This window comes from Nuphar pumila, chromosome 16, assembly GCF_984573655.1.
Source record: "Nuphar pumila chromosome 16, dmNupPumi1.hap1.1, whole genome shotgun sequence".
Taxonomy (NCBI): Eukaryota; Viridiplantae; Streptophyta; class Magnoliopsida; order Nymphaeales; family Nymphaeaceae; genus Nuphar; species Nuphar pumila.
In genome coordinates, this window is record NC_143264.1 from 76400795 (window position 1) to 76632889 (window position 232095).

A 232095-nucleotide genomic window follows, 5' to 3' on the forward strand; every position below is an offset into this window, starting at 1 on the left:
TATAATATTTGGTACTAATGAAGGTAAGGCACTAATGAGCTATGAATCATATGTGCAGGTTGTGGCCATAGATGTGTTCTGATGGACTATGTGGCCATAAACCATATAGTTCGGCTTCATCCACGAAGAGGGCCCCGTTCATGGATGTATATGGACCATTTTACAAAACTGGTTTTTAAATCTAAAGTCCATCTTTATCTAAAACTTTGATCCATCGAGATTCTCACTCATTTGGCACAACTGCTCGTCGAGATTGTGGAAATCCAAGAGAGTAACAATCCTATAAAATGGCATAGCTCGGCATATAGAAGGATACATTCAGAAAAGATCTCTCTTGAAGCAAACCTCAAAGCCAATTCGACATCGCCTCTTCTCTTTTTTCCTTTTTCGCTATTTCTTCTTTGTGACTTGTGCAGACTGTGTTTTAGAGTTCCTGCCATCTTCATACACCAATAGTGGTATCACACTACAAGAAAAATGTTAATTAGCGATGAAAATTTGCGACGGGTTTTTTCCGTCGCAAATTAGCGACGGATTAGCTAGAGAAAACTTTCTTCATGAATCTGTCGCTAAGTAGCGACAGATTAGCGATGAAAGTTTTCTCTAGCTAATCCGTCGCTAATTAGCGACGGATTAACGACAACAATTGTTTTGTCGCTAATTCTCAATACAAGAAAAACATTTTAGTGAGGGATTTAGCGAGAGAATTTTTCTGTCGCTAATCCGTCGCTAATTAGCGACGGAAAAATTCCCTCGCTAATTTTCGATTTAAACCGAGCGCGAAATTTTCCCTCTCTCCCTGTTCGAAATTTAAATCGACCGCGCTCGATTTAAACCGACTTCTTCGGAGGACGGCGACGTCGGAGAGCGCATTGGAGAGTGGAGGACGGCGACGCCGGAGGACGGTCGGCGATCGCTGGAGGACGTCGGCGCCGGTTTACGGAGGACGACGACGCCAATTCACGGAGAACGGCGACGCTGGTTCACGGAGGATGATGGCGACACCGGTTCATGAAAGATGACAGTGCCGGTTCATGTCGGACGGCGACGCCGGAGAGCATCGGTTCACGGAGGACGGTTCACGGAGGACGGCGACGCCGGAGGACGGTCGGCGATCGCTGGAGGACGTCGGCATCGATTCACGGAGGACGACGACGCCGGTTCACGGAGGACGGCGACGCTGGTTCACAGAAGATGACGGCGACGTTGGTTCATGGAAGATGACGGCGCCGGTTCCTGGAGGACGGCGCCGGAGAGCATCGGTTCACGGAGGACGGCGACGCCGGTTCACGAAGGATGGCGATGCCGGAGAGCACCGATTCACGAAGGACGATACAAGTCCGGCGACGAGGCAGAGCGATCATTCTATGCAATGCCTGTCGGGTGCGGTATAAGTCCGACTTATTGCTGCCGGAATATCGCCCGACAGGGATCATTTTTTTTATATTTTTTTTTAAAATTTAGCGACGGATAATGTTCGTTGCTAATCTGTCGCAAATTAGCGACGGAATTAACGACAGATAAGTTTTTTTGCTAATTAGTGAGCAAAAATTCGTGATAGCCTCTAATCTGTTGCTAATCCGTCGCTAAACAGTTTAGCGACGACTTAGCGATGGATTAACGATGGATATAAGCCGTCGCTAATCCACGATTTTCTTGTAGTGTCAGAGATCCAGCCTGAAGCAAACGAACCCACCGTCGGCTTCTGCACTTTAGTAACTGAATACCTGCATCTTGGATTAGCGAATACAGGTGAGTCCTTTTTTGGGGGGTTAAAAGAAAAACCCTTGAATTGTGTGTATGAATCAGCACACCTATGCTTTATTTACCCCTGCACATTATTCTGTGAAGACCTCAACATACTGAGGTCATCAATCTGTTCCAACCTGCAAATAAGATTTGTTTGCTTAATTTAAAAAAAAATGAAATAAGCATGTTAGTATGCATTTACTTTCCTACATACAATCTTAGTTAAGTTACGAAAGTATCACAATAAATAGAAGGAAAATACATACACACACACACACACACACACACACACACACACACACACACACACACACACACACACACACACACACACACACATATATACATATATAAGATCGTTATATTGTCGCCAGAGGATGCTTAGACCGAAGCTGATTTTTCCAGTGTCATCCTACGGTGCCTCTTCTTTGGCAAAGGTTTATTCCTCGGCCTCTTTCCTATACCTCCCTTACAGATCAACTTCTGAGACCGGATGGAAGACAACCATCGGCATACACATCATTGACTGAGCTTTAACCTGAAAAATAAAAAAAAAAGAAACAGGAAAACTCGTCGAAAAAACATAATGCCAGACCCTAAAAACCTAGAAAACCTCAAACGAACAAAAAACAGGTTTTTCCCGAAGGTGTCTGAAGTTGGGTTTCTTCTCTGGGTGTAGCCTGCGTCAAGATCTGCAAACCCAAACCATCTGCAGGTCGGGGTGTCGCCGGGAACGACAAAAAAAAAAAACCTCTGACAGCTCTGTCGTCCTGAAGAAAATCAAGAGAGGAGAGAGAGAAAGCGAAGAAAAATAAGACCAAAACCTTTGAGATGGGTATTTATACCCAGACCTAGTAAAAGGTTTGTCTTACCCCTGAACCTTTTGGGTATTTTCAAAAAACGGGTTAAGTTTTAAAAACTTTTAACCCGCCACCTTTTTCTTTTTCAAAATTTCTAAAAGCGGCTTGTGAAAGTTGAAATTTCATTAACAATTTTATTTTTTACAAAATTTGCTTCAAGGTACCCAGGTTTTTCTGAAAATTACAGAAAGAAGTTTATTCCTTAAAAACATCCAATTTTCTTCTAAATCTCTAAAAAGGGTGCATTCTTTATTCTATTTTTTAAGGTTCTGAGTTTGTGGAGTAACTCATTCTTTCTCCTTTGTTTCTTTTTGACTAATTGCTGAACTTGTCTAAAAATTAATAGTTTTAAGAAAATAGCCAGCCGAGCATGTGCATCTGAACTAGCCAAAATTGACAAGTTGAATGAAACAAACTTTGCTATTTGGAAAAGGCGTATCCCCTTACCCTTATCTTAGAAGGACTAGAGTACATCCTAAATTCCCTTATTTCTAAGCCTAAAGAACCACCAACAAAAGATGAAAAAGATAAATATGAAAAAATTTTAAACGATGATTTAATGGCTAGGACAATCATGCTTACCTACATGGATGACAACCTAATTAGGGTTTTTGAAGACTTCACATCAACAAAAGAGATGATGGAGGCAATTGCTGCAAAATATGATACAACATCCGAAGTCCACATCTAGTTATTGTTAGAGCAATATAACTCATATAGAATAAAAGAAAGTAAAAGTGTAGTGGACCATGTTAATAGGATGTTAGTCATGGCTAAAGGCCTAGTCATAGCCGGAAACATCATATGAGACTGTATGCAAGTATCCACTATCCTGAATAGCCTACCACCCTCTTGGAAGATGGTAACTACAGCCCTTAGGTTAAACTCCAAAAATCTTAACCTAACCGAGTTGACCCTGCAGTTAGCCATAGAACAAGAACATATGACCAAAGAGAAAAAGTATGAGCTAATGATTGCTCAAGATACACCCACCAGTAGCCGAGTACCTTTTAAAACCAACAACTTTAAGAAAAAAGGTAATGGCAAGTTCAACAAAGGACAGGGCTCAGTTTTTCGCAAACCACAGAGGAACAACGGCTCCCAAAGTCAAGTGCTTCAAGTGTGGCAAATTAGGTCACATCCAGAGGAATTGCAGGACCAAGTTCTCAAACAACAAGAATTATGGGAACAATAATAGATATAACAACGACAACCATAAGAAAAATGATGGCAAAGAGGTTATTTATGTTGTTTCGGAGTGCCACTTTGCGAATGAGGAGCTTTCAGAGTAGTGGGTAGACTCAGAAGATACACGTCACATAGCCAAGACCACTGATGGAGTTGTGGATCTAAAAGAGTTGAAACCTGATAAACATAAAGTCTATATGGGAAATAACTCCTATTGCGATGTGCTAGGAGTTGGATCCTATAGATTGGAAATAACTCCTAATGATGTTTTGTATGTACCTTCAATGAGAAAGAATCTAGTGTCTGTGCCAGCCTTCACTGGGAAAGGGCTTGAGGTCAGGTTTATTCTTGGCAAAGTTACTGTAGGTAAACATGGTAGAGTTTTGTTTGAGGGCAAGTATGTAAAAGAACACAACATGTTCAAATTATGTGACAATAAAGAAACTCTTTTTGTCTATATTTATTGTGCCTTTAGTGTTGATATAAATACATGGCATAAAAGACTAGGTCACATAAGTATTAAAAAGATGAAAAAAATGGCCCAACAAGGTTTTATTTCTATTTTTAATGAGTCTCACTTTGAAAAATGTGAGTCTTGTATATATGGAAAGATGACAAGAAAAACCTTTTCATCTAATATTGTGCGAGCTAATGAACTATTAGAAATAATACATACAGACATTTGTGGACCATTTAGGGTCCAAACTCACAGTGGTATGTTATACTATATAACATTCATTGATGATTTCTCAAGGTATGAATACTTGTATCTTATCAAACAAAAATTTGAAGCTCTCAAAAAAATTAAAATATATAAAAGTAAAGTTTAAAGACAACTTGGAAGAAACATAAAAAAAATAAGATCATATAGAGGTGGTGAATACACCTCTAATGAATTCTGTGAGTTCTGTAAAGATCTTGGCATTGACAGGCAAAGAACCATGCTGAGAACACCTCAACAAAATGGTATTGCAGAAAGGTATAACAGAACACTCTTAAACATGGTCAGATCCATGTTGGCATGTCCACAGTTACCCAAAGTATTTTGGGGAGAAGCTGTGAGTATGGCTATGTATATATTGAACTGTGTGCCCTGCAAAGTTGTCACAATCACACCCTATGAAAGATGAACTTGTATGAAACCAGAGTTAGCTCATCTCAAAAGGTGGGGATCTGTAACACATGCTAAGATTCTAGATCCTACTATGGATAAACTAGATAATAGATCTGCTAGATGCATTTTTATTGGCTATCCTAAAGGATCAAAAGGCTATAGATTATATCATTAAAGATTGAGACCGATCGAGAGTAGAGATGTAGAGTTCCTTGAAGAACTCAATAATGAATCCAGTGATCCAGTTGGTGACTTACTTGATTTACTGGATGACAATGAGCAGTTAGGCAATAAACCAGCTGCAGAACAGTTTGGTAATGAACCAACTGTGGAACAGTTAGGCAATGAACCAATTGATTCTGACCCCTCTACTTCTCAAAGATTGAGTGGTCATAAAAGGTCCAGAGCTCATCCATCCTATTTGGATGATTATTATGTATATTTGTCTGAGGAGCTATGCTACTCTTTAGACCTGGATGAAATGACTGATAACTTGACATATTTTGATACAATAAAATCACATGAAGCATCATAATGAAAGAAAGTCATGGATGAGGAAATCAAATCTATTGAAAAAAATAAGGTCTGAGAATTGACCGATCTTTCTGAAGGAAGAAAACCTATTGGATGCAAGTGGGTTCTAAAGAAAAAATATAAATCTGATGGAACCATAGAAAAATTTAAGGCTAGACTGGTAGCTAAAGGTTTCTCCTAAAAAGAGGAAATTAATTATATTGAAACCTATTCACCAGTGGCTAAGTTTGCATCTATAAGGATAATTTTGTCTATAGCGGCTTTCTTCGATCTTGATGTATGGCAGATGGATGTAAAAACTATTTTATTGAATGATGACTTAAAAGAAACCATTTATATGGTTCAGTCAGAGGGATATGTCACAAATAGTGACAAAATATATAAGTTAAAAAAAATCTTGTACGGACTTAAACAGCCACCAAGACCGTGGTATTTAGCTTTTCATAAAGTAATTACTAAGATTGGATACGTAGCCAATCAGTTAGATCACTATGTGTATGTTTGGAAAAGTGAGTGTCATTTTTGCATTCTATCATTATACGTAAATGATATATTGTTGATCGAGAATGATAATGAAATGATAGTCAACTCAAAAAGTTGGTTGCATACAAACTTTGAAATGAAAGATATGGGTGAAGCCTCATATATTCTATGCATTAAAATTACCCGAGACAGAGAATCAAGAATTCTCAGCTTGAGTCAAGAAAGATATATTGACTATATCTTAAAGAAATATAGAATGCATGACTCAAAACCCATTGGTACTCCCATCACGAAAGGAGTGAATCTAAGTAAAAGTAACTGTCCAGGAGAAGGCCAACAGAGATTGGACGTGCCATATGCGCAAGTTGTTGGAAACTTAATGTATCTTATGTTGTGTACAAGACCTAATATAAGCTTTGTTGTTGGCCTTGTAAGTCGATACCAAAGTAATCCTGGTTGGCCTCACTGGCAAGCAGTAAAGAGATTATTTCGATATTTGAAAGGCTCAAAGTGATTATAGTTGACAAACTTGATTTGATCGGATATTCTGATGCAGACTTTGCTAGTCCACCTCTAGCGATATTTTCTTATTTGGAGGAGGTGAAATAGCCTGGTCGTGTAAAAAGCAAGGTTGTGTGACCTTACATACTTATGAAACTGAGTATATTGCATGTAATGCAACCACAACTTTTGCAATATGGATCAGTAGGTTCATAAGTGATTTAAAATTAAATCTAGAAGTTGAACCTGTACAATTATTCTATGATAATCAGGCTGTCATTTTCTTGATAAAAAGTGGAGTTGATAGCTCAAAGATCAAGCATATAATGGTAAAATATTGTTACATACATGACATGATTGAGCGAAATGAGATAATTGTTGATTATCTACTGACGTTGAACATGGCAGTTGATCCTCTTACAAAAGGAATTCCTGAGGATCTATTTACAAAGCATGTTTCTCATATGGGTTTAAGATATTTGTGATTACGATGAAAATCCTTAAAAGCAAAAACTGTAATCTTTAGAGAGAAACACACAAAAGTGGGAGCAAGCCCAATAATTTTATGGTGAAGTGGGAGTTGTTGGACTATGTGGCCATAAACTGCATAGTTTGGCTTCATCCACGAATAGGGCCCGTTCGTAGATGTATATGAACTGTTTTACAAAACTGGTTTTTAAATCTAAAGTCCATCTTTATCTAAAACTTTGGTCCACCGAGATTCTCTCCCATTTGGCACAATTGCTCATAGAGATTGAGGAAATCCAAGAGAGTAACAATCCTATAAAATGGCATAGCTCGGCATACATATACATTCAGAAAAGATTTCTCTTGAAGCAAACCTCAAAGCCAATTCGACATCGCCTCTTCTCTTTTTCCCTATTTCTTCTTTGTGACTTGTGCAAACTGTGTTTTAGAGTTCCTGCCGTCTTCAAACGCCAACATGTTCCGCATGACTTTTTTTGTGTCTTGTTTTTTCTGATGTAAAAATGTGATTGTTATAGTTGTGAAATTTTGGCACATTGTGGACCATTATTTTTTAACCCCTTTGATATCCTAATTACTTTTGAAGACTACACATTAGTTCCTTACCATCATTAGTAGCCGATATTTACCCTATATATATAATCTCTCCGAGTGAATGGTAGGAAATGAATGTGCTATGAATAGGGATTTCAGCCTTTTTTTTTCTTATTTTATGTCTAAATTGTGACTGTACAGATGTGATCTATGTACTTGATTTTATAGGGATAAGCTCTTGAAGCCTTTGATTCCCACACATGGGTGGGTTTTTATAAGGTTCAAAAAATCAAATATCCAAAATCTTTGTAAATTTTTGTGGCTCTAAATACCTTTTTTTTATTAAAAACACATGATCCATGTGTGGATTCCTCATAAATCGACCATGCTGGACACATTTATGGGGTAGGAACTGCAAAAGAAATACCAGAAGGGCAAAAAAAAAAAACCATTTAGCACGTATCATTTTCACATCTAACGTGTGAGCATGCTTCTATGGTAACATTAAGGCGCAACATTACCATGATGGGCAATTAAGGCTCAACAATAACACATCCAAAGCCTTTCTTTCCAAGTGCATTTGAAGAGCAAGATAGTTCATTGAAGTGGAACGAAATTGAGCGGTCCTTTTAAGGGCCATGAGGAACAGAGGGTGACATGAATCTGAGTGAATGCAACTAAATGAAAGTTCCGTGTGTTCCAAAATGCGAGTAAAGAACTGAATATAAATGTAGTGACATTAACACAGACGTATAAATTTGCACACAGCACTGAAGCCTCGGTCCATGATTACACGAAGCATTCTCCTTATTTTCCACAAGTTTGTAAATGCTTGAGAGACGCCTCCAAAACTGCAAGTTTAATATGCCAAATCATGCAAGACAAAATTACATCAGCTCTCCCTACTTGTTGCATATTTACAGGAACACACTCAGCTTATTGGAAGTTACATTTAAGTTCCTCATCTTAACCAACCCATACTTTTTCAAATAGTAATCCAATATAATAATATGATATATCATCTAAGAGAAATGGCCACCTGTCATGGCTCAACTGGCTATAGGAGATCATTCTCCTCAACCCAGAAGCAAATGCAGTTTTTTATAATCTGCTGTTAGGTTTGGACAATGGGCTGGGCGGCCCGTGGTCCAGCCCGAACAGGACAGGCTTGGGCTTAGTTTTTGAAAGAAAACCCAACCTAATCGGACAGAATCTCAAGTTGGGTCGAGACAGCCCGCAGGCTAACGGGCTACCCGCATGCTCTCTCTCTCTCTCTCTCTCTCTCTCTCTCTCTCTATATATATATATATATATATATATATATATATAGAGAGAGAGAGAGAGAGAGATGGTTAGGTGCCTTAAGCTTTTTGTGCCACCCGCGTGCTTACCACCAGTTGATAGGGGTTTTCAGGCTGTTTTTCAAAAATCTGACCTGCATGATCTATTTGCTAGGAAATCATACTTGGATCATTTTTTTTTTGAGAAAAAAGATGATTTTTGAAGCATTGATTTTGTTTAATTATAAACCGTTGATTTTTTAATCTTATAAAAACGTGTTGGACAATCCAAAAGTCAATTCTCATAAAATCAAGTATGTACATCTCATCTGTACAGATTTCAAAAAAAACTAGAAACAATCTTTCTTAAGCTCGGTAGGAACAAAAAGCGTAAGGCACCTCTCTCTCTCTCTCTCTCTCTCTCTCTCTCTCTCTCTCTCTCTATATATATATATATATATATATATATATATATAGTGAAGTATGTGATTCTAAAAATAAATTCATCTTGAAAACCATCTATTCTTTTGTATTTTAAAATTATAAATTAAAAAAAAAAAGAGAAATGTTATGAATATATGATGACTTGCAATCTGACCCAACCTGGTTAGAATTGGGCTCTTGGGCGTAGGAGTGTGAATCCGTTGGGTTTGATGCGGACCCAACCAGTACCAAACCCTATAGGGTCAGGGTTTGGAGATAAACAAGGTGGTTTGATTAGAATGTGGGTCAGACTCAAAAGAACCAATTAATATATGGAGCCGTTTAGGGTATGTGAAATTTCATACTGGACTCCGGCCCAACCAGAGTTTCGACTAAGATCCGCAATTTTTCAATGTAAAGAAGATAGAAAAAAGTATTTTATCAGGCATGGTGAGGGTCTAGGTCATGTAATCCTTATAGGATTGGGGTATGGTTTCTCTTATGATAGGTCCGATTGAACCCAATTGCGGACCTAGTACCAGCATCTCAAATCAAAACTGGGTTTAGTTTCACTTGTGTCTGAACCTTGATGGGCCTAACGGGCCATGGGTTTTGTGTTATACCCGGGTCCGACCTGGTTGGTCAACAAGTCAGTCTTGATCAGGTCCGGCCCGTCAATAGCCTGGTTAAGCCTGTCCACTAAACCGGCTGGGCCAGCTTGGCCTGCCCATTGTCCAGTCCTATGTGCTCATTTATTTTGTTAATATGCATCAAGCATGGGTAAAACTAGGGCAGACAACGGGTCCACTTTATACCGGGTACACAAACTGAACCTGATTTTCTGGGTATCGGCAGGGAAAATGCCAACTCAAATGATATTTGGGTTGACCCAAGCCCGACCTGAGCAATATGCGGGCCGGGTTTGGATCATGATTTTTTGCCAGGTACCCGACCCGACCCGTGTATTATATATATATATATATATATATATATATATATATATATATATATATATATATATATATATATATATATATATATATATATATATATATATATATATATATATATTAATAAAAATAAATTTTAAAAATATACAGATCCGGTATGGGATTCTATTTTTGTGACCAGATAAGAACCCGGTTGATACATATATGAGTGGGTCTGGGTCAACCTTGACCCGACCCGTTGACAAACCTAGGTAAAACCAACATAAAGTCACCTTCTAATCATACAAATCCGGAACATGAAAAGTACGACTTTACCTTTGGTCAAAGATGTAACTTCAGTGATCAATATTCAATAACACATTTACACAAATTAGTATGTCATGAATGACCCGTTTACAGCTTCTCTTTTAACGTGTTTTAGAAAAATGGGATAGTTCTTTAGAATCCAATGTTAGGCAAGTGGGCCACAATTTAATGAACAATAGGAGCATTGCTGTGAATTTAGGTATTAAAACATTAAAAACTAAAGGCACCCTGTGCTTTTAAAAATATAAACCAGGGTTCAAAACCCAATGGTATAGTTGTATAACTGGTAGGGGTTTCAACGGGTCTGGTTTACTCAGACCCGATCCGGACCAAACCCTGTAGGGTCCGGGTATGGTGACAAATAAGAAGACCCAATTAAAACCCAGATCCAGACCCGAAGGTCCGATTAATACATTGACCCCAGTATAGTTTGTGAAAATTTATACCAGAACTGGACCCGACCCGAGTTCCAATTAAGACCCGCAATTTTTCAATGTAAAAAATATTATTTTACCAAGTATGGTCCAGGTATGGTTTATCTTAGAATAGACCTGATTACCGACACAATACCATACCCAAAAATTTAGTCCAAGTCTGAACCAAACCCGACTTGACATCCCTAATAACCAGTAGGGGTCTGCCTAAGCGTAGCTTGCCTATCAAAATATATATAATCACTAGAATATGAGAACTTAAAATATGAGAAATAATTCTGAACTGCTATTTTCATGGATTTTTTGTTCCTTTTTCTTGAACCTAATCTACATGCTTGGATTTATAAGAACCCACTCTTGAATCATCCGATTTTGATGCATAAATTTGATGTTTTTAAGGTTTTAAAATCAATGGCTCATAATCTTCATAAATATTCAAGCATTCAAAAACCACATTTTTTCATTGAAAATGCATGATCCAATGGTTGATTCCTAGCAAATTTACCATGCCAAACACATCCACATTGTTGGATTTGCAAAAAAAGTGTTGAAAATGCCCATATTTTTAGTTCTTATATTCTAGTTTTTTATATGGGTAACTGAAATATGTATACGAACTAAATATGTTGACTGAATCAAGATTTTAATAAGTTTTTTTACTTTTTTCAAAAAGTTTACTATGAGGATGTGATCTAGATGCTTGGTTTTTATAGAAAGATTGTCCAATTACCATGTATAAGAATGATCTTTTAAGGGTTGAAAATCAATGGCTTAGAATTTTTATAAATATTCAAGCATAAAAATATGCATTTCTTGACCTGATTACGATGAATGACCCAACAGTCAATTCCTAGCAAATGGACAATGTCGAATGCATCTGCAGGGTTAGATTTGCAAAAGCAATCATGAAAATCATAATTCATACTAGCAAACATATTTGATTGGTAAACACATTCCAGTTTCTCATTATATATATATATATATATATATATATATATATATATATATATATATATATATATATATATATATAAACCAGAGCCTATTGTGTAATTAATTTAGTATTTATTCAAAATTCTTATTAGTCACAAACTTAATTGATTAAGTTTTTTATTTTTAATATATAAAAGTATATCTCTTATTAAATTGATATTAAATTTATAAAAAAGTAATAAATTATGTTGCCAGAACCGATGGGGCAAAAAAATGATTTATTAAATCATAAAATTTTGTTTTGTCAACCATTGATTTTTGAATCACCAAAAAATCCTGCACACAAGTCCTATTTCTGCCATTTAAATGTTGATCTTCACTAAATGAATGACGTAGATTGATCAAAACAACTTGGATCAATAAAATCTCAAAGAGAAGTATGAAGACAGGGATGAGTGAAATTGATTTACAAGGAAGGGAGAGGGGGGGGGGGGGACTGCCTGGCATCCAATGCTTGGGGCTGAACACGTTATCTGGATCTGCTTACTTGTTTGCCTGCCTCTTGCTAGGAAAATCATGAAATTTTAATATTGGAAGAAGGAAGAAGACTTGTCAGTATCCATGAGACCCAACTTATTATGAACCTACCCTCATGTTAGTCTGTAGATGAAGAAAACCAGGAAGCCCATCCCTTCCATCTGCTTCTTTCTCTCTCTTGCCCCCATTACAAAACCTTAGAACATCTTGCCTGTTATACAGAGTTGGTGAGGACGGTGGCATGCATGAGGAAGAAATGAGAGAGGAGAAAGAGCGATAGTAGCAATGTATGGGGTTCTTGGATTTGTCTATCCACTCATTCTTCTGCTCTATGGCACGTTCGATCCATTTCTTCCTCTCATTAGCTCTCTATGTGATTCTTGGCTCTTAATGGCCAATTAACTCTTCATTTCTCTTTAGCTTTGTATATAAATCCAATTATATGGGACAGTCCTAGTTGGGAGGGTGTTGTGTGTTCTCCCCCGAAGACAGATTTGTGTGTTCAGGGGTGTACGGAGGAATATCTTGGGACCTGCGATAATTCATATGCCAATGTTACTCATGATGATTTTATAATAAAATAATATATAAAAAAGATAAATATGCGTTTGATGAAAATATCCTCCCGTAAGATAGATATGTGTTTGACGGAAATATCCTCCCATAAATAGCTTTGCACATTCTCGCTAGTCCAGGTTATCGCCTTGGTTTTTAGCTTGTGTTATAACACATTGTCGCCTTTTCGTTCCTGCTTTATGTTACAAAATATTCTCGGGTTCGTTCCTACCTCGTGGAGATAACTATAAATCGATCGACTAGTTTGATCATTGGTGAGCGGCATAGGGGGATTTGTCGGTTATCTCTTTTTACAGTCTTCTCTTCTTCGTTTTCATTAGGCAGTATGAAAAAAAGCAATGACGCATAAACATTCCAACAAGTGCCATTAAGGCGTCGTGAGTACCATTCCATGTCATCATGCTATTGTTGAAGAACGTATGTCATCGTGAGTGCAATTAAGGCATTGTTTTGATATTACAGGTGGATGTTTGCTTTTCGACGGTTGAAAAATTAAAGATATTTGTAGAACGCTGGGACCTGTTGACAAGAATGCTTGGTTATAGATCCGAGGAAGGGCCTCTACCCGATCCAGTATCGTTCATTCACTCAGTATTTATAATGTATCGTAAATCGCGGTTGTAGTAACATACTACCGATTTGTGAGATATTGTTTTGTTTATTAATATAGATTTATAAGCTATTATGCTAAATTGTCGTATCAATTTGTAATATATTATGCGATACGTATATCGATTTGTAAGATATTATGTGTTTTCTATAGCGATTTGTAAGATATTTATAGTATGATTTTAAAACATGTGCATGCAGAATTTATATTGTTGCACACTTGCGGTGGCGATTTGCGTATTCAAATCGTTGCTCATTTAGCGATTTCTATTTAAATCGCTTCACAACATCGTAGATATAATTAAATCGTTGTCACGTGAATTGCTATTGTCAACACACATATACGATAAATCATTTTTTTTATTGGCATGGTAAATAACAACTCGATGCATAGTATAAGCAAATAACAAATCGTTGTTGCTTTTATACTGTGATTCATTCAATCGTTTCTTTGACTTGCTTAACTAATTGGTATCCGTTGTTATATGCATCTTGAATAAATCGTAGTAAACGTATGTGCTGGCTAACACAAATTGATATCTTGCTTATGACAGTGGTAAGCTTGTCATCTGGTTGTAGTGAAGATGATGTATCTCAATCATTAGAAAGTTATAGAGAAGTGAACATGTGTACTAATGACGCACCTGAAGAAGTGAACATGTGCACTAATGATGCACATGATAAGAAGGGTGCAGGCATTGGATTCACTCTTAACTTGAATGTTCCAGCAGAAGAAATACAATTCGATAATGAGGTAGATGATCATGACAGTACACTTGACTATGTTCCCATAGAAGAAATGCAGTTTAATAATGAGGAAGTTGCATACAAATTTTACAATGATTATGCATTCAAACTTGGCTTCAGTGTTATAAGGTATTTTTGGTCAAAAATGCACAAGGTGTCATGGTGAGAAAGACATCTGTTTATTCTAAGAAACGTTGGAAGAAGTCAAGTGGAAATCCAACAAGGAGCAAGCCAGATTCAAGACGTGGTTGTCCAGTGAGAATGGTGTTAAGAAGACTTTTGAATGAAAAATATGTAGTTTATACTTTAATCAATGATCATAACCATGAATTAGTAGCTTCATTTATGACTCCTATGTTAAGGTCACATCGTAAAGTAACTGAAGTGCATGCTGTAATTGCTGAAATAGCTAATAGTACCAACATTGCACCAAAGAAGACATATAATTTGTGTGCGTACATAGATGGTGGTCGCGAGAATGTACCATTCACACCTATGGATCTAAAAAACCACTTGAAAAGGAAGAAGATAGATAACATGAAGAATGAAGAAATATGTTCTTTGGTTGATTAGTTACAAAAGAAATCAAACAATGACCCTGGTTTCTTTAGTACAATGCAACTGGATGAAGATGGATATGCTATGAATATGTTTTGGGCAGATTCAAAGTCAAGAGTAGATTATAAATGTTTCAATTATGTGCTTATTTTTTATATGACAGTGAAGATTAATATTAAACAATGTCCATTTGCACAGTTTGTCAGAGTAAACCATCACTCACAAAGTTGCATATTAGGCAGCATTTTTTTGTATGACCAAATTAAGGAAACCTTTGAGTGGTTGTTAAGAGTATTTACACAGACAATGAATGGGAAGCAACCTGAAGTTGTACTTATAGATGGTGATCACGCAATTGCGGTTACAATGTCTCATGTATGGCCAGATGCGTATAATCGCCTATGTTTGTGGCATATCTTTCAAAATACAACAAAGAACATAGGACACATATTTAATCAGAAGACAGGGTTTGATAAAAATTTTATAAGGTGTGTACTTGAGAGCGTAGACAAGGTCACCTTTATGTTTGATTGGGAGAAAATGATTCAGATGTACAAGCTTGAAGACTGTATGTGGTTATAAAATCTATACGCAGACAAAAAGAAATGATCATTGACATATGAAAGATAATACTTTTGTGCAAGTATGATAAGCGCACAAAGAGCTGAATCAATGCATGTCACACTGAAGAAAACCTTGTACTAATATTTAACAATGTTTCGCTTTATGAAACAATATGAATTATTTGTAGACGGTCTTAGACAGAATGAGCTTAAACAAGATGTGAAATGCTTCAACACACGCCCTGTAACTTTGGGCATGAAAATATTGATGCGATCTGTAGGTCTGTATATACTAACTGTATTTGAATGGATTAAGAAAGAGGTTATATAAGTCATGAATTACAACATAGAAGAACGTATGCAAACTGAGAATATACACAAATACTATATTGTATGGGAGGGCAAAGAGCATCTGAAAAGGCAAGAAGCACATGTTACGTACAATATTGACAATGAAACAATTGAATATACGTGCAAAATGTATGAATTCAAAGGTATTTTATGTCGTCATACATTAAAGGCACTTAATCAAAAAAAGATACATGAGTCATATTTAATGTGAAGATGGACGAAATAAGAAAAGATTAAACTATTGGATACAGATAATGTCAGTGCATCTGGTGTTGATGAGAAGTGTCGCATAGTCTTCTGTTACCAATAACTATGTAGGTCACTTATGCATGTTGCAGATTTGGCATCAAAAAATGAAGAAGCCTATGTATGTATGAGAAAAGTGTCGAGAGAGTTACTTGAAAATGTGCAGTCAATTCACCATAAGTCTGTTGCAGCTCATGAAGACCAATCTAAGAAAATGGGAGCGAACAGCGAAGGTGAAAATCATGTTTCCTTTGACCTGCATGAGAAGTTGCGTTGAAGCGTAAACATCATCTTCAACAAGTCAGGAGTCAACGTTGTAGATTATGATAGATAAATTCACCTAGCGAAGAGTATAAAAAAGAAACTTATCTCTCATCGCAGTTGTCGAAGGACAAAGGGTGCACTAGAATTGATTGGCAAGAAAATGTCTAAGAAACAACCAACCCCTAAGCAAAAGCAACCAAGCCCTTCATATGAACAGGTATGTAATACATTATATTGCTTTCCATGTAAATTACATTATGTGCAGCTTATCAATATCTAACTTGTATAATTTCTAACATGCAGCAATACCCTATAGACATGCACTACAATGTTGGAACCTTCAATCATCATAACCAGTTTGAGTGGAATGATGGCATTAGTTTTACAAGTCTTTTGATATGTAATCAATGTTGAAAGGATGCTTGCATTTCTTATTAAACTTAATGTAGTGTCTTATACTGTTCTATTTCATGACAGACTCAGTTTAATTTAAAAGTGAGCAATGGAACACAGGAATCCTGTGTGAATTCTTCAGCTACATAATTATGTAAATAAATTATATTAAAAGTAAAAATCGTTGTCTCATCTAGCCTTCACATATACAAATCATTGTACATATATTGTATTTGAATCATTACGCAAAAAGTTGTTTTGTGAATAAAGTGTATTAAAAGTAAAAATCATTGTCTCATCTAGCCTTCACATATATAAATCGTTATACATATACTATAGTTGAATCGTTGCGCAAAAAGTTCTGTGAATAAACTATATTAAAAGTAAAAATTGTTGTCTCATCTAGCCTTCACATATATAAATCATTGTACATATAATGTATTTGAATTGTTATACCATAGTGTCCTATAGTGATTTATACAATGACGTCTATGTCAGAGATGTATTGCTATAAATCGTTTTATGGCCAAACTGTTGGTCATGATGTATTGTAACTAAATACTCATATTATTTATAAATGAATATGGTTGTAAATCACGTCGATTTGTATTTATGAAGTTACCGCAACAACGATACGTCTTCATTTGTCTTTGTGAATGATATCGATATGTAATATCATGATTTACTCATATCGGTTTGCAACTGTTACTAAAATATTTTGAACGAAACAGTGATAGCGATTTGCAACTATTATTTAAATCGATATCAAGTTGTAAATCGATTTATATTTATGAAGTTACCTCGATTTATACTTTACTAAGTCTAAACATCGTGTTGATTTGTGTACACGTGCATAAAACCCTAATATAAATCTGTGTAAAACCCTATTCTATGTAAAACCCTACATGACTCAACCTGACCCGTTGTTCAGGTCTAAAACCCTAATCTATTTAACCTCTCTTCTTCTTTTCTACGACAGCGCAACTTCTTCTTCTTCTTCTTCTTATTTTTTCTCCTCTACCTTCATCTTCTTTTTCTTCTTCCTTGTATTTTTCTTTCTTCTTTGTTCTTTTGTGTTCCTTCTACCTGTGCTTGATAGATGGGGTTTGATGCTGACAACCTAGTTGTTTCACGTTGTGAGAAAAGATCTGGATAATCTTTGATGATGATTATGGTGGTTATCTTCTGTGTATACATCGATATATTCATGACACATACGCCACAGTCGTCGTCCATGAATTGATGCCCATAGACATGAACGAAGGGCTTGGTTGCCTGTTGGTCATGCAAAGCCTTATATGTGCTCGATCTAAAATAAACAAGAAGACCACGACTGTGGTATATTTGTCGTAAAGTATATCGAAGTTTACACATAATATAACAATGACAAATATGCTACAGTTGTGTGGTTTCATCTTCTCTGCCTATAGAAACATATCGATGATGATGGGATCCCATACATTCTGCAGCTTCGTCAACTCTGCCTCGAAGCTTTCTACACTAGCAAGTTGGATTTCATGCGCACCTGGATTGCATTTGAAGCACATCACTATTTGGACGTGGGGTTGATGCTGATGATGATGTTTGTTTTCTTTGATGATGATGGTCATGTATTGTATCTAAGCCAAACCATTGGTCATGATGTATTGTAACTAAATACTCATATTTTTTTATAAATGAATGTGGTTGTAAATCACGTCAATTTGTAGTTATGAAGTTACCGCGACAATGATATGTCTTTGTTTGTCTTTGTGAATGAAATCGATTTGTATTTATGAAGTTACCTCGATTTGTACTTTACTAAGTCTAAACATCGTGTCGATTTATTTATTTTTTTTTTCTACTTTTTATGAATCAATGGTTGTGTAAATTGTGATAGGACATATCGTTCACATAGACAAAGCTCGTAAACGCAAATCGTGGTAGGACAAATCATTTTTGCTTTATGTTTGTGGCTGTATAGATTGTGATAGAACACTTCTTCTATAAAAAACAAATCACGATCTCTAATAGAAAGAACTATATAATTATTGAATATTACGTTATAACAAAGAATTATAACTGGTTGCAAGCTAATTAGTATCAAGTGAATCGTGATAGCATGTAGCCTTCATACGCACAAATCATTTCAACCTTTTATCAATCATTGTGTAAATCACGATAGGAAGACAACTCGTAAAAGCAAATCATAATTTCTACATTACACAATGCTAAACGCTTCTTCAAATTTTTTTATGAAGGCCAAACATTACAACGATTTGTTCAGTGGCACTTGTGTGTTACACTTATTAAAAAAAATATATACATTTATAGAATGTCACGTTACAAAAAAGAATTATAGAATTACAACAAAGAATTATAGAATTACAATAAATAATTATCGAGATACAAAAATCAATAATGTTTATTCAGTGGCACTTGACGACTCAGATGGACTATGACATGCAAATCGTCTCTTTCTTTTCCTTGGTGAACTCTCTTTCCTCGGTGGCATCTTGGCTCTCCCGATCTTATTAAAACTACTGATAATCATCTCTACCAGTGTACCATATTGTGACTGCATTTGTCTCCCCAAATTCTGCACATGTTTTCGTAATTCCTTATTCTTCTTCTTTTTTGTAAGCTGTGTTCGCTCCTCATCGTGTACTGCAACAGAAGGAATCGTAGTTATAGCCAGAGGGACACGATGAACCTTTTTTTTATGCTGGGAGACAACATGCTGGGGCACAGAAGGGATGCATGGGTTCCCAATATTTCTACGTTGCTTCTTCTCAATCTCCAGATTTTGACGCATGGATTCCCAATATTTTTTGCAATAGTTGGGGTCATATTGTCGTTTTTTATAATCATATGCTATGGCACAAATACCTTATTTGTTCCAGCTATCCAATTGTTTCCTGAAGCATTTGTGCAAATTCACGTTCCTGGCCCCACCACTATGCATCTTCCTTCTCACTTCCACAGGCTGCTTTGGGGTAGACTGTCCCAAGCCAGTTTGTAGAAGAACTCGACTACGATGTTGCAACTCGGCTTCAGATTTGCTAAACAGCCAAATATCGCTGCTAGACAGTCCTGCGGCCTCAACAACATCTTGGTCCTTGTCATCCCCATTTTCATACGATCTCCATACAACCTGTACATTGGAGATTATGGTTTAGGTATAAACATAATTATTCATGCTAATGAATGTTAAATATTAAAATGATTTATAATAACGGGTGTTAAATATATTACAATGATTGTTACTAATGAGTGATTTATATTAAAATGATTTACACTAATGAATGCTACATATTGTAACAATTTACAATAATAAAAGTAAAATGCTAAAGCGATAACGCTTTGTACTAACGAAAACAAAATCCCGCAACGATCATTACTTAAGAATGTTAAATATTACAATAATTTACACTAATGAAAGTTAAATGCTAAAGCGATAATGATTTATACTAAGGAATACAAAATCTTGCAATGATCATTACTTAAGAATGTTAAACATTAGAACGATTTATACTAATGAATGTTAAATGATAATGCGATGACACTTTGTACTAACAAAGACAAAATCATGCATCGATGATTACTTAAGAATGCTAAACATTTCAAAGATTTACACTAATGAAAGTTAAATGCTAAAGTGATAACGATTTGTACTAAGGAATACAAAATCCTGCAATGATCATTACTTTAGAATGTTAAACATTAAAATGATTTATACTAATGAATGTTAAATGCTAATGTGATAACGATTTGTACCAACGAAGACAAAATCCTGCAACGATGATTACTTAAGAATGCTAAACATTTCAACGAATTATACTAATGAATGATAAATGTTAAAATGATTGTAAACGATTTTAAATCCTTTACCTCATTTAATTGCAGACCATCTAAAACGAACGTAGCATTATCCTCCTTGACATTTATTGTAGCCCACCGACCGATCTTGGAAAAACCATAAATCGCAGAGCCACACTAAGAACACAAGGCGACAATATGCTCTCACGCCCAGGCCTACAAAAATAATATATTAGTAAGACTATAACCTTTAACGATCTTAGTCTACAACTACCAAATATGTAATAAACAATTACTTGGACAAATGGCCAAAACCCTCTGACGGTTTTTATACCATTACTCGTACGGTAAAGTTGATTGTACAAGTGTGCGAGCATAGTAGCACCCCGTGCATAGTTGTCGACTTCATCTAAGTCTTTCAAAAACTGCAGCCACAAGTAACTTAACCTTAAACTAGACAAATTCGAAAATAAAGTAAGTCCAAAAAAATAAAGAAGGAAGCCGTGTAACTCTTGGTCAGCTCTTTAAGATGCACGTGTAGCGAACCAGCCTTCCCATTTATTACGGAAAGAAGAAACTTTCATCGATATGGAATTGTTTTCACTAGAAACCCATTGACCCCAGTCCTCCATCGATATTCCTAGAAGGGTCATGCACTTGTCCCTTGCGTTATAGTTTGAATCCCGTGCTAGGACAACACTTTCATGGCACTTAAGACCTGTAATTTGTGCCACATCTTTTAGGGTCATGGTGATCTCAAAACAATCAAACTGAAATGTGTTCATCTTATGATTCCACTTATTGACCAGGTGGGTCATGGTGTTCCAGCACGTTTCAAAATAATGATGGTCCAAAAGGCCGCCAAAGTGTATATTTTGTAATCGGTTCTTCTGATATTCACTCAGTTGTCCATACCATGACAGAACTACAGGCCACTGACACCGCCCTCTGAGCTTTTCACCTGGTGTTATACTTCTCTTCTGACTTTCCTGTAACACAAAATAGCATATTATTCGTATCAAATCAAAATTAGTCTCATTTATACTTCTACATGTCGATGTACACAGTAATCGCTATATATAATAATTGTTGCACACTCGCTATTATTGTAATTGTATACACAATAATCGATATCAACGTAATTGCTATATATAATAATACTTATCACAGTAAATCAATATGTAATCTCTATACGTACTAATCGCTATTACGATAATCACTATACATAGGTCACATTAATCACTATCACAGTAATCGTTATACATAGTAATCGCTATCACATTAATTTTTATACATAGTAATCACTATCACAGTAATCGTTATACATAATAATACCTATCACAGTAAATCGTAACAGACAGGAGCAATTTATGGACCTTAGTCACACTTTTCTCCTCTTCATCCCCTCCCTCCATCCTCTGCCATTCTTGTTGCCCCATCATTCGCTCCTCCTTCTCCCTCCCCTGTCTTTCTTGTTCCTCAATCATTCTCTTCTCCTCCTTTGCCTTTCTTGTTGCTCCTTCGCTCTGCCGCCTCCCTCCTCTGCTTTTCTACTTCTTTCTTCCTTCGCTCTGCCGCCTCCCTCCTCTGCTTTTTTACTTCTTAATTTATTTCCTTCTCATTTTTCTCATGCTTCTTCCTTTCCCTTTCCTTATCTTCCTTGTCCTCCTTCTCCATTTTTTGCCTTTCCTTCTCTTCCTTATCCTCTTTTTCCTTCCTTTACCTTTCATTCTCTTCTTTGTCCTCCTTCTCTTTCCTTTGTCTTTCCTTCTCTTCCTCGTTCTCCTTATCCTTCTTTTGTCTTTCCTTCTCTTCCTCATTCTAATGCTTCTTCCTTTGCCTTTCTTCTTTCATCTTCATCATTTGCCTTTCCTTCTCTTTCTCTTTCTCTTTCTCCTTCTCCTTTTTCTTCTTTAATTGTCTTTCCTTCTCTTCTCCCTTCTTCTTATTTTTCCTTTGCCTTTCCCTCTTCTCCCCCCCCCTCATTCTCCTTCTTTTTCTTCAATTATCTTTCCTTCTCTTCCTCCTTCTCCTTATTCTTTCTTTGTCTTTCCCTCTCCTCCTCCTCCTTCATTTGTCTTTTCTTCCTTTGCTTTTCATTCTCCTCCTTTTTCTTTCTTTCCTTTTCCTTCTCTTTGCCATCCTTATTCTTCTTCTTCAACTTTAGTTATTCCTTATCCTTCTTCCTTTGCTCTTCATCCTTAATATCTGATGGATAATGCTCTGCATTATACGATTTCAACGCTTTGTCCCTATCTTTATCATTCTCAATCTTCATTATATTTTGGTACCTTTCATAACGCTCATATATATCAGACTGGCGGATAATTTCTCCAATAGTCATTCCATCGAACGGTGGAGGCTTTCTTGTCTTACAAATTTTAGTCATTGATAACATGCACAACATATAAATTTAACCGCATCATTATATGTTACAAGTGCCTCTCCAAGTATATATTATTACAAATTATTGCATTCGTTACACAATCACCAACATTACAAATCATCATAATATTTGGCTTCATAAGTAAACATTGTTGTAAGATTTAGCAAACTTAAGTACAAATCGAGGTAACTTCATAAATATAGATCGATACTGCATCAAACATATAAATTATTGTTGTTTCAAGCGTACAAATCGCTACTGATTTAAATATATAAATCATTCATGCTTCAAACTTATAAATTATTGTAGAAATCACATTCTTCATAAGTACACATCGTTGTAACATTTGAGCTTCATAAGTAAACATTGTTGTACGATTTTGCAAACTTAAGTACAAATCGTGGTAACTTCATAAATCATAAATACGCATCGCTACTGCTCCAAAGGTATAAATCGTTGTTGCATCGAACGTACAAATCGCTACTGCATTAAATGTATAAATCATTGTTGCATTCTAACGTACAAATCGTTATAGAAATTTAGTCTTCATAAGTACATATCGTTGTAATATTTGGCCTTCATAAAAACAAATTGTGCTAACTATTTTTTGATGCCCAGAAGGTGGATAGGTACAAATCGATTTGTTTCAATATGAAAATAGGTGTTATTTAGCATGAATAGTACAACCAGTTGTAAGATTTAACATTCAGATTTGCAAATCGAGTTGTTTACATAACAAAACCTTAGACAAAACTCACCGAAATGACATGAGTTTTGGTAATCCGACAGTGGAGGAGAAACACCCTGAAGATAGATGCAGTTGATGGTGGCAATGATGCTCTCACTGGGCAGACGATGGCAAAGGTTGTTCCAGCGAAAGCAAACGATGGCAAAGGGTGCTCCGACGAAAGCAGATGACGGCAAAGGGTGAATCGTCAAAGGGAGCTCCTGTTACAGCAGATGGTGCAAACGTTTACTACTTAGGGCAAAAACAGAACGTTTGGACTTTGAAGAGTTAACATCATCCTCTCTTTTCAGGATAGAGGACATTTTTGTTCTTTTCTCGAACTGTCGTTTCTCTTTTCTAGATGGAGGACATTTTTGTCATTTTCTTGAACCGTCGTTTCATGGCGAGAATGATGAGAAAGGGTACTTAAGTCTTTGCAGCCGCACCGGACTTTGACGCTAAGTGATGCCGACACACACGGGAATACGAGCCCCACGTACTTATATATGTGGCGTTCATTCGGACCCCCAAAGACGCACCTGCATCTGGGGGGGGGGGGGCATATAACTTGCTTCGGTCCTGGTTGCTTAAGCGTTACTGTTAAATGTTTTCTTGAAGTTCTTGATGTACTCTTAACTCTATGAGACGGTTCAGCAATGTTTTGGCCGACTGTGGTGCCTTGCCCTGCCTGATTTTGGTGAGGGTAGGAGGGGATAAATGAAGAGAAGGGTGGGGTTGAGGAGGTGGTGGTGGACGGTGGTCAGCCAGTGGATGGGGGTTAAGTCGGTCATACATAACCAGCGGCCAATTACCGGCGATGTGCTGGCTGGAGACATTGCCCTCCATGACAGATTTGGGTATGAAAAATCAAGAGGGCCTGCATGGCTGTGGAGAAACCCTCGTCATCTATGAGATGTGGTCGATCACGACTGACCCTGGTCAGGAACAGTTGACGGATGAAAGTTGTTGACTGTTGCAACTTGAATTTGCTCCACCATGGGTTGATATTCGAAAAGACTGCATGTCCGTGGTGTCTCGCCAAAAAAAATGTTTGTTTGACTACAATAAATGTTGTCAGTACGAGAAAACCTCAGAAGAGTCATACACTACTCTCATCAAGATCCACAACCTTGGAAGAGTCATGCACCATACTTTCATCAAGATCCACTCCTTGGATTATGCACTTCTCGATGAAACCAACAACATTGTCTCTTGAATGGAATCAAGACAATGATCCCAAATTCTTAAACCAATTTGACGCAGTGAACAGAAAATTGCTCTTGAACTTTGCAAGAGTTGGCATGCCAATGCAACTACAAAATTATAACCAAGGAAAATAGGGAAAATGACATAAAATTACAAGAAAATCAACTAAAATCACTCATAATTATTGATCTAACCCTCTTTCTCGTTTATACAAAGAATATATATAGCTATCTCGTAGGAGCCCTATAAATCCTGATTTTACTATGGATCTGAGATGGATCCAAAACTCAACTAAGATCTAAACAAGATCAAAAAACGAATAACCAACTAGCATAATTAAACAAAAACAAGAATAATTAAGATGGATCCAAATAGATCCTAAGGACCCCGTAGTAACTTGCTCCCACTCATCAAATCCCATGTAAGTAGCATCCTTAATTTCTCTCTATTAAAATATATTTATACCACAACCAATTTTGAAAATGACAACAAAAATCACAACATTCACCTTATCATCTAACAAAATGCTGCCTGATCCAAGTGTGTGCTGTTAGGACCTCAAAAAATCATAGTTTTAGGTGTTTTATGCAAGATTTGATGTATTAGATGTATCTATCATTGTTTATTCAATAGAGAACATGTTTCTATTAAAAAAATTTGCTTGAATGTGTATTTTAAAGAGGTAAAAATATCAATGATTAACATTGTATTAAAATTTAATGATAAACTATTCACATTTTTCATCAAATCGATTCTTATTAAATAAGCATTGGTAAACACATCTAACTGTTCAAATTACGCATAAAACACCTGAAACTATGTTTTTTTTAAAGGTCTTTAACTTGACCTAATGAAAAAAAGAGGAAGCACGATCCCCATTCTCTCCTATATATATTAGTTTGTCATTTTTAAAATATTATAATCCAATTAAGCACCTGATCACCCTCCATCTTAACGACAGGGCCTGTTAGTTGTGGGCCTAATGCCTGATGGAGGGCAATCAGGTGGTTAATGCACAAATTTTGTGGCATGTGATTGCACCCGATCCGGATTCCTATCACTCCTTTATAAGTACTGGTAGAACGGTTCACTGTCTTGGGATGGGACTCAACCCCGGCTACCGGAATCTCCGTTGCGTCGAGGCGTTTAAAAAACTAAAACTTACAAACAATGGCGGGCCCCCACAAGAGTACACCTTCACTCTTTCCGAGCAGAGAAACACGGGGGTAACATGTCAACCCACGTGGCTGATCCACAGCCCTTGTCCTACTCCCTCCTTCAAACGTGAGCTGCTCATCGCGTACCCTTTTTGAAAAGGCTTCAGATCCCTCCTCATTATGACGTCGCCATCCTTATTAAATCCTTTTCCTTTTGAATTTTAGTTTCTTGAAAGAGAATAAGCAAATAAAAATCTACAAAAATAAAAATCTTCCTCGATTCATATAAATCTGGTTCTTCGTAGGAATTCAGGTTAGAAATAAAATCTGATTTTTAAATTAATTTTTCCTCCGTTAGGAAGTGAGGGATTCTTAATTGGGGACTGGGGGTTCTCTTTTTCTAATGAATTATTTTAAGGAAATTGATTTTGTTTTTAGACTTTTTAATATTTTTCTTAATTTATTTATATTGAAGGGAGGGCCCACTTCAGCTCCTTCGGAAGAACCAGGGTTTTAATGGAGGATCTTGGTTCATTTCTGCCCCCACCATAATTATTTGGCGTGCTCTCTTTCTTGATTTTTTAGGGTTTTGCTGCTTCATTGGTTTCTTTTCATCTTGATTTTCGATAGGTTTTGGAGGGTTTTGTATTGTTCTTGGGGCCTTTAATGTGGGTTGGTGAAGGAGAGCGTTTGGATGGGATGAGTTTGGTGTGTTTTTGCCTGTGAATTCGAGTTCTATGGGGTTGTTTTTGTCGGTGGGTTTTGTGGGGTTTGATCTGCTAGTTCAGTGGTCCATTGTGTCATGAGTTTCTTTCCTTTGGGGTTTTATGCTAGCTTGGATAAGATGATGTTAGATTTCGAATCGATGGTTTCCCTTTTAGGGTTTTCTGCAGCAATTGGAGAGGGTTTTGCGGTTTTTGGGGTTTCCTTTTTTGCTTAATTTTTTATGCAGTGTTGTTGGGTTTCTCTTTATATAAACAAGGATTTTGGTTGTTGGATTTGGGAATTTTTTGGTGGGTTTTGCTTAAATTTTTGTCAAATTGTTCTTGTGGTAAGGATTAGAGATGATGGTGCTAAGGATTTTGAATTTACTGAAGGAGGATGAGAGGTAGAGAACGGGTGGGAGAAGATGGTAGTAGGATAGGAACAAGGTTGAAGAAGATAATGCAGTGCCTATGTTCGGGTGAGCAACTGACCATAGATGACATGGGTCAGTATACTGAATCCCTTGCGACAAGGGATTTCTCTGTAAGCGGGTTTTCGTCGATAACCGGGGAGAGCGATCCGCCTAAGCCCGACAAGGGAAACATTGAAGAGGCTGAATCGTCTCTTCGTGAAGGCCTTTGCTTGAACTACGAGGTTGGTTCATCTCGACTTTAATGGCCCTTGTCCTTTTAGATTTATATGTCGGACAAAATTATATGTTGCTTCCGTTTTGATATATGATTTGGTGGGATTTGCGTTCCCTCTTCGTGTGTTTGGTTGCTGAATTAATAGCTGCAACGGGTTGCTTTTCCTGTTTTTTCAGAATAAGTTTGATCTAGTTGGTTATCCTTTGAATAATGATCTGCATCCCTGCTTCTTTCAATGGTTGAAACACAAAAGAGCAATGCTTGATCTACTGGAGGCTGCTCTTCTTCTTATTGGAAATGGAGAATTTACCATTGTCTTTTCTTGTGTTTTAGTAATTCCTTCTTACAATCTAAATGGAGTCCAAGCAGTCTATCCTCTGCCATTTTTCAATTGAGGACCAGGACTTCAGACAAAGGCTTGGTGAGTGGGTGCATGTGTGCATGTTGGTCTGACCATCTACATGCATTTGGTTGGACATCACACATTAATGTACACTATATAGATAGAGACGATATCACCATATGGAATGGCTTTGTTATGTAACTGCATTTCTTAGATACTCCAGCAGCCAGCTTTCTTTTGTCCAACATTTGGCAATATGGGCACCAATACTAATGCTCCACATGCGGTCTTTGATGCTTCACGTTTTTTCAATTCATGGAATTTTGAATGCTTTCGAACACTCCGTCCGATATTTACTATCTGAACACTTAAATTTCATTATCTTAGTTTTGTGCCTGCCTTTGTTTTTGAATAAAAACATGCATTTATGGTAATTTTTGTTTGTTTTTTCTAAGGTTACAAACATATTGATAATTTAATTTTGAATCATCAAGAAAATAATTACAACAATAAATTGATAATATTCTGTTGACTTCTACTTTTATTCTCCAATCATAGTTTGACACATTCTTTCTTTGTAATTGTTTTTATACATATATATGTGCAGATGTTTGGGCTTTTCTTGTTTATTTTTTAACAAACACGTCCATTTTAATGGTCACTTCTGTTTCTTTTTCCAAAATTACAAACATCTTGATGATTTAGTTTTGAATGATAAGTTTGTGGTTTTACATGAATCATCAAGAATTATGAGAATTAAATATAGTATTGTATTGACTTCTAGTTTTGGTCTGCCCATGCATTATTTAGTTTCCTCCTCTGTGTGCTTGTGTGTGTGTGTGTGTGTGTGTGTATTTTAGTTTTACTTTCATGGATTTATGGGGGATATGAAACCAGAAATTGAGCTGTAATCCCTCTTTGCTCTGCTTTGTATCCAATAGACTTGGTAGGTGGAGATTTCAGATCTTTTCACTTTAAATGAATAACCATTTTCCTTCAAGGTGAGAAGGGGAGACAAGCTAAACACAATCTATTTAAGAGGGAATTGGCCCTTCCTTATTTTTAAGGCTCCCAAGTGTGTTTTTCTTGTTCTTTTTCAAGCTTGTTTGAACTCTTGGGCCCTAAATAGTCCCCAAAAATTATGAGCTTAGTGCTATTAGTGATGTGAGTTCACAGTTCATGTCCTAAATTGCCTTGCCTTTTCCCATTGCCTACTTATCCCTTTCTCCATTGCCACAATACTGAGAAAGGGCTTCAGGTCTCTGTCCAATCACTTTAACCAGAAACTACAATAGTAATAGCGTGACTGTCATGAATTTCACGATTAAACCTCAGGGCACTTGTGCTTGTATGTACCTTCTGGTCCAAGATTATATGTTTGGTTTTGTTATTGTGAATGTGAAGATATAATTCATAGTTGCAATGGACGGTTTTGTTCTTGTTTTTCACTTCTATTGCAGAGATCTTCTTTCTGCCTATCTTCTGATATTGTTATATTTTCTTGTTTGGTAAAACCGTAAAACCTTCATTTTTGATGTTCAGTCTTAATATTTCATCTTTGACTTGTTGAAGTTCTGTATTTGAAAAAACACCCAGGCATGGAGATGATGCAGGGGAATTTGCTTAGGACTTAGTTGCAAGAGCTGATGTTTCTTTTATCCTCTAGTGCAGGAGGCTAGAGCACTGTTGGGACGACTTGAATATCAAAGAGGGAATGTGGATGCTGCACTTCATGTATTTGAGGGGATAGATGTTGCTGCAGTCACACCCAAGATCAAACTCTCAATCGCCAGAAAATTTGAACGCCACAACCGCCGTCCTCACAATGATGTTTCTCCATTGATGAGCATGCATTCTGTTAGCTTGCTTTTGGAAGCCATCTTCCTCAAAGCAAAGGCACTTCTGGACCTGGGAAGGTTTAAGGGTATGTTCATAGTTAAGGTCTTGCAATTTATTGGCTTTCGTTCTTGGTCTTACCCAAGGTTGCCAAACTAGGAAGCGGAAGCGGGAAGCGGAAGCAAGAAGCGAGGCATTTTAAAATTTATACGAAGTGGGAAGCGAAGTTTCAATTTAAAAGCAAAATATGGATAAAAAATGAAGCAATATGGAATCAAACAAGAAACAAATAAAAACTAAAATAAAATTGATCATTCTTATATTTCATGATTTTTTTTGTGAAAGAGTTAATTTTTTGTTAAAATCTAACAATGATGGTTACCAATTCAAAGAAAGTACATGGAAAGTGAGTGAAAGCATGAGAGAAAATACATGAAAAAGATGAAAAGAAACGTGAGAAAAGCATATAGTATGCATAGACCATCTCTATGAGAAGCATAGAAGAAGCGTGGGGGAATCGAGTTTCGCATGAAGTTTCGGAAGTGAGGAGTATCGTGCTTCCGAAGCGAGTTTCCGGGAAGCGAGCTTCCCACCTACCTAAGAAGCTTCCGGTAACTCTGGTCTTACCCTCATAGCATAATAGTATTGTCTCCTGCTTTGGCCTCTTTTTGCTATGTGAATTAACACAAAAGGTTGGTCGATATGGAGATGTATAAGTGTAGATGTATTTGGCTTGGCTGCTGACAGTCTTTGCAGAGATTTTAATTGGCAACACAAGCTAATACTACTACACTTATAAGAAAAACTATGTGAACTCTGTTGCTAACTTTTAAAAGAGAATCACTTTTTCAATGATCAGTTTATCTCCCCCCTCACCACAAACTCCCCTCAACCAAACAAAATAAAAAGAGAAAAGGATCAGCTTGTCACTGTGCTTATTCTACTAATATTACATTAATTTGTTGTCGATTGTATGGCAGTTTTTTTTCTCCTTTAGGTTCGATAATGAACCCATATACATGCACATTAAGTGCGAATATACCCACTCAAGGGAACAACACAAGCACATCATGTGCTAATACATAAACCCATAAAAGGGGTAAATATGACATAAAGTCATAAGTTGAATATTATTGAAGAAAGAGGGTAAAAACCCTATACAATGGAGCATAAGCTCCTCTAATGAGTAAAGAGATACAAGGGGGAGACCCCTATTTATAACACAAGAGAGGAGCCACAAAGGGGGCTCCCAAAGGAGTCGTTGGGAGCCCCCAACGGTCACATTTGTGACCGTTGGGGGTTCCCCAACGACTCTTTGGGGAGCCTCCCTAGGTGGCGCAAACCCAAAAAAAGGAGAAAAATAAAAAGAAAAAATAAAATTAAATTACAAACATATTCCGAATGGAATATGCGTAAAACTGTGAAATGTCTAAACTACCCCTATGCCTATAAATAAAGAAATATATATTTTATATATAATTAGGATAATACATATGCATATATACCATATATGAATATGTATTATCCTTTATATATGTAAAATATATATAATATAACAAATGTTGAATGATACATTTTAACACCCCCCTCAAGCTTTGCGTGGGGGAACGAAAAGATTGAAGAAAGCAAGAGGAAGAATCTCAAGGCTTCAAGAGCCATCAGTACGAATGCCATTGCAAATGTCTTCCTCCAACGTCTTTAACGATGAGCACCTTCCATGATCTATCCAAGGTACTTCTTTTCCTCTTATCTTCAAGATCCTTAGGAACAACAACAAAGAACAAGTAAAAAATATCTTTGCACTTTACTCAAAATGGAACATTCCTAACAAAGTGCAAAAATTATGCATAATAGGATAATTACTTTAGCATGAAAAGAAAATTTAAAAGACCAAATTTTCAAAAATCAAATATCATGTTAAAGAGTGAGCGGAAGCAAATTATGCGGAAATGAATTGCAAGAATGCATAATGCATTCATAAGGTCCAACATTGGACAAACATAACCCCATAATGGGGAAAAACACAATGGTCCCCTAAGGGACACCACAGTAAGCCTACGAAGAGGCATAAGTTACATATGCTTTATTGAATGAGATCCTAAAAGGCCATAAAGAGCATATGCATATATTATCATGAAATGAATTAATACTTAAAGAAATCATTAATGAATCATGCTTCAAACATGTAATGAAGTGCCAAACAAGAGAAACGAAGTCTCCAAGCATACTTTAGACAAAATAAACACAAGAGTTCACAAGGTTTTAAATTCATTTACGAGGCAAAACGAAGAGTGTTATTTGAATAGAGAATCTTACCCATTTAGGAAAATATCACTCAATTGACAAAAAACACATTTTGCATACAAAAGTGGCCAAAGAACCATAAGCACTTAATATATAGATTAAATGCCAAAAAATCAACTTGATTTTAAAATATGCATATCAAAAATATGATTCACTTGAATATCTTAAAACACAAGTCATAAATGAAATTTTGTAAATTTCAACAATAGTTCATCCATTACAAACCACTACCTCATTAGTCCTCCAAAACCCATAAATCAAGTGTATAAGCTACTAGATCAAAAATATAAATATAATGCCATTAAAGGCCAATGACACACACAAAGGTGTGCAAAAGAACCTCTTGTCTACATATAATAATACTTGAAATGAGTGTATCTACGACAAGAATAAGAGAATACATGCCAACATGGACAAAAAACATCTCTTGTCTACGTAAAAATATACTTAAAACCAAGTATGTTCAGCTACTAGAATAAGAGTAACAAGCCAACCATGGGCTACAACACAATACATCTCTTGTCTACATAAGATGACACTTGAAATGAGTGAAATAAGCCAACCATGGGCATACATCTCAGCGACTAGAATAAGGACACAAACGCCAACATGGACTAAAATCACACACCATGGTGTGAATCAACGTGCCTTGTCTACATAAAATAACACTTAAGACAAGTGTGTTCAGCTACTAGACCAAGAGAGCAAAAGCCAACAAAAGGCTACCAACACACGAAGGTGTAATAAAATTCTTGTCTACATATGATGACACTTAGATAAGGGGCATAAAAAGAGAAGACTTTTGAGGCAATAAAACTTGTAATGACAAACATATAAATAAAACCTTGAAACAATATTCTTCAAAAAAGAATACCCATAACAATATCATTTTGAAATAAAATGTGTGAATATACACACACCAAGAACACTTGTGCACAAAAGCACAAAACATAAATGTGCAAATGCACTCATATGATTCATAAACAATAAAAGGTTGGGCAATAACCCCAAAACCTTGATTTTAATATATCTTAAAACATTTAAGGTTTTAAACATCATATATCCATCACATTTATATATAAATAAGAGCATTCATAAGATCAATGGCCAACATTAAACAAGTGACACACTCATATACCAAATCATTCTAGAGTCCCAAGGTGCCCATAACTCACCTCAACCACCATCTATAATATGGTAAGTGGACAAACTAAAATGACATAATAATGAGTGACACACTCATAATTAGAGATCATATACCAAATCATTCTAGAGTCCTAAGGTGCTCATAACTCACCTCAATCACTATCTATAATATGGCAAGTGGACAATCTAGAATGATATAACACGAGGTGCCCATAACTCACCTCAACAAACATCTCTAATAAAACAATAATAAGGCCAAACAAATGATGCATTAAATAACATGTGATGGGCAAATATAAATGCCACAAAAAGGCAATAAACACTTTAGGAATCATTTTTCAAAGAAAAGCGGACCGATTTAAAATTGAATCAAAGGTCCAATATAATTAATCACAATAATATGCTTTATAACAACAATTTTGCATAAATCCGAATTATGCTTAATCTTTAAAAAAAGTCATTTATACAAAAAGACTTATTATGCAACTAACACAATTTATGAAATATTAAGCAACATCATGATCATTATCAAAAGACTCAATAAACACAACATGAAATACTTAAGCTATGTCATGTGTGAGAAAGGAATCATCCAAGAAACAAATCAAGCCTTTATAATTTGCAATTATATGTATACCAAGATGTAAAATGGCAATAATCTTAAATGTGTAAATTTAGGACAACATGTACCAAGATATTGCAGAAGCATTCATAATGATAAAAGAAACAATCATACAAGTTCATAAAAAGTAAACACAAGCCCTAAAGGAGGCAATAAAAACATCTCTTTATTGAAAAGAGAGTATCATGTGAAAATGTCTACGAAGAGACAATACGCATACAAGCACAAATACTTTATAAAAGAAGTGCACGAAAGCACTCTCACAACACTTGAACAAAATACGCGAAAAGCGTATAAATAATAAACATGCAATAATGCATGTATTTCATAAATAAAAGCAAATGCTTGAGACTCTCAAGCTTTAATTATGTAATTATATGCTTGATAAATGCAATTTAAGACAAAGAAGACCATATTATGGCCAATGTAGGCATCCTTAGAGATACAATCAAGAGGTTTTGAAACTTTATATGAAAAATATAAACAAACATGTTTATAAAGTTGTATCATTAGAAGAAAACTCAAAAATTAATGAAGTCTTTTATACCAAAGGATGCAATAGATACACTATGCATTCTATATAGTGTGAGAAGATTTTAAAAGATCTTTCCTAATGAACACAATGGTTCATACAACATATTTATCACAAATAATTTTTCAAAATCCTTTAACTAAACCAAAACCATTGAAACATCATTGACAAGAACTACTTAGGATTCATAACAAAGATTTAGATGTGAAAGATTCTTATACAAGAATTATATCAAGATTTTTCAAAAAAATGCACTAAAATCCATAAACAAGAGAAAAACTCAAAACCAATTAGACTTTATATGAGAGAAAAGATTTTTTTTTTAAACAAAGATCATTAATCAAGAGATCATATATAATCTTTAAAAGTTAATTTATGAAATACTTATGTAATCATCATAAATCCCACATAATTGAAGACAATTTTAAGAAAGAACATAAATTACTATTTATATGTGATGAGTAATCGATAAACATATAAACAAGAATTTATATATTTGAATAGCAAAACAAGTTTACTAAATTTAAAAGGAGATAATTTTAAAAAAATTTGAACATGCGAAATATGAAAAGAGGTGATTCAACTATTATAAACACTTCATATGCAAAAAAATAATTTCATAATGCATAATATGTTAAGAAAAGAGATACATACCGAAAACTTAAGAAAAAAGAGAAGGACAATGAATACTTCACCATTTCTTGATCAACACGCTTTCCGTTGCACCAAAGGACAACCCCATCGTGACCACGCTCTGATACCATGTTAGAAAGTGACTTTGAATACTTTAGGTTCGATAATGAACCCATACACATGCACATTAAGTGCGAATATACCCACTCAAGGGAACAACACAAGCACATCATGTGCTAATACATAAACCCATAAAAGGGGTAAATATGACATAAAGTCATAAGTTGAATATTATTGAAGAAAGAGGGTAAAAACCCTATACAATGGAGCATAAGCTCCTCTAATGAGTAAAGAGATACAAGGGGGAGACCCCTATTTATAACACAAGAGAGGAGCCACAAAGGGGGCTCCCAAAGGAGTCGTTGGGAGCCCCCAACGGTCACATTTGTGACCGTTGGGGGCTCCCCAACGACTCTTTGGGGAGCCTCCCTAGGTGGCGCAAACCCAAAAAAAGGAGAAAAATAAAAAGAAAAAATAAAATTAAATTACAAACATATTCCGAATGGAATATGCGTAAAACTGTGAAATGTCTAAACTACCCCTATGCCTATAAATAGAGAAATATATATTTTATATATAATTAGGATAATACATATGCATATATACCATATATGAATATGTATTATCCTTTATATATGTAAAATATATATAATATAACAAATGTTGAATGATACATTTTAACACTCCCTACCCTAACTTCCTTCCTCCCCTTGCCCCGAGAAAATAGTTGGAAGGAGGAAGTAGCATCATTTCTGTGGCCACTTTGCCATCTATTTGTAGGTTGTATTGATCCCACTGATCAATTGTAAAAATGGGTAACTCAACTTCTATTATGCATGCATTCCCTTTCATTATACATTTTATCAGCTACTTTTGAAATCTTGAATGTCGCAAACTGGATTGGCAGTTTGGGTGTTAATTAAAGAAAAGTTACCGGTCTAATTCTATTTTTCTCTTGTTTTTCCCCTTGGCTTTTGCAGAAGCTGCTCAATCATGCAAAGTTGTTCTGGACACTGTTGAGTCTGCCTTGCCTGAAGGCATGCCTGAAAACTTTGGTGATGATTGTAAATTTCAGGAGACCTTAAATAAGGCTGTTGAAATGCTTCCTGAGCTGTGGAAGCAAGCAAGTTATTTTCATGAAGCAATTACATCATACAGGCGTGCCCTCCTTGTTCACTGGAACCTCAACCCTGAAACCTGTGCAAGAATACAGAAAGAGTTTGCCATTTTCCTTCTTTATGGTGGTACTGATGCAAGGCCCCCTAACCTCCGTTCTCAGGCTGAGGGCTCATTCATACCCAGGAACAATCTAGAGGAGTCAATTCTACTGTTTCTTATTCTATTGAGAAAGTTTGCTCTTAAGAAAATTGCATGGGATCCATCCATCATCCATCATCTTACATTTGCATTATGCATCTCGGGAGGCTTAAAGTCACTAGCCAACCAGGTTGAGGAACTGCTTCCTGGGAACTTAGAGCGATCATCTCGGTATTATACTCTTGCACTGTGTTACTTTGGTGAAGATGATGATTTGGTTGCTTTAAATCTACTGAAGAGAATGCTGCATAGCTGCGACTCTCCTAATTATGTCCATGCTTTGTTAGTTGCTTCAAGAATATGTGGGGAGAAAATTGACCATGCTGAAGAAGGTGTAGAATTTGCACAGAGAGTACTCACTAATATGCATGAAGGATGCAGTCAATTGGCTGGTGTTGCAAATTGCTTATTGGGCACTGCTTTTTCAACTTGGGCTAGATGTGCTGTTTCTGATGTTGTTAGGATCAGCAAGCAGTGCGAGGCACTTGAGGCTTTAGAAACAGCGAACAGATTGGCAGGTGGGAAGGATCCAAAAATTGTCTTCCCTCTCTGCCTTGAAAATGCTGAGCAACGGAAGTTGGATGTAGCATTTGTCCAAGCGAAACAGTTACTGACAATGGAAGCAGGGTCTTCGGTCGAAATTTGGCTTCTCTTTGCTAGAATATTATCAGCCCAGGAGCGATTTTTTGAAGCTGAAACTATCTTGAATGCTGCATTGGATGAGACAGGTAAGTGGGACCAAGGCATATTATTACGAGCAAAAGCAAAAATCCAGATTGCTCAGGGTCAGTTCAAGAATGCGATTGAGACATATACTTGCATTCTTGCTGTTATTCAAGTTAGGAGCAAAAGCATGGGGATGGGGAAATGGATGTTTAAGGTATGAATCTTGTAGATAGCTTTCTTTTTTTCATTGTTAGCTTCAAACTGGTGTGTGTGTAGGGATGCACACCGAACCGAGCCGGCTCGGTTAAAGCTCGGCTTGGGCTCATCTGCCTTGTAAATGAGCGGATCTTGAACCGGTGTATGAAGCTCGGACAAGCTATCGAGCCGAGTTTGAACGACCTGTCGAGCCCGATAAGGCTCGACAGGCTCACTTCATTGCAAACCCAATATATATAATATCTTTGCAAATAGTTTCACAAGTGCATTGTTATTGTAATGGGTAGGGCGTTAGTCTTTCTTCAGATGGGTTCGGATCCCGTCTTTCGCGCCTTTTTTCACTGAGAATTTTTAGTATGTATATAATTGTTTCAGTAATAATAGACAAAAGAGGTGATCTGGCTTAACAGTGGGTCACTTGGTTAACGTTAGAGAGTTTGGGGGAATCAAATCCCTCCGCAAATTTTTTTTTTTAATAGATCTTGTTGAAGCTCAGCTCGGCTCGGCTCAAGCTCGGAACTGAGCCGAGTTCGGACAATGCCTTACAAGCTCGAGCCGAGCTTGGACAAAGTCATTTTGAACCAAGCCGAGTTTGAACAGCCCAGGCTCGGCTCGAACTCTGCTTGTGTGCATCCCTATGTGTGTGTGTTTGTGTGCACATGCGGGCTTGCATGCATGCACATGTGTTGTTAGTTTGTACTATTTTTCGTGTGCTAAACTTGACTCCAACACTGTGATTTAGGCTATTTCTAAGGCGTGGTTATCTGCATGAACTCTGTTGATATTCTTACCATCTTGAGGAATGAATCCAACAAAGCATTGTTTGTTATTCAACCTGCTAAAATAGTAAAGAAATTATATCGAACACGTGAAAGGCTTAAATTTAATATTTGGTGACTAGATAACCATAAATTCAGTCCCAACTTTGGCTGATCATTTCTGCATAAAGTTGGGTGCCTGGTGTTCTAATCCTATAAAATATGAATAAATTGACGAACGAAATTGAACCACCATGCCCAACTTTCTGAATTTCGTTCAGGTAGGCGCTGAACTGTTTGCTTCATAAACCTGAGCCTCTTGGGCTAGTGTTGTTGGTTGGGAAGTTGTAGGAAACAGGAATATTTTCTTTATTTTTAGTCATCTGGGAAGCATTTGGTATTGTGATTCAACTGCTATTCTCGGGTAAGTTTATATGCAGGCATGTTTGCAGGGTGTGGGTGATGATCGATTATTAGAAATGGAAACATGGCATGATTTAGCTCATGTCTACACGAACATGTCACAGTGGCAAGATGCTGAGTTTTGTCTTGCAAAGTCCTCTGCAATCAATCCCCATTCTGCTTCAAGGTGGCATGCCACAGGTAATTAGTCCATTTCATTCTTAATAAATTCCTTTTTTCCCCTAAAAACGTATTTGAAAGTTACAATTCCAAGTTTATTCTGTTTCTGCAGGTCTGCTTCACCAGGCCAAGGGTCAGCCTGAAGAAGCTCTGAGAGACTTCCTGAAAGCACTGGAGATAGAAGCTGACCATGTGCCCAGTTTAATTTCGGCAGCATCTATTCTTAGGCAACAAGGCAGCCGGTCATCCACGACTGCTCGAAGCTTCTTATCTGAGGCACTGAGATTGGATAGAACAAACCATTTGGCATGGTTCAATCTGGGACTGCTTAAAAAATGTGAGGGGGGATCAGGGTCGGAAGCTTCTGATTGCTTTCAAGCTGCAATTCTTCTAAAGGAAACCGCTCCTGTCGAGAGTTTCAGATAATGGGCGCATCTTGTTGTATATATGCCATTTCCACGTAAATTATCCAGAGGATGTGTTGTAGCTGTGAACGTAGCTGCATCTTGTTGCAGGCATGAGAACTTTCAAAGTTTTGAATTGCAGCAAGAATTTCTCCAGCAGGAGATTTGAAGCTAGAGTCTAAACTTGTTCGATATGCGTCACTGAAGAAACGGCAGATACTGCAGACCCTCTTCTTGTACCTGGCCGTCCATTATGAATTGCCGAAGCCTGTTCCGGCTTGCATAGCGCAGATTCAATAATACAACAGTAAATAAATGACGTAGAGTTGGTGCATTGATTTTATCTTAGCCTACTTTATCCTCTCATAAAATGGCTGTGGTGTTCTCTCGTGGTTTCCTTGAGGATGTCATCATGTTCCATGGGTTCGTGCCAATGCAGATTGGATTCTTGGCTTGCGTCCTTGAGGGATCTTGGTTTTTGCTTTCGAGCCAAAGTCATGCTCAGCTTGGGATGTCAGTGGATCAGATTTGGGTAGGATATCTGCCAAAATTCAAGTCTATTTAGTTGGATTTGTTAGAGGAAATAACATCCGATTTAATAGTGGGTTATGGGTATGGTATGCAGTTTTCCATTTGAAATTGAATCTGAATTGAGAATGAATTCGATTTGCTCATAAGTATATATGGCATGGTAGCCAGATCTAATTAATAATTGAATCCAAACTTAAATTTGCATCCAAATCCAAATCCATCTGGTTAAAGTCTTTTTCCATATATGTCTAAACGTTAGATTTTAAGCTAATCTGATTCAGATTTGGTTTTAACTGATCCCATCCAACTCGGAATCCAAATCCTAATCCGATTAGGTCATAGATTAAACCAGACTCAATAATTCCTAGACCTGACCCATGTAAAAAACGGCAAAAGGGCTTAGGTTCAGTCTCTAGTCCAGGGCATCCTTGCAGGTTTGAGTCCACGCAGTGAGATCAAGGCCCCCACACATCTGAATTTGGCTATTTGTTAGACCTTATGATTGGGTTGGTCACAGATCCATCGGATTCCAAAGTTCACTCATCCAACTTTGTTTTTACCTCTACTACTGTTTGAAGCCTCCTAGTCTATTTGAACAATGGCATTTAAGCATAACATTGTATCTGGCTTGGCATACTCGAACATTGTGTGGAAGGGAGAGCTCCAAGGTATGCAACTTTTAGAATTTCAAAATTTCTAATTACAATATACTTTTGTAGGCTTTTCTTTCTAGATATCAAGTTATTTTATATTCACTGATAATCTAAGTTTATTTAATTTTATATTCGTTGATGATCTAAGTTTATTTTATACAAAAAATCAGTTCACTTTATGCTGCAACATGAAAGAAGTATCCCTATTATCTGGTGCAAGTGCATTCATTGCATTCACTAGGAATAGTGCTGATTGTACATTTTCTCCAAATTGTTGGTTTTTAGGCATGATGTTTTTTTAGACAAAATTGTGATATGTTCAGATGCAAAATGTTCAGGTGGGTTGGGAGCCCCGAACCTTCTCAAGAGTCATGGTATGGCTACTAAAAGGTCATTCTCTAGCAAAGTAACTACACTCCGACTCAAACCACTTCTTTTATGGGATAATCAACTAGGATACTTTCTCCTGATGACCTTTGCCGCAAAGTCTATTGAATTGTAGGATGCTGCTTTGTGACATCAGAAATGCTCTTGCAATCATTTTACAATTTACTTGTATAAAATGACCTGGTTGAGTGTATGGTCCACATATTTTTCTGCAGTTTAACCCTATCTAACTGAAAAAAATCGCATACAATAAAGAATTTCTAACAAGGCCATTCCCAGGAACAATCAATTAAGATTTTAATCTCACTACATTCTTGACTTTTCTCTCTTTGGCATCAATGTTTTAGTTGATCAAAGCAAAGGCAGGCTCCGTACATTTGCTCCACAAGAGCCTTATGTTCATTTGCGGGAGGAAACAACTCCATTGGGAGCAATGGCTCGAGGCAGATACATGGCCAAGCTCAAGGTATGCATCGTTTTCTTAAATGTACTATTGAATTGGAGATTCCACTTTGACAAAGGATCAAAATCCATAGATTGTCTAATTAATTCCACCACTTGATGTAAGAACTTTTGCTTAGTAATAGCCCATAATCACATCAGTTGTGAGAACCCAAGTCTCATTTAGTGTTTGAGAATACAGTCTAGCATGTCAGGCCTCAAAAATTGCACTTTCTTTGTCTAGAATAGGTGAAATGTTGAACAGCCAGTTCCATTAGGGAGACTGGTTCCTCCTGTCAAAATATCATCCATCGTACATTCATTGAAAGTATAGTTATTGCTCATTTTTTCACTTCTAGGGGGTCATTTGTATTTCGTATGAGTTCTTATCCTTTTATCTTCATTGTTTTTTTTCTTAATCATTTTGTGGACTGACTTTCTGGTCTGGTTTTGATCAGCAGTTTGAAGATAATGATAGAAGATGTCACTTGGAACTTGATTACTTCTTTGAGATTAAGAAACACTCCTAGAGGTCCCATACTTGCATATCTAAGCATGGTTCCCTGTACTATCCCAAAGAACACATGTTTTAGATTGCCATAAACATTGTTACGTAAAGGATCATATGATGGTTCTCTGCTATTTGTAGATATGCTTTCTAATTTATTTTGCATAAATTATTCTGCTAATCATGTTGTTGCTGCAACTTTTTCTCTTTAGAATTACATTCCTCAAATTATTTTTACCACATTCATTGTGAATACTATGTTTCAACTTAATGCCAGTGAAAACATGCTTTAGATTTAGTTGGCCTGATCTCTTGCAACTTAGTTGGGGAATAAGCATTACCATGGTGCTGGCTGCCATGGTCTGGTTTTTGGAAGTTTTTGCATGAGGAATTGCTCAGCCTGCACACAAGCCTAGCAAATTCAAATGAAACTTTTAAGCTTGTTGGGCAATTGGAGTATTTGATCGCAATTCCCATTATTGGTTGAGTCATACAGACAGGGTGATTGGAAGGAACACAAATCACAAGGCCTCAAGTCCAACCATACGTTTCACATGGGTACCTGCAAGATGGCTAGTTTTTTACCAACACAAGAGCCAAGAGGTAACAGCAACATCTAGATAGTATTCCAGATTATGTCGATACGTCCAGCTCTTTCATGAGAGAGAGAGAGAGAGAGAGAGATTCCATTTTTTTTTCATGCATGAAACATGAAACAAATTGTTATTAAAAATTTACAAAACATGTCTGAAGAGGAAAGTTGAAAAAAATGTCGCAACACCCATTAAATAGCACCGCCCGTTGCACATACTGTCAGGAAGTGTGCGCAAGAACTAAAAATGACAGTAGGCCTGTTTTGGCATTAGGTTCCAAGGTGGTCCATCGGTCTTGAAAAGCAAGGACTTGTTCACAAAACATGCTTGCAGAAGCCGGCAACACATGCAGATTGAATTGAAGGGTAAAACTGTGAGATGGACCAAGTCTACGTCCACCAATATATACTACGATTTTCATTACGGAATACCTCCTAATTCAGGTGTAGAAAATGTGAAAACCACAAGCCACGCAAATCTTTGGTGATGTAAGCAGGTTGAACTGAATGACACTATTGAGATGGATCAATTTTACATCCAGTAACACAAGTACATTATTCATCATGAAAGCGTAAGTACCGATTCATACTGAGACCTCTCTCTCTCTCTCAAAATCACAAACCACAAACCACCATTTCCCCAAAAAAAATTTGTTCAACCATACCTAAATGACATCAGTCTTCATTTAGGGCACGTAGAACCTTCACACCTTGTAAAGGTGGAAGAGAAAGTAGGCTACTTTTTCTTAAATGAGAGTTTTTCATAGAGCTTACAAACAGGTGATCCATTTGCTCGTAGCAAATGACCTAAAATTTTCACAGATGAGATCATTTCTTTCTGAATGTCTCCTTTCCTCCCACTAGGGAAACAACTCAGCTGTTTCTCCAAGGGCTGCTATCTGCTTTTCTCAAGTAGTGACAATTGCAACATGTCCTTAATTTCTGTTACAACAAGCAAGAAAGAACAACGGAGTGAAAAGGATCTCTCACGGTATCTGTTTGACAACAAGAAAGAAACTTGCAGTAAATAAAAAGGTACCAACAAACTAAAATGATAAAGGCACAAATAACTTTCCATTCCTTGATACCTAAAGATAATGCAAGAGGAGATCAGCAGAAGTATTCTTCAATCTGCAACTCTGTCCAAGGTGTACATCCCCGAAAACATACCTGCCATGTAGGACCTTTATAGATTAAAATCAGATCTGATGCCTAGCTTGATTAGATACATTACCACACAAGCAATGGATTGAACTTGGGGAGTAGCTAAGCTGGGCAATAAATAGGGCTAAACAAGCCATGTCCAAGCCAAAGCCTAGGCCGTTCGATATCAGCTGAGTACATAAAATAATAGGCTCAAGCTCATGTCAGGCTTGGACATTCAAGCCAACTTGATTAAATTTAAAAAAAAATCTTTTTTACTTTAAACATAAAGGAAATAGGGTTCGAAGTTTGAAATTGTCACTTCTAGTCTAAGAACGAATGACCTTAACGCTTGTACAAACCTGTGTTGTGTTGAATGTGTTAAATATAAATTCTATGAAGTTTTGTATGCTCTCAAACGAGCTTAACAATCTTTTAAAAACCCTAAGCTCAACCTTCAGCTTGGCTTGTTTTAATTTCCAAATGAAGCTTGAGCTTGGCTCTTTTTATTAAACAAGCAAGCTCAAGCGACGTTTTGGTGACCTGGGGCCAAGCTTCTCACAAGAAGCTCAGCTCATTGGCCACCCCTTTCAGTACACATGGGGAATTCAAACCAGAGGTCCTCTGGATATGAAAATGTGACTACCTAACCAGAAAAACATATCTTATTCAACACACTTGTCAAGGTTTCTCATTCCCAGCAAACATATGTTGAAGCCTTGCAGGAAAATTGGGATGGATTAAATATTAAAATACAGTCATTGCAAATAATAAATAAACTAACCGATATTCACAATGTTCAGGCCATGCACACCGAGCCTTTCCATAATCCCAGTAACACTCAGCATCTCTCAAAGGTCCACGTCTGGCTGCTCATGTAAGATCAGCATAATGAGCACTGAGAAAAGCAGCAGGAAAATAATAAACAGAAGGAAATAAAAAGTTACATTTGGTGACAAACTTTGATTTTGCATCTGGATGGATATCATGCCACATTTCCAGCCACAGTTCTCTCATTAAAACTGGCAGTCGTACAATATTCCGGTGATTAACTGCAAAATAAAATTTTCAAGTAATCCTTAGAACCTAATTTCAAACCACTGAGCATAAATCTGAAAAGAAAAAAACCAAAAAATTCCCAACACAGATCATACAATTTGGAAGCTCAAACTAGCGCGTGCCTTGCGTGATGTGATTCTAAGAATTGACATGTAGCTGAGTACAAAATATCGCTGACACTTAATCAACACCAAAATATTCCAAGACCAGAGTGCACCTTAGCAAGCTTTTTATATCAAATAAAATTCAAATACAGTGTCCATGAGAGAGAGAAAGACCTTTATCAAGTTCCCAAACTGCAGTACTCTTTCCTTGGATGCTCTCAGCGTCTTCATAATATGTGATGTACTTGATGCGATTTGGTCTAGTCATGTTAGGAATTATGTCTTTATCTGGAAAATGCTCGACATTTATATCCACTTGAACATCGGTTCCATCATGTTCTGACTGCATGTTCAAATGTAACATAAGACAATATGGTAAAATTTGTAAAGAAGAATATGACATTTACTGTTAAATTATGTATATATAAATATATATATATATATATATATATATAAATATTTATATATATATACATACGTATATATATAAGTATATATATACATATATGTATATATACATATATGTATATATACATAATATATTTCATTTTCTTTTTCTGTACAACCAAAAACCCGATAGGGGTGTTTTGGTAAATCACCATGTACTTTTCCTTTTTGTATTTTTTCTTTTTTCTTTCTTTTTCCCCTTTTTCTTTTCCTTTTTTTATTTCTTAGTTTTCCTTTTGAAGGACCATAAGGGGCCCCACCTATCTAGTCGTTGGGGCTCCCAACGACTAGAAGGGAGCCCCCTTTATGGTCCCCCTTTAGCTCTCCTCCTCTATAAATAGAGGAGGCTCACACTTGTAAAGGCATTGGGTTTTCACCCTCTTCTTTCTTTCTTCAATAATATCCAACTTATGACTTTAAGTCATTTTCTCCTCTTGTGAGTTGTTTGTATACATTTTTAGTGTTGTGTTCTTGGCTCATGTAATCACTCTTAAAGAGTGTTCTTGCTTTATTGGTGCTTCCGCCCCTCTTCATTACATGGTATCAGAGCAAGGTTGGTGATCGAGCTTCTCTTTGTTTTCTTGGGACGTGTGCCTCTCAAGCTTTTGAAGAAAGAACGAAGATTCGGTACCTATGGAACGCGATTATAAAGTTGAGCTTTCTTTTAAGCTCAATGGGTCCAATTATCTTATGTGGGCATCCGCTATGGAAAATCATCTAAGAGGTAAGAAACTTTGGGGTTTTGTTACGGGAACTACTCCCGAACCCTCTCTTGTTCTCACTAAAATCGAAAACGAGGTTGAAAAAGATTTAGATGGCGATGAGCGCATCAAAGCTATCAATGGCCATCAATCCAAAGTTGAGGATTGGGAAAGTAACCATGCCAAAATTTTGGCATGGTTTATGAACAATGTGGACCTCAAAAATTGTGCTAATATTGCTAAATTTAGAAGGGCCAATGAGGCATGGTTCTTCCTTAAGGGTATATATACCCAAAAGGATCTTGCTAGACAATTTTTTTGTCAAGAAAAAATTTGTTCCACTAAACAAATGGATATGAGTGTCCGGGACTACTTTAGCTCTTTAACCCCTCTTTGGGATGAACTTGTTCTTCTTGAGCCTAAATGGGTGGCTCCGGAAGATATTGACTTGAGAAGGGAACAAATTGAAAAGGAGCATTTTTTCCAATTTCTCCATGGTCTTCGACCGAAATTTGAACAAGTTAGGGCATCCCTTCTCCATAGAAGTAAAGTCCTACCTATTGAAGATGTCCTTGCCGAAATATGCCAAGAAGAAACTCGACTTGGCCTAAGCATTAAGAGTGATGATGTTTTGGCCATTACTAGGCCCGGATCAAATGTAAAAGCATATAGACCTCCCCACTTTAACAAAAATAATGGGTCTAGAAAGGGAGTGATTTGTCACTATTGTAATGAACTGAGACACATTAGACCGGTTTGTCCTAAGCTTAAGGGAAAGGTGGCCGCGGTTGGAGAAAACTCTCCAAAGAAGGAAGAAGAAAGTGCCAAAGAGGGAGATATCAAAGAAACTCTTAATCATATCTCGGAAGTTCTCCAACATCTTTTCAAGACTTCTTCTTCAACATCCGGAGCCGCCATCGCCTATTCTTCATCACCTCCAGGTATGTGGATACTAGACTTCGGTGCTTCTTTTCATATGACATCTCATAAAAACTTTCTTTCTAATGTTTTTTCCGAACCCATATCTTCTTATGTTTCAACGGCCGATGAGACATCTTTAAAAATTGAAAGTATTGGAACACTTGATTTTAAAACTTCTCAAAACTTTTTCGTTCCTAAAGTAAGAATTGTTCCAAAGATTAATCTAAATCTTTTTTCCGTTTCCCAAATCACCGATCATGGATGCCAAGTCTCTTTCTCACCTAAAGATTGCACCGTGCAGGATCTCCAGTCAGCAAGGCCATAGGAGGGGTGATCTTTATTTTATGGACTTTTTGACTCTACCTCCAAAGTCTTTTTGCAATCTTATAAAGGACAAAAGTATTGGAATTTGGCATGAGAGACTTGGTCATCCAAATTTTGTAAAGATGTTTCTTTTTCCTTTTTTGGACAATACTTGTAAAGACAAACATATGACTTGTAAAGATTGCATTTTTGGGAAATCTAAAGCTATTCATTCCCTCAAATAAATTATTTCACCACTCGCCCTTTTGAACGTATTCATACTGATGTATGGGGACCTTCCCCTGTTTTATCCAAAGGAGGATTTTCATACTACGTAGTCTTTATTGATGACTTCACTCGATTTACTTGGATTTACTTTTTAAGTCGCAAATCCGAAGTTTTCACCTTCTTTAAAGATTTTCATGCAATGGTCAAAAATCAATTTTTAGGAAATCTATCAATTCTTAGGTCCGATTCGGGAGGCGAATATATGTCCAATGAATTTCAAAGCTATTTAAAATGGAATTTGCCATCAACGTTCTTGTCCCAACACTCCGCTACAAAATGGTCTTGCGGAAAGAAAGCATAGACACATAATAGAAACCGCAAGAACTTTATTAATTTCAAAAAACATTCCAAAATCCTTTTGGGCCGAAGCAGTTCTAACCTCAACATACCTTATCAATAGAACCCCTTCATCTTCTTTGAAAAATCTTTCTCTATTTGAAAAACTTTACAATATGTCTCCCGATTATAAAAGACTAACAATTTTTTTGTGTAAATGCTTTGCTCTAACTCACAAAAATGATAAACTTTCTCCTAGGGCTATTGAATGTATTTTCTTAGGATACGGCGAAAAACAAAAAGGTTATCGATGTTTTGACATACTCAAAAACAAACTTTATATCTCAAAAGATGTCACATTCCTAGAAGAAGAAAATGGTTTTTCGCATAAACCAAATGAAAATATTGATTATTCCTTTTTGTTTGACTTGTTACCTCAAGAAAACATCATAGATGATCATGTTGATCCTAGTGAACCTCTCATAGAAGATCATTTTGAACATCCAAATGATGACCAAAATTTAGAAGAAAATGTATCAAGACAAACACAAGTCTACTCTAGAAGGAATGAAAGAAATCCACCTTGTGCCCTTGAAAAATTCTCTCAAAGTGAGTCGATTGAAGAAACCTCTCAAAGAAGATCAAATCGTATCTCAAAAGTACCAAATAGATTTGTATCTTATGATTCTTTTTCTCCAAATTATCGAGCATGTCTACTAGCTCTTCACTCTTTTCATGAACCATCTCATTACAATGATGCTAAACAATATGCTCATTGAAATGAAGCCATGGAACTAGAACTTAATGCACTTAAAAGGGCACAAACTTGGGAAATCATTAATCCACCTAATGGCAAGAAACCCATTAGATGTAGATGGGTTTTTAAAGTAAAAACTAAGAGTGATGGTTCATTGGAAAGATATAAGGCTAGGTTAGTGGCCAAAGGATATTCCCAAGAGTATGGGATAGATTATGATGAAACTTTTGCCCCAGTTGCTTGAATGACTAGTGTTCGAGCTCTTATTGCAATAGCCTCTATTAAAAAATGACCAATTTTTCAACTTGATGTCAAAAATGTCTTTTTAAATGGAAATTTAAATGAAGAAGTTTATATGGAACCTCCTCCAGGTATGAATTTAAATGGTAAAATTTTAAAATTAAAAAAGGCCCTATATGGACTTAAGCAAGCTCCTAAAGCTTGGTATGACAAGTTTAGTAATGTATTAATCAATTTAGGATTTACTTCCTGTTATACTGACACTGCTCTTTTTGTTAAAAGGACAGGCGACTTCATTGTTATTCTTCTGTTATATGTTGATGATATGATCATCACTGAGAGTGACAAAAAGGGGGTAAATGATGTAAAGTCTATGTTAAAAGAAACTTTTCATATGTCTGACCTTGGATACTTGAGATATTTTTTAGGAATTGAAGTAGCTTATTCCGCGCGAGGATACATCCTATCTCAAATGAAATTAGCTGCTGACATTTGTACCAAGTCAGGAATATCTGATGAAAAGAAAGTTGAGACTCCCGAAGTTATCAATGCAAAACTGAGACTTGAGGATGGTGTTCTTCTTGAGGATCCAACCCCCTACCGTCAATTAATTGATCTCTCACCTATCTATCCATCACCCGTCCAGATATAGCTCATGCGGTTCATGCAGCAAGCCAGTTTCAACATGCACCTACTTCGGTTCATATGGCAGCTGCAATGAGAATTGTGTGATACATCAAAAATACCATCTCCAAGGGACTCTTCTTATCATCTTCCTCATCTCTTGAGTTAACTGTTTTTACTGATGTTGACTGGGGAGGAAATCCCAATGATCGTGTCTCAACTACTGGTCTTTGCATTTTTTTAGGTGAATCTCTCATTTCGTGGAGATGCAAGAAGCAGCAGAATGTCTCACTATCATCCACTGAAGCTGAGTATCGAGCCATGGCAATGACAACTATGGAAATCGTATGGCTCAGAAGTCTCCTTGGTGACATGGGCGTCATCATTTCCTCTCCCACCAAGCTCTGTTGTGATAACAAAAGCGCGATATATATTGTAAGCAATCATACTTTTCACGAGCGGACCAAGCATATCGAAATGGATTGCCATTATGTTCGAGAAGAATATCTCAGAGGAACTATCACATTAGCATATGTTACTTCAGAATATCAACTGACTGACTTCTTCACCAAAGCGCTCCCAACTCCACGATTTATGTTTCTTCTTAGCAAACTTTCGGTCTTCTCCCCGTAAAGTTTGAGGGGGCATGTTAAATTATGTATATATAAATATATATATACATATACTTATATATATATATATATACATACGTATATATATAAGTATATATATATACATATATGTATATATACATAATATATTTCATTTTCTTTTTCTATACAACCAAAAACCCGATAGGGGTGTTTTGGTAAATCACCATGTACTTTTTCCTTTTTGTATTTTTTCTTTCTTTTTCCCCTTTTTCTTTTCCTTTTTTATTTCTTAGTTTTCCTTTTGAAGGACCATAAGGGGCCCCACCTATCTAGTCGTTGGGGCCCCAACGATCATGTTTATGACCGTTGGGGCTCCCAACGACTAGAAGAGAGCCCCCTTTATGGTCCCCCTTTAGCTCTCCTCCTCTATAAATAGAGGAGGCTCACACTTGTAAAGGCATTGGGTTTTCACCCTCTTCTTTCTTTCTTCAATAATATCCAACTTATGACTTTAAGTCATTTTCTCCTCTTGTGAGTTGTTTGTATACATTTTTAGTGTTGTGTTCTTGGCTCTTGTAATCACTCTTAAATAGTGTTCTTGCTTTATTGGTGCTTCCGCCCCTCTTCATTACAATTTACTTGGGGTACATTTGGATAATTTTAGGTTAGAACACGTCAATATTTTAAAATTGTAATATCAGGTAATACTCCAATATCTAGGGTTAATTTGGGAAGATACAAAATAGGGAGAGGAGGATAAGAATTGCAAGAATGGTTTGTTTGTTTTTTGGGAGGGTGGTGGGTGGGGTCCTATCTTTAAAAGGGTGGATAGTTTCTCTTTTTTTAAAGGGCAACAAAAAGAGTGGTCCAATATTTAAGACAAGGTAATATTGTAATGTCAGAATATTTAGCTATTTTCATATTGTCTAAGTATTTCTTCTCAAAATTACCTCATCGTTGATCTATATTGATACATGACTGTTTACATAGACATGCCAAAAATGGGGTGAGTAGCAATTTATTACAAATATGAACAAATGTTATAAACAGTGTTGTGAAAAGCGTTGAGGCGTAGCGAGGCGCTCCACCAAAAACCGAGGCGAGGCATAAGCCTCGAGGCGTAAAGCGTAAGCCTCAAAAAAAAAATTGAAAACTTAAAAAATATTATAAAAAATATCTAAAAATACAAATAAATAAAGAAATGCTTTATTGATTAAATAGCAATCAATAAAAAATAGAAAATCTCAAATAAGTACTAAAAATATGAGATTAACATATAAAAGTAACTAAAAAGCTGATTACATAACTCAAAAATATATGAGATTAACCAAAAAATGTTAAAATATACTAATCAACTGATTACATAACTGAAATAACTGGAAAATATATGAGATTAACCTACAAAAGTTAAAATCTATGAGATTATTCTAAAAAATATGCGATTAATATATAAAAGTAACTAAAAAACTGACTACATAACTGAAAAATATATGAGATTAACAAATAAAAGTTAAAATATATTAAGAAACTGATGAGTTGTGGAGCCCGATTCATAGTTTTTTCCCTTACAGAAGGGGGGTCCGGGGGTTCCCCCCAGCGCGGGTCCCGCTGCGCGGTCAGCGGGGGGGGGGGGGGGGGGGGGGCGCCCCTGGCGGGGGATTATAGGGGGGCAGCGCCCCCCCTAAGATTTTTTTTTTAAATTCAGCAGCCCATTTCAAATGGGCAAATTAAAAAAAAATAAATAAATCCAAAAATGGACCAAAATGCATGTGCTCAACCAGGTTTTTATGTAGGTCGACCCAATTTATCCATCTTATGATCCGATCGTTGTATGGTCTATGCTTGGCAATAGCAGTGTAACTATATACTTGTTGATATTTGTTAGTTAACTATATACGTTTGACATGCTTCAGAATTTTAGCTTGTAATTGATAATCTAACTTCATATCTAGAGCATTTTATAAAATATAAGATAATTGTGCATGTATATATATAGGAAACTACTGCCAAATAGAGTTCTTGAGCACATGCATTTAAACTTAAATGATAGGGCAGACATTGTCTGAATGACAATATATCATGGCATAAGTTCAACAAATGTTCTCTGCTGGTTGTAATAAAGAACTGGTGAAAAAATATGCAGCTTGCAGTGAGGCACGTACGCCTCACCTTGAGGTGTGCGCCTCAAGGCTTTTGCGCCTTATGCCTGCGCCTCAAGGCACAAAGCTCCTCGCCTTGAGGCGAGGCGCGCTTTTGGCGCCTTGAGGCGCGCTTTTGGCGCCTTGAGGCGCGCTTTTGGCGCGCTTTTTGCGCCTTGAGGCGCGCTTTTAATAACACTGGTTATAAATTACTGTAGTATTTGGGTCTATCCAAAGTTCCAAACAAGCTTAGAAAAACTTTTGACATTGACAGTTTCAAGGACATAGGCATAGACAAGTGTACTGCCTAAGCGACAACCCTTTCATATTAGAAACTCTAAAATATTTGGAGCACTTGGTACAAGAAAAAGAATTGTACACTAGAACATTAAACATAAGCGCATCTGCTTTTCTGAAGGTCCACACTCCTTAAACATCACTAACATTATTCTGTTCACATCTACTAATAACTGAAAATTTTCTTTTGTGAGAGCCTGAGAGGTTCATATTGTTAAAATGTAAAACTGTACATATATGTATATATAATAATATTATATTATTATATATATAAATACATTTTTAATTTCTTTCTTTTCTGTATTTTTTTCCTTTATTTTTATTTTTTGTCTTTATGTCATCTAGTTCAGTTTGAACTAGAATGACTGTTGCTAGTCAAGTCCTGTCCAGACTTGACTAGCAATAGAGCTGTTGGACTGACACATTCCAACAGCTCTAAATAGAGCTGTTGGACTGTGCCCAACAGCTCTATTGAGTCCTCTTTCAGCTGTGTATATAAAGGGGTGCAACCCCTCTTGTATTTTACTCCAATGCTTCTTAAGCAATTGGTTTTTCATATCAATAAAGAATACATTTTTATTTTTATTTTGTTTCCAGTTATACCCTTTTTAAGGGTTATGCTTTAGTGTCATTCTTGACACTTGCTCTTGTTAATCAAAGCTCATGTTTCGAAGATCCCCATTTCATTTCATGGTATCAGAGCCGCGGAAGTACTAAATCTTGAGGAAAAGCTGCCTCGGTTTCCGTGCCCGTTTGCAAAAGTGTTCGCCACTTAAAGAGAAGTGTTTTATCACTTCATTGGAGAAGATTTCACATCTTGTTGTATTGTTTTTTTTTTTCTTTCTTTCTCATTTTCCTTCTTGTTTCTCTTCTATCCCTATTCTTTCTCTCCTTGTAATCGATGGATGACAATGATAAAGTCACCATCATGCCTATGAAACTAAGCGATACGAACTATGTAACATGGGCTTCAATCATGAAGCACCATATATGGGGAAAAGGCTTATGGGGGATTGTGGATGGTTCCGATTCGGAACCTAAGCTATCTCTTACTAAAAAGGAGGGAGATAAAGACGTCCCTCTATCGGAAGAAGAGAAAATCAAGGCTATTGCCTCATACGAGAAGAAATGGAAAGAATGGAGAATATCTCATGCGAAGATAATGTCATGGCTTATCAATAGCGTTGACATTAAAAAATGCTCAAGTCTTGCCAAATTTGATCATGCCGATAAGGCATGGGAATACCTTAAGAATATGTATTCCCTTAAAGATATTGCACACGTGTGCAACCTCCAAAAAAAAGTTTGAATGATGACACAAGGAGACAAAACTATTCGTGAATATTACAATGGGTTGTCCGAACTTTGGGAAGAACTTTCCCTTTTAGAACCAAAGTGGCATTGTGCCGAAGACATCGAGCTTCGTCAGAAACAACTCGATGTTGAACATTTTTACCAGTTTATCACTGGATTAAGGCCGGAATTTGAAACCACTAAATCGGCCCTACTTCACCGGGGAAAAATTCCTTCTATTGTGGAAACTATTGAAGAGTTAACAATGGAAGAAAATCGTCTCCGGAAAGGTTCTTTAAAAATTGAAGATGATTCCGTTTTAGCCGTGTCTAGACCAGGGAATCATGTTCGATCATATAGGCCTCCTCACTTTAACCGACAAAATGGTGACTATGATAAGAAGAAAGTTATTTGTCATCACTGTCATGAACCGGGACACTACAGGCCACAATGTCCCAAACTTAAGGAGCTGAGAGAAAAAAGAGCTGCAATTGCTGGATCGGAGCCTAAAGATCAGGATGCACCAGTTTCCCTGGCCCAACTAATGGAGATCCTTCAGCCTCTCATCAAAGGTGCCTCTTCCTCATCTGAAGCTTCAACCGGCGCAGCAGCCTCATCTTTTTCTGATTTAGGTAAAATTTCTTGGCTTCTTGACTCTGGTGCATCTTTTCATATGACCCCAAATAATCAAAGTCTATCCAAATGTGTTAAAAATAAAACAAGTGTGTCAAAGGTCTTTACTGCTGATGGGACTTCTCTTGAAATAGAAGGAATAGGAGATTTTGAAAAAAATTATAAAACAAAAAAATTTTTTATTCCAGAAATTAGACATGTTCCCAAATTAAATTTAAATCTTTTATCTGTATCTCAAATTTCTGATTATGGGTGTAATATTTCTTTTTCTTCTCATGGTTGTTGGGTACAGGATCGCCAGTCAGGCAAGCTGATTGGGGAAGGCCATAGAGAAGGAAGACTCTATTACATGGATTTTTTGGAAATGCCGAAGAAAGCTTTTTGTTATAATATTCAAAAAATAGAGTTGGAACTGTGGCATAAGAGACTTGGTCACCCACATATAGCCAAAATCCAACATTTTCTAAATCTAGGGAAATTTTGTAACTCTGAATCATTTGATTGTAAAGATTGTATTCTCGGCAAAATGAAAAGATTACCATTTCAGAACAGAACCTTTTTCTCTTCAAGACCACTTGAATTAATACACTCGGATGTTTGGGGTCCTGCACCAGTAATTTCTAAAGGAGGATTTGTTTACTATGTTATTTTTGTCGATGATTTCTCCCGACATACGTGGATATACTTTCTCAAACATAAGTCTGAAGTATTTTCATACTTTCAAACTTTTCATAATATGGTTAAAAACAAATTTCAAAATGATATTACTATTTTTCGCACAGATTCAGGGAGAGAGTTTTTATCCACAGATTTTCAAAATTATCTTAAATTGCATGGCATCACACATCAAAGATCTTGTCCTTATACACCTCAACAAAATGGACTGGCAGAACGAAAACATCGCCATATTATAGAAACCACTAGAACTTTATTAATAGCAAATCAAGTCCCTAAACACTTTTGGGCAGAAGCTGCCTTAACTGCCACCTATCTCATTAATAGGATGCCATCTTCTTCGTTACAAAATATCACTCCCATTGAAAAACTTATGAACATTTCTCCAGACTACTCTAGATTAAGAATATTTGGGTGCAAATGTTTCATATTTACTGACAAAAATGATAAACTTTCCCCTCGTGCGATTCCCTGTGCCTTTTTAGGATATGCTGAAAACCAAAAAGGTTATAGATGTTTTGACTTCAAAAATAATAAACTATATGTGTCTAGAAATGTTTCCTTTCTTGAAAAGGAGAGCTTCTTTGATTTTAGAAAATTAAAAGACGTCACTGAGTACTCCTTTTTGCTAGATCTAACATCAACATCTGATGAATATGACCTTGATTGTAACTTTGATGATGATCCAAGAATTATTGATCTTAATGTTGAAAATGAAGAAGTTCATAGAGATACTAGTATTCAATATTCCAGGCGACAAGAGTCTAATACTCCATGTGCACTTGAGAAATATTCTAACATTCCAACTAGACAATCATCCCGAATCTCGAGGCCTCCAGAAAAGTTTGTATCATACGAGTCTTTCTCACCCACATATAGGGCAGTTATTGCATTAATTCACTCATATGAAGAACCATCCACATATTTTCAAGCAAAAAATGATATCAAATGGATAGAAGCCATGAAAGTTGAATTAGATGCACTTGAAAAGGCTTCTACATGGAATATTCAAGATCTTCCTCCAGGGAAGAAAACTATAGGATGTCGATGGGTTTATAAAATTAAAACCAAGAGTGATGGTACTCTTGAAAGATATAAAGCCCGTTTAGTAGCCAAAGGTTATGCCCAAGAATATGGGATTGATTATGAAGAAACCTTTGCTCCGGTGGCTCGTATGACTACTGTCCGAACCTTAATTGCCTTAGCTTCTATCAAAAAATGGTCTATTTTTCAAATGGATGTCAAAAATGCTTTTTTAAATGGAAAGCTAGTTGAAGAAGTATATATGGAACCCCCTCCTGGTCTAAGTATTCCTAAGGGTAAAGTCCTTCGCTTAGAAAAAGCTCTTTATGGACTTAAACAAGCACCAAAAGCTTGGTATGATAGGTTTAGTCGTGTTATGATTGATATTGGTTTTCAATTCTGTTTAACTGACACTGCTTTGTTTATTAAGAATTCTGATGCAGGAATCATTGTGCTTCTTCTTTATGTGGATGATATGATCATCACCGGAAGCGATAAACAGGGAGTTGAAACAATCAAAACACTTCTTAAATCTCATTTTGAAATGACTGATTTGGGCTTGTTGAGATATTTTTTAGGCATTGAAGTTGCTTATTCTCCTAGAGGATATTTATTATCTCAGACTAAATTTGCTTTTGATATTGTTTTCAGGTCTAGTATTACTGATGATAAGAAAGTTGACACTCCAGAAGTTGTTAATGTTAAAATGAAGATTGATGATGGAGAACTTCTTGCAGACCCTACTCCTTACAGACAGCTTGTCGGGGCACTTTCCTATCTATCCATTACCAGACCAGATATAGCACATGCTGTTCATACAGCAAGTCAATTTCAACATGCTCCTACTTCTGTTCATATGGGAGCAGTCATGCGTATTATCAGATACATCAAGTCCTCTCTTTCACGAGGACTTTTCTTATCTTCCTCCTCTTCTCTTGATTTAATTGCATATACTGATGCTGATTGGGGAGGTGATCCCAATAACAGACACTCAACCACTGGCTTTTGTGTCTTTTTAGGGGAATCATTAATCTCGTGGAGGTGTAAAAAGCAGCAGAAGGTATCTCTCTCATCCACCGAAGCTGAATACAGAGCCATGGCAACCACGACCATGGAAGTAGTTTGGCTCCGACGACTGCTTGCTGACATGGGAGTTGAAGCAACAAAGGCTTCACAAATGTGTTGTGACAACAAAAGTGCGATCTACATTGCCAGTAACAGAACATTCCACGAACGCACCAAACACATCGAAATGGATTGTCACTACGTCAGAGAGGAATATCTACACGGGATAATTGATCTGCCATATGTCACTTCAGAATATCAGTTAGCAGACCTCTTTACAAAGCCTCTCGCTGCTCCCCGATTTCACTTTCTCTTAGACAAACTTTCGCTCATTGTACCGTAAGTTTGAGGGGGAGTGTTAAAATGTAAAACTGTACATATATGTATATATAATAATATTATATTATTATATATATAAATACATTTTTAATTTCTTTCTTTTCTGTATTTTTTTCCTTTATTTTTATTTTTTGTCTTTATGTCATCTAGTTCAGTTTGAACTAGAATGACTGTTGCTAGTCAAGTCCTGTCCAGACTTGACTAGCAATAGAGCTGTTGGACTGACACAGTCCAACAACTCTTAATAGAGCTGTTGGACTGACACATTCCAACAGCTCTAAATAGAGCTGTTGGACTGTGCCCAACAGCTCTATTGAGTCCTCTTTCAGCTGTGTATATAAAGGGGTGCAGCCCCTCTTGTATTTTACTCCAATGCTTCTTAAGCAATTGGTTTTTCATATCAATAAAGAATACATTTTTATTTTTATTTTGTTTCCAGTTATACCCTTTTTAAGGGTTATGCTTTAGTGTCATTCTTGACACTTGCTCTTGTTAATCAAAGCTCGTGTTTCGAAGATCCCCATTTCATTTCACATATCCTCAGTAGTTTAATAGTAATGCCGCATCTAAAAGTCCAATCACAGTTATCAAGAAACCTGTGGAGCCCTTGTGATGTTCACACGAGACCCAAGCCAGGACTTGCACCAAGAAAGTGAATGATATGGTACCTGAGAAAAATAATTAACTTCACTCGTAATTCATGATGGGGAAGTTGAATGGACAGCTTTCATGTTGTAACCACTAGTTTTTTCTACATACCGTCTCATCGCCACTGGCAGATTCTGGTTCACCCTCGACAGGATTTCCAGATCTGATAAAAGAAACATGCAAGGAAACATTAAATGCCACCATCTGCAATCCAGATGTTTACAAACACAGTATTGAACTTAGAACATAAATGAAAATCAGAAGTAACGTGAAGGCAAAAAACAATCATATAACTACAACCAGAGGAATAATGTAGAAGTACAAGAAAACCTTAATGATGAAAGATTCCAGGGAGACTACAACAGCTACATTTTTAGGCTTGCACTCCTCATGGGGAGACTTAAGAAATAAGGAGTAAACACCTTCGTAGAAAATAAGCAATGTACCATAACATCAGATAAATTTGTATACATTTACTATAAATGTACACAAGCATCATGATTACACAAATCAATGGATTCCATTTTGTTTGTGCAAGTTGCCGCGGCAACTGTACTGCAGAGCTTTATAGTGAAAGCAATGCACAAAGTTTCAACAGGGTTACTCAGAGACCAAGTATCAAATTTATTGGATAGGAATCAGTTAGTCACATCGAAATGGATCAACCTTGAAAATAAAGATCCTTGAAACTCATAAATGATATCAGTGATAATCCAATTATCAGGATATGGCTTGCCGCTTGGTGCAAAATGGTATCCAACCTATATCACCATGAAAAAGTAAAGGTTTAGCTGCATTAAGAAGGAAAATAATCACTCAAAAGCACATATATTTGATACTAAAACACTGGAAAACAAAAAGAACAGTGGAGTATAACTATAATGAAAAGTCATGGATGTAGGTCTTTCCCATGAAAACACCCTGAAGACAAATCCACAATAACTTAAAAGTAAGCAACCTGTAATAAGCCAATGCCCTAGTATCACAACTATCTTATAGACTACGTCACGTAAGTGCAGGTGCAAATTATCCGACGTGGCAGTTTCAAAAAACTTGGGTGCGAAGGTGCGTATGTATGTATGTATATATATATATATATATATATATATAGTTACTAGAATATGAGAACTACCATGTGAACTGGGCATTTCTTACACTTTTTTTGTAAAAACAAATATGTAGATGTGTTCAGCATGGTGAATTTGCTAAGAATCAACTGTTGGATCATGTATTTTCGATGAAAAATTATGATTTTTTGATGCTTGAATATTTATGAAGAATTCGAGATTATGAGCTGTTGATTTTAAAGCCTTAAAAAATTCTTGTTTATGCATCATAATCGGATGATTCAAGAGCTGGTCCTTATAAAACCAAACATGTAGATCACATCCATACAGTTAGATATAAGAGAAAAGAACAAAAAATCCATGAAAATCACAGTTTATACCAGTGTTATTAAAAGCATGCCTCAAGGCGCAAAAAGTGTGCCTCGCCTCAAGGCGAGGGGCTTTGTGCCTTGAGGCGCAGGCATAAGGCGCAAAAGCCTTGAGGCGCACGCCTCAAGGCGAGGCGCGCCTCAAGGTGAGGCGTACGCGCCTCACTGCAAGCTGCATATTTTTTCACCAGTTCTTTATTACAACCAGCAGAGAACATTTGTTGAACTTATGCCATGATATATTGTCATTCAGACAATGTCTGCCTTATCATTTAAGTTTAAATGCATGTGCTCAAGAACTCTATTTGACAGTAGTTTCCTATATATATATATATGCACAATTATCTTATATTTTATAAAATGCTCTAGATATGAAGTTAGATTATCAATTACAAGCTAAAATTCTGAAGCATGTCAAACGTATATAGTTAACTAACAAATATCAACAAGTATATAGTTACACTGCTATTGCCAAGCATAGACCATACAACGATCGGATCATAAGATGGATAAATTGGGTCGACCTACATAAAAATCTGGTTGAGCACATGCATTTTGGTCCATTTTTGGATTTATTTATTTTTTTTTAAATTTGCCCATTTGAAATGGGCTGCTGAATTTTAAAAAAAAATCTTAGGGGGGGCGCTGCCCCCCTATAATCCCCCGCCAGGGCCCCCCCCCCCCTTGGACCCCCGCCCGCTGACCGCGCAGCGGGACCCGCGCCGGGGGGAACCCCCGGACCCCCCTTCTGTAAGGGAAAAAACTATGAATCGGGCTCCACAACTCATCAGTTTCTTAATATATTTTAACTTTTATTTGTTAATCTCATATATTTTTCAGTTATGTAGTCAGTTTTTCAGTTACTTTTATATATTAATCGCATATTTTTTAGAATAATCTCATAGATTTTAACTTTTGTAGGTTAATCTCATATATTTTCCAGTTATTTCAGTTATGTAATCAGTTTATTAGTATATTTTAACATTTTTTGGTTAATCTCATATATTTTTGAGTTATGTAATCAGTTTTTTAGTTACTTTTATATGTTAATCTCATATTTTTAGTACTTATTTGAGATTTTCTATTTTTTATTGATTGTTATTTAATCAATAAAGCATTTCTTTATTTATTTGTATTTTTAGATATTTTTTATAATATTTTTAAAGTTTTCAAAAAAAAATTTTGAGGCTTACGCTTTACGCCTCGCCTCGATTTTTGGTGGAGCGCCTCGCTACGCCTCAACGCTTTTCACAACACTGGAGAGGGTCGTCTTTGAATCTCTTTTCAAAGTCCTTTAAGAAGATTACCCGGGCCTATCGGCCAAGGCTATAGACTCGATGTCTGGGTAATCTTCTTAAAGGACTTTGAAAAGAGAGTCAAAGATGACGCTTGGCAACGGATATCAAGGCTCCCTCTCTGGAATCAAACCCTAATTTCTTCAAAGTAACAGCACTGGAGGCACGACCCAACCAGTTAAGGCTAGGAATGCATCGTCGATAGATCGTGTGTGTGTGTGTGTATTTATCTATATAATATAGATAAAACAAGACTTGGTTAGGGTTAACTAAGTCTAATTTTAGATAGAAATGAACCCCAATGTGGTTGTCCACATTTGACACTGTGGAAGTCGTGTCCAAGTGTTGCACCTACACAGACATGGACACAACACAGGTGCATTGACTTTTTAGAAGCGTCTGTGTTACATAGCTTATGGACCATGATACTGTTAGACAGGGCAGATATCGTGCATTTGTATTTGTATTTAAGTTTGGATCCGGATCCGGATCCAAACTACTTTTGTGTAACATGTCCAGCATATATTGGACATACTTGTAACTTATTAGGGTTACTTGTAAAAGACCATGTATTAGGTTTTGTTTCATATATTAAAAGGAAGAGATCACGATTTTTCCATTATGGAAAAATGTGATTAGTTGCAACCTCATTCTCTTTCCTCTCTCCTGATCATTGATTTTGGAGAAAACTAACTGGTATCAGAGCAAGTCTGATCCGAAGGCTGAAAGTTTTTCCAGCAGGTGTGTCTCTAAGAGATCTTATTCCCTTTTCTATCTCCTCTCTCTGTTCTGCGTTTTTTCATTTTGCATCTCATCTTTAATATTTTGTTTTCTATTTCTTCTTCTCCAGATTCTCGTTCTTATTAATCTTTTCATTCAGATCTGATACACACATCAGATCTAACGTCTGACATCTTTCCATTCAGATCTGATACACAGATCGGATCAGACGTCTGACTAGTATTTTTCAGCCATCTGGTTTGCGTCAAATCAATTTCAGATCTTCCTCATTTCCTGAAACTGATTTGGGTTTGCGTCAAATCAGTTTCACGACAACCCTTTTTATTCCCAAATCAGTTTCACGACATTTTTTGGTATCAGATTTGCGTCAAACTGATTTGGGTCGAGTTCTTTTTCACCCAAATCAGTTTCACGACAAACCTTTTTTCTTACCCAAACCAGTTTCACGATATTCCTTTTCAGTTTTGCGTCAAAATCATTCTCATTGTTCACCGGATCTGGACAGATCTGACACCTCACGGTATTTCCCAGATCTGTGCATTAAATCTGACGATTGGTTAGAATCAGTCTGCAGTCTCGGTTTCACCTGTTACTATTCGTATTCATTACTGTTGTGTGCAATCTCACATATAAAAAAAAATCTTCATATTCGTCACTTCCTTGATGCAATCACATTAGATCTGTGTATCAGATCTAACTTTTCACATTCACGTTGAATACTCGAGCTTTCTCCTTTAAAAAAAAAAGAGACGAATCTTATTTGTTGCATCTTGATCTGTGACAATTTTATATACTAATTGCACACGCCAAATTTTTTTTTTTAAGTCATGGATTCTTCTTCTCATTCATTTCTCTCATCTAATTTCCTTGGCCAACTCATTTCTGAAAAACTTACCAATTCCAATTTTTTGATCTGAAAAAGACAAATTCTTCCATTCATTAAAAGTCAAGGTCTCTCTGGACATCTAAATGTATCAATTTCAGCTCCTCCAGAATTTATCATACAAGAAACTAAGGATGGAAATGAGGCTGATTTTATACAACAAATTCCAAATCCCCAATACGAGATTTGGATAGAGTGTGATCAAACTGCAGTTGCTTTTATTATTTCTACTATCTCTCAAGAAATATTGGTGGGAATTCCAGACGAGTGTTCAGCAAAGGAATTGTGGGACAGGCTGGTAAAGACATACTCTCAGATATCAGAGGCCAGAATTTCTTTTGTTCAGCGTGAATTTCAACTCCTGACTAAGGGTTCCATGTTCGTCATGGAGTACTTGAACAAGGTTAAGAGCATTAGTGATCAAATAGTCGTTGTAGGGTATGAAGTGACAGATAAAGACAAAGTCAGGCAAACCTTGAATGGCTTGGGACCAGAATTTCATGTCCTTTCGACTTCACTGTTATGTCTACCCGACTTACCGTCATTTGAGAACTTGCAAGCAAAACTACTTCAATATGAGATGACTTTGAAGGGGATGTCACATGAGACTGGTGGACAGGTTCTTGATACTGGCATTTCTTTTGGTCAGGGGCGTGGGGATAGTAACTTTGGAGGCGGCAGAGGACGAGGACGAGGTACTCCAGGGGGGCGTGGGTTACTTCCTACTCTGAATGTCAGACCTATTTATAATGTGAAAAATGTACCCACATGTTATCTCTGTAACAAGCAAGGTCACATCAAAGCCAATTGTTGGCACAATCCACAGAACAAAGGAAAGTTCCAAAAGGGTGAGAGCTCGTCAGGACGAAAAGAGAACTCTTTAAAGTTTGGTGGAGATGTGAAAGAGATTCTCTTGGCCACGTTGTCTGAACTTGATCTGAAGCGCGATGATAAAGGAGTGTGGTACATTGATTCAGGGGCAGCTACTCATGTCACAGGTAATGCGGATAAATTCTCTACTTTAACCCCCTATTTTGGAAAAAGTAACATCGTCACTGGAGATGGGTCACACCATCCCATCACTCACATTGGAAATGTTTCTATTCCCTTGTCTAAATCCCACTTCATCTTTCCAATGTCCTTCATGCCCCAGATATTAAGAAAAATATAGTTTTTGTTTCTAAGCTTGTTGATCATACCAATTCTTCCGTTGAATTTACTGTCTTTTGTTTATGTCAATGATCTACAAACGAATGAGACGTTCGCTAGAGGGGAACGCCGGGAAAATATGTATGTCTTTCAGAGGGATCCTTCTACTTGTGACTGACCTACCTTGAAGTCTCCTCAGTCTATGTCGTCAAAGAGTATTTGTGTGTTTAGTTTGCAATCTTCAAATAAATGTAATAAGCCTGATTTTTGGCATTCTCGTCTTGGTCATTGTGGTTGAGTCTTTGTTGAACGATTGGTATCTAATGGGCTTATTCCTGAATCTAGCTTGATTCCTAGATCAGATGATAAAATATGTTCCAGTTGTCAACTGTGTAAGAGTCATGTTTTTCCTTTCCATTCAATAAATGAGAGAGCTTAAAGGCCTTTTGAAATCGTTTGTTCTGATGTGTGGACCAGCCCCTGATTCCTCTAATTTTGGAGGCAGATATTATGTTATTTTTATCGATAATTTCTCTCGTTTCACCTGGATATACTTCATGAAGAATAAATCGAAAGTCATCTCGATTTTTCGTTGTTTTCATGCGTTTATTAAAACTCATTTTTCATGTAATATTTTACATTTCCAATGTGATAGTGGAGGGAATACTCCTCTAGGGAATTTATCAATTACCTCCAATATAGTGGAATAAATCGTAGAGTATCTTGCCCGCATACACCTCAACAGAATGGAGTTGCAGAACGGAAACACTGTCACATTGTGGAGAGCGCTATGAGCATGATGCACGAAAGTTGTGTTCTCATAAGATTATGGACAAAGGCTTTTCATTCTGCTGTTCACATTATTAATCGCCTGCCCATGAAGATTTTAGAAAATAAATCACCTTATTTTGTTTTATTTGGGAAGCATCCTAATTATGATGAACTAAAAAATTTTGGCTACATGTGTTATGTTCATATTGACTCTTCTCTGCGAAATAAGTTTCAGGCTAAGGCATCAAAGTGCAGATTTGTTGGATATGCAGATCATAAAGGGTACAGATGTTATGATCCTGACAGCAGGCGAATCAAGATATCTAGAAATGTAGTTTTTGATGAAAATGATTTTAGAGATGGAGAATATGTTTCTGCCCAAACCAATATGAATGCGCTTTTCTATGATCCATGGCTCAGTGCAGAGCTTTTTCCTGAAACAAACAATGAGTGTTCTTCCTCCTGTGCTCAAGGGATATCCTATCAAGATGGAAACAGTAGAATGCAGGAACTTGAAATAGACAATCCTCTAGAGATTAATAAGTTTGTTGGGCAAGTTTATAGGAGAAGAGAAATGTTCCTTTTGACCCCGAATGATATTGAACAAGAAGTTCTTACGTCTTATTCGCCCAATGACACTACTACTTCTCCAGTTTCTAATACAGTGGCACTCTCGATCAGACGATCAGAAAGAGCCTGGCATCCTATTGAAAGGTGGGTTAGTTATGAGAATTTCACCATGGATTTTCAGTTATTTTTGTCACAGATTGAGAAAGAGACCGAGCCTAGACATTTTCATCAAGCTATTAACTCCAAGAAAAATATTCAAGCCATGAATGAAGAGATGGAAGCTTTGTACCAATGTCAAACATGGACAGTTGATCCTCGACCTTCAGATAAGAATGTTGTTGGGTTGCGATGGGTTTACAAGATCAAATACAAACCGGATGGGAGTGTTGAACGATACAAAGCTCGTCTCGTAGCAAAGGGATTCACCCAAGAATTTGGACAGGATTATGATGAAACCTGTAGTCCAATCATGAAAATGGGCACAATTTGCATTGTTCTTTCATTGGTTGTAGATTATGGTTGGAGAATAAGCCAACTAGATGTGAAGAATGATTTTCTTCATGGGGATTTGAAGAAAGAAGTATACATGGAACAGCCGCCAAGATATACAGAAGGAGATTCAAAGGAGTATGTCTGCAGATTAAATCGAGCACTCTATGGCCTGAAACAAACGTCTCGATCTTGGTTTGAGAGTTTCTCTCTAGAAATTCAAAGACATGGTTTTTATCGATCGCAATTGGATCATTCTCTTTTTATTCATCGAGGTAAGGAGTTTACTACCTTCTTATTGATATATGTCGATGATATAATTATTATAGGAACGGCCAAAACATCATCACTCTTAATGCTTAGGCCAAGTCGAGTTTCTTCTTGGCATATTTCGGCAAGGACTGTTAAAATATGTGTATTATCGTCATTTGTAATCTCGTATATATTTATATTCATATATATATAGATACATATACATATATATATATATATATGTATCTATATATATATGAATATAAATATATATTCTTTATTCACCCAAAAGGGTATTTCTATAAATTCCTGTTTTGCACATATTCCACTTTGGAATATTGCTTGTAATTTACCATTTTTATTTTTTTTTATTTTTCTTATTTTTCCCTTTTTATTTTCGGCTTTAGTGCCACATGGGGAGGCTCCCCAAAGAGTCGTTGGGGAGCCTCCAACGATCAAATATGTGACCGTTGGGGGCTCCCAACGACTCTCTTGGGAGCCCCCTTTGTGGCTCCTTTTCTTTCTTATAAATAGGGGCTCTCCCCTTTGTATTTTCTTACTTCTTGAGGGAGCTTATGCTCCATTTGTAATGGGGTTTTTACCCCTTGTCCATTGTTTCTTCAATGATATGCAACTTATGACTTTATGTCATATTTTTCCCTTTTTATGGGTTTTATGGGTTAGCACATTATGTGCTTGTGTTCTTTCCCTTTAATGGGTATATTTGCACTTCACGTGCATATGTATGGGTTCATTATTGAACCCAATGTATTCCAACTCACTTTCTAACATGGTATCAGAGCAAGGTCACGATGGGGTTGTCCTTGGGTGCAACGGAAAGCGTGTCGCTCAAGAAATGGTGAAGTATTCATTGCTCTTCCTTTTTGTTTTGAAGTTATTCGGTATGTATCCCTTTTCTTAAAGTATTATGCATTTGAAAATATGTTTCTTGCATATAGTTTGTTCGTTTAATGGTTATGATAATTGAATTATGTCTTTTCACATTTCGTATGCTCGTATATTTTAAAAATATCTCCCTCAAATTTGGTGAACTCGTTTGTTGTTCAAATATATAATTTGCGTCTATCTAACTACTCATCGCATATAATAGCAATTTATGTTTTTTAAAATTACCTTCAATTATGTGAGATTTATAATTCTTACATAAGTATCTCATGATTGACCTATAAGTTAATTTTTAAAATTATATATATGATTTCTTGCTAAAGTAATGATCTTTGCTTAAAATTTCTTAATTCTCATATGAACCCTAATTTGATTTGAGTTCCTGTTTTTTATTATGAATTTTAGTGCATTTTTTGAAAAATTTGATATAATCCTTATATGAAAATCTCTCACATCTAAAATCTTTGTTGAATCCTAAAGTAGTTCTTGTTAATGATAACTTATAAGAACTCCTAAAAGTTTTTCAATGTTTCTTTTTTGAAAAATTGTTTATGATAAACCATTAGGAAAGATTTTTTAAAAAGGAATTTCTCACACTACATAGAGTGCATAGTTCATCTATTGCATCCTTTTGGTATAAATGATTTCATTTTTCATCTTTATAAACTTGTTGGTTTGTATTTTTCATAAGGTTTTGAAACCTCTTAATAATATCTTTTAAAAATGCCTACATTGGCCATAATATGGTTTTCTTTGTCCTCAATTGCAATTGTTAAAGTTTGAGAATTTCAAGCATTGCTCTTTTTATAAAGTGCATACTTGCTCACTTTTGTGTATTTTTGTATTTTGTGCACATTTGTTTCTCAAATATTTGCGCTTGTATGCATTCCCTCTTTTTTATGAAATACATGCCTTAGTGCATGTTTGTTTACACCTTGGTGTATATTTGTTCAAGTATTGTATGAGTGCCTTCGTGCACATCTTTTATAAAGCCTTTTGTGCTTACATGTGTATTGTCTCTTCGTAGATATTTTTGCATTATGGAGTCTTTATGCACATTTCTTTTTGTGAAAAATATAATGAATCTAGATATTGAGTCCTTTTTAAATCATTGTAAGTGCTTTTAGCACTTTGTATGTTTCCGTATATCTCATCACAATCAAAGGATTTTTTAAAATTGTTGTATGGGACTTAATCCCTAAATCTATAAATTTTTAAGTGTTTTAAATATTCTTTCCTTGAGTATTGTGTTAAAGCCTTCTTTGTGAACCATTACGGTTCTTATGATTTCTTTGATTAAAAGCTTGATTGTCTTGATGAATTCTTTATGTTGTTGTGTTTATTGCTTAATAAGTTTTTGGTATAAATGACTTGTTTGAAGATTAAGCATAATTTGTGTTTGTGCAAAATTGTTGTTATAAAGCACATTATTGATTATTGGACCTTTTTTAATCGGTCCTCTTTTCTTTGAAAAATGATTCCTAAAGTGTTTATTGCCTTTTTGTGGCATTTATATTTGTCCATCACATGTTATTTAATGCATCATTGTTTTGGCCTTATTATTGTTTTATTAGAGATGTTTGTTGAGGTGAGTTATGGGCACCTCGTGTTATATCATTTTAGATTGTCCAAATTGTCATATTATAAATGGTGGTTGAGGTGAGTTATGGGCACCTTGGGACTCTAGAATGATTTGGTATATGATCTCTAATTATGAGTGTGACACTCGTTGTTATGTCTTTTTAGATTGTCCACTTACCATATTATAGATGGGGGTTGAGGTGAGTTATGGGCACCTTGGGACTCTAGAATGATTTGGTATATGAGTGTGTCACTCATTTTTTTGTGGCCATTGGTATTATGGATGCTTCTATGTAAATGTGATGGACATATGGTGTTTGAAACCTTAAATGTTTTAAGGTATATTTTAAAATCAAGATGTTTTGGGATTATAGCCCAACCTTTTATTTGTTTAAGAATCTTATGAGTGCATCTGCACATTTGTGATTCCGTGTGTTGTGATCTTTATGCACAAGTGTTCTAAAGCATTCTTATTATGCATTCGTGGTGGGTTTATTATCAAGAATATTAAGGTCTTGATCGTAGTATCTTGTTGGAGATACTTTTACATGGCAATAAATTTATGATTTTGTGTTCTTGTGTTTTTTCACAAGTATTCTATGTGTTCTTGGTGTGTGTATGTTCACACATTTGTTCTCAAGAATTTTATCGATTATAGTATCTTGTTGAAGATATTTTTTACATGCATGAGAATTCATTTCAAAAGAAGTATTGTTTTATTCGAGGTTTATTTTCATTACAAGTTTGTTGCCTCAAAAGTTTTTTCCTTTTATGCCCATTATCTAAGTGTCATCATATGTAGACAAGAATTTTATTACACCTTCGTGTGTTTTTGGCCCTTTGTTGGCTTTTGCTCTCTTGGTCTAGTAGTTGAACACACTTGTCTTGAGTGTTTTTATATGTAGACAAGGCACGTTGATTCACACCATCGTGTGTGATCTTAGTCCATGTTGGCGTTTGTGTCCTTGTTCTAGTCGCTGAGATGTATGCTCATGGTTGGCTTATTTCACTCATTTCAAGTGCTATCATATGTAGACAAGAGATGTATTATGTTTTAGCCCATGGTTGGCTTATTACTCTTGTTCTAGTAGCTGAACATACTTGGTTTTAAGTGTATTTTTTACGTAGACAAGAGATACTTTTTAGTCCATGTTGGCATGTATTCTCTTGTTCTTGTCGTAGATGTACTTATTTCAAGTATTATTATATGTAGACAAGAGATTCTTTTACACACCTTTGTGTGTGTCTTTGGCCTTTAATGGCTTTATATTCTTGATCTAGTAGCTTATACACTTGATTTATGGGTTTTGGAGGACTAATGAGAAAGTTGTTTGTAATGGATAAACTATTGTTGAAATTTGCAAAATTTCATCCATGACTTGTGTTTTTCAAGTAAATCATATTTTTGATATGCATATCAAGTTGATTTCTTAGCATTTAATCTATATATTAAGTGCTTATGGTTTTTGCCACCCTTATATGCAAAATGTGTATTTTGTCAATTAAGTATGACTTTCATAAATGATTTTAAAACCTTGTGAACTCTTGGGTTTATTTTGCCTAAAGTATGTTTGGAGATTTCGTTTCTCTTGTTTGGCACTTCATTACATGTTTGAAGCATGATCATTAATGAGTTCTTTGAGTATTAATTCATTTAATGATAAGTATATGCATATGCTCTTTATGGCCTTTTTTGGGCTCTCATTCAATAAAGCATATGTATTTTATGCCTCTTCGTAGGCTTCTTGTGGTATCCCTTCGTGGATCATTTTGTTATTCCCCATTATGGGGTTATATTTGTTCAATGTTGGACCTTATGAATGCATTATGCATTTTTGCAATTTATTTTTGCATAATTTACTTCCGCTCAGTTTGTTTTAACATGATGTATGATTTTGAAACTTTAGTGTCATTTCTGCATAATTTGCATAATTTCTAACATGTGTCATCCATAATTATGCTAGTTAGAAATGGTCCATTTGAGTAAAAGTGCAAAGATATGTTTTACTTGTTTCTTTGTTGATTTTCTACAAGATCGCTAAGATGTGGAACATTAGATACATCATGGATTCGATTGATGGGGAATTGGACTTGAAGATCTAGCTCAAACTGTCATGAAGATGGAGTTTTTCCTTAAAGCCTTTTGAAGAATTGGACTTCGCCTCAAGACTTCCCTTTGATTTTCCAAACTTTCGGGTTTTTCCCCGCAAAGTTTGAGGGGGGATGTTAAAATATGTGTATTATCGTCATTTGTAATCTCGTATATATTTATATTCATATATATATAGATACATATACATATATATATATATATGTATATATATATCTATATATATATATATGAATATAAATATATATTCTTTATTCACCCAAAAGGGTATTTCTGTAAATTCCTGTTTTGAGCATATTCCACTTTGGAATATTGCTTGTAATTTACCATTTTTATTTTTTTTATTTTTCTTATTTTTCCCTTTTTATTTTCGGCTTTAGTGCCACATGGGGAGGCTCCCCAAAGAGTCGTTGGGGAGCCCCCAACGGTCACATATGTGACCGTTGGGGGCTCCCAACGACTCTCTTGGGAGCCCCCTTTGTGGCTCCTTTTCTTGCTTATAAATAGGGGCTCTCCCCTTTGTATTTTCTTACTTCTTGAGGGAGCTTATGCTCCATTTGTAATGGGGTTTTTACCCCTTGTCCATTGTTTCTTCAATGATATGCAACTTATGACTTTATGTCATATTTTTCCCTTTTTATGGGTTTTATGGGTTAGCACATTATGTGCTTGTGTTCTTTCCCTTTAATGTGTATATTTGCACTTCACGTGCATATGTATGGGTTCATTATTGAACCCAATGTATTCCAACTCACTTTCTAACAGTAGTGAGAACCATGTTCAAGAGACTAAAGATCTTTTGAGCCAAAGATTCAAAATGAAGGACCATGGAAATCTCTGGTACTTTCTTGGAGTAGAGGTGGATAATCAAGAAAATAAGCTTACTTTGACGCAACATAAATACACTCTGGATCTGTTAGAAAAGGCTGAAATGAAGGACTACAAACCTCTTGCTACTCCTAGTGTGCTTAACCAAAAATTAAGTACGCAAGACGGAGACTTGTATCATGATCCCACCAAATATCGGAGTTTAGTGGGGATGCTTCAATATCTCACATTTACCAAGTCTGATATCACATATTCACTCAATCAAGTTTCTCAATTCATGCATGAGCCAAGAAAGGGACACATGGATGCAGTATAAAGGATACTGAGATACTTGAAGAGTACTCTTGGAGATGGACTTTTGTACACTAAAAGCAGATCCATAAATATTGCTCATGACATCATTGCTTATTTAGATGTAGAATGGGCCGGAGATCCTGATGATCGAAAGTCAGTTTCAGGATACGGGGTTTTCATTTGTGCCAATCTTGTTTCCTGGAGTAGTAGAAAACAAAAGGCAGTGGCTAGATCTAGCACGGAAGCCGAATACAGGGCGATGGTTGCTGCTACGGCAGAAGTAACATGGACTAGACATTTGTTAACAGAGTTAAAGGAGTCGATTGCTAGTTGCTTTCTCCTTTGTGACAACCAAAGTGCTATTCAAATATCTCTTAATCTTATTCATCACAGCAAGACCAAACACATTGAGATTGATCAGCATTTTATCAGGCAGAAGATTGAGGAAAAAGAGATTGAGCCTCATTATGTTAGAACATAAGACCAAGTGGTTGATTTGTTCACTAAGGGACTCACAAAGTGTCGTTTTTGGTTACTAAAGAGTAAGTTGTCCATGATTCAAAATCATGCACAACTTGAGGGGGACTGTTAGACAGGGCAGATATCGTGCATTTGTATTTGTATTTAAGTTTGGATCCAGATCCGGATTCAAACTACTTTTGTGTAACATGATCAGCATATATTGGACATACTTGTAAATACTTGTAACTTATTAGGGTTACTTGTAAAAGACCATGTATTAGGTTTTGTTTCATATATTAAAAGGAAGAGATCACGATTTTTTCCATTATGGAAAAACGTGATTAGTTGCAGTCTCATTCTCTTTCCTCTCTGCAGTTTCCTGATCATTGATTTTGGAGAAAACTAACAGATACATGATAAAGCCTTTTGACCTAAATGAAAATGCCAAAAACCGGAAAACAAAAAAAAAACATTATGATCCATGCAGTGGCACATATGCTAGTACAAAGTACATGATGAAATACAGGGCATTCTAAAGAATGAAAGAAACGAATAATATTGTCAAAAAATTTATCATATAAAATAACCTTAGAGAATGCTTGTGTTGCCCAAGGGATTGATCCCAACTCATCACGGAATATTCACTTATCAGAAAAATAGGTAGTACTATATGATTGACAGATAAACATCACATCTGTGTTTCTTAGAATTGGAAATGCAGCAAGCTGTAGGGTTGGCTAACAAACTTAATAGACAGTACAAAGTGAAATAATAAGGAAATTCAGCTGCTAGTTTTTGAGTTTCAAGTAATATTTAGTGTTAAATTGTATATATAAAACTGTATATATATATATTTATGTATATACAATATAATATACATATATGCATATATGTATTTATGTACATATATATAAATCTATATATCTTATATTCTTTTTTTTTCTTTATTTCTTTTTTACTTAGTCAACCTATTTTTAGCTGTCCAACCGCTAGAAATCTAGCCGTTAGGAGGTCTCTCTCTCTTTCCTTTGTCTCTCTCTCACTCTCTTAACCCTCTCTTCTCTCCCTCTTGTGCATATAAATAGGGGACTTCCCCTCTTGTAAAAGTATGTTTTTTGCGTACTTATGATATTCAATAAAATATTATTCTTTTATATTGTGAGCCTTCTTGTGTGTACCCCTTTGTGGGCTTTGTGAGTGTGTTCCTTAGAGAACATTTGTATGTTGTTCACTTGATATTATTGGACACTTTGGTTCGTGATTGAAGGTTATTTGGTTCTTTACACGGTATAAGAGTTTGGTGATAAAGCTTGTTATTAATTCAAATCCAAGTATATGCGATCATGGTCGTGCATTTGAAAGTATTCTCTCAGGCATCGTGTGCTCCTTTTTGGTGCCTGATTAGTAGTGTGCCTTCTCCAAATTTGTGGTGGAGTGTGTGTTCCATTTCTTTTCTACTCTCTACTTTTTCTCTCTCTTTTCTTCTTTCTATCCTTCTTTTCTTTTTAAAAATAGATGACAAAGATAATGTCACCATATTGTCCACCAAACTTAATGATTACTATGTCATGTGGGCTTTTATTATGAAGCATCACATATCACGTATGGAGAAAAGGGTTGTGGGGATTAGTGGATGGATTTGATCCAGAGCCAAAACTAATCCTCAGAAAGGTAAAAAATGAGAAGAAAAAAGTATCTCCGATGGTAAAGTTATAGTTAGCTACGAAAAAAAGTAGAAATAGTGGAGAATGGGACATGCCAAGATGTCTTGGCTTATCAATAGTATGAACATTAAAAAATGTTTTAGCCTTGCTTAATTCGAGCACAACAACAAGGCTTGGAAATACCTTAAAAATATGTATTCCCTTAAAGATATTGCACATGTATGCAATCTTCAATATAAAGTTCACACTATGACACAAGAGACAAAAGCATTGGAGAATATTACAATGACTTGTCCTCCCTATATGAAGAGTTGGCTCTTCTAAGGCCTAAGTGACATCATCGCGAAGGTATTGAGCTTCGCCAAAAGCAAATAGATGCAAAGCTATGTAACACAGACTCTTCTAACACGGCACGGCACCGCACCGCACCCGCACCCATGTGGGTGAGACACTTGGACAATATTTCCTTTGTGTCAGGTGAAGTCAACCACAGTGAGGTCTATTTATGTCCAAAAGTAGATTCAGTTAACCCTAACAAAGTCCAGTTTTATCTAATATTATATATATATAAATACATAAATGCACACACATACATGTAGTGTTAACTTAAAACTGTTAAAAATTATATACATACCCTCCCCGCACCCCTGCACCTAACTTTTTTTAAAGTGTTGCATCACTGCATCTGTACCCATAACCGCACCTATGTGACATAAATGTGAAGCATTTCTATCAATTCATTAATAGCTTGAGACCTGAATTTGAATCAACCAAATCGGCTCTCCTTCACAAGAGAAAAGATTCTTATACTGTAGATATCATTGAGGAATTAAGTATGGAAGAAAATCGAGTGTTAATATATATATATATATGTGTGTGTGTGTGTGTGTGTGTGTGTGTCTATGTCACCTGGGTATAGGTGCGGGTACGACACGACAATTCCAAAAAATATGGGTACGAGGACACGGCTAAATATATACTGAAAAATATATATTATATATCTAAAATATATACTGAAAATATATAATTATATATCTAAAATATACATTATATATTAAAAATATAATATATAATATAATATAGGACACAACAAATGTTGTGTCCAGGTACCAGTACTTGTGTCAACATGTGTCGACATGGTTATGGCACCTTAAGGGTCATGTCGCGGTAACATAGATATGTGTGTATAGAGTAATGCATTGTTGTTGCCCCCTTTTCTCGTTCTGCCCCCATTAGGCCCCTTCAAAAATCGTAGTTTTTTGTGTTTTTTCTCATATCTGACACCACAAATGTGATCCATAGGTTTTGTTTAGTGAGAACCAGCTTTAGGATTACCGGAATCTGACCTGTATACAGGGTTTTCCAGTTATCCAAAATCAATGGTTATGAAGGCATCAATTTTTTCCATCTCATAAAAATACATTTTTTCGTTGAAAAAACATAATCCAAGAGTCAATTCCCACTAAACTGGGCATGATAAACACATTTAACAGTTCAGATCTATCATAAAACACTTCAACCTATGGGGCAAAACGGGGCATAAAAGTGGGCCTAATATGTTCAATTCTCATATATATATATATATATATATATATATATATATATATATATATATATATATATAATGAAATGGTGGTCTTCCACAAAAGCACTTGAATCTCTCAAAAGAGTGTCTATCCAAGACACTTCAAACAAGACCCATAAAAGGGTATAATCGAAAGAACACAAAAAGAAATAATAAATCTTTATTTATAACAAAAATGCTTAAGAAGCATTAGTAATTTACATTGAAGGGGTTCATCCCAGAGTTACCGGAAGCGCCTAGGCAAAAGGGGAAGCGCGCTTCGGAAGCGCGAAACGTCGTGCTTCCGAAGCGTGAGGGGAAGCATCCCCCTTTTTGGGAAGCATGTTTCCCTTTTATGGGAAACATGCTTCCCATTTATGGGAAGCGCGCTTCCCCCATGCTTCCTCATTTTTTTTATTTTTTTCGTTTCCCCCTCGCTTCCGGTTCGCTTCCGAGACGGTTCGGAATTTTCTTCTAAGTGATCCCACGCTTCCCCGCTTCCTAAATTTTTGAAAGTGCCTCGCTTCCCGCTTCCTCAACTGGTAACTCTGGTTCATCCCTATTTATACAAAAGAGAGGAAGATAGGAGAGCTCATTTTGAGTTCTCCCAAAAGAGTCGTTGGACTCTAGTCCAACGGCTCTTATTATAGCCGTGACTAGAGTCCAACGGCTACAACACAGTCAAGTTCCAACTAGGAACTTGACTGGATAAATGATCTAGTTCCTAGTAAACTAAATACTAAAAAGAAAATAAAGAATATATAGAAAAATAAAAATAATAAAATATATATATATAATAATAATATAATTATTATATATATTACACTTTTATATTTTGACTCTCACCCTTAAACTTACGGTACAATGAGCGAAAGTTTGTCTAAGAGGAAGTAAAATCTGAGAGCGGCAAGAAGCTTGGTGAAGAAGTTTGCTAATTGATATTCTGATGTAACATAGGGCAGATCAATAGTTCCATGTAAGTATTTCTCTCTAACATAGTGACAATCAATCTCAATGTGTTTGGTGCGCTCATGGAATGTCTGGTTGCTTGCAATGTAGATCGCATTTTTTTTTTCACAACACATCTTTGAAGCTTGCGCCGCTTCAGCTCCCATATCCGCTAGCAATCGTCTGAGTCAAACAACTTTCATAGTGGTGGCTGTCATGGCTCTGTATTCAACTTTGGTGGAGAAAAGAGAGACCTTCTGCTGCTTTTTGCACCTCCACGAAATTAAGGTTTCACCTAAGAACACACAAAAACCAGTGATTGAGTGCCTATTATTGAGATCACCTCTCGAGTCAGCATCAGTATATGCAATTAAATTTAATGAAGATGAAGCAGACAAGAAGAGTCCTCGTGGAATAGATGGCTTTAAGTATCCAATAATACGTAAAATTGTTCCCATATGCACAAAGGTGGGAGCATGCTGAAACTGACTAGTTGTGTGAACAACAATGTGCTATATCTGGCCTAGTAATGGAAAGATAAGAAAGGGCTTCAATAAGTTGTCTGTAAAAAGTAGGATCATCAAGAAGTTCTCCATCATCAATTTGCATTTTAACGTTGACAACTTCTGGAGTGTCCACATTCTTATCATCTGTAATTCCAGACTTGGAAACAATATCAAAAGCAAATTTAGATTGAGATATCAAATACCCACAAAGGGAATAAACAACTTCAATGCCTAAAAAATATCTTAATAAACCTAAGTCAGTCATTTCAAAGTGAGTTTTAAGAAAAGTTTTTATATTTGCAACTCCTTGTTTGTCGCTTCCGGTGATGATCATATCATCCACATAGAGAAAGAGAATAATGATGCCTGCATCAGATTTCTTAACAAATAAAGCAGTGTCAGTTAAACAAGGTTGAAACCCAATATCAAGCATAACATGACTAAATCTGTCATATCAGGCTTTTGGAGCCTATTTAAGACCATAAAGAGCTTTTTCTAGACGAAGAGCTTTACCCTTAAGAATACTAATACCAGACAGGGCTTCCATGTATACTTCTTCAATGAGATTCTCATTCAGAAAAGCATTTTTGACATTCATTTGAAAGATAGGCCATTTTCTAATGGAGGCCGAAGCTATTAAAGTTCTGATAGTGGGCATACGAGCCACAGGAGCGAATGTTTCTTCATAATCGATGTCATACTCTTGGGCATATTAATTTGCCACTAGGCAGGCCTTATACCTTTCCAGGGTTCCATCACTTTTGGTTTTGACATTATAGGCTTCTTACCTGGAGGAATATCTTGAATAGTCCAAGTGTTGGCATTTTCTAATGCATTCAATTATGTTTTCATAGCTTCTATCAATTCTATATGATTTTTGGCTTGAGAATAGGATGATGGTTCAACATATGATTGTATTAATGTAATAGCTGCCCTATATGTGGGTGAAAAAAAATCGTAAGACAAATTTTTCAAGAGGTTTAGAAAATTCTAGACGTCCTTCTGGGTAGAACTCTAGAGTATTTTTCTAATGCACATAGAAGATTTTGCTCTCTACCTCTTGAATATTGTAGACTAACATCCCTGTGGGTTTGCTCTCCATTATCAACATTGTTTTCAATAGCAATAGGACTTTGATCATTGTCAAAGTCACATTTTAAATCACATTCATTGGATTTTTGAAGTTAGATCAATTAAAAAAGAATATTCAGTGACATCCTTGGACTTTTCAAATTCAAAGAAGCTTTCATTTTCCAAAAAAGATACATTTCTTGACATATAATTTTTCATTTTGAAAATCAACACACCTGTAGCATTTTTTATTATCAGCATATCCTAAAAAGATACATGGGATGGCATGAGGAGAGAGTTTGTCATTTTTGTTAGTGAAAACAAAACATTTGCATGCAAAGACTCTTAATCTAGAATAATCTGGAGCTATATTAACAAGTTTTTCTATTGGAGTTATATTCATTAATGAGGAAGATAGCATCTTATTAACAAGATAGGTGGCAATTAGGGCAGCCTCAGCCAAAAACCCTTTTGGAACTCAATTTGCAATTAGCAAGGTCCTAGTAGTTTCTATAATGTGTCGATGTTTACGTTCGGCTAGGTCATTCTGTTGTAGAGTGTGTGGACATGATCTTTGATGTGTAATGTCATGTAAATTGAGACAGACTTTGAATTCTTTGGACATAAACTCTCCCCCTGAATCAGTGCGAAAATGAAAATATCATTTTGAAATTTATTTTTAACCATTTTATGAAATATTTGAAAGTTAGCAAAAACTTCAGATTTATGTTTAAGAAAATAAATCCAAGTATGTCTAGAAAAGTCATCAACAAAAATGACATAATATGCATAACCACATTTGGAAATAACTTATGCGGGTCCCTTAATATCCGAATGTATTAACTCAAGTGATCGTGAAGAAACAAAAGTTCTACTAAGAAACGGTAATCTTTTCATTTTGCCAAGAATGTAGTCTTTACAATAAAAACTTTCAAAATTACAAAATTGCCCCAAACTTGAAAAATATTGAATTTTAGACATGTGAGGGTGGCCAAGTCTTTTGTGTCATAAATCTAATTCTAATTTCTAAACATTATAACAAATGCATTCTTGGGCAATTCCAAAAAGTCCATGTAATAGAGTCCTCCTTCTCTATGGCCTTCCCTAATCAACTTCCCTGACTGACGATCCTTTACCCAACAACCACGAGAAGAAAAGGAGATTACATCTATAGTCAGATATTTGTGAAACAGATAAGAGATTCAAATTTAATTTAGGGATATATCTAACTTCTGGAATAAAAAAAAATGGATTTTTGAAAATTTTCAAAATATCCTATTCCTTTTATTTCAAGAGATGTGCCATCAGTTGTAAAAACCTTTGACACATTTGAGTTATTCTTAAGACATTCAGATAGACTATTGACATTCGAAGTCATGTGAAAAGAAACACCAAAATCTAAAAGTCAAGGAAAGCTACCTGGATCGGAGAAAGATGCAACAGTAGCTCCAATTGAGGCTTCAGATGAGGAGAATACCCCTTTGAGAAGAGGTTGAATAATTCCCATCAATTGCGTCATAGATACAGGTGTATCTTGATCTTTTGACTCAAATTCAACAGATGCAACTCTTTTTTCTTCTCTTCTTTTTAACTTTGAACATTGAGACCTATAGTGCCCCGGTTCATGACAATGATGACAAATGACTTTTTTTTTGTCAAAGTCACCAGCGGCTTGTAAGTGCGAGTATGATTTCCCGTTAGACACAGCTAGAACTGAGTCATCATCAACTTTTGGAGTACTTTTTTTAAGTCTATTTTCCTCCATAGTGAGCTCTTCGATAGTATCGACAATAGAAGGAATTTTTCCACGATGTAAAAGAGCCGATTTGATGGATTCAAACTCCGGCCTTAAACCATTCACAAATTAATAGAAATGTTCCATATCGAGTTGCTGTTGGCAAAGCTCGATATCTTCGGCACAATGCCATTTGGGCTCACGAAGAGTCAACTCTTCTTAAAGTTCGAAAACTCATTGTAATATTCTCGAATAGTTTTATCTTTTTGAGTCATTGTCCAAACTTTGTTTTGTAGATTGCACGCATGTGCAATATCTTTAAGAGAATACGTATTTTTAAGGTATTCCCAAGCCTTATCGACATGCTCGAACTTATCAAGACTAGAGCATTTCTTAATGCCTACGCTATTAATTAGCCATGACATAATTTTTGCATGCCCTATCCTCCACTCTTTCCATTTCTTTTCATAAGTATCTAAAGCCTTGCTCTTCTCCCCTTCCATTAGAGGAGCTTCTTTATCACCCACTATTTTAGTGAGAGATAGTTTAGGTTCTGAATAGAAACCATCCACTATACCCTCGTAACCCTTTTCCCCAGATGTGGTGCTTCACAATCGAAGCCTACATTACATAATTAGTATCATTTAGTTTCATGGGTATGATGGTGATCTTATCATTGTCATCCATCTTTTACAAGGGTGAGAAAAGAATAGATGTGAGAAGAGAAATGAAAAGAAAAGAGTATAAGAGAGGATGAATAAAAAATGATACAAATTTTTGTAGCAAAAATTTCTTCAATTTCCACCTTTCTTCAAAAGAGTCTTCTTGAGACACGAACAAGGTGATGAAACACCTTTTGCAAGTGAGGCACGAAAAATGAGGTGGAAGTTCTTCAAGATCTAAGATCTCCCAAGCTATGATACCATGTAATGAAATAGTGGTCTTCCACAAAAGCACTTGAATCTCTCAAAAGAGTGTCTATCCAAGACACTTCAAACAAGACCCATAAAAGGGTATAATCGAAAGAACACAAAAAGAAATAATAAATCTTTATTTATAACAAAAATGCTTAAGAAGCATTAGTAATTTACATTGAAAGGGTTCACCCCTATTTACACAAAAGAAAGGAAGAGAGGAGAGCTACAAAAGAGAGAAAGAGAGGAGTGCTCATTTTGAGATCTCCCAAAAGAGTCGTTGGACTCTAATCCAACGGATCTTATTATAGCCGTTGGACTAGAGTCCAACGGCTACAACACAATCAAGTTTTAACTAGGAACTTGATTGGATAAATGATCTAGTTCCTAGTGAACTAGATACTAAAAAGAAAATAAAGAATATAAAGAAAAATAAAAATAATAAAAGGAAATATATATATATATATTACAATTTTACATTTTATCAATATATATTTGTCATGTACAGTTTTGTAATAGGTAATGCCCTATAGGGACATTTTTGTCTTTTTACATCATGTAATAAGACTCTTCATCAGGAACAGTTTTTCCCCTTTTATTATTTTTTGTCTTTTTCCCTTTGAGCATGGGCTCTATGGTCTTTTGACCATAGAGCCATTGGGGGCTCCCCAACGGTCATAAATATGACCGTTGGGAGCTCCCAACAACTCTATTGGGATCTCCCATATGGCCTCTCTCTCGTATGTGTATAAATATGGGTGTTGTCCCCCTTCATTCTTCAACGCTTTTGCTTAAGCATTTCATTAATAAATTCTATATTTTTTATATTTGGTTACTTTTGTTAGGGCCATTGTTGCCTTTTGTATTGTCCCATAATGGACTTGTGCATGTGTATTTTGTGCTTATGATATTGTAAGCTTTTGGAGGCTCTTGTTTTGTGTTTCTTGGTGTCAAAGTCATAGTGTTCTTGGTCTTGTGGAAAGTGATCATCAAGTGTTCGTGATTGTGAGAAAGTATCCAAAAATGTTCATATGTTCATGGTGCTTGCGGTTACTCAATTAGACGTGTTCTTCCACATTTTTCTCATTCAAAATGGAGCATGATCATAAAATTGATCTCTCATTCAAGTTAAATGACTCCAACTACACAATGTGGGCATCCGCTATGGAAAATAACCTCAAGAAAAAGAAGCTTTGGGGATATGTGATGGGCACTATCCCGGAGCCTCAACTCAAGCTCATCAAACTAGAATAAGGTCAAGAGAAGGCTCTAGAAGGAGATGCTCGAATCAAAGCTATTGAAGATCATTAATCTAAGATAGAAGATTGAGAGAGTATCAATACAAAAATTCTTGCATCGTTTATAAATAATGTTGAGCTTAAAATATGTGCCAATATTGCTAAATTTTGTAAAGCTAATGAGGCATGGCTCTTTATGAAGGGTATGTATACCCAAAAAGATCTTGGAAGACAATACTACTAGCAAGAAAAGATTAGGACTACCAAGCAAGGAGACTTGAGTGTCCGAGATTTTTGTGTTATCCCCTTTGTGAGATGAATTGACACTTTTGGATCCTAAGTGGGTTGCCATTGAAGATGTGAAACTTGAGCGCCAACAAATGGAAAGAGAACAAATTTTTCATTTCTTGTATGGGCTTCGCCCCGAGTTTAAACAAGTTAGATCTTTTCTTCTCCATAAATCTAAACATCTTTTAGAAGATGTGGTTGCCAAAGTATACTAAGAAGAAACTCGTCTTGGTATGATTAAAGGAGGAGATAAAGTGTTGACTGTATCTAAACCTGACAACCAAGTCTTATAAGCCTCCACACCTTAGGAGGCAAAATAGCTATAGTGAAAATAATAACTATAGTGGAGGTAGAAAAGTCACTTGTCACTATTGTAATGACTTACGACCTAATTATCTCAAACTCAATGGTACCCCCAAGTTCAAAGCGGCTTCTATTGAAGAATCCACACCAAAGAGGGAGGAATCAATTAAAAGAGTTGAAAAATCTAAAGAATTATTCTCTCGTTCTCAACTATCGGAGGTACTTCAACAATTACTCAAATCTTCATCAACTTCGGATGTCACGATAGCTTCATCCTCTCCGCCAGGTATGTCCTCTTGGATTCTTGATTCGGGAGCTTCCTTTCATATGACACCACACGAGAATGTTATATCCGATATATGCACTAACTCAAAATTATCTTGTATTTCTACCGTCGATGGTACATCTTTGCAAATCAAAAGTCTTGGAACCATAGACTCTAAAAATTCTCAAAAAAAATTGTGTTCCAAAAGTTAGGGTGGTTCCAAAATTGAATTTAAATCTTTTTTCAGATTCTTAAATCTCCAACCATGGATGTGAAATCTCCTTTTCATCTAAGGGTTGCTCCATGCAGGATATCTAGTCCAGAAAGCAGATTGGGCAAGGCCAGGAGGGAAGATCTCTACGTCATGAACTCTTTAAATCTTCCTTCAAAATCTTTTTTTAATTATGTTCAAGATAAAGATAATGAAACTTGGGATAAAAGACTTGGACATCCAAGCTATTCAAAGATGTATCACTTTCCTTTTGAGAAAAAATTTTGTTATGAAAAAGATGTCATTTGCAAAGATTGTATTCTTGGAAAACTAAAATCTACTTCATTTCCTAATACAACCTTTGTTTCTACAAAACCTTTTGAATTAATGCATTCGGATGTATAAGGACCTTCTTCAGTCATATCAAAAGGGGGTTACTCATATTATGTAACATTTATTAATGATTTCACTAGATGTGTGAGTTTACTTCCTCAATTTCAAGTCTGATGTATTTTCGTTATTTAAAGAATTTCATATGATTGTCAAAAATCAATACCAAAGCAATATTTTTATTCTTATATCTAACTCGAGTGGTGAATACTTGTCCAATGATTTTCAAAATTATTTAAAATAAAATAAAATTTGTCATAAAAAATTTTGCCCTAAAACTCCTCAACGAAATGGGCCAGCTGAAAGAAAACATAGGTATATTAAGGAAACCGCCCTCATCATCTCAACAAAATGGGCTAGCTAAAAGAAAACATAGGCAGGTCATTTATAAAGATATCCCAAAGATCTTTTGGGCCAAGGCCATTTGAGTATTGACTTATTTAATAAATAGAATGCCCTCATCATCTTTATAAAATAGTTCTTCATATGAAAAATTATTTGAAAGAACACCTGATTTTAAGCGTTTACGCATTTTTTGTTGTAAGTGCTTTGTTCTCTTACATAAAAAAAAGATAAGTTATCTCCAAAATCCATTGAATGTGTCTTCATTGGTTATGGAAAGGCTATAGATGCTTTAATTTTAAGAATAATAAATTGATGTTTCTAAAGATGTAACTTCTTTAGAAAATGAAAATGGGCTTCATAAAATTAAGGAGAAAGAGGAAGTAGATAATATGTTTTTAATTGATCTCTTACCAAGAGAAATTAATTCTTCTTGTGATATTTCTTTGAATGATAATGAAGAAACCTTAGTTGGTGATGATAATGAGCATTCTAATAATAAGAATGTTGAATTACCATTAAGTAATGATGATGTTGAAAAACCTATACAAATATATACCCGGTGTGAGCAAAGAAATCCTCCAAGTGCGTTAGAAAAATACACACATAACTTTACTATATAAAAAACCTCTCTTAGAAGATTCAATTGTGTCTCTATCCCACCAAGTAGGTTTGTATCTTATGACACTTTGTCACCAAACTATAGGGCATGTTTAATAGCCTTACACTCCTATTATGAATCATCACATTATAATGAAGTCATTAGATGCCCTTAAGAAAGCCATGACTGTAAAACCCGAAAATTTTTGCTACCAAATTTTTATTTATGTTACAAAATATTTCAAATTATGCAAATTGGGCCTAGATCCACATTTCGGATCTAGGACCCATAAAGGGGTAATTAGGTATAAATGATATAAATCACGATTTCATAATAATAATAACAATAAATGAATAAAATTTTATTTATATTTTTTTATTAATCCGAGGATCTACAGTTGGATCCATTTGGATCCAACTTGTGGATCCATATCATTTGGGGTCGGGTTACGGGTCTCGGGTCCGGACCCGAGCCGCGCCCCTGTGTAAGCAGTTTTTTAAAGAAAGGGGGGCAACCCGATAAGGGTTGCCCGATAAAGCATAACAGAAAACAAGAAAGGGGGGGGGGGGGGGGGGGTACGCAGGGCGTAACCGACCCCGCGCCCCTCGGCAAGGGAGGGGGCTTGGGGCCGATAAAGGGGGGAGTGGAGAGGGGGGTCTCGCCCTCTTCACTCGATCTCTCTCTCTTCCCTCGTCTCTCTCTCTCTCTCGTTCTGACATTTGGTGTGCACGCTGAAGGAAGGAACCATCAGCAACAGAGTTTCGGCCATCAGCAACATTCAAGGGCTCCTCGAGCAACCCTCTGTCACGGCAGTGAGGGGAGCAACACCAGTCGGCCGTACCTTCGCGATTGTAGCCTCCGATCGTCGGAAAACCAGCGAGAAATCATCGGAGAAAGGTACGGTCTTCTTGGAATCGGGGTGAGGGATCGAACATGGGTTCGATTCCTTGCGTGGGCTTGAGGGGAGGATTTGGCGTTTCTGTCAACCCTAAACCTAAAACCCCAAATCTATGATTTGGGGGTTTCGGATTTTTCCTGATGAGGGGTGTTTTTGTTTTTGTTGGATCTTTGGAAAAGGGGAAGGGTTTCTATTGTTGCTATGGATTCGGCTGCCATGATCAAGATAAAATAAAATCTGGGGTTTTCGACCTTGGAACCGATAACTCGAATCTAGGTTGTTTTGAATTCTGTTTAGGTATACAACTTAGGGCATGGGGTTTCTTTATCGTGAATATGCATAGGATGAGAAAAAGAAAGGTGAAATATGAAGTTGGAGGTTCGTGAATGATTTTTATAACCCTAGTTGGTAGTAGGTTGGCAGAATATAACTTAAATGGTGGAATTTCTGTTAGCCGAATCTTTTAAGTCTAATTCTTGTAAAATGTTCATATTAGGGTTTGCGGAACCCCCGCTATGTAAATCTTTAAATCCTTGGGTCGTTGATGTCTATTAATAGATTTGTTGCTACTCGTTATTTTAGTGTTTTCTTTTCTATCTGACAATAAAGTGAATCTTTATGTTATAGCATTCGTTAATAGACTTGGTTTCTTTTTTTTATCAATATAGCTACTCCTGTACTATCATTGAGAGATATTCAATCAGAACTTAGACGATTGAGTTCCCTGTTATCTATTCACACCTGTGTTGTTATTGATCGACACTAAGTCTGGACACTTATGTGTTAACTACCCGTACTAGACTTGATCCTAATCAATCCTGTGTTTGTATGCTCTCTTGTTATGTTGATCAGCCAGATAAATGGGAGCTAAATATTCATCTGAACCTAATAATAGACCCTTGTATTTGGACGTGTGGACTGTTATGAAGCAATGCTTCCGGTCCCGAAATCAGTCCTGATTTAACAGGCACCCACTGTTATTTCGAGACATACTATCTATGCCCATGAGTTGTTTTAAAGTAGCTCAAGCTGGTTCTTGAGTGTGACGTAAGCACCAAATTTGTAAGATGCAGCGTGGAATTATTGAACCATAACTTGAAAATTTCAGCTATGTCTAATAGTGTTCGTTATACACTGTTCAGGAAGGATGGACACATAAAATCTGAAATGTTATACGTGAGGTGTCTTGCCTTGTTGTCTCTAGTTGACCATTATGTTCCTGTTTAGAATTCCATGTGTTATTTAAAGGCTTGCTTATTGGTTTGCTATGAAAGTCTATGAGTACCCTTGACGGATATGAATTAGTTTTAATGAAAACATGTTCCAGAATGTATAAGTATTGTGTATGATTTAAATTCTGATATGCATAAAGGAAAATCTTGAAACCTACACACACCTATCTATGTGTCAAGAACAGGTTTGAATGTTATTTCTAAGAAGGTTATGTAAGTGTTATTGTTCTGATTATGGTACTCATGAGTGTGAGCATGATTCAGTCATTAGTAATTCTTCTTGAACATGTAATGCTTGATTAATATGTGAAATGGTACATGTACACTCACACACTTAAAGAAACCATGGATTGGTTGATACCCGTATGTGATGTAGGTAACACACACATAGTGAAAATGCATATGAATGAGTAATGACATGCATAGGTTTGGGTTTATGATTGCATGAGTGCACATGCTCTTGTCACTTTGGCCTAGTGTTATGAATGAAACACTAATTTGGTTTTATTATGTGGTGCATCGATGGCTTAAATGGACCATCACCGGCCTGGAGAACTGTGGGTTTGGTTTGCTTTCACGTATGTTTTAACTGCATCACTTGAACCACATAAGATGATTTGACACATTACTGCATTGTTCAAGTGGTTTATACATGCTGGAGTCCCAAATGGGTCCCCGCAAGGGAGGATGCGGGTTTTCACTTTACTTTTGCATATGGTGTTACAAACTTAAAAAATTAACTTTAATAAAAATATAATAAGAACAATGTAATATACATTCTGGGATATCTCATCTGGAGTATGAGAATCTTAGAGATCCGGTCTTGGGGAGACTGTGAGGATACAAAAACTCTGTGTGCTGTAATCTGGTCCCCTGAACCCGATATTGAGGTTCTTTCTCCTGGCCACGGTTTTAGGGAGAGTCCACCACTTTACCCGGGAGTGCTGTGTTTGACACAGTTGTTGTTTATGGTACCAAGGAAGTGGCACTTGTGGGCGTAGGGTGTCCCTTGTGTCCCCGACATTAGATGTTGAGGTCTAATGTTCCGAAGGTGATTCGGTCGAACGCTAAGTTGGAACCCAGTAATAAAATACAAATTGTGTGTTAAGCTACCCTGGGAACCTACTTGACCTCGGGGATTGTACCCGTTTGGTGTATACGCGGGCAACGGTAATTAAAAAGAGGAACTTAAAGTTGTGTGCATTTAATAGGGAATGCATATGGAAAGATAACAGAAGAAATCATGCATTGCACATAATCATGCATTTTCCTATTATGCATTAGATCATGCATGTTTGAATCATTCTCTATATCATGACATGATTTGGTGGTAGCATATGATTTACTTCTTGAAATCATGTTGCAAGGTTTGGTTATTTAGTTCTTGATATATGGTACTGCTTTACTGTTCTTGACTGGTGAGCATATGTACTTGTTGGTAGGTATGGATATTTGAATGCTGCAAATTTTATATCTGCACTCACTCGAATCATTGCATGAAATCTTATTCATGTTCTTTGTCTCACCTGGTTTCTTTAGAAGTAGTTGTGCTCAGAATTTCGGTTTTGACACCCTACTTTGTTGGTTTTTCACAGGACATGGTGAACAGTGAGGCTGGACTAGCTACTGGAAATGGATGAGAGTCATACTTGAGCTTGTCAGCTTCAGCAGGGGACATAGTGGCTCTACTTTTGCTTCTTTTAGTTCTTTTTAATTTCTGCAGTTGTTACTTCACTTTTGAGTTGTGTATGAGACTCTTAGTGGTTCATTAATAGAAGAGTTTTAGTTGGTTCTTATGGATGATGGTTGCAAGTTCGTTTGTGGTGGTTGGGCTATCCAATGAAAATTGAAACTGTGAGGACCTCGGATCTCTGGGAAGGTTTCCACATTGACTTAAATAAATATATATATATATATATATATATATATATATATATATATATATATATATATATATATATATATTCCGCATTTTCAAAGGATATGGATTGGGGTCGTTACAATGACTTGGAATATAGTTACATTACCCTTAGGAAAGAAAGTCATAGGTTGTAGATGGATTTTTAAAGTCAAAACCAAGGGTGATGGGACCCTAGAAAGATATAAAACTATGTTAGTGGCCAAAGGATATTCTCAAGAATATGAAATTGACTACCAATAAACCTTTGCACCAGTAGCTAGGATGACAAATGTTAGGACTCTCATAGTCATTGTGTCTATTAAAAAATGACTCATATATAAATTTGATATTAAAAATATGTTTCTCAATGGAGAATTAAATGATGAGGTTTATATGAATCCTCCACTAGGATTTGGTGTTGAAAAAGGTAAAACTCTTAGACTTAAGAAGGCCTTGTATGGTCTTAAACAGGCTCTTAAGGCCTGGTATGATAGATTTAGTAATGTTATATCTCATCTGAGTTTTCATTGTTGTTATATTGACACTGTTCTTTTTGTCAAAAGTATATGTTCTAAGGTTGTTATACTTCTACTGTATGTAGATGACATGATAATAACTGAAAGTGACAAACAGGGAGTTAATGATATTAAAAATACTTTTAAAAAAATGATATGTCTGATTTGGGTTTTATGAGATATTTCTTAGGTATTGAAGTTGCTTACTCTCCTAGAGAGTATATTCTTTCTCAAATGAAGCTTGTTATTGATATTTGTGCTAAGTCTAGCATTTCAGATGATAAGAAAGTAGAAACGCTTGAAGTGATCAATGCAAAATTAAGGCTTGAAGATGAGACTCTTCTCGAAGATCCTACACATTATTGGCAATTAATCAGATCACTCACTTGTCTATCACCAAACCAGATATAGCTCACGCAGTTCACCCCGTGAGTCAATTTCAGCATGCACCAACCACTGTGCACATGAGTGTTGTAGTAAGAATTATCAGATATATAAAGAACTCCATAACCAAGGGACTTTTCCTATCATCATCCTCTTCTTTGGATTTACTTGCTTATACTGATGCTGATTGGGGAGGAAATCCCAATGATAGAGTCTCAATTACTATTTTTTGTGTTTTCTTAGAAGATTCTCTAATTTCATGGAGATGTAAAAAGCAGCATAAAGTATCTTGGACTTCAACTTAAGTTGAATACTGTGTGATGGCTACGACAACAATGAAGCCTCTGTGGCTAAGAAATCTTCTCAAAGACATGGGAGTAATCATCTCAAGACCTTTGAAGATGTGTTGTGATAATAAGAATGCAATCTACATTGCAAGCAACCACACCATTCATGAGCGAACCAAACGCATTGTGATGGATTGTCAATATGTGCGTGATAAGTATCTAAGAGGAACTATTGAGTTGTCGTATGTTACATCAAAGTACCAGCTTGCAGATTTTTTCACCAAAGCTCTTCATGCACCTCGATTTATCTTTCTCCTTAACAAACTTTCGATAACTTCATCGTAAGTTTGGGGGGGGGGGGGGGGTTAAAATATATATAGGAAAACTGAAATATGTAAACCAGCAAAATATGTAAACTAGTATGAACTGAGATTTTCATAGGGTTTTTTGCAAATCTAACCCTGCAAATGCATTCGGCGTGGTCCATTTGCTTTAAATTGACTATTAGATCATCATAATCATATCAAGAAATGTGATTTTGTATGATTGAATATTTATATAAATTCTTAGTCGTTGATTTTCAAGCCTTAAAAGATCCTTCTTATACACCGTAATTGGATGATCTAAGAGTTTGTTTCTATAAAACTAAGCATCTAGATTGCATCCATACGGTGAAATTTTAGAAAATAAAATAAAAAACTATGAAAATCTCGATACATGTCAGTTTACATATTTTTCTGGTTTATATATTTCAATTAACCCGTATATATATACTTATTTATATATATATTGTCATGTATAGTTTTGTAATACGTAATTCCCTATAGAGGCATTTTAGTCTTTTACATCATGTAATAGGACTATTTATATATATATATATATATATATGAGTAATGTGTTTCTTAAGCCCCCTTTTTCGTTAGGTCTCGTTAGGCCCCTTCAAAAATCGTAGTTTTAAGTATTTTTTCTCGCATCTAACACCGTAGATGTGATCTATAGGTTTTCATTAGTAGAAAGCGGCTTTTAGATCGCCAGAATGTGACCTGCATACAGGTTTTTTCGGTGATCCAAAATCAATGGCTATGATGGTACCAGTTTTTTCTGACTTAGAAAAACATGTTTTTCGATGAAAAACCATGATCCAATAGTTGATTCCCACTAAATCGAGCATGTTAAACACATCTAACGGTTCAGATCTATCATAAAACACTTAAAACCTTTGCGGCAGAACGGGGAAGAATGAGAAATGGGGCCTAACATGTTCATCTCTCTCTCTCTCTCTCTCTCTCTCTCTCTCTCTCTCTCTCTCTCTATATATATATATATATATATATATATATATATATATATATATAATGCTTTTGTAATATATCTATACATATATATTTCACATGTATATGTATATGTATATGTATATGTATATGTATATGTATATATCATTTTATTTCAGTTTTTTGTAATGCCCACTAGGGGAAATTTAGTTTTTTTGTACCTAGGTAAATATTCATGTCCACTAGGGATATTTTTGGGTTTCTTTATTATTTTTCTTCTTTTCTCTTCTTTATTTGACCAAGGGCAAAAGGGTCCTCCCTTTGGAGTCGTTGGGGAGCTCCCAACGACTCTATGGGAGCTCCGCTTGGTCCCCATGAGCTATATAAATAGGGGTCTTTACCCCCCCCCCCCCCTTTGTCCCCATTCTTAATGCTTTTCTAAGCATTTTCAATATATTATTCTTTATATTTTAGTTCTCTCTCTTCTCATATTGTGAGTGTTTGGTGATTTGCCCTTTGTGTCTTGTTGTATTTTGCCCATTAGTGGCATCTTGTTTATGTGTTTGTACCTTCTTTGTAGTCACTTTGTAACATTGTTCTTGACACTTGTGTTTAGTTACAGTGATCCTAACAATAGGCACTCAACCACGAGTTTCTGCATTTTCTTGGGTGAATCGTTAATCTCGTGGAGGTACAAAAAGCAACAAAAGGTTTCTCTTTTCTCAACTGAAGCTAAGTACCGGGCTATGGTCACAACCACAGTGAAGGTGGTTTGGCTGAGAAGATTGATGGTTGATATGAGAATCCAAATTCTAGGAGCTTCAAAGATGTGCTGCGACAATAAGAGTGCTATCTACATTGCCAGCAACCATACTTTTCACGAAAGAACAAAGCACATCGAGATGGATTGCTACTATGTGTAAGAGAAATATCTTCAAGGGTCATTGATTTGCCTTATGTCACATTAGAGTACTAGTTGGCAGATTTCTTCACCAAACCTCTCTCTGCTCTTAGGTTTCACTTCCTTCTAGGCAAACTTTCGATCATTCTACAATAAGTTTGAAGGGAAATGTTAAATTGTATATATATATATATATGTATATGTATTTATGTACATATATACAAATATATATTTTATATTCTTTTTATTTTTCTTTCTTTCTTTCTTTTTGACTTAGTCAACCTAAGTTGACTAGGTCCAACGACTAGAAATCTAGCCGTTGGGAGGTCCCTCTCTCTCTCTCACACACTCTCTTAACCCCCTCTTCTCTACCTCGTGTATATAAATAAGGGACTTCCCCTCTGTTAAAAGTATGCTTTTGGGCCTTTGGCAAATTTATGTTATTCAATAAAATATTATTCTTTTATATTGTGAGCCTTCTTGTGTGTACCCCCTTTGTGGGCTACACTTGTGTGTTGTTCACTTGATATTGGTGGACACTTTGGTTCGTGATTGAAGGCTATTTGGTTCTTTACATTTAGAACATCTCAGCATGGCTAGATCAACCAGGTCCCATGTTGGAAATTTATAGAAAAGAAAAAGACCCAGAAAAGGCTAATCCATCAAGATCAACTTGATTAGATCTATTCAGACTTGGTCCTAGATATTTGAAGCTTAGTCTTTAGGGATGGTGAAACCTAACTACCTAAGTCTTTCCAACTTCTGTTTCACTGCTTGGTTCAAGTCTTTACTGGGCCCATAAAACCAAATTAATGTTTTCATTCCAACATTAGTTGATATCAAAATTATGGACAATTTTTCATCCTACTTGATACAGTTTCAGAACTTCAATGAAAATTTGGTCAGGGATAATTGAAAATAGAACAAGGTCAATAAAAATTTTTAGCTCAACCAATAGATCCTTTGTTACCATCTTGTACCTATGTTACCTGGACCTTGACATCAATTTTGATGTCAGACACCAGTATGAATGACAAGCAAAGTTTAGATATTCATTCCAGCATTAGTTGATATCAAAATTATGGTCAATTTTTCACCCTACTTGATATAGTTTCAGAACTTCAATGAAAATTTGGTCAGGGATAAGTGAAAATAGATCGAGGTCAACAAAAAACTTGGTGTTACCATCTTGTACCTATGTTAGCTGGACCTTGACATCAGTTTTGATGTCGGACACCAGTATGAATGACAAGCAAAGTTTAGATATTCATTCCAACATTAGTTGATACCAAAATTCTGTTCAATTTTTCACCCTACTCGATATAGTTTCAGAACTTACAATGAAAATTTGGTTAGGGATAATTGAAAATAGATCAAGGTCAACAAAAAATTTTAGCTCAACCAAGAGAGCTTTCGTTACCATCTTGTACCTATGTTACCTGGACCTTGACATTAGCTTTGATGTCAGATACAGGTATGAACGACAAGCAAAGTTTAGATACGTGGATAGGAATCAGGATACACACATACATGGAGAGAGAGAGAGAGAGGCTAGGTGTTACCTACTAGATCTAGGTGCCTTTTTGGAAAAAGGTTAAACTATGAGTCTACTACGAAGGCAAAGGGAGTGTGGTAATGTAAGAAGGCAAACAATCATGATGATCAACTCTGTCAAAAGCCAGAACATCTTGAGTATTCAAAATAGCAATGAGTGAAATATTTTTTCTTCTATTTATAGTTAGGCAAAAGATAATTCAATCTAAAATCATGTAAACCAGTGGCACATGTGAATGGATAAATTACCTCAGTTTTCATGTCTATCCCATATATGCAAAAGATATTCTTCAATGGCGGTCTGTCCCAAGGTGTCAGAGGATTCAAAACAGGATCACCATGATACAACCTAAAATTTGTTTTTGTTGATGACATTAGATATCATACAGCATTTATACAAAAGATTTTCCTATGAATCAAAACCTAAAATAGTAGGATTAGAGAATAGCAAGCTAAAATTTAAAATAAAACTGCAGTGTGTAATGCTAAACAGTTTTCTAATGAAACTTTATAACCATCACAAAAGATGAGAAAGCATCAAGCTTGACTTATACAACATTTGTTTTCAAGTCACAAGCTAAAGATATTTCAAAAAATAACAACAGGACGACAAACCTTATAGGTCACAACAAAGCCAGACAGTTCAGTGAATTAAACTTTAAATTTCAGGATATGGAAACAGATGGAAATATTCCTATTACGATCCTAAATATCATCATGACTGCACTAGTTCGAACGAGAAGACTGAATAAATTAAACTGGCTAATTGTTAATATATATATATACATACATTTGCTGTAAACCGAAATACCCAGCAAAGGTATTTCGGTCTTTTATTGTAATAGGCGTCAGCCCGGTAGGGGCTGACAATCTTTTACTTTTATTTTATTTTTTACTTTTATTTTATTTTTTACTTTTATTTTATTTTGTATTTTTGTTTTTCGGTTTTTGGGGCAGCTCCAATATAGCTGTTGAAGCTGCTCCCGATGGTCATAAATATGACTGTTGGGAGCAGCCCAACAGCCATATTGGGGCTGCTCCCTAGTGGTCCATTTGTATTATAAATAGGCCCTTTGTGGCCTTGTATTTTCAACTCATTTTTGAGTGACTATGAAATAACAAATTTGTTAGACCCTTGTGTGGGTGGTTTGATGATTCAATCAAGTATTCTACTTGATTGAAAGTGTGTTCTTGCATGTTTATTGGATTCAATCCATTCCATTACATTAATCTAATCTGGAAACTTGGTATCTTTCCAATCAAGGAGATGTTTTCATAACACAAGACAAAGATTGCACTTAGTTGACCATTATAGGCAAGTGCCTTAAAGACAATTACATCAGCTTTTCTTTTAGGCTTAAATCAATAATAAAAAGATCAAAATCACTTGAGAACTGGGATGTCTTTCATTAGCCACCACAACTTTAAAGGATCATACATGTGCTATTAGACATGTTCTTGTTTATGACTTGAAAACTACGCAATCAAAATCAGCGACTAGGCAACTAGTCACCCTAGGAGTCTGATCAATGCCTAGTCCAGGACACTTAGGAGGGAACTGAACATATTAGGCCTCCTTTTCTCATTCTTCCCCGTTAAGCCCCATAGTTTGAAGCATTTTATGATAGATCTGAACCGTTAGATGTGTTTAGCATGCTCGATTTAGTGGGAATCAACTCTTGGATCATGTTTTTTCGACGGAAAATGTATTTTATGAGCCAGATAAAATTGACGCCTTCATAGCCATTGATTTTGGATCACCGGAAAACCCTGTATACAGGTCAGATTCCGGTGATCCAAAAGCCGGTTCTCACTAAACAAAACCTATCGATCACATCTATGGTGTTAGATGTGAGAAAAAAAGGCAAAAACTACGATTTTTGAAAGGGCCTAACAGGGCAGAACGAGAAAAGGGGGCAGCACCAGCGCATTACTCATATATATATATATATATATATATATATATATATATATATAGAGAGAGAGAGAGAGAGAGAGAGAGTAGGGTGTTGTTAAAATGTATCATTCAACATTTGTAATATTATATATATTTTATATATATAAAGGATAATACATATTCATATATGGTATATATGCATATGTATTATCCTAATTATATATATAAAATATATATTTCTCTATTTATAGGCATAGGGGTAGTTTAGACATTTCACAGTTTTACGCATATTCCATTCGGAATATGTTTGTAATTTTATTTTATTTTTTCTTTTGTTATTTTTCTCCTTTTTTTGGGTTTGCGCCACCTAGGGAGGCTCCCCAAAGAGTCGTTGGGGATCCCCCAACGGTCACAAATGTGACCGTTGGGGGCTCCCAACGACTCCTTTGGGAGCCCCCTTTGTGGCTCCTGTCTTGTGTTATAAATAGGGGTCTCCCCCTTGTATTTCTTCACTCCTTTGAGGAGCTTATGCTCCATTGTATAGGGTTTTTACCCTCTTCTTCCTATTTCTTCAATAATATTCAACTTATGACTTTAAGTCATATTTATCCCTTTTATGGGTTTATGTATTAGCACTTGATGAGCTTGTGTTGTTCCCTTAAGTAGGTATATTCGCACTTAATGTGCATGTGTATGGGTTTATTATCGAACCTAAAATATTCAAAGTCACTTTCTAACATGGTATCAGAGCAAGGTTGAGATCGAGTTGCTCTTTGGTGCATCGGGAAGCGTGGTATTCAAGAAAGTTTTAAAGAAAAATGATGAAGTATTCATTTATCTCTCTTTTCTAAAAGTTATTCGGTATGCATTCTATTTCTTTAAGTATTGTATGAAGAATTTAATATGTTCTTTTTTATGTGTACTCTTTGTCATTATGTCTTTTTATAAAAATTTGAGTTACTTGATACTCTATTGAATCTTTTTCATATACATACTTTTTCGTATGTTTTTCTTTGAAAATTTTTAAAATGATAACTTGATTGGCGAAAAATTAGATATATGATTGCTCAAAACTTAATGGGTCGGTAAAGATTTGTGACCATTGGAGCCTTGAATTTATATTTTAAACCTATCTTTGTTTATAAGAATACCTTTTATATATGGTAAGTCTTTAAAGAAAGGTATGTTAAGATTAAAATGTTTGTGAGATGTAGTTTTTCGAAAAATGCTTGGCATATATGAAAAATTCCTTAATAAGTTTTGATTCACTTACCTAATGTGTCCTTTTTATATGAGCAATATTTAATTAAGAAAGTTTTTTTATATATATAATTCTGGTTGAATTAAGTCATGTTTTTTGATAAAAACTTAAGAGCTTTTTGAATTTTTCCTCAATAAATGTTTAATTTTATAGATTTATGCCATAGTACAATCTTACTTTATCATAAGATTTTTTAACAAATCTATTATTCTTCTTTGTTGGGATTTCTCTCACTTTAGTGGAGTTTCCCCCTTCTTTGGGAATTTTGTGTGTTTTGAGCTCTCTTTAAGGAGCCTTTTGGTCCTTATAATCTTCTTGTGAGTATATGCTCTTTGATGAAGATTTCATGGTTGTTGTGAGAAGATTGTTTGTGAGTATCTTTTCCCTTGCACAATATCCTTCAAAGATTCATTAATACTTGTAACCCTTTGTGGATCTTTTGAGATTGGATGTGAGCATCATTTTTTAAGTTACAATAGTGGATTTCATAAGATTTTCAAACTTCACCATCTTTATGAATGCCTATATTGGCCTAAGTTTGTTATTTGCTCATTCAAGATTATTGTCATTTAAAAATCTTGCATTGCATAAAAGTGCATCTATTATCATTTGGTATGCATTTAATTGCACTTTATATCTATCATAGTTGAGGCTTGTTTTTGACTTTTTTATTATTCCAAATCGGTTCTTACGCATGACGTTGCTTAATATTTCATAATTGTGTTAGTTGCATAATAAGTCTTTTTTGTATAAATGACTTCTTTTGAAGATTAAGCATAATTCGTGTTTATGCAAAATTGTTGTTATAAAACATATTATTGTGATTGATTATATTGGACCTTTGATTCAATTTTTAATCGATCCTCTTTTCTTTGAAAAATGATTCCTAAAGTGTTTATTGCCTTTTTGTGGCATTTATTTTGTCCTTCACATGTTTTTTTAATGCATCATTGTTTTGGCCTTATTATTGTTATATTAGAGATGTTTGTTGAGGTGAGTTATGGGCACCTCGTGTTATGTCATTTTAGATTGTCCAAATTGTCATATTATAGATGGTGGTTGAGGTGAGTTATGGGCACCTTGGGACTCTAGAATGATTTGGTATATGATCTTTAATTATGAGTGTGTCACTCGTTGTTATGTCATTTTAGATTGTCCACTTACCATATTATAGATGGTGGTTGAGGTGAGTTATGGGCACCTTGGGACTCTAGAATGATTTGGTATATGAGTGTGTCACTAGTTTGATGTTGGCCATTGATCTTATGGATGCTCTTATTTATATATAAATGTGATGGATATATGATGTTTGAAACCTTAAAATGACTTAAGGTATATTAAAATCAAGGTTTTTGGGATTATTGCCCAACCTTTTATTGTTTATGAAAATTATGAGTGCATTTACACATTTGTGATTTCGTGCTTTTGTGCACAAGTGTTCCATATGTTCTTGGTGTGCGTATGTTCACACATTTATTTTCAAGAATATTGTTCTATCGGTTGTTGTATCTTGTTGAAGATACTTTTACATAGTTTATTCCAAAATGTTATTTTTATGGGTATTCTTTTTGAAGAATATTGTTCTATTGATTCAAGGTTTGATTTATATATATGTTTGTCATTACAAGTTTTATTACCTCAAAAGTCTTCTCCTTTATGCCCCTTATCTAAGTGTCATTTTATGTAGACAAGGCACGTTGATTCACACCATGGTGTGTGATTTTAGTCCATGTTGGTGTTTGTGTCCTTGTTCTAGTCGCTGAGATGTATGCCCATGGTTGGCTTATTTCACTCATTTCAAGTGTCATCTTATGTAGACAAGAGATGTATTGTGTTGTAGCCCATGGTTGGCTTGTTACTCTTATTCTAGTAGCTGAACATACTTGGTTTTAAGTGTATTTTTACGTAGACAAGAGATGTTTTTTGTCCATGTTGGCATGTATTCTCTTATTCTTGTCGTAGATACACTTATTTCAAGTATTATTATATGTAGACAAGAGGTTCTTTTGCACACCTTTGTGTGTGTCATTGGCCTTTAATGGCATTATATTTATATTCTTGATCTAGTAGCTTATACACTTGATTTATGGGTTTTGGAGGACTAATGAGGTAGTGGTTTGTAATGGATGAACTATTGTTGAAATTTACAAAATTTCATTTATGACTTGTGTTTTAAGATATTCAAGTGAATCATATTTTTGATATGCATATTTTAAAATCAAGTTGATTTTTTGGCATTTAATCTATATATTAAGTGCTTATGGTTCTTTGGCTACTTTTGTATGCAAAATGTGTTTTTTGTCAATTGAGTGAGATTTTCCTAAATGGGTAAGATTCTCTATTCAAATAACACTCTTCGTTTTGCCTCGTAAATGAATTTAAAACCTTGTGAACTCTTGTGTTTATTTTGTCTAAAGTATGCTTGGAGACTTCGTTTCTCTTGTTTGGCACTTCATTACATGTTTGAAGCATGATTCATTAATGATTTCTTTAAGTATTAATTCATTTCATGATAATATATGCATATGCTCTTTATGGCCTTTTAGGATCTCATTCAATAAAGCATATGTAACTTATGCCTCTTCGTAGGCTTACTGTGGTGTCCCTTAGGGGACCATTGTTTTTTCCCCATTATGGGGTTATGTTTGTCCAATGTTGGACCTTATGAATGCATTATGCATTCTTGCAATTCATTTCCGCATAATTTGCTTCCGCTCACTCTTTAACATGATATTTGATTTTTGAAACTTTGGTCTTCTAAATTTTCTTTTCATGCTAAAGTAATTATCCTATTATGCATAATTTTTGAACTTTGTTAGGAATGTTCCATTTTGAGTAAAGTGCAAAGATATTTTTTACTTGTTCTTTGTTGTTGTTCTTCAGGATCTTGAAGATAAGAGGAAAAGAAGTACCTTGGATAAATCATGGAAGGTGTTCATCGTTAAAGACGTTGGAGGAAGACATTTGCAATGGCATTCGTACTTATGGCTCTTGAAGCCTTGAGATTCTTCCTCTTGCTTTCTTCAATCTTTTCGTTCCCCCACGCAAAGCTTGAGGGGGGTGTTAAAATGTATCATTCAACATTTGTAATATTATATATATTTTATATATATAAAGGATAATACATATTCATATATGGTATATATGCATATGTATTATCCTAATTATATATATAAAATATATATTTCTCTATTTATAGGCATAGGGGTAGTTTAGATATTTCACAGTTTTACGCATATTCCATTCGAAATATGTTTGTAATTTAATTTTATTTTTTCTTTTGTTATTTTTCTCCTTTTTTGGGGTTTGCGCCACCTAGGGAGGCTCCCCAAAGAGTCGTTGGGGAGCCCCCAACGGTCACAAATGTGACCGTTGGGGGCTCCCAATGACTCCTTTGAGAGCCCCCTTTGTGGCTCCTCTCTTGTGTTATAAATAGGGGTCTCCCCCTTGTATTTCTTCACTCCTTGGAGGAGCTTATGCTCCATTGTATAGGGTTTTTACCCTCTTCTTCCTATTTCTTCAATAATATTCAACTTATGACTTTAAGTCATATTTATCCCTTTTATGGGTTTATGTATTAGCACTTGATGTTTTTGTGTTGTTCCCTTAAGTGGGTATATTCGCACTTAATGTGCATGTGTATGGGTTCATTATCGAACCTAAAATATTCAAAGTCACTTTCTAACAGGTGTATCATCGAACACACAAAGTGTTCTATGATAAACAAGACAAATGCGTGCCGTTGATCATGCGGCGGTCAACGGTGCACTTTTTTCTGCAAAACAGACATTTAGCGGCAGTCCTGGCGCACTTTTTTCAGCAAAACGAACATTTAGTGGCGGTCCTGGACCGCCGCTAAATGTCCGTTTTGCGGAAAAGAAAATAACACGCTGACACCTCTGTCGTGTTTGATGCCAGAGACGTCCGGTGTTACTCCTGATTCATATATATATATATATATATATATATATATATATATATATATATATATATATATATATATATATATATATATATATAAATAAACTGTAGTTTTTTAGATGTATATCTACTCTTTTTCTTCAAATATATAAATATATATTCCCTGTTTTTTTTTCAGATATATATATATATAGAGAGAGAGAGAGAGAGATTCTATTAAGTCTTATACAAACATATACTATTGTAAATTCTGCCTTTTTTAATCTTTTTTATTTGGGATTCCGACTAGTCCCAACTAGGCCTTTTAGATGTCTGCGGACTAGCACTTTTGACTACGTAGCTTCAAAACTATACCCTTCATAAAGCTTTAACTAGAATGAAGGACAATCATACATTGCCAGGATGGAGTACAGGGAAATCTGAATATGGTTAACAAAAAGTGTATGACTGGACAGCCTAAGTCAAGTATAAAGGGAAGCTGACAAGAAAAGTAGCCAAAAAAAAGCTTGAGAGAAGAACTGTTTATATATTATATGCAAGTTCACACAAGCAACAGTTAATATTAGACACATACTTGAAGCTTCCATAGATTTAAGAACTGCAAGTGTATATCAGGAGATGAATTTAGCTATATTTTGCAAGACATTATGAACAAAATAATTATGCCTATCTTAGCTAGATGACGCCAAAAGATTTGTTTGGAAGAAAAAAGAAAAAATATTAAAGACATTTAGCAACAAAGTTTGGGTAAATACAAGCTTCATGTAATATAGGTGCTTATAAAATGTTCTACAATGGCAGGATGCTGCCCTGTAGAGACACCAACAAATTGGTCATGACAAGGCATAGCATGAAATGAGACAGCAATTAAATCAGAGCCTTCAGACATTTTTCATGACAGGTACTGTGAGCCAAACAACAAGCATCCCTTTACAACATTCAGCAAACTTATAAGAGTTCATTGTCCATTATCTTATATGAAAGCCAGCTGAAGACATTTAGGAGTGAAATCATCTAAACCTCACTCACTTCTCTAGTATATGCAGTAGTCGTTTGCTATCAGGGTCAAAATCCTGTATTGCTTTGAAAAAGGTCCCATCTGATACTTCTCTCGCAGAAAAAGAAAGCTTAACAGGAAGTCCACATTCCATATCAGAGGTTATGGCTAGTGCTTCTTCTGAAAATGATGGATAAGCTGTACTGGTAGCTGAAAAGACATTGAACATCAAAGCAAGGGTAAGAACACCCAGGCAGGGAAATGAGCACCCCACATTCAATTCACAGAACTTTTAAATACCTTGCATAGAAGGAATTTCAATATTTATAATATTTGCAGGCCAGCCTGAAAAATTTGATCTAAATTCCCTATCATCACAATGGCTTTTATGTTCACCTCTTCCTTTCCCCTCGAAAAAATGTTTCCAATAAGTGTTGTCTGCTCTACAATACTTTGAAAAGGGCATTAACCATAGGGAAGAACCAAATGAATTGAACATCAGACGAGCTGTTCCCTGACACCTTGTACAAGAAAATAGTCAAGCATCTGTTAGTACCTTTTTTATTAAAATTGCAACATGTTCAAAATAAATAGACATTTAGGAAGAAGTGGTCCACATGCCTCACAAACTTCTATAAAAAGTAACATGCAGGGAGTTGCAAGCTTGCAACAGCGGAAACACATCAATATTTGGTCAAGCATGAAACAACAAAAAGAATCATCAGTATCCACATTCACAGAGTTATATTGATCTCATAGAGAACATGCAGCTAATAATCTCCGTTTTCTCAAATGCTTACTGCAAACCAAAAAAACTAATATTCAGGTCATATAAAGCAAAGATGCCTTAAAATCATTAGCAAGAATGTTTGAGAATCATGATTAATTATTGAAGTCATAAAACATAATAATCATCAGGAACCAAGACTCGATATGCATTAGAGACAGCATTCCCTAGGTCATAAAAAGGAAAGATGCCTTATGTTTGAGAATCAGAATTCATTATCGAAGTCATAAAAGATATGATGCTCCCTTTCTTGGTTGCATCTTTTCTAATTAACAAGCACAGACTAGACATGAATGTCAACATTAATGTTTAAACACACACACACAACATGCACACATATTTGATGACCTCTAATCAACAACATATTATCCTGAGAATATATTCTAGAACAAAAATTTGAAAACCTTAATCATACTCATACATAGCAATGCTTCTTTGTGGTTCATTTGATTGGGAAGACTGCCATTTCAATTTTAGTTAAAAGATTTGTAGGGAACTATCTTTTTGTGCCAACAAGAATTGGCTTTTGACTAATAGTGTTGTGGATTGGGATGCCGAGGATTGGAACCTTTACAAACTCTACAATATTTTTTTCTAACTTTTTCATCTATTTCATTGTTGTAAAAGGTGATGCCCATCACCTGCTTTCATATCAATAAATTTACTTTTCTTTAAAAAAAAAACTTGAATTGCATTATTTGTTAATAGCAAACATCATAATATTAAGTGTAGAGGTTGTTGATGAAGCACACAAAAAACAGCTAAATTATTCACCTCAGCAATGGGTAGCCCAAATGTAAACCCTGAAAGAATTGCTTTGACAGTCTCAGCAGCACCAAGAAGAGGGGCCCCTAAACACCAAACAAAATTGAGTAATGTAAATTCTTGTTCTACATTTAGAAACTACAATACCAAAACTGGATAATTCACACATAGGACAAGAGTGAGCGCACCAACAGCAAAGTATGCATGTATATGATCATCTAGCCATTGAATATACATTTTTGGAGCAATTTCTAATTTCAACCACTCCAAGAAGTAACGGAAAACATTATTTCCCATTGAATGTGCAAACACCAACGACGGGCCCCCACGAAGCTTAAGTGCAGTCTCGAAAGTTAATCTGCAAATAAATAAATTGCAATATATCAAATAAAAGGATTTTCTAAGATAATAGCATATATACTTATACAATATAAGCTAATTGATCATATAAATGAAAGTACATCAGCTAATTGTAATGAAATGAAAAGAGTTCTCACACCTCACACAAGAAGCAAAACACAACCCAAAATGGGTTTAATCACAAAAGCCACTAAGGGCCAAGAAAATACACTTAAAAAAATAATGAATTTATTACTTTTTGTGCACAAAATATGCATAGCTCATAAGGGGACTAGAGGTCCCTATTTATACATCACAAAGGGGCAACATGGGCCCAAAAGAGCTGTTGGGGAGTCCCAACAACTCTATGGTCTAAAGGACACTATTGCCCTTAATAAAAAAATACAAAAAAGAAAAAGACTGTTCTGCCCTTAATGGGCACACTATTTACATAAGCATAATTACCAAAATACGCTTATAGGATATTCTCTATTATAATATTAGAAAATTAGAAAAATACATATATACATGTAATATGTATAAATATATATATATACATGTTATATGAACACAACATATTTTAACACTCCCCACAAACTCATAGTGTCAGAACCGAGAGTTTGCTAAGAAGAAAGTGAAATCTTTGAAACAGAAGCGCCTTGGTGAAGAATTCTGGCAGTTGATGCTCAGATGGTACATATGGCAATGTAATGGTTTTCTTTAAAAAAAAATCTCTAACATAGTGGCAATCCATTTCTATGTGTTTGGTTTTCTCATAGAACGTGTGATTGTCTGCGATGTAAACTGTGTTTTTGTTCTCACGGCATAATCTTGAAGGTTATGTTATGTGAACTCTCAAGTCTTCTAGCAATTGTCTCAATCACACTAGCTCAGAAGTAGGGGTGACCATAGCACGATATTTTTCTTTTGTAGATGATAGGGACACATTTTGTTGCACTTCCAAAGAATCACCTATAAAAACACAAAAATTTATGATTGAGCGTCGATCATTCACATTTTCTCCACAATCAGAGTATGAATATGCAATAACTTCCAATAGGGAAGAAGATGACAAAAATAAACTATGATTAATAGTATTTCTAATATATCTAACAATCCTAATTACAATACTCATATGTATTGTAGTGGAAGAATGTTGAAATTGACTAGTAGAATAAATAGCATGCGCAATATCAAGGTGAGTAATAGAAAGATAGGTCAGAGCTTCAATCATTTGTCTGTATGGAGTTGGATCTTTCTGAGGTTCTCCATCATTTTTCTTCATCTTTGCATTGACGATTTTTGGTGTATCAACTCGTTTTTCATTAGTAAGTCCTAATATTTCTATTATCTCAGTTATATATTTAGTCTGTGATAAAAAAATACCTACAAGGTGAATATGTAACTTCAATTTCAAGAAAATAACGAAGAAAGCCAAGATTTGTCATATCAAAGTTAGCCTTAAGGACATCTTTGATATGACTAATTCCCTGCTTATCACCTATTGTGATAATCATATCATCCACATAGAAAAGTAGAATTAATATACCTACATCAGAATACTTACCAGACAACACAGTGTTAGTGTAGGAAGATTTAAAACCTAGTTGAACCATCACACAAATAAAACGATCATACCAAGTCTTAGGAATTTGCTTCAAACCATACAAAGTCTTGTATAAGCGAAGGACTTTTCTATGTTCCAATGCTAATCCCTGGGGAGGTTTCATATAAACTTCCTCATTAAGATTACCATTACAAAAAGTATTTTTAACATTTATTTGATAAAAAACCATTTTCTAATAGATGTAATAGCAACAATTATGCAAAGTGTAGTCATTATAGCTACTGGGGCAAATGTTTCCTCGTAGTCTATTTTATATTCTTGACTATAACTCTTAGCCATTAACCTAGTTTTGTATCTTTCTAATGTCTCATCACTTTTAGTTTTAATTTTATAGACCCGTCTACTGAAATGAAATGGGGATCTTCGAAACACGAGCTTAGATTAACAAGGGCAAGTGTCAAGAATGACACTAAAGCATAACCCTTAAAAAGGGTATAACTGGAAACAAAATAAAAATAAAAATGTATTCTTTATTGATATGAAAAACCAATTGCTTAAGAAGCATTGGAATAAAATACAAGAGGGGCTGCACCCCTTTATCTACACAGCTGAAAGAAGACTCAATAGAGCTGTTGGACACAGTCCAACAGCTCTATTTAGAGTTGTTGGAATGTGTCAGTCCAACAACTCTATTAAGAGCTGTTGGACTGTGTCAGTCCAACAGCTCTATTGCTAGTCAAGTCTGGACAGGACTTGACTAGCAACAGTCATTCTAGTTCAAACTGAACTAGATGACATAAAGACAAAAAATAAAAATAAAGGAAAAAAATTACAGAAAAGAAAGAAATGAAAAATGTATTTATATATATATATATAATATAATATTATTATATATACATATGTGTACAGTTTTACATTTTAACACTCCCCCTCAAACTTACGGTACAATGAGCGAAAGTTTGTCTAAGAGAAAGTGAAATCGGGGAGCAGCGAGAGGCTTTGTAAAGAAGTCTGCTAACTGATATTCTGAAGTGACATATGGAAGATCAATTATCCCGTGTAGATATTCCTCTCTGACGTAGTGACAATCCATTTCGATGTGTTTGGTGCGTTCGTGGAATGTTCTGTTACTGGCAATGTAGATCGCACTTTTGTTGTCACAACACATTTGTGAAGCCTTTGTTGCTTCAGCTCCCATGTCAGCAAGCAGTCGTCGGAGTCAAACTACTTCCATGGTCGTGGTTGTCATGGCTCTGTATTCAGCTTCGGTGGATGAGAGAGATACCTTCTGCTGCTTTTTACACCTCCACGAGATCAATGATTCCCCTAAAAAGACACAAAAGCCAGTGGTTGAGTGTCTGTTATTGGGATCACCTCCCCAATCAGCATCAGTATATGCAATTAAATCAAGAGAAGAGGAGGAAGATAAGAAAAGTCCTCGTGAAAGAGAGGACTTGATGTATCTGATAATACGCATGACTGCTCCCATATGAACAGAAGTAGGAGCATGTTGAAATTGACTTGCTGTATGAACAGCATGTGCTATATCTAGTCTGGTAATGGATAGATAGGAAAGTGCCCCGACAAGCTGTCTGTAAAGAGTAGGGTCTGCAAGAAGTTCTCCATCATCAATCTTCATTTTAACATTAACAACTTCTGGAGTGTCAACTTTCTTATCATCAGTAATACCAGACCTGAAAACAATATCAAAAGCAAATTTAGTCTGAGATAATAAATATCCTCTAGGAGAATAAGCAACTTCAATGCCTAAAAAATATCTCAATAAGCATAAATCAGTCATTTCAAAATGAGATTTAAGAAGTATTTTGATTGTTTCAACTCCCTGTTTATCGCTTCCGGTGATGATCATATCATCCACATAGAGAAGAAGCACAATGATCCATGCATCAGAATTCTTAATAAACAAAACAGTGTCAGTTAAACAGAATTGAAAACCAATATCAATCATAACACGACTAAACCTATCATACCAAGCTTTTGGTGCTTGTTTAAGTCCATAAAGAGCTTTTTCTAAGCGAAGGATTTTACCCTTAGGAATACTTAGACCAAGAGGGGGTTCCATGTATACTTCTTCAACTAACTTTCCATTTAAAAAAGCATTTTTGACATCCATTTGAAAAATAGACCATTTTTTGATAGAAGCTAAGGCAATTAAGGTTCGAACAGTAGTCATACGAGCCACCGGAGCAAAGGTTTCTTCATAATCAATCCCATATTCTTGGGCATAACCTTTGGCTACTAAACGAGCTTTATATCTTTCAAGAGTACCATCACTCTTGGTTTTAATTTTATAAACTTTCAAGTGCATCTAATTCAGCTTTCATGGCTTCTATCCATTTGATATCATTTTTTGCTTGAAAATATGTGGATGGTTCTTCATATGAGTGAATTAATGCAATAACTGCCCTATATGTGGGTGAGAAAGACTTGTATGATACAAACTTTCCTGGAGGCCTCGAGATTCGGGATGATTGTCTAGTTGGAATGTTAGAATATTTTTCAAGTGCACATGGAGGATTAGACTCTTGTCGCCTGGAATATTGAATACTAGTATCTCTATGAACTTCTTCATTTTCAACATTAAGATCAATAATTCTTTGATCATCATCAAAGTTACAATCAAGGTCATATTCATCAGATGTTGATATTAGATCTAGCAAAAAGGAGTACTCAGTGACGTCTTTTAATTTTCTAAAATCAAAGAAGCTCTCCTTTTCAAGAAAGGAAACATTTCTAGACACATATAGTTTATTATTTTTGAAGTCAAAACATCTATAACCTTTCTGGTTTTCAGCATATCCTAAAAAGGCACAGGGAATCGCACGAGGGGAAAGTTTATCATTTTTGTCAGTAAATATGAAACATTTGCACCCAAATATTCTTAGTCTAGAGTAGTCTGGAGAGTTGTTCATAAGTTTTTCAATGGGAGTGATATTTTGTAACGAAGAAGATGGCATCCTATTAATGAGATAGGTGGCAGTTAAGGCAGCTTCTGCCCAAAAGTCTTTCGGGACTTGATTTGCTATTAATAAAGTCCTAGTGGTTTCTATAATATGGCAATGTTTTCGTTCTGCCAGTCCATTTTGTTGAGGTGTATAAGAACAAGATCTTTGATGTGTGATGCCATACAATTTAAGATAATTTTGAAAATCTGTGGATTAAAACTCTCTCCCTGAATCTGTGCGAAAAATAGTAATATCATTTTGAAACTTGTTTTTAACCATATTATGAAAAGTTTGAAAGTATGAAAATACTTCAGACTTATGTTTGAGAAAGTACATCCACGTATGTCGGGAGAAATCATCGACAAAAATAACATAGTAAACAAATCCTCCTTTAGAAATTACTGGTGCAGGACCCCAAACATCTGAGTGTATTAATTCAAGTGGTCTTGAAGAGAAAAAGGTTTTGTTCTGAAATGGTAAGCTTTTCATTTTGCCGAGAATACAATCTTTACAATCAAATGATTCAGAGTTACAAAATTTCCCTAGATTTGGAAAATGTTGGATTTTGGCTATATGTGGGTGACCAAGTCTCTTATGCCACAGTTACAACTCTATTTTTTGAATATTATAACAAAAAGCTTTCTTCGACATTTCCAAAAAATCCATGTAATAGAGTCCTCCTTCTCTATGGCCTTCCCCAATCAGCTTGCCTGACTGGCGATCATGTACCCAACAACCATGAGAAGAAAAAGAAATATTACACCCATAATCAGAAATTTGAGATACAGATAAAAGATTTAAATTTAATTTGGGAACATGTCTAATTTCTGGAATAAAAAAATTTTTTGTTTTATAAATTTTTTCAAAATTTCCTATTCCTTCTATTTCAAGAGAAGTCCCATCAGCAGTAAAGACCTTTGACACACTTGTTTTATTTTTAACACATTTGGATAGACTTTGATTATTTGGGGTCATATGAAAAGATGCACCATAGTCAAGAAGCCAAGAAATTTTACCTAGATCAGAAAAAGATGAGGCTGCTGCGCCGGTTGAAGCTTCAGATGAGGAAGAGGCACCTTTGATGAGAGGCTGAAGAATCTCCATTAGTTGGGCTAGGGAAACTGGTGCATCCTGATCTTTAGACTCCGATCTAGCAATTGCAGCTCTTTTTTCTTTCAGCTCCTTAAGTTTGGGACATTGTGACCTGTAGTGTCCCGGTTCATGACAGTGATGACAAATAACTTTCTTCTTATCATAGTCACCATTTTGTCGGTTAAAGTGAGGAGGCCTATATGATCGAACATGATTCCCTGGTCTAGACACGGCTAAAACGGAATCATCTTCAATTTTTAAAGAACCTTTCCGGAGACGATTTTCTTCCATTGTTAACTCTTCAATAGTTTCAACAATAGAAGGAATTTTTCCCCGGTGAAGCAGGGCGGATTTAGTGGTTTCAAATTTCGGCCTTAATCCAGTGATAAACTGGTAAAAATGTTCAGCATCGAGTTGTTTCTGACGAAGCTCGATGTCTTCAGCACAATGCCACTTTGGTTCTAAAAGGGAAAGTTATTCCCAAAGTTCGAACAACCCATTGTAATATTCACGAATAGTTTTGTCTCCTTGTGTCATCATTCGAACTTTTTCTTGGAGGTTGCACACGTGTGCAATATCTTTAAGGGAATACATATTCTTAAGGCATTCCCATGCCTTATCGGCATGATCAAATTTGGCAAGACTTGAGCATTTTTTAATGTCAACGCTATTGATAAGCCATGACATTATCTCCGCATGAGATATTCTCCATTCTTTCCATTTCTTCTCGTATGAGAAAATAGCCTTGATTTTCTCTTCTTCCGATAGAGGGACCTCTTTATCTCCCTCCTTTTTAGTAAGAGATAGCTTAGGTTCCGAATCGGAACCATCCACAATCCCCCATAAGCCTTTTCCCCATATATAGTGCTTCATGATTGAAGCCCATGTTACATAGTTCGTATCGCTTAGTTTCATAGGCATGATGGTGACTTTATCATTGTCATCCATCGATTACAAGGAGAGAAAGAATAGGGATAGAAAAGAAATAAGAAGGAAAATGAAAAAGAAAGAAGAAAAAAAACAATACAACAAGATATGAAATCTTCTCTAATGAAGTGATAAAACACTTCTCTTCAAGTGGCGAACACTTTTGCAAATGGGCACGGAAACCGAGGCAGCTTTTCCTCAAGATTTAGTACTTCCGCGGCTCTGATACCATGAAATGAAATGGGGATCTTCGAAACACGAGCTTAGATTAACAAGGGCAAGTGTCAAGAATGACACTAAAGCATAACCCTTAAAAAGGGTATAACTGGAAACAAAATAAAAATAAAAATGTATTCTTTATTGATATGAAAAACCAATTGCTTAAGAAGCATTGGAATAAAATACAAGAGGGGCTGCACCCCTTTATATACACAGCTGAAAGAAGACTCAATAGAGCTGTTGGACACAGTCCAACAGCTCTATTTAGAGTTGTTGGAATGTGTCAATCCAACTGCTCTATTAAGAGTTGTTGGACTGTGTCAATCCAACAGCTCTATTGCTAGTCAAGTCTGGACAGGACTTGACTAGCAACAGTCATTCTAGTTCAAACTGAACTAGATGACATAAAGACAAAAAATAAAAATAAAGGAAAAAAATTACAGAAAAGAAAGAAATGAAAAATGTATTTATATATATATAATAATATAATATTATTATATATACATATGTGTACAGTTTTACATTTTAACATCTACAACATAAGGTTTTCTCTCCTATAGGTAACGATTGAATTTTTCAAGTTTTTGTCTTTTCTAGGGCTTCTAATTTGTTGTTCATAGCTTCAATCCATTATTGATGATTCTTAGCCTCGTTATAGGAAGATGGTTCTACGTATGAGTGGATGGCCATAAGACATGCTCTATACTTAGGTTCAAAGGATTCATAGGACATGAATCTACTAGGTGCTTTGGAGATCATCATGGATCTTCTAATACCAGGTTGATCTATGTCTTTATTTTGAGAATATTTTTCAAGGCACATAGAGGATGGTCATCGATATGACGAGTATAGACTTGTACTTCTTTGTGTGGTTCAACTATATCAACTTGAATATCATTATCATTATCATGTACATCATGAGTGTCATCATTGTCACTCTCATGCACATCATGAATATCAACATCATTATCCTCATGCATATCACTATAAAAAATATCATTAACAACATTATGCTTATTAATTAAATAAAAAAGAAAAGACTACTCATAATATTTCTTAGAGTCAACCTTATCAAATACATTTAGTTTTTCATTTTTGGCATATCCCAAAAATATACAAGAAATAGTTTTAGCAGAAAGTTTACCATTTTTGTTGGTAAGGACAAAACATTTACAACAAAAAATTCTTAATCTTTTTTAATTGGGAGGAGTTTTAAACAACTTTTTTATAAGATAAATGTTTTCTAGAGTGGTTGAAGGCATTCTATTAATCAAATGAACCGCAATAAGGGTGGCTTCGGCCCAAAAGTTTTTAGAAACATTTTTTGATATATGTAGAGTCCTAATGGCTTCAATAATATGCCAATGTTTTCTTTCAGCTAAACCATTTTTTTGTGAAGTATTGGGACATGATCTTTAATGTACAATTCCATGATGATCAAGATAGTTTTTAAAACATTTGATAAAAATACTACTCTGAAATCAGATCTAAAAGTCTTAATGTTTGCTTTAAATTGATTTTTAACATAGTTGTGAATTTTTTTAAAATAACCAAACACTTCGGATTTGAGTCTAAGAAAATATATTCATGTATGTCAAATATAATCATCCACAAATATGACATAATATAATACTCATTTAGACATAACCGGCGCCGATCCCCACACATCCGAATGTATCAACTCAAATGGTTTTTGAAAGATAAAAATGGCTAGATCCAAAAGGTAAGGATTTCATTTTTTCAATAATACAATCATTACAAACTAAATCTTTTTCATTATAATTTTTAAGAAATGGAAACAAGTGCAATTTTGACACTTGATGTTTTGATCTCCTATGCCAATTTTCTATATCTTTTTTTTCAACAAAACTACAAAAAGTTTGATTTGATAACTCTAGATTGTCCATAAAGTAGAGATCTCCACTTGTATGGCCTCATCCAATCGGCCTCCCGGATTGGAGATCCTGCACCAAGCAATCCCTAGATGAAAAAGAGATCTTACATAAATAGTCGGCTATTTGATAAATGAATAGGAGGTTCAAATTCAATTTTAGTACTACTCTAATGTTTGACACAAAAGTTTTGAATATTTTTGCAAAAATATTTTAAGGTTCCAAAACTTTTGATTTTTAAGGAAGTCCCAACGACGGTTGAAACATAAAAATCATTGGTGTTAATATGACATTCAAATAGTATAATAATAAACTCATTAGAAGTCATATAGAAAGATGCACCGGAATAAAAAATCCAATAAGTCTTAAGATACGACTGCACCGGAGAGGGAAGAAGCTTGGTTCTTGAATAGTGGTTGTAGTGCCTCCATTAGTTGAGCAAGTGACATAGATCCAATACTTTTGGAACTTTCATCTATGCCACTTTTCTTGAATGATGACCTTACGAAAGCCATTTTTTCTTTTTCTCTTCTATCTTCTTTTCTCCTCTTTGAGCAAAAAGGCTTGATGTGGCCTGGTTCATTGCAAAAGTGACATATGATCTTTTTGAATTCATAATAATTGAAATTTCTTCCAAAATGGGGAGGCTTGTAGGTCTGTGTATGATTTTCAAGACTAGACATAGCAAGAATAGTCTTCTTTGAAGCAAATGAGTTTTTTAGCCTATTTTCTTCCATAGTTAATTCTTTTAGAGTTTCAACTATGGAAGAAACACCTCCTCTACGAAGAAGAGCGGACTTAATTCTCTCAAATTCGGGTCTAAGATCATTTACAAATTGGTAAAAATGCTTCGCGTTGACTTATTTTTCACGGAGCTCAATATCCATAGGACAATGTTGTTTGAGCTTTAGGAGAGCTAACTCACCCCAAAAGAGAGATAGAGCATTATAATATTCTTGTATGCTCATGTCTCCTTGGGTCATGGTTCTTACTTTGTTTTGGATGTTACATACATGAGCAATATCATTTAAGGAATACATGTCTTGAAGATATTTTCAAGCATCACTAGCAAAATCAAATTTTAAGCCATAATCTTGGAGTGGCTCATCTTTCATTCCTTCCATCTTTTATCATAATCGGCAATGGCTTTGGTCATGTTATCTTCTTGAAGCATCACTTTTTTTCCATTGTTGTTCTTGGTCAGCACAAGTTTTGGCTTCTTCCTTGTGCCATCCACCAAACCCCGTAGACCCTTGCTCCAACTTTGTTATTTCACAAATGAGGCCCACATCACATAGTTGGTATCATTGAGTCTCACGAGAATGGTGATGATAGCCTCTCGGTCCTCCTCCATAGAGCAAAGATGAAGGAGAGAGATAGAAAGAGAAATGGAAGGAGATAAGAAGAACGAAGCTCTTTTGAACACCATGAGCTCACGATCACATGATCCACGAACACGAGCAACTTGTCCACAAGAGTCAATATCCCAAAGCTCTGATATCATGTAATGAAATGAAAAGAGCTCTCACACCTCACACAAGAGGCAAAATATAATCCAAAATGGGTTTAATCACAAGAGCCACTAAGGGCCAAGAAAACACACTTAAAAAAGTAACGGGTTTATTACTTGAAAATACAGAAAATATGCATAGCTCACAAGGGGACTAGAGGTCCCTATTTATACATCACAAAGAAGCAATTGTAATGAAGTATGCGGAAATACAAAAGCAAAGTGTACGTGCACTATTACAAACCCGATAACACACAAAGTGCATATAAGACTTCAAAGAGTCAAAAAAATCAATACAAAAACACAAAAAAATATATATTTTATTGCTCATAAATGCTTAAGGGAAGCATTAACAAATAGGGACTTCAAGTCCCATGTTTATAGGCAACATACATGAAGTGGGAGCTCTGAACGATCATATTTATGATCGTTGGTAGCTTCCAACGACTCTATGGTCTCAATGACCATAGAGACCCTACACAAATACTTAAATACAAAAAAGGGGGGAAATAAAGGAAAAAGATAAGAATGTCCCTAGTGGACAACAACTGTTACATTGAGTGCAAAGATAAAAATACCCCCTATGGGTATTACATATATATATATATATATATATATATATATATATATATATATATATATATATATTAACACCCTCCCTCAAACTTATGGTAAGATTACCAAAAGTTTGTTAAGGAGAAAGATAAAATGAAGTGCAGCAAAAGCTTTAGTGAAGAAATTTGCAAGTTGGTACTCTGATGTAACATATGGCAGCTCAATAGTTTCTCTCAGATATTCATCGCGTACATAATGACAATCCATCTCAATGTGTTTAGTTCGCTCATGAAATGTATGATTGCTTGCAATGTAGATTATACTCTTATTATCGCAACACATCTTCGAAGGATTTGAGATTATCACTCACATGTCTTTAAGAAGAATTCTTAGCCACACAAGCTCCATTATTGTCGTAGCCATCGCACGATATTCAGTTTCAGTTGAGAACAAAGATTTTTTTTTTGCTTCTTGCACCTCTATTAAATTATAGAATCTCCTAAGAAAACACAAAAACCGGTAGTCGAGATTCTATCATTAAGGTTTCCTCCACAATCAGCATCAGTATAAGCAAGCAAATTTAAAGAGAATGATAAGGATAAGAAAAGACCTTTGCTTATTGAGTTCTTAATGTATCGAATAATCCTTAATACTACACTCATGTGCACAGTCATTGGTACTGCATGGACCGTGTGGGCTATGTCGGGTCTGGTAATGGATAGGTAGGTGGGGGATCCGATCAGTTGTCTATACGATGTATGATCTTAGAAAAGAGTCTCATCTTCAAGTCTTGATTTTGCATTGACAACTTTAGGAGTCTTCACCTTCTTGTCGTCAGAAATACCTGACTTAACACAAATGTCAGGAGGAATAGGCAACCTCAATACCTTAGAAATATCTCAAGAAACCCAGTTCAGACATCAAAATTTTATTTTAACATGGATTTAATTTCACTAACTCCCTTGTTATCACTTCGTGTAATTATCATGTCGTCAACATATAACAACAATATCACAAGATTAGTGTTAGTATAACATAATCGAAAACCCAATTTTATCATAACAGTATTAAATCGGTCATACCAAACTTTAGGAGCTTGTTTAAGACCGTATAAAGTCTTTCTTAATTTTAAATTTTTTTCTTATTCAATCTTAAAACCCGACAAAGGATCCATGTAGACTTCTTCAATAAGATCACCATTGAGAAATTCATTTTTCACATCTAGTTGGTAAATAGGTCAATTTTGGGTAGATGCAACAGCTATGAGAGTTCTAACCGTAGTCATTCTGTCTACAGGGGGCAAATGTTTCTTCATAGTCAATTCCACATTGTTGTGTATAGCCTTTAGCAACTAACCTAGCTTTGTATCGCTCTAAGGCAGAGTTGTGAAAAGCGTTGAGGCGTAGCGAGGCACTCCACCGAAAACCGAGGCAAGGCGTGAGCCTCAATTTTTTTTTTTAAACTTAAAAAATATTAAAAATATATATATATATATATCTAAAAATACAAATAAATAAAGAAATGTTTTATTGATTAAATAACAATCAATAAAAAATAGAAAATCTCAAATAAGTACTAAAAAATATAAGATTAACATATAAAAGTAACTAAAAACTTATTACATAACTCGAAAATATATGTGATTAACCTACAAAAGTTAAAATATATGAGATTAACATATAAAAGTAACTAAAAAATTGATTACATAACTGGAAAATATATGAGATTAACCAATAAAAGTTAAAATATATTAAGAAATTGATGAGTTGTGGAGCCTGATTCATACTTTTTAACCTTACAGAAGGGGGGTTTGGGGGTTCCCCCCGGCACGGGTCCCGCTGCGCAATCAGCGGGCGGGGGTTTAGGGGGGGCGCCCCTGGTGTGGGCTTATAGGGGGCAGCGCCCCCTAAGATTTTTTTTTAAATTCCGCAGCCCATTTCATAGGGGCAAAATTAAAAAAAAAATCCAAAAATGGACCAAAATGACTTTGGGTGCGTTGACTGCACCGGGTGCCGCACCCGCACCCACGTTGCGTCGATGCGGGTGCAGCACCTCTTTCAGGGAATTTGAACCCAAGATTCATTGGTTAAGATGCCTAATTTTCAGCTAGAACTTTCAGGCTTTATATAGCATGGGCACTTCTACTAGGCCCCATACCTATGATGTACGCATGCCAGTAATAGGTGGTACTCCTGACACGGATCAATCGGGTTTTTTGTGTAGGTCGACCCAATTTATCCATCTTATGATCTGATCGTTGTATGGTCTATGCTTGGCAATAGCAGTGTAACTATATACTTGTTGATATTTGTTAGTTAACTATATATGTTTGACATGCTTCAGAATTTTAGTTTGTAATTGATAATCTAACTTCATATCTAGAGCATTTTATAAAATATAAGATAATTGTGCATATATATATATATATAGGAAACTACTATCAAATAGAGTTCTTGAGCACATGCATTTAAACTTAAATGATAAGGAAGACAGTGTCCATCTGATGAATGACAATATATCATGGCATAAGTTCAACAAATGTCCTCTGCTGGTTGTAATAAAGAACTGGTGAAAAAATATGCAGCTTGCAGTGAGGCGAGTACGCCTCACCTTGAGGCGCGCCTCGCCTTGAGGCGTGCGCCTCAAGGCATATGAGGCGTGCGCCTCAAGGCTTTTGAGCCTTATGCCTGCGCCTCAAGGCTTTTGCGCCTTATGCCTGCGCCTCAAGGCATAAAGCCCCTCGCCTTGAGGCGAGGCGTGCTTTTTGCGCCTTGAGGCGCGCTTTTAATAACACTGCTCTAAGGTTTAATCATTTTTAATTTTAACTTTAAAAACCCGCCTGCATGCTATAGATTTATTTCCTAAAGGTAAATTCACTATCTCTCAAATATGGGCCCTACGAAGTACTTCAAGCTCTAGATTCATAGCTTCGATCCAACGAGGACAATCTTTAGCTTTGCTATAATGAGAGGGTCCATGATAGGAATGAATGGTTAGAAGACATGTCATGTAGTTTGGTGAGAAAGATTCGTAAGATACAAACCTATTAGGTAGAATGGAAGTTCTAACGGGTTTTCTAAGAGTGGTGTCTCTATTTGACACATCTTGACTACGGGTTTCATTTAACGAAAGGTCTTGAGAATATATCTCATAAGCATTTGTTTGGTTTTTTTGACTATGTCGGGTATAAACTTGAATATTTTAAGAAGGGTCCTTAACTAAATTATCATCATTGTGAAATAATTCCAAATTACCACTATTGGGATTTTGATCATACAAAGAGATATCATTATCATTCAAAGAGATGTCATAACTTAATTCACCATCATTTGATTCATGAGAATCAACTTTATGCCTTCGCAAGAAATCAAACAAGAAATCATAGTCTACTTCTTCCTTGTTACTTTCTTTATCAAAACCATTTTCTTTTTTTAAGAAATTCACATCCTTGGACAAATAAAGTTTGTTATTCTTAGAATCAAAACATTTATATCCTTTTTGTGTTTTTTCATATCCCATAAAGACACATTCAATTGCTTTTAGAGACAATTTATCATTTTTGTGGGAAAGTACAAAGCATTTACAACAAAAAATACGTAACCTTTTGAAATCAGGTGACATTTTAAATAATTTTTCAAATATAAAAGTATTTTGCAAAACCGAAGAGGGCATTCTATTTACTAAATATGTTGAAGTTAACACGGCTTCGGCCCAAAACTTTTTAAGAACATTTTTACAAACAAGGTTCTAGCAGTTTCTATGATATGCTTATGCTTTCTTTCCGCCAACCCATTTTGTTGAGGGGTTCTAGGGCACGATCTTTAATGACAAATATCATTTTTCTTTAAATAATTTTGAAACTCATTTGACATATGTTCTCCACCCGAATCAGATCTAAGGATAGAAATATTACTTTGAAATTGATTTTTGACCATCATATAGAATTCTTCAAAGAAGGAAAAAATATTTGATTTTAAATTAAAGAATTAGACCCATGCATATTTTGTGAAGCCATTAATGAAAACAACATAATAAGAGTAACCACCATTTGATATGACCGGAGAAGGTCCTAATAAATCCGAATGCACCAACTTAAAAGGTCTTTTTGAAATAAAAGTTCCTTGAGAAAAAGGAACAAATTTCATTTCTTCAAATATATAATCTTTACAAGTAATATTTTTTTCATTCCAACAAGTCTCCGCAAATGGGAATAGATACATCTTGGAAAAACTAGGATGTCCAAGTCTTTTGTGTCATATTTCAATATCTTTTTTTGGACATAACTACAAAATGACTTAGAGGGAATAGACAAAAAATCATGTAATAAAGATCTACTCTTTTAGTTCCTTGCCCAATCCGTTTTTCGGACTGAAGATTCTGCACGGTGCAACCTTTTGATGAGAAAGAGATTTTACATACATAATCGTATATTTGAGAAACGGGAAAAATATTTAAATTAAGTTTAAGAACTCTTATTTTTAGAACAAGGATTTTTTTTGAGAAATTTGAATTTAAAGTCCCAAGGCTTTTAATTTTTAAAGAGGTCCCATCGGCGATTGAAACAAATGATAAATTTGGGTTGATGCATATATTGGAAAGAGAATCCTTATAAGGGGTCATATGAAAAGAGGCTCATGACTCAAGAATCCAAAAACACATACCTAGAGGAGAAGAAGAGCCAATAGCGACACCGGATGTAGATGATGATTTGAGTATTTGCTTATCTCTTCCTTTTGGGGTGTGGATTCTACAATGAAAGCCACCTTCTTCTTGAAATTACCATTGATCTTAGGACAATTAGGCCTCATGTGTCCTAGCTGATTACAATAGTGGCAAATAGCTTTTTTACACCATAGTTTTCATCATTATAGTTGAAAAAAAGTTGTCACTATGTATATGTCTGACCCGATCCATTTATATATTGGATCGGGTCCAGACCCAATTAGTGTATAATGTAAATTAGCATGTTTAAAGGGGTATTTTCGTACCCTAGTTTTATACACTTAATACATTAATAGAATGAGAGGTGCAGCCACGATTGACTGACACCCCTTTTCTTTGGAATCTCTCTCTCCCCTCTCTCTCTCTCTCTCTCCCCTCTCTCTCTCTCCCTTCTCTCTCTTTCGGTGACAGGCCAGCGTAGGAGTCAAGGGCTCCTTTCTTTCATGGTATCAGAGCCTTGCGTGACGTCTGGGAGTGGAGGGTTGCATCGGTTTCACCCTATCAACGTGATAGTCAACAGCCACGAGAATCTGGAAACGTGAAGTACAGGTTCTTCTTTATTTCTTTGAAAAGGTTGATCTCAGTTTCATGATAACAGGTTCCCCTCTTTTTCTGTGTGAAACTCGACGTGAATCTGGAAACGTGAACCTGGAAACCACGTGAACCTGTACTTCACCTGTCGAGTATCCTAACAAGTATCAGCCGAGTGTCCTGTTAGCCGAGTCCTCTTTCTTACCTGTCGAGTATCATTTAAAACGTGAACCTGGAAACCACGTGAACCTGCCGAGTATCACCTGTCGAGTATCCTAACAAGTATCAGCCGAGTGTCCTGTTCTGTTTCTCATACCTAACAAGTATCACCTGTCGAGTATCCTTTGTCAACCGAGTATCCTGTTAGCCGAGTCCTCTGCTCTGTTTCTCATATCTAAGTGTCAGTCAGGTTTTCTCTCAAATGGATTTCACTCATGGGCAGTCATGTCTGTCCTCAAGCTTTCTCGGTCAACTAGTATCTGAAAAACTGAATAACTCCAATTTCTTAACCTGGAAAAGACAGATCATCCCATTTATAAAGAGTCAGGACCTCTCTGGTCATCTGGATGGATCGGTTCCACCGCCTCCAGAATTCTTTTCGAGGAAAAGGAGGCCAAGGGAGAAACACCTATGGAGGTCGTGGCATACTTCCGACACCCAATATACAAGGACAAAGACCCATTCCCACCTGTTTTCTATGCAACAAGAAAGGGCACATTAAAGCAAATTGTTGGTTTAATCCTCAAAACAAAGGGAAAGTTCCACAAGCAGAGGCTAGGAAGGATGGAGAAGTAAAGGAGTTGCTGTTGGCAGCCTTGGCAGGATTGAATATGAACCAAAATGACAAAGGAATTTGGTATGTCGACTCCGGAGCAGCCACTCATGTCACAGGTGATGTAGGTAAACTCTTAACTCTTACTCCTTATGTTGGTAAGAATAGCAGTCACAAGAGATGGATCTCATCACTCAATCTCACATACTGGAAATGCCATTATACCCATGTCAAAGTCCTCTCTTAAACTTCCAAGTGTCATCCATGAACCTAATATTCAAAAGAACGTTGTTTCTGTCTCAAAACTCGTTGATGATGCTAATGCTTCAGTTGAATTTACTCCCTCTTTTGTTTATGTCAAGGATCTTCGCACGAGAAAGACATTCGTTGAAGGAAAACGATGGGGCAACATGTATATCTTTCAAGAAGATCCTTCCTCCATTCATTCTGACTATTCATCCTTGAAGCCTCACCAACGTCAATTTTTTTATCCTGATTTTATATTTAATATTTATGAATGTAATAAGCCAAGACTTTGGCATGGTCGTCTTGGCCATTGTGGTCGTCATTTTATTGAAAAACTTGTCTTGAATAATTTTATTCCTAAGTCCAGTCTGAGTTCAGTTCAGAGGTCGTTGATACAAAGTGCTCTAGTTGTCATTTATGTAAGAGTCATGTTTTACCATTTGCTTTCAATAATAAAAGAGCTTCAAGGCCATTTGAGGTCATTTGTTCAGATGTCTGGGGTCCTGCCCCAATTACTTCCCTTTCTGGCAGTAAATACTATCTTATTTTCATTGATAGTTACTCACATTATACTTGGATATTTTTTATGAAGCACAAATCAGAAGTCTTTGGATTGTTCCAAAGATTTCATTCCTTTGTTCAAAATCATTTCTTCACCAACATTCTCAATTTCCAGTATGATGGAGGAGGTGAATTCTCCTCGAGTGACTTTGTTAGTTTCCTTCAACATAATGGGATAAAGAGAAGAGTGTCTTGCCCGCATACACCTCAACAAAATGGGATTGCTGAGAGGAAGCATCGACATATTGTTGAGACTGCAATGAACATGATGCACGGGAGCAACCTTCCTGTATCATTATGGACTGAGGCTTTTCACTCCACAGTTCATGTGATAAATCGATTGCCCATGAGTATCTTAGAAAATAAGTCACCATATTTCTCTCTTTTTGGCATACAACCTGATTATCATGCATTACGTGTGTTTGGGTCTGTTTGCTATGTTCACATTGACAGCTCACTTAGACACAAGTTTCAAGATAAAGCCTTAAAATATAGGTTTATAGGATATGCAGAAGACTACAAAGGGTACAGGTGCTATGATCCCCTGAGTAAACGTGTCAAAATATCAAGGAATGTAATTTTCGATGAAATGAACTTTGATGATCAGGATGCTAATTCAACCCTTCATGCTGATAACTCAAGCCCCAGCATTGAGGTATACTACCCATGGTTAAATTCAGAACTCTTTTCCAATGGTAACGTAGACTGTCCAAAAAATTGCAGTCAGAAGGAGACACATGAGGAATCAGCAAATGAAACTCAGATGGAAGAAACGGTTACACATGACTTGGAGCTAGCAAGGTATAAAGGTATTGTGTACACCCAGCAAGAGAAAGAGCCCTCATTCGTCTCTTGTACGAGTACGGATCCATCTTCACAGACAATGGATATCAGAAGATCCTCACGGATTCGACATCCACTTGACAAGTGGGTAAGTTATAAAAAAATTTCATTGGATTTTCAGTTGTTCTTGACATCCATAAGTAAAGAGGATGAGCCCCTCATGTTCTATCAAGTTGCGAGCTCTAGAAGATGGGTAGAAGCAATGAATGAAGAAATGGAGGCCTTACATGAATGTGGGACATGGGAGATTGTACCCAGGCCACTAAACAGAAATGTTGTTGGGTCAAAATGGGTGTACAAGATAAAGTATAAACCAGACGGGAGCATTGAAAGGTACAAGGCTAGACTTGTAGCCAAGGGATTTACACAAGAGAAAGGCCAAGACTTTGATGAAACTTTCAGTCTTGTAGTTAAAATGGGGACCATTCGCATTGTGTTGAGTCTAGCCATTAAATATGGATGGACATTGAGCCAGCTGGATGTAAAAAATGCATTTCTGCACGGGGATTTAAAAGAGGAAGTTTACATGGAACAACCCACTGGATATGCAAAACGAGACGCCAAAAAATATGTATGCAAGTTAAAGAGAGCACTCTATGGTTTGAAACAAGCTTCTCGTTCCTGGTTCGACAGTTTTTCTCTAGAGATACAACGGCATGGCTTCTCTCGGTCCCTTCTGGATCACTCATTATTTATTCACAATGAACAAGGAGTCACTACTCTCCTATTAATATATGTAGATGACATCATCATCACAGGGAACTGTAAAAGTCACATTGAGCAAGTGAAGAAGTTATTAAATCAGAGATTTAAGATAAAAGATTTGGGAGAGCTGCGATATTTTCTTGGGGTAGAAGTTGATAAAAGAAATGATACACTCACCCTTACTCAGCACAAATACACGTTGGACATTCTCAGCAGAGCAGGCATGACAGATTGTAAGCCGTTAACAACTCCAAGTGTCATTCATCAGAAATTGAGTTCAAAGGAAGGGGACATATATGGAGATCCCACTAAGTATCGCAGCTTAGTTGGCATGTTACAATATATGACTTTTACTAGACCTGATATAGTATATTCGGTTAATCAGGTATCCCAATTTATGCATGAACCTCGTATGTCACATATGGAGGCAGTCAAACGTATACTTCATTACCTGAAGGGTACAATTGGTGATGGGCTGGTATACAAGAAAAGAGGATTAGATCCAGGCGGGGGCCATGAGATCGTTACTTATGCTGATGCTGATTGGGCGGGTGATCCAGACGAACGACGATCAGTATCCGGTTATTGCAGCTTCATTGGGCCAAATTTGGTATCCTGGAGCAGTAGAAAGCAAAAGGCGGTTGCTAGATCAAGCACTGAAGCTGAATACAGATCCATAGCCACTGCCACGGCCGAGGCTACATGGATAAGACATCTCCTGACAGAAATGGCAGAACCGATTGCTCGGTCACTGTTGCTGTGTGACAATCAAAGTGCCATCAACATGTCCTTCAATCCCATCCACCATAGTCGAGCAAAGCACATTGAAATAGATCAACATTTTATTAGAAAAAAGGTTGAAGATAAGGAGATTGAGCCCATGTATGTGCCAACTGAAGAACAAGTTGTTGACATCCTCACTAAAGGGTTGACAAAGGACAGATTCTGGTTTCTGAAAAGCAAGTTGCACATGGTTCAGCACCATGCACAACTTGAGGGAGGCTGAAAAGAAGTCGTCACTATGTATATGTCTGACCCGATCCATTTATATATTGGATCGGGTCCAGACCCAATTAGTGTATAATGTAAATTAGCATGTTTAAAGGGGTATTTTCGTACCCTAGTTTTATACACTTAATACATTAATAGAATGAGAGGTGCAGCCACGATTGACTGACACCCCTTTTCTCTGGAATCTTTCTCTCCCTCTCCCCTCTCTCTCTCCCTTCTCTCTCTTTCGGTGAGAGGCCAACGTAGGAGTCAAGGGCTCCTTTCTTTCAATAGTTACCACCACTATAGTTATTATTATTACTATAGTTATTTTGCCTCTCAAATGTGGAGGTTTGTAAGACTTCACATGGTTGTTGGGCTTAGATACCGTCAACACTTCATTTTCTCCTCTGGCATGCCAAGACGAGTTTAGTCTTGGCATATTTCGGCAATGGCATCCTCTAGAGGAAAAGGAATAGATCTATCAAGAAGGAAAGATCTCACTTTCTCATATTCGGGGGGAAGACCATACAAGAATTGGAAGAATTGCCCTCTTTCCATTTGTTGGCGCCTAAGCTCAAATCTTCAATGGCAACTCATTTTGGCTTTAAAAGTGTCAACTCATCCCATAAACCTTTCTAAACTTAGCAATGTTGGCAGATACTTTTATGTTAACATTGTTCATAAACCATGCAAAAAAAAATTCATGGTTGCTCTCCCAATCCTCTACTTTGGATTGATAATCACTAATGGATTTGGCACGATCATCTCCTTCAAGAATTTTAACTTGTTCTCCTTCTTTCTTGGTGAGCAAAAGTTGAGGTTCGGGAATAGTGTCCATCACGTAGCATCAAATCTTCTTTCCTTTAAGATTGTTCTCTATGACATAATCCCACATCATATAGTTTGTGTCATTCAGTTTGAATGAGAGATCTATCTTGGAATCATGATCCATTTTGAAAGTAAGAAGGAACAACAACAACAACTACTACGCCTTCATCCCAAAACAATTGGGGTCAGCGATATGAACCAAAAAAGAAATTCATTTTGGGTCTTCCACATGAATCCTTTTCCTCCAATCATTTCTATCCAATGCCATGTCCTCGGTGAGGTTCAAAGCATTCATATCCTTTCCTATCATCTCCATCCAAGTCTTCCTAGGCCTACCCCGACCTCTTTTAACTAATATATTTTCCCATTTCTCCAACCTTCTAACTGGAGCATCATTAGGCCTTCGCCAAATATGTCCAAACCACCGTAAACGATTCTCTCGCATCTTATTTTCAATGGGTGCAACACCTACCTTCTTACGTATCTCTTCGTTCTGAATCTTATCTTTTATTGTATTTCCACACATCCATCTAAGCATCCGCATCTCAGCTACACTCATTTTTTGAATATGATGTCTCTTGGCAGCCCAACATTCTGGACCATATAGTAAAGCAGGTCTAATAGTCGTCCTATAAAACTTTCCCTTCAACCGCAATGGCATTCTACGATCGCACAGCACTCCAGTTGCATTTTTCCATTTCATCCACCCAACCTTTATCCTATGATTTACATCTCCATCAATTTCTCCATACTTTTGAATGATGGATCCCAAATATTTGAAATAATCATTCACCGGTATTTCTCGCTCACCAAGCTTCACTACACTCCCATCACTACTTCGTTGCTTACTAAACCGACATTTCATATATTCAGTCTTACTCTTGAAAGTAAGAAGGAAGAGGGAGATAAATAAGTAAATATGAAAGAATAACTCTCCCTGAATCACCTCAATCACGACGAGCACACAAACACTTGATGACCACTCTTCACAAGTCCAAGAGCACTATGGCTCTGATACCATGTAATGAAGTATGCGAAAATACAAAAGCAAAGTGTGCATGCATTATTACAAACCCAATAAGGGATAATACACAAAGCACAAAGTGCATACAAAACTTCAAAGAGTCAAAAAGATCAACACAACAACATAAAAAATATATCCTTTGTTACTCATAAATGCTTACGGGAAGCATTAACAAATAGGGACTTGAAGTCTCATATTTATAGGCAACAAGGAGTAGCTCCAAACGGTCATATTTATGATGGATGGGAGCTTCCAACGACTCTACGGTCTCAATGACCATAGAGCCCCTACACAAGTGCCTAAATACAAAAAAAGGAAAAAATAAAGGAAAAAGACAAGAATGTCCCTAATGGACAACTATTACCATGAGTGAAAAGACAAAAATACCCCTGGTGGGTATTACTTATTATATATATTAACAACAAGGGCCCAAAAGAGCCATTGGGGAGTCCCAATGACTATGATCTAAAAGACCATATTGCCCTTAATAAAAAAGGAAAAGAAAAATACAAAAAAGAAAAAAATGACTGTCAGGGGCAGACCCTATTACATGAGCATAATTACCAAAATACCCCTAGAGGATATTCCCTATTACAATATTATAAAATTAAAAAATACATATATAATGTTATATGAACACCATCATATTTTAACACTAATATCATTGATGTTTTATTATGAACTATCAACAGGAGACTAACTAACGACGGTATAAAACAAATTGACATGCCAGATAAATATTTGAAGAAAAAATGATACATGGAAACTTGATACATGAGAGAGAAAAAGAAAAGGGTTTAGGTCAACCTCAAGAACCATATCACATTTAAACAATTCATGATAGAAGCTACATCGCGTGGATACGGATGTGGGATCTGGGAATGATGCAAATACGCTTGGTATGATACAATAATTTTCAAAGATGCGGCCTTACACACATAGGTGTATGTATAGGGATGTGTGTATAAAACAACAATCTTAGATCACTATAATTAACAACATCAAATCATAAAACTAAGTTGAAACTGATGTGTAATGTAATTGATGTCAAATTTTGAAGGAAAAAGAACTCAAGTGAATCTAAAATAAGTAAATAAGATCATAAAAGAAAATAGATAAATTAATGACACAATGTTGACCAGTGCTATCAGTATTGTATCGTATGATACGATATGATACATCATAGTATCAAAAGGGGAACAGATACAATTTAAGGTATATAACGTATTTGATACGATTATCGTACCTATACTATATATCGTATGATGCATGGGTGTATCATACCATACCATACAATACACCATGTATCGTACAACTCGGGCACTATTTTTTTTTTTACTTTTTTGGCATCGGAAAACTAGTGACCGGCCACTTATGGGAGCCATTCTTTACCCCCAAGGGTCATTTTGACCCCGTATTTTGAGATCAAATTCACCCTAAGTTCAGGCTTTTACTAGATTTGAGCCTTAAAAGTGTGGTTTGCATCAAATCTTACTCATTTTCATCCTACCCAACCCTTTTTTGGCTTCTAACCATTTAAATTGAACCCCAAAGCTCCTCTTTTACCCTAAAACCCCTCATTTCCATCATACACACTTGTTTTTTGGCTTCTAACCCTCAAAATCGAGTCATAGTGGTGTGATTTACCCTAAATCCACCCATTTTCATCTTGCACACACATTTTTAACTTCTAACCCTTAAAATTGAGCTCTAGGGGTTTGATTTATGTGACACTAAAGTTGGAAGAGGGTTTCAAGCATCAAAACAAAGGGTAAGATCATTTTTTTGACATTTTAATTTTTTTTTTTTTGCATTTAGCCCTTTTTTTACTCCTAAATGTGTTGTTTATCTTTTTTTTCCTTTTTTTCTTTTTTTCTTTTTTAAATCACCTATTTTTGTAATTTTAAATATCAAAATTGTGACCTAAAGATCGATGGATGGTGGAGGTTGTGGCTTTTTTTGTAATAATCCAACATGAAAATATTGCAAACTGGTGGATTTAGGGACACCTTTAAAAAGGATAGTAAAGTGAACCTTTTGTGGTTTTATAATGTATGGTGGATTATATAGATTTAAATATCACATTGTATTCGTAGGGCATTACAACTCTACTATAAAGTCATGTACTCATTGTATTCCCTCTGATGATCAGGCCGAGTTTCTTACGAGTCTCATAGAAAATGATAAACAAAAGACACAAATACATGCAACATTCATTGGAGAAAATTTGTTAGAAGTTGTTCATGAATCAAAAGATGAAGATGAATCATCAATACCTCAAGCTAATGAATGCTTACACTGCAGCAAACGAAGAAAATCACTGAGCTGGTATATATATATATATATATATATATATATATATATATATATATATATATATATATATATATATATATATATATATATCATTGGATCTTTAGTTTGTAATCTTATATGACTTTTCTTAGTCCTATTTGTTATGTAAAGTTGTAAATCTTTTGACTTTGGTATGCAGTGATATTTTATTTTACGTTTTAATTATTTGCATTTGGGATAATTAGATTTAGCAATGGATGGGCATGATGACCTGGTGTGGTGGTTGTGAGATTGTCGATGATTTCTAGCAATGCAATGTATTGAGATGCAGATTTTCTCATGCATTGATTAATGGATGTGCACATCACATGAAAAAATACATTGTTCGAGAACCGGGTGCTCCAATGCGACCATGCATGCGAGCTCCAAATGATGCATGTGCTATAATATTTGCCAATCTTGGTGAGATAAATGGAAGGCAAGAAGTAAGATTACAAGAATTGGCACGTGTGCAGGGTCTTAAAGCACTAACACAATGCAATGCAGAATCTAATTTAGATGAAGAGCAACAAGAGGCACAAGCGTCAGCTGCCCCGCAACAAGATGTCATTTTTTATTATGAACGAGGAATATTTGACAATGAAGATAATTGATGAGTCTTATTGTAGTGTATTATGCAGTTGTAATAAACTTTTGAGTCTTTTCACTTCTTTCGTCAAGTAGTCAACTATGTAGTTGTAGTGAACTTATATGTTATTGACCTTATGAGTTTATATAGTGGACTTTGAGCGTTTTGACTTTTGTAGTCACCTAGCAAACTATGCTTCTATGTTCTATCAAGTATCACTACCATCAATGTGAATGACATGTCAATAGTCTACTATGTTTATTTTTATATAATTACTTGTTTTTAATTCTTGTACTCATTCTTATTTATTTATTTTTTCTTGTGTTCTATGTTTTGCATTTTTGCTTTTAAATTTTTAGATTTTTTCCTGATTTTTTGTGATTTTTTGTGATTTTTAATTGTTTTGCATAATTTAAATGCTTTTTTCCTGTATCTTATGATACAGTACAATACACCCGTATCTCAAGCTCATGCAATAGGGTTCCGATATGCTAATTACAACATTGATGTTGACTGTGTGAAACTGGTTCGATTGTGCCCATGTCCATGAAGTGTTTTGGAGTGTCCTAGTGTCATGTCGTGTCGACACAAGATGTGCATGCCAAGTGAAGTGTATGTGTGACATAGTATAGAAGTATAACAGACCATTATTTGGTTCAACCTCAAGAGCAATTAAACAACTCATAATAGAAGTATAATAGGCCATTAGATGCTAACTGCATTACATAGAGATGCAGCTAGAGTACAGAAAGATATACATCTAGTTCGGCTAAACCCACATGAACAGATATCCTGGATTTGCTAAAGGTATGCCTATTCATCTAGTTCTCACTTATAGAATGCAAGAACAAGTAGAAAGATTTTAGGTGAGAGCAATAATTCACATAGTAAGAAATACAACTAACTGCGGCTAATACCACTGTGAACAGATATAGTGGATATGTTAAAAACATGCTTATGCATTTAAGGGATGCAGCATATCCTATGCCATCGAGCCCAATGTGCAACCCAACCAAAGTTCTGTTACCATCTAGCAAGGCCTCCAAAACTAACATCAGCTTGGATTCCTATTTTTCAAAATTATAAACCACAAACAGTACTTTCTTTTCTGTCCCCAGTGATTTCAAAACACCATAGAGGTTTCATGCATTAATCACCATTCTCAAGGGCATTTAACAAATTATATAAATGTTAAGAGACACCTTTCTTAGTTGTACTTTGGAAATGGAAGATATCCTTTTATGTCCCATAGGTATGGGTGAAGATCTATGCCACATGGGTACGGATGTGGGAGCAGGACATGATGCTGATATCCTTGGTATGATAGGATAATTTTCAAAAATTAAGATACAGGGACACGGATAATGAAACTAAGTTGAAATTGAAACGTAATGTAATTGATGACAAATAACAAAAAAAACAAGAACCCAAGTGAACATGAGATAAGTAAATAAGATCATAAAAGAAAATATATGAAGTTAATGATACAATGTTGACTGTGTAAAACTGGTTTAACTATGTCCATGAAGTGTTGTATCGTGTCCAAGCGTCGTGTCGACATGGGATACTCATGTTAGAAAATCACATATATATACGTATATACTTGAATATATATATATACACACTCTTCGTAATACAAGAGTATGTATATGTATAAATATATGTATATAAATATATATTTAAAGTATATATGTGTATGATGTATTTTGTAATATGTGTTTGTTTTTTGTCTTTTTGTAAAATGTATTTTTTTGTCTCTTTTAAAACATGGAGTCAACAGTCAAATGTTGACTGGTTGACCAGCTGTTGGGCTGTTCCCAACGGCTCTAATTAGAGCCGTTGGGAGTAGCCCAACGGCTATTACATCTCCATGTAAGCATATAAATAAGGGGCTGTAATCCCCATTGTAATTTATCTTTTAAGAGAGATTTCTCTCAATTATACTAAGCATTCTAGTGCCTTAGTGCACTTCTTTTATTTTTGTGCCTTAGAGCACTTTATGTTATTTTTGTCCTAACACATTTGATGAGTGAATGCTTTTGTCAAGTTATTTGTAAACTTGATTATTTGTGAGGTTCTTCTCATGGTATCAGAGCTTGGTTTACACGGTCGCCTCGTGAAGCATGCATTTATAGGCTGCCTCGTGAAGCGTGTTAACAATCCTTGGTTGTGACTCTCTTTGTTCATCATGGGTGAATTCTTCCCACACAATACAAGCAACTCCAACTTCATTCTGTCGTTTAAGCTTAAAGGAAGCAATTACATCATTTGGGCGGGACACTTTATAACATTCATAAAAGGTCAAGGTTTGTGGGGATACATGAGAGGTACTATTCTTGAACTCACTCCTAAAATTATAATATGTGAAAATGTTGTCGAGACAAGCCTCGAAGAAAAGGACAAAGCAATGAAAGAATATTACAAAAAATTAGATGAATGGGACATGAAAAATGTCAAAATTCTTTCTTGGATGCTAAGTGGAGTTGAGACAAAAATTGCCTCAAATCATTTGTGTTACAAAAAAGCAAATAAAGCATGAGAATATCTTAAAGGTATGCTTACCGAAAAGGATATGGCTCATAAGTATTATCTCCAAGAAAAAACTAGAAATATTAAACAAGGAGATAAGAATGTAAGAGATTATTTTATGGAGTTATCATCCATTTGGACTCAACTTGCTTAATTTGAACCCAAATGGGAAGGTAAGTCTATTGAGATGCGAAGAGTTCAAGTTGAAGAAGATAGACTCTTTGTTTTTCTTTATGGATTAAGACTCAAGTTTAAACAAACTAAGGGTTCCTTGTTATCATCCTCATCGTCTCCTCTTATTCATGAGATTCTCACTAAACTTAGTGGAGAAGATACTAGGCTAAACATGAGTAAGAATAATAGTGTGCTTGCTACTTCTGGCAATGGTAAAGAAGAAGATTGCGCACTTGCCGCCTCCAAACCGAGACATTATATCAACCTATATAGACCTCCTCATTTTAGTAAGAATAGAGGAGAATCAAAAAAAAATTGTCATAACTGTCATGAGCCCGGCCATATTAGGCCTCAATGTCCTAAATTTAAAAAAGAACTATAGACCTCAAGAAAAACGAGTTGTTGTGGCCCCATCAAAACAAGACGAAGATACTTTGAACCTCAAAGATCTCACCAAATCATTATCCCAATCGACAGAGGCATTGTAACCATTGTTTAAATGATCTACCTCAGGAGCGGCCATTGCATCCTCACCTACTCCTGGTATGTGTTCTTGGCTTCTTGATTCAGGAGTTTCATTTCATATGACCCCACACAAATCTGTTTTATCCGAATGTCAATCTAACTCAAATGCATCCTTTGTTTCTACTATCGATGGTACTTTCTTGGAAATAAAGGGTGTTGGAATTTTTAAAAATGATTTAACAAAACATAATAAGTTTTATATTACAAAAGTAAGACTTATTCCAAAACTTCACCTAAATTTACTTCATGTTTCTCAAATCTCGGATCATGGATGTGATGTCATATTCTCATCAAATAAATGTTTGGTGCAGGATCGCCAGTCCGGGAAATTGATTGGGAAAGGTTCTAGGCAAGGAGATCTTTATTATATGAATTTTCTTTGTATTCCAAATAAATCATTTTGTAATATTGCCCAAATAAAAGATATAAAAATTTGGCATCATAGACTTGGGCATCCAAATATAAGGAAATTAAATTTTGTACCCATTACTAAGGATCTTTGCAAAGATAATTTTGAATGCAATAAATGCTTACTTGGGAAAATGACATCCTTGCCTTATGGACAAAGAACCTTTTACTCTTCAATGCCTTTTGAGTTGGTTCATTCGGATGTGTGGGGTCCTACTCCGGTAGTTTCTAAAGGAGGATTCTCCTACTATGTTGTGTTTGTCGATGATTTCACTAGATATTGTTGGATTTATTTTCTTAAATTTAAGTCTGATGTATTTGCAACCTTCAAAACTTTCCATAACATGATTAAAAATCAATTTGAAAGTAAGATCAAAATCCGCAAAACTGACTCTGAGGGAGAATATTTGTCAATTGAGTTTAAACAATTTTTAGAAAATAAAGAAATTTTGCATCAAAGTCATGTCCTAGAACTCCACAACAAAACGGAAATTATGAGAGAAAACATAAACATATTATGGAAACTACAAGGACACTACTTATCGCTAAGAATGTTCCTAAAAATCTTTAGGTTGAAGCTGCTTTAACCTCAGTATATCTCATAAATAAGATGTCATCAAAAACTTTGTCCAATGAAATTCCTTTTGAAAAATTATTCAAATACCAACCTGACTATCAAAGACTAAGAATCTTTGGCTGCAAATGTTATGTCTTAAATGATAAAGGAGATAAACTATCTTCTAAGGCCATCCCCTGTGCGTTCATTGGTTATTCTGAAACACAAAAAAGGTTTAAATGTTATGATATCAAAAATGATAAACTCCTTGTTTTAAGGAATGTTAACTTTGTTGAAAATGAAAGTGGATTTGAAGGAAATAAGACATAAATTATGACTACTCCTTATTCAAACTCTTGTCTAATGATGAAGATAATTATGTAGAACCCTCTATTGAGAATAGAACACTAGTGGAACCAAAAGTATACACTAGAAAAAATAGAAACATATCTGATGCAAATGTAAATCAAAGTAATCATGAAGCATTAGAAATTCCCTCTGAACAAATTACTATTCGTAGATCTAAACGAACCTCAAGAATCCCAAATAGATTTGTGTCTTATGACTCTTTTTCTCTTAAACATAGAGCATGTCTTATGACTATTCATTCATATTTTGAACCCTCATATTACAATGAAGCAAAAAATTTACCCGAATGAGTAAGAGCTATGCATATAGAATTAGACGCTCTTGAAGGAGCCAACACTTGGAAAATTCTAAATCTACCCATAAAAAAGAAAACCATAGGTTATAGATGGGTTTTTAAAGTCAAAACAAAAAGTGATGGATCCTTAGAAATACATAAAGTCAGGTTAGTTGCCAAAGGTTATTCTCAAGAATACAGAGTAGATTACAAAGAAACCTTTGCTCTTGTTGCCAGGATGACCATTGTTCGAATTCTTGTTGCTATTGCGGCTATTAAAATTTAGAATATATTTCAAATGGATGTTAAAAATACTTTTTTAAATAGGACTCTCAATGAGGAAGTATATATGGATGTGCCACATGGATTGATAGTCCCCTCAGGTAAAGTGCTTAAATTAAAAAAGGCATTGTATGATCTCAAACAAGCACCTAAAGCTTGGTTTGACACTTTCAACAATGTGATTACGAGATATGGTTTTAAACCATTTTATACTGACACAGCTTTATTTATCAAGAATTCTTCTGTGGGTATTATAATTTTACTTTTATATGTTGATTACAAGTAGTGACAAAGACGAAATCAAGAAAATTAAACAATTTTTGAAAAACTCATTTGAAATGACTGACCTTGGGTTCTTAACATACTTTCTTGGTATAGAAGTATCATATTCTAACAGGGGGTATATATTGTCACAAAAAAAAATTGCTTTAGATATCATTGACAGGTCAGGATTATCGGATGACAAAGTTGTTGACATTCCAGAGATTGTTGAAATGAAGATGCGAGCTGATGATGGAGTTCCTTTGGACAATCCAACTCCCTTCAGACAGCTCGTGGGATCTCTCATGTATTTAAGTATTACAAGACCAGATATAACTCATGTTGTACATATAGCCAGTCAATTTCAACATGCTACAACATCAACTCATATGAGTGCAGTCATGAGAATTATCAAATACATCAGAGGCACAATAAATAAGAGAGTTTTTCTATCTTCTTCTTCCTCATTAGATCTTATTGCATACTAAGATGCTGATTGGGGAGGGGATTCAAATAATAGTCACTCAACAACTGGCTTTTGTGTGTTTTTAGGTGAATCCTTGATTTCATGGAAGTGCAAGAAACAACAAAAGGTGTCACTATCATCTACGGAAGCTGAATATAAAGCAATAGCGACTACTACCATGGAAATCGTGTGGCTCAAACAACTAATTTCAGATATAGGAATTCACTTTCAGAATCCTATAAGATTGTGATGTGACAACAAGAGCTCTATATACATTGCCCGAAATCATATGTTTCATGAAAGAACTAAGCATATAGAGATGGACTGCCACTTCGTTCGTGAAGAATACTTAAAGAAGACTATTGATCTTCCCTATGTAACATTAGAATATCAACTTGCGGATTTCTTCACCAAGGCACTGTGCTCACCAAGATTCAACTTTTACTTGGCAAACTTTTGGTGATTACAACATAAGTTTGAGGGAGACTGTTAGAAAATCACATATATATACGTATATACTTGAATGTATATGTATATATATATATACTCTTTGTAATACAAGAGTATGTATATGTATAAATATATGTATATAAATATATATTTAAAGTATATACGTGTATGATGTATTTTGTAATGTGTTTGTTTTTTGTCTTTTTGTAAAATGTATTTTTTTTGTCTTCTTTTAAAACATGGAGTCAACAGTCAAATGTTGACTGGTTGACCAGCTGTTGGGCTGTTCCCAACGGCTCTAATTAGACCCGTTGGGATTACATCTCCATGTAAGCCTATAAATAAGGGGCTGTAATCCCCATTGTAACTTATCTTTTAAGAGAGATTTATCTCTCAATTATACTAAGCATTCTAGTGCCTTAGTGCACTTCTTTTATTTTTGTGCCTTAGAGCACTTTATGTTATTTTTGTCTAACGCATGCTAAGTGAAACATCTGTGTGATATAGGTGCGGATATGAGGTACAACTCGGGTACAAAGGTACAGACAAAAAAATTTAAAACGATGGGTATGAGGGTATGGCTATACAATGTTGTAAAAATTATACCATATCATAAAATATGATACAGTGCATTGGAGTATCAGCCAATGGGCCAATATGATTTACATAAAAGAAAATTCTTCTCTCATGACAGGACTATTTCAAGAAAGAAAAAAGGTCAGTAGTATCCATTTTAATGCATATCTATGGCACATCAAAGATAGTATGGTTCAATCAAATTATGAGATAAAGGCTTCCATAATGATGCACACAATTTGATGGATGACAGAGTCAAGCGTACAAGAAAACTTCAATTGATTGAGTTTCAGATGCCCTTTTTATTAGGAATTTCACAAGGCCTAATACTAACCTAGCCTAGATTTTGTGCAGTTGAACTCATAATCTAGATTTCTAAAAAGGCAAACATCCTGCCATGAATTATGGTTTCAGAACTTGTGAACAACAATCAGAAATTTGACATTGAATATTTGAAATGGAATTTCAATCAACTCTCACAGATTGTGTGTTATATCATCTACTGTTGCTGAATGTTTTCATGGCATGATGCTAGTGACAACTAGATCTAACAGCAAAAACTTGGGACTGGTGTGATTCCCAATGTCAACATTACATCCATGAATAAGAATTTATATGTTTACTAAATGAGCATCCTTGTTTTCTGAGTCAAGCATAAGCCCCATAAGGCAGACTCTGCAGTAAATACAAGCAATCTAAAAAAATCAACAAGAAATCTGCTACATCAGATTGAAGTTTGAAAGAATGACAGGAACCATATAAACATATCCCAAGAAAGATTTAGAAAATACAAACTTTAGCTTGTGGAAGTAAAGGTCTCGTTCCTCGAGCAATGATGCTGACAGCCTCCAATCGTAAGGAACAGCAACAATTGAATTTGCCTCGATACCAAATTCAATGCACCATCTCACCCATTCTTTCCATACAGAAGAAAGAGGACCTGGGTAAGGTACCACCAACATTACTTATAATCAGAGAGATGATTATGAGTAGATACACACAGACTCCAATCCCAAAAAACAAGTTGTTATCATGTCATGTTGCCAAATTTACACAACCAGGGATATGTTGGATTTAACAATAAAGTTGGAGATTTTGAAGAGAAACCATTGATAGCTCTCTCTCATCTAAGATCACTTGAAGACAACTTTTATGTCAATAACATTTAAAACTTAGCAACTGGCCAAATTGAGGAAAATTAATAAATAACTAGCCCTGAGTAGCACAACTATCTCTCCACTCATCTTGATCACATAGAGATCATATACATAAATATCAGAATGAAAACCCTAGTAATTATGGGGGCATGTATGTTTCCTGCCTCTTGACCTTCTTTTGGGCAAGCTTTAAAAAAATAAGAAGCTACAGATGTAATCAAGATTATAAAGCATGGCCATAACAGAAATAATAAGGCTTTCAACATATCTTTCAACAAGTGCGCATGCAAAAACCAGATAACTACTTCTCCATCCATATCATATCTTTGTTTTCTTAAATAGAATTTAATCAATGATACTTTTTTTCTCGAATGCCTAGAATTTTACCTGTGATATAACCAGGGTCTAGTTCTGTGATTGCCGAAAGGCCACTATCAGGGCGAGATTTGCATTCAGGATGATCTGTTTGATTGTAAGGGTCTAGCAACATGCACTTGAGCCAGCAATTCACAGCAGATAAAACCTACAAGGATCAGCAGATAAAAGCCATGATGGTGAACCTCATTCATCCTGAAATATTTTATATATTCCGTGTTGATCTTATGTAACATTTATCATGTGTGAAATGGAATGAAACGTTGTCTCAGATCTAGTACCACATACATGTATAAGTATGTACATGCATGGGCGGACACACACACACACACACACATGTATGGACAAAAACTTATTCATGAACATGGAAGCAAGTACATTATGCATATGCACTTGAGTTAATTATCCGTATTTGAATCATGATATGATAGCAGGCAAATTTTTAGAAAGTTTTTTAAATAAGTTTTTTCTTCAGAAAATCTTTGAACTTTTTAAAGGATAAAAAAATGTTAACATGGAAAACAAAAACAGAATTTGAAAATGAACTGCTATCACAATGTTAACTATCTGTATTTCATCATTTTCCAACTTCCTATAAATGTTCTAAATTTATGAGTGCAGTGGAATAAGGAATTTTTCTCCACCTAATGTCCAGAGCATCGAAGAAAATAAGGCAATAATGATCAAAATCAATACCATTTCGGTATGGTTCACACCTCTAACCAATATATAAGTTCGCAATTGTCTTCTTGTTGATTATGACAAACATGTCAAAGGTGAACTGACTCTCCTTATACACCAACCTTGTTTGGCTTCAAAAAAAATTCAGGATTCAAGAAACAATCAAAACAGACAACGTTCTCTATTTGGGACCGAAAAAACTCGGCAATGTGAAGTTTAAAAAACTACGTCTCCCAACAAGAAACGACACTCTATGTTTAAGTTAGAAGGAAAAACAAGCAAAGCCGAACGAGGTCAATAATCTCACAGAGCTTTGCGTTTGGACCCACAAAAATTCCCCTAAAAGTATCAAATAGCAACTCCATATCATCTAAGTACGTCACCGGTGTATCCCAATTCAAACAGATTTACCAACAAATATCAATTCCATGTACCGTAGTCCGCTAAAGAAGATGATAAGCATAAAAACAATAAAACGACGCGTCCACATTCTCCGAATTCCCAGTTCCAAAAGCAAACAGCTAAACCAATGAGCTCCAGAGTAACAACGAGGGAAAATAAACAAGAAGAAGAAGACGATGATGATGAAGAGGAAAACGGCGGGACGAGTACCTTCCGGGTGTCGAGCCAGACAGAATCGAGAGGGTTGAAGTCGAGAGGCGAGTAAGGGCAGTCAAGAACAGACCAGGCGCGGAGCTGCGTCGAGGCGAAGCCGGGGATGATGACGCCGGAGAGCTTGGAGTGGTGGAGGGACCACTCCTCGGCAGAAAGAACGGTAGAGATCCTCTGCAGGAAAAGCAAGAGAACGATCTGACAGTAGATCTTTGTTGCGCGTGGTCCATGGGACGCGGGTCCGCCCATGGGAGGAATGGACGGAAAGAAGAAGACGATGATGATGAAGAAACAAAGGAACGAACGAAAGGGAAGAGCGGGAGACCGTCGTTCACTCGTATCGTAGATTCACAGCGACGAGTTGTTGAAATTCCTAGTGGGAAAAAGGCCCCGGTTTCTACTCAAATTACTAAATTACCGTTTCACATCAAGTTGGTTCTCCGTCAATAGGGTCCGACTCGGTTCCATGCATGATCAGTCAATGGACCCGATAACTTGCAGATTCCTAAAATATCCAACCATTCCAAAATTCTACTCTTAATTAATTATGCTTCGAGGTGTAACAAGGTTGGTCTGGTTTGAGTTCATTAGATGAAAAAGAATTTGTTTGGGGGCAAACTAATGTAAACGAATGTAACTAACATCAGATCCGATTAATCAGATGTTGACTAAACAGATTGGGATTCTGATTTGGATTTGGATGGTGAAAAACTCACACCAAAACTGATTTTTTTACATGTAATCAAATTCAAATATCCATTAAATCCAGACATCTGTCGGATTCGATAGTAAAAAATAAAAACCATATTTGAATCCAATTATAACCCGATATATCTCTAGTTAGAAAACTTTGGATCTTAGATCCACGATAATCGAACGCTCCCAAGTTATTGAGAAGTTGATCATGGCCAATTGTACAGATTTTATCCTTCATCTGATTAATGAAAATTATTCATTTCATAATCCTTCATTTTAATTGTGCACGGTTTAGGATCTGTTATTCTCTTCCCTTAAACAATCTGGTATTTTTGGAAGGCCATTGTGTTGTTGCTCTTTGCACTTTTTTCTTTTTCTTTTTTTTTCTTTTTTAGTGCTGAATTCTGCATCCCATGGTTATTGAGGATGGAAGTTCTTGGATTTGTATCTATATAGTGCCTAATTCACATAATTTACAGAAAGACACATTTTCACGATAATTTATCAACGGAGCAGTCAAATCACACAAATAATATGATATGAAACCAACAAAACTGGCTCATGAGAACATTAACACTGGCAAATGGCAGCTGGTAGGTATTTGACCAATACATTTTCATATGAAATTATGAGCAGCTGCTTCTGCAAGCTGCTTTTCCTTTTCTTTTTTTTAATTACATTTATATATGTATATATATCTCACAAATATCATATTTTTTGACATTTTATTTTTAAAGGGTTTTGATAAAAAAAGGCATTTGAAATATTGTGATATCATCATGTGGTGTTTTCTTGCAATTCTTTTGTCAAGGTTTTCGTGATGAATGCCACATATTCTTTTGTCAAGATTTTCCAATAAATACTGATATATATATATATATGTGTGTGTGTGTGTGTGTGTGTGTGCTTGAACAACCCATCTGCAAGGGTTGGGATAAGTGACACCATTAATATACTTTTTAGTATTCATGTGCTCAGATGTATCACTTCTATTACAAATATGAGCTCGTACGAAGATAACCATAGTGAAGAATAGGTAAGCTCAATGCTTGCCACACATATCTAAAATTAGTGTTCTCAAGTAGAGGTAGAAGTTGCATCCAATAATACAATTATACAAATGCCATCCCGATTCCCTTGTAGTAAAAATTGTATTTCCCACGCATGAGTGAATCCTACTACCATACTGAGTAGATCTAACAAAGAACAACAGTATCTACTCGTATGTGTTTGGTTGTGTTTTTAGTCAAAGAATAAAGTCTAGGGCAAAAATCCAATTTGAGATCCTGATTTGAAGCAAAAATCCATATTCAGGGCAAAAATTTCATTCGAGATCTATATTTGGTACAAAAATTCATGATTTTAGATATAGTTTTGGAATTGGATCCATATCGAGGCAAAAAACCTTAATAAACTTGTTAAAATATATAAAATGGTGGACGAATCGGGTCATAAGATCCAAAATGAAGTAATTCGACCCATTATCCATTAATGTCCAAGTTGTCTGCACATCATCGTCAAACAACGGACATTTGAAACATAGCATTTGAGTACGGTCCAAACAAACGTTGAACTTGGAACAATTGTTATAGAATGAACAAAACCAAAGTTTTATTTGGTTCTTTTTGTTCATTTCGTCCAACCATGGACAAGCCATCAAACATACCCTAAAGGTACATCTGTTTCATTCTCAATGACACTGACACGAGTTTCCAAAACTCATGTCAGGTTGTCTTCTCCATCAAATACCTTCTTCATGGGGAGTCAGGTGCAATCACATTGCACTCTTTGAGTGTGCCTATGCATTTGGCTGCCCTTCGTCTGCTTTTGGGTCCCACAATTGATGTCGTGTGATGGCACCTGATCTTGGCTCCTCGATTGGAGAGGTACGACTGAGTTTACATGTGAAAATAAGGAGGTGGGAAATGTTGGTGCCCGCATGGGCCAGCGTGGACAATTTTTTAAAAGGACAAAATCATCGTCTTTCTTGAATAGATTTGGGGCCCATTCAATATGAATCGGTTGATTCAAAGTGAGTCTAACAACATTGCCTCCCTTATAACCCGTCACAGAACCTATTGCTTTAACCTTGCGGCAATAAAACCCTGGAAATCGAACTCTTAATATCCTTAAGCTTGAACACCTTAAACCGGCCCACCTAGCCAGGTGTGTTGAGCACAGGCAAGGCCATTCAAACTACAATAATACTTTTTTAAATAAAAAAAATGATTATACTATAAGGCAAATATGATGGATTTTTTGAAATGCCTTACAATTTTTGCTATTTTTTTATGTTCAAAATCGTAAATATCTAGTTATAAAAAGACCTATATGATTTTTTAAATATATGTGAATTTCTTCTCAAATATATGACTTTTTTTTGCAAAAGAGTCTCTCTTCTCATATTTGTATCTTTCTCATCTAATATCAAAAACTTGCATTTTTATAGTTGTTGAAAAGTGAGTCACAGGCTTGTAACTTTTTTGTTTTTAGTCAAAACCGAAACCGCCCTAGGGTTTTTATTTTTGAGTTCCAAATCCGGAATAGAAGTATGCTTTATAGACTGGAACAGGCATGGATGTGCCTTTTCTGTCTGCTTTATGCTAGTTTTTAGCCACATGCGATAAAAATCGAGAAAAAAAAAGTCAAAGATAGATCAAATAGTTAGCTTTCCAACGTCACCAAGATCACCTTGATCTGATAAGCGGTTGGAGAGAAATGCCCTCTAGAAGATAGATTGTTCGGTTGTTCCAATCTGTAGAGCATGCTTCTATTCCGGATTTGGGGCTAAAAAACGATAATTCTAAAGAGGTTTTCAACTTTAATTCAAAATAGAAAAGTTATGTCTATGTCTTAGCTTTCCAAGAGCTATAAAAATGTAGGTTTTCAAAGTTGAAGCAGAGAGTTATAGACCTAAGAACAAATATTGTTCTACATAAAATATATTTGCGATTTTTGCAAATATTTTTTATAATTTTCTATTAAATATATGTGGAGTTCCTCTTATATATGTGATTTTCTCATAACTATATGTGATTTCTTCCTATATAGGTGATTTTTCTCCTAAACATATGATTTTCTCTTAAATACATGTGATTTTTCTCTTTTATATATGATTTCCCCCAAATATGTGATTTTCTCCTAAATATATGTGATTTTTCTCTTTTATATGTGATTTTTTCTCAATTATGTGATTTTTTTCTAAATATGTAATTTTCTCTTAAATATATATAAATTTTCTCCTTTATATGCAATTTTCTTCTTAAATATATGATTTTTATGAATGAAAATTTGAATATATAGGAAGAACTTCACATATATTTAGGAGAAAATTGTATATATTTACGAGAAAATTACATACATAGGAGAAAAATTGCATATATAGGAGGAACTCCACATATACTTAAAAGAAAATCATAGAAAATATATGCAAAAATCCAATGTTTATGAGAAAAATCATATATATATATATATATATATATATATGAGGAACTCTGCACATATTTAAGAGAAAATTATAAAAAATATATGCAAAAATCATATATTTGAGAAAAAATCACATATATTTAAGAGAAAAATCATAAATATAAAAAAATCACATATATTTAAGAGAAAATCACATGTTTTAATAGAAAAACCGCATATATAAGAGAAAACCGCATATATAGGAGAAACTCTGCATATATTTAAGAGGAAATCGAAGAAAATATATATGAAAGTCATATATTTGGGAGAAAATCAAATATATTTAAGAGAAAAATCGCATATATAAGAAAAAAATTGCATATATTTAATAGAAAATCGCATGTTTAGAAGAAAAATCACATATATAGAAGGAAATCACATGTGAAAATCACAAAAAATATATGAAAAAATCTCATATATATTTTATGCAGAACAAAGATCTGTATATCTCCACTCTGACATCGAAAACCTATGTTTTTATAGTCGTTGGCCTATAACTTTTGTTTTGAATTAGAGACGAAAACCCCCTGAGGTTTCCATTTTTTAACTCCAAAACCGAAATAAAAGCATGCTTTATAGACTAGAACAATCAAATAATTTATCTTTCAAATGACATTTCTCCCAAACTGATCATCAAAGCAAGGTGATCTTAGTGGCATTAAAAGGCTAACGTCCTGATCTTTGTCATTTTTTTTTATTTTCATCACATGTGACAAAAAAACAACATAAAACAAACAAAAAAGATGCAGCCACCTATTCCAGTCTACAGAGTATGCTTCTATTCCGGTTTTGAAACTTAGAAACAAAAATCCTAAAAGGGGTTTTCGATTCTAACTCAAAATGAAAAAATTACAGGCCTAGCCTATCTTAGCTTTCAAATGACTATACAAACACAAGTTTTCAACGTCGGATCAAAAATATACAAATATGAGAATAGAAACTGTTATGCAAAAAACAGCCACATTTGAGAGAAAATTCACATATATCTGAAAAATCGCATGTGCAAAGTAAAAAGCCTTTTTAAAACCAAATATTTGTGATTTTGAACATGAGAATAACAAAAAGTACAGGGCATTTAAAAAATACATCATATTTGGCATAAAGTATGGCCATTTTTAGTTTTTAAGTTGGTTCCAATGGTGTTGAGTACCTAAGAAAGCTCTTGTTGGATTGAAAAAACAGCCACGGCTGGAACAAAATCCCCAAGATGGGAGTAGGCAATGCTCCACCTCTATAACTGAAAGTCGACGCACATGGGAGGGGCGATAACATTGGCAGAAATATTTGGTTGTGAGCTTGATTTCGAAGCAACGTGCTACCAAATCTAACCGATAGCCAAACAATAAGTCGTGGCTTTTAGAGGCAGATTAGGTCTGTTATTTTAGAGAAAAAAGAACAAGTCCCAACATAATTTTTAAAAATTAACAAAAATAAATTTAATTTTAAAAGTAAAACTAACTTTGTGAACCGCAAAAGAATTTATATATATTGAAAAAATGTCACCACTTTTAATAGCGTTTTGGTCATTTCACTCAATTAAACGCTAGTAATGTCACTCCATATATATTCCAGAAAATGAATGAGATCAAGGCAACATTCTATAGTCTTTGGGTCGCGAAATAAGTTATCAGCACGTCCTAACATTACATCCACAAATTGGCTTGACCCGCTGCCTCCACGTATTAGTTCGAACAATTGTTTAAAACTTAATTGCAAGAACAGAGTGGCAACTGAAATAACAAAAGTAACCCGCACAATGTCAGTTTTCTTTACGAACTTTAAAGAAATTAAACAACATGCTTCTGAGGCACATATTTGATGAAGAAAATACAGTTATATGCTCGAAGGTCAGTCATCCGCCAATCGATGTGACACAATAAAAATAAGTTTTTTTTTTTTTTTCAAGAACAAGACAAGAAACAATCAACCATTCTGCACTGCAATTGAGAAAATTTGAACATCAAAGCAGGTGAACAAAATCACCTGCAAATTAGATGCCTACTAACATCAGAGTATAGCCAACTGAAAAGCCAAAAACATACAAGATGGATTCACCACCGTTGGTAAACAGGAAAAAGGCAGTGATCTACCTGAAATAAGATACGAAAAGAAGGAACCTGCTGTCAACATTCATCAAGAAAATCCCATGACCTTATCTTGGGAACCTAGCCCTGTAAAGATCGAGAGAAACATATCCAGTTGCAACTGCCCGTCCTCCATATAGACGCCCATGCAGAGAATAAGCAGCTGAGCAAGCACCTTCCTTCCGCATGAACTCCACAAAAATGCTTCCAGGTTCAGAGACGAGGGAATCCCAAGCCTTGCCATCTGCTTTATCCAGTTTAGCCCGTTCTGGTTCTTGTACCCCGTCAAAATTTTCCTGGCCAATCTGCTCTGACTCTATAGAGGCTTCTTGCGATTCATCACTATTTTCTAGACCAACCGCTTTTACTTCAATGGATGCTTCTTGCAGTTTCGAGTTGTCTTCCAGGACAATTGTGTTCACTTCTATTGGTGCATCTTGCAGTTCATCGCTGTCCTCTAGGAGAACCCCTTTATGCTCTGAAGGTTCTTCATGCAAATTATCACTGTTATCGTCCAGCATTGAGACCTCTGAAACAAGGCCATTGCCCATACCAGACTTACTCGTTTGAAATTCTGCATCTTTGTAAGAGATAAACAGATTACTATAATTATTGTTGAGATGGAGTTGAACGCTGACATCAGCATTTGATTGAATAGATGAATTACTTTCCAAATTCACATATGAATGATTAGGCTCATTTATTGCAAGATTGCTTGCAGGTGTATCTTGAAAAGTTCCTGCTCCTGCAGCACCTTGATGATTATTTTGTTCTCCAGCACCAACATCAGGCTTCTCACCAATTACTGCACCATCACCTTTAAGATACTCATCCATTGGTAATGTAGTTCCAATGTCACCAGTTGGCGCTTGTAAGTGTGGCTCTGAGCCTCCATTATCAGAGATTGCAGAAGAATCTACAGCAGCAACGACAGAGTTTCCAGTATATCTAACAACATTCACAGACTTAACAGTGCCAAATCTGCAGCAAGAAACTACCAAAAGACTTCAGAAAATAGAAAACCAAAGTTTAGAATTGCCAACCAACTCAAGACTAGGATGGAAATCAGAGTGAATGGTATCTGAATCACTCTCGCCTCTGTCAAGCATCAGGAGCGCCCTTGACAAATGACCAAATTTGTGACTCTATTCGAGTAACCTCAATTCCCTACCTCCATCAAAGATGTTCTTGGGAACTAAGGGAAAACCATGTGATGTTTCCAAATGTTGAATTTTCACAGAAATCTTGGTAAATTTAAAAGTAAAAAGAACGAAATATTAAAAGGATTTGAATTTATTGTTGCAAATACAGAAACAGTATGAGGATACTATCATGATAAATTTGAACTTGGTGCTAAGATAAAAAATATGGGGATGTTTATCAGATTTTCTTCATTTTGGACAATCTCAGTGAGAATATCATGACATGTCATAGTTCCTAGAAATGATGCTAGGTGTTCTTGCATTATTAAGATAAGAGAAGGTTTTCTCACATACCGCACACACTCTAACCGTACATCTTCTAATATTTCTTCCAATTCAAGCTCAGATAGAAGTCCAAAATCTTCTTCAGAAAACTACATGCCAATATTCACAAATTAATTAGGTGTAGGAATAAGGAGCTTTCTCAATTAAAAAGAATAACATAACATAAATTCTTTCCTAGATAATAGAGGGATTTACGCACAATGCAATAGCTTTCTGAAAAATATTACAAATTCAATATGATATGTACCACATTCATGAGTTTCAGGACTGGGGTTGGATCCTCCGATAATGGCTTTGCATGATCAGGGATGGCATAGCAAGGATGTTCTGAGCTAGTTTTCTGGGAGAAAGATCCCATGGTTTAGTTTTGAGCATAGTTAAGATTCTCAAAAAATAAAATATAATTTCACATACATAAAGAGAATTATGTATGCCTACTACCTCTTCTGAGGCACCAGGAGTGGCCTGAACTACAGTAATAACATGCCCCCCCAACTTCATCCCATTCAAGCCCGCACATGCTTTCTGGGTAATAGACTGATCAGCGTACTGTATCAAACAAATAAAATGAAAATGATCAGCAAAATTAAAGACTGGTAAACAGTAATTCTGAATCTGATCAATAGTTGGAGAATAAGTTAGAAGGCACCACACTGAGACCCAACATCTCAACTGTCAGGTATGCAAGCTTTAAGACAGTTTTATTGCAAGTAAAAAAGACAAAAAATATTGGTATTCTCTCCGATAATACTGTAAATAGCTAAATAGAAAACTTAACTTATTTATGAACAACTGAATGTTATCACAGATATCTTCAAGAATTTCAAAATGCAATACCTGATAACTTCATGAGTAGCTTTCATTAATTCATCCTTCTTTTTGGTGTGTAATACTAGTAATTCTGGACTAGCTCACTTGTTCAACTCTTCCAAGATCTTCATGATATCAAGGCTATTGTTTCTAGGCAAAGTCATAGGTTACAGCAACTTTTGTGGTTACAAGTCAACTACCAATAGACTAGGTTACCATATAGATCATTCTAACAATTAAGATTGGACAAATTCAATCCAGATTTTGTTGACAAGGAGTATACCATCTGACAGGTTGAAAGCATCTTCAATTGAAAGCTAGAAAATTAAAAGAAACAGGAAATAAAGTTTATTCTTGTGAAACTACATGGCACATCGTTTCATATCAGGGTTGTTTTGTTTAAACTATAAGCCCAGATAATTGTCAATACCACGTGGAAAGGTATAACAGCATTGTCCTAAACGCCTCCATTTTTTTGTTAGTTCCTAAAACCCTATTTTTCTAGAAGTGGCAGCAAGACAGGTCTGCTGTGTCACTAGGATCTCTTCTGAATCATCTTATAACTACTTGAAGACTATGTTGCTCATCAGAAATAATCGATCAGTCATTTTTAATTCTTTAAGTTATTAGAAAGGCATATCCCAAGGTTGGGAAAGAAATTCGAGAGGAAGGAAACTAACTTTTCTTTTCCATTTCTAATACAGGAGGATTAAGGGTGTGCTCTTATGATCGAATTCCATAGTGAAAGAATACTGTCAAGTTTTTTATCCTTTGTGAAATTATTGCAGAAAAAAAAACACTCAAGACTCTTTGGAATCCTATTTATACATAAGTTTTATATTTAGCTACTAACGTTAGCCTAACCAAAACGAAAAATTCCTTTGACAGTAAGAAATACTAACTAATTCTTCTCATTTCTGTTAACTAGAACTTGAATAAAATAGCACTAATAATGAAAACCTAATATGATCTAATGGAAACAAGAAAATAAAATAGCACTAATTCTTCTCATTTATGATGTTTTGTATCTATTGTTGTTTTCTCATTTCTTTTTTATTGTATTTTTAGACATGTGGTGGACTAGATTTGGGAGTAATGTTCTAAATTTGAGAGCTAGTCATTCATATTCTTAGTAAAACATATAGTGCAAGTGGATGCAAAAGAAACTGGAGCGTCTTTAAGCAAATTCATACAAAAAAATAAGAATTGATTGGAGCACAAAAGCCTCAATGGTCTTGTCTTAGTGCGCTACAACTTATGGTCTGTATATAAAATCCTAAAGTTTATTTATCATTTTCATGCGTTGATTTAATTTTTTTATATCATACAACACCTCACTAATTTTAATAATCCTAAAGTCTATTTATCATTTTCATGTGATTATTTAATTTTTTTATATCATACAACACCCCACTAATTTTAATAATCCTAAAGTTTATTTATCATTTTCATGTGTTTATTTAGTTTTTTTATATCATACAACACCCCACTAATTTTTATTTTTTCATGTCATCTTTCTAAACAAATTGAAAAGTTATCATAAGGAGGTAGAACATTTTGATGTGTTGAATGAATGGGTTCAAGATGAACCCGGTGCTTTAACTGAAGAGGACAATTAGTGAATCAACGTAGAAGGAGCACATGAGGTAGATGATGAAGAGCCTACGTGAATGTGGATGATGAACAAGGAGGAGGATGAGAAGAAGAAGAAGAAGATGATGATGATAATGATAATGATGTCGAAAATCATGCACATTTGCTTTTGTTTATGTTTTGGAAAAACTTGGTTATGTAAAACTTAAGCATTCACAAACTTGGTTATTTTGTTTTTATTTATATATTATGAAACTATGAGTCTTATGGCATGTTCTTAATTGCATGATATTTCATATTTTGCATTGTTCTTGTGAGATATGCATGCATTATTATCTTTGTTATTTGATCTTTGATGATATCTCACCATAAATGCTTGATATGTGATTCTATGGTTGTATCTTGTGCAATTCATCATTGTTTCATGTGTTATGATTTTTTAGGATTTTTTTTAGGGTGATATACAAGATTGCACAAACTATCGTGGTATAAAACTCATGAGTCATACTATGAAACTTTGGGAGAGGGTGATTGAGTCTAGGTTGAGGAAGGTTGTCATGATATCGGAGAATCAGTTTGGTTTTATGCCTGGAAGATCAACTATGGAAGCTATATCTTCTTAGACAACTTATTGAAAGATATAGAGAGAGGAACAAAGATTTGCATATGGTTTTTATTGATTTAGAAAAGGCATACGATACAGTACCTAGGGACGTTCTTTGGTGGACAATGATGAAGAAAGGTGTTTCTCTCAAGTACATTAGTATAATTAAAGATATGTATGAAGGAGTAGTAACCAATGTCCGCACTTGTGGAGGGGTGACAACCAATTTTCCGATAACGGTTGGGTTACATCAAGGATCTGCTTTAAGCCCTTTCCTATTTGCGATAGTGATGGATGAGCTTACGAGATCAATTCAAGAAAATGTACCGTGGTGTATGTTGTTTGCTGATGATATTGTTTTGATTGATGAGTCTAGAGCTGGGGTTAATGCTAAGTTAGAATTATGGAGACAGACATTGGAAGCTAGAGGTTTTAAGTTGAGTAAGAGTAAGACGGAATATATGGAATGTCGGTTTAGTAAGCAACGAAGTAGTGATGGGAGTGTAGTGAAGCTCGGTGAGCAAGAAATACCGGTGAATGATTATTTCAAATATTTGGGATCCATCATTTAAAAGTATGGAGAAATTGATGGGGATGTAAATCATAGGATAAAGGTTGGGTGGATGAAATGGAAAAGTGCAACTAGAGTGCTGTGCGATCGTAGAATGCCATTGCGGTTGAAGGGAAAGTTTTATAGGACGACTATTAGACCCGCTTTACTATATGGTTCGGAATGTTGGGCTGCCAAGAGACATCATATTCAAAAAATGAGTGTAGCTGAGATGCGGATGCTTAGATGGATGTGTGGAAATACAATAAAAGATAAGATTCGGAACGAGGAGATACGTAAGAAGGTAGGTGTTGCACCCATTGAAAATAAGATGCGAGAGAATCGTTTACGGTGGTTTGGACATATTCGGCGAAGGCCTAATGATGCTCCAGTTAGAAGGTTGGAGAAATGGGAAAATATATTAGTTAAAAGAGGTCGGGGTAGGCCTAGGAAGACTTGGATGGAGATGATAGGAAAAGATATGAATGCTTTGAACCTCACCGAGGACATGGCATTGGATAGAAATGATTGGAGGAAAAGGATTCATGTGGAAGACCCCAAATGAATTTCTTTTTTGGTTCATATCGCTGACCCCAATTGTTTTGGGATGAAGGCGTAGTTGTTGTTGTTGTTGTTTTCTGACTTTTGGTTTTTGGTTTTTTGGATATTTTTAAAATTTTTATTAAAAATTACAACTTTTTACAACACGATACATATCTTAGTAGCATAGTCACCACTACTGGAGACAAATATAATTCAATAGATTACTTATGTGCAAAATTGAGAATTGAATGAAGCAATAAATTCAAATTATATTTACCACCAAAGTGTCATGATATTGCCATAGAAGTTTCAGCAGCTTTTTGGAATGTTCTTTTTTTCTATACTTTGGAAAAGATGCTTTGCATATATTTCTCAGTATTTTTCGAAAACAGCCACCTCTTAGATTCCAATTGCTCAATCAATATAATGCTGATCCCATAGTAGTGATATGGCTTACGGATGAGACGAGTGCAAACACTATGTAGGCCAGATGTGACAAAAAATCTGTGTATACTGTAAGGAAGAGAAGCCCACAACAAAAATAGCTCTCAAATAATGCTCACTCAAGCACAAGAACCACTAGGGTTCATACAAAATACCCGAAAAAGGGTATGCACAAAGAAGAAAAATAAACTTCATTAAAATGGGAGAAATCCCAACTCAAAAGTATATGTTACAAGGGGACAAAACCCCATATTTATAATGTTGAAGAAGGGAGCCATAGAAAGAGTTATTGGACTCTCCAACGGCTCTACAACGACTCTTTCATGGACTTTGCTTTTTGACTTAGTAAAAAAGCAAAGGTGTAAAAAAGTGTCCAAAGGTTTTTGCTTTATGCTTACAATGGTCCAAACCAAAAAAATAAAGTTAACTAGCTATCCTATTGTAACTAAACTAAAAGATTACATACGCTGAGGTATTTACATATGTGATTGTCTATGAAATTACAACTTTTAACACTCCCCCTCAAATTTACGGTTGAACAACCTAAACTTTGTCCAAAAGAAAGTGGAATCATGAACCAGCAAGAGGTTTGGTAAAGAAGTCCGCCAGTGGATATTCTGAAGAGACATATGAAAGCTCAATGGTGCCTTGTAGAAATTCCTCACGCACGTAGTGACAGTCCATTTCAATATGCTTGATCTGTTCGTGAAATGTCTGATTGCTGGCAATGTAAATGAAACTTTTATTGTTACAACATAACCGTGATGATTTTGTGCTCTCAACACCCATATCTTGCAGCAATCGTCTCAACCAGACTACTTTCACGATGATTGTACTCATGGCTCTGTACTCGGCTTCGGTTGATGAAAGAGAGATTTTCTGCTGCTTCTTACATCTCTAAGAGATCAATGATTCTCTAAAAAGCACACAAAGCCCAATAGTTGAGTGTCGATCATTTGGATCACTTCCTCAATCTACATCAGTATAAGCAGTTAGTTCTAACGAGGAAGAAGCAGACAAAAAAAATCCTCTACAATTAGAGGTTTTAAGATATCTAATAATTCGCAATATTGCTCTCATATGAACAGTAGTGGGTGCATGCTGAAATTGCCTTGTTGTGTAGACAACATGTGCAATGTCAGGTCGAGTGATGAAAAGGTAAGACAATGCCCCAACAAGCTGTCTGTAAGGTGTTGGGTTCTCAAGTAGTTCTCAATCATCCATCTTCATTTTGCTATTTACGATCCCAAGAGTGTCTACATGTCTTTCATCTGAAATACCTGACCTGACAATAATATCTAAGGCAAATTTAGACTGAGTTAGTAATATCCTCTAGAAGAGTATGCAACTTCTATACCAAGAAAGAGCTTCAAAAATCCTAAATCACTCATTTCAAAATGCGTTTTAAGAAACTTTTTAATATTGTAAACTCCCTATTAAACTGTTTCTCGTGATTCCTTACTGTTATGCTTGTCAAAAAAAAATACACTTAACGTGCACGTCAATGTCATTTTTTTTTAGTATATAGAAAAAGGTTCGGTCCCTTCATTCTCTGAATCTGACAGTCTGTGATTCTCTGTTCCTCAAAAAAAAAAAAAAGGAAGAGGGCTAAGCACTTCGTGGATACTCTTGTTGATTTTCAATCTCAATGGATCCTTCATCCCTTCAATCAAATCTTTCTTCAAGTTTTCTCAACCAACTCGTTTTTGAAAAGTTGAATACCTCAAATTTCTTGATTTGGAAGAGACAAATTATTCATTTTATAAGGAGTCAAGGTCTCTTAGGGCACCGAGATGGAACCATTCCAGTCCCACCAGAATTTGTCCTGAGAGAAGAGAAAGATGATAAAGGGGCGAGTTCGATCGTGTATGTAAAAAATGTAGAATTTCTCAATTGGGAAAGGAGAGATTAATCAGTTGTTGCATACATCACCTCAACCTTGTCTCAAGAGGTCCTTGTTTTCATTCCTGACAATTGTACAACACTACAACTCTGGGAGCGACTGGTTCAGACGTATTCGTAGGTTTCACAAGCGAGGATGGTTTTTCTAAAAAGAGAATTTCAGTTGCTAAGAAAAGATTCCATGACCATCATGGAATATTTGAACAAGATAAAGATTATCACAAATCAGCTTGCAGTTATAGGATGTGCAGTAAGTGACAATGACATGGTGCAACAAACTCTGAGTGGATTGAGATCTGACTACAATATGATAGTCACTTCACTGTTGTGCCTCTCTGCTCTTGCTACCTTTGATGAGCTACGAGCCAAATTGATCCAGTATGAAATGACTCTGAAGGGTTTCTCAGAAGAAACCCACATTCACACAAATTCCCAAGAAGTTTTTGCCACATGAGTGACTTATGGTAGAGGACGAGGACGAGGAGGACAAGGGTGAAGTGGACAAGGGGGCGTGGTCTGCTTCCCACTCCCAATATGTTAGCTCATGCACAGGGACAAAGATCCATCCCCACTTGCTTCCTTTGTAACAAAAAGGGGCATATCAAGGCGAATTGTTGGCATAATCAAGAGAATAAAGGAAAGGGTCCACAGGCAGAAACCAAAAGAAAGTTCACCCATACCAGAGACAGTGGAGAGATTAAAGATTTGTTGATATCTGCCTTGTCAAAGTTGAAATTGAAGCAGAGTGATGAAGGCACTTGGTTTGTCGACTCAGGGGCAGCGACTCATGTGACAGGCGATGCAGGTAAACTTTCTAACCCTACTCCTTATTTTAGAAAAAGTAAAATTGTCACTGGAGATGGATTCCACCATCTTGTTTCTCATGTTGGAAAAACTGTCATTCCCAAGTCATATTCCACTCTTACCCTTTCTGATGTTCTTCGTGCTCTTGACATCAAGAAAAATACTGTCTTTGTTTCCAAGTTTATTGATGATAATAATGCTTCAGTTGAATTCACTCCCTTCTCTGTGCAGGTCAAGGACCTACACACGAGGGAAACATTCGCTGAAGGAAAGAGACGAGGCAATATGTATGTCTTTGAAGAAGCTCCATGTCATGTTGTCCGCCCTATCCATCTTGATTTGAAGTCTTCAATAGAGTCGTGTTCATCCTCTTCTGCTAATGTTTTTAGTGTTTCTGAATGTAATAAGCCATTCTTATGGCATAGCCGATTAGGACATTGCGGGAGTCACTTTATTGAGAAACTTGTCTCTAATAATCTCATTTTAAAAGAAAGTCTCAATGGGGATGAGAACAGTCACAAGTGTTCCAGTTGTCTTTCATGCAAGAGTCATGTATTGCCTTTTCATTCCATTAATAAGAGAGCTTCAAAACCATTTGAGATAATTTGTTCTGATGTATGGGGACCCGCCCCAATTGCCTCTGGATCTGGGAGCAGATACTATCTAATCTTTGTTGATAACTATTCTCGATACACTTGGATATTTTTCATAAAAAATAAGTCGGAAGTCTTCTCTTTGTTTCAAAATTTTCTTTCCTTGGTCAAAAATCAATTTTCTTAGTCCATTAAATTTTTTCAATGTGATGGAGGTAGGGAATTCTCATCCCGTGATTTTATTTCTTTCCTCCAAAATAACAGAATAGGAAGAAGGGTATCCTGTCTAAGCACTCCTCAACAAAATGGGATTGTTGAACGAAAACATAGGCATATTGTTGAAAGTGCCATGAGTATACTTCATGACAGTAATCTTCCCATCAACCTATGGACAGAAGCTTTCCATTCTGTCGTACATGTGATAAATAGACTGCCTATGGTTGTTCTGGAAAATAAGTCTCCTTATCATTGTCTTTTTGGATCTCATCCTAATTATCATGATCTGCGTGTTTTCGGATGTGTTTGTTATGTACATATTGATCAGTCCCTGAGAAACAAGTTTCAGGACAAGGCCTAAAAGTGTAGATTTGTGGGATATGCAGATGACTACAAAGGATATAGGTGTTATGATTCCACCAACAAACGCATCAGAATCTCAAGAAATGTTGTCTTCGATGAACAAAATTTTGATCACGAAGTTGAAGCAACAAATATATTTCCCAACTCAACTGAAGTTTACTATCCTTGGCTGAGTTCTGAACTTTTTGCTGGCTCCAACGAAGCATGTTCCGCTGATTGTGTGCAGCAAAAAGAAGAGATGTTTGAGAACACTAATACGTCGGGATCACAGAATGCGGAGGAAGTACCGGGCAGATACAAAGGCATCTTCTATTCTTGACAGAGACCAACAACATCAAGGCATTCAGATCATGCCTCACTCGTCGATCCTACTTCCTCTCATACTCTTGAGGTCAGAAAATCAAACCGCATACGACACCCTATTGACAGGTGGGTTAACTATAACAACTTCTCCTTGGATCTTCAACTCTTTTTAACTGCTCTCAATAAGGAGGACGAGCCCATTATGTATTATCAGGCAACCACTTCTACCAAATGGGTAGAAGCCATGAATGATGAAATGCAGGCCTTGCATGAATGTGGAACCTGAGAAGTTGTTCCCAAACCACCTGACAGAAATGTTGTCGGATGTAAATGGGTCTACAAAATAAAGTACAAGCCAGATGAAACCATTGAACGATATAAGGCAAGGCTTGTGGCGAAAGGATTCACCCAAGAAGCAGGACAAGACTATGATGAGACTTTTAGTCCGGTTGTGAGAATGGGAACAATTCGAATTATTATTTCTCTGGTTGTTGAACATGGATGGAAGTTGACTCAGCTTGATGTGAAAAATGCATTCCTGCATGGGGATTTGAAGGAGGAAGTCTACATAGAACAACCTCCTGGATATCAAGAACTAAGTTGTAAAACCCATGTGTGCAGGCTAAAAAGAGCTATCTATGGTCTGAAGCAAGCATCTCGCTCTTGGTTTGATAGCTTCTCACTAGAAATTCAGAAACATGGATTTTCATGTTCCATGCTGGACCACTCATTATTTATTTGTAGAAGTCAGACTGTGACCACTCTGTTATTAATCTATGTTGATGACATTATCGTCACAGGAAACTCTGAAGCCCACGTCCAAGAAGTAAAAAACTTACTAGGTCAGAAGTTCAAAATGAAAGATCTTGGAGTCCTGCGATATTTTCTTGGTGTAGAAGTTGATAATCAGGCTCATGGGTTTACACTCACTCGGCATAAATACATCGTAGACGTCCTCAGCAAGGCAGACATGAAAGACTGTAAACCTCTAGGAACTCCGAGTGTGCTTCATCAAAAACTTAGCGCTCATGATAAAGATATATGTGATGACCCCACCAGGTATCGAAGCATAATAGGAATGCTACAGTACCTCACATTCACTAGACCTGATATTGTTTATTCAGTCAATCAAGTGTCTCAATTTATGCATGCACCACGTACTGGACATATGAAAGCGGTCAAGAGGATCCTTAGATATCCGAAAGGGACTATTGGGGATGAATTGATATATTCACCACAGTCATATGGCAAGGATGAGCATGAACTTACTATATATTGTGATGTAGACTGGGCAGGAGATCCTGATGAACGAAGATCTACATCAGGATATTGCATCTTCATTGGAAGAAATTTAGTCTCTTGGAGCAGTAGAAAGGAAAAAGCTATTGCTAGATCAAGCATTGAGGCTGAGTACAGATCTATGGTTGCTGCTACTGCCGAAACCACATAGATCAGACGTCTACTAACTGAAGTAGGAGAAAAGATCTTTCACTCTATCCTGCTATGTGACAACCAAAGTGCTATCAACATGTCATTCAATTCAGTCCATCATAGTCGTGCTAAGCACATTGAGATCGACCAACACTTTGTGAGACAGAAGGTTGAAGAAAAAGAGATTGAGCATGAGTTCGTCAGTACTGAAAGACAAGTTGCAAACGTATTCACCAAAGGGCAAAGGATCGTTTTTGGATGCTTAAAGGCAAGTTGTTCATGGTCCAAAACCATGATCAACTTGAGGGGGGTGGAAAAGGTGGAAAAGTGTCATTAGGCTCTGATTCGGATCCGATCTGATCCATGTAATGCTTATGTACAGTCTGAGTACATTAAGACCCGAGCCATGTAACATTTCCTTTTATTCGGGTCTGGATACACCAGACCCGGTCCAATACTTCTGTAATGTAAATTATAAATACACAGTGTTAGGTCAGTCGCAGAGCCCCATGGCACTCTCTTCTCCGTTTCTCTCTTTCTCTCTCTTCTTTCTCCATACAGGTACGGGTGAAAATCTAACAAATAATATCTGTATCAGAGTTCTTAACAAACAAAACTGTGTCAGTAAGACAAGATTGAAAACCAAAATCAAGCATAACCTTACTAAACTTATCATACCAAGCTTTCAGAGCTTGTTTAAGTCCATACAAAGCCTTATTTAAGCGAAGAGTTTTTCCTTCAGGGATATTAATTCCTGGTGGTGGATCCATGTATACTTTTTCAACTAAACTTCAATTTAGAAATGCATTCTTAACATCCATTTGAAAAATATGTCATTTCTTTATAGAAGCAAGAGCTATCAAGATTCTAACAGTGGTCATTTTAGCTACTGGAACAAAGGTTTCTTCATAGTCTATTCCATATTCTTGGGAATAGCCTTTGGCAACTAACCGAGCTTTAAATCTCTCAAGAGTGTCATCGCTTTTGGTCTTAACTTTGTATACCCATTGACAACCAATAGGTTTTTTGTTGGGTGAAATGTCTTGAACGGTCCAGGTATTTGCCTTTTCTAAGGCTTCTAATTCTATTGTCGTAGCTTTAACCCACTCAGGGTGATCTTTGGTTGTAGCATAACTATAAGAGTGTATTAAGGCAATGTAGGTTTGATACTTCGGTGAAAAAGACTCATATGACACAAATTTTGCAGGAGTTTTTGAGATTCTAGTGGACTTTCTAGTTGATATTTGGTCTTGTTCTTTTGTATATTTTTCAAAGGCACATGGTCTTTCTAAGTTTCCTCATCTAGAATATTGAATACACTCTTGATTGCTATTAATTGGTTTTGTGTTAGTCATATCACCTTGATCATCTTGATCAATATCACTTTCATTACTCCTTGGAGCTAGGTCCAATAAAAAAGAATACTCGTCTATTTTCGTAGAATTTTTATTTTCAAAAGGACTTTCATTTTCTAAAAATGATACATTTCTTGAAACACATAGTTTGTTATTTTTAGAATCGAAACACCTTTAACCTTTTTTATGACTTGCATATCCTAAAAAGGCACATGGAATAACATGTGGAGAGAGTTTATCATTATTATTTGTAAATACAAAGCATTTGCACCCAAATACCCTCAACCTAGAATAATATGGAGTTTGCTTATAAAGTTTTTCAGTGGGAGAAGTATTGTTTATCGAGGAAGAAGGCATCCTATTAATAACATAAACAACAGTTAAAGTTGCTTCGACAAAAAAAAAATGGTACTTGACGTGCAATGAGTAATGTTCTTGTTGTTTCTATAATATGCTTATGCTTTCTTTCAGCTAAGTCATTTTGTTGACGAGTGTAGGGGTATGATTTTTGATATGAAATCTCATATAAGTTCAAATAATCCTTAAATTCTTTTGATAAGAATTCTTCCCCTGAATCAGTGCGAAATATCGAGATATCATTCTTAAATTGATTTTTGACCATATTGTGAAATATTTGAAAATACGAGAACACTTCGGATTTATGTTTAAGAAAATAAATTCAAGTGTGTCGTGTAAAGTCATTTACAAAAATCACATAATATACAAAACCACCTTTTAATATAACCGGTGCGGGACCCCAAACATCAGAATGTATCAACTCAAGTGGTCATGTAGAAACAAAAGTTCTTTCTTGAAAAGGTAGTCTTCATTTTTTCAAGAATACATTTTTCATATGTAAAAGCTTCAAAATTACAAAAAATTTTCATGTTTGGAAAAAACTGAATCTTGGACATACAAGGATGACCAAACCTTTTGTGCCAAAGATCCAAGTCTAATTTTTTAACATTACAACATAATGTATTCTTGGGTATTTCCAAAAAATCCATGTAGTACAAGCCTCATTCTCTATGACCTTCCCCAATCAGCTTCTCTGACTGGTGATCCTGTACTCGACAATCACAAAAAGAGAAGGAAACATTACACCCATGGTCAGTTAATTGAGAAACAGATAAAAGATTTAGATTAAGTTTAAGAATATATCTAATTTTTGGAATACAAAAGCCTTTTGAGTTTTGTGAAATATTTTCAAAACTTCCTATTCTTTTAATCTCAAGAGATGTTCCATCTGCAGTAAAAACATTTGATCCACTTGAGTTATGACATTATGATAGCAATTTTATGTTGGGTGTGATATGAAAGGAAGCACCAGAGTCAAGAAGCCAGAGAGATTTATCGGGATCGAAAATGTCGACGGAAGAGACAGCGGCTCTGGCAGATGAATAAGCTTTTTTTGAGAAGTGGTTGAAGTGCCTCCACCAATTGAGTTAGAGACATGTTTCCAATAGATGTTTCACTTGATTCTTGCGAAGATTCAACTGTAGCTACTTTCTTTTCATAAGGCCTCTTTAATTTTGGACAGTAAGTCTTGACATGTCTCGGTTCACGACAATAATAACAAATGACTTTTTTTATTTCAAAGTCGTTTTGTTTTTCATCATTAGTTCTCCCAACGTGTGGAGGTTTGTATGAGTGAACATGATTTCCCGGTCTAGATACCGCTAGAACCGAATCATCATCACTTTTGAAAATTTTTCTTGAGTCTATTCTCTTCCATACTCAATTCTTCTATTGTCTTCAATGGAAGAGACTTTTCTCCGATGGAGAAGAGCGGATTTGGTTGATTCAGATTTGGATCTCAATCCATTAATGAATTGAAAAAAATGCTCAACATTCACTTGATTTTGACGAAGCTCTATGTTTTGTGGACAATGCCACTTTGGTTCAAGGAGGGCCAATTCTTCCCATAACTCGGATAAGCTATTATAATATTTTCTAATACTCTTATCCCCTTAAACCATATTGCGAACATTTTCTTGAAGATTACATATGTGGGCAATATCCTTAAGAGAGTACATTCTCTTAAGATAATCGCTTGAACACTTCTTTATGTCAACACTTGATATGAGCCAAGACATGATTTTGGCATGTCTCATTTTCCATTCTTTTCACTTTTTTTCGTAAGTGGAGATGGTTTTAACCTTTTCTACCTCTAAGAGAGGTATTTCTTTCTCTCCTTCTTTGGTGAGGATTAGTGTAGGTTCTACATCGGTTCCATCCACTAGCCCCCATAATCCTTTCCCCCAAATGAGATGCTTCATGATTGAAGCCCATGTAACATCATTAAAATCATTGAGTTTTATGGGCTTAATGGTGACATTATCATTGTCATCCATTTTACAATTTGGGAAGGATAGGGAGAAGAGAATGATAAAATATAAAAGAGAGATTAGAGAAGAGGATACTCTACCACAAAACGGTGAATACAAGTAATCCTCCAAGCTTTCAAACATTCACACGATTACACCTTCAAAGAGACCACTTTTTTTTTTTAAAGAAACTTGAGTGGCATGCTTCCCAATGCACGAAAAAAAACTTTGTTTTGATTGCTTCTACCAATGGCTCTGATACCATGTAAGGAAGAGAAGCCCACAACAAAAATAGCTCTCAAATTAATGCTCACTCAAGCACAAGAACCACTAGGGTTCATACAAAATACCTGAAAAAGGGTATGCACAAAGAAGAAAAATAAACTTCATTAAAATGGGAGAAATCCTAACTCAAAAGTATATATTACAAGGGGACAAAACCCTATATTTATAATGTTGAAGAAGAGAGTCATAGAAAGAGTTGTTGGACTCTCCAACGGCTGCGTCCAACGACTTTCATGGACTTTGCTTTTTGACTTAGTCAAAAAGCAAAGGAAGGTCTAAGAAAGTGTCCAAAGGTTTTTGCTTTATGCTTACAATGGTCCAAACCAAAAAAAATAAAGTTAACTAGCTATCCTATTATAACTAAACTAAAAGATTACATATGATGGGGTGTTTACATATGAGATTGTCTATGAGATTACAACTTTTAACATATACAACAGCAAATCATAACACAGAACTATAGAAAAATAAGGTTAAAACTGGAACAAGCAATCTTGTTTAAACTTACAAGCATTGTGGAAAGAAAATAATAGTGCAAAGTAAATTAAAAGAATTTTGATATGCAGCCTCTTGGCGAACATAGATGATAAGAAAATGTTCACAGGTTGTGTAACCTACCTCCAAAAATGCATATGATAAGCTGAATTCCTTGTGTTCAAAATGATATGCCGTCAAATGTCCAAAGGCACTTACAATCTCCCTGAGCTGAAAAACAAGCAGAAAAGGATTAAATAGCAATTAGATAGTTAATGAAGATTCTTTCCTCATGAGAAAAAGTAATGAAAGGTTGAGGTAGATGTTTATCAGATAATACAGAAAACACTGCAAGAGAACATGATTACAATCCCTTTTGTTGGAACAAGATGACATGTAAATGATTCTGCAAGATAAACATTGCCACAGCATATGAAGAGAATGAACAAGAAAAACTTACCATGTTAGATGATAAGGCTTTTGAAATACCTCCTATAAAGATCTGCAAGCAAAAGAAACTCGGAAAACCATAAGCCATTCAATTTTCAAACTGATAGACATCATGGCAGTAGAAAAATCATTACTTGGGAAGCAAACACAATGCAAGAGAATGGAGCAAAGGCACATGAACTACATAGGGAAAAATCCTGATTCAGACCCACCTTTTACCTGATATTCCATGGCAGGCACCAACCTCTCCTAGACCCCAATTCCAGGCCTAATGTTTCTCAAAAAGTGTCAAATAAGGACCTTGGTTAACCTTGGGAAACTTCTAAGTTTTTGTAAACACATGATGGCCTGACAGTGGAGAAAAAGAGGGGTGAAGGGTATTTTCATTAATTTAGAACATTTAACTTTGGTTAAGTGGTCGTTAATGATAGGTCACATCAAGTCCTTATTTGACAATTATCAGAAAAGTCAGATCTGCAACAAGAAATTCAGAAAAAGATTTTTTTTCTGGAACTATAGGCAAAAGGCAGGTCTGTAAATGGAAATTTCCCAACCACATACTGCAAAAAGTAAGGGAAGTGGTTATCCGTCAGGAAATCATAGAAAATATAGCAGATGCATGTCAGCCAAATGTAACACCAAGAGAAGAACTAGAAAAGACGAATGGGAAGAATATAGACTATGGAGAATATACATTGTGAGAAACAACATGATTGCTGTTAAGAAGAAACAGTTATGTAGCTCCAGCCCAATATCACTAAAATAGAATTCAATTTCATATTGCTCTTTTGAAACTTAACTCACAAATAAATAACATAAATACATGCATACTGATGTTTGAGTTTCAATTCATGGGTCTTGTGGTTCATTATGTATGGAGAACTAGACCTGAAGCAGAAAATTCAACTACCATCCGTAAAACCATTTAAAGGTTCAATATTGACCGACGTGGTACAAAACCAGGTGGCTGCTTAGAAGAAACAATCATGTTCTCCAAATACCATGCTACTAATTCAAGTCTCAACAGGAGCATCCATTGGGACCATACTCTTCTTTTTTATTTTGGGGAACATTTGTTCTTCCATTTCAAAATTTGATGTAAAAGCAAAATCAAACATTCAGCTAAACAATATAAAGAATATCTAGTATCAAATAACATATTGCTATATCATGCCCCATAAAAAGCAAAATGTAAAGCAGCATTCTATTAGGAATATGACATGGCAATACAACATTACCTTGTTTGGTGAATCTTTTACAAAATCAGATATTGAATCAATGACAGCTCCCGATTTATCCAGAGCTCCAGTCTGCATGAAAATAGCAACTGTCTGAAAACCTGCTACATGGATAATATACCTTAGAAACATGAAATTACCATTCAAAAGAGAAGCAATAGTTTCAACTTTACATACATCAATGAGAAAAGGTACTAAAAGGAAAACAATGACAAAATGAAGTGAACAGAATGAATGTTTCAGAAAGAAGACTTTTATTTAAAAAAAACCATGAGATGAATAGATGTTTGACCTTGTTTCTCTGAAGACATCACATAACTCCACACAATAAAGATAGAGAAAGTATCACAGGTGGAAGCTAATCAACTAAACTGACAAGGGCATACCATGATATATTCCCAAATCAAGAAAACGAAAACCATTTGTTTTATTAATACTGCATTTATTTTAAGTGGAAGCTAGCAGTTCTTGTATCAAACATATGTTGTAGGGCAACACTTCTTTCATTTAAGTATCATGATCTTGCAAAAACTAGATATACAGCTGACCAGCAGCCAGAAAGATTCAAGAAGTTTACGTTAAAATCAAAATTCAACATATATAATCTAATCAATGAACAAACAATTAATATTAGATAGTAGTAGTAGCATACCACCACACAAGTCTAACCAAACTCAATGCAGCTAAAAAATTCAGACACACCACAGGTACTAAAAGGAACACAACACCCCAACAGTTAAATAGTGTAAATAATCGTATGCAACATCTGGTTCTTGTCAAGTGTTAAAAATAATACTTCTAAAGGTCACCAGCTAAAAGTTGAGCAGTTCTTTGCATCAAAAGCAAACAGATGGTTGAAAGGCAGGCACAATCATTTAGGAAACACAAATGAACCTTTATAAAATTAAAAGATGGAATCCTAAGTGACAGCCTGCACATGTGTCAGAGTACAAGTCTTGTTCTTATTTTATCTTTTTTTTTTCTTTTCCTTTTTTGTAAAGGTACAGTGCAACTCTATTGACCACTCACAACAAGTTTATGCCTCCAATGTGGATTAGACGGGAACAAGTAGAACTTGAAAATGTTTGGATACACAAAAATCTCAATCTGGAGTATGGAAAGTAATTGTATGGGCATGGTCTGTTGAAATATCTGGCATTGCAAACTTCAAAACAGTTAATTACTTGAAAAAATACCCAAGGAAAAAGTACCAAATAGAACCATCATTTCCAAAGAAATAAACAGAAATTCTCAAGAATGTCAACATAATACACTTGTTCTAAGCAACTTCAGATTGGATAGGTCGAGTGCCTGTAAACCACGTTGATAGGCATATGAACATGAGAAACTCATTACCAAAAGCATGCTTGAGCAGCAGCACATGGAGAAAAGACTCTGCTCATGACAATTAACCATCTAGAAAATGCTACGGTCTTTTTAGGAGTCCCAAGCTGTCTTTCCACACCCCAAAAGAATACCAAAAGTGACATGCAAGGTCAAGATCCTGGAAGGGCAAAATCATCACCTAATTCATCAAAACAGATACCTATGGTCATTTTGAAGCAAATATACAAGTCCAAATGAGAGATATGCTTAAGAAGCACCTTGAAAATGCTTAGCTACACAACTAAAAGTATTTTCAGTAGCCTTTCTTTGTCTTTTTCCCAATGAAAATGGTGAGGCCGTTCAAAGTGGTAAACTGGATCACCAGCAACCTGCCAAACACAACTTAGCACTCAGCCTCCATGGTGCAAGGCCCAATTTAGCAAATCTTGTAACCCTGTTACAATGTTTAAAAACTCGCCAAAGTTAACTCAGTGACTCGGTTGACTACGCACGACTTGTAAAACCCATAAAATTCAAAAATATATATATATATATATATATATATATATATATATATATATATATATATATATATATATATATATATATATATATATATATATATATATATATATATATATATATATCAGAACCGGGTTGGATCTAGACCCGAAGACACCCCCTCCCCCCCCCCCCCCGCCTATTTAAACACCCCTGCAGGGGTTTTTCTTTTACAAAAAAATGCAAAACCCCTGCGTCTCTCTCCCTGAGTCCCTCCCCTCTCTTGACCTCGACTCGTCGGAGCGGCCACCATCGTCGGCGACCTCCCGTCGACCCCTCTCTCAGGTGAGCGCTCTCTCTTCTCTCTGTCTCCCCCCCCGACTCTCCTCTCATCTCTCTCTTCTCCCTTTGCTCCCTCTCTCTATTTGGTTCTCAAGGAAGGGGCGTCGCCCCCTTCCCTGCTCCCTCTATCTTCTTGGGTCACAGGGAGGGGCGCTGCCCCCTGCCTGTTCTCCCTCCGTCTTCTCGATTCGCAGGGAGGGGCGTCGTCACCCTCCCTGTTCTCGAGTTGTAGGGGAGGGGCGTTGTTCCCCTCCCTGCTCCTCGTCCATCACTTCTCAGTCGGCAAGGGAAGGGCGCATCCCCCCTCCCCCCTTACCATATTTGAGTTGGGGCTGGGCTCGACAAGACCGAGCCCACCCCCATCTCCTATGTGCTCGGGTGGGCCAGGCTCGGCAGGCGCAGGAGGGTCGAGCCCTCCTGCCGCCCTCACTCGCTACTCTCTGTTGTTAAGGGAGGGGCGCAACCCCTTCCCTCTCGCACCATGTCTCAGTTGAGAAGGGTGGGGGTGCAGCCCACCCCCACCCCTTTTTGCGGTTGTTGGTTGGGTCCGGGCTCGGTCTAGTTGTCGAGCCCACTCCCGCCCCTTTTTGCGGTTGTTGGTTGGGTCCGGGCTCGGTCTAGTTGCCGAGCCCACTCCCGCCCCTTTGCATTTACAGGCTAGGCCTAGGCCCGGCCTGGTGGCTGACCCCACCCCCGCTGCCTCTGCATTTTGGGTTGGGGTCAGGCTCGGTCTGGTAGCCGAGCCCACCCTGCCCCCTGTGTTCCCAAGACGGGGTCAGGCTGGGCTAGGTAGTCGAGCCCAACCACCCCACCCCGTCTCTATCTCACTTGGTTTGAGTGGGGTCGGGCTCGACCAGGTAGCCGAGCCCACTCCACTTGTTGTGCCAACGGGCAAGTGATGGCCCTTGCCCCTCCCTGTTTGGTCGGACCAGCGGGCAGGGGCGTGTTCCCCCTGCCCCTTCTCCTTTCTCTGTCAGACTGTCGGACAGGGGCGCAACCCTGCCCTTCTTTTCCTTGTTGGCTCGGCCCTTTGCATGGGTTGATGCTTCTTTTTATTAAGAAATCACTTGTCGTTTTTCGCAGTACGTGCATTCCATCGACGCAATAGATCCTACACGTGCCCCGAGGTATAAGCCTTTTGTCACTTACGCCCGGAGACATCAACAACTCCAACAATCTCTGAGGTAGGGGAAAGTAGCGAAAAGGACAATGGATGAACTAAATTAAGCATTTAACATTTAAACAGAAATAAATAATATATACATGTGTGTGTGTGTGCATTTTAACTCAAGGACACAGTTTTGCGATCATTGTCTTTCCTTTTACTACTGCTTTCGCATTTACTGTTTTCTGTCATTTACTTTTCCGCCACGCTTTAATGCACAGGCTACTGTTTTCGCATTTACTGCTTTCTGTCATTTACTTTGTCGTCGCGCTTTAGTGCATAGGATACTGCTTTCGCATTTATTGCTTTCTGTCATTTACTTTATCGTCGCACTTTAGTGCACAGGCTACTGCTTTAGCATTTATTTAGCCATGGTATGATTTCGTACCACATGCACTGCTTACACACTTATTTACTTATATTATTGCCATAGCGCTGCAATGTGCACAGGTCGCATTATGTAATACAGGTACTGCTTACGGCACACTAGTGCGTATTCTTTTCTACATGTTTCTCATTTGCTCTTTTTCAAAGACATGGATTTTGCGCATGGGCGCTAGAGTTTTAGAAAAACAAAAAAAAAGATTTCTTGCGAGAATCCAGTTTTCTAAATGTGTAGTTTTGTAAAGCAAGGTCTACTCGCTTATAAGTTGCAAAATTGTAGCTAAGCTTTCCCAAATCGGCACATTGGGAGAAATGTTTTTCAACTATGGTTGGAGCTTCCGATATGACTTGGATAACCCCGATTTGGGGCATGAGCATGTGTTTGGACGGGGTTCTAATGAGAAACTCATTCCCCATTTATCGCAAGACATGGGGAGCATGCTGATACAACGATAAATGTATGAGAGATTTGTGGAGATCTCATATCGTGCAAATTGCACAAGAATGTAAAAGTGTTTTAAAAAGACTATATCACGTAAAACTAGATATTTGTTGCATCATTTCTTTTATAAAACATTGAGTTGGGGTTTCTTTGAGAAACTGTTACTCGTCTCATCGTAGTCGTACTTTTAGACAAGCACGACATGTTAGTACTACGATAATTGGATGAGAGTTTCATGTAACCTCGAAGCGTGCGAATGGCATATTGTGGAAATCATTTACATAGTGATGTTTCGGCTTCACAGACAAGATGCTCGTGCTAGTTTAAAGGACCAGAGCATGTCAAATGTAAACTAAAATGATTCCATCATTTCTTTTACAACACATTAAAGCTAGGGTTTCTTTCTAAGAAACCTATACCCCTCTCATCGTAGCGGTACTTTGAAACATACACGGTATGTTAGTACTACGATGATTGAATGAAAAGTTTACGGTAACCTCGTAATGTGCAAAGGCACAATAATGAAATGAAAATCACATAAATTATGATAATCGCCTTCATAGGCAAGATGGTCGAGCGGGTTTGAAAGACCAGAGCATGTAGAATGGGTCTTCGATTAAATAAAACCTGACGCACCCATTCGCCCTGCTGTTTTCTGTCAAGAGAGAAGATGAGATGGTACAAAAACTTCGATGGACAGGTTGTTAACAACCACCCCTCGGGCAAATGACTCGGTGTCCCCAGTCATTGGAGTTAGGGGACGGGACTACCAAAAATTATCTTAGGTGGTAGATCCCATAGACTTCTGCAGAAATTGCATGCATCCCTTGCTACGTATGCCTTTAGAAAATTCTCTCTCGGTCATTGACCGTTTCTTTAAGAGCAAATTCAACTAGCTACCCAGGGTATCGAAAATACATGGCATAATAAACCCCGAATTAGTCTCAGTTGTTTCTACGATCCGCACATGTGTGTACCCGCAGGTCAGCTAATATCGAAACAAAGTTATAATGCATATACTAGATACGTTTACATTACTTGTTGAATTGTGTATCATGTTAGAATTAAATGCATATGCTAGATATTTTCACATTACTTGTTGAATTGCGTATCATGTATGAATTAAATGCATATGATAGATTTGTTTTATATTATCATACTTGCGCACCTACCAGTTTTTCATAAAACGGACCCATCTTATTGGTACAAGTGATGATAAGGTCGGTATGGCATGCAATGGCACGATGACGTGATGGTATCAAGATGAGACTTTTTCCCTGATGTTTCGCTCTTGCAGTCATTTCTGTAATTTTGCATAAGGGTTTCCTTGAAAATTTCTCTTTTGTATAAACTTTAAATTATTAAAACTGCATTTCTTTTTAATCTATTTGGTTTTGAATGTACGAAGTTTCAAATCCGTTGTGTAAAAGTAAAGGTTTCGCAAGTAATGCCCAAGGTCCGTTGACTTGTTATTTCAAAAATACCATTTTTCGATTAATTACTATTTAAAACTCTAATAAAAGAATGGTTACAAGATTTTCAAAATTTTCTTAAAAAAGTTAAAGTCCTAGAATTTGGGGGTGTTACACGTCTTGCCTATTCACCTTATCAAAAAAGTTATTTAACCAGGTTTTCCACAAGACTCGATCGAGTTGGTCGAGTTTTCATATGACTCAACTATGAGTCGATTGGATCAACTTATGACTCAGACGAGTCATATGTATATGTACATTATCTATGTATTTATTTATAAATTTTATGAGTTATAATGTATATAATTTGCATAATATATTTGTAAGTATACTTGTATAAATGTATGTCATATATATTTATATATGCAATTACCTATATATCTATTTGATTCAATACATTAAAAAGTAAACATGACTCAACCAAGTCACAAGTCAGGTACTGCCGAGTCACTGGGTTTTAGAACATTGCCCTGTTACTACAATATGAATTACAAAGGGCAGTTTTTACAGATACACATCACAGAAAAGTTAAAAAAAAATTGTTCTATTAGAGAAATGAAGGTTAAGAGAGGAGAAAACCAGGCTTTTAATTTCAGTAAGGCAGTCTAGTGGTCATTAAGCATATATAGCTACCATACATCATCATCACTCGCCATCATCTAAAAGATGCTAGTTCTAGATTGATTGTTAAAACTTAATCAGTTTTAATGATAAAAAAACTAGAAATATTTGTTGGCTAAAAGAGAATAACCATAAAAAATGAAACTCGTTTTTGTAGCAGGATGCAGACTGAAAAGTGAAAACCCAAAATTCTAAAGCATAAATGTGGATCTTACTGCAGCTTCAACGAAGTCTTTAGGCCGCTTTATTCTGAGCACTGACCCAGAAAAGAAATTGCCATCAAAAGAAAGAGCTGCAGTTGCATCTTCTGGGGTGAGGAATTCCAAAAGGGCCTGATTCTTCTCCTTGTTTACCTGGGAAAAAGTTGAACAGCACCATGAATACACACACGTGGCATGCCAAAAATATGGCCAACTTAATAAGGATAAATAAGACACTCACCATACAGCTGATGCATGGATGCTTTCCTTGAACATGACTAATACCAGAGGACAGAAGAAAATTGTTGAAGCATTCTAATAACGCTTTATCAGAAGCTGATGCTGGTATGTTTTCCACATAGAGCCTCATTGATGGTCGAGTAGCTTCTGTGAGCTGAATAGCATCTCCTGAGGCATTGTTTTCTACTGAGGATGTAGCATTTGCAGTAGCTGCTGGGTATAAATTTGGAGCAGTTGATATGACAGGGGATGGTATCTCACGTCCATTTGACAAAGTTTGTTGGGAGGAATGCAAAGAAGCCAATGTGGGAACAGAAGCACCATTTTCTGCACCAGTAGGCAGCATATCCCAAGCAGCACTTTTCCTTTCAGGAGAGCGAATTGTTGGAGGAGGAGTTTTAACAGCTGCCTCTGTTCTTCTCTTTCTTGGGGAATACCCACCAATTCCACTATCACCATATCGTCGATGATGTCCCCCAGCACTTGAACTGCTTTTCCTATTTCTATCTATTTCATAATGCAGCCGGTCATACTTCTCCTTAAAGGAATAGTGGGATGGGTCATCATGTTTCCGCTCTCGGTAAGACATGCGCTTATGTTCCTTTGGGGAGGCAGAAACTGATCTATCTCTGGTTCTACGATGTTCTCGACTCACTGATCTTCTCCGTTTTGGCCTCGGTTCTTCATGATAGGAATCCTGAGAAACCTTAGATGGCACTTTCTTTCTGAATTTTCTGTCTGAATAGGAGTCATCCTGCCTTCTCTGAGAATCATGTTTCTTAGTATCATACCCATCAGCCTCCAGCTTTCTGTCAACACTTCCAGTTCGATGTCTACTTTTGCTTTCTCTCTTGTCCTCTCTTTTAGAATTTCTATCTGCCTCACCAATTTTGTCCTTTAGTCTCATCTCTTTGTATTTATTCTTCTCAACCTTGTTTTCAGAACCAGTCTCATGGCCTTCCTCTCTTCGACGGTGGCTTCTCCTTTTCTCATCTGTATGTCCTCTGCCCCTATTCTTATCCTTGTGAGATATTTCACCTGTATGTCCTCTGTCTCTACTCTTATCCTTGTGAGATATCACCTTAAATAAGTTCTCTACATCATGAACTTCCTTCTGATTGGCTTTTGAAAAACCATCTTGCACCATTTCCTTGTCACTGTTGGATCTTTTTCTCATGGAATCTACCAAATTGAACTTTTTCACTTTTTCAATAGTAAAATCATTCTTTCGGCTATAATCTGCACCAGATTCAGGGAGATCATAAACACTTTCACCAGATTTACCATCCAGTGGCTTCTTCGCATCTACAATTTCTGTGTTAGATATCAATTTTGTATTTTCCCTTCTTAACAATATATCCTCCATGCTAAAAGGTCTTGTACGAGCTGCACTGCCTTCATTATTTTCAAATCTAAATTCACCACCAGATTTATCTCTCCGATGGCCAATTCCAACCATCTTCTGGACTCAGAAATGAAGCCTACCCCAACACATTTGGTGACTGGAACTAGTGGATAACATTAAGCTCAAACCATCCTGAAAAAAAAATCCAATAAACTAAAACAGAAGACAGCATGCAAATCATTGACCAAAGATATCCAGAATTTCTATCTGACTGAAGCACATTAAATCCTCAAATAGCGGTCCTTTCTTAGATGACCGCCTATTTGAGGGTTTAATGTGCTTCAATCAGATAGAAATTCTGGATATGTTTGGAAAATAAAATCTGATATCATTATGGCAATCCACAACTTTACAAAAAAGACTGTTGACATCATGCACTACATGCGAACATTGGCCCAGTTTAACATTCAGCTCCTAGAAACACAATGCATGGTCAAGAACCAAAAATTCAAGGCCACAAATTGAAACTGTGGAAATAGACCTACAAGATAAGAACCTTGGCGACTGTCTTGAACCTTTAAATGACCCAAGAAACTAAAATAAGAACCACAACAGAAGCAGACACAATGGCCACAATGCCAGTAACATCATATCCTAGTAGTATCAAACTGTCCAAAGCACATTGGACAGATCCATTTAGCAATGTAGCTACCAGCAGAATGACTACATGAACATGATGCTGTTAAGATGTATACGTATATATATACAACATATATGTACATACATTATGTATATGTACACATATATGTATTTGGTATATATATAGTAGAGTGTATTTTAGGAATTATGTACTATTTATTTATTTTCTTCTTTTTTAAATTTTAATGCCCTTCAAAAGGCATTTTTGTCACTCAAAATAGGCTAGTCAACTAGCCGTTAGTAAGCTCTTACGGCTAGTTGCCCTCTCCCTTGTGTATTTAAATGGGACTAAGTCCCTTGTAAGTGTATGCATTCTTTGTGCATTTGGTTATCAATAAAATATTTATTTTTTAAGAGTGTTTGTGTGTGCTCTCTCTTTGGCCCTTAGTGGCTTGTGTTTGTGCCTCTTGTGAGGTGTGTGGGCCCTTATCCTATTTCATTACATGGTATCAGAGCCTTGAGCTCTTGATTCTTGTGATCAAAGTGCTCGTGTAGACGTGAGCTCATGGATCGTGCGATTGTGAGTTTGTGGTGTTAAAAGAGCGTTGATATCTACCACCCATTCTTCTTCCTCTTGCTATCTTTTCATCATTATGAAGGAAAACAATGATTTTATTACCATCATTCCCGTAAAGCTCGATGACACCAACTACGTAATGTGAGCTTCTATTGTGAAGCACCCTATGTCACATGGGTGCGGGTGCGGGGATGCGGCACTTCCAAAAAAACCCGGGTGCGGGGGTGTGGCAGGGGCAAAAATGTAAAAAAAATGTATATATATATATATATAATTTTGAAGTTTTAACAGTTTAACATTTAACAGTTAACATTGCCATAATATCATTCATCATGCATGAAGTATATCAACCTAAATATCAAATTATCAATCAAATAAAACATAAAAAAGTTTGTTCAATTGTAAAAATAAAACATAAAAAAGTAGAACATATTGGTCTACTGGAATATAGTGCTATCAGCAGATATCACTTGTTATGTGTTTCTCCAGAAATCTTTGATCTTACAAGTTGATAGATCAGGCGGAAGAAAACCAATCAAACCAAATGGAATCATCAAGTAAATTTAAACAAGGAAATTCAGATATCATTTTCATATGGCCAACACTCTAAGATCCCAACTAGAAATCTCTACCAAGAAAAACTCAGGTTTCAAGAGAAGAGATTCACACTCATTTGGAATGTAAATAAATGAAACTCATGAATAATGATAAATACCTTTCTGCCATCTTCCAACAGGCGCCTTGACACTGTGACCCACATAATTCTCTTGATGTTTATCAGCTTTCATATCATCCCACTTGAATTCTGCACAGGAAAATACATGAGTTACAAGTCAGCATAAGTTGGGACCAAATTTGACTTGAACACTAAGCTTAAACGTTGCGTTCTACACAATGTTATTGGTAAAATCCTCACAGTTATTTTAGAACACTTATTATCAAATATGGATACATAAAGCTCGAGCCTAAGATATTTCATCACGAATGGCTTCTAATTTAAGGAGTTTCAAATATGCCACCAGTAGATTCATCAGGTAACGTTATTAAAAAGCAAATGAGCGACTGACCTAATTTGTTTATCAAATGCATCAGTCGAGAAGTTCGACTGATTCATGCACTCGTGAATTAGATATGGGAGTGAAAGAGTATGTGTGACTATTTTTTAAGGTTTAAGTGTTTAACGTCTCGAGACACAACTTTAATAGTGAAATGCAAATTTTCCCCCACTACTAAAATTCTCATTTCAATGACTAAAAGAAAGGGGGTTCTTGCAGAAAGCGCTTACAATACTCAATAACTACTTCAACGTTGCAATATATGTTTCCATTAGATGGCATATACAACAGAATCATAAATTTGGTGATACGCATAGACCTCTAACAGAGCATCTCAATCACGGCTATCAGCACCTCAATTGTGTTTACAAAGAGAGGGCGCAGGGGGGGGGGGGGGGGGGGCTCGGCCCCTCCCCGGTCGACCCAACAAGAGCAACAGAGAGCGCAGGGGGGGCTCGACCCCTCCCCTGCCGACCCAACGAGAGAAAGAGAGGGCGCAGGGGGGGGCTCGAACCCTCCCCTGCCGACCCAACGAGAGAAAGAGAGGGCGCAGGGGGGGCTCAGCCCCTCCCCTGCCGACCCAACGAGAGCAAGAGAGGGCGTAGGGGGGGCTCGGCCCCTCCCCTGCCGACCCAACGAGAGCAAGAGAGGGCGCAGGGGGGGCTCGGCCCCTCCCCTGCCGACACAAGCAGACAGCGTGAGGGACATACCTGCAACAAGGGAGAGGAGGAGCTTCGGAGGTGGCGTCGGGAGGAGAGGGTTGCGCAGGAGATGAGTGATTTGGGCAAAATTTTTTTTCCCTAATCACTCCTTTTCATCGGGTTTTTTTAACGTCTGAAATGTGGATGAAAACGACCTTGGGTGCGTTGACCGCACCCAGGGTCGTGTTGACCGCACCCGATGCTGCACCCGCGTTGAGTCGCGTCGACGCGGGTGCGGCACCTGCTTTGCCGAGTCCCTGTGACATAGGAAGCACCACATTTGAGGCAAAGGGCTATGGGGATTGGTTGATGGTACTGAAAAGGAACCAAAGCTTGTCATCACCAAGAATGACAATAGAAAGAAGGTTGCACTTCAAAGAGATGATATGAACAAAGTCATTGCCGACTATGAAAAGAGGTGGAAAGAATGGAAGATGGGTCATTCCAAAATCATGTCATGACTCATAAATAGTATGGACATCAACATGTGTGCAAGCTTGGCAAAATTCGACTATGCAAGTGATGCATGAAAGTACCTTAAAGACATGTACTCTCTAAAATATATTGCACATGTGTGCAACCTTCAAAACAAAGTAAGGACTATGACCCAAAGGGGATATGAGCATACGTGAATACTATAATGCCCTATTCCTCCTTTGGGATGACTAGCCCTTCTTGAGCCCAAGTGGCATTGTCCTATGGACATTGAGCTTTGTGAGAAGCAAGTGAAGGCGGAGCACTTCTATCAATTCATTAATGGACTTAGGCCCAAGTTTGAAGGTACTAAGATCGTTCTTCTAAATAGAGGTGGTGTTCCCTCTATTACTGAAACACTTACAGAATTGACTATGGAGGAGAATAGACTAAAGAAACATGCTACTAAAGATGAAGATTCCGTGTTAGTCATGTCTAGGCTTCGAACAAACACATGTACCTACAAGATTCTCCTCTCCTTAAAGTTCTACATCTTTTTTATTCTCGACCTTGGTAAGAAAGAGTTTGGGCTCCACATTAGAGCCATCACCAACCCCCACAAGCCTTTGCCTCAAATATGGTGCTTCATAATAGAAGACCACATTACGTAATTTGTGTCATTGAGCTTTATGGGCACAATGATGACGCTCTCCTTGTCCCCCATGGATGAAGACTAAGAGAGAAAAGAGAAAAAAGATAATGTGAAAGGAAGACCATGCACACTTGAGTCATGATCACTTGAACGGTCCACCAACACACGAACAAGGACCTCTCTACGTCAAGATGAAATATGAGCACCAACTTCAAGGATCAAGAGCTCTATGGCGGAGCATGATGGTCCACCAAATAGCCAGCAAAGGCACAATCACAAAGAGCCACTAATGGGTACGCACAAAAGGCCACTAAGGGCACACTAGGCACACACCAAGGGAACACTCACTATTGAAAAATATTATTTTTATTAATCACAATAATGCACATAAAATGCATGCATTACAAAGAGGGGGAAACCCTTTATATATACACAAGGGAACAACCAACTAGCCGTTAGACTAGCTCTAACGGCTAGCCAACACAATGTTGACTCAAACAAAAAAACAAAAAATACAAAAAAAGAAAATAAAAAATATCCTATTCTAAATTAATAAAATAATATGTATATATAAATGTATATAGGTATATACATACACATACATAAGTATGTATACACATTTACATATATACATATATATGTGTGTATATAAAATACAAAATATACATCTTCACAACATGATCGGGTCCAAAACTATCCATAAACAGAACCTGACTCCATTTTTCGATTATTACAAAACCAGATCAAAAGTGTACATCAAAACCCTTATTCAACAACATAGGGACTAACACAACGTTATGCCTCATGGAAGGAACATAAAACACATAAGATAAAGTGATATTTGCATAAGTAGTAGATAGTATACTGTATATATGACCCAGCACCTACCATGTTACAATAGGTGTTATTCCCCATGTGGAGCATAGGATGCACCCTAGACTTGGGGTCTACCAAATTGATCACTCCCTCTTTGGACGTCTCAAAGTGTCATGTAGCCCCAAAGTCAATCCGCTATCCATCAATCAACGATAAGACATCCTGTGACCATGAATGATATATGCCTGCTTCCACCATCCTGATGCTTGTCATCATTGCCATGTCTTAGACAGTTCACTTTGAAGTGTTTGGGCTTGCCGCAGATAAAACAATTGCCAGAAGAAAGAAGAGCTGGATGCTAATTTTCGGGGTTTATCAGGTTGATCCTTAAGATTGAACCTATTATTATTATTATTCCTTTTAAAGGTGGGTTCAAAACAATGAAACTTACCCTTTTTATGTTGAATTGTCTATGACTAGATCCACCCTGGTCATGAGTAACTAGAAGTTACGATTTTGTCTCGCATTTCATGTGTTCCAGATCTAACACCAATTTCAAGGGTAACTCAGGAAGGGAAACATGGGTAGAGATCAACTCAAGTGTTGTGGCTACAACTTTCCAGGATAATGGTAAACTATTGTGTATAGTCGAAATTTGCATCCTATTAGGAATGGTGTTACCAACTCTAGTGAGATCCTTGGTCATGACTAACATCTTATTTACGTGGTCAATCACATTATCCCCCTCTTTCATTTTAAACGATTTGTATTGTTTGAGAAGAAGTTGAATGTGAGTCTCTTAGGTAGTATCATATTTTTCTTTTATGGCAACCATCATTTCTTTGGCAATTTTATAGTCTTCAAAACCCATTATTAAATCATCTTGCATGAATGTCAACATCACATTTCTAGCTAATAGGTCATCTTCTAGAAATTTGTCATAATCTTTATTTTGTTGTTCAATTGGTCTTTTATTCTGGATTGGGAGTTTAGAGTCGAGTACATATGATATCTTCTCATCTATAAGGATGTACCCATTCTTACGCCTCCACATACTAAAATTTGTCATATCTAATTTGGTGGTTTTTGCTAACTCAATAGCAGCAACCTTTGCCCCAAACATTTTAAAAAATTCTCAATATATAATCTCTATATATCAAAGAAAACCATATATATTGAGATTAAAAAAAACTATTAGGTACTGGGTACTTTCAAAAAGGAATGTTTTAACCAAAACAATCAACTAATTTTCTATTATGTCTCAATTAATAATCAGGAATCATGTAATTAACTAACTTGCATTATCAATGTAACTAGAAAATACAATTTTTCTAAGAATATCATAACAATCCTTTAGCAATTTTTACCAAGTATTGAATCATGCTCAGCATATCTGATGCTTATGTCAGCTATACTACAATTTTAGAATAACAAAACAGCTTCTCTGCAATTCTGGAACATTGTATATACTTTTCTGTAAATACAGAAAGCATAATAGCTAGCATTTATTTTCAAAAAACATTTATGCACTGATTTCTAAATACAACTAAGAATCATCAGAGATTAATTGCATAAATTGCGGCCACAAATACGTAATATCAATAGAGCATAATCACCAGCATGTCCGTTTCAATAATCATAACCATCATCGTTTAATAAGTTTGTACCACTGGACAGTAAATTAGTATAAACCAGTGTTGTGAAAAGCGTTGAGGCATAGCGAGGCGCTCCACCAAAAACCGAGGCGAGGCATAAAGCGTAAGCCTCAAATTTTTTTTTTGAAAACTAAAAAAATTTATAAAAAAAATATCTAAAAATACAAATAAATAAAGAAATGCTTTATTGATGAAATAACAACCAATAAGAAATAGAAAATCTCAAATAAGTACTAAAAATATGAGATGAACATATAAAAGTAACTAAAAACTGATTACATAACTGAAAAATATATGAGATTAACAAACAAAAGTTAAAATATACTAAGAAACTGATTACATAACTGAAATAACTGAAAAATATATGAGATTAACCTACAAAAGTTAAAATATATGAGATCATTCTAGAAAATATGAGATTAACTTATAAAAGTAACTAAAAAACTGATTACATAACTCGAAAATATACGAGATTAACCAACAAAAGTTAAAATATACTAAGAAACTGATTACATAACTGAAATAACTGGAAAATATATGAGATTAACCTACAAAAGTTAAAATATATGAGATTATTCTAGAAAATATGAGATTAACATATAAAAGTAAGTTACTTTTATATGTTACTTTAAGTAACATATAAAAACTGATTACATAACTGAAAAATATATGAGATTAACCAACAAAAGTTAAAATATACTAAGAAACTGATTACATAACTGAAATAACTAGAAAATATATGAGATTAACCTACAAAAGTTAAAATATATGAGATTATTCTAAAAAACATGAGATTAACATATAAAAGTAAGTTGCTTTTATATGTTACTTTAAGTAACATATAAAAACTGATTACATAACTGGAAAATATATGAGATTAACCAACAAAAGTTAAAATATACTAAGAAATTGATTACATAACTGAAATAACTGGAAAATATATGAGATTAACCTACAAAAATCTTGTTGATTATGTCTTAGAACCCTTTAAAAAAAATTGTGCCTCACGCCTCAGGCTTGCGCCTTGAGGCATAGAGGGCCGCGCCTTTTGCGCCTCAAGGCGCGTTTTTGATAACACTGGTATAAACATAACATTTGCAGAGGAATTGTTAGAAAAGAATGATTCTAGATTTCTCTATATTTATGATTGCGATCGATAGAAAACCCAACATCTTTCCCATCTAGTGGTTATCATGGAGAGTGCTTTGGCACTACTAATGCCACTTTGCGAGTACTTTAACGGAAGCTAATTTGTGTGTAGGCAGTGCTGTCTATTGTACCGTTAACTCGCACTATTCATTGACGAAGGCAGCCTTTTTCCTAGGGTTGGCTCGGATGGTGAGGCTGCTTTTCTTAGAACAAAAGCAGGTCAACTCGAAATCGTATCCACTGTGATCCTATGTCACAGGGATTCGGCTAGCAGGATGCCGCACCCGCGTCGATGCGACGCGACACGGGTGCAGTCAACTCAACCCTGGGTGTGGTCAACGCACCTAGGGTTATTTTGGTCCAATTTTTTGGACTTAAAAAAAAATTGCCAAGAATTTTTTTTTTAAGTTTAAGTCACAGGGATTCTCCAGCTAGGTGCCGCACCCGCACCCGATGCGGTCAACCTGACCCTGGGTGCAGTCAATGCACCTAGGGTCATTTATGTCCAACTTTTGGACTTTATATATATATATATATATATATATATATATATATATATATATATATATATATATATATATATATATATATATATATATAATTTTTTATATTTTTGCCGCATCCCCCGCACCCGGGTTTTTTGGAAGTGCCGCATCCCCGCACCCTCACCCATGTGGCATAGCTGTGATCTTATCTGCTCTTTCATAGAAGACATCTCTCGAATTAAAAAGAAAAAGAGAGAGACAAAAAAAGGGCTTCTGCATATAAGAGTTAATCAACCGATAAGATGACAGAAGTTCCAATCGTCACCGGCGGAATGCCCAAAAGCGCAGACCCCAAAATACGCCGGATTTTGGCGATGATCAAGCAAGAAGAATGCTAAAGAGAGAGGGCTTTTGACTACCAACAGGTTGCAGTCAAGAAATCCCTATGATCAGTGAATACAGAACTAGTTCCAGCAACAGATCATGCAACTGAAAGGCTCTCACACTATTTGGTGGACAAGGATGTACAACAAAGAAAAGGTTCTACAGATGATAGCAATCAGACGATGTGTGTGTTCTTGTGTAGGTTTTAGTAAAGGTTTAAAGAGTTTGCCACGTCGAAGGCATTTCAGGCCATCTATGTCACATGGGTACCGGTGCGGGTGCGGGTGCGGGTAAGGAGGGCACAACATGGCAATTTCAAAAAGTGAGGATACGAGGACCCGGCTATATATATAGAAAGAGAGTGTTTGGGTATGGATCAGGTGTGGCTCTCCATTAGGATCCATATTAGAATTTTGAAAACAAAAAGCCCCTTGAATTTTTTTTAATGAAAAGGAGGGTGTGGGAACAAAAGGTCTCTCTCTCTCTCTCTCTCTCTCTCTCTCTCTCTCTCTCTCTCTCTCTCTCTCTCTGGCAGATGTGAGGAAGAATAAGAAGAGGAGCACGTTGAGGAAGAAGATTCTTCTTCTTCTTCCTTACTGCCCTTCAACCCCAGGTCAAAAGTAAAAAAAAATGTTATTTGGGTCAGGTCAAGGTTGGATCTGACCCAATCCGGACTAGCACGTACCTGTGCTGTGTCTGGTATCCGCACGTGTCTATGTGACATAGCAGGCCGTCCTATACAGAATGCATAGCTCACCAAAAGGAAGTTTGATGTCTCTATAAAAATAGAGACAGTTTGCAAGCCTATGATGGTGGTTACCATGAAAACAGATCCAAATGAATGCTTAACAATCAAGGTACATGCTTTGTTCCATTCGGTTGAGGTGGTTTGCCATGCATAGTGAGAATGAAAAAATCGCAACAAGTCTTACTCTGCAACATGTGGTATTGCAGACAAACTACTCAATCAAATGCCTAAACCAACCAGTTAGGGTTGATTAGGCAATAAAGCATCCTATATGGATGTGTACATGCATCCAAACCGATTGTTGTGCAGATTATACAATGCAGTCATCCTAATAATTTCTTACATGTGCTTTCTACTACCCATTATACATATATTATTAATTTATCATTCACCTCTAAACTATAAATAGTAAATTGAGCATGCTACAACTATAACATACTACTCAACAGACACTAAATAACTTCTAGTATCCAATACACATAGAAAATACTTCCTTCTATCTCTTGGTAACTAACCCATGATGTGCAACTTACAGACAGCCCTGGTGACCACGGGCACACGTCTCTGTCACACTAGTTTTTCCCATATCTAGCACAATAGATGCAAAATCTATGTAACAATATGCAAGAGACAAGAATCACCCTAATGCTTACACGAAGTAGGCGCCTTCATAATCTGAACATGGCTCCAAATCGACTTGATTAATGGTAATATCATCAATAATACCATGTAGAAGGGGCGACGACGGCATTCGGGTATAAGCAACCGCGATTTTGGTGGCGTTTCGGTCGCAGATGATGGCAATGGTTCAAAGAAAGGTTATGGGGATAATGTCTACAGAAGAAAGAGAAGAAGAATCCAACTATGCATACATTTTAGGCATTTGCATTTTCATTTCCGAAACACAAAAGGTATTAAAAAAATAAAAGAAAAGGAACAAGAGAACTAACCATGGGAGGGTGCAAAGAAGTTGGGAATGATGAAGCGAACACAGTCCTCGCCGAAACAGTTTCAGGTGGCCTTCGTCACGACGCTTATTTAGGGCACAGATTTTTTGGGGGAAGGGAAGGGTTAGGATGGCAATAGACACCCAAACGAGTGGATGAGAGATGGGAAGAACGGAAGAGGGAAGAGGGAAGAGGGAAGAGGGAAGAGGGACGAGGAACTAAAATATGAGAGAGAGAGAGATGAAGGCGACGAAGGGAAGACGGAGGAGAGCTAGGGATTAGAGGGGTTCCCTTTTCGGTCGTGGGAGTTCCACTAACTCTCCAGGACCGTAATCGGAGGGTGTTGATAAGCGTGTTTATGAGATTACTGTTGGCAATGTCGGAATATCGTTTGGAAAATCTCGGCCAGGAAAAACTCGCGATAAATTTGTTTTGGGGAAAATCTCAGGAGAATTACTCTGGCTGAAATTATATAAAAGTATCACAAATAACAAATTATAAATTACAAAAGCGTAAACATATACGGATATTGGTAGCCTTTTCATAGCAATGTTACCACGATAATAAAAATGTACTAAAATAAGTGATTTTTTTCAATGTTGTTAAAATTTAGGTGTCAACGGGTTGAGTTTGGTTCGGACCCTGGTGAAACTAGATTTGGACCAGATTTTTTAGTATGGTATCGGGTCTGGACCTGTGTCTAATCGGGTCTACTATAAGAAAATCATACCTGGACCCATACATAAACCAGACCTAGATCATACTCGGTAAAATAATATTTTTTATCATTTTTACATTGAAAATTTGTGGATCTTAATGAGAACTCAGGTCGGGTCCGGATCTGGTATAAATTTTCAAAAACTATACCCGGGCCCATGTACTAATCGGACCTTCGGGTCCGGACTCGGGTCTTAATCGGATCTTCTTATTTGTCACCTCACCCGGACCCTATAGGGTTTGGTCCGGGTGAACCCGACCCCTTGACACCCCTAGTTAAAATCGATTCACCAGGTGAATCTGTTTCTTAAATAACCCCTGAATCCAATTGAATCGCTTGCAAATCAGCAACTTTCTACCCTGTTATTATACAATAAGCAACATTTAAAAATAATAAATAATATTTCTAGCCCCTTAGAAAATTGGATTGAAATGACAGGTGAATCGATCCCTTCTGAATCAGCTAAGGACTGATTCAATCTGAATAGGCCGATTCTAACATTGATTTTTTTTTTCAAAAAATGTAAGCCTTTGAAAATATTGCAAAATGTGAGAGCACTTTTATCTTTTAAAGATGACCATGGTTCAAACCCAAGTAGGGCCATCCATGCTGCAAGGACAAAGTTGGGTGCACCCTGGTTGGAGGGAAGACCTCATGGGTTTGATTAACGGGGCCTACAAATGTGTAGTTAGTGTTGACTGATGAGGGGGTTTTCCATTAGCACCGGGAAGGTTTTTTACACAACCAATGTTTTCTACTTGATAGCACTTGTCGCAAGATCTTTATGCAAATAAGAAGTCTTCGTAAATATCATGAGAACATCCTTAATTGGATTATAGTATTTGGGATGTTTACAAGATGTTTGTGCAAAGATCGAGCAAATATCATATGATTCTCTTTAATTGGATTTTAGTCTTTTGAACGTTCACAAAATATTTGTGTGAAGGTCATAAAAAAAGTTAAAAAAGTCTAGAATCAATGATTTTGCATATGATGGCTATTGCTATTCGCATAAACATGCTAAATTTCGCGGATAGTAGAATCGTTTTTCATTTTCTATGTTGAGCTTCTAAAAAAGTTTTAAATCAATTGTTTAGTTTGAAGAGACAATAATTGAACTCATTTTTTTTTTATGTATAGTCCAAAGAAATACACAAAATGGAGTTTAAGGAAAATAGATTTTAAAAGAGTTATGAATTTTGTTTATTGTTTAGAAGCTTAAGTAACATTTTCAAGGATTTGAGCTTTCAATTCCTCCTGATTTCTCACCATGTTTGGCTGCAGGTGAACGTAATTATAAGTAGAGGTAGGCAATCAATTGAGCAGCTTGTAAATTAAGCCCAAGTTCAACCCGAACTGAGCCAAAACAAAACTTGACCCGTATGTATATATATTATACTAAATAATGTATATATAATACATATATAATGTAATATATATTATATATAATATATGTATGCTAAGCTTGACCCGATTAAGCCCACGAGCATAACAGGTGGGCTGTGAAACGAGCCAGAATAGGGTTGTTGGCCCAAACCATCAATTTATGAGTTGAGCTTTGACCAGGCCGATTCAGTCAATTGACCAGGCTTTGATCTGGCTGGTTGGCTCGGTACATTAGTGGGTTGGGTCGGCCTGTTGCCCACCCCTAGTTAGCATGAAGTAAAATAGGTGAATATAGGATTTAATGAGGTAAAAAATTTGAACCATTCAAAATTTAAAAACCCACCGAAATTCTTGTGATTCAAGCTGTAAATACCTCATTTTCCCTCACACTCCAAATACGTTTAGACCCTACCAACCCTACCACATCATGTAACCGATTTTTACACCCTCCCAACACCTAGGATACCCTTTTCTCAAAGCCTTTAGGACTTTTGTCCCAATGTTTCTTTTCTTGAAACCGGGGTCTTGTATCTAAAACTATTGGATCTACTTCAAATGCATTTTTGGCATGAAAAATAATATTTTCAAGTTTTCTTTCAAAAGATAAGTTAAAGAGGACATCATACGATTTCCAACGCACCAAAAATGACCTCAAACAGACATCGGAATATAAAATTGTGATCAAAACAACGTTTTTACCCTATTTGGGTATGGATTTGAACCTAGATTAAGTCCAAATTGTCGTCCTAACCTCATTTTGTCATCTTTAGTTTGGATCTGGACCAAGTTATCACCCAAACTATTTGGATCTGGATTCATGTTGTCGCCCATACTGAGTGGATCCAGATTAGATGCAGCTCAGTTCTGGCCGAGAAGGTTTTTTTAGCCAATCAATGCCTTCTACTTGATGAACTGAGTGAGTTAGAAACACATGCAGTTACAATTGCTAAAATCAAGTTCAGTAAGCAATAGCTAGTACACAAAGCAAAAACAGAACATTTTTAGTTTGATCATCATCGCTGTTGAAACTTGACAACAGTTTACTTCCACAACTTCCTCAGTGACATGTTCTTCTCTGTTTCCTTCTTCATAACCTTGGCCACTGCCATCTCAAAATCCTCCTGTGTGACATGAACTCTCCGCTCCCTAAGCGCAAACATTCCAGCCTCTGTGCACACAGCCTGCAGAGAAAAAAATGATTTCGCTATATTACAGCAACGTACATAGATGAAAAAGATGGTGATCCGGATCACTAATGTAGGTGTTCCAACTCACCTTGAGCTCAGCACCTGATGCACCATTCATCTTTTCTGCGATCTTCTTCAGATCAATCCCACGCATAAGGTTCATCTTTCTCGAGTGAATTTTCAAGATATCAAAACGAGACTGGTGAAATGGAGAGAGAGACTCTGATTAGAATATGCTGCTACTGATGGGCATGCAATAATCAAGAATAAAAAATAATATATATTATTGCTTTCAGATAAAGGCAGTCAATCAATGGTCACCAGTAGGTAGTTCACGTTGTCTTAAACGAAGAATAAATTCTTTCAAAACCCAAGTTACAATTACACTGATAATTGATTCTTCAAAATTAGAAAAACCCCATCACAATTATCACAAGTCGAGACCTGGTCCTAGCTTTAGGTGTTTACGGATACAGCAATAAGTCAACAACAACACGATGATAAATTTAAACTATTGGATCAAGGAGACCAGAGGGACTTCCCTCTTTGTTTTCAACTAATTAGTTTTATGAGTATCAAGTAAAATTAACGCCCATTCTATTGGGCATTGTCATTTTTCATACAGAACTAGGCCCTCCGATTTTATGTGACCAAATTTTGGATTAACAAACTTAGGCCAGAACTGATGAACCCCGCCCGTCCAGGAATAAAGGTCTTGTGAGACTTTAGAGAGGGTTCAAAGCCAGGCTCCACCTACTACACCTGCTTGTAGAGGGTAACGCCTAAGGGATTTGCCAGTTTCTTTTGGAGAAAAAAGTCTTCAGGTTTCAGTGCAAAAAATGAATGAACTACAAAAAGTAGCAAGCATGCAGCAAGAAAGTGAACCTCTTCATTGGGATTTGGAAACTCAATCTTCCTGTCAATACGTCCAGGCCGTAGAAGGGCTTGATCAAGGATGTCAATCCGATTTGTAGCCATTAAAACCTATCACGAAAGCATGCATATGTTTAGTAGAAAAATTAAGAACTAGCAAGAAAAAACCTTTTTCTATTTGCAAAAACCTTTATTTTATTTGATGCTTCGAAGCCATCAAGTTGATTGAGAAGCTCAAGCATGGTGCGTTGAACTTCACTATCCCCATTACCAGTACCAGATTCCATTCTTGCAGATCCAATGCTGTCAATCTCATCCATAAAAATGATGGAAGGAGCATGCTCCCTGCCAAAGCAAGGAAGAAAAAATGCCTCTAGTCAGAAACCTTGTAGACACAATGAAGTACTGAAAGTTGACCACAATATAAGCATATGACAGCACCTTGTCCCACATTTGTCACGAAAACGAAACACAAACTTCAGCTGCGAATGGTTTGTGCGCATGGTTTTTCTTCTTTTTTTGTTCGTGGGAGGTGTGGGGTGGGGCAGTGTGGGGTGTTGGTTTAAAGAGGGGTGGGTGTGGGAGAGAAAATATAGGTTGCTCTTGATATCAACTAGCAAAAAAATCATAGGTCTGAGCATTTTTCGTTCATACATGCTTTTGGTTTGTATATCTCAGGGTAGAGTTTACACCAAAACATGATTTTTGAAGCAATTTAGACCATTGATTTTTTATGCTCACAGTTGGATGATCCAAAATATGTCTTCCACTTAAGATATGTTTCAGATTGTATCTGTAGTGCTACAAAGTCCAAAGTGATACATTTATTACACAGATAGTCACCGGGTCTTATGGAAAGCATCTCAACATTCAAATATTTGTGTTAGCCTATTCTCTAATACTTCCCCACTTCCACCTAGAACATGTCTGAGGTTGGATTGAGAATTGGGAACCCGAATTATACTATTAGGTAGGTACATATGATACATGTGAGAACCTTTAGCCTGACGCAGCTTTTAAGCAGGTGGGAACCCCAACCATGGGACAAGGGAAAGAAAATCCAGGATGACAGGATCTTAGTGGGGAACGTTCAGGATGAAAAGGCCAACAATGACAGCATCAGATCAGACACAGAAAAGGTAAGATTGTGGATTATGAAGCTGGTGGCAATAAGTATCCAATACCTCCAAACAACTGTGCCCCTAAAAATATTTATATGATCAGAGAAAGCAAGTGTTGCCTCTCTTGTGCATATATTATGTTTTGTTATGAAAGCAATTTTCTTGTTTGGACTGCCCATTGCAGTCACAAATACACAGATCACTAAGCGGAACTCAACAAAAAAAAGACGTAATAGACCATTTAAAATAGGACTGCAATACATATCAACAGTCTTGGAACCTTTCAGGCAAACAAGCACCTTCAACAACAAAAATTCAAATATTGTAAACCTAACTCTTTTAGTTTTGCATTCTGACCATGTAATTTTTAAACCAAGAAAAACAAATCAACAATGCATGTATTTTTTAATGAACTCAAACAAACCCAAGCAAATAAAGACAGCCTAACATATTTGGTAGTCCAAGATATACCTGGCCATAACAAAAAGTTCTCGAACCATTCTAGATCCCTCTCCAATGTATTTCTGGACCAGCTCTGAACCCGAAACCCTAATAAATGTGCAATCTGTATGGTGTGCAACTGCTCTTGCAAGAAGAGTCTTTCCAGTTCCAGGCGGCCCATAAAGTAATACACCCTAATGCAGAAAAGGGAAACCTTATTACTTTTCACAATGAATAAAACTTGCACATGTACACCAGTACTCCAACAAGGACAGTTCAACTAGAACACATGTACTTACTTTAGGCTGAGCTATTCCAAGACTCTCAAATAATTCAGGATGCTTGATTGGAAGCTCAATAACCTGGAAAAGTCATGCATGTGGTAAAAAGCATAGCTCATTTTTCTTCCAAGTAAACTAAAAAATATTTAAATAAATTGCTATCCTTAAGAATAAAAAGGTACACCAACTAAGAAGACCTACAACCAGCAAGCCCTCATGCTTAATCACATTCAACAGTCATGAACAGCAAAATCAATTCAAATCTGAAGATTTTCAGTATCACTGAACCTGGGTTCAAAAGAATCATGCACTGACTAGATCAATCATATACCTCTTTAATTTCCTTGATTTGCTGATCAAGCCCACCAATCATATCATAAGTAGAATCAGGAACCTTTTCGACCTTCATAAGATTAACCAATGGATCCACTTTGCTTGGCAAAATCAAATGGAGAACATAACTATCATTACGAAGTGCAACTCTGGTGGAAGGCGTGATTTTTGTGATATCAATGTTCTTATCAATATCGACAACATATTTTCCTTCTGGATGAACCTGAAAAGCATCATCACCATCATAAGAACTGAATTGCAACACAAATCTTCACAATGCATAACTAAGCTACTGAAGATTCCTCCAAAAACACATGGTAGATGCACACAAAATTGAGTACTCAAACATATGCCGTCTTTGCATAACCATATAGTGCATTTTTTTTAAACTTACCATGTTCTTAAAGTTTTTTTTTCAGAAAAACAAAAAACTGCAAATATAATAAACTTTTTTGGCCAGGCCAAAAGATGCAAAAATAATAAATTAAAATAAAAACTTATAACATGATAAAATCGTGTAAAAAATCTAATGTCTGATGCAGCTTTTTGTTTTCAAGGCATGTAGGAAACACTAAATTTTTCTTTTTTTCAAGAAACGTTAGGGGGAGATTAATTTTGTTCAAAAACCAAATCAAAACCATGATTTTGCAAAATTCAATGAGATGATTTTTCAATCACAAAAAATTTGGTGAACTGCTTTCTAGTTACCATTTTTTTTCCTTTACTGCAACTAAACTATAACTGAAAAAAAAAGTTGAAAAGGAAACCCTTTCATATATAGTAATTTACAGGGATAGTGGAAAGAAAGCACTTGGAAGCCAATGGCAGGCAATGCAACATTCACAAGCTTGCAGAAAGTTGTTTACTTAATTATTTGTTTTTGACAAATAATGAGTGGACGTATACTGGTGAATAAAGTGGAGAACATCAGAAGTAAACTATAGTGTGAGTACCATGTGACAGAATATAAATAGCACCATGGCCATAACCATGATAAGGAGGCAGAAGGAAGAACTAATATAATTGCATTGTATCAACTTACAAGATAGGTCTGAAGATGAGTCAGCAAGATCAGTACTAAAAACCAAAATAGCATGCCCCACAAATTAACTAAGAAAAATCAAGCCAAATAAAAGAGATGTACTGGGGCAATTCAACACTTGATACATTAGTGGTAGCATAGATTAACCCACCCAATCTTGTCTTCCTGAAGAACCAGGGGTAATATCCGGATTTAACAAACTCCAGATGAAAAAGGTCCCCAGAAAATATTCTACTCAATGAAACTGACTGAGTTCATCATTGATAGAGATTGAAAAGAACAAACTGTGTATAGCAAAAAAATCGGAATTTCCTCCTTCGAGCCAATTTTTTGCAAATAATTCAGTAACGGATAACAGCTGGATATCACAAAACTTTTCTTTGGTAGAAAATACTGCCAGCGTGCAACAAGAGTTCAACAACAAATGGCTTCTGAGTTCCGAACGAAAGGGACATATACTAAAACATGCAAGCCCACAAGAGGAAAAGAATGTCCCATACAATTAAATTTAATCCATGAAGACTGCTCCAATAAAAAAGGTTTGGAACAAACGAATAACAACTTCCAGTTCATATATGATGTCATAAAGCAAACAAATACACATCCATACTTAATACAACAACAACAACTATCATCCCAAAAATTTGGGGTCGGCGATATGAACCAACAAAGAAAATCATTCTGGGTCTTCCACATGAATCCTTCTCCTCCATTCATTTCTATCCAATGCCATGTCCTCGATGAGGTTCAAAGCATTCATATCCTTTCCTATCACCTCCATCCATGTTTTCCTAGGCCTACCCCAACCTCTTTTAACTAATATATTTTCCCATTTCTCCATCCTTTAACTGGAGCATCATTAGGCCTTCGTCGAATATGTCCAAACCACCGTAAACGATTCTCTCTCATCTTATTTTCAATGGGTGCAACGCCTACCTTCTTACGTATCTCCTCGTTCCGAATCTTATCTTTTATTGTATTTCCACACATCCATCTCAGCATACGCATCTCAGCTACACTCATTTTTTGAATATGATGTCTCTTGGCAGCCCAACATTCCGTACCATATAGTAAAGCGGGCCTAATAGTCGTCCTATAAAACTTTTCCTTCAACCGCAATGGCATTCTACGATCGCACAACACTCCAGTTGCACTCTTCCATTTCATCCACCCAACCTTTATCCTATGATTTACATCTCCGTCAATTTCTCCATACTTTTGAATGACAGATCCCAAATATTTGAAAGAATCATTCACCGGAATTTCTTACTCACCAAGCTTCACTACACTCCCATCACTACTTCGTTGTTACTAAATCGACATTTCATGTATTCTGTCTTACTCTTACTCAACTTAAAACCTCTTGCTTCCAATGTCTGTCTCCATAATTCTAACTTAGCATTAACCACAACTCTAGACTCATCAATCAAAACAATATCATCAGCAACCAACATACACCACGGCACATTTTTTTGAATTGATCTCGTAAGCTCATCCATCACTATAGCAAATAGGAAAGGGCTTAAAGCAGATCCTTGATGTAACCCAACCGTTATAGGAAAATTGGTTGTCACCCCTCCATAAGTGCGGACATTGGTTATTACTCCTTCATACATATCTTTAATTATACTAATATCTTTAATTATACTAATGTACTTGAGTGAAACACCTTTCTTCATCATTGTCCACCAGAGAACGTCCCTAGGTACTCTATCGTAAGCCTTCTCCAAATCAATAAAAACCATATGCAAATCTTTGTTCCTCTCTCTATTTCTCTCAATAAGTTGTCTAAGAAGATGTATAGCTTCCGTAGTTAATCTTCCAGGCATAAAACCAAATTGATTCTCCGATATCATGACAACCTTCCTCATCCTAGACTCAATCACCCTCTCCCAAAGTTTCATAGTATGACTCATGAGTTTTATACCACGATAGTTTGTGCAATCTTGTATATCACCCTTATTCTTGTATAGAGGCACCAAAGTACTCTTCCTCCACTCATTAGGCATCTTATTTGTCCGCCAAATCTTGTTAAAAAGATTTGTCAACCATTTTAAACCTTTCACTCCCAAGCATTTCCAAGCCTCGATATGTATACCATCTGGGCCAACTGCCCTTCTTGATTTCATTTTCTTCAAAGCCTCTGCAATTTCTTTCTTTTGAATCTTGCGCATGAAGTCACGATTCATCTCATGAAAAGGAATGGAAAAGTCTCCAAGATCCTGAGCATGACTTTCATTAAATAGCTTATCAAAATAATCTTTCCATCTCATCTTAATCTCCTCATCTTTGACTAAAACCCTTTGCGTTTCATCTTTGATACATCTAACCATACCCAAATCCCTCGATTTCCTATCTCTCATCTTTGCAAGCCTATAAATATCCTTCTCGCCCTCTTTGGTATCCAACTTGTCATAAACCTCCTTATATACCTTATCCCTCGCGTTTCGAACTACTTTTTTAGCTTTCTTCTTTGCTATCATATACTTCTCCAAATTCTCATTATCACGACTTTTACTTAGATTTCTATAACACTCTCTTTTAACCTTAATAGCTAATTTGGCATCCTCGTTCCACCACGATGTATCCTTACCTAGCAGTGCACCGCCTTTAGACTCACCCAATACCTCCTTAGCCGCCTTTTTCATGTCACCCGCTATCTTATTCCACATAGATTTTGAATCCTCCTCGAGACACCAATCAACTTCCTTAACTACCCGCTCTACAAACATTCATTGTTTAGCTCCTTTCAGTGCCCACCACTTAATTCTAGGATCTATCCTATATATATCCCTTTTGCGGCATTGTCTAATTCTACAACAACAACAACAACAACAACAACAACTACTACGCCTTCATCCCAAAACAATTGGGGTCAGCGATATGAACCAAAAAAGAAATTCATTTTGGGTCTTCCACATGAATCCTTTTCCTCCAATCATTTCTATCCAACGCCATGTCCTCGGTGAGGTTCAAAGCATTCATATCCTTTCCTATCATCTCCATCCAAGTCTTCCTAGGCCTACCCCGACCTCTTTTAACTAATATATTTTCCCATTTCTCCAACCTTCTAACTGGACCATCATTAGGCCTTCGCCGAATATGTCCAAACCACCGTAAACGATTCTCTCGCATCTTATTTTCAATGGGTGCAACACCTACCTTCTTACGTATCTCCTCGTTCCGAATCTTATCTTTTATTGTATTTCCACACATCCATCTAAGCATCTGCATCTCAGCTACACTCATTTTTTGAATATGATGTCTCTTGGCAGCCCAACATTCCGTACCATATAGTAAAGTGGGTCTAATAGTCGTCCTATAAAACTTTCCCTTCAACCGCAATGGCATTCTACGATCGCACAGCACTCCAGTAGCACTTTTCCATTTCATCCACCCAACCTTTATCCTATGATTTACATCTCCATCAATTTCTCCATACTTTTGAATGATAGATCCCAAATATTTGAAATAATCATTCACCGGTATATCTTGCTCACCAAGCTTCACTACACTCTCATCACTACTTCGTTGCTTACTAAACCGACATTCCATATATTCAGTCTTACTCTTACTCAACTTAAAACCTCTAGCTTCCAATGTCTGTCTCCATAATTCTAACTTAGCATTAACCCCAGCTCTAGACTCATCAATCAAAACAATATCATCAGCAAACAACATACACCACGGTACATTTTCTTGAATTGATCTCGTAAGCTCATCCATCACTATCGCAAATAGGAAAGGGCTTAAAGCAGATCCTTGATGTAACCCAACCGTTATCGGAAAATTGGTTGTCACCCCTCCACAAGTGCGGACATTGGTTACTACTCCTTCATACATATCTTTAATTATACTAATGTACTTGAGAGAAACACCTTTCTTCATCATTGTCCACCAGAGAACGTCCCGAGGTACTCTATCGTATGCCTTCTCTAAATCAATAAAAACCATATGCAAATCTTTGTTCCTCTCTCTATAACTTTCAATAAGTTGTCTAAGAAGATGTATAGCTTCCATAGTTGATCTTCCAGGCATAAAACCAAATTGATTCTCCGATACCATCACAACCTTCCTCAACCTAGACTCAATCACCCTCTCCCAAAGTTTCATAGTATGACTCATGAGTTTTATACCACGATAGTTTGTGCAATCTTGTATATCACCCTTATTCTTATATAAAGGCACCAAAGTACTCTTCCTCCACTCATTAGGCATCTTATTTGTACGCCAAATCAAGTTAAAAAGATTTGTCAACCATTCTAAACCTTTCTCTCCCAAGCATTTCCAAGCCTCGATAGGTATACCATCTGGGCCAACTGCCCTTCTTGATTTCATTTTCTTCAAAGCCTCTGCAATTTCTTTCTTTTGAATCTTGCGCATGAAGTCACGATTTATCTCATGAAAAGGAATGGAGAAGTCTCCAAGATCTTGAGCATGACTATCATTAAATAGCTTATCAAAATAATCTTTCCATCTCTCCTTAATCTCCTCATCTTTGACTAAAACCCTTTGCGTTTCATCTTTGATACATCTAACCATACCCAAATCCTTCGATTTCCTATCTCTCATCTTTGCAAGCCTATAAATATCCTTCTCGCCTTCTTTGGTATCCAACTTGTCATAAACCTCCTTATATACCTTAGCCCTCGCGTTTCGAACAACTTTTTTAGCTTCCTTCTTTGCTATCATATACTTCTCCAAATTCTCATTATCACGACTCTTACTTAGATTTCTATAACACTCTCTTTTAACCTTAATAGCTAATTTGACATCCTCGTTCCACCATGATGTATCCTTACCTAGTGGTGCACCGCCTTTAGACTCACCCAATACCTCCTTAGCTACTTTTCTCATACCCCGCTATCTTATTCCACATTGATTCTGAATCCTCCTCGAGACACCAATCAACTTCCTTAACTACCTGCTCTACAAACATTCCTTGTTTAGCTCCTTTCAGTGCCCACCACTTAATTCTAGGATCTATCCTATGTCTATCCCTTTTGCGGCATTGTCTAATTCTAAGATCTAAAATTAAGACTCTATGTTGTGTAGCTACACTTTCTCCTGGTATAACCTTACAATCGATGCAACAACCCCTATCTCTCTTTCTAAGTAGGAAAAAATCTATCTGACTCGTATTAACCCCACTTTTAAATGTTACTAGGTGAGACTCCCTCTTCCTAAACCAAGTGTTTGCTAAGATCATATCATAGGACAAACAAAAATCTAAAATCCTTTCTCCACTTTCATTTCTTTCTCCTATACCATAGCCTCCATGGATATTCTCAAATCCATCCCTACTAATGCCTACATGTCCATTAAGGTCACCGTCGATGAAAAGCTTTTCTCCATAAGATGTCTCTTGTACTACTCCATCTAAATCTTCCCAAAATTGATGCTTAATGGAATCATCTAAACCTACTTGAGGTGCATAAACACTAATAATATTAATAATATCCATACCTAATACTAATTTAATAAGTAAAATCCTATCACCCTTCCTACGGACCTCAACTACATTATCTATAAACTCACGACTCATAACAATCCCTACTCCATTCCTATTCTTATTTATTCCTGTATACCAAATCTTATATCCCCAAGGTTCTATCACTTTTGCTTTCTCACCTACCCATTTGGTCTCTTGTAGACATAAAATATCAATCTTTCTCCTACACATAACCTCTACTAACTCTACCAACTTACCAGTTAAAGACCCTATGTTCCAAGTGGCTAACCTAATTTTATGGTCTTGGACTAACTTCTTTACCCCCACCCGTCCAACAAAGTGAGGGAACCCTTGCCTATTTGACACCACACCCGGGCGCCGGTGTGACGCGTCGCTTCTGGGCGACGACCTAGCAACCCTTGCACATTTATCACTGCCTCCGGGCCTAGAGAGTACAGCGCGTCGCTCAGTAGGGAACGCCCCAACGAAATTCTCATATTGGTTCATTTTCATAGGATATGACAAAGTTTTTATGCTGGCTGTCACAGGCCTACCGCAACCCTCCTCCTTTATCCGGGCTTGGGACCGGCATTGTCTAATTCTAAGATCTAAAATTAAGACTCTATGTTGTGTAGCTACACTTTCTTCCGGTATAACCTTACAATCGATGCAACAACCCTTATCTCTCTTTCTAAGTAGGAAAAAATCCATCTGACTCTTATTAACCCCACTTTTAAATGTTACTAGGTGAGACTCCCTCTTCCTAAACCAAGTGTTTGCTAACATCATATCATAGGACAAACCAAAATCTAAAATCCTTTCTCCACTTTCGTTTCTTTCTCCTATACGATAGCCTCCATGCATACTCTCAAATCCATCCCTACTAATGCCTACATGCCCATTAAGGTCACCGCCGATGAAAAGCCTTTCTCCATAAGATATCCCTTGTACTACTCCATCTAAATCTTCCCAAAATTCACGCTTAATGGAATCATCTAAACCTACTTGAGGTGCATAAACACTAATAATATTAATAATATCCGTACCTAATACTAATTTAATAAGTAAAATCCTATCACCCTTCCTACGGACCTCAACTACATTATCTATAAACTCACGACTCATAACAATCCCTACTCCATTCCTATTCTTATTTATTCCTGTATACCAAATCTTATATCCCCAAGGTTCTATCACTTTTGCTTTCTCACCTACCCATTTGGTCTCTTGTAGACATAAAATATCAATCTTTCTCCTACACATAACCTCTACTAACTCTACCAACTTACCAGTTAAAGACCCTATGTTCCAAGTGGCTAACCTAATTTTATGGTCTTGGACTAACTTCTTTAAGTGGATTTCAAGCACATATTAGCATGCTACCATTTCAATACAAGTTAGACATTCTACATGCATTCTAGTGCAATGTTTCAAAAAAAGTTGTAAACATCAATATACCTTAACCAAAACCTTTGACTTCCCCATGACCTTCACAACTTCACCAACATAGGATCCAGGTTCCTGGAGAAGTTGCAACTCCTCCCTGAGCATCCTCACTGACAAAACATATATGCAATAGCTTAATAATAAAGGAAAAATAAACTTATCAAAGGAATGATGCACTCTATAAGAAAGAGAATGAAATCAGGAGAGATTTTTAAAAAAACCTCGGGAGTTAAGTTCATTTCTCTGAGCTTCCAGTCGATTGAGGTTGTGGCTTTTCTGACGGACTTGAAGTTGAAGATCATGAATGTGTTGGAGATAATATTGCCTGAGGCCTTCACCATGTTTAACCATTCTTGTTGACTCTTCTGAGGATACACGATCTACTTCAGCATCTGAATCAAATTGTTTGCTCTTCTGAAGGTCAGTCATACGCCCTACCTCTGCTACCGCCATTGGCGACCCAATGTCCAGGACAAACAACTCTTTGCTTTGCAAATAACTAGCCTAAGCTTGCATTAAAAGGAGATGGAACAATATTTATTATTATTTGGAACTAGAAAAACCATCTTGGCATTTATGAAACGAGGCAACACCAAAAATATTTATTTATTTCCAGTTTTTTTTAACCCAAATCATGCTTAAAGAGAGTCTACTGTTTGACCTGATACGGATACCGTTACTAATTCCCAATATTTAGCCAACACGAAGAAGTCCATCATACACCTTCTTTAATATAAACGACAAATCATACACTAGACCAGTCAAGATTGACAAAACTGATTCACTTATTCACTACATCCTTCAAAAATACAGACATGAAAACAAACTTTATCCTAAATCATCAATATTCAGAAAAACACAGCATCATTCAAATAACTCTGCCAACTTTAGAAAACCCACACTAAGATGAAACTTTGATAATAAAAGATCAACTTACATTGGACAAATAAGAACACATAAAAAGCCTAAAGGCAATCAAAAGATCAACGCAAATGTGCTAAAACCCATTACTTTCGTTGCAAAATTGCCTCTCCACATCGAAAAATTCTGAAGATGCGTCCTGAATTCCCCACAAGTTTCAATCTTCCACGATCATATATACAAAAAAGGTTGGTAAACGCATGAAAGTGTCGCATTTAAGACGCAAAGCAGAACAAGAAATTGGGGGCACAATACCTAAAGCTACCCCAATGGCTTCTACCGAGCGTCCCTTAAAGAAAAAAAAAGCCCAAAGTACTACCGTTATAAAGCACACAGAATTTCCTCTTTTTCAATACAACACTAAAAACAGATCTCAATAAGGAGGAAACGGTAATGAATAGAAAACCCTAAATATTCACCAACAACAAAAGCACCGACTCAAAAGGAACCAGACAAAAGAAGTAGGGTTTCGAGAAAACAACCGATCGCAGGGACTAAATTTTAACGATGGGATCACCATGAATCGGAACCCACATTCTAAAAATCTCGATTGTCAAACGAAAACTAGAAATTACAAAAGAAAAAAAATCGAAGAAGAAATCACGAGAGAGAGAGAGAGAGTACCTCGGTAAGAAAGAGATGAATGGGATCGGAAACCGACGTCCGGAGGAGAAGTAACGATCGCTCACAGAGGGTTAATTTAGGGCTTCTTGCTTTCGTCTCCTCAACCTACTTCAGGGAGCAGGATGGCCTCTCTTTTATACACAACAAGGGGTTGTAAAAGGTTCGTGACCGTGATAAAAATTCAAACGTCAAGCTCATCATATCTGGTTCGCGTAACCAAGGGTAAATTGGAAGGCGACGAAAAATATGAGGGTATGTGTAGTATAGTCTTTGTTAACTCAATAGGTGGCACGCAATAATCTGCACAAATTGTTATTTTGAAACTTTTTTGACATATTCTTTTCCAGTGCACAATTCTTGAAGAAAAAAGCAACGAAAGAGAAGAGAAAATATGGGTTTTTTTGTTGGGGATGTAAACGGTTCGGGTGCAACCCGAATCCGAGTCCATTAAACGGGTTTGGTAGCTAAATCCGGATCCGATTGATAATCGGATCCAAGTTCGGTATTAAGTTTTGCATTCAAACCCAAACCTGAATCAGACCAAAAACCCAATTCGATTAAGTGTAAATACCGGGGTTTAAGCTATTAGGATCCGGATTTGGTTTTATGTTTTTTCATCCGAATCTGAATCTGACTCTTAGCCCAATTAAGTCGGACTTGGTAATGCCTAGATCCGACCCGAATCCAAACAGTTTACATCACTAGTTTTCGCTAACCCCCTTGGATCTTTCAGCACCTATCCCTGGGCACGTGCCTATACAAACCGGCGGACTTGGTTAGTCCCAGGCTAGGCTGGGTGGGTCCAGTTCCCATCTACTATGTCTATGGTAGTATTTTGGATCAGTCTCTAATGGGCTTGATTGTGGTCCTTCAGAACAAGTGGATCTTGGTCATTTTTTCCCTCAACAAATAAATGCAAAATGATCAGGTTGGATTCGTGTCTAGTATGACCCTGTCAGGGATGTCAACGGGTCAGCTCCGGATGGAAAAGATAAAACCTAATCGGATTTAGATTCTAGTGGAAAAAGTTAAAACCGAATCTAAATCCGACTAGCTTAAAACCCGATATTTACACATCGGGTTCATGTTCTAGTCGTATTCGGATTTTAATCAGATCCAGGTCGGGTTTACCGAACTAGACCCCTGTCCAGTTTCTAAATGGACTCGAATTAGGCAAATGAATCTGACTAATCGGATTTGGATTCAGGTTGGATGCCGGGTTACATTCACCCGTTGACATCCCTAATCCCCTATGGTATATGGTATTGGTATTGGTATTGGTACTGGTACTGGTACTGGTACTGGTACTGGTACGTGAGAGTTTAAAAAGTTTTAGGCATGCTTTTACATGAAACGCATGTTGATACTGCTTCAAGTAATTTTAGAGTTTCTAACAAACACTGATATGGTTTTAAAATGAAATTTGTAAGACTTTCTAGACAATTTGATACGAAGCATGTTTTTTTTTTAAAAAGTACTGATGGGTTACAGTTAAATATGCATGTTTAGACAATTATTACTATACTGTAATCCCTTTGTTAGTCATGTTATTTAAATAAAAAACTTACCGTATTATCTACTAAATTTGATACCTACTAATTTGCCAAAATTCTATGGACTTTTCTTGATCTATTTTACTCTTCACAGGTTTTTTGTGCAGACCTATGACATTCGCACCAGGATTATGAGAATCTCCTACCAAAAGTAGATTCACACTTTTACGAAGAATACCAATGGATGTCTGGAGGTCATTGTATCTTTAATGTGCATCTCTTTTGTGATATTTGAAGCTTATTTAGGCACACTTGAGAAGATATGCATCTATTACTCCTCAATGTTAGTATTTAACAGTAGGTTAGCCTAGTCATCAAATCGATCTGAATTCACTAACTCGTTCATAAGAGGTTGGACACTATTAAACACGTAGTTGAGACGATAAACATCTATTAGTTTCAGATGTAATGATATTTAATAGAAGGTTAGCAAATTAATTGGATCATTCTAAATTCACTCATTCATTCGTAAGAGGTCAACAATTATTACTGATGTTGATTTTCCCATTCTTTATCGTTCCTTCTATTAGCATGACCACCAACGTTCTTGCACCATATTCGTCCCTCTTTCAGCACTCTGGCTACATATCATCCATGAGTTTTTGACAGGTAAGCATATTGTCCACATATTTTTTGAATGTATTTTGTTTGAATTGAATGTTAATCATTATTTTCTATGTTGCTTCTTCTTCAATGACACCTTTCGACCTACGTGCCCTAACCTTATTCGGTTAAAAATTCATGAAGAAAAGACTCGGACGTCCACCAAAAAGATGTTAGTCGAAAAGAAGAGTTCAACAAAAACCCGGGCGGCTCCATTTAATGAGCATTACAATCACATTTTTCATTTGTAGGTTGTGCCTCTTATTTGCCCCAAGGGAGGTTGGCATAGTGGGGTGGGGCCTTGGTTGCTAGACGGGCAGTAAAGGTTTGATTTGCACGGGTGTCACCCCTCTACGCAAGCCAATGCATAGCATAGGCCTCGGGGCAAAGGTCCTAGCCTCAGAGTTTTACGTTGTTGGCACGACGACTATAAGTATGGTAGGTTGAGCCACCACGATCAGGTTTTCGTGTCGGGTATAGTTTATTCAGGGGTTATGCCTCTTATTCCATCGAAAATCACTAAATGATTGGTTGGTCCATTATATGTTGATATTCATATGAAATTAATTGTGTGGATTGAAAGGCTGATTATGTCATAGCCATAAGCATGAGTATCTGAGGCACAAAATTGTAGCCGCTCATATACAAAGAAATTGACTCTCATAAAGAAAGCTTTTAAAGAGGAGAGGGATAGTAGCTTACTTAAAGCTTTCATTTCGCATGTGAACATTGATGCCTCAATCGAATGTGAACCTTGAGGCACGTCTCTAAATGACAGTGAATAGAAACTCATTTTATACTTATGAGCAGTTGAAAAATGTGGAGCCACCACATGAGAGGAGGGAAGTAGCCAAAAAAGAATAAGTGTATGATGGAGCTATTGATGAAGACATAGTTGAGGTCAGTGGAGAAGTTTGTGGTGCGCTTAAGCTTAAGGAAACATTGGTTGGTACATCTTCTCAACAAGAGAAAATGTTGTTCTCATCTTGATCATTCTCATCCTCTTCCTCCTCGTTCATTTTCTCCTCCTTATGACCCTCTCGACGAGGTTAGTTGTTACATGCCTAATCTTGGTTGGTGAGTGGAGAAGGCCAGTTTTTGTGGGTGGGCTTCCCTAAAATGGTTGTCAAGTTTTTCTCTTCTGCTCATAGTGAAACGTTGGCAAAACTTTATCACTTTTTTTGCAATTTGCAATGAGAGAAATGAAGAGGGGTCGAAACATACCTTAACACCATTCTTCTTTTCAATACAAGAATGATGCATTTTCTATCAAGGACATGTTCAAGTTGCTTAAAAATATTATCCTTCCAAAATTTACTCTTTGAGACCAACTCAAACTCACATAGGCATGAAGACAAATTTCTTCACTTGGTCCATGAATATAAACACGATACCATCGACCCCATACGCTGAGTCCTTTACTTTCTCCATGTTGTTCATGTACTCAAACAAGACATGAATAATGTCAAAGAGACCCTATCACTGCACCACTTTCTAATGCAGCAAAATCGATTTTCAAAAGTAGTTTGGACGGTTTTTACTGTCCTTTGGTTGGAAGGTTCCCATTCCCATGTAAATGGGTGTCTTATTGCAATTCTGAATCTCACTCAAATGAGAAAACGACTGGTTTCTCACTGCTCATTTTTCTGATATTTGTTTATTCGTACTAATGAGATTCATTCTCTCTGCATGAGTGAAAATCTCACGAGACATTACCAAACATGCTCCTAGACGTGCATGGCATTGGAATCCAAAACAAATCTGAATCAGACAAATATTCATATCTGGTCACACTTAAAAGATGTATCCGATGAGACATTTAAGCTAGTCGCCAGATATGGCATCACTGTTTTTCCATCAAAATATAAATCTAACTCCAGATCTAACCAGTCTATACATGATTAGTTTGGATTTGGTCATGCCTAAAGTCATGAGATAATGGATATGTGCTATCTTGCATTTATCACACAAAGACCAAATCAATTAATGTGGCAAATAAAAGAGTTTGATCTTCTCTTGGGCCAAGGGGTAAGCTCAGGGAGTTTTAAGCTGCCAGGACTAAGTACGGCAGACAGAGACAACACTGCTAGGTCTTTGATCATGGGGCGGTTTCTTCATGTAAAAAAAAGAGTTCTATCTTGATCCTGAGCTGTTTTTTGCAACATAATTTGCATGCATCTATCTTTCATTTCTGATGATTTACATTCGAAGAAGAATTCGTCGGGGGACGAAGAAACGAACGAGGAGGAGGCAGCCCGAGATACTCATGAGGCGCATGGGTGAATAGTGAAAATGGCGAGCTCCTGCCATAGAATTGGCGACAGTACGGCTCGACATTGGGTGGAAGAGGCATGGCATGCTGACTTGCTTCTTCGCCGGCGAGGTGATGGGCGCGTGCATCGCGATAGTACGCATCATAGGCGAACCTTAGTTGCTCTTGTGGGCTTGCATCTGCTGCAATTTGAGGCTGTGGCTGAGGGTTGGGCGTTGCTTGAGATGGAGGTGCCTCGTTCCTCTTCTGATCCATGACTGAAAAACAACAATAATATTCTTCTACTCTTTGATGTGAGGCCACAAGACCATGCTCCAATTATAACAAACATTGCTTGGTATGAGAAAGCTAAGATGGGGAAAGAAATAATTGTCCATAAAAGAAAAGGAAAATTTGAATTGGTATGAATCTTGGGTTTAACTAAGAAAAGGCAAAAGTTGGCACGTAGAAGATACTCCTAGATTTTCGACGGATAACAAGAAACTAAACAAGGCATCTTCTACAATGGAATCCCACTACTTTCTCATGGTAAACATCATACCTTTTTACCAGTGTGCCTCCAAAACGGGTTGAATTACATGGAGGAGCCATCAGTCACAAAGACATGGACAAATTGGGGGATGTAAACGGTTCGCTGCAACCCGAATCCAAATTTATTCAGCGGTTTTGGTAGCCAAATCTGGATCTGATTGATAATCGGATCCGGGTTTGGTATTAAATTTTGCATTCAAACCCAAACCCGTAAGTGCGAATACTGGGTTTTAAGCTAGTCAGATCCGGATTTGGTTTTAATAATTTTCAGTCCTAATCTGAATATAACTCCGAACCAGATAAAGTCAGACTTAGTAATGCCTAGATCTGACCTGAATCCATACTGTTTACATCACTAGTTTTTGTTAACCGCCTTGGATCTTTTAGCGCCTAGCCCTAGACACGTGCCCATATAAACCAGGCCGACCTGGTTAGTCCCAGGCTAGGCCGAATGGGTCCAGTTCCCATATACCTTGTCTATGGTGGTATTTTGGATCAGTCTCTAATGGGCTTGAATGTGGTCCTTCAGAGCAAGTGGATCTTGATGATTTTTTTCCTAAAAAAAATAAATGTAATTTGATCAGGTTGGATTCTTGTCTAGTATGATCCTAGTTGCACTGTCAAGGGATGTCAACGGGTCAGCTTCGGATTGAAAAGATAAAACCTAATCGGATTTAGATTTTATTGAAAAAAGTTAAAACTGAATCGAAATCTGACTAGCTTAAAATCGGATATTTACACTTAATCGGGTTTGTGTTTTAGTCAGATTCGGGTTTTAAAGAAAAACTCAATACCGAACTTGAATACGGTTTTTAAATGGATCCAGATTTGACTACCAAATCTGACTAATTGGATTTAGATTCGAGTTGGATGCCGGGTTACATCAGACCCGTTGACATCTCTAAGACATTTTTCTCAAACTCAAACACGTGGCCACAAACTTTTATTATTTTATTAATTAAAAAATACTTTTTTGATGAAAATATAACAAAAATGTATTAATATCTCATAAAAAAAATTTGTCCCTGGGTGTCAGGGCTTGTCATCTATCACCCCGTGTCCCTAAACACTTGGCCGAAAATGGCTTACCCTTGTGACATTGCATCAGGGGTATGTCGTCTATCATGTCATGTGATATAGGGCGTTTGAGCCCCCGTCCGCGGCATGCACCGAGCGTGGGCTCTATGCGCGGCCCCCTGCGTGTCGGTGCACCCATGCAAACACGGGACACAGGATGATGCTTTGGTGCACCCTGTGGATACGGAAACAGCGTCTGCCTGTTCTGTGGCCCCAAGAACAGCTGACGGAAAAGGACGAACACCAAAAAATAAATAAAAATGTTATGGCAAGTGTACAGCGGGACAGCATGTCTTGTCCTGTTTGCGGACTGGCCGGGTCCCATGCTGTCCTGTCCACCATTGTCTGCGATTCAAACACCCCCTAATGTCTGCGTCAGTGGGTTGCACCGTGTGCAGGCCTCATGCACGGACAGAGATTTGGTGCATCTCGTGGATGCCGAAACAGCATCCGCCGCTGCTCTGTGCCCCCATGGAACAGCGGTGGACAGACAGTCATGGACACACCCAAAAAAAATTTTGGAATGCCAGAGCAGGAAGGACAGTGTATCCTGTCCTGTATACAGACATGCATGGATGTCCCAGCGCATCATGTTCATGCACATCCGCGATTCAAACGCACCCTAAAGGCCTCTGTTGGGGTTGGAGTATTTCAGGTTAAATTTGTGTTGTGTATAATTAAAATTACTAAACCGACTAGGGATGGCAGTGGACCGGGGCAGGGGACAAGGTCTCCACCCCCGCCCCATTTCAAAATCTGAACCTTCATCTCCGCCTCCATCCCCGTAAGGGGATGGATTTTAACCTCCACCCCCACCTCCAACCCCGGTCCAATCAGGGGTAAGGCGGGGCGGGGCCCGTTTCCCCTTAGTCTATAGTCATCCCTTAAAGGATTGGGGACTGGACCGGGCGGGGCTAGGCGGGAATTGGGATGGGGACGGGGCGGGAAAAAGCGTAAGTCCATCCCGGCATGGGGATAGATTTTAACCTTCATCCCCACCTCCATCCCTGTTTCATGCCCTTCATCCACGGTCGCTAAGCGGGGCGGAGCCCCGTTGTCCGCCGGTCCACTGCCATCCCTAAAACGGACGCTATTGAAGCTTAAAAATAAGCAAAACACACTTTTCAAACCAAGGGTTGCAAATGTTATTTCCAAGGTTTTTCTTAACCATTAAATCAGCTTATGACTGTTAGAGTGAAAAGTTAAGGCCCTGTTTGGAATCTTCCAGTCGGTGGTAGCAAGGATGCAGTTACAGAATCCTCAAAATTTGTGGTTTTTAGCAAATTCATATGGTTGTTTGGGTAAGTGAAACTGTTCACCTGAGGATTTACCACTTACACTTATACAGTTGAAAAGCTGAAAGAGCATTGGGAAGGTTGTCAGAGTAGGCACGGGTGTGGGAACTGGTGTAGTATTTGGCAACTACCAGCTCACCTGTGGGAACTTCTGGAGCAGAAAAAATGATTTCTTTAAATTTTATTTAGTGAAATTCGAAAGCAAGCCCGCATCGAAATTTTGAAAAAAACAAAAGTAATTTTCGACAAAATCTGAATTCGTACGAATCCATAACTTGCTTTACAAGTTTAAAGGTAAAACCTTAAATTGGTGAAATATCTAAGGGATACTTTTGAAAACAATAATTTAAACAGGAGTATAATATATATATATAAGTTGTTTTTTTCTGCCTAAGTTTTTAAATAATAGTTAAACACACACAAAAAAAAACTAACCTAACTAAAAAGCTATAAAACTGAACTGAACCTGGATTGGGTCAGCTCGACTGAATCCTCTAAACACTCTATCGCACCTTGTAATGGCCCACAGTTTCGGTCAAGGGTTAACAAGTGTAAAGCCTTACGACCTCACCACGTAAAGGATTTGGCAACACCAAATTCTACTCCCTTCTTTAAAGGGCCCCCTTTACTGCGTCATTCGAACCAATTTTCTTATTTTGATCATACGAACCATGATACTTATGATACTTGAATATGTTTTAATATTCTTAATTACTTGGAACTGGTATAGATATTCTTACATTTTTAATGAGATTTTGTTTAAGTACAAGGCATGTCAAACAATGAATGCAGCAGGGCAAGAGTCATCGAGGACAAACACTTTCTAGAAGATTCAGAGCTCTGCTTGAGATTTTGTTTATAAAACCTTGTTTCTCGAGTTTTGTGTTTTGAATATTTTGCATGTTTTGATAAGAATGATGTGAATGATATTTTGTTTTTACTTTGATAATGCTTGAAATAGAGAGAGGAACAAAGATTTGCATATAGTTTTTATTGATTTGGAAAAGACATACGATAGAGTACCTAGGGACGTTCGTGGACAATGACGAAGAAAGGTGTTTCTCTCAAGTACATTAGTATAATTAAAGATATGTATGAAGGAGTAGTAACCAATGTCCGCACTTGTGGAGGGGGTGATAACCAATTTTCCTATAACGGTTATGTTACATCAAGGATTTGCTTTAAGCCCTTTCCTATTTGCTATAGTGATGGATGAGCTTACGAGATCAATTCAAGAAAATGTGTGGTGGTGTATGTTGTTTGCTGATGATATTTTTTTGATTGATGAGTCTAGAGCTGTGGTTAATGCTAAGTTAGAATTATGGATACAAACTTTGGAAGCAAGAAGTTTTAAGTTGAGTAAGATTTAGACAGAATACATGGAATGTCGGTTTAGACAGAATACCGGTGGATGATTGTTTCAAATATTTGGGATCTATCATTCAAAAGTATGGAAAAATTGATGGAGATGTAAATCATAGGATAAAAGTTGGGTGAATGAAATGGAAGAGTGCAACTGGAGTGTTGTGTGATCGTAGAATGCTATTGCGGTTGAAGAAAAAGTTTTATAGGACGACTATTAGGCCCGCTTTACTATATGGTACGAAATGTTGGGCTGCTAAGAGACAACATATTCAAAAAATGAGTGTAGCTGAGATGCATATGTTGAGATGGATATGTGAAAATACAATAAAAGATAAGATTCGGAACAAGGAGATATGTAAGAAGGTAGGCGTTACACCCATTGAAAATAAGATGAGAGAGAATCGTTTACGGTGGTTTGGATATATTCGGCGAAGGCCTAATGATGCTCCAGTTAGAAGGATGCAGAAATGGAAAAATATATTAGTTAAAAGAGTTCGGGGTAGGCCTAGGAAGACATGAATGGAGGTGATAGGAAATGATATGAATGTTTTGAACCTCACGGAGGACATGACATTGGATAGAAATGATTGGAGGAGAAGGATTCATGTGGAAGACCCAGAATGATTTTCTTTTTTGGTTCATATCGCCGACCCCAATTGTTTTGGGATGAAGGTGTAGTTGTTGTTGTTGTTGTTTGATAATGCTTATTATTGATTCACCTACAAAGCCCGTTTGGAATTATCAAAATCCAAATACTATATTAAATCATTTTCTGTTGTTAATATTCAATAAAAAAAAGTCAAAATTTTTGATAAAATTTTGGGTTTTAAATTTCAGGCATCCCACTATGAAATATAAAGCAAAAGGCGAAACTCAATGGAATTTTCCTTAATTAAAGACATATCATATGATCTTGTGGCTTTAAGTATTTTTTCTCCAAGTGCTCTGAAAGGTTTTATTTTTCACAAGATCTTCATGAGTTTGTTCTAATCAAACTTTTGAGAGATCAAATTCGTTCAAGAGATATTAGATGCATCATGCATGTTTTACAAGGAACAAGAGGTGAAAACTGATATCATACAGTTGCTGAAAATATAGCATTAATTTCATCAGAGTTTAGAAAATCACAAAACCCATTCATTTCATCTCATAATTTATCCAATTCAACAACAAGAATCACATCATACAGCCTTCCGTATCACCACCATATAACATAAATTCTTCCAGTAAATAAGAAAGGGTTTAAAACAAATAAAACTAGAAAAAACTACATAAATAGAAAACTCCATATTTTCTTTAATACCCTTCACCGAGTTCCAGCCGGGATCCAGCGATGGATGACGAAGAGCATGTAGTACCCGGGAGGCGCTATCTCAGCTGTCGGTGCCGTTGCTGCGCATTTCTCTAGGTTGGTCTGTCGTGATGAAAACGGTCTGTCCCGTTGGTAGTGAATCGACAAGAGCAGTTTGTTTCCAGTTGATCGGTGGGGGAAGTCCATACGGTAGTCGGAGGGGACGTGATTCCTTCGTTGATCATCACGGCGTAGCGTACTGGATCGAAGTAGAGCGAGTACTGTCCCGCTGTCAACAGTTGGCCCCGCCAGATGGAGTTCCCCCACGGATGAAGTTCGTATCCGTGGCACCATCGCTGGTGGCACACGTGTATGCTCCCAAGAGCAGGAACAGGGGAAGGAATAAGGAGAGGGGGGCGAATGATTCACTGAATCCCATGTCTGTGTTCGGGGCTTTGAATGAGCACCACGTATACAAGCACATGGGGCTCGTATTCCCGTGTATGTTGACATAACTTTGTATCAGAATCTGGTGTTGTTGCAAAGACTTAAATACCCTTTCTTGCTATTTTTCTCATAAAGTGATGGTTTGAGAAAATGACAAAAATGCCCTTCATTCAAAAAAGAAAAAACAAACAATTCAAAAAAAGGACAAACATGTCCTCCATCCAGAAAGTCGAGGATGATGTTGACTCTTCAAAGTCTTCCTCTTCTTTCTCCGTTCAAAAAAAGGACAAACATGTCCTCCGTCCAGAAAGTCGAGGATGATGTTGACTTTTTAAAGTCTTCTTCTTCTTTCTCCGTTCAAAAAAAGGACAAACATGTCCTCCATCCAGAAAGTCGAGGATGATGTTGACTCTTCAAAGTCTTCTTCTTCTTTCACCGTTCAAAAAAAGGACAAACATGTCCTCTGTCCAGAAAGTCGAGGATGATGTTGACTTTTCAAAGTCTTCTTCTTCTTTCTCCGTTCAAAAAAAGGACAAACATGTCCTCCATCCAGAAAGTCGAGGATGATGTTGACTCTTCAAAGTCTTCTTCTTCTTCTTTTTCCGTAAAACACTGTAAAACCCTCTCTCTCTCTCTCTCTCTCTCTCTGTAGAGAAGAAATCAAGGGAGACAAAGAGTTCTCCCTGGAGAAGGCCATGAACATCAACCCTCTCTCCCTTCTTTCTCTACTTCTGTGTACATCCAACAGACGATCATACATAGATCCATAAAAAACCGACTGACCTGCACACTGACTGTAGCATCGTTCAACTTGAAGAGTTGTGGAGTCTGATTCAGAGTTTTTACCCTTACAGAAGGGGGGTCTGAAGGCTCCTCCCAGCGTGGATAACATCATTCAACTTGATGAGTTGGGGAGCCTGATTTAGAGTTTTTGCCCTTACAGGAGGAGGGTCCGGGGGCTCCCTCCCGGCGGGGGTCCAGGGGGGGCCGCTCCTGGCGGGTGGCTCGGGGTGCAGCGCCCTCCGGACCAAATTTTTTTGGGGCCTTCCAACAGCAATTTGTAGTGTTATCGGGCTTTCCAACAACGATTTGTAGTATTTTTGGGTCTTCCGCAAATCGCTATACCGATTTGTAGTGTCTTCCGCAAATCGCTATAACAATTTGCAGTGTCTTTCGCAAATCGCTATAGCGATTTGTAGTGTTATTTAGTAAGCAAATCGCTGTAAATCGCTACCTGAATTATGACCAACTTGTCAGAGTCATATCTCTCTAACCGAAGGTCATATTCTAAATCCGTAAAAAGTGGTGTCTTTGTTATTGAGTCTAGTTTATTTATGTAAATTTTCAGCGATTTCTATTGTCATTTCATTCTCTATTTTAACTAAAAACCAGACCCCTATTATTCTGTGTTATTTGAGTTGCACAACACCATTCTCGCTTGACATCCACATCTTGATTCTGGCATGCTCCTTGTTGGATTTTTCATTGATTTCTTTTAACCTTGCTTGAAACAAAAATATGTCTTTCTCACCATGATACCCTGTGCATTTTTTAACCACGACACCCAGAACCCGTGCCGGGGGGAGCCCCCGGACCCCCCTCCTGTAAGGGCAAAAACTCTAAATCAGGCTCCACAATGAATCAAGTTGAACAATGCTACCCACGCTGGGAGGAGCCCCCAAACCCTCCTCCTATAAGGGCAAAAACTCTAAATCAAGCTCCACAACGAATCAAGTTGAACGATGCTATTCACGCTGGGAGAAGCCCCCAAACCCTCCTCCTATAAGGGCAAAAACTCTGAATCAGACTCCACAACTCATCAAGTTGAATGATGCTACCCACGCTGGGAGGAGCCCTCAGACCCCCCTTTTGTAAGGGTAAAAACTCTGAATCAGACTCCACAACTCTTCAAGTTGAATGATGCTACCCATGCTGGGAGGAGCCCTCAGACCCCCCTTTCTGTAAGGGTAAAAACTCTGAATCAGACTCCATAACTCTTCAAGTTGAATGATGCTACCCACGTTGGGAGGAGCCCCCAGACCCCTTTCTGTAAGGGTAAAAACTCTGAATCAGGCTCCACAACAGTCATTGTGCAGGTCAGTCGGTGCTTGATGGAGCAATGTAGGATCTTCTGCTGAATGTGCACAGAAGCAGAAAGAGAGGGGAGAGTGAGTGAGTGAGAGAGTTGATGTTCATGGCCTCCTCCAGGGGACATTTCTTTCTCGATAATTCTGCAGTGCAGAGAATGGGTCTTAAATAATCATCTTCGGGGCACTTAAGTCTTTACAACCACTCTTTTTCAAGAATCATCATTTTTTTTACACCAATAGAGGAGAGGGTACTTAAGTCTTTGCAATCGCATCAAACTTTAATGCTAATTAATGCTGACAAACATGGGGATACGAGACACACATGTTTACATACGTGGTGCTCTTTGGGACCCCCGAACATGAGATGTAGCTAACTGCCCTGTTCGGGGGGGGGGGGGACATATAACCTGCTTCGAGGAATAAGAGCTTCGTTCTGAGGAAGGGGAACCCCGAGGAGGAAGACGACGATATAGGGAAGAAAAGAAGGAAAATAAGAAGGGACGGTCGTTAATGTGGCCAGGAGGAGGAGTGGAAGGAAGGTTTATATTGAAGCGGACGCCCGTTGATGAGAGAAAGAGAGCTAGGCAGACCCCTACCAGTTATACAACCATATTATTTGGGATTCGAACATGCAACGTCCCAATACAAGGTGACAGCCACTAATTGCTCCTGCCGGACAAGCGGAGGCCCCACTGGTGAGCTCTCCCTCTCTCTGTTCTCTCCCTCTATGTTAAATGGATGCACAAACAAACCAAAAACACGTTATCTTACAATGTAATTTTTTTCTTACGACGAAGGAAAACCTCACGGAGAACCGGGTGACATGATGGTCTTGCCTCCCTGCGAGGTAAAACTCCAGGTTGAAGACCACCACCACCACCACCACCACCACCCAGACTTACCTATATTGCAATATTATGATTCCTTCAAATAAAAGACCACTAGTTTTTACACCAAATCTTTCACTAAAATCTCAAAGTTCCACTTCACTTACTGGGCCTTCCGATGCAAAAGTCTTGCTGGTCTACGTCTCATTGGATCCATGTGAGTCCACATCCAATCCTGTCAACCTTATATTTATATTACCTCGACACACTGAGAAAGTAAAAGTAGTTCACAGCACTAAGTGCAGCCAACAAAGCATAATAATAATCAAGGTGAGACATATTAAGTTCAACCCCCTTGTCCATGATGCGTGGTCACTTTGGACACAGTCTTTGTGAAGAAAGGAATGATTCCGTAAAATGTTATATGTTATTCAATGAGAGATGTACAGTATATAAAAAGGTTACAAGGTAAAATACAAAACTTACAATAAAAACAGAAAAGAGATGGCGTCTCCACAATACGCGATTTCCATGATATGGATATCCAAGATATGCGTTAGTGTAACTGCTGGAGATAATGGCTCCACGATAATAGGTTTTGCCAGCATGGCGGAACTCCACATATGCGCAATCTTGACTGTCATCACCAGCATGAATAACGGCTAGAGATAATGGCTCTATGATAATCGGGCTTGACTGCCAGCATGGTGGAATTACACGATATGCACAATCTTAACTTGTATGGATCAGTATGGATAAGGCCAATACTCTCCCTCAAGTTGGAGTTGGCAGTTCCCAACTCGGAAATAAGTTCGTGAAATCGGTCCCTCCTCAGTGGCTTAGCAAACACATCATCAAGCTGAGTTTTGATAGAAACGTGATGTGTTGAGATAAGGCATGTTTGTAATTTTTCATGAATAAAACGACAATCTACCTCAATGTATTTAGTGCGTTCATGAAAAACAGGGTTCGTAGCGATGTGAAGCTGGTTGTCATCACAATGTAATTGCATTGGTTGTGAATGAGAGAAGCCAAGACCTTATAATAGTGCTCGTAACCAAACGAGCTCACAAGTAGCTATTGCCATAACTCGATATTCAGACTCGGTAGAGGATCTGGACACCATATTTTGCTTTTTAAATCACCATGATATGTGATTCTGACCTAGGAATGTGAGATATCCAGTGATTGAACGACATGTAGTAGGACAAGTAGCCCAGTCCGCATCACAATAAGCTGATAATTATAAAGTATTACATGAATGCATAAAAATGCCTTTATCAGGCCAAGACTTCAAGTATCGAAGAACTCTAAAGGTTGCGTCTTGATGTGAAGCCTGTGGGTCTTGCATGAATTGACTCAATAATTGCACTGGATAGACAATATCTGGTTATGTCGCAGTTAAATAAATAAGTTGCCCTACTAGCCGCAGATATGGAGTTGGATCTAGTAATAGGTCTCCATCGTCTGGTCGAAGTCGACATTTCTGATCCATGGTAAATTCTATGGGCTTGGCCCCAAGAAGACCAACATAATATATTTTCGCTGACTGAGAAAAATGCCAGAAGGGACACATGTCACTTTGATGCTAAGAAAATATTTCAGTTCACCTAAGTCTTTAAGGCAAAACCATGTATGAAGATTTTTTTTTTAATTTCAGTAATCTGCAAGTCATTATCACCGACAATAATAATGTCGTCAACATATATCAGAATAAGGATAAAACTGTTGGATGTTCGCCGAGTAAATAAAGTGTAATCAACTGGATGTTCACTGAGTAAATAAAGTGTAATCAATGCATGATTGAATGAATTGAGCATCCTTAAGATCAGAAGTGAGTTTCATGAACTAGTTTTGTGAGGATTCCTTCAACCCATAAATAGATTTGTGAAGTTGGCATACTTTATTCTCTCCTTTGATTAAAAAACCAGGGAAAAGTCGCATGTAGACCTTCTCATGCAAATCATCGTGTAAGAATGCATTGCTCACATCAAGTTGATAGAGAAATCAACCCTTCATAGTTGCTAAAGAAATTAAGTACCAAACAATAGTAAGTTTGGCTACTGGAGCAAACGTGTCATGATAGTCGAACCCTTCAATTTGTGTATACCCTTTCACCACAAGTCGTGATTTGTAACGCTCAATAGATCCAACTGCTCGGTGTTTAACTTTATACACCCAACGACAATCAATAGGGTGTTTATCAGGAGATAAGATAATGATAGATCAAGTGTGGTTATCTTCCAAAGCACGGATTCCACTTAACATTGCCTCGCGTCAATGCGGATGTTTCATTGCCTCGCCAAAGTGTCTAGGCTCTTCATCGAAAAGGAGAGAAAGCAACATATGATGAAGGATATGATTGAAGATGTTGGAAATCTCCAATGGGATATCGACACTTGGAGGTGGTGGTAGACTATGTGATTCAGATGTGAGAGCCGAGCAGACGTAATCCTTAATTAAGGTAAGATGGTGTGGATCTCGAGCATTGGGAATGATGCACTTCTGTGATGGGTTGGATTGTGGTGGAATTGGGTTGTGAATGGGATGGGTCCGATTCATTGGATGGTGGTGTATTGGGTATTGGATTAAGGATTGGATCTAAATGATTATCAGTATCAAGTAATGGGAGGGGCATCACGATTGATATATCATCTTTTTCAACATGATTTTGGAAAGGGAAAACTTGTTCATAAAAGATTATATCGTGACTAATAAATAATTATTTGTTCTCAAGATAAAAAAGTCGATATCCTTTTTGGTCAAATGGATAGCCAATAAATACACACCGCTTGGTTCGAGAGAAAATTTTATTTTGATGTGCATTGAGATTTTTAGCAAAACATAGGCAACCAAACACTCGTAAATGATGATACTGAGGTTTGTTGCCAAAAAGTAATTCATAAGGTATTTTGTTATTCAAAATTTTAGAAGGAAGGCGATTGATCAAGTAGGTGGAGGTGAGAAGGCACTCTCCCCAAAAAGATATTGAAAGATGAGATTGGACGCGTAAGGCCCTAGTCACTTCTAAGAGGTGTCAATGCATATGTTAAACACACCCATTTTTTTAGGGCGTTTCGATGCAAGTTTTTTTATGATCAATGCCATTTTGATGAAGAAAATTTGAAAACAACAAGTAAATTCAGTGCCATGATCACTACAGATGCGTTTAACTGAAGATTGAAAAAAATTGCTAACTAAGGCACAAAAGCATTGAATGCAATAAAGTGTTTCAAATTTGTATCTCATTAAAAAAGTTCAAGTACAACAAGAGAAATCGTCGACAATGGTAAGGAAAAAGCGAGCACCCGAATGAGATGGAGTAGTATAAGGGCCCCAAATGTCGCAATCGATAAATAAAAGGGGTGTGCTTGTCGGCTTAAACTAGTTAGAAATGGAAGCCGTGTTTGCTTAGCATGATGACAAATATCACAAACATGGTTATGATAAAAAACAAAGTCTGAAACATATTTATTTAATAAAGAAATCCGGTTATAAGAAGGATGACCCAATCATATATGCCAAAGAATGCCTTTATTTGATGCGGAAACTGTCAAAGCATGATGAGTGTTAGGAAGGATAAAATGATAAATGCCATCATATAGTATACCCGCTCCAATCACCGTCCTCTTTAAAGGGCCCTAAAAGAGACAAAAGGAGGAAAAAAATGTAGCAATACAATAAGCAAAATATGCTATCTTAGGGACAAATAAGATATTATAGTGAAAGTTAGAGATGTATAAAACATCAGTAAGAATTAATATAAGAATAAAGTTTAACATTCTCCATATGAGTAGCAAGATTTTTTTCACCATTAGGGAGACTAATGGGATGTGGTTTAGGTAGAACAATAATATCAGAAAGAAGATGAATATGAGGTGCCATGCGATGAGAGGCTTATGTGTCAATAATCTATGGAGAAAATAAATGAAGGATTAAAATTACTATAAAAAAAACTCTAATCGGCTAACATGTATTAAATCTAATCTAAATTTTAATTAACTAATTTATGTTTAATGAAAGCAACTAACTAATTCTGATAAAAGATAGCACTTGACATGAATTAAATTTAAGAACTAACTATATAAAATAACACGACTATCTAACTCGGCATGCAAATCAAGAACAACGACTAAACTAAACTATTTCATATTTTTTTCTTTTCTTTTTAGATTTTCAGATAATAAAACTAAAACTAATATAATCTATATGCAATGATATGTATGTTTTCTAAAATGAGACTATTTTTAAACCGATTAAAATTAATTAATTAACTCTTAGTCTAATTGGACTACAACTTAATTAGTCCTAAACTAATATAAATACTAAAAAATGCAAGAAAGTGCTTGAAATAAGTGATTTTACCTATACTTTTAATTTCAAAGAAGTTTCTCGAAAATGCTGATAAGAATGAGTTTTTAATACAAATTTTCACTGGATCATGCCTAGAATAGTATGAATAAAATGAAAAATTATGCATGATCACAGGGACTCTGCTTTCTGGGTAATTCCAGAAACAGACTTTTCTCTGGATATTATCTGAAATAAGGTTGTTGTGTTCGTTTTTTCCAAAATAGCCATAATTTTGTAAAATTACTGAAAACCACTTGAGTTTTTCTGTTTTAACTCCGAAAGTTTCAAAGTTTTATTTTAATATTCTTATTTGTTGTTGTTATCCAGAAATGTTTCTAACTTTTCTAATTTTTCTAAAAAGTGATTTTGGTTAGCAGGAATACCTCTAACAGGTTTGGATTTGGATTGGGTCAAGCTGTTCAGGTAGCATCTTACAAACCTTGATTGGATCCGGTAAAACTTTCTAGACCCAGTTATTATTTATATCGTTATACTGATATTCTTGGATCCAAAAATATTGTGTCTGCATATAAATTTTTATATGCATTAATATTTTGTTCATATCTGGCTCCAGTATGGTTTGATCCAATTATTTTTTATATAGATCAAGTTTAATTATATAATCTATTAAACATAGTGTATGGGTCATGATTGGATCTGATCAGTATTAGATCAGATGTTTGGATCTAGTAAGGTGACATAATCCTTGATCCAATAAAAGATTATGAATATAGTTAAATATGCATGGATCTAGATAGTTCAAATTAATTGGGTATAGTTCTCATTGAATTAGTTTTAGATCTAAACAATGTTATTGGATCTTGTTGAACTTGAACAGATCCAGTGTTGGGTTCAGATACTCGGATATGAAATATGGATCGAGTTTGATCCAGATCGGATATGGTTGAGTGATATGCCTGGATATGGGACATGGATCTAGATTTGATCTAAGATTGTGGTTGATATGGATAAGTAGTGTGCCTGAATATAGGATGTGGATCTAGAATTGTTCTAGAGACAAATCTCTCTCTCTCTCTCTCTCTCTCTATATATATATATATATATATATATATATTATGTCAGATATTTTGTATGGATCTAGTTTTGATCCATGTTGAATCTAGATAGTATCATGCCAGATATTTGGATCTAATAATGATATATATTTTTGTATGGATCAGAGATTTACACAGTTAGATCCAAATAAGTAGAATACTGGTTGTGTAATATAGATCTATTGGTATTTGAAATATATGGTTTTGGATATAGATTTGAATTATAATCAAATCCTGTAAGATCCATGATTTTATTTAAGCTTGTATGAAGATCCATTTTAATATGGATTATGTTGGACTTGATAGATAACATCTCAAGCCAAATTTGGATATGAAATCCTACAAATCCAATAAAATTTGATATATATATATATATATGTGGATCCAGTAATGGATTTGAACTTAAATGTTAAAACTTGTAGTTTGATTAAAGCCATGTAATTGGCTTATCATATCTAGCATATCCAAATGATAATAAGATAACTCTTATTGGATGTGGATATGGTGTATTGGATTTGGATATAGAGATTTATGCTTAAATTCATGATAAAAAAAACCTAGTTTGCGAATAACCTTATGATAGAGATATATCATGAAGGAAAAATTCAACTAGTGTATGTAAAATCATATGATGTCATGGCTTAATGCAAATATTGCTTAAATGCAATGCATTGGAAAAGTGGGAGCGGAATTATAATTTTACACATGTATGTAAAGATATTTATGTGTATATAATGATAAATAATAATGCTCTTTGTGGTATGTTTGTATAAATGCACGGAGGATATTTTGTTTTCATGCATAAAATACTAAATGATGTTGATCAGACACATTTATAACTATTTGGATCTAGATATACTGATCTAAAATGATCGATCAACATGTGATAATGCACATGAAAAATGAGAGTATAAGATTTGAAAAGTGTGAGTATTAGATATATTTGGCAAATCACATATTTATGAATTAATAAATTTTCATAGTACTCCACTAGTATGCATGCCTATGGTAAGGTCATGAAAGAGCCAAAGAACCCTATGATTATGTGAGACCCACATTATGATGTATTCATGTACTACATGACTTAATATGCAGTGAATGATGAATACTTGAAATATATGATATGATGAAAAAATAAACTAGTTTGTGAATAACCTCATGATAGAGATATATTATGAAGGAGAAATTCAACTAGTGTATGTAAACCTCATAATGTCATTAGTGCAATAGATAATGCACTGGTTATGATAAATATGGGTATTCGCCCCATATGATCAAGTGAGAGATGTTGAATCCTGGTATGAATCCAGTATGACCAAATGAGTCTCACACCTACTTAGTGGGTCATTGAGATATGCACCACCAGGATAATGGTGAGGCCCATTACATATTGGATTTTCAGCATATTTGAAAATTCAACGGGATAATTAGGTTGGTTAACGGCTATCCAGGGAAGGTTAAATTCTCCATCTCCATACTCTGCAGAGCATATTGAAGAGGTTCAAAGATCTCCCTGATGCATGCCGTTAATCAATTCACAATCCTCTTTTCCTCGAGTCTTCCCTGCACACACCCCGATCCTAAATTCATCATCCTCTTCTTGATAAAAAGGTCTGGCTTTGGGTTATGACAGTCCTTGGTAAGAAACAAGCAAGCAAGATGGGGATCATCTTGATCATTTGCTTGGCTTCCTCCACCTGGGTAACTGTGAAAAGTGCCCACTGTCTGCTTGGATCAATTCTCACAGCTGCTTTGTTAAGAAACCTAAAAGCATGATATCACAAGTTCAGGTGATTGATTGAGTACAACTTGTATTATTATTTTTTTAATTCATATAGTTAAAAGTAATACAACGTGTGGGCGTGCACGTGTGTATGTGTAGGTCCCACCACCTATTCTTGAGTCCTAACATGCACCGTTGGATCTTATTCTGTTCCAAGAGTTTGTGATAAGAAAATAGCATGCATGGGATTTGTCAACATGTCAAGATCTAATGGTTATGGTAAATGTTAATTGCAGGAAAAAGATGGTGCGAAGAGGAGCACATAAGCATGCAAGAGAATAAGGTTTGATACCCCAGACTTGAACCGATTCTAGATATTCATTGTCTTTTGAGTCCATGGATGAGTATATCAAAGGTGGTGATAGTAAATTCTAGTGGTACACTTGGTCTCACATGGAGTTGGGTAGTATATGTATAATTTTTTTGAAAAAGATAATAATAAATAATATCATATTGTAGATTGATTCTAGATCAATTCCATATCTATAGTATGTCCGATAGGTTCATATAGTTCTCCCCAACAATCTTATCTATTGGATACATACATGGCGGATTCAATCCAGTCTGCTCATTGCATTTATTACTTTCAATTGTAATCACTTTCATTTGTTGAATCATTAATAAAACAAGTAAATTAATAAAATAAGACTATAACTCAACTTTCATTCAAATTAATCATTTTGACTAGCTGTTTTTATTTTAATAAATACATACAGCATGACTTGTCACCTATGTCACAAAGACACGTGGATGCAGGGATGCGTGACATGGATTCTACTTGCTAGTTCACAATTTTTTGAAAAATAAGTGGGCACCATGGGCCAGGTTTGGGCCATGATTTTAGGCCTGGGCCTGATAAGTACCGGGCCGAAACTCAGTCCTTTATATAGGTCAGCCGGGCTTGGACCGGCCTGCGGGCTACCAAGCCTGCCCGATGAGCTTAAGTTATTTATTAAAAATTTTAATAATATAATTTTTTAAAAAATTAACCATTACATAGTAACTTGGATAACTATTATTATTTACTTAATTAGTTGCGTGGAAACATGATATTTGTTAATTATTACTATTTACCTTAGTTGCATGAGAACTTGTTATTCTTTCGTTAACCCATAATTTCAGTCAAGCATTTATGTATTTTAAGATTAGGTCAGTCTGGACTGCTTCACATTGCCCTATTGGGCCAATGGTCCGGGCCATGGGCTTCTCTTAAAACCCGAACTCGTTAAGAATCGGGCCAAAACCCAACCCGTTAGTAAATGGGCCAGGCCATTGACCGGCCCGGCCCGATGCCCACCCCTAATGAGGACACAAAATTTTTATTTTTTAATCAATAAAAACTAATGTTTGATATTTTAATATTAAAAAATAAGCTTTTTGTTGAAATAATACTTAAAATCATTCAAAATATTTAAAATTATTAAATTATTAGTTTATGGGTCAGTTATATGTCCACATGCCCGATCATGTCCTCTTGTGTCATTGGAGACACACTACCAAAATGGCGTGTCCATGTGACAGCTTGTCAGTGTAGGTAAATCAAGTTTTTGGCCCGGATTATAACCCTAGCAGTAGGGGTGGGCAACGGGCTGAGCGGCCCGCCATGGGCCAGGTTTGGGTTAAGGTTTTAAGCCCGGACCCGTTAGCGACCGGGCCAAAACCTGGCCCGTTATATACGAGAGCCAGGTCTGGGTCGGACCACGAGCTACAGGGATAGAGCTATTTATTAATTTTTAATAATATAAAAATAAATTTTTTAATTAATTACATAGTAACTTGGTAACTATTATTATTTGCCTAATTAGTTACATTAATTTTATAAAAACTAGAAAGATAATTGGTTGGGTACATGAGAACTTGTTAATTATTTATTATTTACCTAATTACTTACACTAATTAATTGAGTTTTCATCGGGCTAGCCCATTTCACATTCGCCCATTGGGTCAATAGGCTGAGTCATGGGCTGCTCTTCAAACCTAAGCCCATTAAGAACCAGTCTAAAGCCCGACCCATTAGTAAACAAGCCGGGTCATATCCAGGATGCGCCGCACTTAAAGCCCGAGGGGCCGGGCGGGCCCGATGCCCTCCCCTACCTAGCGATAGATAGATGGCAAAAGCAACAACTGTTGGCCAGAGAGTCATGATCCGCTACCAATTTGGTACATATCCAACCTAATGTGTACCAAACTTAGACTACTCCAGTGTCAACTCGGTCCGCTAATCTGATCTTCATATGACAAATTACCTAGTTAATGATTGACTAGTGAAAAAAAAACATAATGGGTAATTTACAAAATAACCTCCTATGTTTCATTTATTATGATCAACCTCCTGCTTTTATCACGGAATTTCAAAATACCCACTTGAAGTGTGAATATGAAATTTTTATCTTTTTCGATAAAGATGCTCATCTTATGCTTTTCTGTTAAATAAATCAATGATGAAGACATTTTAATCGTTTTATTCAATGCGAAAACACAGAAAATCGTTATCACATGCACTGATTTTCTTTGTAAAACACAAATCACAGAAAATCGCTGCATGCACAGACACTACAACAAAGCAGTAGATTAGCGACGACCACATTCCGTCGCTAACATGGTTAGCGACGGATTAGCGACAACGAGGTGACAGTATGCTTACGTCGCGAATATTTCGATGCTAACTGGCGACGGAATTATTCCGTCGCCAGGTCCGTCGCTAATTGCGACGGAATAACGAGCGCTATATTCCGTCGCCAATCCGCCGGTACTAAACGGCGACCACGGCTTGGCGACGGATTTACTTCCGTCGCTATGCCGTCGCTAGATTAATATGAATAGCGACGGATGGTTCCGTCGCTAATCCGTCGCAAACACAAAAAAAAATTAAAAAAAATTTATTTGAAAATTAAATACCGAGCAATTTCTATTTCCTGTACAATTTATATTTCCTGTAAATAAAAAACAAACCACACAAAAAATTTTATATAACAAGAATCTACAACAATTAATCGTTCCACCTTAAAATTAAGAAGTTTAATTATTTACAATTCAACAATTACAATTAGGAAACATAAAAAAAATAGAACTTCTTCAACACAGTCCTCTAATCATCGCCAAGATTTTGTGCTTCTTCTTGTTCATTGTCTTTATCTGTCCCTTCAGCTCCACTACGCTGATTATCGCTAGCAGCCTACACAAGAAAAAAACAGTCAGTATTGATAAACAAAATATAATGAAATAAATTACACACTATATGTGATTCTATCATGTGCTCATGTGTGATCTAAGGCAATAAAAAAACTCTATATGTGATTTTATCATGCTCATATGTGCTCTAAGGCAGACAAAAAGTTATATATATATATATATATATATATATATATATATATATATATATATATATATATATATATATATATATATATATATATATGATTCTATCATGCTCATATGTGTGCTAAGGCAGTCAAAAATTTGAATATGTGATTATAGCATGTTCATATGTGTTCTAAGGCATCTAGAAAAACTCTATATGTGATTCTACCATGCTCAGATGTGCTTTAAGGCAGGCAAAAAACTATATATGTAATTCGATCATGCTCGTATGTGTGCTAAGGCAGTCAAAAAATTGAATATGTGAATATAGCATGCTCATATGTGATCTAAGGCAGGCAAAGCAAAAAAATTTATATGTGATTCTATCATAAATGATATATAGCATGTTCATATGTATTCTAAGGCAGTAAAAAAACTCTATATGTTATTATAGCATGCTCATATGTGTGCTAAGGCAGTCAAAAAACTGAATATGTGATTATAACATGCTCATATGTGTTCTTAGGCAGTCAAAAAACTGAATATGTGATTATAGCATGCTCATATGTGTTCTAATGCAGTCAAAAAAACTTTATATGTGTTCTTAGGCAGGCAAAAAAACTTTATATGTGATTATAGCATACTCATATGTGCTCTAATGCAATAAAAAAACTCTATATGTTATTATAGCATGCTCATATGTGCTTTAAGGCAGTCAAAAAACTGAATATGTGATTATAACATGCTCATATGTGTTCTTAGGCAGTCAAAAAACTGAATATGTGATTATAGCATGCTCATATGTTTCTAATGCAGTCAAAAAAACTTTATATGTGATTCTATCATGCTCATATGTGTTCTTAGGCAGGCAAAAAAACTTTATATGTGATTATAGCATGCTCATATGTGCTCTAATGCAATAAAAAAACTCTATATGTTATTATAGCATGCTCATATGTGCTCTAAGGCAGTCAAAAAACTGAATATGTGATTATAACATGCTCATATATGTTCTTAGGCAGACAAAAAACTGAATATGTGATTATACCTGAGAGGGACCTGGAATCGAAGATCCCCTATCCTGAACAACGGCCTTGATCTCATTTCGGAGAAAGGGGGCGACGATGTATTGAAAGTAGTTATTCAATGATTCATTAATGATCTGGTGTACATCATCACCGGAAAGAATAGTCGGCTGCTTGGAGCTTATATTGACGCAAGAAGTCGGTGAGCCGTAACTGGAAGAACCAATAACTGGTGAAGTGTTCATATTACTCCGAAACCCGAACACGCGACCTTTTTTGGGTTCACCTGCTGCAGTCACCTATGCTGTAGGATCAAATGATGGATGCTGAGTAGCATCATCGCCATATCGCTCTACCATCTGTTGCTTATATGCCTCCTACAAAATAATGTTTAAAGTATTCATTAATAATTAATGATAACATTATGATAACTTGCATATATATTGCAATGATTATTAATAGAATTAATACATACCGTTGTCGTTCTCGCCTTCTCTGATACGAAGACTCCCGTGGTTTTCCGTTTATGTGTTTCTACAAACACATCCTTATATGGTACACTGCCTCCTTTTTCTGCTTCCTGCGAAGTTAAATGACAAAAGATTTAGTACACAAGTTTGTAACAATACTTATAAAATTAATATTATATATTGATGAGTTACCATTTTCTTTAGGTGACTCCCAAAAGTCTTAGATCCACCTGTGTGTAGATGGGCTTCGGGCATCTTCGATCGATTTTGTGCAGCCTTCGCAGAGCGATTTCTAAATGCATCTCCCGCCCACTTATCGCACATTTCATCCCAGTAATCTCTCCTGATAGTAATAGGACCATGGCCCTTCCACAATAATGGATCATCTACTACGCCAGATGCTTTTTTTGCTGCAGACTTCATAGTGTGCAGCATGTCTGCAAATCGATTGGCAGCCACCTTCTGCCACACCTTCCTTGCATCATTTTCTTCCACCGTAGTTGCGAAGCGATTCGAAGCCTATAAATATTTTCAGAAAGTTAGTAGACATTGCTTAAATAAATTAAATATAAAACACATTAACTATGAGGAACAACTGTATACCATGAATGAGGACCACAATCTGTCTAACACCTCCTTTGGGTACTCTTTCCATTGAGCAACTGGTCCTGGTAGATGTTGAAGAAGTGAATTCCTAATCTCCCGTACTACTTCTTGTGGCTCAAACCTCGTGTTGCACATGAATTGTTACACAGTAAATATCAATATAAAATATTTAAAAGATATGCAATAATTGAAAACAAAATACTTACGGTCGATTATCGATATACACTATTCGAATGAGTCTTTTTGTGCCAGCCTGAGAAGACCCTGTTTCCTGTGTTGGCTGTTGACTTGTGTGATCAACTGGTGTAGGTGGGTCGTGTACAGGCGCAACATCATATGTAAAAAAATACATTAGAAATTCTCAGAATGCGCATTTGAACTAATCAAGCATCCAATTAGTTATATGATATACCTATCACAGGAGCCTGTGAAGATGAAGGCTGGGCCTGGCTACTACTGGATGAGCGACCACTATAACCTCCACAAACCATATTCTAACAAATAACATATGTCATACAATACATTCAAATAATTCACATCAAGTATTACAATGCATTCAAGTCATTCACATCAAGCATTGCAATGCATTCAAATAATTCAAATCATTCACATCAAGTATTGCACTAATTCAAATCATTCGTTGCATAAATTATAATACATTCAGATAATTGAAATCATTCACATCAAGTATTACAATGCATTTGAATCATTCATATCAAGTATTACAATACATTCAAATAAAATTTTTAATCATTCACACCAAGTATTGCAATACAACTCACATCAAGTATTACAATGCATTTAAATAGAGGTTTGTAGTATAAGATTTTGCTCACTAGCTTGAGAATTCATCCTCGTCACTAGTTTGACTTTTTTCTTCTTCTTCTTCTTCTTCTTCTTCTTCTTCTTCTTCTTCTTCATTGTTTGCCCATCCACTTGGTACATCATTTGGATCACATTCCTCTATGAATGTTTCATCGGCCAATGGAGATATGACATGCATATCATGCGCAACATCATGACCATAAGCGAAGTCATAGACATTATCTGATTGATAGTAATCACTGTCTTCAGCTAACTCATCTTCCTGTAACTGATCATACTCAGGGTATAGTTTGGATTTCACCTTGCAAACTGCCCACCATTCATTTCTATCTGACTTTTTTATACTCGGATATGAAGTATAATAAACTTGTTGAGCTTGCGAGGCTAATATGAATGGTTCATATGTTCCAAACCTGGATTTATAATTCACCTCCACAATGCCTGAAGCTTTGTCGAGTCTTGTTGCAGTTGGATCAAACCAATGACACTTGAATATCGTAACCCTGTTATTCATGCCTAAGTAAGTCAACTCCATTATTTCCTCTATAACACCGTAGTAATCATGTTCATTTTCACTGTAGCTGCTACCCTTGACACACACGCCACTATTTATCGTTGATTTGTTTATACCGTAGTCTTTTGTATGGAATCGATAACCATTTACGATATACCCGTTGTAGCATTGCACAACTTTGGTCGGACCATTTTCTAAATCACATATTCCTTGATCTTTAACATCACCATGACGAACCTCCGCACAGACATAAACAATGATTGTGATCACGATCAATTAAGTAACTTAGTGTTGTTTATAAGTACAAAATTTATGTTAGCTTCTTTACCAACTGTTTCAACCACTCCACAAACTTAGTTTCACGTTCTTTTTATACTTCTGCATCAGTGAGATGTGAAACTTCGCTTTACAACTCCAAATCAAATCGTCTGCAAACCACAAATACTTATATTATCGAGCCATGTATCCACATATAGAACATAAAAGGATTTATAATTGAGTTGCATATACATATACTTACTCGATGTATGGGTCGATCGCTGAGCAATTAAAAAGAATATAGATGTGTGCTGCATCTTGCTCTCGATCTGTCAATAGCCTTGATCGGCAACTACCAAATGCATGCCCAAGTGGTTGAAATATCGACAGCTTGTCAGCTACAGTTACTTGTTCTCCATCATCGTTACAGGGCGGGCATGTGTAACGTGTTGGAATATGAGGTTCGAAGTACATAGATAAGAAATTTGAAATCTCTTCTAAAGTGTACGCCTCACAAATAGAGCCTTCTACTCTTGCTTTATTACGAACCTTTTTTTTTAGGTCGAACATGCATCTGACAAGAATATACATTTCAAATTTTAAATATCTATCATTAAAGAGACAAATATAAAAAAACATATACCTTTCAAATGGGTACATCCATCGATATTGCACAGGGCCACCAACCTTTAGTTCATATGGCAGATGTATGATCAAATGTTCCATAACATCGAAAAATGCTGGCGAAAATATCTTTTCTAACAGACAAACAGTGGTGATGACAGAGTCCTCGAGATTCTTTACATCTGATACAACGACCTCCGATGCGCACAATGTTCTGAAAAATCCGCTCAACTCAGACAATACCCCCCATATAGGTTTGTCTAACATATCCTGGAATGCTAGGGGTATCAATCGTTGCATAAAGATATGACAATCATGGCTCTTCAACCCATATAAATATCCATCGTCAATCTTCACAGCCCGAGCAATGTTAGAGACATATCCATCTGGAAATCTCAGTTGTTTCAACCATTGACATACATGTTTTATTTGATCAGGTCCGAGCACGTACTTCGCCTTTGGTTTCAGTACTTTGCCATTATACTCTTTGAGTTCCAATTCTGGTCTTTTACATATTAATTTTAAATCCATACGGACCTTCGGATTATCCTTCGTTTTTCCTTTAATATTCATTACTGTATTGAACACATTATCAAACATTTTTTTCTCTACATGCATCACATCCAAATTATGTCGTATCAATAGGGTCGGCCAATACGATAGTTCCCAAAAAATAGATTTTTTCGTCCAATTGTGATCCTTCCCAAATCCACGGAAGGGTGTAGGACTGCGGGCATCTGTTAATACATCTGGAAAGTATCGCAATCTTCTTAGAATCTCTATGCCAGACAATCTTGAGGATGGACCTTCCGTTTCAGTTGTGCCTGCTTTAAATGCATTCTTTTGACGTTGGAACAGATGATCGCTGGGTAAAAATCGACGATGACACTCAAACCAGCAAGGCTTCCTTCCATGCCTCAATCTAAAAGCTTTGGAATCCTCCATGCAGTACGGACAAACCAACCTCCCATGCGTGCTCCAACCAGATAACATACCATATGCAGGGAAGTCACTGATTGTCCATAGAACAGCGGCCTTCATGTTGAAATTTTGTTTTTTGTGGGCATCATACGTGGTAACACCGTCATCCCACAATACTTTTAGTTCATCAATCAATGGCCTTAGATATACATCAAGATTTTGGCCAGGTGAGGTCGGACCAGGGATCAACAGAGACAAGAAAAGATTTGGACGTTTCATACACAAGCTTGGTGGAAGGTTGTATGGAGTTACAAATACTGACCAGCATGAGTATGGAGTTGATCTACCCCCAAATGGATTAAATCCATCTGTACATAGACCGAGTCTAACATTTCGCACTTCCATTGCGAAGTTCTGATGAGTACGATCAAAGTGCTTCCAAGCTTCAGCATCAACAGGATGCGTGATCTTGTTTTCATCGTGTTGAACTTTATTTGCATGTCATCTCATGTGTTTAGCTGTTCTTGAAGACATATACAATCGCTGCGATCTAGGAGTGATAGGAAAGTAGCGGAGCGACTTGTATGAAACTTCTTTTGATCTCGTGCTACCATTGCCTCTTGTCTTTGGCTTGAACCGAGGATGCCCACATGACGGGCATGATATGTCATTTTCCTGATCCTTGAAATACAATATGCAGTGATTTGGACAAGCATCAATCTTTTTGTAACCCATACCTAGAGCGTTGACCATAACTTTCGCACGATAGAAATTTTGTGACAATTTCTCATCTTTGGGCAACATACTCTTCACAATCATGCACAAACGGTCAAAACATGATTGACTCAAATTATACTCAGACTTCAAATTCATTAGTTGAAGAACTGCAGACAAAATAGTGTGACTCTCACAACCGTTCCAAAGTGGCTCATCAACATCTCTAAGTAAATCATAAAATCTACTAGCTGCATCGTTTGGTGATTCTTCATCTACGGCAGTTCTTACATCACTAGAACTCATAGCAGAACCCAGTTCTGTTCCTGCGGCATCAAATATCAAATCCGTATATGGATTATCGTGCACCACATTCACCCGTGCATCAAAATCGTTTCTAAATTCTTCTCCATGAAACATCCAGTTCTGATAATCACTCACAAAACCCTTCCTGTATAGGTGATGTCTAACGCTATGAAGTTCTACAAATCGATTATTCTTACAAATCTTGCAGGGACACCTAATCTGACCTGTAGGATCCACTGTACTGACACTTGCCATTGCAAATTCAATAAAACTGTCAACACCATCCATATATTCATGCGATAACTCATTGTCCACTATCCTACGGTACATCCATTCACGGTTTGCAGTCATTCTGTCGTATGATGTTACGAATAGTATCCTAACGAATTAAAAAAAAACAATCAGAATGCTACGATGAAGAAAATATCAAATTTATCATGCAATATACTATGTCAAACAATAACAAAAATTTTGATGCATGCATTGATAACTTAATATTTTCATGTGCAAACTATTAATGACATGATACAATCATTTGAAACATGCTTTTATTATAAAATTTCACATGGAAGTCAAAATCAAATTGAAAGTAACTACATGCAAGCATGAATACAATTACATCAAACATTGCAATACATCATAATCATTCATATCAAACAAATGACAAACATGTACCTGCAGCAAACACACTTCAATATCTCACTAACTACTACCATGCTTAGCATGGACTCCGTACTCCAAAAATAAGAACACTTCCATATTCCTACATTAAAATCATGCTCAGCATGATCTCCAAACTCCAACAAAGCAACCCTAAATATCAACAACTAAGTGAGTGTGTGAACAATAAAGTGTTACATCTAATAAATTAAATAACATGTGATACGCTTGCATCACTTACTCACCATGGGTATTTACCCGATTTGCATTGTTTTTGTCATTTACTTACCACGGGTGGCGGGGCACAAACGAGTTCCGTTGAGAAATCTGCAAAAAAAAAATGATGTTTTAAAATGAAGTCACCATGAAAAAAAACCCTTTCAAACTTAGGACAATAGGATCCTGCCAACTCATCCTTGGGCGGATATGGATCCACGAATATCATATTTGTAGGAATTGTGACTAAATTTGCTAATGGGCAGCGCCGTTTGAAAAATGAGGTGTGGAGGGGCCCCGCTGAGCATTCAACGGGGCTCAGCTCTTGTGGAAGATTAGTTGAGGTGGCTCTGGCGATTGGAGGCACATGTAGGTGACTCCGATGAGGCTCCGCCGGACATGGGAGATGCTCAGGAGGCTGTGGATGGAGAGGTGTGAGGGTTGAACTCGAGCGCAACGAAGGAGAGGGTGCAATGGGAAAGGGCTTTTCCTTGCCGGGGTCGAGCGCCTGCCGGGGTCGACCCTCTACCGGGGTCGACCCCCTGCCGGACAAGGCAGGGGGTTGACCCCCACCCGGACACGGCAGGGGGTCGACCCCCTGCCGGAAAACGCAGGGGGTCGACCCCCAATCCATTTAACAGTGGGGGCCCGGAAATACCTGCGGTTGCTCCGGGCGGCGGCGGCGGAAGGTTGACGGAGATCGACTTCCGGCGAACGGTGGGGGCCGACAGAGAGGTTGACGGGGATGGATAGGGCGGCCGAAGGAAGAGGGCGGCAGGAGGGAGAGGGCGGTGGGCGGAAGCAGCGAAAGGAGAAAGGAAAAAGAGGGCTGGGATTAGGGGTAATGCGACATTTCGCGACGGCTTAGCGACAGATTAATTCCGTCGCTAAGCCATCGTAATTCAAAAAACAAAAAAGGCGACAGAAAATATTCCGTTGCCTAGGCCGTCGCTATTTTGCGACGGAATTTTAGCCGTCGCAATTCCGTCGCTAACTGCCGTATTTATTGCGACAAAATATTCTCTCGCACAATCCGTCGCTACGTAGCGACGGATTTTGCGAGGGAATATAATCTGTCGCTAGTTTCGTAAAATTCTCCAAATATAGCGACGGATTCATTTCTCTCATTAATCCGTCGCTAAGTAGCGACGATATAACTCCGTCGCTAAATTCCGTCGCTAATCAACTGTTTTTTTGTAGTGAGAGATTTTCTGTGTTTTGTGCGGCCCGAGTATTTTGTAAAGTACTAGGCCCCGATCACTGGATCTGCTCTGGTTTTATTCGACTAGATAAGAGGTCAGGTTGGTGTCTAATTTTAGATCCAAGAACGTTCATAACATTTAACCGGAAAAAAGGCAGTTGGATGTAACAAGTAAAAAGTTAAGCGGCTTTTATGCAAATAGCTCATAAATTAAGCACCTTGTTGTAAATGAACCTAACAAGAATTGAAACCAGTATATATGCAGCATCCCCGTTGTTCAGCACTAACCAGTTCATCTAGAGGAAGGTTGAGATGGACGGTTATGGACTGCGATGCTGCATGGAGGGCATGTAACTCTGCTGCATGGAGGGCCCCTTCTTGTGGAGGGAATCCCGGCGCCCACAACTAACAGTCCGGACCAACTTCATGACCCACACGTCCTTGCAGCCATCCCTAATTTTCTTACTGTAAAAAGTGGAACAGTCAAAGAAGAGAAGAGAATAAAGCCACTTCACAAATCATCCAAAGCCCAACTTGGTTTAGTCGGTCAATGTTGGCTTTGAGACAACTAGAGACAACACTCTATAATAGAACAAGGTCAGTAGTCAGTAGGTTTGGCAAAGGAGCAAGTGGTTTCATGAGCTTCAACGCTTGTGCTAACATTACATGGGTACATCAACTACAACTCGTGTGCTAAGTGTATGAGGGGGCAGACTGCAGAGCATTCAATCTAATGGCCTAGAGAAAAGGTTAGGGTTGACATAAATTTTCCAAGGTCTATCAACCCTTTGGCTGATCCAGAGCTAAACTATGCTCCATGAATTGGTAGCATTCCTAGGCAAATATTTGGCCAAGAAATCAGTCCCTTGCTTTATGCCTTTGAGTACATTAAAAACTCACTTATGTGAAATCTATTTTGTTACGGGTAGCTAATTATTAACATAACCCCTTTTGTCGATATAGTGAAATTTGTATATGCTTTTATTGAGAAAATACCAAGTAATTGAGAAACATGTATACTCCCAAAATCGAAGAGTAATCCATGCATTGAATTGCTCCTCAAGATAAGTGGTCTCTCTGAGATTTTTTCTTGCTTTCAAACTTGCCCTTGAGGGTTTAGCTCTGTGTTCATCTTCATGATACCACCCACCTAATATTAATATAATGGCTAAGAGGGTTGGTCCCACTTCAAGGAGTCCACTTTTGCAGCCCAGACTTTAGTTTGGACTCCCCGGATTCCCGGATCGGGTGCAATATGATTGCACAAATATTTGTACATTAAGCATATGATTGCCTTCCATCAGGCCTTGGGCCCCACAACTGACAAGCCTGTCCTAGAGATGGAGGGTGATCAGGTGCTTAATGCACAAATGTTTGTGCAATCATATTGCACCTGATCTTTTCACGGACTCCCCCTCTTTGGCTTTTCAATAATCGGTGATTCGTAAAGTGACAAAAGAGGCATTGTCTTTTCATGCTCCTTTTTTACTTTTTGTCGCTATAGTGGACCAAAATAAAGCCTTTCAATCCATCTCTTCGTTAGAAAAGGATCCCATTCGCCTGCCCTGTGATGGAATCCATCCTAAGCGTCCAACCAACTATTATGCTTCGTTCACAATCCTAAGCGTCCAACCAACTAAAATAAAAAATACCTCGATGGTTTTAAATTCACGAAAGGGGGAAAAATTCCCGTCTCCCCCTTTTGTGTGCCTTCTCCCTCTCTTCTTCACCACCTGTTTTATTCTCTCCTTCCCTCTCTTTCCCCTATCTTCTCCTTTCTTTCTCTCTGGTGGAGGTCACAGTTACGGCAATGACGTACGGGAGGAGGCCACTCTCTTCTAACCCCTCCGGTTCACGGTAAGTCTTCTTCTCATCTTCTTCTTCCTCTGCATCTTCTTCTCTCTTCCTAATCTTCTTCGCCTCAATCCCCTTTTCCACTCCATTGCTAATTACAATAGTTGATCGGCTACTTAAAATCAAAACAAAAAAAAAAAAGAGATTTTGTTAGAGTAATTGTTGTTTGATCCTGAGTTTCAGTTTGTCCTTGATTCTGCATTTTCATTTTAGTTTTATGCTCAGCATCAACATTATCAGAAGATGAAATGGTGAAATCGGATCGAATGATCGAATTATGATGTACTGATTTTTTTCGGCAATCTGTGTGGAGATTAATTGATCATCTGATCGATTATCATATTTTTCTCTCATCAATCAATTGTATATTTTTCCAGCAACAGAGGCCAATAAACATTTGTTCCGGCGATGATCTGGAGCATCTGATGAGATTCTGGTGATAATCTGATCAGTGGATTATTGTTTGCTTGGGTGAAGAAACAACGTGATCACCTGATCTACTGAGCTCCGATATTGATCGGAGTTCTGATCCGTGACTGAGAATCCAGCGATTATGGTGTCCAAAGCAAGTCAAGCTTGATTTCCGACATCGATTGGAGAACTAGATTTATTCCAGCCGATCAAGAATCGTGAAGATCTCTGTAGTTGGCCGGAATCCCCTGCTTCAGCCGGATCCCCTTCACATTCACTGTGAAAACTACGAATTTTGTATTCTCCTGACTGAGCCCTCTTGATCTGCTGGCACTCATTTTACCTACTGCTGTGAAAATTTGATCGGGTATCTGTTTTAATTTCCATTGTTGTGCCTTTACTGTTCTCCAGCGAGTAACTATCTTATCATCGATCGAAGGAGTTTTGGAAATTGATTGTTTGATTCTGGTTTGATACCTGAAGCCAGACCTGCGTGAGTATTGCTTGATTGACTGAATTCAGTCTGATTGAAGTGTCTTCTGGTTGATCGTCTAATTACTGACAATTGAAATAATGCCTGAATGTTAATCGACTGACCTCCGGTATTGATTGAGCGATTGTTTGAGTCCTGTTTGATCAATTGCCTGATAGTCTGAATCAACACTTTTGATTTTCTGTGATTGACAATGTGATTTCTGGATTGACAACTGAATTTTTCAGTTGATCAGATATTTTGAACAATTCAGTTCTGTCAGAATTATCCCTTTGTTACATGTTTTTCTGGCAAGAGTGATGTGGTACTAGACCAGTTTAATTGGATATCCGGATCCGGTTTGAGCTATCGAATTATCGGATGATAATGATTAGCTTATTTCTTAGATATTACTTAGTACTTAGATTACTTAGTGTTTTGATATTAGGTTACTTAGTTAATTGATTAACTGATTCTTCAATATTAAAATAGTTGTTAGTTAAGTAAGATAATTAGCATTGTTAATTACTTTGTAATTAGTTAGCTAGATTTAATTAGAAATCATTTTCATTTAAAATTGTCATTTAGATTTCTTTAGTGATTTCATTCGTATTCTTGGCATTTAGTTAGTATATTTTGTTTAGTATAGTTTCTACTTCTTTCCCGTGTACTGCTCGTGTTCGTTGACTTGTGCAGGATTGCACAGGAGTGGACCGAAAGTGATACATGACACGGAGTACATGAAGATAAAAGTTTTTTACTTTTATTTTAGAATTTAGGCATTTAATTCTGGGTTTGTAAATAATATCTTTTACGCTCTCTGCGTAGGGTATTCATTTGTTGTAATAAGTAGTTAATTAATTTTTTTTTCTTTGCGTACTATTTTCTCATTTCGGCAATAAAGAATAGTTTATTTGTTTGTTTGAATACGAAGTATTCTCGGTCCCTGAGTTCGACCAGGTCTCTATCACTAGTGAGAACCGGTTTTTATTATTTGATGTCTGGTTTTCACATGTTTTTCATTTGAAAATCTTTTCAAAACTACACAGATTTCAAAAAAATATCAAATTTGAACGGTTAAGATCAACATATCTTGTCTAAGAATAAGATCCTTATTGTCTCTTTACTATTCATATCTAAGGATGTTGGGAACAAGGCTTTACAATTGTATTGCTCTCTCTCTCTCTCTGACCCCAGCTTGCCTTTCAAAACACAATAACATCTGGTAAATAAAGGCGTGTGTACATCTTCAGTTCTCGTGTGTGGGCGCCAACAATGCATTGAGTCCGTCTACAGTTCTTTGGATCCGAGGCCGAAATCCTTGAGATATGAAACAATCAAACTCTCCCTAACTGCTGCTGATTATTAACATGTAACCGTGGCTGGTATACTAGTATGAACTCATGACTTCAACACTATATCCTCATGCACATGTAGCAAAATTTAAGCTAAAAGAGTTTTTTTTATAGGTCCCAGGAAAAAAAAACCATCATCACATTGGTTGGCCTCTGTTTGGTAAAACCCTCGAGTTCCCCTGACCACCCGAGAGTATACTTAGCTCGGACTTTGTAGCAAGAAATGCCATCCATGGGTTTCAAACTTGTAACGTCCCATCAACTTGGTCACATTCACAAGAAGTTGCCCCCAAATGAGTGAAACCCTTGTGGACTTAAGTAAAAGAGTTACTGCATCAAGACGACCTATCTCTTTGACTTCTCTGCCACAAAGCAATTATTGCAAGTCAAAACAAAACCCATGTATTAGAATCTGGCGAACCAAATGCGAATCCTCACTAAACAGACAATGTAGATCATAATATCTGCAATGTCAAATTTACCAAAGAAACAAGAAAGAAAAAGATGTGTCAAGTCATTTGTACATCCGAACAATTATAGCAAATATTTTCCCTTTAATACAATATAAAATAATTGAGATATCGTCTGAAACATTTATTAGCCTCTTACTACACTTTTTTTTTTTTAAAGGCAAGCTGGGGTTAGGCAGACCCTTACCAGTTATACAATTATACCATTGGGTTTTGAACCTTCAACGTCCCAACACAAGGTGACGTGCACTAGCTGCTCCTACTAGACAAGCAGAGCGCCCGTGGTCTTAACTACACTTTTTTCTTATCTTCCAGTATCCATCTACCAGGTGAGACCCATTAGATGCTGCTTTGGATCAGATATTACTTGCGGTTAAGGTTTAACTAGCCATGTCTCGGGAACTCAGGTCCCCGCTACTCTGTTAAATCCCAGCTCCTAGACAGGATTACACGTAAATGGTTCAGCTGGGCCATGACTCTTTATGACAAGTCTGACTGTGATCTTATCACAAATCCCGTTACATGGATTTTCTTGGCAATGTAAATCTCGCAACTCTTTATAAATCTAGGGAAATATTGGCACACAAGATTTAAAAAATCTACGAAAATGTAAAAGCATA

The 232095-nt window shown here is 36.6% G+C and overlaps 4 protein-coding genes across 10 annotated transcripts; 1 reads left to right on the forward strand and 3 right to left on the reverse strand.

The window, feature by feature from the left end:
* The first annotated feature begins 26893 nt into the window (after positions 1-26893).
* Positions 26894-39248, forward strand: LOC149813679 (protein NPGR2-like). Its single transcript, XM_089991946.1, has 5 exons — positions 26894-27252; positions 29260-29512; positions 35702-36918; positions 38131-38281; positions 38373-39248. Exons 1-5 carry the CDS (start codon positions 26995-26997, stop codon positions 38684-38686), a joined length of 2193 nt encoding a protein of 730 aa, XP_089848072.1. The 5' UTR covers positions 26894-26994; the 3' UTR covers positions 38687-39248.
* A 3026-nt stretch (positions 39249-42274) lies between these two features.
* LOC149813680 (phospholipid--sterol O-acyltransferase-like) lies at positions 42275-136965 on the reverse strand. 6 transcript variants are annotated; one of them, XR_016428214.1, is made up of 16 exons: positions 136630-136965; positions 135349-135484; positions 134600-134744; positions 101908-102077; positions 101729-101805; positions 100468-100681; positions 100200-100377; positions 92341-92440; positions 58010-58104; positions 57455-57506; positions 57292-57363; positions 44257-44425; positions 43881-43971; positions 43704-43788; positions 42865-42946; positions 42275-42771 (listed from the first exon to the last, which is right to left on the reverse strand). XR_016428214.1 is itself a non-coding variant. In XM_089990982.1 (16 exons), the coding sequence occupies exons 1-15, from the start codon at positions 136876-136878 to the stop codon at positions 42865-42867; spliced, it is 1833 nt and encodes a 610-aa protein (XP_089847108.1). In that variant the 5' UTR covers positions 136879-136965; the 3' UTR covers positions 42275-42771. The 6 variants fall into 6 exon arrangements, 5 of the variants coding, with proteins under 5 accessions (XP_089847108.1, XP_089847105.1, XP_089847106.1 ...); XM_089990982.1 differs by having other exon boundaries at positions 43867-43971; positions 100564-100681; XM_089990979.1 differs by having other exon boundaries at positions 43867-43971.
* A 5741-nt stretch (positions 136966-142706) lies between these two features.
* LOC149813681 (uncharacterized) lies at positions 142707-179256 on the reverse strand. Of its 2 annotated transcripts, none has more exons than XM_089990845.1 (11): positions 178910-179256; positions 170616-170705; positions 167341-168876; positions 167115-167252; positions 160647-160718; positions 159419-159460; positions 159103-159189; positions 144803-144910; positions 144609-144701; positions 144371-144450; positions 142707-143855 (listed from the first exon to the last, which is right to left on the reverse strand). In XM_089990845.1, exons 3-11 carry the CDS (start codon positions 168796-168798, stop codon positions 142943-142945), a joined length of 2991 nt encoding a protein of 996 aa, XP_089846971.1. In that variant the 5' UTR covers positions 168799-168876; positions 170616-170705; positions 178910-179256; the 3' UTR covers positions 142707-142942. The 2 variants fall into 2 exon arrangements, with proteins under 2 accessions (XP_089846971.1, XP_089846973.1); XM_089990847.1 differs by lacking the exon at positions 178910-179256 and adding an exon at positions 178613-178821.
* A 2548-nt stretch (positions 179257-181804) lies between these two features.
* On the reverse strand, positions 181805-194863 carry LOC149813682 (26S proteasome regulatory subunit 8 homolog A-like). Its single transcript, XM_089990985.1, has 10 exons — positions 194732-194863; positions 193408-193690; positions 193199-193296; positions 185245-185469; positions 184932-184994; positions 184663-184826; positions 183259-183415; positions 183083-183181; positions 182286-182396; positions 181805-182191 (listed from the first exon to the last, which is right to left on the reverse strand). The coding sequence occupies exons 2-10, from the start codon at positions 193637-193639 to the stop codon at positions 182051-182053; spliced, it is 1290 nt and encodes a 429-aa protein (XP_089847111.1). The 5' UTR covers positions 193640-193690; positions 194732-194863; the 3' UTR covers positions 181805-182050.
* Positions 194864-232095: the final 37232 nt, after the last annotated feature.

Coding starts and splice junctions, on each gene's coding strand:
- LOC149813679 (XM_089991946.1), top strand. CDS start 26,995: ATGAGAGGTAGAGAACGGGTGGGAGAAGATGGTAGTAGGATAGGAACA. Junction 27,253..29,259: donor GCCTTTGCTTGAACTACGAG/GTTGGTTCATCT, acceptor CCTCTAGTGCAG/GAGGCTAGAGCACTGTTGGG. Junction 29,513..35,701: donor GGACCTGGGAAGGTTTAAGG/GTATGTTCATAG, acceptor TGGCTTTTGCAG/AAGCTGCTCAATCATGCAAA.
- LOC149813680 (XM_089990979.1), bottom strand. CDS start 136,878: ATGGGCGGACCCGCGTCCCATGGACCACGCGCAACAAAGATCTACTGT. Junction 101,806..101,907: donor ACATGCATACTTTGCTGTTG/GTGCGCTCACTC, acceptor TTTGGTGTTTAG/GGGCCCCTCTTCTTGGTGCT. Junction 42,947..43,703: donor CCTGAACATTGTGAATATCG/GTTAGTTTATTT, acceptor CCTACATGGCAG/GTATGTTTTCGGGGATGTAC.
- LOC149813681 (XM_089990845.1), bottom strand. CDS start 168,798: ATGGTTGGAATTGGCCATCGGAGAGATAAATCTGGTGGTGAATTTAGA. Junction 144,451..144,608: donor TCCTGAAACTCATGAATGTG/GTACATATCATA, acceptor ATTGGCATGTAG/TTTTCTGAAGAAGATTTTGG. Junction 143,856..144,370: donor GTACGGTTAGAGTGTGTGCG/GTATGTGAGAAA, acceptor TTCTTGCTGCAG/ATTTGGCACTGTTAAGTCTG.
- LOC149813682 (XM_089990985.1), bottom strand. CDS start 193,639: ATGGCGGTAGCAGAGGTAGGGCGTATGACTGACCTTCAGAAGAGCAAA. Junction 184,995..185,244: donor AAATCAAGGAAATTAAAGAG/GTATATGATTGA, acceptor TGACTTTTCCAG/GTTATTGAGCTTCCAATCAA. Junction 183,416..184,662: donor GAACTTTTTGTTATGGCCAG/GTATATCTTGGA, acceptor TTGCTTTGGCAG/GGAGCATGCTCCTTCCATCA.